Below are 288,358 nucleotides of genomic sequence, written 5' to 3'. Positions count from 1 at the left end.
AAAAACAGTTCTCGCAGACACAATATAAAAACACCCAGACCTTCTTTACCAAACTTTTTACAATAAAAAAACTAGCCTGTAGCTGTGCGTTAGAGGGTGATACATACAAATACAAAGTCTCTAAAATCGTCAACTCTTTCTCTCCAGTGTCTCTGTCTTTTGGGTTTATCAGCTGCAGCTCTCGTTTAGCCTCTCAATCTAGGGCACCACCCAGTTTAGATACCACTGCTGAGGAAATGGACAACCCCCAGTAAAGTTTGAACAGTTTATTTATAGTGAATTTGTGGCTTAACAATTATATTAACTCTACAACGACTGAAATCGGCTGCATCACCAGGCAATAAAAACACTCCATAGACCAATAATGAAAGATGCCCTTTAGAAGAGTCCATGAAGGGGGCCTTTGAGGGCAGAATAAATAGTCACCAGGGCGGCTACAACGAAAAACGAGGGGGCGTTGTTCCTTTCCAGTGCCGTGCGTCTTGGCACCGCCTCAGCAGCCCGTCTTTGTCTGCCCCACCTGGCCGCCTTCGCCAGATCGTTGTGAGAGAGAGAGGGAGTGCACTTAGGCTGCGACAATATTGAGTTGGAGTCCTCACATGCTTGATTCTCCCGCTGGTTCACTTACCTCTACTTAGCTTATCGTGTGCTTTTAACCAGTTCTTTGCTTACACTACTACTTCTTACACCTCATTTCCAACTCTGACAGATGTGCTCACTGCGGCTAACTAGCTAGTGTCCAGCTTCCTGGTTCACTTTCTGCCAAGCACTCTCCTTCTTCGCCCAGTCATGATGCAAATATCATCCTGGTCGGGCTGAACACACACAGCGACTGTAGTGATCCTCCATTCCTGATACAGTGACAGGACGTCTGACGACAGGTGACGAAGGTTGGATCTCAATGCTCATTGGCTCATTCATCTTGTGCAATGGCCTAAAAAAACAGCAAGAGATCCAAAATGGTCCTGAAGGGCATGTGTTACATGTGAAAGGTTCCTTACTACCTCAACAGTAGTATTATTCTTAATAGTTTTTAGTTTTTGCATATTATATCATATTTATTGTTTGCATATTAATATGGATGCTAGCTCTTTGTGTTTTCATTCTAAGTACCTAATTTATTTTCTGTCCAACTTGGGCTTGGCCCAATTTAATTATTTATTTATTATAGTGTTGGGTTGGTGGTGAGAGAAATTTATATTAAGTTATGTTTAATGTTTAAGAAACCTCCTAAAATAAAAAAATTTGAGGAACACTGCATCAGTTTCATTTATTGACATATAGATGATCCCCATTGTTTACCTTGTATTATCATTTTCTATCAGTTTAACTTGCTTTGGTGGGGCAACTTAAGATGTTCGATTTTAATTTGAGAGAGGTTTTCACAACTCTAGCCTGTTTTCCACTTAGAATGTAATAAATTGTTGCATCTTTGTAGATCACCTAAATGGGTTAGGAATCTATCCATGGTGGTTTGACAAAATAGGGGCCCTCAAACAGCATCTTGCATAGGGCCCCCAAAAAGACAGAAATGGGTGGACTGGTCCATCAGTTCTTGCCTCAGGGTGTTCTTCGTGTAAATCTGAACTTAATCAACATCCTCCTCGATTCCCCACTCGCTACTCCCTGTTTAGGGCCACATATGGCAAATTGTCATCAATGAAGGCTACTTTACAGCAAGGAATGGTAAGCACAATTCTGTGTGATCCTGCCTAACAGCAGATTGATGAAGAGAGCATGAGGCAGATGGAGCAAGAAAGGAGGAAAAGATGGGCGCATGTCAGGATGTTGATGCTATAGGGACACATGACGAAAAAGAGTAATAATGCATGGGTGGATGTTAGATTTGACCCAGCTGGCTGGGCTTCTAATTTCAATTTCGACTCAGATGGAAAAATGAACAGAACTGTGGTGGAGTGGCTGAGGTGGCTGTCAGTCATGCCAATCCAGAGCGGAGGGCGGGTCTCTGTGCCCCTGTGCATCACGAGGGCACAAAACGAGCCCAGAGCAGAGCCTGAACAGCTGTCGAGTACATCATCGACATTTGCGTATGTTTTATTTAAAAAGGGGCAGAAAATGTATTCTGCAACGTGCGCCCATGGAGCCAGTGATTGGATTTAACGGCGCACGCAGTTTTTGTAGCCTTCCTGTTGCTACGGGATGTTTTTGAGTTGCCCCCCGCTTGCTTTGTGACCACAGCTGTAGCACGAACGCTGCGTGGTGGGGGTGAGACCATCAGGAGCCGCGAGGAGAGCGGAGCTTTTGGAGCGCATGCGGAGCGATGAGGAGGAAGAAGCTGTCTGTGGCGAGCTTCTTATTCGCCTGGAAACTGCTACTGTCACTCAGGTAAGACCTGGCTTTGTGATGACGCACCTGTCTGTTTACAATACCTGTCCATGCACAAGACAGTGGAGAAAGAAAGTGAAAAGTTTCATTAGAGCTCCTCTCCCCCCCCCCCCCCCGTGTCGCTAAATTTTGAGATAGTATTCGTAATTGGTGATTTCTAAGTGAGATGCGCCATGGGGCCAGTTATATCACATTGAGGGGTCAATGAACCTAATGTATTTATGAAAAACAAAATCCACTTAAAACAATATTTTGTGTTTTTTATTGGCATTAAATATGAAATATGCTTGCAGTTTAGGTAGATTTATGATATAATGTGGTTTGTAAGTATTTATTTTATTTTTCTGTGTCGTGAACTCTGTCATGTTGTGTCTTGTTTCATTGTAAATTCTTGTCAACGATTGTATCGGGTATCCTAGTCAAACACTATAATATTCATCAATGGTTACAAATTGCATGAATCTTATTTTCCCTCTCACATTGGGGTGCTGTGACTTTTACTCACAGGCAAGCAGAGCATGTAATAGAACATAAAGCAGGTTTTATTTTGTGGGGCGGTGTGTTTAGAGAGTAGAAGTTAAGCAGAGCAGTTGTGGTATAGTGCAACATTACTCCTTTCATCCTATGCTTTAGAAGGCACCAGTAGTGAGTAAATAAATGAAATACTTTGAAACATACCACCCTAAAGCCATAGCTATATTTGACAGCAGATGTTGATGATCTACAAAAATATGTGAGAGTAACTCTGCTGCCAGGGCATATCAGCATATAAGAGCTGTGTCTTGGATCTTCACAACTTGTTAAACAATATTCTGTCAACCCCAGATCTCAGAGCAGTGCGTCAGGGTCAGCTTGACCATCACACTTGTCTGCAGCTAGCTGAAGTCAGTCACTCATTAGAGAGCCAAGGCTTGATCCACAATAATGAACACAAACAGGCAGCATCAGATCCTTTATGGGACAGAATGTAAGATGTCAGATGTAAGGAGAGCTATCACTTCCACCTAGGTATTGTCTAATTCATGTTTATTTTTAGCTAAAACAGGTCAGGCTGTGCGTGACTCGTTTGCTCTGAAAGCACGCCACTGCCCTCTAAAATGAATCTGCCTTTAAAACCCATTGTTTGTTACTTCAACCTTTCTCAACAAGTAACTGCTGAGTAATTATGTGTTGTTTAATCTTATAAAAAATACCTCTGAATTTATTTATTTGTAAATACTGATCATGCATGAAAGAAATGGATACGATATTGTTGATTGTAAATGGGTCAGTCCTCTGTTTTTCATTCAAGCAGCTGATATACTTCACACTACTTTGCACATGCACATTGTGTGAATGTGAGAAAGGGGGGAGAGAGAGAGAGAGAGAGAAAGAGAGAGAGAGATTTTTTTTTGATTTTTAAAACACAATGTTTATTAAGATTTACCAGAGAACATCACAGTCCTCTACAAATGAAATGAAAAAAACACACACAACAACAAAATAACTGAAAAAACGGAATAAATCAGGTCATAATAACAGAGTGAAAGATGAGCTCTCCCTCCTTCACTGAACACACAGTCGTGGTGAAACACCACTGGTTTAAAAACTCTTGTATGTCGTTCATCAGAGAGTGGAACCTGAAATCCACTTTCACTCTGGCTCTTACCAGAGACACGTACATTTTTGTCAGCTCGTGTCCGGACACATTTCCTATCTTGTCTTTCCTGCTTTTATAAATCGACAGTTTGAGACAGAGAGAAAGAGACAGAGAGAAAGAAAGAGAGAGAGATCACATGGTTACTTTTCATTGCTCGCATCTGGTGGTGTATAGTGAGCTTGTTCACCGAGGCCTGGATGTGGATATGGATAAGCTACACTTAAGACACTTAACCCTAAATGGCCGCCTCTGACGCTGAATGTGACTTATACTGTAAAAGTGCTTTGAGTGGTCAATAAGACTAGAAGAGCTAAAAAAAATATAGCCCATTTAATGTTATGGAAGCAAATAATCCACTATTTAAACTGTAGTATGTAATAGAGAGAAATATAATGCTGAATGATGTACATCTGTTGCTTCAATGTGTATTGACATATTGAACATATTGATCCTCATGGTTGAATACAACCACTAAGTTAAAGTTTGACATCAGAATTATGACAATCAGCCAGTTTCAAATGCTGTATCATGGATATTACGTAACTGACTCATTGCTGAACACAATTGGTATTTGGAGACTGTGCGACTCAGTTTTAGTCTGGTAGAACAATATTCATTGTCTCTTATAGGACGATATTTGAGCTACTTTCTATCACAAGAGGAGCTTCAGGCTCATGAGATTATGTCTTTGTAACAAAAAATAATACCAACAGACTCGCAAAAGGCAAATGATTGGCTACCAATATTCTCTATAGTCTCTATTTTGTCATATCTACTTTTTTCCTCCTTTCTCCATCAGCTGCATCCTTTATTAATAGGGATGTTCGCTGTGTTTAATTTTGACATGCTTTGGTATAGACCAAAACAAATGTGTCTTCCCAAAAAGTTAGTGCAGGGTTTAGCACAAAAAGCAACTGAAAAGTTCAAAGCTGCAGTAAATCTTCTTACAGGGTCACGGATGGATTCAAAGACAAAAATTTAACAGGCTAATACTCTGTCACTCAAAAGGAGCTGGGCCTGCATAATACTCAGTCTTTGTTTGGAGTAATAATAGTCTCCCTCTGTTCCCTTTCTGGTTGTATTTTTTTGTTGTTGTTGTTGTTGTTTCTTATTATCCTTGGTCACTGGTCATATTGTATAACAACAGTGCTTCTACAGCAGTGTATTAGTTTACATGCATTTGCCAGCTAAATGTTTCTGTACCTATGTGTGGTGTGTTCAGCATGAGTGAAGGGTAACATTAGGGATGGCCGTGAGTGATCGATTCGTCGAGTAGTCCTCATTTCAAATGAACTCGATTGGTGAACAACGGCAGTCAAGTTTTTTTTTGTGGGCGTGGCACAAACACCTTCACCTCACACCTCACCATCCGAGAGATATTGTCTGACCTACAGGAAGGGGTTACTGAGCAAGGCCAAGACGAGCCAGAGATGTAGATTGTAAAGTGTTCACCGTTGACTGGAGTATAATGGGGGAGCGCACGACTGGGCAGGGACAGACCCGGGGGGAGAAGTGACGCTTGTTTCAGTTAGCCATGCATTCGTCCTCAGCGTCCTCGTGCTCATCCCTAGTTTATATAAAGTAGTTTTACTAATCCAATCAACTCTAATGACGCTTTGCATTAACCCCATGAATACTGTACCATGGGTACATGTTTGCATGAGGGTATTTTTTTGTGAAAACTTCTAGGAAACTTCTCTTTAAGGTATAACAGAATTTATTAACAACAGTGAAATCAATTTACAACTAACAACACTTACGATAATAAACCTTTATTATATGCTAGCACTACACAAACAATCAACACAAATAAAACAATCCGCTTTTAGTGGATCGGTGGAGGTAGCTATGTGCGTAAATAGACTACGTTAATGCTCCCTATGTGTGTATGTATGGGATGTGTGCAATTATGTGTAGGTGATTATATGAATCTGTGAATGTATGTGTGTGTGTGTGTGTGTGTGTGTCCTAAACACGAGGTGGCTAGACACATGATGGCTGACGTGACCGCGTTGGTGACGTCGCGCTAGGACGATGGCAAAGGTGCTTGGGCGGAGACTATGTGTAATGGCGAATCATACACGTGGTTTTAACAAAGGGGTCGTTTCAGGAGGGAGGTTTGAATTCCAACCTGAGAGGACCACGCGCCTAACTATCTACGGCCCTGAGAGTGTGTGTATTAGTAACAGAGAGGAAAAGAGGGGAAAACCTTCAGCGGGAGTGGCAAAGCTCACGCGACCTTGAGTGAATCCCACGCCTATCTGTTATTACGAGCGGACGCGCCGTCGCGTCTCTGAGTTCCCAATCAACAGATGGCGTTCTGAATCCAACCAGGACAGCATAGCAACACTCACCCAGTCTGATCGCGTCAGACAACAATAAAACAAACACTGCGGGGTAACAGAAAAGAGGTAAAGATACACTAAACAGTAATACTTGCAGTGTAGCAGCAAAAAGGGACTCGGCGGTCCTTAAATCACAACAACAATAAACACACACTTGAAAATCAAACTAACATGATTCCTGGGGAAGAGTTTGAGTGTGGAGAAAAGTCGTCCTCCTTGGGCGCACGTGGCGGGTTGCGTCGCGGGCTGCGGTGAGGGTCGTTAACGGCGGGGCTGTTGTCCGGAGGTCGGAGGAACAGCAGTCGACGATCGATGAGACACAAGGGGGTTCCCTTGTCTCACTTCTGCAGGCATCGGTTGAAGAACGTGTCGCAGCGGGCTTCAACAGGTTACACAGTCCATATATCCTTGAAAACCAGAGAAAAGGTTTGACAGTCCATACAGTTCAGTTTATTGAATACACATGGGCATTAGCATCTGGGCAGCTACCTGAGGCACATCTGGGCAGATGATTTCTAGCTACCTAGTTATACATTCAAAATTTTACACAAAATCATGGTCCTCCTTCACCATATCCTGTTTGGTCGTTCTTGACAACACGTGAAACAAAAAGAAGAAGAAAGAGAGGAGAAAGGTGTTACGGTTAGCGGCTTTGCTCTTGGAGAGGGTCAGGGCTAGCCAGTGGAATGGACGCAGAATGGTGTGTGAAACGTGGCTGAATGAGGCGGAGGTTATCCAGCCTTGTCTGCAGCATTTGAATGTATTTGTACATGACGTGTGCGATAATGGCCGTGATGACCCAGCCACTTAGGAGGAGCCCAAGGGCAACCAGACTTACGGGGTGTTCCTGGTACGACGATTTTGCTAGGCGACTAGTGAATGTGGTTGTGAGTCCAGTTGGTTTGAGGCTGAACTTAACCAGTTTCGTCCCTTCGACTAGAAGCTGCTGCTGAAGGGCGTCTTCAATGGTGAGGTTGTGACCTTGAAATGCGTCCATAATCTCGATCTCCAACTCAGGAGAGTCGGCTCTGAAGCCACAGAGGTAATTGTTGACATCGCGTACGAAGGGGTTGCTGGGGCAAACCCAGTGGATGTCTTTAGTTTTGGTGCACATACTTAAATTGGGAATGAGGTAGAGTGAGGGGTGGTCGTCATGATACGCAAGTGAGGGTGGAGTTTTGAGGTGTACATGTGTGTTTCCTTTCCAGAAGCCAACATTCAATACAGATTTTAATCTATATACGTTTTGTCTTTCTATTATTGGTAAGTTGAGAATGAATCCTATTTCTAGGTTTTGAGGGTCTACCGAAATCGGGATTGCACTGCCAAGACTATATGCCAAGTTGACTTGGGATGTTTGTACAACTGTGGTAGTAGCAGACCTTAGGATTTGCTCCACCAGTTCTAAGGAAACCAGGTATGCTGGAATCTGTCCGCTGCTCAGGCTGTTAACTGAGGAACTGACTTCCCTGAGGAGATCCTGCATCAGATCTCTAACTATTCGTACGTATGTAATATCATCCTTGACTATTTGGGACAAAGTTCCTAGCGCAAGCAAAGTGTTATTGAGGAGAGCCGAATGTAAGTTTACAGCGACTATGGTACCCTGAAGGGTTTTACCCATGCCCTGTAAATATTTTTGTTGGGTTTGAAGGCTCCTTTGGATTTCCGGCATCTCCTCATCGATATTCACCCATGTATCTTTGGAGCGTTTTGATGCTCACAGAGTTGGCTGCTGAGAGCCCAATGGAGAACAGGGACCCCATGGTGGATGCCACGACGAGCAGGCCACCCAAGAACCGTTTCGGACGCTTCTTTCCACTGAGGTCTTCCTCAGTGACCAGAAACTTTTTCAACTGCTCGAGAGTATGGATGGTTGTTTGTCTGGCATGTTCCACGGTGTCCTGTGTTTGCATTCCGCTTGGCCTACCCTCAGTTAACTGTGGGGGCCGGCGAAAATGTCTGCGATATACGGCCCAGGGATCCAGTCGTACATAGATTCTCTGGGTGTACAGGTCACAGTGTGTAATCAAAAGTCCAGGTATTCCTTGTAGAGCGATACCTGACGGTGGGCCGGGCTCGACCATATCCAGGGACAGGGTGACACGAAGGCTCAGCAGGATGCCGAAGATCCAAAGAGGTCTTATCTGTAATGAGACCAGAGTTTAATTACTAGGTGACCGGGGGTAACTGGTGTTAGGGGTTAGTGCATGCTGCAGGGTGAGTGGGGCATGCAGTTAATCCTATGGAGTTTATGGTGTTGCGTTTGTTTCTCTCTGTGAGGGAGGTGTTGCTGACCTCTCAGGCGGAGAGAAGGGTACAAATGGCTTAATCTGGTTCGCGTGGACCCATTTGTAGGCCGGTGTCTGGCTGGGTTTGGAGGTCCGAATCCGGTAGGCTATCGGGGAAAGTTCACTTTCCATTTGAAGTTTACTTCAAATGGACCTGACCAGCGGGGGAGGAATTCCTACTGGGGTGGCGAACCTGAAATAGAAGACCTTGTCCCCTACTTGGTACTCATGATTGGACGCTTTCCTGTCGTAATAGGGCTTGGACCCTTTTACACTGGCCTCCAGGTTCTCTTGGGCCCAGGCGAATGTAACCCGAAGGTGGTCGTGCAGGTCTGTCACGTATTGGTGCGCCGTGTAGGTGGTTGCAACACTGACATCCTCGGGACGATACAAGAGGTGGAGTGGGAGGGTCATCTCCCTGCCAGTCATCATTTCGAATGGTGTGACTCCCGTGGTGCAGTGTGGGGTGGACCGAATGGCCATCAGCACCAGGGGGAGCTTGACATCCCAGTCCTTGCCACTAAAGCTAACGTACTTCTTGAGCATGCTAACAATAGTGCGGTTGGCACGTTCGACTATGCCGGATGACTGGGGATGGTGTGAAATGTGAAAGCTTGCCTCCACGCCAAGGATTTCGAACATCGCCCTCATGACATTCGACGTGAAGTGGGTGCCTCGATCTGAGTCGACGGAGAGGGGAAGTCCCCAGCGGCTGAACACGTGATTCAGCAGTAAGACTGCGGTTGTCACGGCTGTGTCGTTAGGCGCTGGAAGACATTCTACCCACTTAGTGAATGCGCAAGTGACGGTCAGGAGGTAGTTGTTAGCTCTTGAAGACTTGGGGACTGGTCCGACCCAATCAACTTGGAGGTGTGACCACGGGAATGTGATACCTCGGTTCTGAAGTGGGGCCCGATTCAGCGGTCGGGATGGCTGGAACTGGCAGCAGACCAGGCATCCTTTGACGTACGCTTTAACGTCTCGGGTCATTGTTGGCCAGTTCGACACCTGGGTGAGGGTTTTGAGGGTGGCCTTGTATCCGCGGTGGCCACCGACAGGTGAGTCGTGGGCGTGGGCAAGCATCACCCCCCTATGGTCTGTTGGGACAACCCGACGAGTTGGTCCCTGGCCGTTGTGGACATAGACCAAAAGGCCTTTTTCGAGCTTAAGGTGAAGTTGGTCCTTACGCAAGGCGTGTAGCTCGCTGGATTCAGACGAAGGGGACCTGTGACGTCCCCTGTGTTGGTGGGTTTTCGACCACCTGACGCATGGTCTAAATGGCAGGGTCATGTTCCTGCATGGTCACCAGGTCGGCGTCACCAGGTTTGCGGCCCAGGTGCACGGTCTGTGTGCAGTTTTGGGGGTCCTCACGTCTCTCCCGCGCCTGTCGGCGGGTAATGGCATTCACTGCGCAGGTCTTGGATACTGGCAGCCACTCATCTCTGGACTCCCAGGGCGTACCCTGTTCAGCACCTAGCTGTCCTAGGCGGTCGGCTTCGTCGTTTCCGTTCTTGTCCGGACCGGAGGTTTCTGAATGGCCTTTGACCTTCTTCCAATACACGGTCATCCCTTGATCGGTTACAAGACGGTCACAAGCCAGGAAGAGTTCAGAGTTTTTGACTTCCTTGTTCCGTGCACTTCGCATGTTGTTATCTTTCCACATGGGGAAGTGAGAAATGAAGCTGTGACGAGCGTAATTGGAGTCCGAGCAGATCACCAGTTGCGCCATAGCCAGCTTGGTGGCTTGTTGGAGCGCGATGAGTACTGCAGCTATCTCCGCGTACTGACTCGTCTTGTTACCCAGCCAGTAGTTGTTTGGTTCTTCAACGCTGCGGTTGACCCAGACAATACCGGCTCCTGCTCGGATCTGGCTCTCCTGGTGATATGAGCAGCCGTCAGCGTAGACTCTTGGGAGGTCTAAGCAGACATTCTCGTCATGGTAAAGGTGGTTGGAGGGGAGTGACGGAGTGGCGATGACTAGGGACTAGGGACTCGATTGTCCTTCACAGTCGCAGTGGTGACATTCGCCAGACCCTGGCTCGCATAGGCGACAACTCGCTTGTCGGTGTCATACTTCTGTGCCAGAGCGGCACTGAGGCATTGGGGAGGGAAGCTTGCTTCAAGGTGAATCTCTTTGTCTTTGTCTGGGTAGGCAAGGCAAGAGGCGGAACAGAGTTTCTCTTTCATCTGCTGGACGGAATGCTCTTGTGGTTATCCCCATTCGAACGGTTTGTCTTTTCGAAGGAGCTCTGTGAGGGGTCTGGCTATCTCCGCGTATTCCTCGACGAACTGCCGGGAGTAGTTGCAGACGTCTAAAAAGCTCCTGAGCTCAGACACACATGTTGGTGCTTTGATGTTGCGGATGGCTCGAATTCTACCCGGTTGGGGCTCGATGCCATCGGGACCCACCGTCAGACCCACATACTCAACCTTGGCGCGGCACCACTGGCCTTTGGCGATTGCAAGTTTGGCTCCTGCGGCAGCAAGTTGGCTGAGCACTAGTCGGATCTCGGCCAGGTGTTTGTCAAACGTCCTCCTCATAAGGATGTCGTCCACACAGATGAGGTTGCCGCGTGCAGCCGCGTCACTCATGGCTTTGTTGAGAAAGATGTTGAACTCAGCTGGGGGGTTCGAATACCCAAAAGGGCAACGGTTCCATGTGTACTGGCGGTTTCCAAAGGAGAATGCCAGTTTGTACTGGTCAGATGGATCCACTCTCATGGTCTAGAAACCGTTAGCCACGTCTACTGTTGAAAAGAAGCAGGCCCCCTTCACCTTGGCCAGTTCTTGGTCCAAGTGAATCATGGGCCAGCGGAAAAGTGGAACTTGTTTGTTCAGTGGGCGGTAGTCGATGGTGAGCCGCCACTTGCCAGTTGGTTTCAGCACTGGCCAGATGGGTGAGTTGTAAGTAGAATTACACTCCCTGATGATTTGTTTCTGCAGCAATTTGTCGAGGATCTCTTGGATCGACTCGTAGGCAGCATGAGGAATTCTGTACTGACGTACGAACGTTGGCTGCGCGTTCGGGTCAGTGGGGATGCGGACGGTGTGTAAGTCGGTGACTCCACAGTCCTGAGAGTCCTTAGAGAAAATGTGCTGGAAGTCATGGAACAACTTTCGAAGCGCATCTCTCTGTTCCTGTGTTGACAGCACATCAGTTTTCGCGAGCTGCTGATCAATTTCGGACTCAAAGGTTGATAAGGGTTGCTCTGCTGGAGAGCAGGCCTCAGTGCTCGTTGAAGATGCGTCTCCTGGTTGAGCCACCAGAGCGTATATGACCATGTCGCTTCCAGTTCCCAGAGTGGCGCTGCAGATTGCTTCGCTCTGCAGCTTCTTATGGCGGGTAATGGAAATCATTCTGGTCGGGAGAGTGAAAAGAATATCTCCCAAGCTGTCATCTCTGGCTAGGGATGCAGGCAGCTCTCCTATGACTGGAACTGTCAGTTCAAAGTCATGGAAAGAGCTGTCGATCAACAGTCCAAGCGGCTGTCGTGCTGTCACCAGAACAGGTGCGTAGGTTAGGTTTTGGACCAGAAGGTGAGCTGAGCGGTTGTTCAGCTCAAGTAAGGGCGTGCCGCAGACGGACAGTCTGAGCTCACCGAAGCGGGGTAAGGGCTGGAAGAATGCCTGTGTGCCAGGGATCTTCTGTCCCTTTAAGATTATCAAGCGAATGGGGATGCCTGCTGTTCGAGCAGGGATGGTCAAGTTGACTTCGCTCGCAACTTGACAAGCCTGGGGAATGGTTTGACCTGACAGCATGTCATCTGGTTCAGAAAGAAGAGGGTATCTCTCAGTGTTAGCCTGGGACCACATGACTTGGTTCACTGTGTCCAGCTGAACGCCGAGTCTGACCAAAAGGTCAGCCCCTACAAAGACAGGAGGGTGGAGTCGAGGCACCACGCTCACGAAATGCACCACCTGTTTCCTTCCAATGCGTATGGAGACAGCGCACACCCCAATCGCTTTGAGGGGGGTTTGTGGTGTTTCCGCTGAGGGCAGGCGATGAGTTTGCTGTGCAAAGTATGGAGGAGATTGGTGTTGATACAAGTCGTTGTATAGGTCCTGGCTGATGGCGGCCTTTTCAGACCAGAGTGCCAGGAGCGCTTCTGGACTTGCGGTACAATTGATATGTACGCCTCCGACCATTCGGGGGCTGTACAGAGATGTGTTCGTGTTTTTCAACGAGCAAAGGAATGACTCATGGCTTTGCATGGAGTCTTGGTCCCCGCCCTGCGGTGGTTGAGGGCTCGCAGGTGGCGTGGAAGGATCAGAGCCAGGATCAGGCTCTGCAAAAGGCATGAGCATCGGCAAGGGTCCTCTGGAATCCTGGATGGCAGCAACGTGTCTATGTGGGACAGGTCGCCCGTCCCTCAGGCCAAGTGGTCTTGGGGTTTCGACCTGAGCCCACGTGTCCACGATGGCAGTCGTTAAGGGGAGCCAACCGATCCAGCAGGTCCTGGCCGATAAGAAGGGGTTCTGTATCGATTGTACAGATAAAGATGGGATGAACAAGAGTCATCTCCTGAAAAGTTAGGTCAAGCCATGCACGTCGGGTAATGGGTGACCTGTCCTGCGTGTAGCTGGTGATGCTCACATTGCAGGACTCGATCTGCAGTGGCTTCCCGAGGGCGAGCATTGCCCTGGCGACCTCTGCCAAGGTGTCTGAGTTCATGAGACTGATTTCAGAGCCGGAGTCAAGTAGGGCAAGGGTGTTGACACACCCCCCTACCACCACGTGTGTGTAAATGCGTCGGGCGTTGCCCCTATGAACCAAGTCGCCCAAGAATGACAGGAAAGGAGGCCGTGAGGTGCTGTCAGTGCCTACCTCAGGAAGCACCCTAGGCTCCTCTGGTCCTGTACCCCAACCTACAAAGTAAACTTTGGCGGTGGACGGGGCGGCTTCGTGCTCTAGTCATGCCAACGGAGGGTTGTTATCAGGACCCTTTGGGTCGTCTGGTGGCCCTGGTGGACGGCGAGGCTCAAGCTGCTTCACGGCGTCCGAGAGACATTTTCGGATCAATGTCTCCATTTCTTGCTTCAGGCCCTCCCCTCTTAGGGGGTTTGGGTCCTGGTTACGCCACTTACCGGCTTGGTCCTTGTGGTTTTGGTTCCGTTCAAATGTATTTTTCCCTCTGGAGTGAAAGTTGTTGGATCGGGCGTCATCGGTTTTGACGGTCCCTGGTGGTATGTTTGGTTGCCCCCCCTTTGGTTACGCTCTCCATTCTGTTGAAAGTTTGGTTGATGTCCTTGGGGTCTCACCTTGACATCCATTCTGGCGCAAGGCACTTTGTTGCTTTCCAGGGCCAAGTCGGTGTTCCCTGTGGTTTCAATCCCAAGGACTCTGGCGTCACTCTCACGCCCACTGGAGGGGCGCATATGCGTCTCCCATGCAAGCTGCGCATACTCCTTTATCTCCTGCATGGTGAGGCCACCTGTTCTGCAGTGCATTGTGACCTCGTACCGCAGACACTCATGGAGGTTGTGGAGGAAAAGGGACTTGAAGGCATGATCTTCTTCAAGACCTGGTGCGTTACGTCCTTGGAAGTACGCATTCCTCAGGCGCCTGTAATAGTCACGAGGGGACTCATGCTTTTTTTGCATGATGGCGAAGGCTCCAAGGGTTGCTGAAGCTTCGTCGGTGAATGGCGAATATTCTTCGCGCAGTGCTTTGCGTAGAGTGTGGTAGCGTTCTCGAGTGTCAGGTGGTAGTGTTTCCATGAACACGTGGACACTCCTCACTGTCGTTTCCAGATGAGCTTGAGCTTCTCACGTGGAGTCGCACGGGGCAGGTCGATCAGGCAGCGCTCTATTTCCCGGAGGTAGTCATCGACGTTGGAGTCTTGGCTACTCGGGTCGAAAAGCTCTATGTCCCTGGCGAGGGACTCAAGCTGTCAAGTGCGCAAACCCTGATGTTGGTGTGCCCGCGGGCCGTCTGAGTCGGAGCTCCCTGAGTCGCTCAGGTCTCCATAGCGGTGGGAGTGACTTCTTCCTTGGGGTTCCGGGGAGGGAATCCTGTTGGCGTGGACACCCCTGCTTCGCAGCTCACTGGTTAATGGATGCCCAGATCCTGTGCTGTTCCTGACCTCAGGATAATCATCCCTCCTCACCTCAAAGCGTAATGAGGGGCGGCTGATGCCTGACGGGGGCGTGATCCCGTGTCGTGGGGCACTTCCGACCCACGAGCGTGCCGACGGTGGCGCGCGATATTCGTCAATGACGACAAGATTGGAGATGGCGCTGTCAGGTGCGGCTCTGCTCCTGACATGCATCTCCTGTTGGGCTGGCGTGGTCTCATCCCTTAACCGGAGGAATTCGAATCTCCGAGACAGATTTGCCTCGCTCGCAAGAGAGATTCTTTGGTCGTCTCGATCGTTGGGAGAAACCAGGTCCGAGCCAGGAATTTCATTCTTCTGAGTGGTTTGTTTGGCAGCGATACTTACCTGGCTCGCCTGCCCTCCGCACCTGTTTTCTGCCTCCTGTTGAGCAGATTTTAGTCCAGTGAACATGATTTCGCACTCCCCTTGAGTGCGAACCAGTTCAGTCTGCGCGTGCTGAACTTCACGCCGCAGATCATAGTTTTCACTCTGCAGATTTGAGTTCTCACACTGCAGACTGGAGTTCTCACTCTGCAGCCGGGCGATCTGGGATTTTTGCTCTGTGGCCTGCAGCTGAGCTCTGTGATGGAACACCAAGAACATTTCACCCACCACATCCTGGATGGTGCGTTCTGGTTTGCCAGCCGGGTTATTTGTATAATCCGGCAGTTCTTGTAACTTTGCGTTACACTGGCTCACACTGTAGTTGTTGAGCATCTCCTGTTCCGTCATGGAGATATGGATAAGGTCAGCGACCACATCCTGTAGAGCTGGGTCTATCTGACTCTGGAGCGCTTCAGCTCCGCCCACCTGGGGTGCCTGGGGATCCATTTCACCTGTGTGAGGAATTTGCCCTGCCCAGTGGGTCGGTTGCTGTTTTGCCGTACTACTGACTCTATTGCACAGGTGAACGGTTTCAACCTGCGACTTACACGCGGCAGTATTCTGTTAGCAATCTATCAATCTCTTCTATTACTGTGTTAGCTAGGTGGCTTGGCACCTGTGTTAGGGATTTGGTGTAAGTTACCAAGAAACTACCAAAACTTACAAACCACTAATGTACTCTGATACCAAATCACACTGTGCCTATGCTTGGCAGGCAGTAACGAGGAAGTAGACCAAATAATTCTGAGAATTTAGAAACATATAGAAAACTTTTTATGCAAACAATTTTCTTAAAATTATCAGCTTAAAGTTAACAAAAAGCGATCTTAAATTATTAAATCAAAATCAAAATTCAATTATAAAATAAAAATTTAAATCAAATTATCAAATCAAAATTTAAATCAAATTATCAAATCAAAAATCAAAATTTAATTGTAAAATCAAAGTTCAATAAAATAAATTATCTAATCAAAATTTAAAAAAATCATTTGTTACATCAAAATTTGAAAATCAACAATCCAATCAAATCGTCAAATCAAATTTTAGATTAATCCCAACCATCAACCCAAGATTCCAAAATCAAGGCTATTGACTTCAAAATTAATTAAAATTTGTCAAACTCAAAATTTCAAATTAAAGGTCAAAGTCGTTATTATACAGATATATTGTGACAAAGCTTTGTATTTTCAGAGCCTCACACGGGGCACCATTTGTTGTGCATTGATAGGAGCAGTTTTGACAATTAGCAAGTTATCAATAATTATCAAGGATAAATATTAATATTCATAAATGTATTCCTGAAATCAGGCATCGGGGCACCAGGGACTCATTATCCAAACCTGTGATCTCAGTCTCAAAAGGGTCTTCACCTGAAATAGCAATATTTATGATGTTGATATTTCAGACTGAACAAGGGAAATCGGTGAATTCAAGCACTGACTGTCAACAAGCCTTCATCACAATATACATGAAAGTTACACTAGGAAACTTCTCTTTAAGGTATAACAGAATTTATTAACAACAGTGAAATCAATTTACAACTAACAACACTTATGATAATAAACCTCTATTATATGCTAGCACTACACATACAATCAACACAAATAAAACAATCCGCTTTTAGTGGATCGGTGGAGGTAGCTATGTGCGTAAATAGACTACGTGCGTGCTCCCTATGTGTGTATGTATGGGATGTGTGCAATTATGTGTATGTGATTATATGAATCGTGAATGTATGTGTGTGAATGTGTGTGTGTGTGTGTGTGTGTGTGTCCTAAACACGAGGTGGCTAGGCACAAGGTGGCGGACGTAACCGCGTAGGTGACGTCACGACAAGAGGGACTAGACACACGATGGCTGACGTGACCGCGTTGGTGACGTCGCGCTAGGACGATGGCAAAGGTGCTTGGGCGGAGACTATGTGTAATGGCGAATCTTACACGTGGTTTTAACAAAGGGCTCGTTTCAGGAGGGAGGTTTGAATTCCAACCTGAGAGGACCTACGCGCCCAACTATCTACGGCCCTGAGAGTGTGTGTGTTAGTAACAGAGAGGAAAAGAGGGGAAAACCTTCAGCGGGAGTGGCAAAGCTCACGCGACCTCGAGTGAATCCCACGCCTATGTGTTACCAGGACAGCGTAGCAACACTCACCCAGTCTGATCGCGTCAGACAACAATAAAACAAACACTGCGGGGTAACAGAAAAGAGGTAAAAATAAACTAAACAGTAATACTTGCGGTGTAACAGCAAAAAGGGACTCGGCGGTCCTTCAATCACAACAACAATAAACACACACTTGAAAATCGAACTAACATCTGCCCAGAGCTAAGATGCCTCTTACTGTGATTCTTGGGGAAGAGTTCGAGTGTGGAGAAAAGTCGTCCTCCTTGGGCGCGCGTGGCGGGTTGCGTCGCGGGCTGCGGTGAGGAACGATGGCCGGGACTGTGCGCCTAGTCGTTAACGGCGGGGCTGTTGTCCGGGCGTCGGAGGAACAGCAGTCGACGATCGATGAGACACGAGGGGGTTCCCTTGTCTCACTTCTGCAGGCATCGGTTGAAGAACGTGTCGCAGCGGGCTTCAACCGGTATACCGGGGTTCTTGTGTGTATTCTCGGTAATACACAAGGTGAGGATTTCAGCTCGGCCAGCGAGTGGAGATCCTTTAAGGCCAAATTTACCGTGCACGTGGTAACTTCTGCAAAGAAGTTATGGGTCCTTCTGTCTACAATGGTCCGACTACTTACAGTCTTCTCACGGTTCGAAAGGGCTGAATGAAAGTCCGTTCTTCGTTTATATGGGGCTCGGGCTGGCCTTAGAGGACCCCGCCCACCGGTGAGCTGGGGCTTTACGGTAGTCCTGCAGTCCGGCTGTGCCAGGCATTATGGGAAATGTAGTCTTTGCCTCTGATTTTGGACAATGTTCAGTACTTTGTCAGAGAAGAGGCTTTCTCTGGTCAGAGTCTGTATGGTGAGGCGCAACATAATTATCTATCGTGTCGGTTTCAGTGCAAAAATATGAATCAAACTTCTTGTGTTCTTCTGTTTCCTTTTAAGTTACCATACAGGCACAATAAAGAAAACTCCATCACAACCCAGAACACAGCGCATCCTCTGCGTTAACGGTATTTTCTGAAACAAGTCTGATATGTGACATCAACACTTGAGTTACAAACACCTTAATGCACCTTCACAGTTAGCATTCATGTTACGTTAACATTGCATTGCTCGTATGGCACATTTAACGTGGTGGACCATATTTTCCAACCACACGCAGATGCCTGTTTACTGGCTCATGTGTCGTGTTGATCCCACTCGCCTCCTCAGCAGAGCCGGAGTCTCGCTCGAGGTTAACCCCAGGCTAGCTGGCTGATAAGCGCTTTAGCGAGCTAAGCTAACAAGCCAGGTACCGAGCGCAGACACCCGCTTATTACTGCAAACACAGAACAACACCATCATTATACTTACCGAAACAACAGGAGCGCAAGCTTCCTGGACTTCTCTGTTGGGACGACTGAACGCAGAGCAGGCGTATTATTCATCCGGTAGTAGCTTGAAATGTTCTCCGCAAGACTCCGACACCGTGGTCGAGAAGTCCCGTTCAATGACTGGGGATTACCTCAGATGACAGCTAGTGCTGCCAGTGGCTAGCCACCACCGAGTGGCTAACAAACAAAGGGGTCACCTGTCACTCAAGTATCCACGCCCCTAATTATGCAGAATTTCAAACCGTAATACAATATAAATGGGCGAGTTGTAAAAAACGTCACCCCCCCAGCAGCACAAATATCCAAGCCAGAGGCCTGCTTCAGTGAACTCAATCTGTCAGTGAATGCACTTTGTATTTATCTATCATTTCATAGCTTTAGACACTTGATAATTCCATAGTCTAGTTAAAAGAGTATAAGCAGATGATGAGAAATTACAGGTCTAGATCCACCAGCATTAAAGAAAGTCAAACTCATTTAACCGTGAGACATAAAATCCATGGGGGGGAAATCTCTGAGACATTCTATAATCACTGGTCACCAACTGTCGATCTTGAGTAGTAATAGGAAAAATAAATTTACTGTAACGCTGGGACAGATAAGACAGGAGGCCAGAGTGCCTGTTATACCTATCGCCTTCTATTAAGTCCAACAGGGACAATTAGAACTGTAGATGAGCGCTCACAAAACAGCAGCAGAATAATAAACTCTACACACACAGGCAGGGACTCATTCACTGAACTACGGTAATCCCATCGTCACCCCAAAACACTATCCGAACTCCATTAATTCCCGCACACTTTTTCACTTTACATGAACTCACCCGATTAGCTGAGATACGAGAGACGACTGACTGGGCAGGGTTGCTAAAATACAATGATATTATGCCTGATTAACGTTTGGTTTTGCAATCCTGTCTCCCATGTCTCTTGAACCAGCTGTAGTAATTTTATCTAGCATGAAAGTGACCAATGAGATAAGAGAAAAAGTACTTAAATTGGCTAATAAGATAGGAGAAGCCTAGTGGTCCTCACCTGGGTTCCCATTTTTTATAAAACTGTGCGTAGGATCCTTACTAAAAGTGTGCCTGAAAGCCAAAAATGGCGTACGGCAAAAAATATTCAGACTTATAAAACCTTGCGTACGCACACCTGTGCCCAATTCTCCCTTTATAAATCACAGATCACCTACGTAATTCTGCATACGTGGATCAGCCTCATATCCCGCACTGTACACGACCATTTTTAACCATAAATAGTCAATGCAAATCATCTCATGAATGCTGATCCGTATATTAATGAGCCTGTCATCAATTGTTCTTTAGTTTTGACAGGTGAGAAAAGAACAAAAAAACGTCACTTCTCAGACACCGAGATAGACACGACTGTAGGGGAGGTGGATGCCAAGAAAACTACGTTACTTGGTTGCCACAGCAGCGGGATCACTAATGAACAGAATCAGTGCGAGTGGCGACATGTTGCTGCTGGCAGAACAGGTCTTTTATTTAAACTAAGTGAGGATGGGGAAAACTGGGTTGGTCCAGAAGCGGGGAGACACGGTCCAGAGTACAGAGATGGCATGGCTGGCAGAGATGAAAAAACTGTATTACAGGCAAAAGTTCACAGAGAGCAAGATACACAGGCTGTGTAGTGACTTAACAATGACTATGATTTGGCAGTGTGGAAGTGGCAGCGCTAGGCATAAGTAGGCTGGTTAATTGCAAGATGGGATGCAGCTCGTGGATAAGGCTCTGCTCTGTCTCCAACACACCTGTCTCCCTATGCACAGATGAAGCTTTTCACCCATCGCTTTTCACTGGATGGGTGAAAAGCGACCTTTAACTGCTTCACCACCAAGCTCCCTGGCACGTCCTGTCCCAACATCCTCGACACCACACCACATCCAAATAGGCCAAAGTATACAGTATGTGTTTTTGGAGGAATTCCTTGTCCAATTTCCTTGGCTCAGACATGATAAAACAGCCAACATTGTGCATTACATTTATTGAAAATAGTGCGGCCAAATCATGGCTGGGAACACTCCTTTTGCTGTCAGAGCATCGAAGTTCCGAATCGAAGTGTGAAAAAGCACAATGTCCCTAAGAAACACAACCTTTGCTGTGACAGGTGAGTAGTTGGCAGAGCAGCCTCCCTGCCCGCAGCGTTTCACAGTGCCAGGCACCGGCAAACTGAAGCAGTGAGGAGTCAGGAACGATGACACAATTTAACACACTGCTTATAATATTGTCAGAAGAAGAAGAGCTGTCATTTACAAAATTCAGGTCCCAAATCATCCTCCTGTCTACAATAATTTACATAATATGTTAAGACATTACCAATGTATATAATGGGTGTATTATTGCGGTGCCACAATGCGCAGTGAAAAGTAGTGCACCTAAATAAAAAAGTTGGGTGCACCAGTGCAAACAATATAAAACGTTGGTCTGGAGCCCTGCTGGGAACACACAACAAGACCTGTAGTGTTAAAGATGCTCTGACCCAGTTGTATAGGCAATTTGGCCCTTGTCAAAGTCACTCAGATCCTTACATTACACATCCTTACACCTTACACTAAGAAAAAAAAAAATCACTTGCTGCCTAATATATCCCACCCACTGATATTAAACTAGGCGTCTGTCATTCTTTCCTCCGAGTTTGTCAACTACCTCTCATCTGATTGATTTTAAACTTGGCAATTTTTGCAGTGTCAAGTGTGAAGTATTTTGGGTTGAGCTGAAGAACGTAACCCTCTAGCCCTCCATTTGTTTTTAAACTAACCCTGATATCAGTGATATTGCAGATTGTCTTTGCGAGTTTGTAAATAGAAGCCATTATCTTCATCAGGCAATATTTTTGTAACACGGCCCCACACTGACAGGCACATTCTGAGCAGGCAACCACACAGTGTCCATCATCATCATTTGCATGTGTTTTATGTGTGTCGGTGCATGTCAAACAAAGTCAAAAGAACACTTGCTGCTGAAGGAAACATGTCACTGTGAACAACAGTTGAGTGGTGCTCGGCCCGGCTGTGTGTATGTGGTGTTGGGAAAGTGATGGGAGAGGCAAGGGCAGTAGTCTCAGCGTTAAATTAATATTTGGCTGAAGGCAGTAGTCGACCCGTCCCTGTCAAAGCACTGGGCTGTCATGCAAAAGAAAAAAAAAACACGGTTTGCTGGAAAATGTAGTTTCTGATGAATCCAGCAGCTAATTAGTCTGAACAACTACTTCTCTCCAAATAGACCATAACACAAGGGAAATCAACAAAACAGTTTTCACCATAAATTATGGTCAAGTATCTGCAGGCCTCAAAAAGAAATATCGACAGGAGGCGTCTTATCAGTGTCGTGGAATTTTGTCTATCCTTCCCTGAGAAACTGTTAAGACGAGTCTTCTCAGGCACCAAGCGAGGTCAACATGTCTGTGGCAAGCCACAACAATCATCGAGTAGCTGAAGTCACTCTCGAGGTGTCATAGTCGCGGGCAGATGACGACATTATCCTGAACTAAATACACTACAGAGACTGGGAACAGACAGATTTGTCTTGGGGCGCCATACACTGACCACCTTGTTGATCTGTGTTAACGAACCAGAAATCTCCTTGATATATATTGAGCTCTTACAAAAATACTTAAGACATCCACAGTTTCCGTCTCCCTGAATCATGCATCCACTCCTTCAATTATTCCTTTTCAATCAGGACTACAGATAATTACTCACCACTTCAAAGTAGAAAAATGGTGTCAACAAACAATTGTTAACTTTGATAACTATTTGCTTAAGAAGGCAGCAATGTTCAAAAATGAAATAAATAATTTGACAGTTTTTATGCATCTGCCAACATTCACCCCCCAGCTGTGCCTCGCCTCTGTGTATCTTGTAGAGAGAACCACAAATGTTTGTTTCTATGTGTATGTTCCAAAAGCCTGTTGCCCTTTGGCTATTCCCTCAGTGGGTGGGTGATCAGCTGTTTGTACTCGAGAAATATCCTACTAGGCCTGTGACCATAACTACTTTCTGTCAGACGATATATTTGGCCAGAATTATTGCGATAAATGATATTATTGTCATTTTTTGCAACTAAATAATGTGAGCTTTTATTAAAGGCCTATTGGTCGTTGCGTGTGAGTCACTGCACTCTTCTACACGATTTGTGGTGCTGCCCTCTTTTTTTTCAGCAGTACTTAAGTACTGCATGTTAAAGATCTTTACTTGAGGTGCTTGTGCTGGTGATCAGGTTGACACAGTCGCACTCCCGCAGGAAATCAAACACTGTGCATTGCTCCAAATCAATATTGTGCTGTTTGTCCAGATTCGAAGTGCGACCCGACTTGCAGCTAATAAACGACCCACATTTACTACACTTTGCGTTGTCGTCGCTTTCTCCGTTAAGTCAGACTTTTCTGAAAAACGTGCAATGTTATTTAATTATTTTTAATTTAGGTCCAATCCCACAGGCACAAAAATAACGTGGATGCAGCTGAAAATGAATTATAAGAATATAGTGCAGATAGGTAAGGGATGTAGTTTTAATCAGGCCGTAACTCTTGCATTCAAAGAAAGAAAGTGGTGCAGGTGGAGGTGGAGAAAAATGGACAGCTTGGTTAGACTGCCAAATTTAATCATGAGACTAAGGCCTTTAGTTAGATGACAGTGTTATTCAGCATCATCTGTGGCCATAAAATGCAAAGCAAGCAGTTACTAAAAAGGTGTGGCTGATTGTTGAGATGTTTGTCAAAATAGAGTCATAATATATAGTCAATATATATTATCAGGTTCCTCCTTGCATGATACAATCTAATAAAGGTACATTATGAAAGTTTTTAAAAGCCCAAAAGATCCAATTTTAGTTTGCAGATAAAAGCATCGGACCGGATGCAAAAGGCCTCTTCTCTCTGTCTCTTCGTGTCGGCTTCATGGGGATGTTTTGTTGCATAATCAGAGAGCTAGTTATAAATAATTCTGTTAACCTCTCCCAGACAGGGCCGGGCTTTTCAGCATCTTAGTTGCAGAGGGCAGATGATTTTTTTTATTTTTTATTTTCATATGGACACTGATGCAGAATTCTCTGGGGGAATTATGAGTATGTGCCTGTTGTTAATGTGTTACCTTGTCAAAATGAAGTTTGAAGAAAGAGTGTTTGCAGTATTCAATCCAAATTCACGTTCAGCATCAAAGTATCAGTAATTATTCATGAGCCAGAAACCTATATGTATGCATGCTGTACAAGTGTCATTCCTTGTGATTAAACATTCCTATTAACTTTTATTTGATTCTATAGTGAATATTCTTAGATACAGGCGATCAATACACATAACAATCAAATACAGTGTTCTCCATACAGTGACTAGACTGTGACGGCCCACCATAGTCTAATTTGTTGTGCCATAGACTCATAGCAAACTATTTTTATACTTCTCATAGCAATATAAAAGATCTCTAGCGGTATGTTCACACTGAACGCAACGCGAATTATGCATGCAAATTTAGATTACACGCAAAGTCATTGCAACTACGCAAATGTGTGTTGCACCGTTGCTTCAGCAGTGACGCTGAATGATTAATCGTTTTCAAATCGAAATCTCGATTTCTGACGCTCCAAAAAATGGATCGAATTGCGCTCCAAGGAACTATCTGAAGTCTACATGAGTCACGTGACGTGCAACATTTTGGACTTTCGTTGTCACAACTCTCATTTACAGGTGCTGGTAGAGATTATAATTAGAGTCTTGATTGTGCAGATTGGGAGCACCTGGTGACTCCGCCCGAACTCTGGCACACCTGCAGGCAATCACACAAGAAAGAGAGGAAATGTTCAAAGGGAGACATTAATGTAATTAATGTAAAACAGGTGACATATTATGCTCATATTCAGTTTCATACTTTTAATTTGGGTGACCACTTGAAAAGGGTTACATGCTCTAATGTTCAGAAAAGGGATCAGTGTTCTCAAACTGTCCATTCCTGCAGCTCCCCTTTTCACCCTATGTCTAAAACGCCTGGATTTCTTTCAGCCCCCCCCGTCTGCTCTGATTGGTCAGCTGGCCCAGTCTGTTTTGATTGGTCAACCGATTTCAAAATGTGTAGGAAATGTCATGCCCCTTCAGCAGAAAAGTGGAGATTCTCAGATTGCAGGCAGGGTTGCCAACAAAAGAATCCCACTGCAGTGGGTCGGTTGGTGATAAAAAAAAAATTAGGAGGGCGCACTTGGTTTTTTGTTTTTTTTGGGGGGGGTCAAACATACAGAAAGCAGAACTTCAGAGCTCAGCAAAAAAAAAAACACTTGCAATTGTATCAACTCCAGAAAGCAGAGCTCGGAGGAGAATCTTGAAGAAACCAATTAGAGAACAGCCTCAGGTCACATGCTTGCCTTAAGTTGAAGGACGCACATACACACTCATTTGTCTGGTGCCCTAACGGTAGTTACGTATTGTAACACCAGATTCTATGAGTATAGCCGCAGCTGCTGAGGCGCTTACTACTAGCTGGGCACATCGTATGAGTGAACTATTTTAATTTCATAAATATTTTGGTGTTTAAAGGTGGGGTAGGTGTTTTTTTGGAGAAGTCATATTACTTTAAACTCTCGTAACATACTGATAACGATGAATACATTGAATGATCTGACACTGAAACAATCCTCATCTGTTGCCGTGGCAGGACTGTAAAAACCACGTCCAATCAGAAAGTTCGGTCCGAAGAAACTGATTGGACGAACCAGCTTTCCCTCTGCCTGCGTGCACTCATCTCGTTCACTATACATGTGGGCGCGTGACCTACATGGAAAAGAAACGGAGCAGAGGCTACAGCTAGAGCTACAGAGCTATAGCTAGCAGACGAGTTGCTACACAACTCAGGTGTTTTCTTTCTTGTGAATAAGCCATGAAAAGTCAGTTAGCGATGTTGTGCTCCTCCCATGGCTTCCTACTCCGATGCAGTCCGGTAGCAGTGTGCGTTCATGTGTTATGGGGGGATTTTCTAAATTGCCTACCCTGCCTTTAAGTATATATTTATTTTTCTGGAATTTTGAAGGTGACGGCACCCCTGCGCCCTTTATTAACAAGCTGCCACTGTCCCACTGTGACATCAGAGTGAGAGAAATCTGAACCAGTTGTTCAGAACCAGGCTTTAGGGTTTAGCCAGCTCACAAAAGGCACAGGGTGACCTTTTTTCACAGTTTGTGGGCCGGCAGGCTCCACAGATACACACATTTATGTGCACAAGCACTGGAAAAGCGATTTTTTTTTTTGCATAATATGTCATCTTTAAAGGTTCTGTTTTGGTATGCCTTATGATGCTGTCTTAATGTGTGGGTGTGTGTGAAATTTGTAATAGTTGAGTGTAAAGAACACACACTGCAACACTTTTGGCTGTTGCTTAACTGGCCCACAGAGACACAGTCCATATTTCCAATGTATTTGAACAATCTGGGCCTAAACCTTGCTCGACTCGTGGCTTTCTTCCCGAACAGTGATGAGACAAAGACATGTCTCATCACTGTTCAAATGTTTGGCTTGTGTGCTGCATATCCATATATCAGTAGCTCGGTTGTTTACTCTCAAGGCTGAAGCCTGACCATGAATGAAACACACCTTTCACCCCTCCTCTCAGAAACCACCATTTTTTTTTACATTTGTTCTCATTGACCTTCTATAGAGGCAACAATCGTGCTTTAGTAGCAGCAGCAGATTAAAAAAGGGAAGAAAAAAATTACATTAAATATATTTATCTTTTCCCTTTACAAAGCCCTTGTGTGTGTGAGACAGTAGTACCAGATTAAAAGCTCATCCATTATTGATAAATGTTGGATGTTACGCCGTGTGTCTCTACATCGCATGGAGAGAGGGGGTAGAAAGAAGAGGGAGAAAAGAGATTACAGGAGAGCAGTAGAGAAGATGCAGAGAGGGAGCAATACAGCATCCTACTGTAAGCAGCTTAGCAGCTGAACTAAGATGCTCTTAGCTGACAACTGCACGAGTGTGAGCCGTAACTCTTGCATTCAAAGAAAGAAAGTGGTGCAGGTGGAGGTGGAGAAAAATGGACAGCTTGGTTAGACTGCCAAATTTAATCATGAGACTAAGGCCTTTAGTTAGATGACAGTGTTATTCAGCATCATCTGTGGCCATAAAATGCAAAGTAAGCAGTTACTAAAAAGGTGTGGCTGATTGTTGAGATGTTTGTCCATGTACAAGTACTATAAACTATTGATATTTTATACCTCATCATAGTAAACATAATAAAGTTTTTGGATGACAAATGAAGCTTCGCGTTAGTTCATGCAGGACACGGTAGTCATACACCCCAGTCATAATCGTCTGACAGCCCACTGATTGAACAATTGCCGTGCTTTAGTGCTAACATGTAATATTATCAAATATCAAATATTAAAAAATCAACGTGTTGCTTGGGCCCACTCTTGTATACCCGTGGGGGGATATCTGCATTGCGCTCCCTGTCTTGGCCTAGCATGCGGCTGGCTAGATACAGGGAGCTTTATTGAGAATAGAACCATCAGCGCCAAGTCTAACTGTATTTCCATTTGTTGCAATAAATGGTTAAATCTATGACGAGAGTGTTCCTGACTGAATGGTACATAGACTGCATTCATGTAACAACCACTGAAAGTGCTGTGCACTATAAATCACTTATGCATAACCTATTCTCATAAACATTCCTACAGAGTTAATAGCACATATAACAAATGCGGCAGGAGATGTTCACAGTCAGAAACATTCCAACAGGAACATTTCCTGAACATTCTGTGGTGTCTGGGTAGAGCAGCAGGAGGCAGGACATGACGATAATTCTGCTGCAAGCAGCTTTTTTTTTCACAGTCATCAACACGCCCACTTCGCTCACTGTAAACTTTCCAGAGATTTTCTTGCTGTACGTATTCTCACATGCACTCACTTGTACATTTTCCAGAAATTATTATATGGGGGAAAAGGGAACATTCTGCCCTCTCAGCGACACATCCGCTGAGGAAACAACTCTGGTCATTGGGGACTTTTGAGGAACGTGAAGTTAGCGAAACCAGCGACCATTGTCAAATGTATCCCTGGGGCCAGACCAGGCGACTTTGAATCCTATTTAAGGTCCTATGGTAAATTATTATTCACGTCAACAGTAACGACACCCGATTACACCAATCGGAGATCACAAAGGTGAATATTGATTCGGTGTGTACTTATGCAAAAGCCATGTATAACTCTGTAGATTTCTCTGGACCCCTGCCTAACTTGAAAAGTTATGACATGTATAGCCGCATATCATCACTAAACTGCTGGTTGTAGAGGTGTTGTCCAGATAACAATGTGGGCTTCACAACTGGCACACCTTTTGGAGAATTCCTCGTCTGATGCGGGGAGATGGCATTCATCCTACTTTGGATGGTGCAGCTGTCATTTCTAGAAACATGACTCAGTTACCTAGACGATCAAACCGCTCCATTTCAGAGTTGGGACCAGGAAGCAGAGTTGCAGTCTTACACGCTTCTCTGCGCTTCTATTACAGCGGTCGCCCCCACAATACCCAATAGAAAGTGTTTCTGACCCCAACCACTCCAGCTATCTAAACCAAAAGGTGTGATTCAGACAAACCTTATAAAGATCAACAAAAATCCTATAAATTAACCTAAAAATAGAACAATAAAATGTGGATTATTAAATATTGGGTCACTCCCATCTAAATCTTTGTTAGTGAAAGATCTGATAACTGATCATCACATTGATTAATTTTATATGACTGAAACCTGGCTACAGTCAGAAGAATATGTTAGTTTAAATGAATCAACACTTCCCTCTTATAATAATACTCATATTCCTCGGACCACAGGCCAAGGAGGAGGGTTAGCAGCAATTTTCCAATCAGACTTATTGCTCAACCCTCGACCTAAACATAGTTTTAACTCATTTGAAAGCCTAACTCTTAGCATCATACACCCAAGCTGGAAATGTCAAAAATCTGTTATTCTAGTCATTGTATATCGACCACCAGGCCCTTACTCTGAATTTTTATCATAAATTTCCGACTTTTTATCTGAGTTGGTGCTTAGCACAGATAAAGTCATTACAGTGGGTGATTTTAACATTCATGTGGATGTTGCCAACGACAGTCTGAGTTCTGCCTGTAATTCGCTAATAGACACAATTGGTTTTATTCAACATGTAAACAAACCCACTCAATGTTTAATCACACCCTATTTCTTCAAAACCCTCTGTCCGATCACTACTTAGTTACATTTGAATTCTCGATTATTAACTTTACTGAATTTGGAGTGTCTTTCAGAAAACTCTGTAAGTAAATTCAAGGAAAAGATTCCATCGTTATTTACTCCGCTGCCATGTGTTGATACAGTGCAGGATAGTTATTAAAACTTTACTCCCACACAAATTGATGATTTTGTTGATAGTGTAGCATCCTCACTACGTTCCACAATCGACACCGTCACCCCTCTGAAAAAGAAGACAGTCAAACAGGAGAATAGCTTCTTGGTTTAATGAACAAACACTTTAAAACAGACGTCAATTTCAATTCAATTCAATTCAATTCAATTGAATTTTCAATTCAAAGTATATAACATATAACATGCGTCAATATTAAACCCAACAAATCCCACAATGAGCAAGCGACACGTCACGTAGGTTAGAAAGGAATGGAGTTCCAATTTCATTTTTTCATTTTCAGTTATGTTACTATTTACACAGAAATAGCTTGAAGATTTTCATACAGGATTTAGAAAACATCATAGCACAGAAACAGCACTGCTGAAGGTTACAAACGACCTTCTCATGGCCTCAGACAGTGGACATGTTTCTATTCTCGTCCTATTAGATCTTAGTGCTGTATTTGATACAATTGATCACAAGATTCTATTACATAGGCTAGAACACATTATGATTAAGGGAGTAGCACCAGAATGGTTTTAATCTTACTTATCTGATAGATTTCAGTTTGTTAACGTTAACAACAAATCTTCCAAAAGTTGGAAGGTTCTGTACTGGGACAGATACTTTTCACTTTATCAATGCTTCCTTTAGGCAATATTATAAGAAAACACCTCATAAATGTCCATTGCTACACATATGATCAGATAAAACATTATCTGATCATATAGTTACCTTGGATGGTATAAATTTGGCCTCCAGCTCTACTGTGAGGAACCTTGGATATATCTTTGACCGGGGACATGTCCTCCGGCTCGCACATAATACAAGTCTCTAGGACAGCCTGCTTTCACCTGCGCAGTATCAAGAACATTAGAAGCATCCCATCTCAAAAGGAAGCCCAAAGACTAGTCCGTGCATTTGTCACTTCTAAACTGGACTACTGTTATTCATTACTGTTAACCAGTTAATCCAAAATGCTGCATCACGAGTTCTAACGGGAATTAGAAAAAGAGATCATATTTCTCCAGTGTTAGCATCTCTGCTTTGGCTTCCTGTAAAATTCAGAAAAAAATTCAAAATCCTGCTCCTTACCCACAAAGCCCTTAATAATCAAGCTCCATAATATCTTACAGAGCTCATAGTTCCATATTATCCCAATAGATCACTTCACCTCTGTAAACTCAGGACTACTTGTGGTTCCCAGAGTCAGTAAAAGTAGAATGGGAGTCAGAGCTTTCAGCCACCAGCCTCCTCTCCTCTGGAACCAGCTCCCAGTTTGTGTCAGGGAGGCAGACACCCTGTCTACATTTAAAGTTAGACTTAAAACCTTCCTCTTTGATAAAGCTTATAGTTAGAGCTGCTCAGGTGTACTAAACCATTTTGTTGTAATGCTGCTATAGGCCTTTTATCATAAGCATCCCCCCCCCCCCCTCTTTTTGCCCCCATGTATTTACATTACATGTCACTAACTCTGTTTTCCCTCTCTCCTACTGTATCTCTGACTCCAGAGCTGCAGGATCCAAACCGGTCATTATTATTATTATTATTATTATTATTATTATTATTATTATTATTATTATTATTATTTAATAACATCATGCCCTTTATAAGTCAGTATTATTTTCCGAAATTGATATTGATACTATACTATTGATTTGATACCATAAGCTTCTTCTCTTAAGGTGACAGTAACATGCTTAACTATTAGACCTAAGGTACTATCACTCATTCTAGACTAAGCATGGACATGAACATGTCGCATTGTAACTTGGCTCCCACAGGGTGTTACACAGTTATGTTTCCCATTAAATAGTGATTCCCAATTAAAATATGGGTCTAGTACCTTCAATGATACCGAACAGTATGTAAATTATGGCATTAAGCAGACGTGTCAATGAATAGTTAATGTTTTTATGGCTAAAAATGTTCATTTGACAGGAAAAACAAGAACAGTGTGTCAGAACACAAAAAATAGGCACATTATACGGCAATCTCTGTAAATGTAAGATACTTCTTATACAATTGTCTGATAAAGTGTTCCACTGCCAAAATATTACTTTTCATGTGCAAAAGCTAGTAAATAATGTAGAAATAGTTCAAAACCAAAATGTATGTTTTTTGTCATAGAAACCGCATCTTAGTTGGCGCTCTGCTATAAAGGAGGGATTTTTTTTTTGCAATTTTGCAACTCTCAGTGATTGTAGGGTTTCAGAAGACTTGTGCATCTTTGACTATTCAAATTCAGATTAAAAAGTCCACTCATTCCATTCTCATTTCTGCTGTAAATACCTGCTCCTCAGTCTTTCCACATGACCTGAAATCACAAAATAAAAAAGCATATTTTGAAATACTCTGTATTCAATTAACACATACCAGCACATGTTCTATAGGCAATGCATATAATAATGCAAAACAATAAATCCTATGTACTCCTTTATAACGTGTATTTCAGGATTAGGATAAGAGGTGTGAGGGGAGGGGGCAAGGAGAGCACAATTTAAATGTAATCTGGAGAGAGCATCAGTCTTCTGCACCCACAGCCCAATGCCCCGAAGACTGGCATCACCATACATCTCGTATACAGTATTTTCTTCCATGAATTCACCTCAGACTTTCAAACAGCAATGTTTTGTCTGTTTCTCTCTGCCATTGGTTTTTTTCACATAGGACAGGGTGGACAGAATAAACGGTATTGAATGTACACTGGTATGAATCTGTCTTATGGTATGAAGTTTGACTATACTGTGCTGACCGGTAGAGCCCTCATGAGTCGGGAAGGACAACCAGAGTGCAGTGGCATTTTACACGGCCATTTCTCTGTCTACTTTCATTAAATAGCCTAAAAATGACACCAGTCTGCTATATTATAACCATAAAGACCTTTACACACATCAGACGGCTTGCATATAACACAACTCAGACAGACATTTCTCAGACGGAGACGGAGAGGGAAGCTCTGCAGTGTTTACAATGTATAAATTAGCCTAGCACCTAGAGTACCTCTCCTGCTTATAGCTTAATCCGACAGAATGTTTTAAGCCTTACATTGTTGAAACACAGTGGCTAATATTAGTAACAAGAGCAAAGTAATCGGACTGCTGAGTCACCAGTAGGGATGCATCGGAATTGTTCGCTGACCGAATAATTTTTACAGAACAATGTTTTTAATTAAGCCATCAAATAGCTGCGAGCGTGGAATGCGGTGCACATGCACATGTCGGCAGTCTGGAAGCAGTGAAAATATCAGAGAATGACGCAAAAATACCTAATGATCTGCCCGTGACATTCACCGCAAACCAGCGGGGCAGCTAGTTAGCGGTGGTAACACTAATGTGTCTTCTAACCAAAGAGGCTGAAACGGACCACGGAGTGAAAGTGAAACTAAAAGTGCACGCATGAGAATAGTCCAGGCTGAGTTGGACTTGGGAAAATGGCTCGGTGATGTGAAGCATACCACAGGCGATGGGGTAGAGAGAAAAAAGGCTGCGCACACCCTCGCAGTCTGACGTGTCCGAGGGGAGTGGGGGGATCCAGGTGTTTTATTTTGTTCTAATTTATTAATTTTAAGTTATATTGTGCTTTGCTGGTATAATGTCTGCTGGAATGTAAAGAAAATTTTATAAATATTAATAAATTGTACTTTTCCTTTAAAATCATGACAAAAAAGTAAAATGCACATTGAGGCTATTTAATTTATGCAATGGTGAAAAATTTGGCAAAGGAAAACATTGTTCGGTTATTCGGTATTCAGCCTTTGTCGTCAGTACACCTCTTTCTCCGCGCTGCCTCCGAAACGTGACAGTAAATGACAGCATAATGCAGTAAAGACTCACACTGAGCTGAAATAGAAACACTGCTGCAACACAGGTCTTTCTGCTTAAAGGGTAGGTGATTTTGAAAATCGTCGCAAAATCCGACTCGCTTCCTTCAGACCTCTGTCCCAAGCCCCACCCCCTCAAAACACGCACCGCTGCCTCAGTCTGAGTCTGACTGCGTCGGAGGAGGAAGACACGAGCGGAGCACAACATGCTAACTGACTGCTCGTGGCTCATTCACAAGTAAGAAAACACCGGACATTATCATAATATAAACGTAAATAATGAGCATGGCTATTGTTGGTGAGCAAGCTAACATGTTTTTGGGAAATATCATTGAAAATAGAGTCCTGATGCAGTAAGTTGTTGCTGGCTAGTTAGCAACAGGCTGCCGCAGGCTAAGCTAAAACATAAACATGGTTAGAAGTTCTACACAGACGTTTGTTGTTAGTTTATATTTTTAAACTTCAGCACATTTCAGCCATATTGTGACGATAAGACAGCTGCAGCACCTTCAGAGCTTTCTGCCCTTTTTTGTTACTGTCTGTGACACAATGAAGGTGAATGTTGTACAGGACTCATAACATGTTGTTTAGCACGTCAGAGCTTCCACGATGAGTGTTGTTAGCTCAGACTGAGTTTACTCCAGACTTTGTTCAATGTATCTAATCATACATTGAATCATTTATCATGTATCTGATCTAATCATGTGTTACTGTACAGGCCAGAACTCGAGGACTGAGCTTGGAGCAGTGACGTGACACGAGCCTGCTTCACTTACTATACCTCACATCAGCAGATGCTGCTCCACCAGGCCGTCCCGTTGCATGACATGGAAAGAAAGTGCTGTGGGCAACTTCATGACTCCCGTATCCAGGCTGCCACATATAGAGGTTTACATTGTGCACACAGTATTTTGTGCAATACCAATGTTTATTTATGTTCTGCATAACCTGCTCTATATTGTAGGAATAAAAATCTTTTAAATGTTCAAGGCCTTTTCCTTATACTCAGCATAAACAATCTAACCATTACATTTACCTCTTTACAAGCTGCACAAATAATGAGAAGACAATGTGTCATGACACCTGTTTATTTTTTTGGAACATCATACAATATTCCAAATATGTATTATAATATTAGCATAAAAACATATGTACAACAATGTCTGCACAGGGTTTCCTAGCTCTAGTGTCAAAGCTGGTCTGTCGGCTGACGGGTCAGACTGTGCTGTCGTCGACTCTTTAGGAAGTGTTCCTGTAGAAAGAATATCACAATAATAGATCAACATTACTGTAAAAGACTGACAACACTACAGCAGCATTATCTGCAGTGTCAAACACTGTTTTCTGTGTCACCTTTTGTGGGAGACAAGTACAATTGATTTAGTGATTTATTGGTGGACCAGCTCTTTCATATATATTTGTGTTATGACTGTTTAGATAAATATTGAAGATCATAACAAGTAGTTCTGAGGTTCAGGATCTGTAAAAAAAAAAAAAATTAAACAACCCACCTGGCATAAATGAATTTTTTACAACATTGCCATATGGATTTTAAAGTAGCTTTTGTACACAAGTATGTTAGCAATTCATGCTCAACCTACAGTATCATAAGCCGACTCACCTGGTCCTCTGCTGACCTGCTTCTCTAGCAGGTCAGCAGGGGATTGTCTGGTCTCGGTGCTCTGGTCCGTGGCTGAGAACATAAACATAAACCGCTTTCACCCGAATGAAGCAGAAAATTACCTTTCACCCTCTTCTCCTCCCGGAGTTGACGCCAGCGGTGAAGAGCCACACGATGTTTACTCTGTTCACTCCTCCTGTAGTCTCCAACCTCTTTGTGTCCGTTGTCGTCTCTACTGCTCTGTCTGTTGTCGGTCATCATTTCCAGTAGATCACCTCAGGATACACATCAGATCCACTCTGGATTTTTTTAATATGAAAGTATAATTTAATATAAATCACTCACTGTAGGTTAGTATAAGGGTGCTTATCTTCATGATGTATGATCCATGAATCACTGTGAGTTAGCAGCAAAACATACAATGTACCACTTGCCCCCAAACTAAAATACGAACGATATCAAACAACCACAGATCCTGATAATACTATCTTTCTAAAATTGATTCATGCAGCAATCCCTAATTCTACAAACAACTCCTTATGGTCTCACCTTGTAGTGGTCAAAGTCTAACAGGCATGACAATGGCACAAGAAGCCAGTGTCCAGGGCTGCCTGCCTCCTCAGCTTTGTGTGCATCAGCTTCTCTGTGTGTTGTGTCTGCTTCTCTGGCAATGGCATGCCATATGTCTAATGGAGCAAGGTACATTGCAAAATAAGAAACACAAATAGCAATGTATATATTAGTCACTTCTGCACCTTCAAAGTGTTCTCAAATACCTGAACAATAGAAGATTTCAGTGCTAAAAGTGGGACCCGCTAGCAAACCACATCTCAGCCAACAGCTAAGATGCAGCAACAAATAGTGAAATAAGCACATAAAAAACAATAGAGAACATTTCTATTCATCAACAGTATTTTTTAAACCAATTCATTTTTTTTTAACATTGTGAAAATTAGTATCCATTATCTCTACTTAACAATTAGATAAAAGATGACCAGTGCAGTGACTTAGGACATTAGTTTGGGAAATGGCATCAGGGCTCAGATGGGCCAGTACAGCATTCTGATTTATCCACTCTGTGATTTTATATTGTGAAAATAAAGTATGAATTACAACATGTTAACACAACAAACATTAAAATGAGATACTCGACTATTTAGCCGAGTTTCTTACCACTTCCATAAACACACCTTGCTCTCTTCGGGTGTTGCGCTAAGACTGTCATTATGTCCTTAACCTTCACTAGCGTGACCAGTCAGCGGACTGCCGGGAGGTGGGCTTAAGCTTTGATTGGAATTAGAATTTTTTGGCTGTTGACCAAGCTTATCAACAAAACACTTTCTTCTTACCAGTTTAAACCATTTTAAAATTTGCATTTGTAATATTTAATTAAAGTTCATTTCAGGGGAAACCGAAATTTACATTTAATCATTCTGGGCTACATATTTTTACATATAGAACTCATCATCTGAACATCCCCGCCGAGACCCTGGCCGTTTCTCAATGTCCGTTCTTCTCTGTACTTGCGTTCTGGTGCTCTTGTGAAACGCCATCAGTCACGGCCAAAGTACTGTTCACAAAGAACGCATCAAGCCAAGAACAGTCCAAATGCCCGGATGTTGTTCTCGCTCCGGCCCCTTTACAGAGGAAGCATCAGAGTTCACTTGTGCCTACTTGGGAGAGCCAATATCCCAGAATGCTTTTCCGCGACAACCAGCGGCAGCGACAGGGAAGGAGAAACGTCTCAACTGTAAGTTAAAACTTTTGAAATAAATCTGTTGTTGTGTACCGAAATGTACTATACAGATGTTTTGAGGCGAGAATATAGTTGTTTTGACTTCATATCTGTGGTAAATTTTTCAAGTTAGAGCCTATTTAAACATTTGCTCTGACATTATATGAGTCATTTAGAGGCCTTGTCGAACGTCCAGATGAACGGGCGGTCAGCGCTCACAGTGCCTGCCGAGAGCAGCCTCATCTCGGCAAGTTCTTGCGGAAGATCCTGCTGGCTCTGCCATGCTTCAACAGGAGCTATTTTTCCGTTTTGGGTAAATCCAACGATCGGTCCAACGGTCTCAGACCTTAAAGGTATTATTTGCTCTAATATTTTTGGCTGAGGGCAAAATTAACGTTAGTAGTTTTAGATGTTTATTTAATTAGAGAAGCTGCGGGGAGACAGAGAGAGAGGAGGAGAGGGAGAGAGAGCAGAGCTGTACCTGTCTCTGTCTGACACACTTGTAAATAAGTTGTAAATAAATACTGTTCATGATCTTATTTAAAGTTCATTCTTTAAAGCAGTGGTGTATTATATGATGTGTACATACATTTGCAACCAAATAAAAGAAATCACAAAGTTCTATAATTTAGTGATATACATTGTATTTACAACAACGCAGTTACATTTAAATTAGTCAGATCAAGAAAAAAGAACATTACAAGAAATTAACATATACGACCAATGTACACATATAAGTAATCATATATTTATCTATGCTGGTTGAGCATGGACACATGACAAATGTCATACAGCATCAGAGATTATAAAAGTTTACTTTATTGTCTGGCATGTTGATCCAAAATCTTTGAATTTGTGTTCATCTGTTCTATTTATGCATCAATTTATCTCTTGACATCTAAACTATGTTGTTTAGATGTCAGGTCCTTCTCATCAGCTTCTGCGTTCTGGGTCCGGGCCTTCCTCCTCCTCCTCGTCAAGGTTATCACCTGCTGCCACAGAAGTGTTGTGGAGGATGCAGCAGGCACCAGTCACCTTCAGGGTGGACAGAGGTCCGATCTCCAGGGCTCACAAGATGTTGCACCAGTAGGTTTTCAGGATACCAAAGGTGAGCTCAGTGATGCTTCTGGTTTTTGAATGGTGCCTGTTGCACCGGGCTTGAACTTGGCCTGCTAATTCAAATTCATGTATTAAATTTTTACTCTATTTCAAAGTCACCAAAGTAATAATCTGCTTTGTCTCATGTGTCTGTGTTTATTGACACAGAGGATGTTCTACCTTCTACAGACTGGAAGTTTGGTGTCATGATGACAACCTGAAGCTACAGACACAGATATCCTAGATTTCCCAAGGTATCAGCTGGTGGATGCAGCACCTGTTGGTACATGTGGGATCTGCAGAGAACCAGTGCATCATGTACTGATCCTGGATTGCCAATTTAAACATCTAGAAATGTGCCCTTGACATCAGAGACACAGTATTGCAGCACTGAGGGGAGAGATTTCTGTTGATGTATTGTCTCTTCTGTGAATCTTTAGGAGGAAGAATCCTGATGTGGCACTAGCAACATGGCAGAACGCGTCATGGCCAGCAAGGCGAGCAGCAAGCCTCCACCTCCTCCATCTCCTCCATCTCCTCTGGTCTGATGAAATGAGTCCCTCTGTGAAGGAGGGTCATCATTTTATCCACAACAGCATGCTTGAAGGTTTCACGTCAGCTCTAGAAAAAAACAACTCAGCAAAGACTAAAATGATCATTTAGATGTGCACGTGACGTTTTTGAAAATTTTAGTGTTATTTATCTATGTTGTTATTATATGTATTGCTTAGTTGTGTCTTTAGTATTTTATACATATTCATTCAACTATTTTATATTTATAACTATATAAATTGTCTGAAATGAATTGTTGATATCTACCAGAATTACATTTCCCTCTAACACCTGACCTGTGTGGTCAGGTGTCTGCTTGAGATATCTTTTATGCTTGATAGACAGCGTAATCGCTCAGGTTCTGAGTCAAAAAGTATAGATACTGTACGTTATAAATGACTAATGATGTGTGTGACACAGATGAGGTACAGGTACCTCTTACATTAATATATATTAATGTTTGTGCACCTAATTTTACTAGGCCTGTTTGAGTTGCAAGTAGACAAACAACAGGAGGTACGTATGTGGAATGTAAGCTAATCTATTTCAATATTTTACATTATTAAACTACCAAACCTCTGTACCTGTCAGTTTATTAGGTACACTTAGATAAACCTGAAGTAATACAGCAGTCCTGGAATAAATGTTAACCTCAGCAAGTTTTTTATATTATGCTTTTTATGTGATCAGTTTTTGAGTGTTAGGTAATCCCAAATGAAAGAAATATTAGAAACACCTCTCAGTAAAACTCAGTACAGCAGAATGGCAGTGATTTTGATGTTGTGGCTGATGGGGATTGTAAACAGTGTGTGTCTGTGTGTATACACATATATGCTATATGTAGATAGATATATATTTGCATTGAAAAGAAATGCTTTACTACTATATAAATATATATCATATAATATTAGTATTAACAAAAACAAAAAATAACAATTTAAACCAGCTCTTGAAGCAAAATATTAACGGCAGAACACGAACCAAACTAACGAATACCTAGTGAAGAAGTTAGGAAAAAGAAATGGATACAAGAGGAAGGCCTGCTAAGAAGGAAAACGCAAATACCGTGTACACCGAAAAGACGGAGGGAAAAAAGGGGACCTTGCTAGACTAGAGACAAATGTGGGGAACTTGTGGAAAGAACAGCTTCACTAGAGCAACAAACAGTGAAGGTGGAATAAAGGCTGGGAGACACAGAAGACGAGACAACATGATGGGAAAGAACAGTTACCTTTCTACTTCACCAAGAGGCAGAGTTGTCCGCGAAGTGTGATGACTTGGAGGCAAGGTCTAGGCGTAACAATATAAGGATACATCGAATACCGGAGGGCTCTGAGAAAAACGATACTATAGGATTTGTGACTGACTTTATTCATTCAACAGTGTGATGCGGACGCCAGTGAAGTGGCGGTCCGCATTGAAAGAGCCCACCGCTTGCTGACTGCCAAACAGAAAGAAAATACAGACCCCCCTGCGAACGATTATTATATATATATATATATATATATTCGCTTCCTAGACTACCAGGTGAAAGACGAAGAGGAGGCAGTGAGACTACAGAGGGTGGTGGGGCAAGGCAGCTGGATCACCGCGACAGGACAGAGGGAGAAGAGGAGGTAGCCGCACATCACGGAAGCGGACCTGCAAGCCCTCATCAAGTAAACACGAACAGTCTGCCGAAGATGATAAACATGGAGTATAAATGGAGCTGGCTAAAGGTACAATACTACTGATATAATCAAACAGAAATATTGGGGGGTTTTTTTAGACCGAATTAGCTGCTCATTTGGAGTAAATAGCAACTTTATATAACAACTGAGAAGTTGCAAATACACATACTGTGATTCCCCGGAGAGATTCTGTCACCACTCTTCTGTTACGGGACTTTTGGGAGTCACATTGTTCTTTTGTTCTTGTATATTAGTTCTGAATGAGTTTGTTCGTTTTTTGATGTGCTAATTTTTGCACAGCCGTTTTGGTTAATAAGAGATGCAATGTTAAAGGGTTCCAGCTTAAATAAATATGAATAGGTTAAATCTTGTATCTTATAATGTCCATGGGCTGAATCATCCCATCAAGAGGAAGAAGATACTGAACCAACTGAGAAAACTACAATGTTCAATTGCTCTACTAAAGGAAACACATTTGACTGAGAGTGAATATACAAAATTGATACGGGAATGGGTAAACCAAGTGTTACACGGCTCATTTGGGGGGAAAAAGAGGCGTAACTATACTAATAAATAAATCTGCCATTCTCTGAAAAAAAAGTGATAAAAGATAATATGGGAAGATACATTATGGTAGTGGGCTCCATAGGAGATATGAGCATATATATACTAAATGTTTATGCACCAAATGAAGAAAACGAGACATTCTTTAAGAATATAGCCTATTACGCTAACGATAGATATGGGTAATGAATCTTTTTTTAAATATTGGAGACTGAATGTGTCACTTCTATCGGACGAGGGGGTGGTAGCAAAAATAAAACAACACTTAAAGGAATACTTTCAAATGCATCAATTTTATGGGATGGGGGACAAGCAGTTGTAAGAGGAAAGATAATAGAAATATCATCTTGGTTGAGAAACGCTCCGTTAAAGTAACAAAAAAATCTTACAGAATAAAATTTGAGAACTAGAGTCAGAACTTAAAAAAACATCGGACAACTCCACATTCCTTGAACTGAAGAAAACCAGGTTTAAATTAGATGAATTACTAACATGTAAAGCAGAAGGAGCTCTACGTTTTAGAAATCAAAGATACTATGAGGTGGGAAATAGAGCGAGCCGGTTATTGGCATTTCAACTTAGAAAGGCCCAAACAAATAGGACATTTTCTTTGAGCATAAAAATATTTCTATATGCAGATGATATATTAACATGTATGTGTCCTCAACTATACCAGCTCTTTTAAACAATCTGAATGAAAATGGAGAAATATCAGGTTATTTGACCAATAAATCAAAATCAGTAGCCATGATGCTTTCAGGCAAATATCCTACAGAATTAGAGGGACAGTTTAATTTTAAATGGACTAATAAAGGGTTTAGATATCTGGGTATTATCATTACTCCTATAATCTCACAGTTATTTGAAGTGAACTATGGATTATTGATCGCAGAATTTAAGAGGGATTTGATTGGGTGGGAGGTATACCCCTGTCATTGGTAGAATTGAGAGAATGAACATTGTACCAAGACTGCTGTTTTTGTTCCAGTCATTGCCAATTATGGTCTCTAGCTCCCAGAGTCAGTCATATCTAAATAAATTTGGCAAAATAAAAAAAGCAAGAATTGAATACAAAATACTTCTTTGCACAAAAGAGAAGGTAGGGTTAAATTTACAGAACCTAAAAATTGACTATTGGGCAGCACAACTTAGAGCTATTATTATGTGGATAACTAAGGAGAACGATACATTGTGGGTGGGAATGGGGCAAACTCCATGTGTCCAAATGTGCCTTCCATTTTTGAATGAAAAATGCAGAAGGGAATTGGAGCCTGAAATGAATGGATCAGGGCAACGATGAAAGAATGGTCAATAGTACAAAATAATTTTAAAATGTCAAATTCGATTTGCAGGGCCACCAAAATAGCAGTGAATTCGGATTTTCCAACATCTACGATGGATGCCCGGTATAAGAAATGGACAGATAGGGGGTTAAGTTATATTGCACAAATCTTTAATGGACAAACTATGAAAACTTTTTAACAACTTAGGAAGGAATTCAACATGCCAGCCCATGACTTCTACAAATTCCTGCAAATAAGACATTACCTTCAGACCCACAAGGAGTGGGAAAGTATTTGCAGAACACCATCCAAACTAGAGGAACTGTTAATGTCATTTACGGAGGGGGAATCAAAAAAGGGATTAATTTCAAAAATGTACAAAGCACTACAACATGAAAGTAGTTATGTCAACATGGAGCTTAAGGAAAAATGGGAACTGAAAACCAATATATAATATCAGATGAAGACTGGGAAGAAACATTTAAAGCAAGACATAAACTAACTAACAGCCCAATTAGGAGAGAGTTTGATTGGAAGGTGAGGATGCGTTATTTTAACACTCCATCCATTACAGCAGCTACATATACAGTGTATTCACAAAGTATTAAGACCCCTTTACTTTTTTCACATTTTGTTATGCTGCAGCCTTGTGTTCAAATCATTTCAATCAACTTTTTCCTCATCAATAATATCCCATGATGACAAAGCAGTTTTCAGACCCTTTACTCAGTACTTAGTTAAGGCACCTTTTGGCAACCATTACAGCCACGAGTCTTTAGGGGTATGACCCGACAAGCTTTGGCACACATGGATCTGAGGATTTTCTTCTCTTCAGATCCTCTCAAGCTATGTCAGGCTGGATGGGGACAGTCAGTGGATAGCAGTTTTCAAATCAGAGTTCTGAAAAACACAAACATATTGCCTAATTACAACTAACAATGGGTTAAATATATTTACAGTTTGATAGTTTATCAAAGCTGTGTACAAGGGGTGCACATTTGAAGGTCCGGAGAGACGTAAGCACTTCTTTGAATTGATGCTGGTCTGGCTGTAAAACCAGTGCGTACCCTGCCCCAACTGTCTGTTATATACATACCATCTACGTATGACAGACTCTAATTCGTGTAATATATATGTTTGCATTTCAAGGCCAATGCCATGTCATTACAGCACTGCCACTGTATCACCACGCTCCAAAAATATAGTCCAGAGTGTCTCTTTCAGACAAAGGCGAAGTGTACAGTCTAATAGCGTGTGGCAGGAATGATTTCTGATAAGAACGGGAATCAATAAGCAGAATTAGGAATTGGTTAAAATTCAAACCATACCCATCCCTAGGACAGATACAGCAAGGGGAGATAATCAAGAGAAAGGTAGATCCAGTTAAATTTAAGTTTGATAGATTTTACAGTTTAAAAGAACATTTGCCATGTAACGTTATTCTCTATTGATATTCTTCCGACAGCTGGTTTACAATGCGTGCACCACATTTAAAATATTTTTTGGGGGTGAGCGGGGTGGGATCTACGGATCGGAACAGAAACCCAGTATTTAAAGTGCACAAAGCTAAATTATGAAAGACCACAGTACCAATAAGCTCTGACCTTATCGGTGCTGCCAACAGTATTAAAGAAATTAATTAATTTGTCTATGATGAATTTGCGCTATTCCCAATCCTGAGTCTCTGTGTCAGAGCCTTCGCTATGGAGGGGGCGTGGCCAGCTCTCACAGCCCGACACAGACACTCACCTGCTCCGTGTGACGATGGCAGAGAGTGAAAGTCTGGTTGTACTTCACCAAAATCAAAGGTGAAACAAAGTCTAACAATTTCTTGATCTGTCAGAACATTTTAAAGTGATTTTGTGAATGAAGCCCCTTGTTATTCTACAGCATTAAAAAAGCCCTACTCTCCTACTACAGATTTCTTTTTCTGTGAAGATGCATAGGATCATAGAGTTGTGGATTTGCAGATATTTGCTTACATTCGTAGAGTTGTTCGATCCCAGCTTCCACTAGTCCACGTGCCGTTGTGTCCTTGGGCAAGACATTTATTGGTCTATATTACTAGAAAAGCGCTACATAAATACAGTCCATTTACCATGATGTAAGTTGACAATTTACGGAAATGGGAATTTACTGTATTTGTACAGATTCAAAATATCATTTCAAACACAATTCTAGGTAATATTGTACAGATTTTTCATGATCAGGATAAAAAAATAAATGTAAAATTACCGAAATCAGTTACCATTCAAGATGTTTTATGTAAACACGGCATTGTTCTAATATCAACTCCATTAATTAATTTAACATTCAGACTTTTAATAAATCAAACTCGTGGTGACCACCCCTCCTCTGTCTCTCAGCATTGAATAAGTGTGCTCCCAATTGGGTTAAATGTAGGACTGGGCAAAAAAATCGATTCATCAATACATTGCAATATATTTTTTGCCAATTTAATATCGATTAAGAAAATCTATAAATCTATTATTTCCATTGTAATGAAACCCCACACCTGTGGGGGGCATTGTGGGTGCCGCTGTAGTGTGATTCGTATTGTACAGAGGCCCTTCTCGACCAAACAACTTCTGTTTGTTTTTTTTAAATGGCGACAGAAATGGGTAGTCATGGTTTCCTCTGTGTTCATTTTGCAGCGGCGGACAGAGTAGGGTTACTGTGTACCTGTGAGAAAAAGTAGGGATAACCAGTCGAAAGTCTGACTGTATTTTAACAGAGAAAGCGGCGACAAGTGTAGTAAATGCGGGGCGTTTATTAGCTGCAAGTCGAGTCGCATCTCGAATCTGGAAACATTTAGGGCAGCACAACATTGATTTGGAGCAGTGTAGCTACGGTGTTTGATATCCTGCAGGCTGAGTGCGATTGTGACAGCCTGCTGATCAGCAACAGCTCCTCCAGTAAAGATCTTTAACATGCAGTTAGATGCTGTGCACTGAGGACCTTTAGTTATCACATTCTGCCCCTATGATGACTTATTTTCCTTGAATTTTACTTTTAAATAGATAGATAGATAGATAGATAGATTAACTTTATTGGCCTGCCCCCGCTGCTGAAAAAAATCTTGAGAGGAAAAACTGAATCTACATGTGCACATCTAGTAACTACAAATTAATCATTCTGTTCTGAACCAATACAATTTCACAAATATCAAAATGTATTCTAATGAATTATTTGGGTATTTTTGTCATCTAAACATATTACTCAAATTTAATTGAATTGTGAGGTTCTTGAAAATACCCAGCCCAAGTTAAATGGTAGCTGAATGTTGATGCATACAGGGTGTGTGCATGCCTGTGTGTGTATTGTTTTGTGTTTAAACAGTGTGACTCTTGCACTGAGCTATTTTTGGAAATGTTCCCTGTTGTCCCAATTGACAAACACACGTATACACAGTGTAATTTCAGGATCATCAAGCTTTACCTTGGCATTTCAAAGCCCCTGTTTATTCACCCCAGTAGAGATACACGCATATACATACATAGTTGTGTAATATTTAAATGAGAAAATTGCACTTTTAATGATAATGGCATGCGCGCACACACACACACACACACACACACACACACACACACAGTGCTCATGCTGTTTGACGAGTAAGCCTGTTTGTTTACTTGTTACTCTTTGAGAAAGTCGACAACCTGGTTTGACCTGGATGCTATGGTCTTGCTGTGATCGCTTTTTCAGAATATTATGTTTTTAATTACTGTGGAATATCTATTAGTTTTGAATATTTTATTTAAACCCTTAAAATTGTTTATAGTATGTTTAATCCAGGTTCATGAATGACTCAGCATCATGTGGGATCAGAAAAAACAAAAGTTTAATCAAATGAGTATTTCTACCATCAACAGAACTGACTGAAAACCATTCCTTCTTTGTGGAGCAGTTTATACTACAGCTGTTAATAATACAAAGTACTATTAGTTAGCCTTGGACTCAGACGAATTCTGGGAGCTCATTTAAATTTGCTGCCAGAATAAGGTCTGGATCCCCTCCGTTGGGAATTGATTTTCCCCGGCAGAAAACTCGCCGGTCCAATCACAACTGATTGTATTATAATAGACGGGGTTTATACCAAAAATCCAATGGGGAGCGACTTTTGAAAACAACCAAGGATGCCCCTGATCTACCAGCCTTTGACTAAAAGTACCCAATATCTTAAAATTTCTGCTCTTGTCTGTTGACACTTTCGCTTCGCTCAACAGACGTCATACGATTCATCTGCGTCCGTTGGTAACGGATCTTGGAAATTGAAAATGAACTGAGTAGTCCCAGAATAATATGTATTTGAGTATTAGTATTAGTAGTATTAATTACTACTACTACTGCTTCTACTATTCCGCAGGTAGAACTAACAGGTGGGCGGTGGGTGGCATGTCCTCAAGCTCTCACTCAGGAACCACCGTCCACTTCTCAAAATATGGTTACTTCTGGTAAAAAATAAAACAAAAAACAAGATGGCGCTGGCCAAAATGCCAAAATCAAGGCATCACAGTGAGTCAACACATTGTAAACGATGTAGAGCCTCAGTACAGTGCACCGCCAAGACCCAACAGTGCTCTTATAATGTGATAAAAAAAATTGCACACAGATGTCAGTCCCCTCACCCGCAGCAGAGAATACCTGCTCAGATGTTGGTTTTTTTTACTGTTTAACTTGTAGTATTAATTGGTTACAATTGTTATTGTTGGTTTACATATAGTATTATGAACATCTATGGTACTTTTGTTGCCAAAATGTCTGTACAACTGATTGAGTATAGTATGGACAGAAAATAGTCTCATAAAGGTCACAAATGTGTATCACATGATCTAAGAGCGAAAGATTAGAGTTACAAATGCTTACAATGATTTGTGCGTAACTTTGTGTTCTCACAAATGTGTGTTCAAATCCACACACAAATACAAAGCAATCTGTGCACAAGTAACTTTACAGATCTGTTTGCTTTCCAAGAGCTTCCTGTAACTACAAATGTCTAAAAAAACATGAGTGACATTTGTAGATCTCCTGATACGCACGAATCAGCGTACTGTGGACTTTCGAGACAGTTTTTCCGCAGGCAGCTCCGAAAAGATTCACAAATGTGTGCTGCGTTTAAGTGTAATAATTGCATTTATTTTATACTGTATGTGTTCTAATGGAGGGGTGACGAGCTATTCTGTCTATTTCAAACATATTTCCCACTTTGAAATAACGCATTCACCGACAGCCCGGATGTCCCAGTTTTCCACCAGCACTTAAATGCAGCACATATTTGTGAATCTTTCTGGAGCTGCCTGCAGAAAAACTGTGTCAAAAGTGCACATGCGCTTGTACGCTGATTTGTGCATATCAGGAGATCTACAAATGTCACACACGTTTTTTTAGACATTTGTACTCACAGGAAGCTGTTGGAAAGTGAACATATTAGATCTGTAAAGATACGTGTGCACAGATTGCTCTGTATTTGTGTGTGGATTTGAACACGCATTTGTGAGTACCCAAAGTTATGCACAAATAATTGTACGCCTTTGTAACTCTTATCCTTCACTTGTTGATCATGTGATACAGATTTGTGACTTTTATGAGACTATTTTCTCTCCATAGTATAGTGTTAGTGTTGTATGTGTAACGATACAATTTAAAGATTAAAAGAATATTAGAAATAAGCTGTCACAGTACAGTTTATGTTTTGAATTGCTGTGTTTGTTTAATGTACATATTTAATTACTTGTGTTTCAGCTGTGTACTATGGATGTTTAGCAGGATATCTGTACATATTGTGATACACATGTACTGACATTTGTGCTTGTTCTGTGAGGTTGCTTTCATAATTGCATCATTACACACATGAGTTGAAGAAAGTTTGTGTCCGCCTTCTTTCATACAAACACCCACCTTCTCTGGGCTTTTACATTTACAGGTTTCCCCTCAGGGATAAAATGTCCAAAGCCATCAACAGTAAATACTTGAGTCAGAGTTGTGCTTTACATCAGTTGACAGGGGTGGAAGGAATGCTTACGTCCTTCTGTGAAAATGTCACACATTATTACTTGTATTCTGTGTTTTGTCTGTGTGTTAGTGTGGGTCAGTGTAAGGAGGTGGACAATGCCGCGAGGACACGACAGGTGCCGATGTCTCCCTCTGATTTTCTCGACAAACTGATGGGAAGGACATCTGGATATGATGCAAGGATAAGACCAAACTTTAAAGGTACCCACCATCTGTGGAAAGAAAGAATGTGGAAAGATTGTGTAAACACTGTGTAACAACGAGACAATGCTGTTACAGTTTAGGAAACGTTTTTATGAAGTCCCCTGAACCCTAACCCCATCCCCCTCAGGATGAAGAGTGGCATGTTCTAAGATTTAATATAAAAAAGGAAGGAATACATACTGGACAGTATTTAGTACTGTTCAGTATTTAGCAAATGTGCAATGTATCCCCTAAGGCTGTACTAATGAAACACTAAGGCCAGAACGTAAAAACTAAATTAACTTCAAGAAACAAGTGTTTTTATAATTGAGTGGCTTATTAATTAAATGTTCCTTTTTGTGTTTTGTTGTATTCATATTATATCCATCTGATCATTTTTTCTCTCCCTCTGCAGGTCCTCCAGTCAATGTTTCCTGCAACATTTTCATCAACAGCTTTGGCTCCATTGCTGAAACCACCATGGTGAGTAGTAGAGCTCCTGCATGGATTTAAGGTTTTCCAATTTCATTACAGAAACGTTCCTTCATCACAAGGCATTCTTAAAGGTGAATTCAAACATGACGTACATACATATCCAATGAAACTAAATCAATTAGTTACTAGTACAATACAACACGCAAGGGTCAACTACTCACAATCAAAGTGCCATTGCTTGGCGTTGGATGGGCTGGGCAGAAGTGCACATTACCTGATTCACACATTATTGTTTTCAATTTTAGATCAGTAGAAATATGCATATTATCTATCACATTTTTATGAATTGTATTTCACATTTGCTTCACTGTTTGCTGTGGTGAAGTTTGAATTTGGGTATTAGTTCCTCCCTTTGCACAGCCTCAGGTCTTCATGACATCAAGTCTATCTTGGAAAATTTCCTTTGAGGTTCTACTCCATGTTTACATGACTGCATCACATAATTTATGTTGATTTGTCAGCTGCACATTCAATCTTCTGTCCTACCACGTCTCAGAAGGTGTTGTACCGGGTTCACATATGGTGACTGGGGAGGACACTGGTTTAACTGACATTTTCATAAAACCAGTTTGAGACTTTTACTTTGTGACACGGAACATTATCCAGGTGCAATTATCCATTAGAAGATGGTGACTGATGATCATAAAGGTATGAACATGGTCAACAAACCATACTCAGTCTTTGACATTCAAACCATAACTGTGTTACGTTAAGTTCCTTTGTTTTTAAAATGGACCCTGAAATGCATACTCAGGGGGCATATGGTAGGAACAGGTTTTAATGAAGATATAGTGGGACAAGCAGGGGCAGACAGATGAGCGCTTGGGCTGGCGTGAAGATGAAGCGACACAGGAAACACAGAGGAGCGAGCAAGCTGACAACCGGATCCTGAACACAAGGTAAAGCTGGTAAGGAGTAATCACAAGAAAATACAACATTGATCTATCACAAAAAACTCTGACCAAACAAACAACCACTGAGTCAGCTGAATAATCCTGCTCCAGGTGTGATGAACAAGGCCATACCTAAAAGCAGGGTGCGATTTGCCGGGGGGATGTGTGGGATTTCAACCCTTCTGGTCTACATGTCCCCACCTCTGCTGAATTATTTTTATCCCCGTCGGAGACTAAATGTATCCCCCCTCAAAGTGATCAATGCAACTTCACCAATAGAAATGTTTAAACTAAGTAAAGAGCTGTTACATTAGATAGATAGATAGATAGTTACTTTATTTATCCCAAACTGGAAAATTCTGGTGTAATAGCAGCACGTTTCACACAGCACACTTACATACAAATATATACAATATCTACACAAATAAATGTAAAATATGCAAGTCGCAAAATATATAGAATATAAGAATAATACATTCAAAGAATTTACATTAAACATTAACAGTGGAAATAGTGCAGTAGTACAATCAGTTACCAGTAGTGTGCAGAGGAACATGGTAACATGAAGGTGCAAATGTGCCGGGATTTATGCTTTATGTTTAGCTTAAGGTGAGGTGTTATACAGTCTTATGGTTTGTGGCAGGAAAGATTTCCTGTAACGGTCCTTGTGACAGCGAAGCAGTCTACTGTCTGTCCAGTGTGTGGTGGCGAGGATGGTCAGGGTTATCCATGATGGATAACAGTTTGTTCATAGTCCTCCTCTCCACCACAGCGTCAAAGGTGTCCATCTTGTAGCCTATTATGGAGCCAGATTTCTTGATCAGTTTGTTCAGTCTGTTTGTGTTGCTGGCTCCGATGCTGCTCCACCAGCAGACCACAGTGAAGAACAGTACGTTGGCAACAACAGACTGATACAACATCTCCAACATCCTGCTGCACACATTGAAGGATCTAAGCATCCTCAGGAAGTAGAGTCTGCTCATCCCCTTCTTGTACACAGCCAGGCTGTTGGTTTTCCAGTTCAGTCTGTTGTCAATGATGACTCCCAGGTTCTGAAAAGAGGCTGCGAAGCTGTTCTCTTCCTCCTGAAGTGGATCACCATCTCTCTGGTCTTGTCCACATTCACCAACAGGTGATTTGTTCCCGCCCACTCCACAAACCTGTCCACCACAAACCTGTCCTATCCATCACTTATACACCCAACCACTGCAGAGTCATCAGAAAACTTCTGCAAGTTGCACAACTCAGAGTTGTACTGAAAGTCAGTGGTGTATACGGTGAACAGGAAAAGAGGCAGCACAGTCCCCTGTGGAGCTCCTGTACCACTCACCACCATGTCAGACAGAACATGATCCAGTCGTACAAACTGTGGCCTGCTTGTCAGGTAGTCAGTGATCCAGGAGACCGTGGAGACATCAACACCCATCAACCGCAGCTTGTCACCCAGTAGCAGTGGCTGGATGGTGTTGAAAGCACTGGAGAAATCAAAATAAGGGATTCTCACAGTGCCGCCAACATCATCCAGATGCGAATGGGCCCGCTGCAGCAGATAGATGATGGCGCCGTCCACAAGTCCCTGACGTTGTTCTGCTGGAGTTTGGCCTCCAGCTTCCTCCTGTAAGAGTCTTTACTCTCCCTCAGTTCGTGCTGCATCCCCCTCAGTTGGAGTCTGTCCCCTGACCTGAAGGCTTTATTCTTCTTGTTAAGAAGTCATTTCAGGTCGCTGGTGATCCAGGGCTTGTTGTTGGGGAAGCATCATACAGTACGATCTGCCATTGTGTTGTCTTCACAGAATTTGATGTATTCTGTGATGCAGTCTGTCATGTTGTTGATGTCCTCCCCATGCGGTTCACAGAGGACATCCCACTCCGTAAACTCAAAGCAGCCCTGCAGTGCCTCATTGGCCTCCTGAGTCCACTACTAGTGAACACAGGCTGCTGCTGGACAAGAGGGACATACTTTGGAGTCATCAGGACAAGAATGTCACATCTGCTCCCTTAGGATTCCATGGTCAAACTAGAGGACAGACTTGTGTGTATGTGCATGTGTGTCTCTGTGTGTGTGTGTGTGTGTGTGTGTGTGTGCGTGCTTGTGTGTATGTGTGAATACAGAATGCACTGGTGAATTACAAGTGCCAGTGATTCCACCAAGGATGTCAACCAGCACGCTTGTAACTTTCAGTCCTTTTAGATTATGAGGCATACATTTCCACAACAATGGTTTGGGTCCCTTCGTTGCTGTTGTATTTATTTTTTATTTAAAAACTCCAGCATAATCCACATTCAGTAATTTCCTAACATCAAAAGTAGCAAATATTAAACTGGATTTGTAAAAAGCATGTACAATATGCAGCTCAAAGCACAGGTAAGGACTGAAGATATTGTAATGATTATTACAGAATTATCAAACATTCCTTGTTGTATTTATGATCCCCAGAGCAAGAAATCATTGACATTTGGTATCATGGTTATACATTTTGTTTATTGCTCACGATGTGTACAATGTGGCTTTTATGGGCCACCAGCTGGTCTTAACGGGTTTTGTAATTTTGGTTCAAGACAATGGGTCTAATGCAGGGGTGACCAACCAGTTAGAGACTAAGAGCCAAATTGTTTACTGTGTTACTGCAAGGAGCCACATCATACACACGGGCACACATGAACATCCCGTCCTCTCTCTCTCTCTCACACACACACACACACAGACCTCTGCTCAGCATGATTTACTGTAAATGTCACACACCAACATGATAATGACAGAAATGGACTCCTACAGTACTAAGACCACAGGCCAGTCATTTTCAACAATGAACATTGTGTGCTGTCTCACACACACAAACTCTCAGTTCAACCAAGCCCACAAACAAAAATATAACAATTTACAATAGCGTTTTTCTCTTACTATGCATGTTGCTTAGTGGGACTTCTGGCATTCCTTGCCTTGAACAATCCTCTTAAAATCTGGCTTTTATTCCGTTGTTGCCACTCAAAGCAATTCTTTCACGTGTGTCAGTCAGAACAGATCGATGCTTTGATTTCACGAATTTCAGGGTAGAAAACACAGACTTGCAGACGTATGTTGACCCAAACATTGACAGTATCTTGAGCGCAGCCCGTTTGACATTGGGGTATTTTCCATTGGCACACTTTTCCAGAACTCAATGGTCCCTTCCCTTAAAGCAGGTTTCAGTTGGTCTTCCACACAAAGATCGATCATCTCCAACTCAGCCACAGCCTCATCTGTGACTAGCGGGGCTTTCAAACAATCCGTCTCCGCATTAAAAAGGGTCGATGAGGAACGTGATCTGTGGCCTTTTCAGTTGTAGATCACGGAACCGGGTCACAAAACTTTCGTGCAGGTTTTGAACCAGTGTTATCTGGCTGTTTGCTTATTCAGGGCGAACTACATTACGAACAGATGTAGGAGAAATTTAGGATTAGAATACGAATGTCCTTGCATGAGGCCCATTGACTTGATTGAAGTGTCTGTAAATCAATAATGATTGAACATATTTTAAATGCTTCACCTCACTATGGCTCTGCTACAGACTCTGCTGTCTCTGTCTTGCATGGTTTATTACAGAGCCCCCCTCATGACATACGTTGGAAAAATATTAATGCATGGCAATGAGTAAGTAATGCATGGGAACAAGATCATTAAGTCATGGCCACGCATTCAAACTCGTGGGAATGAGATAATTAAGTCGTGGCCGCACATTAATAATCTGGAACCAGATAATTATTCTCTTATGGAGAGACTGTTAATTTTTGCTTTAGCTGCTTTCAAACATGGACAAATGTGAATTAATTTAGTTAAACTCCGGCCCCTCGATAGCCTTATTATTGGCGTAACATTATACATCAGCATAATACCAGAAGTGTGTGGTACAATGATTATTGTAAGAAATACACCCGTTGGTCTTTTATCCTGCCCGTCGTCCGGACCGTAGTGGGGGAGCAGGGAGATAGTTTCTCCAGGGCCAAAGCTGTCTGCTCTGGGACCAACCCCTTATTTTTCCCAACAGACACATGGAGACTTCTGTGTAACCGAGGCGTTGCTGCATTTATTATTGAACACCAACTTTAAACTTTACTGCACATCTGCTACTACCATGCACCACTGACTTCTAGCTGCTCCGCTTTCTCCTCTCTCTCTGTCTCTCGTGTCATTCCCTCCCTTTCACACACGTAAATACTACGCACATACTCCATGCACTGCCCCATTCACAACAGGAGTTACTCCACTCATACACTGGCGTGTTCGAATCAGCGGAAAACAGCTTTTTAATATAGTTTGCAAGGAGACAGCTGCAGCCCTAGTTAAGTGCTTTATACTCTTGAATATAAAAGTTTAATTTAATTGATATTGTGTTTATTCCGAACACAAATTTGGAAAAAAAAACAAGGAATAAACAACAAAAGAAAATAATGAAACAAGTGGACAGATATAGAAAAGTAATATTCACAAACAATAAATGCACAAATCAAAAGAAACTGTCCAACACTTGCTTTACATGTTCGAAAAGGGGTCGGAAGAAGAACTTATTCAATCTCACCCCTTCTCCCCAAGTCATTCATCTATAATTAATAATTAACCAGCTTACTTATTGATTGAAATCTATACTTTAGTTAATAAAACGTTTATCTTTATCTCTTAATTCCTTACTAATTTAGTTATCCTTATCAAAATACACATTTCTTTCAATAAAAATAAATTCATTACCAATTTCACATATCTTAATAATATTGTCTTGTTATCTTATATTGTGTAATTATCATATACAAACATATACGTATAAACACATGTACAAATACAAACATATGAGCACATATATACACATATATCAACTCCCATATTCCCAAATCAAATACCTAAAAAATATACATCATTATTTACATATAAGAGAAAGATAGACAAAGAAATAATAAATATTAAGTAACCAAATGAACTAGAACTGCAAGCAGTGTATAACGGGGTCCAAGCTCTGGCGATAAATTTTTTAACAAAATTCCTTTGATAACTTTTGTCAGGGCCGTCTGAAGATACTTTATACATACTGTAGTTTCAGGCAGACCGGGCAAGAAACCTAGGAGGAGTTTTGCACATGTCGCGACTGTGCGAAAGAAATCCTTTGCGGAAATGGGCATGGCCTACGTAATGTGATTCAGCTTGATTCAAGGAACACGTGGATGTAAGTTTATTAAATGTGTAATGTGGCAGTCATAGTCCAAAATGCATCTACCTTGATTATAGCGCCATCTAGTGGTCCACATGTTTATTTTTCGGTATGTGGGGTTTATGGTGCATTGGTAATGGGCCCTGGACATTTGAAGTCGTTGAGTTAGTGTAAGAGGTGAATCCGAAAACAGAAATTTTGGGGTGCAATAGGCCACTCCCATTTTGACTAATCATTACACCATTGTAGGCGTGGCTTCAGGAGCGGCCCTAGATGGTACCCTACAAGTTTTGTAGAAATTGCATGAGCCGTTAATGAGATGAATATTTGTCATATTTGTAGCGCCCCCAAGAGGCCAATATTCTCAAAATGTGTTGGGGAACCTCAGAGTGTCCTGCCAAACAAGAATCTTACATTGATAGTATTTATTGTGGCCCAGATATGCTAACGGTGTTTTGGCAGCTAGCTAAACATATTTGTTTGCATGTAACTTCCGGAATTTTGGATGGAGGGAAATTCTTTCGATATTGTTTTGTCAGCTCCGTCTGGAGATGCTACGTGCCAAGTTTCGTGCAGATCGGATGCACGGCCTAGGAGGAGTTCGAAAAAGTAGGTTTTTCGATAAATCGTGATTTTGCGCTGGATAAAAGTCTAGGCGGAAATGGGCGTGGCAACTATAAAGATATTCAGCTCCATTCAGGGAAAGCGTGGATATAAGGTTTATAAATGTGCGATGTACGGTATGGGAGTTATAGGCCAAAATATTATTTTTGTTTAGCGCCCCCTATGGGCTGAAGTGTTAAAATCTTTGTGCCTGAGGTATGGTCAGGGTCCTGGAACAGTCCTACAAATGGCAACACTCCACCATGCATGGTTTAGGCTGTGGTGGGACGTTTATATCCGGAAAAATAAGAATAATCTTAGGGTTCTGAAAACCCTTGCCTTGCAAACGGGGTTCCCAGCCCCCTTGGGCTGGGGACCCCTAATAAATAAGTCATAACCCAGGTAAGCACCTGGTGTTTGTTAAACAACCCCTTCATCATTGTACCCCGTGAAAATCATTTATTTATATTTCATTTTAAACTGGTTCATGTTGGACTTTGCTTTATCTCCGCATTCAGACTGTTCCATAGTCTTATAACACAGATTGAATTATAAAAAGTTTTCTTGGTTGTACGGACACTGTGCACGTTGAAATTAAAATTTCCCCTTAAATTATAACCCCCCTCACAATTACTGAATAATTTTGGAATGTTTCTAGGTAATATGTTATTCTTAGCCTTAAACATAATATGTGTCCTTTTGAAATTTCACCAAGGTCTGTGAATTTCAATAATTTTGACTGTAGGAATATGAGTTAGTGCGATCTAGATATCTGACATTATGAATAGTGCGTATTGCTTTTTTTTTTTGGAGAATAGTTAGGGTTAGGTGTTGCCCCAGATTTCTGCACAGTAATTAAATATATTAAGACTAGTGAACAGTAGAGAATACGGAGTGATTTTTGTTCCAGAACTTGCTTTACTTTGTACAATACTGAAATACTACTGGACAGTTTAGACTGAACATGTTTAATGTGTTTTCCAGCTAATTCTATCATCTATTGTGACCCCAAGAAATTTGTTTTTGTGTACTCTTTCAATTTCTTGCCCATTTATCCTTATCTGTTTTTGTGTTTGTTCTATAGCTACCAAATAACAATAATTGTGTTTTGCTCAAGTTTAATGATAGTTTGTTTCTATCAAACCATGTTTTTATTTTGCCCATTTCTTTAGTTATGTCTTCCACTAGTTGTTTTAAATTCTCCCAAGAACAGAAAAATATTAGTATCATCAGCAAACAAAACTAGCCTCAAGGCATTGGAAACATTACAGATATCATTTATATACAAGATGAATAGTTTAGGACCCCTGGGGGATGCCTCAAGCAATGTCCAAACTTGATGAACAGTAATTTCCCACCATCACAAACTGTTGTCTCTTGCTTAAATAGCTTTTAACCCAATCCAATACTATCCATCTAATACCATACCTTTCTAATTTATAGAATAAAATGTCATGGTGGATTGTATCAAACCCTTTTTTGATATCAATAAATACCCCTGCTGCATTTTTTTTATGTTCAATAGATTTTGTAATGTCCTCAATTGATTCTATTATTGCCAGTGATGTTGATCGGTTTGATCTGAATCTGTATTGATTGTAAGTGATTCATTTGTGCTTTTCTAAGAACATGTCTAGTCTATTGTTAAAGATTTTTTTCTTTAACAAGAGACAGGTCTGTAGTTTGTGAAGTGATGCTTGTTCCCAGTTTTGTACAAAGGTATGATAGCTTACAAATGTGTGTTAATGGTTTCGAAATCCCAACACAATCCATCTTGACTAATGTCCTGTTGATGTCATTAAAATCTGTAGACTTTTTTATGGAGTTAGAATTGGTTTATTAATCTAGCGCACAAAAAAATGACTCACGAGCGATTTATGTGATTTCACACGCAGAGATATTAACCTTCGCGCGCAGATTTAAATCCCTTGAGGGTCAAGAGCCAGCGGGAGAGGCAGCTTCGCTGCTCGAGGAGTGCTTTCTACACTCTCGGGGAAACTTTTTGACGCTATGGGGGCGGATCCACTGGACTTTAATTGAAAGCTCATAGGGAGCCAGGAGTTGCCAGGAGTGCCATGTAGGAAGGATACTGATGGCAAGACGAGAGACAGTGGCCACATAGGCAGGACGAGAGTCATCAGGAAATGTTGTCTATACAAAATGCCAATTCTTTAAATCTATTGTAAAATTATAATGAAATAGGCCAATAATGGCATAGTTTATTTATTATCTTATTCATTCATTTATTGTCAGTGACTGCTTCTTCTTGAAGGGTTGGAGTAATCTCTTAGTTATTTTTTTTAAATTTTTGAATAAGATGTTAAAAGGCCTAGCCTATAGTAAAAGGCTGTATGGTTTTAATTTACTAGGATAGTAATCATTATAGCCCAGGATGTCCTGGGAAGATTGATAGGATTTACATGAAACGTAGCCATCAAGCAGTTTTTGACAGCTACAGCTGTATAAATAGCGAATATTAAAAATTTTCTATGGACAGCATTACCTTGTCCTGCCAACAGTATCCTACCTACGTGAAACTACACCTGGCAACTCCAGGCTCCCTAAGAGCTGTCAATCAGTCCAGTGGCTCCGCCCCCAAAGTGTCCAAAACTTTCCCCACGAGCATAGAAAGCACTCCACGGGTGAGTGGAAGAGATCCTCTGAGCCTCAAGGGATTTTAATCTATCCGAGGTGGTTAATATCTGCGCATGTGAAATCACATACATCGCTATTTTCATTTTTTGGTGTGATGGATTAATGAACTAATTCTAACACATACTTTTTGCTTTTATATTTTGAAACAATATCCAATATTTCTTCTCATCCACTATTTTGAGAAACATTGAGCAGGGATTTCTCTCTAATAAATTATCATAATTTTCTCCAGTTGTCCCTGGATCAGGAATTTTTTTTGCTAGGTCAGGTCCAACATTTACAAAGAACTGTTAGCTACGTCATCCATGTTATAATTTTCCTTACCTTTATCAATAAAATACTTAAGATACCTTGTTTTTTAAAGCTATTTCTTATAATATTGTTTAGTATATTCCATATTGCCTTTATTCTTCAGCATCACTCCAAAACAGACAATCATCCCAAGAATTAATCATCTCGTTCCCACGAATTAATTATTTTGTTCCCACAAATTATGAATGTGTCGCCATGACTTAATTATCTTGTTCACACGCATTACTAACGCTACACGCTAACTCGTAGCCACAAATTAATAACTCATGGCAACGCATTAATAACTCATGGCCACGCCTTATTCACGCGTGGCCACGCATTTATATTTTTCCCACGTATGTCACCAGGGGGGCTCGGTAGTGAACAGAGCAGAGCTGGTTGTGATCAGTCAAGCCTTCTCTAAAGATGGATGGATGATTCAAGTGACACGGTCTAAGTGCTTTCTGCACCACTGGGAGTTGATCTGACAGATATGCCATTTGTATGTGTGTGTGTGTGTGTGTGCCTCTTAAACAAGAACTGCCATGAGAAATTTAAGCGCGTTCAATATTTCTTTCATTTGACTTTTATTATTTACAGACACATGCATATTTCCTGACTGTGTGTGTGTGTGTGTGTGTGTGTGTGTGTTTACACAACGCGGAGCAGGCTTTGTGACGTGTGAGCGATTCTAAAGCAATACACGTTCTGTAAAAATCTGTGAATATTTCTTCAACGTCCTTTACCTGTCATTTCTGTGTGTACAGCGAAAAAAAATTCTGGTTTTCAACTCAGCCCTGTCTCTGTAAATCGTGAACAAAAAAATAGAGCGGACCACACCACACAACACTGGGAGTGCAGGTTGTAAACATCACTTGTCGACACCTTAAGGGACCTGTTGGCGGGTGGTGCTGCAACTTTGCGCTTTTGGCCTAGTGGTCAGTGCGTCGGTCTCCCATACATTTTAGTTTTTTTGTTTTTATTTTGCTTACTACTCCCGCATACTTTCAGCAACCATTCATATATCTGTTTCTCTGTTTATATCTGTATATATATATTTTTCAGGACAATTACAGTATACAAATGCAACCATATATATATATATATTTACTAAAAATGGAATTTCCTAAAGAAATTCCACTTTTTCTAAAAAAAATAAATAATTTGCCATTGAAATATTCTAGAAGAGTCTCTTGAGAAATTAAACTCATTCGACTTCTTCCACATACTGTCAGCTACAGACAACATTTAAACTTGGGGGGTCACAAGACTTTAAGATATTAAACTTCCATTTAGGTATGAGTTCTATGCTGTTTTTTGTATTTTTCATTAACATTAAGCTGTTTCTGCACACAAACACACACACACACACACACACCATTTCAAATAAAGTGCTTCACAAAATGGAGGACCTGAACATTTGGTCCTTTGTTCCAAAGACAAAGGAACAGACTGGACAACTGTGATGCCCAGAATGCTTCACTTATCACACCTTGGTGTGATCTCTCCTCCAAGCTCCAGCTGCCATTGGTCACTGTGTGCCCCAGACCCCAGGGGGTCATCAGGCCCATAAAACCCCAGCGCACCCATCTATTCACCTATTCCTGCCTCTAACTTCAAGGAGACAACACTCTCTTCTCCAACCTCTCAACGGAGAGCAAAGACCTCTCTTTTTCCTCTGCTCTTGGACCCTGACCTCCATGCAGGCCTGCAGAAGCAGACTGCTGCAACTTCCACAGGCAGCGACGCAAGAGCCTGCCAAAGGACCAACCAAGGCTGGAAAGTCTGGTTTTACATCAGTGGCAGACACAAAGTCTGGTCAAGTGATCAAGCTCAGGAACCACCAAGCAGAGTTAGTGTTGAGCATCTAACTCTTTGGAGGACACAAAGGGACACCAAAACTACACAGCACCACTGCTGCATTTTTCTGGACACACAAACAGCATCCCAAAAGGACTATTCGTCTTCTTTTCCATGGACTTAGTAATGTAACTTGGGCATACAGCATTGCATAACGCAACACGTTTAAGCATAGGAGTGTTTAACCTTAAAAGTGTACTGTATTGATTTGAGTCAATGTGTTCACTTAATGTTGTTGTTATATCTATCAATAGGTTATTTTGGTGTTAGGATCCTTTGACTAACCCTCTCTTAACCTGAAACTCTTTATCCTGCAACAAATTGCCTTATCAAAGAAGCACAGCATGTGTCCGAGCCGACACCTTTGATGCCGCCATTTTGTAGTTTCTTTGTTCACCGCCATCTTGTTTGTAGTACCCCTGTGTAGAGCAGTTTGTTTCTTCCGTTGAACAGAGCCTTAACCCAGGCTACCCTGAATTCATCAGCAAGTTGAATTTCAGTGAGTGTGGGAAAGAAATAGACTCACTACTGAACAAAAGGCGCGATACACAAAGTGTATCTAAAGGCCCATTTTTAAGATGTTTGTTTCTGATTTTTCACAGGCAAAACAACCTTGCTTTTCAGAGCAAATCAGCATTAGAAGTGGAGGTAGATTCCCTAAGAGCGCAAAATGCTAGTCTGCTCCACGAAGTTAAAGGAATAGTTAATAGGAAAGCCCTACACTACTTAGAAGACCTGCACTCAGCAGAGTTAGAACTCTGCTCACACAAGGAAGAATTATTTAGGCTTGGAGCAGAAGGTCCGCCCCCACGTCAGTCTCTTAGCCAATGTGATTCAGGTTACTCTGATTCACACTACTCACTTAAAGGGCCCATATTATGCCAAGCAAGACTCGCAACCGGCCAGCGTAGCTAGACTCGCGGCCGGCCGGGGTACCTCGCGGCTACCGGCCGGCCGCGAGCTACGCATGCCGGCCGGGATATCATTAACGTTCTATCGCCCAGCCCCTAGTGCTCTGTGTGTAATAATGGAGAACGTGTTCGCTGTGCCTCCCGGGTCTCTACGTCGTGTTTTTTGCCTTGTCGTGTGCGACTGTTGTCGTGGCAGCGCAACGCCGTAGTTGCGCAGCAGACCCGGGGAGGAGCGAGGCGGAGCTTTGCGGAACACGAAGGGAGGGGGGCGAGGAGTGAACAGGAAAGCGCTGGAATCGACCATAGTCTCACAGGGCTGTTTATACAGAAAGAGGAGGGTGCTGTGTGGCTTGATCCTTGTAATTTGTGTAAAAGGGGGCAATATGGGCACTTTAAGGAACAGTTAACACCCTCTTCCTATCTCTCTGATACAGACACTGAGGAGACATGTAGCTTATCTTCTAGAAGGTATTCTGCCCAGTGTTCTTTACAGCAAATGACACAACACCTTAACCCGTGCTCCTCTCTCCAAAGCAGGGACCAGCACATTTCAGGATAGTCCAGCCTCATCTGTGCATTTCCATGAGAGTATTGACAGCTGTTCCGCCCCTGCCTCTCAACCAATGAGAACAGCAGCGTGCGATGGACATGCTAAAGGTTATGCTAGCTTAGTCCGCCTTCATTACAATTGGCTTCACAGTTCCCCCGTCTTGAAGTGCTTGAGTCTTTAGCAAATGACATTGAACATTTTGAACCAGACATCTCTGATCAAAATATTGACAATTACTTTAGGGAACTAGAGAACACCCTAATTGATTAACCCAATGCAACCCAAAGGGAGAAAGTTAAACTTGTGTGGAAAACCAGCTCCAAAGCTGTTCACAAGTTCATACAGACTTTACCTCCCAGTGTCAGAAATGACTACATAGAGCTCCATCAAGCATTAATAGAAGAATTCTCTTCCACTGCTGATGAGATCGCAGCAATGGTTGCAGCCTCCCAAATTAAACATTTCCGTCTTGAGCATCCTAGAGATTACTACAAACGCTTGAGACGTGTATTTTCAGGGAAAGAATGCACCAGGCTTAGAAGAAAACCCCACCTTCAAGTCCTTATTCTTACAGAACCTGCACCCATGTATACACACTCACGTTGTACTCAGGACTCATCACTGTAAACCCTCCATGCATGAGTGAAGAAAGGTGACACAGATGGCTTGGGAAACCATTGTCATTTCCAAAGCGGAGGGGGGAACACCTGCACCGACCAGTTCTCACATCAAAGTGTCACATACACCTACTGCTTCAAAAGATCACCCTCACAGCAGAAAGGTGCTTGAGTTTGGCAGCAACAGCAGCAAATTCAACTATTTTAAATCTAATAGCCCTCTTATTACTCGAGGAAAGTTCAAACTTAATTATGACTTAGACATCACAGTCCTACTCTGCAAATTAGACTTTTACAATTATTGTTTTGTTTGTTTCTTTGTTTGGTGAGATCACAAGTACCATCACATTTCCCTATCTAACACAATCATAGGACATCACAGACACCTTAGGAAACTCAAAGCCATATCCTAGGTGCCACTCTCTCACCCTAAGAAATTAACATATCTAACATTCCTGTTCCTACTAACCTCATGACACAGGTTATGTTTTTGTACTATGCCCTTGTTATGATTGTGTTCTGTAACTTGTAAACTGTCTTTGCTTGGGCAAGATAGATAGGGTTGACAAATGCCCACGTTACGAACCAAATGAACTGACAAATGAACTCTGCCGACATTGGACTGTACATGCAGATGTGCGTTCTCAGCATCACACGTCAAATGCAATCCTGAGACCGAAGGAGGATTGTAGTGCTTCACAAAATGGAGGACCTGATCATTTGGTCCTTTGTTCCAAAGACAAAGGAACAGACTGGAAAACTCTGATGCCCAGAATGCTCCACTTATCACACCTTGGTTTGAACTCTCCTCCAAGCTCCAGCTGCCATTGTTCACTGTGTGCCCCAGACCTCAGGCCCATAAAAGCCCAGCGCACCCATCTTTTCATGCTCTTCCTGCGTCTAACTTCAAGGAGACAACACTCTTTTCTCCAACCTCTCAACGGAGAGCAAAGACCTCTCTTTCTCCTCTCGGAGAAACCACTGCTCTTGGACCCTGACCTCCATGCAGGCCTGCAGAAGCACACTGCTGCAACATCACAGGCAGCGACGAGAGAGCCTGCCAAAGGACCAACCAAGGCTGGAAAGTCTGGTTTTACATCAGTGGCAGACACAAAGTCTGGTCAACTGATCAAGCTCAGTAACCACCAAGCAGAGTTAGTGTTTAGCATCTAACTCTGTGGAGGACACAAAAAGGACACCAAAACCACACAGCACCACTGCTGCATCTTTCTGGACACACAAACAGCATCCCAAGGACTATTCGTCTTCTTTTCCATGGACTTAGTAATGTAATTTGGGCATACAGCATTGCATAACGCAACACGTTTAAGCATAGGAGTGTTTAACCTTAAAAGTGTACTGTATTGATTTGAGTCAATGTGTTCACTTAATGTTGTTGTTATATCTATCAATAGGTTATTTTGGTGTTAGGATCCTTTGACCTACCCTCTCTTAACTTGAAACTCTTTGTCCTGCAACAAATGGCCTTATCAAAGAAGCACAGCATGTGTCCGAGCCGACACCTTTGATGCCGCCATTTTGTAGTTTCTTTGTTCACCGCCATGTTGTTTGTAGTACTTCTTAGACCTTTGACCTTTACGGCCACCTAGTCTGTGTACTCACACACACAAACACACACACGCACACACAATCTCAGACTTATGTATATATTTCGTTTGTTCGATTAGATATTGTTGTTTCAACTTGTCTTTTAAATAAATGTTATTAAATATGCGGTCTGCACTATTTAATTTTGCATAAGTGTGAGTATTGCCAACCTCTGACCGGTAGAACTCCAAATCCTTCAACCTCTGCTAACTACCAAGGTGGTGATCTGGTGGTAATTATTAATTTATTTATCAATCAGAATTCCAAATTGATAGTTAGCATATTGTAAATGAGACTGAATCAAATGATTGGCTATCATTTCCCTTCCTTTGAAGGGTGGTGCCCCAAGGAACTTTGATATTAATTAAAGTTATTATTTAATATTAACATTTTTAATATTAATATTTTATTATTTTGATAGCCATAACTGATCAATTATATTGCTTAGACAAATGGTACTTTCACCAATGTCCAGGCACAACACAAAGCAATACAATAAAACAAGTTATCTAACCTTAACAACAAGAAAACTGTTCACTGTTGAAAAATGAATAACTTACTGGTTAATGATGTGTTCAGGCATAAAAACAACATGGTTAGTGTAAAGGGACATTCATGGTCTAGTTAAAATATATAGTTTGTTAGAGTTAGAGTTATGACCTTTTTCATCATGGTTACAACATTAGCGTGTGTTTAAGGTTAAAGAACCTCATGGAAGTGGTTAAGAGAAACAACCCGGACTAAAAGCAGTCTTCTTTGAAAAAGTCCAATGTTTTGTCAACTAATTCATCAACCCAGACCTCCGTCCTTCACAGACTTTATCACTCTTGTCATAATTGCTTTGGCCACAAGAGGGCTTTGTCACTCGAATGTAAGCATTTTGTTTTGGGCCATTTGCTGAAAATACACTGATACTGATACTTTCTCACACAACAGCTCGAGGGCACTTAATAATAAAACATAATTGATAATAAGAAAATGCTTGCATGAATTAGGTTTGATAATAATTAAAAGGGGGGCTGCACGGTGGTGTAGTGGCTAGCACCTTCGCCTCACAGCAAGAAGGTTCTGGGTTCGAATCCCGGTTCAAACCAACCAGGGCCTTTCTGTGTGGAGTTTGCATGTTCTCCCTGTGTATGCATGGGTTCTCTCCGGGTTCTCCGGCTTCCTCCCACAGTCCAAAGACATGCAGAATGGGGTTAGGTTCATTGGAGACTCTAAATTGACCATAGGTGTGAATTTGAGAGTGAATGGTTGTCCGTCTCTGTATGTGGCCCTGCGATAGGCTGGCGACCTGTCCAGGGTGAACCCCGCCTCTCGCCCAAAGTTAGCTGGGATTGGCTCCAGCGACCCCCCGCGACCCTTAAATGGATAAAGCGGTAGACGATGAATGAATGAATGAATAATTAAAAGTCAGATTCATTCTCACACAACAGCTCGAGGGCACTTAATAATAAAACATAATTGATAATAAGAAAATGCTTGCATGAATTAGGTTTGATAACAATTAAAAGTCAGATTCATGGTCTTTTACGTGCTAGTCGGAAAATCATATCATTATTATTATTAATATTGTCAATTCATTCCATCAAAATCATTACATCTTTAAGTGTCAATATTATTGTTGACACACGAAACATAGCTATTAGCACAGTAAAAACTTACTGAAGCACCTGGTGCAGCATGAGATAAATTTAAAAGCAAAGCGTTGTATGGGGTTTATTTAGCAACAAAGTTTGTGCATGAAAAAAATGGCATTACATCTATAAGTGTCAGTATCATTATCGTCATTATGAGAATCATACTAACGGTGCATAAAACAACGGTTACACAACTGTTCCTGGTCTCTCGCTCTCTCTCTTCTCTCCTCCTCTCTCTTCTCCCCCCATCTGTCTGCCCACCTTTCCTCTCCCCTTTTTTTCTCCTCTCACCCCAACTGGTCGCAGCAGATGTTCTGCCCACAACTGAGTCCGGTTCTGCTAGAAACTTAAAAGGGTTTTTTTTCTCTCCACAGTCGCCAAGTGCTGCTCATTGTGAGAACTATTGAGTTTATTTGTAAAATTGTGAGTTCTCGACCTCACTATGTAAAGTGCCTTGAAATAATGTATGTTGTGATATGGCGCTGTTCAAATAAATGCAATTGAATTGAATTGAAAACAGTTAAAGGAATAGTGTTGGAGGAAGGGAAGGATCATTCTGTACAAGCCTGTCAGACATGTTAAAAATCCTAATTCTTTTGACAGATTTACATCTAAAAGTCAGGTGACTAATGTAAGTACAATAAAAAAGGCACAATCATCTTCATATACCTGAATCCTGACATATACACAGTTAACAGGACTTTTTACAGCCAAAACCAACATTAGCTAGCACTGTCTAATTACCTCACAAACAGTGAGTATGAAGATGAGAGAGGAGCAGAGTGAGGGTCAGTGCAATGTAGAGGTTGTGATGCACAGTTTATGCTGAGAGCTTTAGTGATTCTGAAAACACAGAAGGATGTCTACACAGGGGCCATATGTCACATTAGGATTAAAACCTTTCTCTTCTCACCATCTGTCTTTTCATCTACCCACTCCTCTTTTCCTCTGACAAACAAGAGAGATCAGTGACATAACCTCAAAACATAAACAACGCATTCAGATATAACTCACTGTCATGACAGGAAGTATAAATTGTCTCTGGATGTAATGTAAGCTGACAGACACTTTGTTGAAATTGTTGGAATAATTTCTAAAGATTTGGCATCATTGTCATTTCAACTTCCAATTCATAATATTCTGCAAAAACTGGCCATTATTTAACCCTATAACTCAGCAGAAGGGAAGATTGTGACCATACCGCACATTTCCGTGAATATGATCACTGTGGTGATTGTGTAGATCCTCTGAGCTACCATGTTGAGGACATGCGTGAAACCTCCACATTTTTTGAATTTGTACTTTCTTTGCAGCAGCTTCCATGTTAGAGATATCTTCTACTGTCACAGCTTTACTGTCCAAATGTGTGAGCACACACCAAGTACATTTCCTTTGTGTTTTTGTTTCTTTCAATAAAAACGAGACATTAAAGTAGACAGCAGAACAAGAACATTGAGGCTCAAGCAAGATACCTCAAATCAATTTTCTACATATCTCTCTATTACAAATCAATTACATATATTAAATGAGTCTGGACAGACATGGATGTATACTGCAACTTAATTGGTTGCTGGATGCGCATGGCTGCGACCATCCATACATTATCTTTGGGTTGTTTCATGAAGCATGTATTGTTGTGGTCCTTTTTTTCAAAGATTGTAAAGCTAATATAAGCATTTATAATTCTTATTGTTTTGTCAAACAGTGTTTCCTGCTGTTTTACCATTACATCACCAAAAGAGAAAAACAAAGAGGAGGAGGTATTCAGACTTAAATTTGAATGCCTAGTACACAAACACACACGCGCACACACACACACACACACACACACACACACACACACACACACACACACACAGAGGGCTTAGAGACAGGTTTTTTTCCTCTGGTCTGTACACGCTATCTATGTTAAACTGATTTACTATTGTAAGACTCTTTTTCCATTTGTTCACTCAGTCTCTCCATCCCTCTTAATCCATCCTCTATCTGTGTGAGAGCAATGTTCATTCGTAGCAGGGCAGAGTAGTTTATCTGACTGCAGAGGGAGGCATGACAATGAAACAGGTTTATCCTCACAAAGCATTTCAAGTTAAAAACCATTGACTGAACAATTGAGATGTTTTGTTCTCAGCAGTGCACCTGTATCTTTCACACTCAAACCGGTGCTTTAAAGCTGCATTAATAATAATTAATTAATTAACTTATTATTGTGAGGCACTCAGAGGCAGCAGACGAGATGCACTGCAATGACAGCAAGAAGATAGAGCAACATGAGCTTTCATATGGTCTTTTTGTCCATCTTATAAATGTAAACCCAATATTTACACTGTTTTATCTCCGCTTTGGCCTCCATCTGAGAATAACTAGAATGTACGGCCCTCTACCTGCCAACAGAGATCACATCTGTAGGTATGGAAATGCAGAATAACCCCGGGCAGGCAGTGAATCACTTGTACAGTGAATCTGTATTTCCGACTCTGAACACTAAGATTAATCTGCAACATGATTCCAGCAATGACAATGTAATGACAAGACTTGGCCAAAATGTGATTAAAAATAAAAATCATATAAATTCAGTTTTTTACACTGCTTTTTGGGGGAGGCTCTTGTCACATTTGTGAAGGGAAGACACAAAAGGGCATGTTTGACTCATAAAGGCCAAAAGCATCGGTAACAGTAAGTATTACTGCCACACCTAAATCAAATGTACACTTGTTTAAGTTCATTAGCTGCATCGGTGTTCACTGTGTGATAACTCTGGCTCTGCAGTGCAGTGAAGTGGAAGAACATTGATGTCGCTTCCAGTCAGTGAGCATAGTGAGCAGAGATGCTCACTGCCTTTTACAGTGCATTCTGTCGAATTGAATTGAATTTGCAGTGCAGTGGAGTGATACTGGAATCGGGAACCTCTGTTCACTATCTAGGGACCAGTTTTGAGATGCCCTACAGTATGGTCCTGTGCTGTTTTTATTCTCACAGACCATTAAAATCACTCAAAAAAATAAAGATTAAACTTAATGATCGGAATATTCATTCAAGTGTATACTGCTCCACAAAAAGGAACATTGGACCATGCATGAAACATTCCTGAATAATGTAAAGCTGCCCCCCTCTCTGCCAGCCTTTCTGATTTGTACTTCCATATAGATGACCTTTATTCAACAGGTTAAAGCAGCTGGTAAGACATTTAGATCGCAATCAGACAGCACTGTGGGGAAGTAATGTAATGTTTCAATTGGGTTGAACAAGGGATCAGTGATTTTTGTGGTTTTGAAGAAGTAGCATTTTGGCCATTACTGACATTAATTTCAAAAGACGAGTTTGCTTATAAATTTACTGAAAATATCATCATTTATTACAGTTACTGTTATGGTTATTCTCAGTGCCTGTGCATGCAGAAATTTGTGTTCATGTGCGCTATGGTTCCACCTCCGCTGACATAATCACACACCAACATTATCATATTCACCAAAGAGTTCATGCACAGGGCTCAAAATGATTTACACACCTCTTCGGCACACACTTCACAATCAGGATAAAGATATGGTATGTTTCCCTGAGCAGCTTGGATAATGAGTACTGTTTAGACCAACATGAACATGTATCCAGTAAAGCTAAATCTCTCTATTTCACTATCAAATGGAATGTAGTTTATTTTTCAGTACAATTGTAGAAGTGTACTGTACATTCAGAATTATGCAGTTTTATTAACACATAATTCTGTGTCCTCATGTATTGAACAGCACAAAGCAATGTTCTTATCTACATACAGAAAGTCAATAATTTACTTAGACTGAGTCAAATTTGGTTCACCATAAACATTTTACATGAAGAATCAACCAATTTCTTTCAGCTTTTATAAATCTGTTTCTATAAATGCGCCTGTGTTTGACTTACTCTTGTTGTTCTCTGTGTCAATAGGACTACCGTGTGAATATCTTCCTTCGTCAGCAGTGGAACGATCCCAGGCTTGCCTATGCTGAATACCCAGATGACTCACTGGACTTAGACCCCTCCATGTTAGACTCCATATGGAAACCAGATCTGTTCTTTGCCAATGAGAAGGGAGCCCACTTCCATGAAGTCACCACAGACAACAAACTGCTCAGGATATTTAAGAATGGAAATGTTTTGTACTCTATTAGGTAAGAAAATATCCTTTCTAACACAAAGTTGTCATAAGTGACTGGCTACAAGTCCAGAGGAGGGACAGTTATAGTTATAGGTTGTCTTGACTTTTACCAAACTGAAATCATAGAGAAGCTGTATGTGATTTTTTTTCATCGTCTTTTCATGGCCAGAGGCACACATAAACCAAGGTCATGTAAACAGGATGGGATGTGAGGAATCCATCTCATGAGGTGTGAATACATCATCTCAATCATATGGATTTGTTTTTTTCTGGAGAACATCACTGCAAAACTAAGAATGCATTTGTATTTATTTTGATTTTACAATACCTGGTTATATCATTCTTTTTTATTTAAGGAGCATGCACAAACGGCATGCTTACCCCCATCAAAATACACACCAATACAACAGTTAAACCCAAAATAATGTGCAGCTAAAAAAGACTTGTTACTATATCAGAGAATATATATATTGTATCTCTCTATACTGTATATAGACTATTGAAGAACTGACCTTTAAAATTGATTCTCATTTTTGTGCGTCCAAAATACAAAAATTAAAGCCAGAGACCTGACAATTTTTTTGTATATCTTTCTGTGTTGACTTATATTTATATATTTCCTAGTCATATTGTAAAGATGAAATGCTTATTGTAGTTCTCTGTTGAAAAGGGAATGTTTTTGAGATTGTCAAATGCCTGACCGTCTCAATGATGTGCAGCAAGAGTAAAAATGGAAGCTGTCACATCTTAGATGTCGCAGAGCTTCAAAGATATCCGCCTTGGTGTAGGCGGATGTGTATGACATTGATTGATTACTTTAAACCCTATCACTCACTCTTCTCTCCCCTCTCTTCACTTTCAGACTAACATTAACTCTGTCATGTCCCATGGATCTTAAAAACTTCCCAATGGATGTTCAGACCTGTATCATGCAGCTAGAAAGCTGTAAGTACAAACACACACACACACACACACACACACACACACACACATACACAGTACACTCACACACACAGTGTACACACACACAAACACACACACAAACACACACACACACACACAGAAAGATACTGTAACTTTATCCTTTTACTAAACCTAACCTTAAAAAATCTATATGGGGGGACTTGCTTTTTAACCACTAACCTTAACCCCCCTAACCCTTACCCTAACCCTAACCCTTGGTGGACCCTAACCCATAAGGAAAACAAATCACTATGACAGAAGATTTTGGTCCCCCAAAATGAGTAGAATCTGGACCATACATGTACTTCTGTACTTATAAGGATCCTCATTGAGATAATGTATTATTACATACAGCTTACTCTAACCTTAACCCTAAAAACTAAATGTGAAACCTTTACACTAAACTGAACTAAATCTAATTATCAACTCCCAAAACTCAAATTTGTTCTCACAAAGATCCACGGTCGCCAAGTACTGCTCATTGTGGGAACAGTTGGTTTTTCTGTAATATTGTGAGGTCTCGACCTTACTATGTAAAGTGCCTTGACAAGACGGTCTGTTGAACCGTGGAATCAGACTCAACGACATGCTTCTGTGATTTTTGCTGATTTATTGCCTCCTCCTCTTCTGGTTTAGGATTCTTTATATTTTTTGATCAAACCTGTTAACGTACTGGACCTTTCATCACTCAGCAAGGCAGCCTGTCAGGGTTTCGTGACTTTAGGCTTTGACATGTGAGCAGACTTGAATGAGCAGATCAGTGTCCTGCAATTCAAAAATGTAAATTTAAAAAAACATAGATTAATAACTTAACATTGCTAAGCCCATGCTGCACCACTGCTCTCTCTTCCTGCTTCACTTTATCATTCATCCTAATTGCATTTGCTTCTCCTGCTCGTGCTGTACGTTTATGCCATACCTCAGTGATGTGTCTGCGAGGCTTCAGCTTTTTACCAACAGGGACTTAAACTGTGCACGCCACGACTTGTAGCACCCTGATACTGTAAAGAGTATCATGAATTAAGATATTTGGATGCTGTATACACAAACAACTACATATGTATATATATATATATATATATATATATATATATATATATATATATATATATATATATAGTTTTTTTGTGTGTGTCATGTATTGTATATTTTGAGGTGGATCTCTATTTTTTTTTATTCATGCATTATATATTTAGTATCCATTGACATTATTTCCCCTTGAGGAAAACGGTATTTAAACAGATAATTTTAAGCACATATATATTAATGTTGATAGGATGATAATGACTAATTCATCCTTTGTTCAATCAGGAGCTCGGCCTGGCCCCAGGTCACAAAGAGCACTATACATAGAATATATATATATATATATATATATATATATACATTTGGGATTGTTTTTATAGCTGTGTTGATGCTCGTCATGTCATGCAGCAGACAGCACAGGAAAAACAAAGACATGCAGATAGAGAGAGGATGAGAAGAAAATGATTTCAAGGAATGACATGATTCGTGTTTGACATTTGAATAAAAAACAGCCTTGAAAAACTTCACCTCCAATCAATTTAATAATACACATTTCATAAAGATGCACTACATCACTCAATTGAATCTAACGGCGTTGTGATATGCAGATCCCTGTTTAGCTCTCATTTGATCTTGGTCTTAGTTGTTAGACAAAAATGCTTATTAGTTTTTGTCACATTTTAATCATGTTTATCATTCATAGGTTTAGTCTAGTTTTAAGTCGACAACAATCAATCAGTCAAAAATGTTTTCTTTCTTTAAAATAAATTAAATTAGGCTAATACAAGTATTGGAAATTGAAATCAGGGAAATTCATGAAATAACATTTCACTCTGAACACTTTTACTTGTAATATCTGAATTCATTCCCCTGAAGTCTTCCTCTTCTTCAAAGAAATTAAGCACATTTGCTGACATATTTTATATATAAGATCAGCAGAGGCTGCTCCCCCCTGCTGGAGACATCTTCTTACTAGTCCTGTCAATTTGTCAAGAAATATGTCTGACTGTGTGTGTGTGTGGTTAATGTGGTTGGTGTGTGTGTGTGTGTGTGTGTGTGTGTGAGTCATATATTGATTGTCTATCAGTTGTCATGTGTGTTGTCATGTGTGTTGTTAAGGGACCAAGAAATCGCAGTGCAGGACACGCTTTACATTCAGTGTTTATGGCAAGCCATAAACAGCTGATCAGCGCTGTGGAGCAGCAGCAGTAAAGACGTTGTCAACCGTGACAACGGTGTGTTTCTAACAACAGCAACAACAGTTGAGTCTCAGGTTCAGGGTTCTGTGCACTGAGTCCAGATTTACTGAAACAGTTTGTTATCCGCACGTGAACGTAGAACATTAGCGGAGCGGAGCGAGGAATGCCGTCTGAGAGTTGCTCAGCTAACGAGGCTAAACACACAGGAGCAGCCAAAGACTAGTCCACAACTGGAAAAATAAAATTTTATCTTCACACACTAAACATTTTGATCCCGTCTCATCAACGAAAAAAAACCATATGTTTCGTCATTATTTTTATCATTGAATATCTATTTTTAGCCCGTCTTAGTCATGGAAAAAAGGTCGTTGATGAACATTTTTCGTCATAGTTTTTGTTTACCAATTAACACTGGATCCATTTAACTTATGAATAATGATCGAGATTTTTTTCTTCTTTTTTCTTCTTTTTGACGGTGAGAGACATTGTTACAACCAGGGGCGACTGTAAGACTTAAAAACTTTCAGAGCCAAGCACAGACTTCTCTCTCTCTCTCTTTCTTTGTTCAAACATGCACACACATTTCACACACTTTTAGCTGAACCTTAAAGGAAGGGTAGGCGATTTTCGAAAATTGCCCGCAGTCCCACTCGCTTCCTTCAGACCTCTGTCCAAAGCCCCTCCCCCCACAACACATGAACGCGCACTGCTGCCTGAGTCTGACTGCATCGGAGGAGGAAGACACGAGCGGAGCATAACATGCTAACTGACTGCTCGTGGCTCATTCACAAGTAAGAACACACCGGACATTATCATAATATAAACGTAAACAATGAACATGGCTATTGTTGGTGGGCACATTTGTCAAGCTAACATGTTAGTGTTGGGAAATATCATTTAAAATAGAGTTCTGATGCAGTAACTTGTTGCTGGCTAGTTAGCAACAGGCTGCTGCAGGCTAAGCTAAAACATGAACACGGTTAGCAGTTCTACACAGACAACGTTTGTTTTGAGTTTATATTTTAACCTTCAGCGCATTTCAGCCATATTGTGACGATGAAACAGCTGCAGCACCTTTGTAGCTTTCTGCCGTTTTTTCTGTTACTATCTGTGACACAATGAAGGTGAATGTTGTACAGGACTCATAACATGTTGTTTAGCATGTCAGAGCTTCCACGATGAGTGTTGTTAGCTCAGACTGAGTTAACTCAAGACTCTGTTCAATGTATCTAATCATACATATAATTCTTTATCATGTTTCTAATCTAATCATGTGTTACTGTACAGGTCAGAACTCGAGGACTGAGCTTCACGTACGACACCTCACATCAGCAGATGCTCCTCCACCGGGCCGTCCCGTTGCAGGTCAACCTACTTGTGTCTGCTAGAACTGCCCACAGACGTGGAAAGAAAGTGCTGTGGGCAACTTCATGACTCCCGTGTCCAGGCTGCCACATATGGAGGTTTACATTTTGCACATACAGTTTTTTGTGCAATACCAATGCTTATTTATGTTCTGCATAACCTGCTCTATTTAGTTGGAATAAAAATCTTTTAAATGTTCAAGGCCTTTTCCTAATACTCACAGCATAAACAATCCAACCATTACCTCTTTCCACCTGCACAATTAATGTGTCATGACACCTGTTTATTTTTTTGGAACATCATACAATATACTAAATATATATTATAATATTAGCATAAAAAAACATTTGTACAAAAATGAAGAAACTGTCTGCACAGGGTTTCCTAGCTCTTTAGTGTCAAAGTTGATGGCTGACAGGTCAGGCTGTGCTGTCGTCGACTCTTTAGGAAGTGGTCCTGTAGAAAGAATATCACAAGAATAAATCAACATTACTGCCAAAGACTGACAGCACCACAGCAACATTATCTGCAGTGACAAACACAGTTTTCTGTGTCACCTTTTGTGGGAGCCAAGTATATTTGATTTAGTGATTTGTTGGTGGACCAGCCACTCTTTAATATGGATGTGTTATGACTTTGTTAAGATAAATATTGAAGATCATAACAAGTAGTTCTGAGGTTCAGAATCTGTAAAAAGGAAAATTAAAACAACCAACCTAAATGTTTACACTTTGGAATTTTAAATTGCCATATGGATTTTAAAGTAGCTTTTGTACACACGTATGTTACCACTTCATGCTCAACCTACAGTATCATTAGTCGACTCACCTGGTCCTCTGCTGCCCTGCTTCTCTAGCTGTTGATGAGGATAATCTGGTCTCAGTGCACTGGTCCGTGGCAGACAACCTCCAGATCCTGGATTTCTTCATGTACAACTTGCTGTACCTGGTATAAGAGAAAGGTCAACTCAGTGAAATGTTCATATTACCTTACATTGAACAGTACTTTTCATTTCATTTCCTGCCTGTCTGGCTCGCTCCGGGACCTCCCCTTATGCCCGACAGTGTTATGAAAACCCACAGAGACTTCTTGATGGAACTTGAGGCCTTGTGGCATTTATTATTGCACACAGACTGCAACATGCACATCAACTACTACTACAAGCCTCTAGCCATGCACACCGGCATTCTCACTGGTCATCATGGTTGGCGGATGGAACTCAACCATTTAACTGGGGTTAAGGGTGTTTGTGTGTGTGTGTGTGTGTTAGCTTTGTCACCATACCAAAATTCTAGATTCCGATACAATACTTATTCAATCAGGAGAGATAAGTGAATGAAAAAATTATATTTATTGCAGGTTTTACAGGATGATATGTGATGATAAAATATTGATAGAGTCTTTGGTGCTTAGACTCCATGGGGAGATATGTGGCAGAGGGCATTGGTGGACTGTGGACTCAAGGGTAAATCCCCCATGGAGTCCAGACACTGGTGGTGATGGTGGTTGATGACTTGCTGGGTTGATGGATTGAAGAATCCCCTGAGTCTGCACAGACTAGGCAGTGATGGGGAGGTGGAAGGGTATGCAGAAAAGCAGCATGAGAGGACTTAGGCAAGGAGAGAAAACATTTTTAAACAGACAGCAACAAGATGATAGGCTAACAAGGCAGGTGTGTTGCAATGCTATTGGATAGATAAGACCAGCTGATTAACAGCTGATCACAGCAATGACAAAACTGAGATCAGCTGATTAACAGCTGATCACAGCAATGACAAAACTGATGCGCATCTGTGAGTGTATGACAGCCAGGATGAATGAGAATTAAATTACAACACAAAACACACAGTATCTTTCACAGACCTGAACCATATAGCCTTCTCACGTAAAATTGGTCCACATAAAGCACTAAATATGTCAACAAAAATTACTAATAATACTAATACTATGACACATGATGCATTTGTGCTTTCCCCCTGTTCCACTTCTTCAGGATGGAATTCTTTAGCAGCAGGGTTTAGATTTGACCATTCCAGACTCTTATCCAGTTCTGAGATAGGTTTGTTCTTAGCCCTGGGAACTTCATGCACAACAGTGAATGTTGGGTAAGTAGCTTCATCTTCAGCTATTGGCACATAGTGGAATTCCTTATCTTCATCACTATCATGCAGAGGTTCTGCCTCTTCAACTTCAGGTGCTGGAGTTCTCTGGAGGGTTTTGGTAGTAGTTTCCTCCAGGTCATCTGGATTGACTTCATTGACCTCAACTAACAGACGGTGCAAGGAACCCACAAGCAGGAGCAAATCACTTTGTAATATCCTCTGCGGGCCTTCAGTGGAGTCACTACATAAAGTGAAGAATCACCAATGTGTCTCACTACCTTGTAGATCATTTGGCTCCAATTGTCAGCAATCTTGTGTTTGCCCCTTATCCCCACATTCTTCACAAGCACACGGTATCCTACTTACATAGTGGATTCTCTGACCTTCAAGTCATATCTTTGCTTGTTACGCATAGCCGTCTGTCATTATGTTCCACAGCCAGTTTGTAGCTCTCTTGTAGAGTTTCTCTGAGTTTCTTCACATACTCACTGTGGGTGTCTCTTTTCTGTCCTTCGGGTTGTAGTCCAAATGCCACATTAATAGGGAGATTTGGCTGTCTCCCGTACATTAACTGGTATGGGGAAAATCCAGTTGTGTAATTTTTCGTGCAGTTATAAGCGTGGCATAAGGTTGCACGTAGTCACGCCACTTCACTTTATCTTCTTCTTGAAGAGTTCCAAGCATCCCCAGCAGTGACCGATTGAAATGTACTACTGGGTTACCACGCGGGTGGTAAGGGGTTGTCCTTGATTTCTTTATGCCTAAGAGCTCACAGAGATGTTTGATGACGGCTGATTCAAAGTTGCGACTCTGGTCACTATGCAAGCGTTCAGGTATGCCATAGTGTACAAAGAAATTGTTCCACAGTGCTTTGGCTACAGTGTTTTCCTTCTAAAAGGATGGCGGCGTGTGGATGCAGCGGCCCCTCTCGGTCCCAATAGTGCGGTGTTTTCTTTTATTTCTAATTCTCTATTTCTAACTCTTCTTCTGACTTTTCTTCGTGTTTTTCTTCGGCTGAACACAAGTACAGCCATCGGTTTATGCTGGACATTGGCAGAAAGGTTAACCGCAACTTTTCTGAGGAAACATTACCCGACAGCCTGAGACACGAGCTCCAGGAACTCAGATTACTTTGCCGCGCGGCTTACCCCTGGAGAGGAGACGCCAAAAGAGGTGCGAGAGAAAGCAGAAGAGAGGCACGCGCGCAGGCGTTCGAGCAAGGCTGGCAAAGAGACCATACCGGCCAGCTATTCCAACTATCCTCTTGGTGAACCTAAGGTCTCTGCACAATAAAATGGACCATATAAAACTGCTGAGGTCTGCGCAGCGTGAAGTGAGGGAGAGTTGTGTTTATGTGTTTACGGAGACATGGCTGACCGCATCCCAGACTCCACCGTTCGGCCTCAGCGGCTAACATACCACTCGGACAGAGTCCTTGTTAAAGGAGGAAAAAAGAGAGGTGGCGGAGTCTGTGTGTACATCAGTTACATTTGGTGTCGGGACACCGTTGTAGTATGTAGTACGATCATAAGGTGCTGTCCTTTCTATCAACTGAGAGAAATAACAGCACTTCTGCTTGTTGCTGTTTATATCCCTCCCACTACCAACAACGCTGATAGAATTAATGTACTCTGGGAACTTTATAAAGCTATCATTGACCAAAAGACTGCTCACCCAGACGGATTTTTCATCATCGCTGGGGATTTTAACCACGCTAATCTCAAGACTGCTCTCCCCCAATTCCACCAACACGTGAACTTTCCTACAAGAGAAAGTAACACCCTGGACTTGGATAAAACCTCACACAAAGGTGCATACAAGGCTCCCCCCCCCCCCCCCCCCCATTGGCCCCTCTGACCACATCAGTGTCATGCTCGTACCTGCATACAGACCAAAGGTGGGAGTCACCAAACCAGTTCTGAAGCAGGTAGATTGTTGCCAGAGGGGGCCTATGCTGCACTTCAGGACTGCTTTGACACCACAGACTGGGAGATGTTTAAGCAGGCAGCCACCTACAACAACCACACTGACATTGATTAGTATTCCGACACTGTCACTTCCTACATTAGCAAATGTATTGCTGATGTAACCACCACCAGAACCATCACAACCCGGCCTAACCAGAAGCCACAGCTGACAGGAGAGGTCCACAGGCTACAGAGGGCCAGGAACACCGCCTTCAGAGCTGGGGACGCAGCTGCGTCCCCCATTATAAAAATAACTGGACACTTTGAAGACAGCAGAGACGCACGGAGTCTGTGGCGTGGCATCCAGACCATCACAGACTACAAACCCCCGCCACAGACCTGTGACAGCAACACCTTTTTGTTGAACGACCTCAACAGCTTCTTTGCCAGGTTTGAAGCACACAACAGCATGTCCCCACAGAAGACCACCTTCCCTCCCCACGACCAGGTTCTGTGCCTGACTGCAGCCAGTGTGACGAGAACCCTCTCCAAGATCACTCGCAAGGCTGCAGGTCCAGACAACATTCCTGGTCGTCTGCTGAAGGACTGTGCAGAGGAGCTCAAAGATGTCTCCATGGACATCTTCAACGCTTCTCTGAGTCAGGCAGTTGTTCCGTCATGCTTCAAAGCCACTGAGGCAGTATGGGTTGACAGCAACACATCAAGAACCACCATTCTGAGCACGGGTCCCCCCTACGCTGTGTGCTCAGCCCCCTGCTCTTCACGCTGCTGACCCACGACTGCCCTCCATCCTTCAGCAGCAACCATATAGTGAAGTTTGCGAGTCCCACCGGTGCCTCTACTTCCTCTGCAAACTGAAGAGAGCAAGGGCCCCCCCAACCCATCATGTGCTCCTTTTACCGGGGCACCATCAAGAGCATCCGGAACAGCTGCATCACTGTGTGGTACGGGAGCTGCACCTCCTCCAACCGCAAAACCCTGCGGCGCATAGTGAAGGCAGCTGAACGGATCATTGGTGTCCCACTCCCCTCATTCCAGGACACCCACGAAACCCACCTCACCCGCAAAGCAACCAGCATTGTGGGTGACCCTAGCCACCCCTCTTCAGCCTCCTGCCATCTGGGAGAAGGTACCGAAGCCTCCGGTACCTTCTCCCAGCCTGTTCCATCAGACTGGCAAACAGTTTCATTAACCAGGCTGTTCAGCAAGCTCAACAATTTGTCACTTTCATCAGTGCCCTCAACATTTATTACATTCAATCTGCACTCCATGTCCTTTAAATTGCACGTATTCAATTTCTTTAGGTTTTCTATCCCGTGTGGTTTTGCCTTACTCTTACTTTTGCACTATTTAGAATTTATTAATTGTACATATTACTTATCTCATTTTTGTTTTGTTTTGTACTATTGCACCGTGGGTCCGAGACAAAGGTTTTTTCAATTCCTCTCTATGTCTGGAACAATATTGCAGGAATTGACAGTAAAGTTGACTTGACTTGACTTCTGGACCGGTGTAGGAATTGCGACTGCATACTTATTGAAGTGGTAGGTTATCAATTGTATGTTCTTAGTAGCACAGCCGTCAGGTTCCACTGAGAGGTACACACCAGCTCAAGTGGTCAACTTGTTTTAATGTTGACAAGGTGGGCCATTTTCTCTGCTCTAGCCTTCGGCGGTCGACTCGGTGGAAAGCCTTAGGGTTCAGGTCTTTTCTTCTGCAGGGAACAATCAACAGAGCGTTCCATCTCAACAGCTCTTGTCTCGGTACCGGTGCTGTGTGGGTTTCCCACCCACACAGAGGGGGAAAAAAAGGCGGATTTCGGTTCATCCGGCGAAGTCGTAAATCCTGAGGCCTGGTTCAGTTGCGTGCACTGTCACTTCTTGTGTTTTCTAGAGTGATCGTCGCGGTGGATGAAGTCTAAGTTTAGAAGTGGTTACCTCCTTTGTAGGACAGAGGAACCCACAGAGGATTCTTGTAACTGCAGTGCGATGAGCGGTTGGCATCGCATTCTATTATAGAGTTTGTGACGTCACGGGACCCCTCCGGTGCCGTGCGGGGCTCTTCCAAAGAGGGATGCGAGTTGGGCTGTGTCCAAATCAAATGTTCAAATCTTTGTCTCAAAAGACCATGCGTTCACTCAGGCCTCTGAGATGACATGCAGGCAAGGGTTCTTATATTCCCACTGTGGTCATGCATAACACCTACACCACCAACAGGTCACTTGGGTCTTCCGACCAGGACTTACGTGTTGTCCGTTACACATGATTAAAAGCAAAAGGTGATTGTGCATTTGAAGCCTTGGCTCCGTCACTTTGGAATGCTCTTCCGGCTGACATAAAATTTGCAGGGCTCTGTCCATACAGTCCAAAAAAAGCTCAAAACTCACATATTCAAACTGGCCTTTGTGGCCTTCTAAATCATAGTATTTCTTGTATTCTCGTAAAGCATGTGACCTGCTTTGTGAACGGAATTTATGTATTAGGGGTATAACGATACATGTATTTGTATTGAATCATTAGGTACGGGGCTTTCGGTTCGGCACAAAAATACAGCTTAAATTGTGTGAAATATAATTTTCTCAGAGCCACTGCGCTCAAAAAGGCAGCCCAGACTACTTAACAGACAGCTTGCTGTCAGCTCCTCCCCTCCCAAAGCAAAACATTGCTCTCCAGTAAGGCATGCCAGGAGGCATGCTACGCTAAGTTGGCTCATTGCAATATGGCTAGCAATGCTATTAAAACAACGGTATTTTGCATCTGCTACATCAGATCTTACATCAGTTACTTCAGGCATGTCAACTCATTTACGCCGATACCACCCCAACATGTCAATAGGTGTAACTACACAGAAACATGGAGCAACACACTAAACTATTCCGCGCAGCGTTTAGGCAGAGGTACCCAACTGAAGGCAAAACAACTAACGGAGGTGTACATTTATAGCCGCGAATTCCTGCTTTGTATAATAAAACAAAAGCCCAAACAGAGAGTCAACTGTCCGAAGCACCGGCTGTTGCCCTGACTGCAGACAGATGCATGTCAAGAGCTACACAAAGCTACCCGACAGTAATGGCACATTACCTTACCGCCCAGTGTTACTTGGCTGTGAACGCCTGTCCCTAGTGAGAGGGTATTTTCCACTGCAGGTGACATTGTCACATCAAGCATATCCGTGCTGTGTACAGAAAATGTGGACATTCTCATCTTTCTTCTGAAAAAACTTGAAACTTGCGTAAAAATACTGTGAGTTCCATTAAAAAAATTATGTTTCTTTTGTACTTTTCGTTTGTTTGTATTTGTTCATAACTACTACAATACTACACAATTATTTTTGTTTTGTGTGCTTCTAAGAAGACACCCATGAAGATGGATCAAGCATAGCTCCATCATTGTTTAAAGTAAAAAAAACATCATTTTTTTATTGTTTTAATAATTTAAAAAAAATTTAAAATCAAGGAAATTTCTTTTTTGCTGTATCGAAAACATACCGAACAGTTGGTACAGTTTGAATCATCAAAATCAAGAAACTTAAAACAATGTTGTTGTTTTTCCACAGGTATCGGGTAGCTATCTGAATATTACGTTATTAAGCGTATTTAGTTGTTATAAACACAGAACATATTTGATACCCATAGACTACTGGTTGCTATCAATAGTAGTCTATTGCCAGATAAAATATACAACACAACCTTTTAATAAATTACCTGTGATTCCCATCTGTGATTGTTCGCAGAGAATCATGAAGGCTCTGCTAATGATGACACAATGTGTGGCTGTTGATTATGACATTGTCACGTTGTTTGCTATTTTTTCAGTCGGTTACACAATGAACGACCTGATCTTTGAGTGGCAGGAGAATGGACCAGTTCAAGTGGCCGAAGGCCTCACGCTCCCACAGTTCATTCTCAAAGATGAATCAGACCTCAGATACTGCACCAAGCACTACAACACAGGTAACACACACACACACAGCCATAAACATCACAACACAAGTAACATTTACACAAGGTGAAATGGTTGTCAAATTTCATCAGTCATGTGTTGTGCTTCTGGGAACGAATGAAAAGGAGGGGGTAATGACATCCAAACCCTAAGTCGGCTTTTGTACCCCAACATTTCTAACCACGCCCATTTCTGTGGAATCACAGGGGGCTGTGGCTCAGGAGGTAGAAAGGGTCGTCCACTAACCAGAAGTTCGGTGGTTCGACCCCCGCTTCCTCCAGTCCACAAGGACAAGTGTCCTTGGGCAAGACACTTAACCCTAAATTGCCCCCGATGGCTGTGCTGAGAGTGTATGAATGTGATAGAAAAATCGTGGTGTATAAAGCAGCGCTATATACCTATGTTTGTGAATGGGTGAATGTGACTTCTGCTGTAACGTGCTTAAGGTGATCTCTAAGAATAGAAAAGGCTATGTAAATACAGTAAATTTATCATCACCAATAGGTTTCTGAAGAGATGTTTTATTTATTAAGTGAATACCTGCTTCTATCTTGACAGTTATGAGAACCAGACAAACCAAATTCTTTGTTGCAGGTAAATTTACTTGTATTGAGGTGCGATTCCACCTGGAGCGTCAGATGGGATACTACCTAATCCAGATGTACATCCCTTCTCTGCTCATTGTCATTCTGTCCTGGGTCTCCTTTTGGATTAACATGGATGCTGCCCCGGCCAGAGTGGCACTGGGCATCACCACTGTTCTCACCATGACAACACAGAGCTCAGGCTCCAGGACTTCACTGCCTAAGGTCTGTGGTTTTGCTTTTTATAATTTAGAAGAGACCAATACCTTGATTGGCCTAATTGGCCTATCATAGATATATCGCTAATGTTGCATTGCAATTACATGTTGTCCGACATGCACCTCAGCACTGTCTGCATCACATCTAATGGATGGATCAAATAGAAAGGTGTCAGAACACAGTGCATCATAGCTTCCCTTGTTTGGGGCTGCATAGCCGCACACTGGTCAGAGTTCTCATACTGACCCCTGTTCCCCACCGAAAGCGCCACAGTGGGCACGTGAGCATCAGAGCTGGATCAGGCCACCAATAGAAGAAGATGGTCTGGGCTGATGAATCCCAAATTCTTTGTTGCAGGTAAATTTACTTGTATTGAGGAGCAACTTACAGCACTTAAAGGATCTGCTGCTGATGTCTTGATGCCCGATACCACAGCACACCTTCAGAGATCTCTGAAGGTGTGCTGTGGTATCAAAATCTTATGGCTGATCAGTCTATAGCCTGTGTTCCTAGAATTTAGTAGCATGATCATCAGCGCTGACTTTTGTGTTTTGTACAGTTTTAGTTTTTTGTGACATGCTGATTAAGTTATTCGGTGATGGAATTGTGTTTCATTTCAGTTGACATGGGCTTTAAGCCTAGCTTCTCCAATTACATGCGTATGCTTTATAGCCAGGGTGCAATTTGTGAAAAAAGCAAGGGGGGGGGGGCTCTATCTTGTGTCACGGGAGGCTTCGAACCCCTGACCTCTGCATGGGAGACGTGCGCTCCACCAAGGGAGCTAAATGTTGAGAGCGCTAGAATTAGCCGCTATCACGTCTCTTAACGTGTCTGCGAGTGATGTCTACACACACTGTCCTGCATGCACTCGACTGGCTGGACACCGTTAAACATGCACAACAACAAAAAAAACATTCAAGAATGAAATCCCACTTCAAAATATTCATGCTTGGTGACATTCTGAAAAGCCGTGCATTGATCATGCTTTGTGACATTCTGAAAAGCCGTGCATTGATCAAGGCTAATGGAACCCGGATCATTAAGTAAATCATCTATTGCCTTGCGAACATGAACGCTGACATTGGGTGGTCCATTTCGGATTTTATCGTTCTATCGCACTGTAGACAGATATTATTCACATTACAGCACTTTACTTAGTTTTGAAAATTCTATATTAGGTATTTTTTATGATCTATTGGTGAAGTAGGATTGATCACTTTGAGGGGGGGATGAATTTTGTCCCCCCAAGTAATGAAAATAATTCAGCAGGGGTGAGGATATGAGGACCAGAAGGCGGGAAATCCCTCGCATCCCCCCCGGCAAATCGCACCCTGTGTTTAGCTATGCTCCATGATTAGCATGCCTTCATATAGTTTGTTTTGCTAGATTCACTGTTGCCCCCCGTACCGGTTGCCCCCCCGTACCGGTGGGACTAATGTTTAATACATGAATTTTCTACCAATGACTTTGAAAACATGTTTTATTTTCATCAGATATTCTTAGTTTGCAGTCTTCTCTCTCTCTCTCTTTCTCTCTCTCTCTTTATATGAATATATATACAGTATATACATATTTTTGGATTAGATTTTTACAACACAATTATCAGCCAAAATAGTTTTGTATGATGATAATATCCCAATATCTTTATTAAGTTTGAATATGAAGATTGCATTATCTTTCAGTTTCATCTGTGTGTTTAATCTAATTTTTGGCAAATAAATTGTACTCAAAATACAGCCAAATACTTAATATTACCTTTTAGGTTCGTGCAGATAGATTATGATCTTGTGGATCTAAATTGGTGAGAACGTTCGTGTGAGTGTGTGTGTGTGTGTGTGTGTGTGTGTGTGGCAAGCAGAGTGTATTTGTCCTATCCCAAGACCTGAAATTACTTTTTTCTATTTCCATTTTGATTGGAGGATGTGTTACATGGGCAAGTAGAAATCATGTGAGTGTAGAGTGTGTGTGAGAAAGAGCCACTCCGTCTCGTTCTGGTATCTTGTATGCATGAGTAAAAATCAGACATGGAGGACTTCATTACATAACCCTTATTAGCACATCCATCTCCTCACACATACTGTAAACATACACCTCAACATCATGACTAAAGCTCTGTCTGTGTGTGTCTGTGTCTTCAGACGAAAGGAGGTTTCTCATGTTTCCAGTGCTTAACAGAGCTTTGCACTCCAGTATGTTGCACATGTCTGAATAAGTCATAATTTCATAAAGGAATGAGGTAACATTATTTAGACAACACAGACGTAAGTGGCACAGCTGTGTGTGTGTGTGTGTGTGTGTGTGTGTGTGTGTGTGTGTGTGTGTGTGTGTGTGTTTAGGGCAGCAGTTGCAACCTTTAAATGAAAAGCATCAGTGGGGCGATGTATACCCTGTGCATGCTGTATAAGTTGAAGTTGAAAATCTGTCACGTGTTATTTTGTTCACACACACACACACACACACACACACACAGACTGTGAAACCAAGTTAACAAATCTTTGCAATCTGTCCTAAACCTAAAGATTTTAGGTCTTGGTTGGAGCCGTTGCATTTAGAGCATGTCCAGATCCAATAATAATGCTCGTTTACTGGCGGTAAAAGGTTGTTGTACTGTGGCCTTTTCAGGGAAGCAGGTTTAAAAACCTTTCAACTTAAACCTGAACTCTGACTTGATCTATTTTCAGATGGGAAACTCAGAATTTTTTCGGTTCCAAAAAAGCAGATCTGAGTTAGTTAGATCTACTCTGATTATTTTCACATGGAATTACGCGTGTCCGCCAAATATAGAAAGCCATCATCAATGGATCTCCGATTCCACAAGTCACCATGGCAACCAAGGCGAAAACAAGGTCCTCCTACGTCACGCCGTTAGAGTTGGAGATACAACTTCATGCTTATGGAGAAAATTAGATCATTTTGAGAAAGAGGAGTATCACAGCTGCAGATGATGAGGAGAGACAGGTGGTGTTGGAGACAATTACTGCCCGAGTCGATCTGATATTTTCTCCACAAGTGTCTGAGATGCTAGCAAAATGGTTAGTGATGCTGTCCGCTGCTCAGGAGGCTGTGGTCTGAAAAACGTGCAATGTTATTAAATTATTTTTAATTTAGTTTCAATCCGACTGGCACAAAAATGGTGGCTTTAGCTGAAAATTAATTATAAGAATATAGTGCAGATAGGTAAGGCATATGGCTTTAATCACATTCCACATGTTAAACAAAGAAAACATCAGTTGCTATTTCAACTTGTTAAAAAAAAGGGCAATGCAAATACAAATACTTTGATCTGGTCGGAGCCTATCCGCGATATTATAATGCTGGAAATAAGGTCTGAAAATATTGTTCAGATATGTGATAGTTTTTGAGAGAAACGGTAATGTTGTAATAAGTAGTCATCGGGGAATGAAAGCATCAGGTCTGAACAGCCTCTCTGACGTGAGGCGACTGAATTAATTCTGCTTCCATATCGATATCGATCTGGTTGATGAGGAAAGGACACGTCATTTTTTCACAGCTAGATCAGGTTCAGGAAAATTAAGGAGTTAAGGAGAAACTGTGAGGTTTTTTTTTTCAAGAAAACCTGCCAGCGTTCAGGTTAGGTTCACAGCGTCAGTTACCGTGGTAACTGACCTACAGTTTAAGTTCACTCGCTTTCTGGAACGAAAAACCCAGTTTCCCTCTTTTCAGGGTCAAAATATTCGGAGTCTTTGCAAAACCTGCTCCCTGGAACAGGCCCCCGGGCACATGGTTCATTAGGGTTGTATCATACTAAGTCAATAATTTTTTATAACCAGTCATTGCTATTATTATGGCAGATTGGACAAATAGTAGGAGAGACCACCTCTCTGCAAAGGGAACGGATCTATGTAAACAGACTACAGTATCTGTCTGTATGGCTGCACTAGAGTGCCAGAGTGGATGCACTAGATGTACTTATGTGCCCTTAAGATACATAAAACATAAAAATACTGTGCCACAGACTTCAATTCAGGTTTCTTTGTTAGTCAATCACACAACTGCTTCCCCCTGCCTCAAGATAGAAATGGACCAAAAATGGTCCTAACGACAAATCATTTTAGGATCAACGCATCTATAGGCGCTCAGATGGGTATAAGTACATTTGTAAGCATGGTCGCTGGCTGGGAAAATGACAACTGCATCAGTGGAAAACGAACAAAGACATGGGTTGTGCTTGGCGCTGCTTTGTGAGCCGGGTGTAAGATCGGGAACGTTGGGCATTTTTTACATTAAACAAATTAAAGTTTGCCTCCTAGTGGCACTAGGGGAAAAGTCAGGGGATCACCAAAGTCCCAAGTATTTAGCTACCAATGAGCCTGAACCTGTGCCAAATTGTATGTAGGGTGACAGATGTCCTGAAAAATTCTGGACAGTCCTGAATTTCAGGCAGTCTCTATAGCTCAGTAGGTAACAAGGCTGACCATAGAGCCCATGACATGAATGTCCACTCCCAGTCGTCCATTAGAGTTATCTTTTCCAGTTAAGTTTTTTTAGTGGAGATGAACATGATGAAAGTTGAAGTCGCAAGGACACAGTGCAGGCAGTCACGTGAGGGAGTGATCTGACATTGCGTCGCACAGACAGATATAGGCGAATGAAATGAAAGAAAGGATGACCGAATAAAAAAATATTTTTTTTACGGATGTTATTGATAATGATTAAGTCGATGTTTCCTTTTATCGCTTTATGAATGAAAATATATTTTCAGCAGAGTATTTTATGTTGGATGTTAACATCCAACAATAACTGAAACTTAAGTGAATGAAAACAAAGAAGAAGAAAAAATCCACCAAATCCACCAAACAGTTGTTTAGATTTTCTCTGTTTTCTGGGCCAAAGTGTTTGACCTACCATCCAAAATCTTGCATTTATGGAATGAGTTAGAGTTGTCTTGTGAATGCATCCCAGTAAATGCTGAATGTGCATCACAATCAACCGAACACAGTCAAGTTTGGTAGCATACTATGAATGTATGGAGTTTGTACGCATCACTACCATTTTTGAACATGGGAGGAAAGACAGAGTTGTATATTTGCAAAGATTTTGGTTGCACTTTGGATCTCTTGGCCTGATGGAATTGTTGTCTACAGTATGACCATGTTGCAAAATTGTTGTACTTGCTGATGGCTGAATACTGTTCTGCTCTGCCACCAGCATTACATCATGTTACAGTATATTGTATGCAAATACATATCTTATTGTAATTTTCAGACTTGCATTTACCTCTAAAATACTTGCTGTAATCTTGTGAATGAAATGCTGTAATTCAATTCAATTTAATTTGTATAGCGCCAAATCACAACATACATTATGTCAATGCACTTTACATAGTGAGGTTGAGACCTCACAATATTATAGGAAAACCCAACTGTTCCCACAATGAGCAGCACTTGGCGACTGTAGAGGTGAAAAACAGGGATAAATCTCTAGCAGAACCAGACTCAGTTACAACAGTAAACATGTACATGTATACCTGTTTTCCTCTTCCACAAGTATGCAGCTGTTGTTCAGGGTTTTCCTCCATGTTAAAAAGGGTAGTGCTGTGGGCAACCTCCATATATATAGAAATTGTGATATATTTTTAGTGATTGAAATGAGCTCAAGTTGATACTTAAAGCTTGTTAATGTTGTCCCTATTTGTAAATATACAGTACCATAAGGTAACAAAATGCATTTGGGATCAGATTTGATGTTGAGAAAATAAGATGTTAAAAAATGTAACCAGCAGATTCAATATTGTTCTGGTAGCAGATTAAGTACCTTTCCACCTGCTGTTGAAGTGTTGTTTTAGGAGGTGGAAGTCAATTAAATTTAACTAAGCAGTCTCTGTCCTTTGTTGACGGGTCCTGAAAAACAGGAGGGATAATATCTGCCAGTAATTATGTGTATTATGCTCCTCATTGTTTCTGAACATTTTGTGTTGGGCCATCAATATCACTAAGAATGTTTTCACATTGGATTTGATCACGGCAATACTGCCGATTTTTTTCATCATCAGGTCTATTTAGCTATTTTTAGAATGTAGAGAGGGGTGAGAGCCTGTCTTCTGTGTGACACGTTGAAAAAAGAGCTCTGTATACAACTAATTCCCTTAAATAAATAAAAATAATGTAGTGTGGATAAAATACATTCACATCAATTGATATCCACAGCAATAGACCCATGTTTAAATGACCAAATGATAAATAATCCTTCCCATGGTAACTCCTATTTCTTACTGAAATCAATAATTTGGAAAATATCATATCACAGTGTGATCAATGCCAAGAGTTTGATACAGGAATGTGAAGAGCGGTTTGAAATGTTGTTAACATTTAAGATGAGTGTTCATAGTCAAATATAAAAATCCCAAAGTTAAATCCCATATGTGCTTGGATGTGTCAACCCCTATAATTAGACAGGGTTGTGTTTTAAATCAATTTCAACCAGTTTCTTTGTCTGGGCTGACAGTCCTCCATATGAAACCCACAAACTCACACCATGATTTTGTGCTCTCTCTCATCATAAAGGATACCTTTGAAATAATTGGCCCAAGCCTTTAAACAGGGGGTGGCCATCATCTTGCCTCCCAGTTACCTCCCACAGCTGTGTCCCAGAGGTGTCAGGAGCTGTGAAAAGACACAGGGCCGGTCATTTATTCATGTGTGATTTCACCCAGCTGCCCCCTATGGGCAGCAGCTTCTTCTGGGTTTCTCATGATCCCGGCAGTTTTCTGTGCAGCCTCTCCCAGTCCCGGCTGCAGCCAATGACTGCTGATGTTTTTTCTGAGTGTAGGCTTCCATGGTAAAAATACAGTATGGCCACAGATGATAGTTGCAGAGTTGTGGCTTTGAAGCATGTTTTGTTAAGAAACAACAGGGACGGATTAAACCTGAATGAACCTAACTCGCCTGCAGAGGTCAACATGTCTGAAAATGCTTGTTTTGCATAAAAACATTCACAATTCAGATCAGTCATTCAAATAAAACTTACAAAATTTGATGGTTTAGAAGCATTAAGATCATTCGCCTTAAGCCCCAAACCAGCCACATTAGTCACCAGTGCATTGTGAGATCATTCAAAGCTCAGTTCGTGAGCGTTTGCGTCCTCACCACAGCTCAGAAAAGCTCAGGGAATCAGCATCACTGGATATACACTTTGGATCATTGGAAGTACTAAATATAAGGTTTCACTGAAAATAAGTGACTGTTGCTGAAATATTAATAAACATAATTATGTATGTATATATAATTGTATGTATGTATATAAAATTTCAGGGTTCAAGTCATTATTAAATTTTGCTTGTCCTTTGGCACTGTCCACATGTTTTATACTCAAAAATAAATAATAGCCTTGATGTTAAATGTTTAATGTTTTAAAAACAATCTCTAAATTACCTTTTGCTGAAAAAAATTCATGGAGAAAGTTTTTATCTCCCAACTATGTAACCATTTCTGAGCACCACTGTGATCCTTGATCCATTTCAGTCAGGGCTCAAAGCCCTCCACAGCCCTTGAGCAGCTCTGTTCGAGGTGACATAATCTGTTCCTCTCTGTTGATTCTGAGGCTAAGCCTGGTTTTTCTTGGTGCTGTTTTTGATACTGTGGATCACGACAGTCTTGTCTTGAACAGTGGGTTGGTATTAAGGGCACAGAATTAAACTGGTCCGATTCCTATATCTTGCAGTTTCCTAACCCTAACGCTTTCCCTCAGTAAACAGAGACAAAACTGAACTTAGCTTTTGTCCCACTAAGCGCCTCTGCACAAAATGTCTGTAGTTGTTGTCCAAAACTGTCATACATTTAAAATTATTCCAACCTCATGTAGGGCCAATCAATGGGCTGTGTGTGTGTGTGTGTGTGTGTGTGTGTGTGTGTGTGTGTGTGTGTGTGTGTTTGTGTGTGTGTGTGTGTGTGTGTGTGTTGCCTCCTTTATGTGTGATCAACACTACTGACTTAGTATTGTCTTTTTATACTTTCAACAAGTGACAGGATCATAAAATCATCCTCTCAGCTCGACAACTCCATTTTGTCTTGTATTGTGAACTTTTGCAACAAAAATATATTGAAATTAGTTTGTGTTTGTGTGTGTAATTATTTTATTATTGGATGGAAGGATGATTGATAAAATATTTTCGGACAGACAACAACAAAATACAGACATTGTGTGCAAAGGTCGCCTTAGCAGCAACCAAGCCATGTCACCTCATATATGAAGGCACATGAAAAAACGGCGGATGTTTTTTTGGGATTCTCAGTTAAGACTAAAAACTCAAACCAACTCTGTTAAGTTCTGTCTGATTAGTTATCATCTGAAATTCACATTTATCTCATCACATCTGCACATCTGTCATCACATCTGCAATTGTCTTTAGTTTGTTCTTCTCCATTCTTCATCACCTGCAGATTGTCCAAAATGCAGCTGCAAGGATGTTGTCTGGGACTTGCTTCTCTTGACTCCCTGTTCTAATTCAATTTAGCTGCTTTTAACTCTTCACAGGCTCGCAGCTGTTAGGAACCTTACACCTGACAACAAATATCTTTCTTTTATGCCCCTAAACTAAAACTGAAAGGTGACAGTGGCTTTGCAGTTGCTGCTGCATGGTTGTGGAACCAGTTGCTGATAGATCTCGGATGTGCTCCCTCCAGCTCTGTTTATGAATCTTGGCAGAAGACCTTTTGGCTACTTACCTTTCAATGTACTGTCACATCTATGATTCTGAATCTGTCCCTTGTGTTTTTCTTTTTACTTTTGTCCCTTTTGTACAACACTCTGGTCAACTTCAAATGTGTTTAAATATGAAATAAACTAGTCTTACTTACTTAGCAGGCAGTACTTTTTTTTGTTCAATATAAAGCTTAAAGTTCACCAGTGGTTAGCAGTACCTATATAATCCTCTCATTTGGAACGCATCTACACCAAGTTTACAAAAGGCCAGTGAAAGGAAGGAGGTTCACAAATTCATTTTATTTAATGAAGTTTCTTTGTCTTTGCAGGTCTCTTATGTGAAGGCTATAGACATTTGGATGGCGGTATGTCTGCTCTTCGTCTTCTCTGCACTGTTGGAGTACGCTGCCGTTAACTTCGTGTCAAGGCAACATAAAGAGTTGCTGCGATTTCGACGACATCATAAAAGCAAGAGCAAGGTACAGAAAATACAACACTGCAGCATCCAGTGGCAGAAAGCAGCTACACCTCTGCAGATATGCACATACAGACTTTTATGAAGAAGAGTATTCTGGTTTTATCAACTGTGGTTTGAGGGTGCTTCCTGGTGGTGAAATGCTGCTGTTGCAGTCCAGTGCTCCTCAGAGGAAGAGCATTAGATGTTCAGGACAAGGGGCGAGTGAAGAGATTAAAATCAAGATATAAACAACAGTAATGCTGAAAATAACACCCTCCCTAGTGTGTTACAGTAGATATACAAAGTCAGTGCATCTATGTGTGCATGTTTTAGTCTCCTGAAACACCACATCTCACCCACTGTATATGTGCATGATACAGCATGGCTGCAACTGCATCCCACTGCTTGGTCGTATGATTTCTCACAGTAGTGTTGTTTCTGTGACAGAAGGCCATCCAAGCAGAAGATTAGTATATTGTCAATGCATGATTAAGTTCTCTTTGCAATGGGAAAGGATCAACTCAGCATTCAGTCATCTCACTCAACTACGCTACTTTGGCTAATTTTCCATGCTTCAAGTTCTAGAGTATCTTTTTCTGACTAGTGCTCCAGTTAAAACTCAGCTTTGTTGCAGAATTCAACGCACTCACATTTCAGACACAAAACTGGACACTGTTAAAAAAATAAAAGAAACCTTTTTTTCTGTCACTATGCAGCGTAATGCCTCCAACCACTGTATCTCCACAATTGAAATAGTTGTCAAACAAATAAAAGAGTGAAATATATGTGAAAAATAACACATATGCAGATACATATAAAAACGAATATTAATTGAAGACTGATTTTTCCATGTTCCTCCAGGTGGACAAAGACTTGTACTCAACTGACTAAAGTTGAAAAGATGGGGCAGCATATAACTGGCTTTATTTATTTAAATAATAATCATAAAATGGGTTGAAACAATGTATAGTATCTTATACAGAACGTGACCCTATGTGACATCCTTCCTTTCTGGTCAGGAATCAGGTGGGATACAGGGGTTTGTGCTTTGTTTGTGAATATATCTGCATATTTTTGACAGAAAACTGTTATATGTTGTTGCCAACTGGTCATCTGTAGTAGTGGAAAGGAGAGAGTTACAGTTTTTTGTTGAGTGCATAGCAAGGATATATATATGAGAATGTATAGTGGGTATACAAATGCAACATAAAGATAGTTGTTAAATATACTAAACTAATACAGAAACCATTCTCATTTTAAGATCTGTGGGACAAACAACAACAAAATTTTTTAAATAATGAAAATACAAAAAACAGAAACCAAAAGAAGAAAAAAACGTAACATAAGATATATTTATACACACACAAACATACACGTACATAACAAACAAACGTATCGAACCAAATATTTAATAAAAGGTTGCAAGATAGCAGCAAATAAGTTCACCTGGTAAATTCTAATATATCTAAGCCTCTCCACCTCAAAAGTATTGACAATGTCATCAAGCCACATTTTAACATTAGGAATGTCTTTATCCTTCCACAACATTAACAAGCATTTCTTAGCGGACATAAGACAATAGTTGATAAGTTGTCTGTGAGCCATTGTAAGGTTGTCTAATGTCTCAAAAGGTATTAAAAAGAATCGTTAATAATCAGGATTAATTTCTGAATCAATAATTTCTGAAAATATGTGGAAAATGTTCCACCAGTACATTTGAATCTTAGGACACATTAAATAACAGTGTCCAAGGTTGGTTGCATTATATTGACACTTATCACATAGAGAGGGAACAGAGGGGACCCATTTACTTGGAATATGCAGCCAATGTACTATTTTAAATTGTATTAGACAATGTCTTACATTAATAGAGCATTCATTTATCTGTTTTAGATGTTTTATGATTCCATTGTTCCTCTGGAATCTGGATATTAAAATATTTTTTTCCCATTTTTGTCTTATGTGAGTAGTGTCCACCTTTTCATCCTGTAGGCTGTGTAAATTATATATACCATGCCTGACATATATGGTGATAGCATTAGAATGGATCTAAGTTTAGAGTCAGTTATAGTCATATGAAATGGTATGAAATTTCGAATATAGTCTCTTATCTGAAGGTATCTGAAAAAATTGGAACTAGGTAATTTGAATTTGTCAGCCAGCTGTTGAAATTAGGCAAAGTCGTTGTCATTATAGAAATGTAGTAATGTCCGTATTTCCCACATTTTCCCAACTTTTAAAGGCAGCATCTAAGGTGGATGGAGTGAATAAAGGATTCCCACAAATTGGCATCAGGAGATCTAAAGAGCTCAAGTTGACAGTCTTGTTTAGTTGCCTTCAGATGCAGGTTGATGCATGTATTGTTTCATTATTCTGGTGCTTAGATTTGGGAGGTCTAGAAGGGGATAGCAGAATAGCCCCTGGGTTATATGGGGCGCAATCTCCTCTTTCTAGTAGCAACCATTTATAAGAGGGGGTGGAGAGGTGGAAATGAAACATCCCGATACGAACATTTACGGCCCAGTAGTGGTGAATGAAGTTAGGTAGTGCTAATCCTCCCTTAATCTTGGGTTTGCACAGGTGTGTTTTATTTATTCTGGGATGTTTATTATTCCAGAGAAATTGAGTGATGATGGAGTCTAATTTCCTAAAAAAGACCTTCCTTAAATAGATTGGGAGATTTTGACAAAGGTAGAGCAATTGAGGTAAGCAGACCATTTTAATTCCATTAACTGCATTAAGAAATAAGACTGCCTCGTGCATTGTTTGTTGGAATACTTCATTCTCCAGTGCATAAGTAAACACATTGTTCAGGTGCGCAAGGATAGATGTAGACATGTTCTTGTAAAATTCAGCAGTGTAACCGTCGGGCCCTGGAGCCTTGCCATTCTTCAATCCTTTAATTGTAAGCTGTACTTCTTCTAAAGGTATAGCTTTATTAATGAGGCTGAAAATTGCAGCCTTTTTAAAAAGTTATGGATGGAAATAGGGTATTTTTCGGACCTGGAGCAGCAAAGTTCAAAAAAATCTATTGTTAATTTCTTTATGGTTATAAAGTAGTTTTCATGTGTTATTTTTTTATATTCTGGATAGTACAGTAATTTACCATTTGTCTTGACAGTAGTCTGGCCTGTTTTTCACCATATTCAAAAAATGTTTGTTTCATACATGAAAATGATTTATTTATCTTGGAGGTGAGAATTTTGTTATATTCATATTTTAGCATCAGGATCTTACTGTTTATTCTTCAGAAGGATTTGGGGCATTTTATTCATCTAATTTTCCAATCTCAGTTTCCAAATTCTATTTGCGATTCAGTCGCCATAACTTATGTTTTGCAGTATTTGTCTTCCAGTTATACAGTGAAAGGGAGTTCTGCATGGTCTGCGATTGTTATAGCATGATATATTTTAGGTTTAGTACACTGGGAAGCAATTTAGTGCCTATGAGAAAATAATCAATCCTGCTTTATGTGTTATATACTGGAGAAAAGAAAGAGTAGTCTCGGCCAGTGGGATTCATGGCCCTCCAAATATCTCCTAAGTTTGAATTACTGATGTAAGAGGTAAGTAATTCAGCTGTCTTTGTTTTCCGTAGGTTTTTTTGTGATGACTTGTCTATGTATGGGTCTAACACACAGTTGAAGTCCCCTCCAATTATCACATAAGTCGGAGTTGTAGATAATGGTATTAGTGTAAGTATTTTACTGTAAAAGCTGGGGCTATCAGAATTGGTGCCGTAAATAATAAGTTAGATGACGTACAGGAATATAAGTCTCCAGTGACAATGTGAAACCTACCTTTACTGTCTGTAATTATGTCTGTGTGCTTAAAGGGATAATTTTTCCTTAAAAGTATGGCAACCCCCGTGCTTTGGTAGAGAAAGATGAATGGAAGGTCTGTTCTACCCATCTGCATCTGAGCTTGGCATGGGCTACATCTTCAAGGTGTGTTTCTTGAATGAACATTCGGTGGGCAGATATAGTTTTAAGATAAGAAAATATCTCCCCTCTTTTGACGGGATTATTTAGGCTTTTAACATTAAAAGAGGTGAATGTTGTCACAAGCTAACTTACAGACGTTTTCAAACTAGCACAGGCAGAAATTGAGTTGGTTTGTTTTACATTGGAGAATATAAGCTATAGAGCATTGTGTTACTGCGTTACTTTCAAAAAGATCCTTGCATCCGAACCCTCCACCAAACAGCCCTGAAGTGAAAAAAAAATTGTATAACAACCGGGGGGAATAGAAAAATTAGCTAAGAAAAACACTGCATCAACAACAAACAAGATCAAGAAAGTCAAGATCATTTAAAGCAATCAAAAAGGTCCATCTTTTATCAGATGAAATGTACAGTGTGTGGATGTGGACTGGATGATTCATAAATAAAACACAAAGTATTGAGTAAAACTAATTTGATGAAAAAGATGCTAATTCAGGGTTTTGTACGGTGGCCAAGAAGGTTCAACACTGATGAAAAAGCCACAACACGAATGCAAAAGCTATAACGGAAGTGAGCCACAACAGAAGTGAGCAGCGGTCCAACTATATTATTGGTCCGGGTTGCCAGGGGACTTTTATTGCCGACGGACAAAAGTTTGAATAGGATAAAAGACTGAGGACTTTGAGAAGTAGGGTAAGTGAAACGTTATTGCTAGTTATAAAACAGGTAGCTCAAATCAAGCAATCTGATTGGTTCATAGCTGTGGTATATTGAGCATATACCACGGCTATGATGTCAAATCAGTTTGCATAGGGCCGTATCACTCCGCGACTGAGGAAGTAATGACTTAAGTAGATGTGAGTGGTGACCATAGGTAGCGACGGAGTGAAGTTGAGGATACTTACGAGAGCTCAAAGCACACGTGAGCTTGAATGGCGTTTTGGCGTGGGTCGTCGGCAAACCCAGCTACCGGCTCATAGCCTTCTTTCTGAGGAACGCCACAGTGTGTTGCATAGCAACCCTCGGGAACTTTGCAGGCAATCAGGAGGGACTACTTTTTTTGTGTTTGTTAAAAAAAATTTAATAAAAAAACAATTGTAGTGTGTCTATTAATTTCATTTCATCATACTCGTAACCGTTTTGTAAAAGCAATAGCTGAACCTCAGTCTGTAATAAACGCTCATACGTCAGTTAAGGGGGTCGCCGAAAAACGCAACTTAACGGTGGTATAATGAGCGTATACCACGGCCTGTCCTGAGCTATTGCTTAAATAACTGTTGTCAATACATTTATGTTCAGAGACGTTTATTTTGAAATTTCACTTTGAAAGGACGGGTCTTCGTACTTCCTCTTTTCATCGCGCATCGTTATTTACAGAGCCGTCTAATGAGAGTCGCGACAACTCCGTTCACTGCAATGGACCTTTTTTTCCAGTAATGGCAGGTCATGGAGCCTCTCAATAGTTCCCAGAAGTGAGCACCAGCCACAGATTTGGCAGCAGTGCATTAGAGTAGCAGCAGAATGGATCAATGGACCCTCTGTGTTGCACTTATGATGGGGAGGGCATTTAAATAATCAGATTGTATATTATCAGCACATCTGAATCAAATCAACATGCGCATTAAAGCATTTTAGTGGATTATGATTTATGATTATTTTTGATTTATTTATGATTTTTTTTTAAACTTATTGACCAACTACATAGAGTACCTACATAGACATGTTGGTCTGCTATATTGTAAATAATACATTTATTGACTACTAATTACCAAAAATCTCAGTTCTGTCGCTCAGAATAATGGATTCGAAATGCATGCCAAGAACTTCCGGGAACTACCTGAAGTCTACATGAGTCACGTGACGTGCAAGCATTTTGGACTTCCGTTGTCACAACTCTCATTACGGCTAACCAGACGGCTCTTGTTAGTTATGCCGTGGGGGTACATACGTGGTGCAGAACTCTCACCCAGTAGTGTTGTAGTATTGTTGCTGTGGAGTTTATGTGGCGAAATGCTTAATTCTGCCTCTGTATTTTATGACGTTAAATCATCTGCTCTGTGTTAAGTGCATTTATTGGGCAGTTATAATGTCAGTCATAATGTGTGTGTGTGTATAGGGTACAAAACTGCATTAGTTTTTATCTAGGTGTAACAAATCAACAGTCAAGTCTAAATATATGGGTCTACCCATATATTGTTAACAAATATGCATATTGATTAGAAATGCTAAAATATGTAAATATATATAATATAATGACAGTATTGAAAATAAATGCTATATTATTTTGTAAATATATATCATAAGATTAATATTGTAAAGAAATGCTACAAAAGCGCATCTCCATTCGGCGAATGGAGACGGGCAGGATGCGGGCAGCATGTACTTAGCGTACTTATTATTGAGAAACGGCTTTCTTCAAACATCAGGCCCTCCGTCTGCAATAAAAGGTCCCCAGCAACCCGGACCAATAATAAAGTCGGACTGCTGCTCACTTCCGTTGTGGCTTTTGCATTCGTGTTGTGGCTAACTTACGTTGTGGCTTTTGCATTTGTGTTGTAGCTTTTTCATTGGTGTTGTGGCTTTTGCATTTGTGTTGTAGCTTTTGCATTCATGTTGTGGCTTTTGCATTCATGTTGACCCTTCTCGGCCACTTTAGTTTTGGCCTCTGTGTATAAATTACAGTGGAATACTTACCTGCTGTATAGCAACATATTAAAGGCTATTTTATTTTATTCAAATTTAATTATTTTACTTTTTTTTTCGATTGATTTGGCACATTTACTGAAACAAACTTACAATTGTCAAAACTCTAAATACAATCCTCACACCATGTGGTACATTCAGCGCACCAGTCGTTGTGACCTGCAAAAGGTGATAACTCAATCAAAACAATGAACTCATGTTTCCAATTTAAATAAATCCATCAATGAATAAATCTTTGTCATCAAATCAAAAGGTTCCTTTATCATTGCTCAGACCAAGACTGTCAAAATGCAAAGACATCTAGTCAAAAAATGGCAGTGTACTCTGAAAGTGTGATAATTACCCACTGTAATATTGTCCAATTGCTAACGTGGTTTATTTAAGCAGATGAATAGTATTGATGTCAGCCATGGCACACACTATACCTTCAACAAAACATTTATTTCTTATTGTATGTACACACCAGGCAACAGCAAATACATAAAGCAAGCTTATACAGAAAAAAAGATATACTACAGCAACATTTTCAGGAAGTACTGTATAATATGTGCAAGAAAAAAGAAAATATGTTACAAATTTATTAACCTCATCCAATCTCTCCTCTCTGTCTGGCCACAACATTTTATCGTCATATCCTCCCTTGCAATGCAAAGAGGGAAAAATCTCGCAGCCAGCCCCTACAACAATCTGCTGTGATATCCTCACAACCAGCATCGATTGCACAGAATTGGACATATATCTTCTATCTGCATGCAGAAAAGCACTCCTAAATGGAATTTAGGAATTGGGAGTAGGGTGGGAAAAACTCCATCACAAAATGTGAGATGGCAACAAACCATTCCCTAACTGTATTTGAACGATGGAAACTTACGTTGTCCCAAACTATAACATACATAACTACTATTATGTATATAATATATATATGTGACAGGTTATTGTGATTGTTGGTTGCTCTATTTAGCATGCAGGGATTAGTCATATAGTTTGACAAAGTTTAATATTCATTCGACGATTGTGCCATAACGATTGAGAAAAATTGCCACATTAGACCCTCCTCAACACAATGTAACTGATGCTACTGTATTCAAACATCTAACACATGCGTTGACTGAATCAATAGGCGTCCCAAACCCTTGTCTTTGAATGCTACTTTTTTTCTGTTTGGTTTTATTTTTTTTCCTTTTGGTTCGTGTCTGGTTTGCATGCTGTCGACTGGTAGAACAGTGGAGGTGCAGTTGATCCCGGGATGCTAGCTGATTCCCTTCATCATGTTAACATTGACAACGGCCTCAAACCATCAGACCCTTTGTATGGATCTATGAGCAACATCTACACCAGCAACCACAGGGTAAACGCATGTGTGTGTGTGTGTGTGTGTGTGTGCCTGTGTGCGTGTTTGTATGTGCGTGTGTATTTGTTCACGTGTTTATTTCATAATGTCAATTGCATGACCCAACCAGAGTGTAAAGGTTTTCAATATGAAATTTTAAAAAACATATGAAAAAGAGGAACAAACCCTCAGAGAAAACCAGCTTTGATACACACATGCTGCCCAGCAACCCAACAGACTGGCATGGAGACTATCTTGTCCACCAACATTGCGAAATACAAGGGTCAATGATATATAACAGTTTTTTTATTGTCATAATGGAAACTTTTTCCCTGTGTCCTTTGACCAAAGAAATTCTTTCATTGGTTAATTTGTGTCTTTACTATCCCGTGATGCTTTGTGGATTCCTGAAAAAGCCTTGAATTTGATCTGCACACTGTTTCAACACTTTTATAGTCATTGCCATTCACAGGTAGTTCTTATATATTATCTTATCTTTCCAGGCGAATTTCCTCTTAGGTTGGTGCAGCGCCACTTCCTTTCCAACTCTTATGGTATCATCTAAACCATACATTTGTGAATTGTACCATGGAGCTATCCTCCTCTGATTCATTACCTTCTTTTTTCTGAGTGTCGATGAGGCTGCTGCACTTTCAACAAGTTTAATAACTTGTTGAAATAACTCTATTTCAACAAGATAATGCTCCACTTTTTCATTGTCACAATTAAAACAAAAGCATGAAATCCAAGATATTTTCTGTGAAGTGGTCAGACACAGCTCAGTGTGTGGGTATAAAAAAATTCTAAAGCTTGGAGTGTTCCCAGGAGCACAGTGACATAACATAATTATATATAATATAATTAAGAGGTCTGGAACCATTAGCATGGGCATCAAGGACCTTGGTCACGGCGGACCAAGAGCCCAACAATCATACTAGTGATAGCAGTGATGATGGAACTTGCTGGAAGGACAACCATCTCATGTTGTTGTAGCTTCAGAACAATCCTCTGACCGTCCTTGAGTGGCCCAGCCAAAGCCTAGACAAAGTCTCTTCACAAATGTTGTACGGGATGTACAACATTTGTGGAGAGACCTGAATGTGTCAATTCAGGTTCTTCCCATCCAGTCTGATAGAACTCCAGACAACCTGCAAGGAACGATGAGAAAACCTCCCCAAATCCAGATGTGTAAAACTTGTAGCGACTCATCTGAGTGGTAATTGCTGCCAAAGAACTTTCTACAAAGTACTGAATTAAGGTTAAAAGTTTCTCAAAACATGTTTTCACTTGAAATTTAAATATACAACAGTAATGACTAAATACTTTGTGAATATATGCTTACATATGAGGGATCGCATTTCTCCACAGCTACGAAATTCCCAAAGACAGCTACAATAAGCAATCCATTCAACAGTCCATTAAATTTTTATTTTTATTTTCGGTGTGTCAGTTGAAACTATATTCTGTGCTTTTCTCATTGGCCAATTAGAGGCATGTGCAGTCAGAGAAAAGATGAATAAATGATATGTGACCCCCCCCCCCTGCTCTTTCTCTCCAACAGGAAGGGGAAGTACATGACAGCAAGCTGACCTCTAAAGCTGCTGCGACATCCACTCCCAGCAACAGCAAGGATTCAAAGGCCAGCACCAACAATACAGTTACCGTTCTTAGCACCCAAGGAGCCCCAGCAAACACTACTCAAAACCCACCTGGAGTGGCAGCAGGTGGAGGGGGTAAAAGTACTGAAGAGATGAGGAAATTATTTATCGACAGAGCAAAAAAGATTGACACTGTGTCGAGGGCTGGCTTCCCTCTGGCCTTTCTCTTCTTCAATATATTCTACTGGGTCCTTTATAAGATCCTTCGACATGAAGATGTTCATAAGCAGTAGAGAAAAATAAGAGCAGAGATTATTTATATATGTGCACACGCACACACATCTTTGTAGTGGTAATCACATTAGGACACTGTCAACGACCTTTATTTCCCAATCCCTTAATCCTGACCTGACCCTATCCTTGAAAACCATTCTGGAAGAGATCACATTGCGAAAAAAGGTGTGTGTCTGAGGTGTAAAACTCACAATGTACAGAAACACAACATTTTCCTTTTTAAAGTAGTGGTTTAAATGTTCTGACTGTACACAATAGTAATTTACATCCATCCACGATAAAAATGATGTGGCTCAGCTCACTCACCATGTTACTTTTGATATTGACATCATCATCATCATTCTGCTGAGGTAAAGACTGTTGTGAAAAATGAGAGGCTGATATAGAAAGTAGGCCTTAAACCTGAATGGTACATACAACATGATACATAATTCATAACACCGGATAGAATTATAGCAGCTATGTGTCAAAACTGTGATCTGTCAAGGTAGGGGATATCTGTCAGCTCTACTTGTGCCAAAGTAGAATGTTTTTAAAGATTAACGCCATGTCTCAACGTCCTTTCACTGTACAAAAGTGAAGATAAATAGCCCAGATGTGCTGCCATCTTGAGCCTTTGGTGTAATTTGGTGCCAGAATGAGCACAGAAGTGACTGTGGTGTGGTATCAAGGTCGCAGTTGTCAATTAAAATGTTTGACCACGTATTTATAGCATCAAATAACTAAGTATAATAATTAAGACCAAACATCCCAGAAAAACAAACATCCATCAGTATGATGAGACCATCTTTTGGAAAAATGTTTTTCGCATGTACTTTCATTCCTCATTTCGGCCATGTCCCATCTGCTCACATGAAGCAGGCAGCATTTATGACCTATACTGCAGCGAGTCATTGGGGGCAATCAAGATGATTTGGCTTCACATTTTGTCCATCTTTATTTATGGTAGATGGTAATCGACCATGGTAGTCCATGTGCACTGAGACCAGCTGCATATGCTTGTAGAGTTTAAATGCTCCTGTGACCTGGATGATCAGCATCAGATGTGCTGAAAACTTTTAAGTAGGCTCCGAACAGAAAACTGACAGCAAATCTTTATTTCTCCTGCTGTAGGTGGAGCTATCTTAGGCAAAAGGAATTGGAACAGATTCATGACATAAGCAGAGGTAATCTCCAGCCATCCGAATTGACCATGTCAGTATCAATAATTATCAGGAATAATCATTTAAATGTGTGTGTGCTACGCCTGAAACAGTCCATTGAATTAACATGGTATTGATACTAAATTAAAGGTCATGTTTTATTTCCCACAGAGCAAAAGTTAACAGCACATTTCACTACACTTAGGGCCTATTACAGTAGTTTATGAATTACCTTCTAAGTCATATTTGTCAAAATGGAAAGGATCAATCCTTGAAGATTGCAAATGTGCTATGAATTTTATGGTGATATATGCAATATATCAGTCATGACTATAAATGATCATGACTAGTTGTTGTGATATGTCGCCTTGTACCGAAGCCATGCCTGGACGAACAAATGGACCAATTGTTGTTACGAAAGTCTGTTTTAACGTAACACTCACACATTTTCTTTTCTACAGTTGTAAAAATTGACATGTAGTCCTCATTTTGGTTCAACAAATTGTAACTGTCTCAAGACGTCCAGCACTGACAGAGATCAGGCCAAGGATAAAGAGGTTTAGTCCAGAACTGGTCTGGTTAAGTCAGTTCTATTTCTGACTATTTCAACAGTCAGAAATAGAGAAAACTCGAAGACTAGAAAAGACTCCTCAAAGACGTGTGGAATATTTAGCACATGCACACAGATGCACACACATTGTGTCACCCACTTGTCTTGCAGCTCAGCTCCCAATGTTGTGTTTTTGGCCACCACCTCAAACTTCTCAATGCACTCAAGCTCAGGCACAGCATGACACGCACTGTACATCAATGCTATTTATTATGCTATCACACAGGATTAGCTTTCAGCAATTACTGTGCTGTAACCCATGATGGGACCATTATTATTATATTTTCTACAAAAATATATTATGAGAGTTCTATAGTAAAATCCACTTCCTTAATACGATTTTCTCATACTGGGCGTTCTGCTCTATGATCTATGTCAATATCAGAACCAGAAAGAAATTGTTTATTTATTTTGGATTGACCAAATAATGGTTGATTTAGGAGATTTTTACCCGAGAGTACATCATTAAATTGGAATTTCATTGTGTTTTCTAGGAAAGAGCTTGGCTCCAACTTTAATTCCAGTCAGCTTGTTAACATTACCTCATACTGAAACATTGAGTGTTTGTGTTTGAAACATAGGGGCAGTCTGCAAAGGTTGTTACGCTTTAGTATTACATGATGTTGTTGAGGTTTTTCAATTCAGAATGTTCTTCATTGTTGTGATGTGTTTGCCATCTGTCATAGTGATCATAGTGATATGAAGGTCACTGTTTCAGGCCTTGACAAGTTGTTTTACATACCTTAGGGAAATCAGTGGAAAATGATTGCTGCCTGCAGGAAGGAAAATCACATTTGAAAATCTGAAATACTATTGTATTGTAAAGTATACAGACCATGTAGGCTAAAACATGAAAAAAACTAAACAATGCAACACTGCATTTGCTTTTGAATCCCTGCTGTGCAACAGAAAAAATGCATTTACACCCATGACTTGTTTCCTCAGTCATTAGTTAGTAATTATGGAGCCTCAAAACAAGTTTGTTTTCCAACTAAAACACAGGTTTTGTCATGTAAGAGAACTAACACCCATTCCGTTGTTACACTTATTAACACCACTGTTTCCCCTCAGAAACATGTGCTAACTCAGAGTGCTAACTTCTGTAAAAGCAAAGGAGTGATAGAAATAGATGCAAAACTAGAATCACCGTTGATGTTACCTTCCACCACTGGAGACTGCTCTTGGCGAGTGAAGGAATGAAGTTTGATGCAGAATTTGCTGTGTTTCTGCTAGATTGGCAGGCCTAAGTAAACAGCTGTTAGTGCTAACGTTGGCTATGTATTTACAGCAAAGATTTATGTGAGGAATGAACATTGTAGATTCAGGGTTTTTTTTCTGGGAATTTTATTGATATTTGGAGATGGATGATGGATGATGACTACATGTGATCCTTGGGGGGTTAGTCAGATAATGTCTGTGTGATACTCTGTGTGAATGCTGTGAGGTAGCCAGATGACAGTAAGCTGAGAATCAACTGAAAGGTAACATGAAAAGGCAATTTTACTGAGGAAGCCATTATTACCTAGCCTGGCGTAGCCAGACGAATACTCAAATTCATATTAGTCTGGGACCTCGGTTCAATTTCGATTTCCAAGAAGCGTTACCAGCGAATGCAGACCAAAATACATCTGAGCTTTTAGATTCATTGCTTTTATTTTTTGGCAAGGTCGTGTTAATTATGGCTTTTAATGAAGAGCAGATGCGTAACCACATCATACTATACAATAGTAACTATCTCATGATGGTTTCCAAGTAATTTTCATTATATAAAATGGAGACAAAACATTAGATCTCTGTAAGGATACACATTCAAAGTATTTAATATAGGAGGAAATGGTTATGTAAGGTCTACATGGATTGTTTTTAATAATGGTCTTCTTGTACATCATGTTACCCTTGAAGTTCCCTTGGCTCACTCCTGCAGGTGTTTTCACTTTGTGCTAGAGCTCTATACAGGACTATATGGGCATGTACAGACTTTATTTTGATTGACATCTCCTTCACTCTCTTGTTGGATTTTGTACCTGCTGATAGTAACACATTTTTACACCACCATAATTCTGTAATTACAAGCATTGCCACTCATTAACATGAAATGAGATTTAATGACCCAGCAGAACTGAAAACGCCTGTGTGGGTGTGTTACATTTTTCTACTGTAGGCCTTGTGTCGTGTATGTGTCACCTCCTGACTTGTGTTACTGCTGTCAAATTAACTGTCTTCTTCGAACAACCATTGATGGTAGAACAGTTTTTATTAATTTTGTAGAAAATAAAGTTGAAATGTTAATTGATATTGATATGAATGCTCTGTGGGCTGAAATGTTTTTTGCCATGAATGAATCACAAGCGTGAATCACAAGAGTATTACTTTCAAATACGTTTTTACATAATATGATTTCCTTTGCTTTTCAAAAGAGATTGAATTGTGGTGATGACATTATGTGGTGGTTGGCTCATGACTGAGTGCTACAACTTTTCAGCCTGAAACCTTAGAGATATTGGAGCCATGGGTTGCGTCACTAGATTTCCACTGCATTTTTTCACACCAAAGACGTTTCTCAGTATTTATCTGAACCATCAATAATAAAGACATGGCTTTGTCTTTATTATTTCAACGTGTTTCAAATGTGGTGAAAACGCGCTGATTTTGGTTTAATTACATACATTGTCACTGGAATCCTGGATTAAGCCGACTACAGTTAGTCTAAATCATGACTGGACTGTACAATTTTTTTTTTAACAAACCATCACATTGCTTATTTCTTTGTTGTGTCACATTCAAAACACAAGAGTGAGTATTTTTGGACCGTCTGTTGCCAGACTCTACTGGATTTAAATACATTAGTGGTGTTCATTGTTGAGCGCACACTCACTATTTTTTGTAAAATAAGATGTGTATATTTTATGTTGTTTGAATTAAATTCTAAAAATAAACTTGGCAATCACTCCATGAAGTCAACTTGTCCTATTTTTCTTGTCTCTCAGTCAGCCTGGAAAAAAGACCTTTCTGCTATTCTTTTGTTTCAGTGCAACTAAACTGAGACACCAAATATGTAATGTATGAAATAATCCTTTCATACCACATGTATGTAGGTTACTTCATAGAAATCGCATCCCCACTACTTCTCCACTTTGTAAAAAAACTGGTGCTGGATACTGTCCGAGTTAATTGTAATGCTCACGTCTGTTATACGTCATACTGACCCAAAACCTTTCATTTGATTTGGGGAATTGCACCCCAGTAATCCCAGCTACTATGTAAACCAAAATAATGTTTTGTTTACTGTACCAATTCCTAAATTAAAGCTTTTCACTTTACACAAATTAAACATACTAAAAAAATATGAACATCCTCAGCAGCAAAATGCTATTAAGGAAAAAATAAAGGAAACATGGCCTTCTGTCTTATAATACTTTACCTCATGTGGAGGTTGACTTTCATGACAGTGTCAGCCTGTCAACATGAAATGTTTGTAACTGTCAAGTACATTTTGAAAAGCATTCATTTGTTAGAACGATTCTGCTAGAAACATTAAAAAGCAAACAGTTAATCTTCAGTGAACATCCCCCAAAGGTTCCCCGAAGATTGTATTTTACAACTTTTGGAGAACTTACTGGGGAAATTGTGGGGACGTGTTGTTGTTGTTTTTTTAATTGTGAACCCTTTGATAATTTTTTCTTAAACCTTTATGAAAACATACCTATGATATTCTTCGATGGTTCTGCATGTGAAACCTTTGGAGAACCTTCAGGAAGCATTCTAGGAACTGTTGGACGTAAAAAATAATTTCTAGGTAAGAAAAGCTTATAGTTATGTCGCACAGTAGTGTGTATTACCCATTTATTAAATGTTACAGTTTATATCACACATTACAATCATACTATATAACTATTTTAGAATTACTATTACAAAAATGAAAACAATTGCAACAAAGTAACAATTGTATCTTGCATTCCGTTTTTAACAGCAGCATTGTAGATTCATCTTAATAATTATAACAACAGGATGTATATGTCATTATATACATTCAAACCAAAAACATTAGTCATGATTTGTAACTCAGGAAGTGAGTCTTAGGGAGTTTGGCTAGTGAGTGGATCAAGCTGTCACACACACACACACACACACACACACACACACACACACACACACACACTATATAAGGCCATATTATGCTGCTCCATAGCCAAGGAATGACGTTACTACAAGGCAAATTACAGTCTCGGTTGTGGTTCCCTGATGGTGGAATGAGCTATAAAGAGCACCTCCTCTCTTAAAACCTCTAGCACTATAACATGCCTGAGACACACTTACTGTGTGCACTTTGTCTCATTGAACAGATTTAGTACTTGTGCTTACTACATGCTCTCCCTCTTCATTGAAGCTTTAATGTTGTACCTGCCTCTGATCAACAGGTTTACATAACTACCTATGCCAAGGAGATTATGTTTTTAACACTGTCTGTCTGAACTGATTTCCACGAAGCTTGGGAGGAATGGGACAAGGGCCAAGACAGAGCACATCATTTATTTGAACACAGATCCGCCACAAAGGGGCAGATCCAGGATTTTTTAAAATCTCTTTATTTACTCTCTCTTTATTTATTTAATCTCTTTTTACATTTTCACAGATTTCACACGTGTGGACCTACTCTGTGACCACACCTGGTTCTAGAAGCTCCACATGAGTAACAAGGCTCCTTCCGAATGATGTTTCAGATTAGCTATCAGCTCACTCACTACATAACTTCCCTGTCTAACATTGTCTCCATCAGAATGTGAAATCTGCTTGTTGAACACAAAACTCCACCAAATAGCTTTAATTTTATCCAAGAGCATTTGTCATTATAACCTGTTTATCTGCATGTTTCAGCTATAATGATGCTGAGATCACATTCCAACAAACTACACACACCGACAGGTCTTTGACTTAAACAAAACAAAAACACCCCAAAATACCATGCAAGCCAAAACTCCCTAGTTTTCCACGCGCTACCCGAAAGGCCAGCATGCTACAGGCCAGCATAGATACATAGGAAAAGCCAAGCAGACAAAATGACATGGAATATAACAATTAAACCAACACAAACAACTATGTCGATAACAGCTGAAAATTAATGGAGGAAGCTTGGATATTGCTGTGGATGTTTGGATTCAAGGCTTGTAAAATATGTTATATAAGTAACATGGCTCTTATTTGATGGCTTCTTATTTAAAAATTTGAGCATAACATTATTGAATCCATGACCACATCCTTCCCAGACATCATTTCATACGGTACCCACTTTTTCCAAATTAGAATAACAATAACATTGTGAAAAGAGCAGCAAATTGTGCCCATTTGTTATCATAGCTAATATGCATAACACATGGGCATTCAGAAAAATGTAAATGACTCAAGTACAGCACATTAAATTTCTATATGGGATTGTACTGCAAGATTTGCATACTATGCCCACTTAATATAAGGATAGGGATAGTTTTATCTACCTGGTATTACTGACAAGTTTATCTTTACATGACATTCCATCGGATAGATTTAATTGGGCACTTGAAATGTTTGTTTTGACAAGAACAGATAGGCATAGAAGTTTAATAAGTTTCATTTATTTTTCCAGATCTCCATAATCAGTGTGACCCCTGAAACAACCACCCAAGGAAAACCTAACCTTAAGATTGACGAGTGTGAACTCAGCAAAAGACTCCTTGATTATCTTATCAGCAAACCTCCCTGTCCTTCCACGCACATACATGGAAAACTTTAAGGAAGGGAGAGCACACCTCCCCACCCTCCATGTGATAACATGGACAGTTGGAGGCAGGGAGAGCAGCAGCCAAGACATAGGAAAATTCCGCTTATATTTTAGGTATTTTATGTATGTAACATGGCTGAAAATGATAGAGGAAGCACGAGCAATATATATTGCTCGAGGAAGCAATATATATATATATATATATGGGTCGCCCACAGCCTTGAGCCTTGATATGTTCTCGGCAGCTTCCTGGGAATGAACGTTAAGATGTTTGGTCAGGAGCTGCGGCTGATTGAACGATTCTCTCTCCGTGAATGGATTCCTCTGCTTCGGATCACATGTGCTGATAATCCATAATGCAGTCGATCTACCAAGGATCCTCATTGCGGACGGCGAGCAGCAGGGGGAGTTGAAATGCGGACACAAACAGCTTGGTTGTTCTCTTGTGGGATAGCATGCAAAGTGGCGTGCATCAAGCAAGCCTCCCCCGGCTCACGGCAACACGCTTCGCTTTCTTGCAAAAGGAGCTTGCAGTGAAAGCAGGAAGAGTAGCAGGCTCAATTTGTTTGTCAATTTATCTTGGAATGCGTGACTCTTCTACCTCTCTTTTCTTGACAGTCGCCATGATGCTTGTCAGCAATGACACGTAAGAGTTACATGTGAGTTTCGTTCAACCTGACTAACCTGACAGGCCTGACAGCAGACCACAATGAAGGACATGTTAGTCGACTATTTCATGTTATTTCATCAGAAAAAAAACTGTGACTGCCATAATGAATCCATGCCACAAAGAGCTGAGGCTGGTTTAAGAGCAAAGGGAGGACATCCCCACTCCCCAGTGTGGTAATCAAGTTTATTCAGAAAATAAGTTAGCGTCTGCTAGTTTGTAATGACTAGGGGTGACCAGAGATGTTGTGTTATCTGTTGTATCAAACCACAGACTGCTAGGTCCAGATTTTTATTTGGATACGCACCAAATTTTACACTCTCAGATATCAGTCCCCTAAATATGCTCCATTCTTATCATCAAGACCCATGCATTATTCCCTGAGATTTTTTTAATGCCCTGTTTTGCAATTAAAGTGATAAAAGATTCCTGGTTCCTGTTCCATCCTCCCACAATGGTTCCTTGGAAATCAATTGAGTAGTTTTTGCGTAATCCAGCTGACAAACAAACAAACAGACGGACAGGGTTAAAAAAATAGTTGATGTGCAGGCTCTGGGTTTAGAAGTATGTTTGCATGGTTTATACAGTAGGTCGTGCTATCGGATTCAGTCTGTGCCCTCAGATTAAAAACTGATATGAATACTTCTCAAGAAAAGCACTGTAAATAATGTTACACAGTGAAATGTCCAATGCACAATGTGTTATAAAATGAAACCAAACCCTGGCATGTGCACACTGTAAAATGTATAAGTGCTACACTGCCCTCTTGGTGTAGTTGTCACCTTTTTTCTTAAATGTTGTATTAAATGAAGAGGAGCAATGTTTGTATAGTTCACCACACTGCACTTCCTTGGGTCCACAGCATTACACCTCCCAAGTGTGAAGTTGATGGAATGAGCAGTTATCAAGAAAATCTAAATACCACCAAACTCAAACCAAGATTTCTAGTCAGATAACCATATACCTCAGGGAACGTTCCTGTTCAAGCGGTAGCCTTCAAGGTTGTGTGAACTGCACATTTGGCCAAAAACAAACCTGCCTAAAACATGGAATACCTTTTCTGAGTTACCCTAGGGGTACCATACTTCCCCACACCATTCAGGGTTCCTTAGTTGTTTATTGGCCAGTTGCTAAATAAGTTTATAAATAACTAAATGAACTCGAATGGCACGCATATGTCCGCCAAGGCCAAACAGTTCCCTTAAATTCAATCAAGCTGCATCAAATTCAAGCTCTTCAACATTGCAGTCCGGTAACCTCACCAAAGGATGTAGACATGCGTGGAACCAGGTCCCGCATCTCCTCACCCACCTCAAGCTGGAGGCCGGAGATAGTCTTGTGTTAACCGGGGACCCCACGAAGGAGATGGCCGACAACAAACTTTCCCTCTTCCTTTTTCCTTCCTGAAGTCAACTCGTTGGCCCTTCGCTGCCCAACGGAGCCTGTTCAGCCACTGTTCATCCCACTGCACACCGAGACAGCCACCACTCACCGCAGAGTGGAAAACCACCATCACCAGAACTGGGAAGCTGGACGGATCGTCAACACACAACGGTCGCTCCCGACCCATGTAAGAGGCAGAGATAGTTTAGCTGTATAATATAAGTTTGACCATTGTGTAAACTCATTGTTAATGTTGACCGCTGCGAAGCTCACGGACCTCAGAGTCTTTATGTGTTGCTGCAGATCACTTGAAGGACATGAGTCTGTTTTTAAGGCTGCAGAATAGAGCGTTTACACGGCACCTCATCAAACTGGAAGTCGTCCATTTTGGCGATACTGAACGTGAACAACTCCACTGAACTCACAACTTTTCCTGATTATTGCTCCTGAAAATGGTCACTTACTTCCGCGTTTTTGGCTGTACTAATGGGTCTGACCAGGAAAAACATTTTGAGTACTATAGACTGCCAAAAGTTATTATAAATCAAGGAGAAGAATGCAAAAAACTGTCTGAGGAAAGGTGTTTGTGGTTAGCCAAACTGAACCAGGATTTCCAGGGCATGAATCTTGACAACATTCAATAGCAAAAATTCTTAACTTATTTAGTTTTCTACTCATATTGATATTACGTTGCTGTTTGTTCAATTCTTGGCTAAAGATCTGATTATGATTTAATTTCAGAGTCTACTCCAATAGTACAAAACTTTTTATTTACTGTAAATGTTCCTGAAATTTAGTTTCAAAACTGTGCTTTACTTATTATTGTATTCTAGGTAAAAGATCTGACCTGTAGAAGAAGGATGATCCAGATTGGGTGCCATGCATTAATATGAGAGGAAAGCAAGATCCAGAACCACCTAAGGACTCACTGACATCATGCTACGAACGTTGTGTGAATCGGACCCAGCAGAAACACAGGGATGCTGATTGATCTTTCTTTGCATCTTATGAACATACCAGATGATGATGATTCTGCCACAAGTGACAATAATGTCTGCAGTGTAGGTACTCAAACTGAAATGATGTGATTTAATTTATTCTATGACCAGTGAACTTCAAAATCCGAGAACAGAAAACATTCAGTTGCGTTCTGATGTTGAACATTTGTTCTTATGATCAAAGTGCATTTGAGGGTAAGAGGTTTGTTTCACTGGTTTACCTACATACCAGATTTTGTTAGCACTCTTTACATACCTTAGTCCCCACCTCCCTGTGAAGAAGTCGCTTAATACATTCAAGGTGCTGATGTTGACATTAAGAGAATAAGGCTTAATGTTTCTACAACCTTCCTGTCTTATGCATTCAATGTGTCAATTGCCACTGTTTATAGGATATTAAGCTAGCTCAACTGCCTTTGCTTGCTCCTCTGATACTGAAAAGTTTATATCATTAAAAATAGACAATACATCACTGTAGTCCATGTGAAGTGCCCCCTCATTTCGCAGTTCAGTCAACAGCAGAGGAAAATGTTCACTAATTGGTTTAGGAATAAAATCATCTAAATGAGGCTCAATCAGTTATAAAATGGTAGACTTTGAGCCAGTGATGCTGAGAGTGTTGAATAATGATGACAATTCATCACTGGTGGAATGTGGTGTTCTGCTTCCTTTAACAGTAGAATACCTGGCACATTCTTTCTCAAATGGCTGTACATGACCAGCACAGTCACTCTTACCAGCTATTTTACTTTATATCTCTTTGCTGTAGTAAAGTCGATCTCTCGACACTCTTTGTACTCCACCTTTGAAGCTGACACTAACATCCAATATGCCTTTTCCTGTGTGACTGTTTTAGAGTAACCTCAACTTCACTGTTGCTTCAATAAGAAACAACAAAGCTGCAACATATGTGCATGTCTTCCCCAGGCCAGCCATACAAGTGCAGTACACTGGGCTCCAAGAATCCTCCCGGACCGTTCTGCAATTTTCCAGGGTTCCAGGGGTTTTTCCTTTAATCGTTGGGAATGGAGTACTTGCATACAAAAACAAGACAACCAAATAAAAGCTTGTAGGAATAACAAACTAGCCTCTCATTGATTTATTTCTTCAATAAACTAACTGAAGAGTCATCTGGTGCAACCGGATATAGAGTAGTGGATCACATACCTTGGCTTTCACAACACACATGTCGTTGATTAGCTGATGCTGTGCCTCTCTCACCCATCCACACACCATCTGGTTATAGGCCTCCAAATCTTTATAACAATTGAGGTCTTCTGCCGTGTATGGGCTGGGCGAGAACACAAGATAGTTAGTTCATGATGTCCGGATAAGGAAATTGAAGGGAGAATTGACGGGTCTTCAGCCCAAGACAACGGAGCCAGGTCGTAAGGATATGTCTACCTATTAACCTTAGTTTTTCAAAATATCGCTTCCTTTCTTGCCTACCAAGTCCATCGCTGTATGATTTAGCTGCTTCGACGTGATCTTTTGGGGGGCAATCCATGCTTTTGTTTACATCCGAGTATCTCCAATATGGCCATACATCCGGGTAACTGACCAAACCGTGACGTAGGTGAAAACACTGTAATATTCAAAGTATTGACTGTGATGCTAAATTTTGATAGCACGTGTCTGATCGGTATTGTATTTTATCTGCCAGAACTCTGACACCAGCATGTAACCGTCTGAACGGTTGCACGCCCAGTCTCCAAATGATAAAATTACAATATCCAGATCTAAAGCTGACCTGCGCCATCCATTTCTGGATCGCTAGTTAGCACAGTGGGCCGTCTTGAGTGTTTAAACACGTCACTGTCTCCTCTCAGAGCAATCTCTTTCTCCTTTCTCTCATTCTCCTCCTACTAACCACCAATATACACAGTTACCCACGTGTTGTCGCACTGTAAGCTAGCTGTAGTTAACGCTATCGCCACGATGGTTTACAGGCTCCATCAACCACGTGGTCCACCATGCAGCGCCCACACATACACAACCACGTGCACACACATGCATGCGCACACATGTTTGTAGCCTAGCATTAGCTAGTATCAGGTTGGGTTAGCGGTCACTAACATCACCCAGTGTAGATACTCTCTAGTGCACACACAAACACACACACACAAACACACACTTATATGTCAATTTATGCTTGTTTACAGTTTAGGGTTAGGGGGTTAAGTACTATTGATTGTGAATTGAATTAGTAGTGCTGAAGTTAAATAAACTCTATTATATTTAAAGAGAAGTTATCTGTGATATTTTGTGAATATTGTGTTCTGGGTGCGAGGGTCGGTGTTCGGATTCACACCTTCACTCTTCCAGTAACTCTATCATATTGATATTTTAAGTGAACACCCATTTTCAGACTGATTTCACAGGTTTGGTTAATTAGTCCCTTGTGCCCCAAATTGCTAGTTTCTAGTAATATTTTTTATGACCATTTATAATTGTAATAGTAATTGCAATGATGGCAACCGTATGTGGGTTCACTTTAAAATGCAACCACTAAGGCAAACACACACTATACTTGAATGTGTACAATAAAAGGATGTTATATACACACACGCTGTGAGACTGTACATAGGCAGAGACATGGCTGTTTTAACTGTTAACAAGTGTGATGCCATGTGGAAAGCTCATCTTGTGTCTGGCTATTCTGGTATATACAATATGGATACTGGTCTGAAGAGGAGAGGCTGAAACCCTTTATGTTCAGGATGTGAGGAGTCTGCAATGGTTTTTCCTGCCTGGCCCGAGTCACAGGGTGAACAAGTCCAGGGGAGTGGGATCCGACAAACTCCTCGGCAGTTCTTGCTTTTACAGCCGCTCCTTGTCCTGTTTGGTGTCCAGTACAACCCAGACCATGACAGATCAACAGCTGGGGCTTACCTGCAGCAGGAACTCCCTCCTCTGTGACGAAGAGGCCCCCACTCTTTATTAGAGGAACCTGTGTTGCTCTTCCACCTCGGGTCATGAGACCACAGAGAGTTGATGGGTGACAGTGCCGAGCATTACCAGGTTCTCCTTGACTGAAGGAAGGAAGTAAGATAAGGAGGAGAGGGGAAGGAAGGGAGGAGGTAAGTGAAGAGATGTTTCTGAAGCTAAATATGATATTCTGCCAAACAAAAACGGGTTATCTTTTTTCCCCCCTGACAACGTTTTCTTTCCATATTCATTTTGTATTGTTGTTGAGGAAACTCACACGAAGCAAAAAAATTGACCATGTTTTGTCACCAGTTAGCAGCTATTGTTTTCATTCATCTCAGCACGTTGTAAAAGTCAACATGCAGAGACCTGACGCCGAGTGTAATGTATCACTGAACAAAACCGCATGTTGTGTTACAGCAGTTACACAGAACACACATCATAATGGGGTTTGGGTAACAGGTGATGAGAAGATGTGAGATTGACAGCTTCTTAAAAAGCTGCTGTTCAGGTTTTGTTTTGTTTTTTCACCTCTTGTAAACACAGATAGAGATTTTCATAGAAAGTGCAGAGCTCAGGTGTGTGTTGATGTAGCACAAGTCGGAGGAGTCAAATTGTGTAGAAAGAGGAGAAGGTGTAAAGGAAGTAGGTGGAGGCAGGAGGGCAGGTACAACAAGCTGGATAGAACCTGTAATTATTGTCCCACACAGTTTACTTAACCTTTGACTAGCTCTCTCTCTCTCTCTCTCTCTCTCTAACACACATGCAGTGTTTGTATAGACTGATAAGCTCAGTGAGAGAGAGAGAGAGAGCAATAGAGAGAGAGGGAGGGAAGAGGGAGGGAGATCAGCCCAGCTAAAAGAGTGAAAACACAGTTAGGGGTTAGAAAGCCTGTGATTGTGTTACAGCGAGCAGATAGGTTCATACACACCCAGACGTCTGAACAAGAAGACACACACAGAGAGAGAGAGGGGGAGGGACACAGAGAAAGAAGGCAGCAAGAGGGGTGAAGTGTGACAGACAGAGAAGGAGGAAGATAAAGTGTCAGGGGGTTTGCAGCTGCAGTGCTGGGATCATGTCTCTTCAGGGGAAGGTGGCTCTGGTGACCGGGGGGGCCCAGGGCATCGGGAGAGCCGTGGTACAGTCACTACTGCAGAACTTGGCCAAGGTCAGTACCCAAAGTCCACATTCACTAATACTGTACCTTCACATTTCTCTTCTCTGACTTTACAAATGTCTCCATTAAAAGGCTCAACTTAACGAAAGGCGCTGTCACTTCAACGCTGTTTGTTCGAATCATGTTCCGCATTAAGAGCTTGGCTCAGCTCTTGAACAACTTGACTGTTTTAACTTTACTAAAACGCCTTCCAGTGTACTGGAACTGTCTGCAGCTCAGTTAAATGCACTGACTTTACACCAGCACTGCTTTAGGCTGCTTTGATGTGATTGTTTTGACTTACATTATTATTATTATTATTATTATTTATTTATTTTCAAACTGTAGTAATGTATATAGAAATAAATGGTGCATTTCAAAGGAAAAGCAAAAAGGCTATTAAAAGAGAAAAAAGAAAGAAATTAGCTTCTGAGGAACTTACCTCACATTCTGTGAAATGAGGCTAATTGTGGCCCAGCACCATCGTGAACATGTCATCACCCCTGTGTGTGTGTTTGTTCCTTATCGTTAAAAACATTGATGTCAATAACCACAATCGTCTAACCACAGCAGCGGGTGATATGCATAAGCAGTGCACTCCACAGTCATGTAGCACTGCAGAGTTACTGCAGAGATAGACAAACTTTAGCACCGGTGTGACTTTGCAGGTGAACTTTTAAAGTGTGGACTGACAAGCATAACTTTGTCCTTCAGGTGGCTGTGGTCGACCTGAACAAGACCTGTGGTGAAGAGTGCAAGACACAGCTGGATACAGAGTTTGGAGAAGGCAACTGCACCTTTATTCTGTGTGACGTCTCTGATGGAGATGCACTGAGAGGTATTAGTAGCTGTGGGACTGTTATAAGAGAGATAAATGACAACGGTGCCTTATACATCGCCTATCGCTTCTCAAGTGACACGATATGAGAACTTTGGTGATAAGCCTGGAACACACCCAGTTTGTTGATCTGCTGGCAGCTGCCCAGGCAGTTATTATGACTCCTTAGGCAGACTAAAGAATATGACTGTGCCCAATCCCTTTAAGCTTCCTTTTGATGAATGAGGTGAATTAAAAAAGCAAAAACCCAAGGACTATTTTTAGCAGGTGTTAGAACTTTCTTTTCCTGGAGAGGCTCTATGAGTTGACAGCTGCAGTCAGACGGTGTGAAAGAGCAGCAGGTTCAGTCAGGCAGACTGCAGCTGATGATCTTTGACACTTGTCAAAGTTACAAACAGGTTCCCCAATGTAACCAAAGATGCGTTTTTACCACACAACATGTACAGTATAATGCCCTGTACTACTGCTCTCTTCACTTATCCTCCCCTGTCCCGCAGATTTGCTACTGGTGTGTGTGTGTGTGTGTGAGAGAGAGCGAAGAAGAGAAGGCAGGGCTAGAAGTGTGTGTAATCTGAATGAGTGTGTCTTGTGAGAGAGAGAGAGAAAGGGAGAGGAACAAGGTTTCATTGTCTGGCATTGAAAAAGTAAATCCCTGCAGGCTAGTGGCTGTGGAATGCTGTTTGGTGTTGCTCCTAAGTGTGTGATAGCACTGCTGTTGATTTGGACAAACACACACACGCACACACACACACACACACACGTGTTAAAAGTCACTATGTTTGTTTCTAATTGTGGGGTGTCCAGGTATGGAATGCTGCAGGTGATGACACATAGGTTTTACCACCTCACATTTCTCCCCCCAGCTGTTTCTCCAGTCACGTCTGTCTGCCTACATGGAGAGATAAAAAAAACGAGGTGGAGGCTCATTCTTTCAGAGCACAATGCCTATCTCCTTCACATTGTCTGAGTTGACTGTCTGTGTCTTAAGTCAGTTTGGCCTCATAAATAAGGAAACAAAAAGACATCTCAGTCAGTGTTTCAGGAAGAATTTCTAGTGAGATGTGCATCGGTGCGGTGCAATTGATATATATAGTCCTCCTCTGCCAACATTCTATGAAACATAGAACAAACAAAGAGATTATGTTTTATGCGTTGATTGCCACAATGAAACTAGAATTATGCCTCCAACCAGCCAGGCTGCAGTTTACATCTACGTCCGTCCAGATTTATACAATATGTAGGGAAAACTTTGAAGGAAATGTAGCCACAACAGTGGAGTATGCTAAAAATATGGATGGTGCTGCACAGAAGCTACAAATTCTAAAACGTGGACACTGCACTCACATCTTCAACCTGACAGCTCGAGATCTACGCAATTACCACGGTTTCAAGGTTTTCACATTAGTATCACCAATTGAGTATCGGACCAAATGTGAGCCAATGTCTCTTTTCGCTTTCTGCATACAACCTGAAATCATAATGCTTGTGAAGTCATCATGACTGACGCCTGCGCATAGAAACGGCCACAGAGACAAGTTTGTATGTTTGGGATGATGTCTGAGCCGATGATGCTTCCTGATAATGTCAGGGGCAGTGTCACACAGTCCAAAGCTGAACTTCGGCAGTTCATGCCAGTTAATGTCGCTAATGTGATGGGACTAACGCTGGCAGACACTGTGTGCTAATAACTACGTCCTTCTTTCCACAGTCAGTCATGATCAATTCATTGTATAAAAGTGGTGAAGAAGCTCTTCAGTTCTGGTCTGGGGTTTTCAGCAAGTGGGATGAAGCTAAGAATCCTGGTTTTCCGCTCTCATGAGATCTTGTGACAGTGTCTGAAGTTTTTCACAGATGGCTTTTTGTTTGTGTGGTTAGATGCCTTCCAGTGCACCGTGGATCAGTTTGGTCGCCTGGACATCGTCATCAACAATGCCGGCATCAACAATGAAAAGAACTGGGAGAAGACTATACAAGTAAACCTGGTAAGGTGCCAGTAATAAAGACGAATCAAGTCAACTTAATTTATATAGATGTCGTGGTTGTGAAGTCAAAAATAATCACAAATAATAAAGTTGGTAGTTGTAAATAACCATTTGTTATTTGCGAGAAAAAAATAGTCTGTGTGAACAAATGATATCAATGGTGATTCTTACATAGAGACACACTAAAAAAAATGTAATTTTGTGAACATGTGTGTACAGATACAAAACAGAAAATAACATTTAGATCCTAGTGCCTGATGTTCCAACACTGTGTGACAGTTACAAATATGAATCCCTACTCTAGTTGTGTTCTACTTAATGCAGAGCTGAGCAAGACTGAGTGAATGCAATGCATGATGGTTAGAAATGTTGTCCAACTTTTGCTGGGGTTGAGGCTCTACAGCACCAGCAAAAGTTGGACAACATTTCTAACCAGAATGCATACATGGCAGTAAAACCTCTCATTGCAGAGCAGCTGCAGTCAGGTGCTGCAGTTGCTTTCCTCCAGGAAACCACCTCTTTGACCTACATAACTTTGCATTTGCTATAGCTTTGCTAACATGCATGACATCTTCTTTCATTTTGTTAAAAGAACTTCAGATCTGTTCTCTCCTATGATTCTCTCATCCAAACAGAGGTGGGAGCACCAATACTATAGTTTTCATTTCCAGCAAGGAAGCTGTAAAAACTGTTTAATTCAGTAGTTTGTTATTGCTTAAGAACTTTTCTAACTGAAAAACTGACTGTTTGCACTGTTAGCAGTTTATCATGTGTGTGTAGGACTTTTGATACTATTTTTCAGCTCTGCATGAACTCAAATTGTGTAATTTAGAGACCAGGGTTTGGCCTCAGGGTGTTTTTAAGAGGGTTAAGATGTAAGCTGTCGTGTCAGCTTTCGGTTTCTTCAGAGATAAATTATTTTTTGTGTCATGTCATTTTTAGATCACAAATGATTTGGCAATTTTATTTTGGAAGTGAAAAACTTTGAAGAGTAAACAAATATTCTTTGTTTTAAATCCAGGTTAAAACCAGCTTGTTTTTATGAACCCATGAACACATCAAATATTTTTGTCATTCATTTGTTTTTGTTTTTTTAATGATATTATCTTGCCCAGTGCGGTGAAAACATGGTAGATTTATGTTTTGAGTGGATCTTTTTTTAAATTTTATTTTGTATACCCTTCAAATTTTGTAATACTGTAACATGAGTTTTAGGTCATATCACACACCCCTGCTTTTGACAACTGCATTAACACCAGTGACAGACAACTGAGAAACAAATGTTTTCTTTTTAATTTCTTCATCAGGATTTAAAAGACAGGAGCATATTGAGACATACTAATCAAAAATCCCATATAAAATTTCATTAATCCCAAAATGAGCTGCGATTTCGAATGCAAATAACCAACACATGAATTCAAATTTAAAAAAGCTTATTCATGTAGACATCATATTATGATAACAGGAAATATATTTTTTTTTGCTTGTCACAATATATTGCATGAACACATATAAACTGAGTTTTTGTCCAGAAGAAAAATTGTGTTCTCTGATAAAATGTGAACGCCATTTAATGACCCAGTATTAAGATAAAACAGGGATTGATTTGCATAAGAAGTACACTCTGTTTAGTCTGAAGGCCTCTGGGTTTCAGTGGTAAAACTGAAAATGTACTGAAATAACATTGCATGCCCCTGTTGAAGCTCGTGATATGACTTCTGTAACCAGTTCTAGCGGCACTGACACTGTTAGCCAACAAGCACTTCCACTGTCAAACTGGAGGCTGCATTATCCCCAAAAGACCCCAGCTCAGCCCTCTGAGAGTGCTACATCCCCTCTCCGGGCGGTTCAGACTACTCCATTGCGTCATCAGGCCTTCCCAACAACCATCCATGACACCAAACCCCAAGGCCCTACTACTGCATTCCTGCAAAACAGGCAGTTCAATCTTCCGCAGTGGATAAACACGTCCAATCTCCCAGTGTACACTTGCAACCCCATGACTCTCAACTCAACAAGTTCTCTTGAGTTGACATAGTTCTTCAGCTTTTCAACCACAGTACCTGTCTTACAGTGTCTTTGGAATGTGATTCAATGGGGAGATACAGGCAGTTGCCCTGCATATATCAGTGCTATCAATTATGAACAGTAATGACAACAGAGATGCAATAAAGACAAAACAAGTGAACAACAGCACATGACCCAAAATTACTGAAATCCTTCATGGTGCAATCTACACCTTAACCTCTAGATGCTACTAAACCTTGCACACTGAACCTAACCTACACGTGCTCCAATCTACTAATGATGTATAGTGTAATATCATGCCTACAAACTCATGCCTTTCAGTTATTGCTGAATCATACAAATGGCCACTCTATACTTCTTGTAGCTCCAGTGAGGTGTTAAAAGTGTGAATTGAACAGAAAAAAACTTGTCTTCGATGTCCCGCTAACGTTAAGTACTAGGATGCTGGGGGTCATCCCTATGTCCCTATGCACCAGCGCTAGATAGCAGCACCCGTATTTGAGATATTTTGGCTTCATTTTTGCAGAGTTCAGGGCCATATCCTTCAGAGGCTGCATTTATTTGTTATCTATTAATTCAAGGTTTATTAGATAGGGACCCATACAGAATATATAGACAAAATTAAAACAGTTGTCCGATGCAAGTATCACAGTGTTTATAGCAGATGCTAATTTGCAACACCCGTCCCTAGAAGGGCTTTTTATGAAAATATTTGATTAAACAGAGAGATAAATGATATAAAGAGAGAGAAAAAACTGACCATAAAGCACACACAAAAAACATTACAGACAGTAAACTTGATTTGAAGTCTGATGGTGTCACAGGGGTGGAACTTGGCTGTCCCATTTCAAAGACTCCGAGAAATGCATCTATCCAATTTCGAGGGACAAAGGATCCAGGGAATCCTCCTTGGGCTAACCAATCCCAGGATTCATTATGCACTGGTGAAAAAGCTAACAAGCTAGCTATGCAGACAGCTGAGCTGCAGAAAGTACAGAGTCCTCCGCAGGATGTGGCTCCCGAATGGACACGGCTATTGACTTGCACCAAATGAAACGACCAGTCCACAGTATATGGGGATGATGAGCAATGGAATGACATTGACTATTAATTACATATTAAATATAAAATGTTGATTAGCTGGCTATGGATACACATCTTGAAGTAAATATAAACATCAAGCCAAGCCATATTATAAATAGTATTTAGGTCAATGGCAGAAAAGGACAAAAAACACATTAATTTTTAAGAGCAAACAACCTGTCTGACAAGAGAATATAAATGTAATCACATGGATGTGTATTTTAGGAAGTCTGCACGCTACAGATAGACCTGTAGGAAGGTTCTGCTGCCAGGGCAAAAAAATATTTTTCCTTAATGCAGACTGATGTCACTGATAAATGGTTAATGGAAGGTAACACTGTGGATCAGGGTACTGAGCTGATGGAAATTCAGTTTGATTGACATTGTCAAGGAGTTTTTCAGTTTTTTTTTGTAAAGAGCACATCTTCCCCAAACACAAGTTGTACTGTCTTTCAACAAAATCATTCGTCACGACTGAAGTCTGTCCTCTGTCACATGTCTACCAGCTGGAAACACAACAACCACACAACGGACTGTATGAAATGTCAAATAATGGATTTAAAGTTTTAAATAGTCACAAATAATAGAATTGGAGAGGTATCAGTATCAGTTTAACTAAAAATGTAAAACTACTTCCATTATTCCCATTAGTTTAATATGCATTTATTTATACATCTTCAATCTCTATAGAGTTAAATGTTGGTAAAAGATAAATTGTCTGTCATGCTACATCTACAAGTTGAGACTGAAATAATATATTTTTAGATTGCACTGGCACCCTTAAACTGTTACCTAATCTGTCTGTGTGTTTTAGGTCTTTTGCTTTTTCAGAGGCGGAAATTCCTCATCTTCAAACCTCAAACATCAAGCCTCCCTCAGGGCTCTATCTTATGTTTCATCTGTTTTTTGTTTTTTTAATATTTAGAATCTGATGCGTACCGTCTCTCCTCTCCATGAAATGCTGTGCTGTCAAGAGGCAAAAAATTAGAGATGATCTTCTGCCCACAGCTACTTATTGCGATAGAAATTGCAAAAATATTAGGATGTTATAAACCTGTAGCACACTGCACCATGTAACTCTGCTGTAGTAAACTTTGTGGTAACCACTAATGTTTTTTACCTGCTGTTATTAAGGGACTATAAGAACAATGTTGGTCAGAGCAGGATTTTAAAACTACTGGCCATAAAATGTTTGTTGATATTTGTGATCCCTGCAGGATGATTGGCAGTTATTGATGTAACGATGATAGTTTCAAAATTAAGTTATTTATTTTGCCGCAGCCATCATTAAATGTCCTCCACCAAGGAGGTTTGTTAGGTTTGTTTGTTTGTTTGTTAGCAGGATTATGCAAAAAACACTGCATTGATTTCCATTAAACTTTGTAGAAGGATGGGACGTGGTCCAAGAAAGAACCCATTAAATTGGGATGGAGCTGCACAACGGGACAGGAATGTTTTTATCACTTTCTTTAACATTGCAAGATGTTTTATGATATTTTCAACAATTGCCCAGGGAATAATATATGGACCTGAATGCAAATTTACAGGAGTGCATGAGTGTGTGCAATTTGGTGCGGACCCAATAGAAATCCCTGAATCAGCCAGTTGAAATGTAGAGAAATTTGGTATGTGCACTACTGAGTGCCACTCTTGTTTGCTTACAGTTTCAGTTCCTGCTTTATGTGCTCTACTTGCAGCTGTGACCATGTTGTCTCTTTATCTTTGTAGACATCTGTAATAAAGGGGACCTACTTGGCACTGGACCACATGAGTAAAGAGTATGGCAAGGAAGGAGGCACCGTTATTAATGTATCCTCTATGGCAGGTAACATAAACACACCCATTTACACGTGCACACATTTACAGACTCAATTTTACATGTTATTAACCTTGACTGACAGAGATTTTGCATTGATAAAAATGATGACCTAAACATTGTTCAAACTAAAAGAAAAACATGGGAGCCAAAGTTTGTTGTGTTTTCCAGATATTTGATAATTGAATAAAAATTTGCATGTGAATACATTTGAACCTAAAACATTTCCTGTTGCACTTTGGTTCGAAATGAAGGTGAGATCAATGCACAAATCAAATGTACCAGTGATGCGTTTGTTTGTTCGTGACATGGCTGCAGCATGGATCAAGAAGTCATATGTTATACATTTACAGGGAGATTTTATACTGACTAATTATTTTTTTTAAAGAAAGAAAAAGACTTGTTCAAGTGTTTTCATAGCACATGTGCATAATCTAATTTGGTGCCAGGTCTTGATGGGATCATCATGTCAGTTAAGCCTGTGTTAGTTTGGGCTGTAGAAGGAAAACTTTGGCTTGTTTGAAAGACAGAATTTGATTTTGCTGGACTGAAAGCAAACAGGTGTAATGTGGAACCCATTACTTCTGTTGGCACACACTGCTTTCTCTGTATCTCAGTGTATTTATGATATGTTGGGTCTATACTGCAACTGTTCCTCACATTACATGCCTAAATTGCGCCTGGAGGCTGTCAATTCAATGTATGAATGGTGTGTTGGAATGATGGTTGAACAGCGCTCTGTACAGAACAGTAATATATATATATATATATATATATGCATCTCAAAAAAAAAATTTTTTATTTAACTTTAATATATTCATAGAAATAATGAAATATTCCCCTAAGATCATTCAAAAGGGATTTACAATACAGAAATTTCAACTTCTGAAAAGTAAGTTCATTAATGCACACAATACACGGTTGAGGTTCCTTCAGAATTAATTATCAATATGGTTGTGGCATTTGGGTGATTAGCCTGTGGCACTGCTGAGGCATTATTGAAACCCAGGTTGCTTTGATAGTGACCTTCAGCTCGTTTCTATTGTTGGGTCAGGTGTTTCTCATCTTCTTCTTGACAAGACCCCCATAGACTCTCTATAGGGTTTAAAGAGTTGACTGGACAAACAAGCACAGTAATAGCATGGTCAGCAAACCAGTTAGACTAGAATTTTTGCACTGTGGGCAGGTACTAGGTCCTGCTGGAAAAAGGAAATCTTCATTTTCATAAAGCTTGTCAGACGGAATCATGAAGTGCTCTAAAATCTCCTGGCAGATGGCTGCGTGGACTTTAGACCCTAATAAGTCACAGTGAGTCAACACCAGTAGATGAAATGACACCCCAAATCATCATAGACTGCAGAAATGTCACATGTTGCTTGAAGTCCAGCTTCAAGCAATTTAGATTTTTTTGCCCCTTTACTTTTCCTCCAGACCCACAGACCTTGATGATAAAATGAAATGCAAAATTTACTGTCACCAGAAAAGAGGATGTTAGACCACTGAGCAACGGTCCAGTTCTTTTTCTCCTTAGCCCCGGTCAGACGCTTCTAAAGTCTCTAAAGTCTTGTTCAGGAGTGGATTGATACATGGAATGCAACAGTTGCAGCCCATTTCCTGAAGACGTCTGTGCTCGGTGGCTTTTGATGCAGTAACTCCAGCCTCAGTCCATTCGTTGTGAAGCTCTCCCAATTTCTTGAATCAGCTTTGTTTGACAATCTTCTCAAGGCTGCTGTCATCCCAGTTGCTTTTGCAACTTTCCTTTGCCCTTCCAGTCAACTTTCCATGAAAATGCTTTGATACAACCCTCAGGTCATACAAAAACAGCCATCCCACTCAGCGATGACCTTCTGTGTCTTTCTCTACTTGTGGATGTTGTTGATGCTCGTCTTCTGGACAACACAAACATACATTGTAGTAATGGGATGGTGGGATCTCCACTGTATTACAAGATGTCATTATTAATGGTTCTCTGGAATTTTGATTCAATCTGTAGGGGAAAAGCATGGCTTGTTGGAAGGTTAGAAGGAAAATGTATTATTACTTTCTGACAGTCTTTAATTGACAAAGACGAAAATCTCTATAAAATGCAGCTGTAGTAACTTTGATAAATACACCCTTGGTATCAGCAAACCTATGACAGTGTTTGCAGAGACCCTGATACTACAGTGACATTTCATTTATAGTTGATAGCACATGCCTCAGGCTTTAAACTTTCTACTTCCCAACTACTTTAATGAAAACAGCACCTCTCTCCCTTATGTGTGTTATGTGTGAAACACATAAGACAAAAATCAGCCATGACAGTTTGGCAGATGTCCACTACAACCGAAACTACTGAATCTCTACCTCATTTTTCTACACACACACACCCACGATTAACAAGGTAATTCCAGTTCGTTTTTACATTCTTTTGATGGACCAGTATGTACAGAGCCAGACTTGCATTAATCTTTTTCTAAACTCAAACACAGACCCTGTAAAAACTCAGAGGAGGGACCAAACTGCATTATACAATCACTGAGTACTTTACCGAGAAAACCACACTAATACTTGGTATTTACTATCCTTGCTCTCAAACAGCCTCAGTTGACTCCATGGATTCATGCTGTGACCTTACCACTTGCAGCTTCACCATGTGAACTGGCTACACTTTATAGTATCCATGTGTACAGTTTTCCTGACCTGTAACTGCATGTCTTTATACATTGCATGAGTGCCACATGATTGGCTGATTGCATGAATAAACGGGTGTACAGCTGTTCCTTATATAATGCTTGGTGAGTGTACGTACCAGCTTAATGAGATCCTTATGAAGAACATAGCCCCTTTTGCTTTGATTGCTAGCACCTTAATGAGCTCTATAATGATAAATATTAGGGGGAATACTGGAATTGTCACTATTGTCCCCTAAGTTGCAGTTGATTAGCCTCAAATTCTAGTTGAGTAGATAAGTGAGCTGTTACATAGCATTTAAACAGTATCAAATTAGAGAGTAAAGAATATCAAAGTCTTTATTTGACGAAGACGAAAATCTCTATAAAATGCAGCTGTACTAATTTTTATAAATACACCCTAGGTATTAGCAAAAAAAGTGTTCTGTACTGTATGACATGAGCTTGCAGAGACCCTGAAACTACAGTGACATTTAAGTTCTAGTTGATAGCACATGCCTCAAACTTTAAATTTTCTACTTCCCAACTACTTTAAAGGCCCGGTATCTATTTATGTTTTTACTTTTCTGGTGGCATCTGGTGGTAAAGTTGCAAACCGTAACCAACTGAGCATCCGACAGGGGACACTTTATGGTGGCGCACCGCCAATTCTATTTCCGGTTCCGCAGCGCTGGAAATTCAACGAGAATGCAACATATTCTGGACCGTTATCTGCAACCGCATTTACTGCTACGTTCCATTATACCTCGGAACTCGGACCCAGGAAGTCATGTTGTTGATTTTTTTCCGGCCTCCCTAGTCGCAGTGGAGACGGAACACAGCACAACACAACGCAGCAAACATGGCAATTTACACGGAGGTCGGGTCCCCCTAATGTTACTATATTTAACTCATTCAAAGTTAAAGAAAAAACATATTTTTTTTGTTGCATGTGATTATACATATATGAACATACAATTATGAACAATATATTCAATTTCTGTGAAGACATTCTTCTAAATATTACACACTGTAGCTTTAATGAAAACAGCCCCTCTCTTCCTTGTGTAGTTGGAAGAGAAGGGCTGTTAGGTATGACTGCACAGAAACAATTCCTCATTGTACTGCTGCCACTCTTTGTCGCTCGCTCCTCACCAAGAAACATCACGGCTGTGATCTCCATCCATCATGACTATCTAGCTGCTGTTACTAATTGGATATCTCAAAATTTCCTCCATCTTAATACAGATTAGATAGATGTCTCTGTTTCCCTAAGAAGGTCGGTGGGTGCTACTGAGCAATCAATGGAGTAGAACGTGTGTTTAGAGGCTCCCGCAGATTTCGATTCAAACTATTATTTACAACGCTTTTTTGTAAAAAATCTGATTTTGTTGAACTAAAGTGCAAGTTTGAACGTTTAAATACAGAGTATTCCAAGTTGGAAAATAAATGTGAAGAACTTCAATCCAGATCACGTCGCAACAACCTAAGAATACTTGGTGTTTCGGAGGACACAGTTGTAAACACTACTGCTATTGCCGCCCTGTTAAAGAACACGCTAAAGCTGGATAAAGAGCCGCTCCTACACCGGGCACACAGATCTGCCCAACTGAGGCCGAGACCCGGTGAGCGACCTCCTCCCATTATTGCCAGGTTCCAATACTACATTGACTGTGCAGATGTTTGTGTGCGGATTAATGCAGGAGACGTGAGGATTTCCATTTTCCCCGACAATACTGAAGGTAGCCCGGGTCCGGGAAACAGCTATTAGGACAGCTGCGGGGCGCTGAGGGGGTCCGCTATGGTCTATTCTACCCGGCCCAACTGCGGATCAACTATGGAAGTGTGGAAAAAGACTTTGTCTCAGCAGAGAAGGACAAAGCCTACGTCAAGAAGATGAACATTGGGTGTTGTTTCTAGATGGCAGCTTACCATGATCATACCTCTCTCACATCTCACATTTGCATATTGTTCACATCTGATGTTCATTCAGATTATTTATTTGTTGACTTGGGATTTGTCCCATTTGTCTCTTTTTTTCTCTTTTTGAGGTGTGATAATGCTGTATTTCGGCATAATATTATTTTTATAATATAAGTTAAGCTATAATGAGTAGAATGTTTATATTTCCTTTAAAGAAATTAAATTAGGCCTAGTTCATAAACAAACTTAATTCACATACTATTACAATTAGGTCAACCCATGCGGGGTATTTCACTATTAATTGAGCCTTAATGCTATTTTTTGACTCTGTGGGAGCATCTCTTAGGTTTAGTTCAGGGGTCTCATTTATAAAACTGTGCGTAGGATCCTTACTAAAAGTGTATGTGCACCAAAAAGCAAAAAATGGCATATGCCGAAAAACATTCAGACTTATAAAACCGTGTATACGCACACCAGTGCGCAATTCTCCCTTTATAAATCACAGATCACCTACAAGTATGCATATGTGAATCAGCCTTATATCCTGCCCTGTAAACGCCCATTTTAACCATAAATAGTCAATGCAAATCACCTCATGAATGCTGATCCGTATATTAATGACCCTGGCATCCAATCGTTCTTTCGTTCCGACAGGTGAGAAAAAAGAAAAGAAACGTCACTTCTCAGACACTTACATAGACACGACTCTAGGGAGGTGGATGCCTGGAAAACAGCGTTATTTGTTGCCACAGCTGCGGGATCACTAATAAAAAGAAGCAGTGCGAGTGGCAACGTGTTGCTGCGGCTGTCAACTGTCAGTTGGACAGAGCGTACAGTGGCAGAACTTAAGAAAATCTGTCCGATCTGAAGGTTCACTAAATCTTTCTACTCCTTTACCAACATGTATTTAATTTGTGTTGCTTGAGTATTAATTTAAATGTGCGACATAAAGAATCTCATTCATTCAAGGTGGAGGCAAAGAGGAACGTGTCTGCAGCGTACGTGAATCAGCCTTATAATCAGCCTTAAAATGTACACGCCCATTTTAACCATAAATAGTCAATGCAAATCACCTCATTATCCACACATAAATATACTCCACCACTTTGGAGATGTGATTCTTTATTACTTGCAGAAATTCTGTGAATTTATTTTAAATTGTACTGATGAGTTTCTCTCTTTCAACCAAACTGAGGCTACATCGTATTCACTTCTCTTGGAGTCCTCTGAGATTTTCTCAGATGACAGATTATTTCATATTCCTCCCATTCCAATAAAAACAATGCCAGGCTGTCAGAACTTTCTGCGCCTATCAGTAGCCTCGATCAAGAGTGCGCATCTGGGGATAAAGCAAATTGTTTACTGGCACACCAGTTGAAACCGCAATCCTCCATCCTCTCATACCTCAAGTAAAAATTTCTTCTGATATAACTGTCACAGACCCTGTGGAAATTAATGCCTCATTTAAGTCATTTTACTCTGTACAAATCAGAATTTCCCACAGATACCACTAAGATTTGTCAGTTTCTGGCTAATCTTGAAAATCTAACCATCGATTGGATGCTCCACTCTCCCTGGAAGAATTACTTCTTTCAATTAAAGCAATGCAGTTAAATAAAGCCCCAGGTCCTAAATTGTCCCCTTTACTTTTGCATATGTTTAATTAATCGTTGGAAAATGATTTGCTACCTCCCACACTCACTCAAGCATCAATATCTCTTCTTTTGAAGCCTGACAAGGATCCCACCTACTGAGGCTCTTATAGACCTCTGTCCTTACTAAATGTTGATGTAAAGGTACTTGCCAAGACTATGGCTCTCTGTTTTGAGAAGGTTTTGCCTAGTATTATTTCTGAGGAACAGAATGTTTTTTTAAAGGAAGTCATTTATTATTTAACATTCGTACTCTTTTAAATATAATTTACATCAACAAATAATTCACCTGAAATTGTAATATCATTGGATGCTGAGAAGGCATTTGACAGGGTAGAGTGGGGATACTTATTTGTATATATTAAAGAAATTCGGCTTTGTAAATAAATTTATAAACTGGGTGAGATTATTATATATATAACCACGAGCGACTGTTCAAACAAACGTCACCCGCTCTATTTTTCACTAGAGCAAGGGACATGGCAGGGCTGTCCTTTATAACCATCTCTATTTGCCCTGGCTATTGAACCACTGTCCCTTTCATTGCGATCCTCCCACTGTTTTTAAGGTGTCTTTCGCAACGGCGTCGAAGATCGTCTGTCATTGTATGCAGATGATTTGTTGTAATATGTAACCGACCCTGAATCCTGTCTTCCTGGCATTCTGTCTACACTTGATACCTTAGTTATTTTTCTGGATATAAATACATTTACAAAAGAGCGAATATTATCCTATTAATACTGCAGGTGTGCTCCCCAGACTGGTAAACGGACTGTATTTATAGAGCACTTAAGTCACTCAGAGGGTTTTACAGTAAAAGTTACATTCATGTAAACAGTGATATAGCATTTCTAATTTTTCTGTCAAATCATTCACACATCAGGGGCAATTTTCAGGGTTACATGTGCAGTTTAAACAGTCTTACTCTTGACCCTTATTATCCAGTAGGGGCCTGTCAGTAACACGTTGATCTCAACAGAGTCTGCGGTGCATTGCATCTCTTTTCGCCTTTCACCTTTATGCAATATGGAACACACAAATATGGTAATATTGGATTGTGGAGAGGCATTGTCAATCACATCACACAGGAACATGCACTTCGGGCGACCTTTGTGCAAGGCATCAAGAATGAAGAAGAAAAGGACTTGTTAGGTTTCACTACATCCTGCTACATTTAAGTGAAAAATTTAGCTGCAGTATGTTTTAATGGAATTCCAACGTTGTTTGTTCACAGTGTGTGTGAGGATGTTCCTGATCACTGTCAGACATTTCACCTTGTAGATCTAGAGCAGTTCAGCCTCTGGTTAGCGGACATATGGTAATCATTTTTCACTTTCACAATCTCACTTGTGATAAAATCTGTGTGTATCTGTGTGTGCATGTACTTGCCATTCCCATAACAAACACAGACTTGTCTAAACATGGGCAAACATATTACAAGCATATTGTTTTTTGTGGGAAAGAATGTGTGTGTATGTGTGTGTGTCTCTCTTTCTGAAATGGATTCAGAGTCTTTGTTCAGCCGGCATATTTGGCCCTTAACTTTGTAACTTGATGTGTATGTGTTCCCATTAGGCTATGAAACAGATGTTGTAAGATAAAAGCAAACTTTAATTCATTTATTGTCTCTCTCCCTCATTTATCCTGAAGAAACTGGATCAACACTACATTTTTGGGAGGGTTGTGGGAGGAATTCATCTTTTTCCAAAATCCTAAAAAACGTAACCACGGAGGCTAAATTGGCCGCCTCGTCATCTAGTGGGTATTTGGTACAACCCACCTGCTGTGGATTTTGTCCTTATTCAGCCATGACAATAATCAAAAGCGGCAGTGTGATCTCAAGTCCACTAAACACTTGGAATGTGATTGAAATAGAAAATGTATGTAAAGTAGGTTTTTCTTAGTTTTATCTAGATTTTAAGTGTAACATGTTTTGAATGTATCAAGGCAATGAGGGAGATTGATATTTATTAAGCAAATGACTATATTAAAACTAAATCTATTACCATAAAGCATTGTGCATTTGTTAAGATTTTCAGATATAGTTCTATTTGACGTGGGACGGTAAAGCCTAAGATAGGCCATTGTGCCTTTATTTGCCCACAATGGAGAAATTTGGAAAAATCTTCAAGTTCTACCTGAAGAGTAAGATGCTCAGAACTGTGAAAAATATGAGCTGAGCCCTCTTGCACTAAACTTGGATCAGCTGTTAAAATGGGAAGTGATGAGATGTAGTTAGGTTGTTTTTTTTTGTGCAGACCTGATGGGTGCCTTGTTAAAGAACAACATCACGTTACTCTACATACATAAACCCACAGTATGAGTAGAGAAACTCACAGTGAAAAACACATTGTATGTAAAAGACCAAGTTGAATCCTGCTTAGTCATGAGTCATTGACTAGTCTTTGTTCTGCTGCTGGTGACATGTTTTTTTTCTTCTGTCTTCAGCCTTCCTCCATTCTCCTCATCAGCCTGTCTACACTGCCACTAAACATGGAATCATTGGCTTCACTAGAGCTATGGCAGTAAGACACACACACACACACACACACACACACACACACACCAGGAACTAGGAGCCTGATTGGTTGGGTACTCCTGCGTTTTATTTTATTTATTTGAGAATGTCAGGTGTTATGAATATGCGTTGCTGCTAGTGCGCATCTCTTTTCTGATTAACACCAACACAATTTGAATATCTTCCATGTTTACTGTTTTTGTTGTTTTGCTCAATTTATATAGCTTCATTGTTGTTGTATAGTATTCTGCACTACCACAGCCTCATCTGAGGCCAATTGTTTTGGACACTTGGGTAAAGAGAGTGGCGGAGCAGTCAACTGATCACCATCTGGTGGTGAGTTGGATCAGGGGGTAGGGGAATATTCTGGACAGACCTGGTTGTTGAGGAATTTTGAATTTCATACAAATAAATCTGAATTGAATTGAATTGAAAATTAAACTCACACTGGCAGGGCTTTTCTGGCATCCCTGTGGAGTTGGGGGCAATGAACTTGAGTGGGCAATGTTCAAAGCTTCCATTGCTGAAGCTGCGGTGGTGGGCTGTGGTCTCAAGGTCTTAAGTGCCTCAAGGGGCGGGAAACCTTGAACTACGGGGTTGATACCGGTGGTCAGAGAAGCTGTCCGACTGAAGAAGGAGTCTTTCAGGGATATGTTATCCCAGAGAACTCAGGAGGCAGCTGCAAGGTACCGACAGGCCCGAAGGGCTGCAGCCTCTGCCATGTCAGAGGCAAAGCAGTGGGTGTGGGAGAAGTTCAGAGAAGTCATGGAGAAGGACTTTATAGTCGGCACCAAGGTGCTTCTGGAAAACTGTTTGGCAGCTCTGGAGGGGGAAACGGGGTACCATCCAAGCTGTGAACAGGATGTGACGCTGTTGACCTCAACTCAGGGGATAATGGAGCATGAGATGGGCCGGAGAATCGGAGTAGTGACGAAAAGAGTGTTGAGCCGGAAGGCAATGCTTTTGATCTACCGGTCAATCTTCGTTCCTACCCTCACCTATGGTCATGAAGGCTGGGACACGACTGAAAGAACTAGATCATGGGTACAGCAGCTAAAAATTGGTCTTCTCATGAAGGTGGCTGGCGTCTCCCTAAGAGAATGGGTGAAAGCTCATCCGTGAGAACTCGGAGTAGAGCCACTGCTCCTTTGCGTAGAGAGGAGCCAGTTGAGGTGGTTCGGGCATCTGGTAAGGATGTCCACTGGGCGCCTCCCTGGGGGGGTGTTCCAGGCACATCCAGCTGGGAGGAGACCTCAGGGAAGAGCCAGGACTAGATGAGAGATTTTATCTCCACACTGGCCTGGGAACGCCTCTGCATCACCCAGTCAGTTAATGTGGCCGGGGAAAGGGAAGTTTGGGGTCCCCTGCTTGAGCTCCTGCCCCCGCAGTTGAAGATGAGATGAGATGAGATGATGAGACTACGACTGCCTGGTGAACTAGAGTGGAACAGCTTGTTGTAGCCATCAGTCGTTCGTGCATCTCCCTGGTCTTTAGACCATGGTGAATAATGATGAATAATGGTCTGCAGGAACCTTTTAGTGCCTTGAAAAAAAGGACATTATATTGACTTATATTCATATCCTGGACACTTATTCTAATCGTATCCATAAATACTACTTGCCTAACGCTAACCTTAAAACATTATCACTTTAAAATCTAATTGAAGCTGCAAGCAGCGATATGCAGGCCCTCGCTCATGCACACCCAGGTGTGTTGCAAGTCAGGATGTGTCACAGATATTACTTCCTCTGTTGGCATACATGATGCGTGAAGTACACCATGTAAATTTCATGTAAATGGGACTTTGTTTGTCACATAAGTCTGACTTCCTGTTGTCCCCCTGTCAGTGTTGGCGCTATGACCATGGCTCAATATTGACATGCTGATGTGTTGAGGGCGGACTTTTATCATGCATGAGAAATTTGGGGAAGATATGACAATGTGGATTTGAGTTATGGCATTCTGATGTTTCATAGCTGAGAATTTCGATGTGCCGCCATGAATCAGTCGAAACTGACAAATTTGAAAATATCACTTCATCAAAGTGTACTGCCTTTTGAGACAATTTGAGGTGGATAAGGTAAACCTGCAAGGCAGAGGAACACCCCCAAAATGCTTCCTCTGCCTCATAATAGCGCCGATAGGCTTTTTTGTAGGTTCTGATATGATCCACATGCCTACCAAATTTCGTTCATCTATATTTGAGGTGGATAAGGTAAGTCAGAAAAAACGTCCCCAATCATGAAGAAACATACATTTTTGCCACAAGGGCCATGCCCATGAGGTTCCACGGAATACAACTTTTCAGGGTCTTTAAATGACAGGGACCAAATTATGGAGTTGCTGTGATTAATCCTCTAGGAGGATTTAGGTAAAGAATGACATAAGCAAAAATGCGCTAATTTGCAGGCTAAATTCAAAATGGCAAACTTCCTGTTGGGCAAAGGTAATGGCGTCCAGAGGCTTTCTGGTAGGTCCTGACATGATCCACGTGCCTACCAAATTCCGTTCATCTCCATCAAATTTAAAGGTCGGGCAGAACTCGTGCTGCGGCATTTTGGATTAACTGGAGGCTTTTCACAGACTTATTGGGGCATCCTAGCAGTAATGAATACAGTAGTCCAGTCTAAAAGTAACAAATGCATGGACTAGTTTTTCAGCATCCTTTAGAGATAGGATGTTTCTAATGTTCTTGATATTGTGCAGGTGAAAGAAGGCTGTCCTAGAGACTTGTTTTATGTGAGTCAAAGGACATGCCCTGGTCAAAGGTAACTCCAAGGTTTCTCACAGTAGAGCTGGAGGCCAAGGTAATGCCATTCAAGGTAACTATATAATTAGATAATGTTTCTCTGAGGTGTTTAGGGCCGAGTATAATGACCTAAGTTTTTTCTGAATTTAGAAGTAAAAAATTAGAAGTCATCCAGGCCTTCATGTCTTTAAGACAGTCCTGAAGTTTGTCCTCCTGATTAGTTTCATCTGGCTTTATAGATAAATACAGCTGGGTATCATCAGCGTAGCAATGGAAATTGATGTGGTGTTCTCTTATAATATTGCCTAAAGGAAGCATATATAAAGTGAAAAGTATCGGTCCCAGTACAGAACCTTGTGGTACTCCATGTCTCACTTTTGTATGAATGGAAGATTTGTTATTAACGTTAACAAACTGAAATCTATCAGATAAGTAGGATTTAAACAATTCTAGTGCTGTTCCTTTAATCCCAATGTGTTCTAGTCTCTGTAACAGAATTTTGATATCAATGGTATCAAACGCAGCACTAAGATCTAAAAGGACGAGAATAGAAAATGTCCACTGTCTGAGGCCATGAGAAGGTCGTTGGTAACCTTCAGTAGTGCTGTTTCTGTACTATGATGTTTTCTAAACCCTGACTGAAAGTCTTCAAGCAGACTATTCCTGTGTAAATAGTCACATAACTGGTTAGCAACAGTTTTTTCAAAGATTTTAGAGATAAACAGGAGGTTTGATATGGGTCTACAGTTAGCTAAGATATCTGAGTCTAGAGTCGGTTTTTTGAGCAGAGGTCTAACTACTGCCACCTTAAAGGCCTTTGGTACATAGCCTGTTAATATAGATAAATTGATCTGATCTAATATGGAATTATTAATTAAAGGTAATACATCCTTAAATAGCCTTTATGGAATAGGATCTAAAAGACAGGTTGATGGCTTGGATGAAGTGACAAGTGAAGTCAGCTCAGCCAGATCTATAGGGGAGAAGCATACGAAATATAAATTAGGCGATACTATTGGTTCAGAAGCTACTGTACTGGACAGTGTATCTGTGCTATTAGTGGGAAGAAGCTGGTGATGGTAATAATCTTATTAGTAAAGAAGCTCATGAAATCATTGCTACTCAGAGTTGGAGGAATAGACTGTTCAGTAGAGCTTTTACTCTCTGTCAGCCTGGCTACAGTGCTGAAGAGGAACCTGGGGTTGTTTTATTTGCCTCTATTAGTGAAGAATAATAATTGGTTCTGGCATTTCGGAGGGCTTTCTTATATGTAATTAAACTTTTTTTCCAGTCTAGATGAGAATCATCTAGACTATTGGAACGCCACTTCCTTTCTAACCTACGTGATGTCTGTTTTTAAAGCACGTGTCTGTGCATTAAACCATGGTGCTATCCTCCTCTGTTTGACGTTCTTCTTTTTCAGAGGGGCGACAGTGTCAAGTGTGGAACGTAGTGAGGCTGCTGCACTATCAACAACATCATCAATTTGTGTGGGAGTAAAGTTTTGATAACTATCCTGCACTGTATCGACACATGGCAGTGGAGTAAATAACGAAGGAACTTTTTCTTTGAATTTACTAACAGAGTTTTCTGATAGACACCTGCTGTAATATAACTTTTCTCCAAATTCAGTAAAGTTAATAATGGAGAATTCAAATCTAACTAAGTAGTGATCGGACAGAGGGTTTTGAGGAAATACTATTAGATTGTCAATGTCTATGCCATATGTCAGAACGAGGTCGAGGGTGTGATTAAAACAGTGAGTGGGTTTGTTTACATGTTGAGTAAAACCAATTGAGTCTATGAGCGATTTAAAGGCAGAACTAAGACTGTCGTTGGCAACATCTACATAAATGTTGAAATCACCCACTATAATAACTTTATCTGTGCTAAGCACCAACTCAGATAAAAGTCTGAAAATTCAGATAAAAATTCTGAGTAAAGGCCTGGTGGTCGATATACAACGACTACAATAACTGACATTTCCAGCTTGGGTGAAAGAGGCTAAGAGTTAGGCTTTCAAATTAGTTAAAACTATGTTTAGGTCGAGGGTTAAGCAATAAGTCTGATTGGTAGATTGCTGCTACTCCTCCTCCTCAGCCTGTGGTACGAGGAATATGAGTATTATTATAAAAGGGAGGTGTTGATGCATTTAAACTAACATATTCCTATCGGCTGTAGCCAGGTTTCAGTCATACAGAATAAATCAACATGCTGATCAGTTATCAGGTCATTCACTAACAAAGATTTAGATGGGAGTGACCTAATATTAAATAATCCACATTTTATTGTTCTATTATTAGGTTCATTATAGGCTTTGTGTTGCTCTTTATGAGATTTGTGAGAATTACACCTCTTTTATTTACCTTTGGTTTAGATAGTTGAAGTGGTCGTGGGGCATAAATAGTTTCTATGGGGTTTTGTGGGGGCGACTGTTGCAATAGAAGCGCAGAGAAGCGTGTAAGACTACAACTCTGAATGAGGGTCTCAATTTTAGCAAATTTGTAAGTGGCGCTGTAGAGGCATTTTGCCACGCCCATGCTAAAGTTAAATTTTGTGCAAATTATATCCCATTTCTGGCAAATGTGCAAATTTTGAGCAGCGTACAATCATATTTTTGCAGTGCAAAACGAGGGCAATGCGCTAAGAGAATAATAATAATAATAATAATCCTTGCAAAAACAAGAGGGCTGTCGCCAGTCTCCTGCTGGTCGGCGCCAGCAGGAGGCTGTAATAATAATAATCCTAACGGAAAAGTGATGCCCTCCGGTGGACACAAAGGGCACCGCACCTTCAGTACTTGGGCCCTTATAATTTACTTCATGATGACTTGATTATTGTCCACATAAGGAAGATAAATTCCCATAAGGTGACTGCGCAAACAGCTTATACCAGGGGTAAACACACACACACAGGACCAGCTTCTTCAGGAAACTCAGTGTACAGCAACTCATTCTACACGTGTCCTTGCAGGATGCGTCCTCTCAGGGCAACTACGGCGTTCGTATCAACGTCCTGTGTCCAGCCTTCGTCGACACTCCTCTGCTGCACTCGGTGGAACATGAGGACAACATGGGCAAGTTTGTCAAGTTCAAGGATGATTTCAAACGCAGTATGGACAAGTTTGGAGTTTTACAGTGAGTTCAAGTACTCTTGAGATCCTCGGGTCCTCTCACTTTTCTAGAGATCAGTTTAAAACTAAATGGGACTGAACCTTTGCAGTCAGGGTCCTAAAGCTCTGGAACGACCTGTCCGAGGAAATCAGGTTGTCATCTTTCTTCTTAAAACTATTTTCTTCCAGAAAGCCTTTCCTGAGTGGTTAGATTATTTATTTTTGTTTAAATTGTTTTAACTGTTCATTGTATTGATTTGTTATCTTGCTTTTTTTTTTAAACAAGTTTGTGACTGTGTTTTTAAAAGTGCTATATAAATAGTGGTCATTATTATTATTATTATTATTATAAGATGAAGATCAAGTCTCTTATCAAATGATGTCTTATATGTCTTCTATTATCATATATATATAATTGTCTATAATCATAAGATGCAGAGAGTTTGAACTGTGCATGATGTAATTTGTTGACTTCACTTTGACTTTTTCATGATGTCACTTTTTTTTAAAACAATGTGTGTGTAAAAAATCTGATCCTAATGCTCTGTTTCCTCTCTGTGCTCATGTGCAGGCCCTCACTGATAGCAGAGGGCATGATGAGGTTGGTGGCAGACTCCAGCCTGAACGGAGCAGTTATGAAGATCACCTGCTCCAAGGGAATCCACTTCCACACCTATGAACCCATGTCTGCTTGAGCCTGGACACACCAGACTCCATGCTGCTGCTGGAGGAACAGTGCAACTTTAACTTGTCTGACTGCAACACCAGAGAATGATTCACAACATAAATCTGCCTGCTGCTGGGGTTAAATCATTCATCATTAAATTCATTCAAATGATTTAATAATTATGTGACAAAATGATAATAGTGATCAAAATTAGAAAGTCCAGTTTTACACTGCAAGTCAAGGTTTAAATCTTTGGCAAACCAAATTTATAGATGCAGGTCTTTTGGTTTCAAGCATTGCAATCCAACCCAGACACAACTGATTATGTAGGTTTTTGGAGCGTTTTATAAGATCTGTAACGGTTATTATTTAACAGCTGATTTAATAGATTTTTAAAAAAAATAAAAAAAATAAAAAAAGATCCAGTGGGATACTTTGGAATGGGACTTATTCATTTGTATTTTATAACTGAGGCTGAGAATGTTTCATGATTTGATGAAATCCACATACGATCAGCAGGTTAATGACAACAGATGTGCTCTTTCCTGCCACACAGACAGTCTGCCACCTGTGATACAGCCAAACTCACAATACAGTTGTTTTCATTTGCACATTCTGTCAGGTTTGCAAAATGGCTTGGACTCAATGTCCAGACACTAGGCAGCAACACATGGAATAAAGAAAAATGGGAAAGGGGAATCCTGTGTCCATGTGAAGGGTCTGGATATCCAGAAAAGGGGAATAAAGTTGACCAGAGTGTATTGTTGAGGGAGTCAGGGGATCAGTGTGGCTGTTGGAGGTGGCTGAGCGTGACCAGGTGAGCAGGTGGGCAGTGGTCCTGGTACAGAGGAAGACAAGCAGGGTTAGGACACCAGCCGCCTGACATCAAAAACACAAACCCCTCTCAATAAGGGTGTAAAACAGGCGCAGTCCGGCCGAAGCACAGTACCACAAGGTAAGGCATAGTTCTAGCAAGGAGGTGGTCATCAGACCGGCGGTTATATACTTGAGATATGAGGATCGGATACGTGGAGTGAACTGAAGGTCACGCCCAGCCAGCAGCACACACTGTTAGGGAAGGAAGCAGGACGTGGAACAGGGAATAACACACATATTCCATCCTATAGCAGCAGTGAATGACCCCGAAGATAAGCCAGATCTACTGTCAGACAACTTAACAAGTATGAAATATAAATATTATTAGGGCCCATAAAAAGGCACATTAACCAGTATTCTTCTTCCAAGTCAAGCTGCTGATGAAAGCATTTCTTATCACTGTCTGTCTGTAAACACTAACAAAATCTACCTCAGTCCAGATTAACAACCACTTCTCTGCTGTGTCATTGCATGTAGAAGGAATGATCAGGAAGACAGTTACTTCTTTACTGCCTCACAGCGCCTTACCCTCATCGGGCTCGCTTACATCACCATACCTCATATGCACTGAAACAATAAAACCAGAACTAAATTTTTTTTTTAAAGATTTACACACTCTGAAAGCTATAGTTCCATAAAAGAAAAAAATGATTTTATACTCTGGCTTGAGGGCTGAGGAGAGAAAAACATGCATTTATAAATGTAACCAGCATGATGTGAATGTACTCTAAATGTCCAGCCCTGCATTTTCGAAAATCTGCCAAAGTAATAAAACATTATATTCCACAACGACTGCCAGTACTGACGCTAAAAATTTCAAATTTCTGAGGTTCTGCCAAAGGAAAGCTCAGTAATTCATTTTAAAATGCAGAGTGCTCACACTGTGTGGAGCTTGAACAGGCTCAGTATTATACACATATGCTTTTACTACTGTGATTTACCATAGAGGTTAGTGTGCAAGTGTAATTTTTGGCAATGGCGCCAGAAAAAGCTCATTAAGATTCATCCTCTGAGGACCATGTACAGGAACACCACCTTCATATTTCATGTCAATCTGGCCTTAAAAACTCTTGACTGAACAGATGGCCCATACTAGGGCAGCTGTGGCTCAGGACTTCATTCGAGTCATTTGTCCACTATCCCGTAGGTTGGCGGTTCGATCCCAGTTTGTATGAATGTGTGTGAATGGGTGAATGTGACTTTCCTATAATGTGCTTTGAGTGGTCTATATGACTAGAAAAGCGCTATTTAAAATACAGTCCATTTACTTTGCTGGTGGGACATACTTTTTACCATACAGAAACTATCATCATAAATGATGATTGTGAATAGCAGGCAATGCAATGGTTTGTGAAAAGAAATAATTGATGGAGTGGATGCTGATTCAGGGAGACGGAAACCATGGATGTCTTAAGCAGAAGTATTTATAATAAGAGCTCAATATATATCAAGGAGGTTCGTTTACACAGATCAATAAGGTGGTCAGTGTATGGCGCCCCAAGACAATCTGCCTGTTCCCGGTCTCTGTAGTGTATTTAGTTCAGGGTAATGTCGTCATCGCCTAGCGACTATGACACCTTAAGAGAGACCGGAGCTGCACGATGATTGTTGGGGCTTGCCACAGACAGGTTGACCTTGCTTGGTGCCTGAGAAGACTCGTCTTAACAGTTTCTCAGGGGAGGATAGACAAAATTTCACGACAGTTAGCACTGTCACATCAGCGCAAGAAGGTTATTGGATCGAATTCCAGTTCAGAACAACCAACCAGGGCCTATCTGTTCTCTCGGTGTACTCCGGATCCCTCCCACAGTCCAAACACATGCAGTTTGGGGTTAGGTTGTTTAGAGACTATATGGCTGTTTGTCTCTGAATGTCGGCCCTGTAATGAGCTGGCGACCTGTCCAAAGTGAACCCCGCCTCTCGCCAAATGTTTAGATTGGCTTCAGCCCCAATGACCCTATAAAGACAAATTGGTATAGATAATGGATGAATGGAAGAATAACAGGCAATGGTTGGTTGAGACCATCTACATCTCTCCATTATTCAGCTGCGTATGGGAAATAGGATCAAATCCCGATCTTAATAATAATCTTATTCATCAAACTGTTTATATTCTGGTTTGTCATTTTGTTCTGGTTTGGACATTTTATTCAAACATTTATTCAATCAGTATACCCATAGTCATATTAATAAAAATAAGCATTTGCATATTTTTTAATCCTGGAATAAATATATACATGAGAAATTGTTGCAGGTTTTATTGCTGCTGTCCTCATTTACAACACATGAACCTCTCAGTTAAGAATCAGTCTGTGAAGCAATTTTCTGCGCTTAATGTTAAATGCTGTATGATGTAACACAGTCCTGCACCAGCTTTTACTGCAAAAAGTTAATGTGTTTACCAGCTTTACATTTTGGTAGTTCTTTATTTCAACAAACCCTAAAGGTGAGTCAGAAAGTTAGGACTAGCCAAAATGTCCTCCCTCAAATGGTCTAAGATGCAAACTGTCAATACAGTACAAGTACACACACACACAAACACACACACACACACACACATTTCCTGTATGGGCGAGTGTGCTGTTAAACTCACCATAGTGCCTGAACTCAGTACAAATATTACACTTCCATCAGTTCCTCTCAGTAAACATTAGGATGGAAGAATAACAGAGAGCATCAGCACTCACAGTGAATCATCAAAATGATTCTGACAGTGCCAAGGAAGTCAGATTTGCTACAGGCCCAGAGCAGAAAGCTTTTTGTTTTAGGGCTGGCTTTCATTCTGCAACTTCAGCCTCTACTACTGTAATTAAAAGTCAACATTTATAAGCTGCATCAAGCAACAGAGTCAATATTAATACAATGTATCAAGTTGTTGTTTTTGGTGAGTGTCTGTTTTTTGAGAAACAGCTGATCGGTGAGCTGTGATACTTTATCAGTCAACCTGAGCACTTCCCCGTAACTGCTGGGTCATTTATCTTTTTACTGTGCTGAACATGTTGGCCCTTTCCCAAACCAGTCTCTCTCCAAGAGGCTGTATGAACCCATGAGGTCACCCTCTCAGAGAAGGTGAGCTGTGTGCTTGAGGGGCAGAACATAAAGACTCCTTGCTCCATGCAGCTGTAGTATGTCCTGTATGATTATCTGTTTGTGATATGTTCCTGTGCATGACTCAAAATAATGCAGTGTTTAGATATAACTTAAATTTGCCTGACAGTCCTGTGAGGCTACATAAATGGATGCTCTGCAGTCTTGGTTTTCATTCCACAAGTCATGATTTTGAACAGTCCTTAGTATGGTCAACCTCCATGAAAAAACGCACAAGTGGAGGGAGACAGGAGTAGGGTGGTGGCTGGATTAGTATTATTAAACATCATATGAAAAATAGCTGTGGATTTGTTCTCAAACAAACGGACAACAGTGAAAACTGTTACAGTCTGCTCACCTCCATACTGGCTCCAGTAAATTTCCACTCACCCCACCTCTGCTCCTATCTGCCAGCTAGCCACACCCACCTCATTAGCTCATTCCCCTCACCTGGTCTCTCAGCCGTATTTCATCCACAATCAAACCCAGTATATAAGCCTCTCCAGTTCACAGACTCAGTGCCAGGAGACATCATCGTACACGGAGACGACCTTTGTTCAGGAGTCGGATGCGAATTGACAGCCTTCAGCGCTGAGTTTCATGGTGTTCTGGTCCACTTTTTTTTGTTGTTGTTGTTTTTTGTGTTTTGTTTCACAATAAGTAGTAGGACTAGTATTATAATTAGATTAGTGCTGGGAAAGGAAGGGGTTTAGGAGGCCCATGGCTTCTGGGAGTGGTGGGACTGAGAGTGGTGGGTGGCACATGGTGGGTAGGGAAAAGGGGAGCTCTAAGAGAGGGGCATCGAGTGAAAGACCTGAAATGTCAGGAGATTAAGGAAATTAAATAAGGAGAACTGGAACCACTGAAGTGCTGTTTAAAGTCAAGGCAATTAATCAAGGAGATGCAGGATTTAGAGAAGTGAATCCATTAAAGATTACCAATGTTTGGAGAGTCAGATAGGCAAGATTTTCAGGCCAAGATATTGTTTAATGGAATGTTGAGTGTGTTGCAAAAATAGGAAACAATATAATGATGCTAGGGGTGTGGGGAAGTTGGTGGTTAAGGTGGAGAGTTTGGTCCCTAGAGGAAACCAGCAGGGACTCAAGGGAGTGGTTTATGGAGAGTTTGTTTGCTGGCTTGTCGGAGAAGGAAATCTTAGAAAATTTTACTCAGGGGGCAGGTAACTGACATTCTGAGATTTAAGTGTAGAGGGGGAGCCGGTTCTGTTAACATTCAAAAACGGTGTGCTGCCACAGAGTGTTTCTTTGTAGTATGTCGTATCAGGTAAGGGAGTACAGAAGACCACCGCTGTGCTGCTATAATTGTCAGAGGTTTGGACATGTTGCTGGGTCTTGTCGGGGTAAAAGAAGGTGCGCAAAGTGTGGTGGAGACCATGTAATTCAAAATTGCAAGGCAGAGGCTCCTTAGTGCTCTAATTGTGGTGGAGATCATGCAGCAGCATTTCAGGGATGTGAGCACTCAGTCCAGGCTCGGCGGGTGCAGGCTGTGAGGGAACAGGACAAGGTGTCATATGCAGAGGCAGTTCAAAGAGTAGCCAGAAAACGCGAAGATGGGAGCGCTAGGGCTAGAGTACTGCTAGGGAGCCAGCTCTCTGTGCCAAACCTGCCGTCGGCATTTCCCGCAGACATGTTGGTTTTTAATAAAGAGTCATTTCTGGCTTTTGTTTCTGATGTGTTGGTGGGAGCTAAGAAAGCAGGTAACAGATCAGACATCATCAGGTTAGTGGTGGGAGCAGATGAAAGATTCCTTGGCACAGAGCAGTTACCAGAAAAGTTACACCATTACATGACTGAGAATCACTGTATGGATACTTCACAGTTGTCGAGGGCTAGCAGTGTGGAGGATGCAAGCGATGATTGTGTGGATCCTTAACATTTTTATGTGTTATATTCTTCAATGGATGCCCGGAGTCTGATTGGGAATGATCAGGAGTTTAAGAGATTTGTCGACAAATTTATAGAAGCACAAGAATTGATATGTATCCAAGACACATGATTAAAGTCCTGTCTAGATTTTGTAATTCCGGGCTATGAATGTCTGAGATTGGACAGGTCTGATAGATCAGGAGGGGGATGTGCAACTTTTGTTAAGACTGGGTTACAGTATAGGAAAGTTGATATTTATTCTAAGCTTGAGTGTTTGGCTGTGGAGGTTTGGAGCAGTTACAACTCTATTACTATCCTAAATTATTATAACCCCTGTCAACCTTTGGTATTGTCAGATTTTGATGAAATGATGGAAAGGGTAAGGAGTCCGGTTATATGGATTGGAGATTTTAATGCGCATAACCCATTATGGGGTAATGATCACAGGCATAGCAGTGGGGTAACAGTAGAAGAATTTCTAGATAAGAATGAGCTGGTAGTGATAAATGATGGAAGGCCGACTAGATTTAATATTGTGAAAAATATATGTAGCCATATAGATTTGTCAATTGCTTCCTCAAATTTAGCTAGAATTGCTGAATGGGATGTTATGGATAGATATGCAGTAGGTAGCGATCATTATCGAATTCTGTGTAGGTTTGGTAGGGACTTGAGAAGAGAAGTAGAAGAGAAAGTCCCTACATATAATTTTTTTTCGGGCCAAATGGGATGAATTTCAGGAGAAGGCACAACGTTTAGTAGGAAAGGTTGATAGTGAGGGTTCTATCAACCTTTGATATGCTGCCGCTCGCTGTACCATTCCTGTGAAGCAGGAACCTAGGCCACGTATGATGAAGCTGTAAGGAGTAGGAATATTGCATATAGAAGATTAAAAAAAGTATCCAATGCTGGTTAATGCAATGGAGTATAAGCGACTTAGGGCAGTAGCAAGAAGAGTTATAAAGGATGCAAAGAGAAAAAGTTGGAGAAAGTTTTGTGGTACGCTAGGGCCTGAGACTCCAGTAAGGCATTTGTGGTCAGCGGTACGTAGAATGTCAGGGGTATATAAAAGAAGGTTGATACCAGTGTTACAGAAGGACGAGGTGGTAGCAGTTTCCAATAAGGAAAAGGCAGACTTGTGTAAACAGTTTTCAAGCGGTGCACAGGTCAGGGAGCCTGGGGGCAAAGAGTTGTAGGAAGAAGACTCAGTTGATGGCAGTTAATCAGTGGAAGCTGGAGTGGAGCTTAGAAAATGATAATCCTATTAATCTGTTTTCTACTGTAAAAGAGTTGAAAGATGCAATAATGTCTGGGGCAAATACAACCCCGGGGAGAGATGGGCTGTTTTATGAGTTATTTAAAAATCTGGATGATATTGTACTTGATGAAATCTTAGCTTTGTTTAATATTGTGTGGGCAGAGGGTTGTTTGCCAAAGGAATGGAAACATGCAGTTGTGATCCCTATCTTGAAGCCAGGCAAAGAGGCAGCTGACCCTAGCTCATACCGTCCTATAGTGCTCACAGCAGTGTTTTGTAAAATTATGGCGAGGATGGTTACCAATAGACTGGTATATTTTTTAGAAACCAGAGGACTCTTTATTGATGTCCAGAATGGTTTTAGGAATTAAAGGTCCACAATCGAGTCAGTTGCAGTTTGGGATCAGGATATTAAAAGGGCATTTAACAACAAGGAAATAGTAGTGATTGTATTCCTGGATATTGAGAAGGCATATGATTCTCTGTGGAAGGAGGGATTAATGATAAAAAAAATTGATATAAGAGTTAGGGGACGGATGTTTGATTGGATTAAGGATTTTTTAATGAAAAGAACAATACAAGTACTGATGGGTGGTGTTAGCTCAAAGACCGTAGAAATAGAGAATGGAACCCCACAGGGAAGTGTTATCAGTCCAGTTTTGTTTAACATAATGATTAACGATATTTTTAGTAAAATCGAGAGAGGATTTGGGCTGTCTTTGTTTCCAGACGATGGGGCCATCTGGAAAAGAGGGTGTAACGAGTTTGTTTTAAAGCAGATCCAAAGATTGTTAGTGTCTGTAGAGGAATGAGGGAATAAATGGGGCTTTAAAATCTCTCCCTCTAAGACTAAATATATGGTATTTGGTTTTAAAAGAAAGTTACCTAATCTTGGCCTGTATATGTATGGGTCTCCACTGCAGAAGGTTTTTCAATTTCTGGGCATTTGATTTGAAGAGCGTATGACTTGGGCTGTGCATGTAGGTAAAATTGTGTCAAAGTCTGAAAAAGTCCTGAATGTTATGAGAAGTTTGGCTGGGTGTGAGTGGGGGGCTGATAGGGAGACGATGCTGCTAATTTTCCAGGCCATGTTCAGATCTGCTATTGATTACGGGTGCTTTGTGTATGGGTCTGCTTCTAAAACTGTTATGGCTAGGTTAGATATGATGCAGGCTAGGGCATTGAGGCTTTGCTGTGGGGCCTTCAGAACTTCCCCAGTCCTTGCCCTGCTCACTGAAATGGGATAAATGCCCTTATTGTTGAGGGGCATTAAGTTAGGGCTACAGTACTGGGTAAAACTTGGTGGTTGTAATCAAATCTTCCCAGCCAGGTGTCTGTTACACGTGTTTGGAGGCAACAAATACATAACATTCTTTGTCAGTATAAATCAGTGGGCTAGGAAGTTGGGCATGGAACAGGGAAGTATAGCACAACATACAAGCTGGCTACCTTTGCCCTATTGGCTGCTGCCTGAACTTAATATTGAGCTTTCTTTTCTTCAGGAAAAGGAAAAGAGGGAAGTCACTCCAGGAATAGTGGAACATCTTGGCTCAATCAGTGAGAACACTTTGACTGTTTTTACGGATGGATCTAGAGATCCGGTTAGTGGGAGAGCTGGGTTTGGGATGTATTTGGAGCAGCTTGGGTTGAAGATTGGCCGGCGAATTTCTAATGGAAGCTCTGTTTTTACCACAGAGTTAATGGCAATTCTATAGGCTCTATGTGTCACAGTCTGCATACTCGTCACCTCAGTCATCGCTTCCACCTCACCTCCCTGTACTTTTCCACCGGCCCCTCCTTCTCCCTCCCTGCCTGCCTGCCACTCCCACCTCATCAGCCCAACTCACCTCACCTGTTGCACTCAGCTGCCTCTGATCACCAAGCCACCCGGTATATAGACTCTCCTCACCGTTCACTCTCTGCCAGATTGTTCATTGTACTCATGCATGACACTCCATCGTTTTTCGGACTGCGTTCCTGTTTTCGTCCCTGCCTGCCTCCGACTACCCCGTCTTGTCGCCTTCCCGGATATCACCTCAGCCTTCTGTACCCGACCACGAGCCTCGTTCCGTCCCTCCTGGTTTCTGTCTGCCTCTCCCCTGGACTGTTTGGTGAATCCCTGCTACGAGTCCTCGACTCCCCGTCTGGACTGGACCCTCCCTCTCGCCTGTCCCTCTCTGGTTTGTCTGCTCCTCCTCGTCTTCAGTCGATGGACCGATCGACGCGTTCTTCGTCGGTGGTCTGGTTGACATCTGCTCCTCCTCGTCCCCAGTCAGTGAGTCGATCGACACGTTCCTCGTCGGTGGTCCGGCCGAACTCTGCTCCTCCTCGCCAGTCGGTGGGTCGATCGACGCATCCTTCGTGGGTGGTCCCCCAGAACTGTTATGTCTGCCTGCAAGGCTTCTGGGCCGTCCCCCGGAGCTGTTATGTCTGCCTGCAAGGACTCCGGGCCGTCCCCCGGAGCTGTTATGTCTGGCTGCAAGGACTCCGGGCCTTCCCCCGGAGCTGTTATGTCTGCCTGCAAGGCATACGGGCCCTCCCCAAGACCTGTTATGCCTACCTGCAAGGCCTCCAGGCCTTCTTCCAGAACTGCCTTGCTTGCCTGCCTGGCCTCCGGGCTGTCTCCCAGAGCTGTAATGCCTGCCTGCAAGGCCTCCGGGCCTTCCTCCAGAACTGCCTTCCTTGCCTGCCCGGCCCCCGGGCCGTCCCCCGAACTGTTATGCCTGCCTGCTCGGCCTCCGGGCCTTCCCCCGGAGCTGTTATGCCTGCCTGCAAGGCCTCCGGTTCTTCCACCTGAACTGCTACGCCTGCTGAACCCCCCAGCAAGACCCCTGTCCAGTTCCCCAGTGACATTTTTTTTTCATGTGCACCACTGAAAGGCTCCTCTGGTTCCGAACCCCCGGCTCTCCTGTCTACGTCTCCTGCCTGTCCCCTAGCGGGGCCTGTGCTCTACCCTGAGCTGCTGAGTGAGTACGGCAATTCGTCGCCTGAACTATTGCCGCGTGTACTCCCGTTCGACTTCCCGACTCGCCTGGGAGGCTCCAGAGACTCGTTGCCTGCCGCCCACTCTGAATTCTGCACTGCTTACCCACTGTGATTCCTGTGTGTGGCGTTAATAAAGGTCATTACCAACTATACCTGGATTATCGATTACTGCATTTGGGTCCTAAATACACACCCGTTACACTATGGTGGATTGAGGAAGTCAGACCTAGAGAAGTCATCATCTGCTCCCACTCTGCAGCTGCTCTGGATGCTTTAGAGGTGGGAAAATCTAAAGCTCGCCCTGACATTGTTAATGACATTCTGAGCATGTTTTTTAGAATAGGTTTTGGTTGTAACATCACTCTTTGCTGGGTTCCCGGGCACAATGGGGTAAGGGGGAATGAGCAGGTGGACCACATTGCAAAAGAGAGCTTAAGCAGAGAAGTAGATGTTCACATATCCTTGGGAGAGTGGAGCTGAGAGAAAGAACAAAAGAGGGCTTAATAAAAGAATGGCAGAGAGGGTGGGAAAAGGAAGACAGGGGTAGACACTACTTCTCTCTGAGGAAAATATCCTTCTGCTTCTCTGTCCCGTAGGGACTCAGTTAAGCTGTGTAGATTGAGGTTGGGACATTGTGGGCTAAAGCACTATTCATTCACTTTAGGAAAACATGTTTCTGGCTTGTGTGAATGTGGGAGTCCTGAAACAGTAAAGCATGTTATTCTGGAATGAAGGAAGTATAGGGTAGAAAGACAAGTATTGTATGTTAGATTGTCAGGTCTTGGAGTTGAGGCTTTTTCTATTTTATCTTTGTTTGGACACAGTGAGAACCATCAACTGATCTCCGAGGCAATTCTTCAGTTCCTGCACAACACAGGACTGTATGTAAAAATATAGGATAAGCTTTGACCTGTGGTGGGCAGTAATACGCTCAGCAGCGTCTAAACTGCCGGAATACTTTAAGAAGAAGACTCAGTGCCAGATTTTTCTTTGCATCGATGACAGACTTTCCAGCGTTTGGACTGATTTCCTGGCTTCACCCCAACTTCCCTGCCTCGTCTCTGCCAAGGTAAACACCTCTGCCTTCTGTCCCCGACTACAAGCTTTGTCGGTGTGTTTCTGGAGCACTGTCTGCCTGTCTCCTCAGCGGCCTGGCTTCTCCCCGTACCTTGCTCTTCGTCGTGAGATTCCAGCCATCAATGCTTTGGGTTGACTCATCTTACAGACTCTAAGCTGTGTTACACCCCGGTCGTCTGGATTGCTCCTGGGTGCCTGCTCTTCCGCCTGGTATACGCTACAAGCTGCCTTTAGCCTGTTTTCTCTGCAAACCTGCTAGTCTGCTGCAATAAAGGACATTGCCAACTCTCCCCGTGGTGTACTGCTCTTGGCCTAACTCTATATGGCCCCCTTTTGAATATCAACTGTAGAAGTACTTGTTCTGCAGTGGCTGATTTATTGCTGTATATATAAATTATTAGATTTTAAATACTCGTGAATCGATGTATAAGCAACATTTTACTCTTTTACTATTTGCTGTAGCTGCACGAGGTAGAGTTAGTTCTACAGTTAGCATGTTTAATCCAGTGGTTCCTAATTCAGGTTTGAGGCCCACAAGACACATCTGGGTGGTTGTGAGATGTTGAATGTGAGAGGAAAGCGGGAAAATAGAAGGTTTTGATTCACATTTGACATGACTTTTGACTGAATCGCTTTGGGCTGTAAACAGTTATCTATATGTTTAAACGTCTTTTTGGTAAAACTGTTAACAACTCATCGACCTATCAGATGTCCATGAGCTGAACTCCAGACAGGTATATACTGCTCGCTGCCAAAAATGGTGGGAGCCAATGGTTAAATAGATAGATGGATGTTCTTTATTGATCCTTAACTGGGAAATTCAATGACAATGCATTGTATTTAATCAATCGAGTGTAGTTAAGTGAAATGTACAATTTTTCCCTCTGAAATTAAGCATAAAATGAAATTCCAAAAGTTGTACTCCACTACTTTTCACTAGGCTAGCTCACTGCGCTTGTTTATTGTTTATGGTCCATTCATCCAATATCTTATTCGTCAGGGTCATTGTGGCCGAAGGGGTGTGATTTGGGTTTGAACTTGACCATCAGTATTTGTTCATACAAACAGTCTTACACTCTGACGTGCATGGGATAGTGTTCATTCTTATACATTTCATGCATGAATTCATGTTTTTTTTTTTTTATGTCTGTCTATTGTCTCCAAGCAGGAGAAACTTATGCATATGTACCGGGAAAGAATATCATCTCCAGGCCATCTTGGTGCTCAGCACTGTCTCTGTAGTTCTTTTTTATGTGCTTTGCATATTCTGCTTGTTTTCTACTGCTCTGGTTGTTTGTTGCTGTACTGTAACATTTAATGTTTTACTATGTGCATCTTATTTTTGTATCAAAATGAGTTTAACACAACGCAACAGACTTTTTAGATTCACATCTATATATGCAGGGGTTGCTTTATTCCAGTATTTGGTTTTTACAACAAAAGAAAGTATCTCAGATTTATACCCTGTATACATACGCTTATACTTTGAGAAGTTGTAAGCTGAGGAAAGAGCTAAACCAAAATGAGCCATAAATCTAATTTTATAGGAATCCTACCCTCTTAAACGAAGCATGATGACTTTGTTGGCTAGGTTCTCATCACATAACAGCTACGCTAATGAGTCCCAGAATCTACAAAAACCATGTGCTTGCAGTAAATGGAATCATCCTCATAAATGTGTTGTTTGTTGATGTCACCACAATGTTGGCTCAGTCAATGCTAAAATACAATTGGGCGCTTAGCTGAAGCACAAATATGTTATTTTCTGACATGTTCATTTCCACTTTTACACATAATCCTCCGGCTGTTCTTCTCCCTCCTGTAATCCCCTGTAATCTCTCTCTCTGTTTTAGAAGGGGTTGATGCGGACTCCTGTTCCCAGAGGGGAGAAGGGGTTGACTTTTGCCCACATTAGCGCATCATTATGGGAGATTGCTGATTTACCATCTTCCAACAAAAACAACGGACCCTGCACATTGATAAAAGAAGAAGAAAACTATGAGAAAGGTCACATGTTTTAAAAACATGTTTTAAAAACATGTGACAGATGTAAAATTAGGAAACACACACCTGTATTCTCTGCCCGGTGAAACAGGACAATTGAACATCTGAGTGGCTCGGCAGATTGGAGCCTGTCACATAATCCGCTCCACAGAGAACTAACGCAGCTGAGACAGGGAGAAAACATGTTTTACTGGTAAACGATTACACATAATATATATTTACAATCAACAGCTTTTACTGGCGCTTGGCGAGATAATACTTCATTCTGTCTGCTTTGCTCTTTAATTCCTCGCTCCCTACCTCCCTCAAAGTCACACTCAATCCAAGCAGAAAGCCACTTAGATGCACAGTGGCCAATCACTGAGCAGTGTACTCGCCTTCACCCACATTTGCCGCACATAGAGCTTGCAGACTCCAACTGCTAATGCTGAAGCCAACATCAGACCAGCATTAACATCCTGGGGTTACAGATCCTGTAAGAAGTCTCCACCAAATTATGTTTTATTTCTTCGTATCTCTTCTGATGAAACAGTGAGTGTTCTTACCAGAGTCTGTTGGCTGGATCCTCCTCACCAGGCAGCTGAACTCTTCTATTTGACACTCTGATGGAGGACTGTTGGAAGCAGACAGACAGACAGACAGACAGAGACAGACGTTTGTACACACCCAGTGCAGACGGATGATGGTATTGTGTCAACATGGCCTAGCATCTCTAGCTTCATTGATTTCAACAAGGGTGCTGTGAGCTCTATCTTGGTGCATTCAACATGAGGCTCCAAGCAGTGTCTTCTCCTTGATACCTTACAAAAGATGTTGATCTGATTTTTCAGTCAGGTAGCAACATCACTCAGGAGAACTCATCCAGAGGAGATTCAGACACTTTCTCTGTGTTTCCCTCTTATCTTGTGTTTCCTTGGTAACTGACCTCTTTGTGACCACATCTCTTAGCGCTACTGAGCAGCGGAGACTAGGCATTATTACAATAGAGTAGTGAAGGTAATCCTAAGTGTTCCCCTTCTTTACCATCATTTTATAATTTCCTCAAGATCGATGAGGAGGAAGTATAGGTTTCCATGGTGTTACCGGCACATGCACATACAGTCTCCATTAGCTAAATTTTTGTCTTAATTGCCTTTTTTTACCTTTACTATTAAAGCACATTTTACTAATGATTGATTATAACAGAGATACACTTCAGATGCTCTCTGTGCACGGTATCATCCAATCAGCGAAAGCAGTCGAATCACAAGCAGTTGCGATCAGACCAGACGCTGTTCCTCTACCAGGCCTACCTCTGGCTTGTGTCTGTTCACAGCAAAAATTAAGTGGACCAGATGGGACTCAGAGTCAGAGATCTGGGTCTGTCACAACATAGAGCGTGTTGCGCAACGATGGACTCTGGAGGCAGATGATGATTGATGATAGCTGGTGCTCACAGAGTTAAGGTGGATGGTCAGTGGGGATGGATGAGTTTTTAAGGTAAAGATGATTATATAATCTGCCCAGAGATTTCACCAGAGTGTTTGATACTTTCCTCCAGATGCAATTAACAGAATGCACAACAGAAATGTTATGAGGTCATCAGCAGTCACATGGGTTATGTTATATTTTGTTGTTATTTTGTTGTTATATTCTGAGTGGCACTGTGTGTGTGTGTGTGTGTGTGTGTGTGTGTGTGTGTGTGTGTCACATACTTGCTGTTGGTTTGTGTGGAGGCGCGCCAGGCATCGAGCTCCACAGACAGCTGCTCGATCTTCAGAGGAACACACACCTCCCTCCGCTTCAACAGCTGACTGAGATATAGAAATAAAAACATGCTTGTGTCAGACTTACAGAGCCGGCCCTGGGCATAGACTGTATAGGCGCAACAAGCATAAAGTGGGCGTGGCCTTCCTGAGTTCCTTGCTGGGCTGCACAACGGTTCCTGATCAAGCTCGTTATCTCCTGCATAAAAGCTGTGACTTGTGGTTAAACACTCTCTCTTCGATGACTTTGTTTAGATCTTGTTCGGTGATTTCCCCCGAAGCTATTTTTGCTTCTCTGATCGTTTTACTCAGTTTCTGAGGCAGGAAGTGCCAGCTATATGTCCTGGAACTTAGCCGAACTTAACACGAAACCATTGCCAGATCACACTACCTTGCTCCTGCTCCTCTGCCTAACTGCTCAACTTCATCACTCTCAATCCTCACCCTTTATTGCTTAAAAAGATGTAATAATTGAAATCGGTCAAAACTTTCATGGAGTCCGGTCATTTGCATTTTGGGTCCAAATTCTAGCTCAGCCCTGAACTCTTTTAATAACAAAAACAGACAAACTGTCCCTGAACTGTCAGTCACGAGCTGACAACATGATGAACTCTGTCTGCTATCATGAAGTGATGCAAGTTACAAATACATGCACGTTATTATGCATCATCCAAGACTGTCCAGGTCTGCCTTGAGTTGCAGGTGCAAAATTAGTCGAAAAAGGATGAAATTATTCTTAACTGTTCTTCAAAGTTTCTTAAATTTTTTATAATGCGTAATTAATACATCATTCATATTTCTATTATTATATATTGCACATCTTAGATATTAGATCGTAAAATGTTAAATTTTTTGCATTGCAAGTGATGAATAGTGTTGGACAAATTATGGGTTGGGTTCGTCATGTACTGTAAACACCTTGGGGGTGGGGGGCACCGATCAAATATCTTGCTTAGTGCGCCAACATTGCCAGGGCCGGCGCCGGCACAGCAGACTTACATTAGAATCATTCACCCAATTGTGTTATTGTACAAATAACAGACAGTCTCTCTAAAACATTATTTAAAAAAATAGATGCAATGTTTTGTGGAGGTATGTGGAGGTTTGTGATTATAACCCTTTATTGCAGCCCTAACTATACTGACACATCCTCAGCGTTGTGTGGCTACCTGGTGTATTCGTAAAGTGCCGGGACGATGCTGGAGTACTGTCTTCTGATGGCGAGCAAACCTCCAATGTAACCACACAGGATCAACAGCTCACTGCGGGCTCTACACACACACACACACACACACACACACACACATGAATAAGCATCACATCTGACAATGTATGGGAGTGGGCAAAGTGAGACTTAATTATAAGGAATATTTCACACTAAAGCAACAGTAATAAATGTTTTACTCTGTCAGCTTGACCATGACGAGGCGGTCAGTTCTGATGTAACTCATCAGGTCAAGGATTGGCTGAACACTATCCACCGTCCAATCAGATCCACTCAGCTGTTCTGGTGAGGAGAAATGTTTCAGATTCATTAGTGCTTCCTGAAGACAGAAATTCTGATAGACTGATTTTTTGGTTTGACACTGAGGACGCAAAGCATACGTGATTGGGATTAGGACAGAAGTTTTTATTCTACTGACTTGTACTTTATTGTAAATACACATGTCATTGTAGTCAAAAGTTTTGATGAATGCTTTGATTGTAATTCACTGTGTTTTTGATCATATCAGTCACAGAATGCAGATTTTTTAAAGGTCTTTTTACAGGTCTATACAACTGCATGTGGGAGAACCATCAAATCCCAAAATTTATAGAGATGGGATTTATAATAAAAATGCAATATCACCTCGTTTAAGTCTGAAATGGAATAACAATATTGAAAGAAATTTTTTCAATCACAACTAATATAACAGTAACTTTAGATCACAAAACATCACTTTAAAAAAGAAAATAGAGTCATGTCTAACTTTTTGTGCTTTAGCTCACAAACATGTGAAACGTGTACATTTAAACACTGCTAACTGTCTCATGTTAAAGAGCCAGATGTTACACACAAACACACACTGGCTTGTCAGTACCTTTGATGTGATCTATCCCTATCCGAAGTGCGTTCTCAGGTTCAGAGCTGAGCAGGTGAAATTGAACTGCTGAAAACAAATCTCCTTCACAAACGGCTTCCTCTGCCAAGGCCTTACACTCCTCTAACGACGGGAGACCGCACTTGAATGACAAAACAACACACAATCACTTTAATCATCACATCTTTAGATATCAGTAGCGCAAGACACTGAGCTTTCATTTAATCTCATCCAAAACACATCTAAGAACTTAAAAATTCCACACTCACCCTTTCATGTAATTGGTTAATTTCTGCAGCACTTCCTGGGTAATAGGCACACAGCTTAGCCAGTAAAATGCAATTGTCAGGAATCATTTGCAGCAGGTCAGCTGAGAGCTCCCTAAATAGAAACATGGGAAACATAAAAAAATTCCGTTTTGTAGCTTTCAAGCAGCCACTGCAAACTTGGCTGCTTGGAAGGAATGTGAGTAACTCCTACTGATCCAAAGTCTTGACTTAAAGTTTGTCCCGACTGGCCAACTAGGTAAGTAAAGATAAGTTCCCTCCTCCCAAGAGAGATAAGCTCTGCCTATGGTAGTCCCCAGGCTTCACCTGTGCTCAAGCGACAAACGTTTCAGTGTCTCACGATGTAAAGTCAAATGTAGACTGTAAACTCATTGTTTTACAGCAGGTATACCACCAAAAGTGTAGAGTGCAATCCTCCACCAGTCCAGTCCCTTTTAAATTCAATCAGGCTGAACCAATTGGCACACACTCATAATTTTGAGTTCCCTAAATATTCCTGATTTCTTTCCTCAAGATCCATGAATTATTACCTCCTTAACAAGGTTGTGTTTTTTCCCCTGTCAAGAGGTTTGTTTGCTTGTTGGTTGAGATGGTTTGTCAGCAGAATTATGCAAAAACTACTCAATGGATTTCCACAAAACTTGGTGGAAGGATGGGCCAAAAAAAACAAACACACTACATTATGGTATGGTCCAGGTATTTTATATCACTTTCTTTAACTCTGCAAGATTTCTTTGCTGAAAATGTTTTCTTGACATTTTCAGCAAAAACATAAACTCTTTGACAATGGTAATAATGGTAATCTCAGTTCATTGGCCCTGTGAAGGCTGCTGGATTTGAGTGCATTCATGATGTTGTTTACAGCTTGAAATGGTGCAGATCGAATTACTCATGAGTAGGAAAAAGGAAAATTAAAAGTAGAAGAATTTTACAATGGCCCCAAAACTGGACTACTGTAGTTTGTGTAGCGTGTACACTAACTGGACTTGCATGGATAGAGACGTACCATGTAGGTGTGGTCATGTATTTCCTGGCCAAGAGTTCCAGGCAGTACTCAGTGCTTTGATTGGCTGCCTCTCCAAGGACGATACCCACGCATGCAGCCAACTCCAGCTCATTACCCCGGATCAGACTACACATGGCTAACTGCAAATAAACACATCCACATTCAGCCACAATTTAATGTAGTTTTCGATGCACAACAAATGCTAACAGTCAGAGACTGTGTGTGCATACCTTGATGTTGTCCACAGCTAGGTGACAACATGCTGCCAGGACAGAGCATCCGTCCTGGAAGTACCATTCAGCTAGTTCCTGACATACCTTGTGGAGGAGGCTGGATAGAAAAATGTCAAAAGTCACGGGGTGTGATGGAAGCACATCAGCTCAAATATATTCTGGGGTTTTTTCTTCTGAATTTTTTTATGGAAAAAAAATAGTCTCAAAGGTCACAAATGTGTATCACATGATGTAGAAGTGAAAAATAAGAGTTACAAACTTGTACAATGATTTCTGCATAACTTTGGGTACTGTTCAAACCCACAAACAAAAAAGCAATCTGTGCACACGTAACTTTACAGATCTAATAATGTCCGCTTTCCAAAAGCTTCCTGTGAGTACAAATGTCTAAAAACATTTGTGACATTGTGTGTATTCACTTTCAGATTGTTAAATGTGCGTGCACGGATCTCCTGATACGCAGCGTACATGCGTGTGGACTTTTGAGACTGTTTTTCCGAAGGTAAATGCCCTGATGTTTCTGTTATTATTGTCGTGCTCTTGGGTTATATGGTTATATGTCCTTACTTTCAGTCAGGCACCTTTTTGGTCAGCCGTTGTTTTCAATGTGGGGTCCTAGAACCCGATTTAGCGAATGCTGGTTATCAAAGCAGCTGACGGTGATACAGCCGCCCCACCTCGTCTGGAGAGGGCCGGTGTATAGTTATCACAGTCACATTTAAAGTTAAACATAATGTTCGGGGACTCATGCACATGTTGGAATATTCAATAACGTTTCAACAATGTTTATTGTCAGTTTTCACATTGACCTGGAGGAATTATAAAAAAAAAGTATAATGTTCTCTTATCACTTCACTACAGCTTCAAAAATGAGTATCTCCAAAGTCTAAGAACACAAAACGTGTGGAGGGGGACAGAGCGACAGGCAGAGAAGCCGAGTTGGCTGCAGTAGTGAATGTGCGGTGGCGGTTACAGTCTGTCTTAATAAAAGAAATGCCGCAGCGCCTCAAGTTAAAAGAGAAGTGTCGGTGTTTCCTTTGTCACGCTGTTGAGGAAAGTCAGGGGGTTGGTCCCAGAGCGAGAAAGCTCTTCAGCCCTGGAAAAGTGAAACTGATCCCCTGCTTCCCGACTACGCTGGAGGACAAGCTGAAAAAGATCAACACCAACACCGCTGTAGTGACAGCTAATGCTCCACCAGTAAAATAAAAGCGCCCCGTAAACATTTAATTATTTTCAATGATCTATCATTTGTGGGTCCGGACAGGACGGCATCTGGTCCGGATCCAGACTGGTTCCAGCTCTCTACATCAGACAACATCTCTAATACTGCCATCTACCTTTTGCCACAATCATTAAGGCAATATATCTATAATTACATTTATTTTATATTGTATGTGGTCTAATGGAGGGGGAGCGAGCTATTCTGTCTATTTCAAAACGTCTTTCCCACTTTGAAATTATGCATTCACCGGAAGCCCGGATGACCCAGTTTTCCACCAGCACTTAAACGCAGCACACATTTATGAATCTTTTCGGAGCTGCCTGCGGAAAAACAGTCTCAAAAGTCCAAACGCGTGTACGCTGATTCGTGCGCATCAGGAGATCCACACGCATTAACAATCTGTAAGTCAATACACAAAATGTCACATGTTTTTAGACATTTGTACTCACAGGAAGCTGTTGGAAAGCGAACATTATTAGATCTGTAAAGTTACGTGTGCACAGATTGCTTTGTGTTTGTGTGTGGATTTGAACACGCATTTGTGAGAACCCAAAGTTACTCACAAATCAGTGTATGCATTTGTAGCTCTTATCTTTGACTTGTAGATCGTGTGATACACATTTGTGACCTTTATGAGACTATTTTCTCTCCATATTTTAGAGATAAACGAAAATTTCAAAGCAAGGAGTTTATTTAGACTTCCATAAGACTGTCACTGATGGACGAGCACAATGCTTTATCTAAGAGAGGAGGTGTGGCAAACATTGTTTTAAGGTACGATTATCTTTTTTTATACTATACTCTAATTGGTTCATCAATTTCACCATATTTTAATTTGTATTGACTGAGTAATCATACTTATATTAGTGAGTTATGAATATGAAATATGAACCACTTACTAAGAGAAATAGGATCGAAACTGTGCATTCAGCCATATTTTGGCAGAAAGTGTCATGTTTACAGTATATACTGCCATCATCTGGAATATGACCCTCTCCTTCATTAACGTCCTTAGCTTTCTGTCCCAGGCCTGACTCTGCACTTTACATTACATGTTGTCTCCACGTCTACTCTGTGTGAGCTGCTTTCACTCTAACCTCAGTGACATAGACACTGAATATCAGTAGTTTGTTGCTTCACTTGTCTATCAGATCTGAGCCCATTTAGACTAAAAAAGTTCCAAATTCTGTTTGACTTGTGCAACAAAGGTAACGTGATTGTGTGTGTGTGTGTGTGTGTGTGTGTGTATGTGTGTGTGTGTTCACCTCACCTCTGGTATTGCTGTACGTTATCCACATCATTAGTTGTGTGGTTAACTGGGGAGCTTTGAGGTGCACGGATGTTCCCTTCACATGCTCCCTGGAAATAAATATTAGCATTATTATTAATATTATTGTTATTATTATGATCTGTTTTATCACACCATTCAAAATGACAGTTCATATATTCTCTCACCTCTTTCTCTCTTTTAGAAGACCCTTCATTTTGCGTGTTTACACTGAACCAAACATATTTCAAATCATACAAATCCACATATTTCTGCCCCTGTGTGTGTGTTTTTAGAAAACCCAAGATTCCCACCAGGAACTAGGTGTTTCGAAGATGCTTCTGACCCCGTTTAGACCTGGTGTGAACATCCATCCTGAGAGAGGAGATCACACATAGTAAGCTCAGCAGGTGTGAACCCATCTAAGGCACGCTGAGGATGCATTTGAGCTCCAATCACTCAGATCACATTTTGGTGGTGGTCTGAGAAGCATGTGGCCACATTCTTTTATCAGTGTGAACGCAAATGTGTCCTGGGCCACATTGAAGGACCACCTACTCAGCTGACGTCCTCTGAGCCACTACAGTTACAATATTAACTAAAGTGAAGTTATTTACAGTGACCACCGCCACAATATTAACAGTCCACCACATTTGTTTTGTTTTATTTTCTCTTCAAATGAGTTCACTCAGCCCCTCTTGCACTCAAATTCACTGACAATGGACACATCTGTATTGTCCTACTGGATAAAAACGTGATTTCTGTTTAGTCTTCTTGAACAGAAATTATTTATTTGCATATGGAGGGGGGAAGTGAGATCGATCACAAGTGGTTACAGGACACACATGGAGACACAATCTAATGTCAGTTGTGAAATTACAAACTGAAACCTGAACATTTGCAATCAGATCTCTCAGGACAGATATCACCATCAGGTCTGCACAGGGGCTTTGTAATTTCTTATCCATCCAGCCCTCCTCTTCACATCTGTATCCATTTATCTTCCACTCCTCCCGTCCTAAAGAAAATTACTGTTATCTGTCATCTGATCCCTCCATTAGTCTTCATCCCGTCACTCTATGTACCTGTGCTATTAGTAAGGCCTCTAGCAGTTGTCCTCTGCCAGTGAAGAAAGTTACAAGCTTTTTTGTGTCTCCTGTGGCGATGCAATATGGGATAGCGTCATCATTATCCTCAGCCATCAGCTGGTCCACTCTCCTGCAACGAAAGCACATTACAGTTCCATAAAGAAGTAACATATTTACTTAAAGATCACAGCGTGCAACCTGTTGATGTTTTTATCATATGTGTTATTATTGTTTATTAACATATACATATATACACCTATAGATAACAATGCAAATACAGAAATAATTTTTCAATTCACATAGGTAAATAAACTGTGATGGTAAATGGACTGTATTCATTTAGCACTTTTCTAGTCTTATCCACCTCCACCTCTCTTGACATTCCCCCATGACACATTGATACAGCGCTGCTATATCTAGCGTTTCGTCTATCATACAAACACATTCACATTGCATTCGCACACACTCGTCAGGGGCAATTTGGGGTCAAGAGCCTTGTGGAGACTCTTGTGGAGTGGACAAGGCAAGAATCAAACCACGACCCTCTGATTAGTTGACGACCCACTGTACCTCCGGAGCCACAGCCACTGAGCAAACACTAATGAAACTAAGAGTTGTTAATGTGGTGGTCTCACTTTGTTGTGCAACTTTTGCAGTATGTGCATTATTTTTTTTGTAATGTCTATATAAATGTTATTGATTTATTATTATAAAATTATGTGAAATTATTTAGGGTCCTCACCCTTATCTGTTGCATGATAATCAGCAGCAGTTGTGTTTGTTCTTGCCCTTTGTTCTCTCTTACTATGAATCATATCATATCTGAGCTGCCTTTGCCACACAAGGTCTGTGCTGCTGTTAAAGGTCACACAGTAAACGTGCAAATGGCCAATGGACTGTATTTATATAGAGCTTTTCTAGTCTGATTGACCACTCAAAGCACTTTTACAGCACAAGTCACATTCACCCATTCATACACATTCATACAGTGATGCTATTTTCTGTCACATTCATACACTGTTGTATGAGAGCTGTCAGAGGCAATCTAGGGTTGAGTGTCTTGCCCAAGGTCACATGGGCATGCGGACTGGGGGAAGCGGCGATCGAATCGCCAACCTTTGGCTGAGTGGACGACTGTTTCTACCTCCTGAACCACAGCTTCTAGTCAGTCTGGATGAACATTTTAATGCACACAGATTAAAAGAATTCTAATGTGAATTTTGTCTCAAACTGAATTGGAGAATTCTTGACCATAAGTTGGTTTAAATGTAAAACAGCAGCCCCCAGACAATAAACAACTACACATCATACTGTAAATTATGTGTAGATGATAAACAATAGAGGTGTAATCAACAAGCCTTTGTGCAGCAGTATTTATCTTTTGTTGATACTGTGTCAAGGAGGAGTGTTTGTTCTTGAATTCTTTTGTTGCTGTTCCTGATAATTTGCCCCAGAAATCCATATAATTTCGCATCAACACACCTCTAACTTAATTAGTTTTTAATGGTAGTGCAGTTTATTTTAAATGATTGCTTTGGTTTATATGCACGTTTTAGTCTGCTTTTGTCCACTTCCTGTTCGTCGGCATTCACTGTGACAGCCCCATGCGTTACTGAACACACGTTTTTCACAATCAACGCAGCAGCACGCACTTTGACTGAAAAACAAATGTGGAGTGTTAATATTTTCTGTAATTCACTTTTACTGTTGTTTAGTTGAAGAGCAAACAAAAAAGAAAACATGGTTTACCTCTGCATGAGTTTCTTCCAGTACTTCATGGAAACTCCTGGAGCCACAGATAATGCTTTCTCCCACTGAAACCGAGATAAGAAGGCTCAGATTAGGGTCAGTAAATTGTTGTTGAAAAGTGATGTTCACAACAATGTTCAACATAATTCCAATGTTTGTAGTTGTTCAAGTTTGTGCATGTACAGAAGAGATTGTGTATTTTGTAAAGGGAATAAAAAAAAAGAAGTGCATTTTTTTCAACATTGGACTGCATCTGATTGGTCAACAGCAATCCACTCACAAAGCAGAGTCCAATTAGAGTACGGCTCTGTTAACATTATCATAACCATCTACCTTCTGGTTGTTTGTCTGATTGTTAATCTCATTCCTCAAATACAAATCATTTCCACAAGTGCAAACTTGAACTTGTTGATTTCTTTTTTTTGGTGCCTTTTTTTACAGTAGCAATAGAATAATTACTGTGGCTGTGACTATATATGTACTATACTATATACTTCTAGCTGAGAACTGACTGGTTTGTCAGATCCTCTTTGATAATGCTCAGATGTCTCTCCCCATAACCCTCTTCACCTGGCCTTTGAATCTCCATGTGCCTGTCTGCACCTGCTCTGACCGTCGAACATGACCTACCCGTTACTTTTCAACCATGTTCACCTCCAGTTACAACTTGGTCTCCACAATGATGAGCTCCATGATGAAGAGCCATAACAGAGATATATATCATAACAATGGTGTTTTGACTACTGCTGGAAATCTTGGTTTAGGGTCTTTTATCTATAGCATAGAAAACGTCTTACATTTGACATATGTAAAGATTACAAAGAGACAAACACACACACACACACACAGACATACACACACACACACACACACACACACACACACACACACACACACACACACACACAGAGTCCATACCTGCCCCAGCTCCACCATTAATTCACAGTATCGCTGAATCTGACCCAGTCTCAGATGGATGTCTGCTGCTTCTTTCAGCCTCTCCTCTTTACTTGGAGCTCCAATACCTCCACCAAATTTACACATCTTCACTATCGTCAGCTCCTGGGCTTCTGACTGTAAGACAGAACAGAAAACAACAAAATGTGAAAGTATGAATAATTTCAAGTTCAAGTCACAATATTTATTCTTAGACATAAAAATGCATGGGTGTTTAAATCATTTATCAAATCAGGTGAGCCAAATGCAGTCCTTATTGTCCTAAACTTTCATTACATTTATGCTATGTAGTCATACTGTATTTACTGTACTTCTATTATTCCCGTCTACGTTATTCTTCAAGAGCTTTTTTTAGATGAGTGACAAAGCTTCTTCAGTGTGTGGTCTCTCTAGATTTCTTTACAAATGATGACGTTTCTGTTGTTAACTGTGACTCGGGGGCACAATGACGACTCACTGTTTTAAACTTGAGCAGGTGCTTCATGTGCATCACTCCTTTGCTGTAGCTGGCTGGTAGCAGGGAATCATCCTGCCCGTTAATGACTGATACCAAGTCCCACAGGTTACTGCTGCCCCCTGGAGGCTGGCATGGGATAGAGAACACATAATGTGTTAATGAATGCTGAAACACAAACACGTGCAGCATGCACCGGTCTGTCGCACAAAGAAATCAAATAAAACAGGGATTCATTAATGAAAAACTATAATCAATTCAATTGATTACAAGTTGCCATGTCTTCAAGCAATGTACCAAAATACTTGATTGATTTATTCTATACAGCTGCTGCAACTTTCAAGGTCATTTCAATGAGTCTATCATTCCATATATGTATACGGTATATACTACATATACGTTTATTTAGTGTGTTCCATGTGCAGGGAGCAATTGAAGATTTTACACAGTGACAAATACACAAAATGAATTATAATTGTGTTTGAGTGCTTAAAATCCACTTCAAGCTTTTCAAAGTCCTAATTAAAGCTGAAAATTCTTGATATCTACTCAAGTTTGAGTAATACCACTCAAACGTGAGCAGTTTGAGTGGTATTAGCACTCAGTGACTTTTAATTTCCAAAGAAATAAAACGTGGAACACTTTTTATATGTTTTTTTTTTTTTTTTTCAGTAAAGCGCAGCTACATTAAGGCCTCTTCAAACGTCCGTGTTTGGTTTGCATTTCTTTTAAGTAAAAATAAAATACAGGGAGTGGCGGAGAGAGCCTGTTGTTGCCTCTCAAAGCTGTGGACATTGGGGTGTCAAGCCTCTGACACAGTAATCCACCAGATGGTTTAAAGTATATGGTAACACATAGAAACTTAAATGGTTTGCAATGAAGATGCTCAGATATATTTAATTTCATTTGATCTAGATGTGATACACAATAGAAAACATCATCTGGGTGGTGAATTATAGTTGATATTTTTAAGAATGACAACAATGAGATGGACTTCAGAAATAAAATGTACATGCATTTAGCAGCGGAGTCAAACTGCATGTTTGTCGACCTAAACATCCTTCCCTATATGTCTGTTGCTTATCCTTAGATAAACTGCTGATAATAAAAACTGGGACTACATCGGAACTTTCATAAGCAGTCGACAACATTGACCTGTGAATTGTGAAGTTATCCTGCTGATTTATGAAGTGTCATCACCTTTGGTAAAAAAAGCATTCAGAATGTAGTTACCGAAAAGCATTCAAAGAACCAGCGTAGCCTCTTGGCCCTGATGTCTAAGCTCAGTTTGTCCAGCTCCTGTTTGATGTCTCGAGACACTTTACCACAGAGCAGGGGAGGGGAGCCAGGAACCATAGCTGTGTCTGCAGAGAAACACATGGTTTAATGAGGGCCGAGAACAGAACACCATAAAACAAAACAACCAGACTGTTCTTACCTGTGTTTCCTATTATCTTTTCCCAGGGCTGGTCAGTGAGGATGTTCAGCAGCAATGACGAGATGAGGGGTGTGAGAGACCAGAGCCTCACTGTGCTGTCTCTGCTACAGCTAGCCATGGTGAACGGACGACTCTGGTGACATGTCAAACCTAAACAGGCACACACAGTTTGATATGCAAAACAGGGTTAGGTTCTAAGTCAGGGGGCATGGAATATCCAATTCGCAAATTTCACTGGGGTTTGTGTGTCAGTTAGCAGAGAAACATTTTTAATCTTCCATGGAGCAGAAGATAAGACTTTTATCCCACATTACGTGTTCATGTGTATATATATCAAAGTCCTGTTTTACTACATTTTGTGAAAAAAAAACTAGCATGCACACAAGAAACAATTAATTCCCATATTTTTATTCATTTGTACACACGGGACATATAAACAGAGAGCTAGCACAACAGACTAGCCTTTCGCAAAGCAAGCTCCTTCTATATCACAACCTCAAAAATTCAGTCCAACAATATCCCGCAAATATTTCCTGTTCCTTTAAATAACTTAGGTATGGCATATTGCTCTGACAAATAACATCTTTTCAATATCCATACTACCAAAATACCTGCCAGTGACAATCCAAAAAGTAAACCTGACTCTCAAGTTACATGGTTGGTGTTCTCTGAGTCTTTCATGCTACTGTGTTTGTCTTTGGAAAGTGAACAAAATTACCATCACTTTCCAAGATGTGATGCAATGCCATTCGGAAACAACAATGGTTTACTGCTTGTTGAACGTAATTTTAGTCTATTAAAGTTCACATTTACACAATTTTATCCAATTTAATGTCATGTAACTGATGTTTTTTATTGCATTACCAATGCAGGACCTTATTCATCATCACTTGAATCATTTATGCCCAGCATTAGCAGGTTGTTCATTCTACAATAATTGTCTTACCATAGACATCAGCTCCATGGTCATAGGTTGTATCTAGACATGTGCCATCTCTTGTGTCCCACACTCTGATCGTATAATCCCAAGAACCTAGAACATGATACAATTTTTTTAATAATTAAAATTTAACAAATGTTAATACACCCCATGACTTTAAATACACTCCAAAATCTATGTTTCAACCTCTGGTTTTCAGCATAAGCAGGTATGGTGCTGTGTCATAAATGAACATTTCTATAATAAACAGTGACAGATCCATTCTTTACTGCTATATCATCTGTTAATAGCATGTGGAAAATTCTTTCATATCATTTATTTAAAAGCAGAGAGGATTACAGTGGAGTGTGTTGCCTGATATTGTTGTAGCTTCCCTAAGCTGCCACTAGATGCTACAAAAAGCCATATTTCACTGTCAGCATGACTCCAACAGATAACATTACTAATAATTTCCATTTATCTACTACCTACCTATTAAATATTACTTTACATTTTATGGAGGTTATAGTAAAGGTGAACTATACAATGCTACCTCTGCCAAAGTATTTTACACTCTATATTCTACACTCTATCTTCCATATAATCAGTCAAAAATCTCACTGAGAAGTTCCTTGACAGAAGAGCTACTTGCTCTTTGTTTGACGATGTTTAGCTCTTTAATACAATTCCACAGATCAAAAGTCCACCTCAAATGAACCATCAGCATTTCGTGTTTGAAGAGGTCATGTTTCCTCTGGTTTGCCATTTTTTGAGGCATTGGAAAAAATGCCAGCAGAAAATTTGGTTCAGCAGTGCAGACACCGATAAAACACTGATTACAAAACAGTTGGTAGTTGGAACATCTTTGGAAAATCAGCCAGTACTTTTACTGTGCTTTACCTGAAATGAGGAGGTAAGGGACCTCTGTGTTCCACATCAAGCCTCTGACTGGAGCTGTGTGACCAATCAGCACATTGATACATGCGTCCTGTGTGTAGTCCCATATACGAACAGTGCTGCACAGACACACACATTAAGTGAGCTTCTGATCAACAGATCATAATAAAAAGTAGAGGCTTTTTGTCTTGCTGTGCTAAATATAGTAATGTAAATAATCATCTCCCTCTAAAATCGTAATATAAAGCAGACCTGGTTGTTGTTTGGTGACAAATTAGAAACTGGGATTGGTAATTCAATTATTATAACACACAATGAGACAGCCTCAAAATGTCCTGAGCAAATGAAAGATAAATTTAGAATAAACAAAATTTAAAAAACGAAATGTAATACATATCCTGTAATTCATACTGTTACTTGAATATACTTTGTGCTCAATGTTCTCTTTTGATGCTTTGATCTTGTTTTTGCACTTCATTATGTGTTGCTGCAGTTAAACAGACTCGTCCTTAAAGGTTTGTGTCAGTCTGAATTGCATCTCGGTCTGTGTGAACATACTCACCCATCATCTGAACCCGAACACAGTATCCCCTCTCTGAGTGGAGACCAGCGAACATGGAATACTTTGGCTAGGTGCCCGGTGAAGACCTTTAGAGGCTGATCAGAGCTGGTGGCCAGGTAGTACACACGAACATTTTTATCTTCGCAGCCGGTCGCTATCATGTCCCTTCAGAAAGTGCAAAAGAGAAGGCCAGAGGAGGACATGTGATAAACTGTGGCCACAAACTGTGTGGACACAACACATTTGCTTTTTACAGTAATAATGTGCCTGAATATCTGGGACAATATCATTTAAGACATGGTTTGATTTTGCATTGACAGTCATTTTGTGCTCACACCAACTGTTCACAGTTCTGAACACGGTTAAGTTTGTTTTTCTTCTACGAGCTGTCTCTGCATTTCCTCATAAGTGTTGTCCTTCAAGCCCAACTATTTACCATAGAAACTGTAAAGAAGTGAATACTAGGTTGTAGCCAGCTGCAGCACCAGGCAGCTGTCAAAAGATTGCAGATGGTTGCTTGTCTTACTTGTTGTTCTGGCTCCAGTCACAACCAAACACAGCAGCAGGATGTTTGTACTTATGGAGGATTTTGCCATCAATGGTCCGAATGATGCTGTTGTTAAAACAATGTTAAACACATGAGACGCTGAGGGATAAAAAGATATGATACTGTTCTCTCATAAAAAGAACAAGCTCCTCGCTGAGCAGAGGAAGAGCACTTACCAGAATCCATCTCCACTACAGGTAGCGATCCTCTTAGAATCCTTATGGCTCCATGATATACAGAATATACCATTCTTACCGTGCTGTAGGAGGACAGAGAGGTCGTCACCTCACACCGGCATCATCACTTCATCCATCGTTTGAAATAAGCTGGAGTCAGATTTTTCACTAAGTAAATGTATATTGATTCAAATTGCTGGTGTAAAAAAAGGCAAGACAGCAGCCATATTGAATTGAATTTGCCTACATGAAAGACACATCTTCCTTTTCAAAATCAGTGCATGCTGAACCTCATTAAAGCGAGTGATGATCTTTTCTTTCCTGACATCCCAGATGAACGCTCCATTACGAGACGTTGCCCCTGCAATGCAGTTCAGGTCCCCTTCAAAGCACACAAACACACACACACACACACACACACACACACACACACAGAAAGGTTTGCATGGGCAACAGATGATACACTTTATATAGCTGCTGCGATGAGACAAGAAGTTTTTTGTACTGGTGAACCTATCTTTTGTTGGCTGGGATGTTTTAGTTGTGTACATATATTATTGGGTTTTTTTTGTGCATGTGCTCACGTGTGTGGCGTAGACGTACCTGGAGCCCAGGACAGTGAGTAAACCACTCCTTCGTTGCCAGGGGAGGTGTTCACGGCTGTTAGTGTGTTTGTGTCCCAGATTTTAATCGTTCCATCAAAGCTAGCTGTGGCCAGCAGGTTGGGATCATCTGGCTTAAATTTACAATCAAAGATGGTCTCTACATGACCCTGGAAACAACACAACAAAACAGAGAGCAAAGGGTTGTGCATCGATCACATGTAAGAATGTGTAGGCTATTGAATTTACAGCATATGATGTTACACAATACCAGGTCTCGTAGGAAGTCCCACTTTTTGGCACCCATATCGTAGAGTCCCACCCCTCCATCCATGAAGCAGCACACAGCGTGGCCAGGAGGCAGGGAGAAGGAGCGGTTCTGTGACAGGGTCGGGGGAGGCACTGCCTCGCTGGTGGAACTGGTGTGCTGACTTTTACTGTTTGAACTGAAACTTGGAGCTGTAGTGTGAGGAAAGAGTGGAATAAGTCAAAGAAAACATAAACAGATTATACATCCACAGCAGCTTGTAACAGTTTTCAAAAGTTGTAATTTAATTTATCATTAAAAGGTTTAATACTCATTTTTACCTTTCTTGTTGAGAGGGGAGTTGAGGACATGCAAAGCATGAAAGCCGGTCTTTTTCAGTTTAAAGCTGTCCAGAGGAGTGGAGCGAGACACGTTCCACACCCGCAGTACTCCAACCTGAGAGTCTGACATTAACACATTACTGTGGTTTTAAAGATAAATGGTGCTGTAAGTGGACTGTATTTACAGTATATAGCACTTTACTAGTCCTAACAACCACTCACAGCACTCTACACTGCAGGTCACATCCACACACACACATATTCGTGTTCTTTCTCACTCACACATCCCATTCACTGACAGCACAGCCATCTGAGGCAGTGTCTCGCCAAATGGCACTTTGACTGGGGGAGCTGTGAATAAAACCACCAACCTTGTGAATAAGAATGCATCTATACACACTACATACCACCTGAGTGGTACAGTATGTGGTATGTGTTCTAACCTGGAGATCAACACATTAAGGCAGAAGGGAAACCAGATCACACACACAACCCACATAAACACGTTGTGCCGTTACCTCCGGTGATGAACATGCCTGGTGCAGAGGGGACCCAGGCCAGACACTGAACTGATGCAGCAGCTGAGGGGAAGCAGAAGGACGTGATGCAATTCAATGCCTCACTGTCCACCAGCCGAATACCATTGTGGAGGTTTGACACTGTGAGAGAAAAAATACCTTCAACGCTGGCAATAACATATTCTATGTGTCTCATTGAACATTTGAAATTCAAATTACTCTAATCAACAAAATGCTGGAAATGTTGTGATCATTTTGTCTAACCTAGTAAGTAGTCAGTTGACAAAAGGTCCCATTCCAGAGCGCTAACTGGGTCCTCTTCGTCTGTGCCCTCTAATGACTCTGGACGCAGCACATGCTTTTGGCTTTTACTCCCTAAACAAGAGAAGACAGAGGTTAATGAAGGTTTGTGTTACCAGGTTCAGATGACGAAGATGTACAGTATATGTTATGGTTAGGCTCAAAAGATGCATGTGTGTGCGTGTGTGTGTGTGTGTGTTTGTGTGTTAGTGCATGTGAGCTTTTAGTCTTTTTTTATTAACTTGTTTTTACTGCGTACCTGGCTGAAAAATAGACATGCTTCCATCTGTGTGTCCAAACACCAGTTTGCCCCTCTTGGTCGGGTGCCACCTGAAGAGACAGATGTCAGACAGGAAGGAGTGGGCTTCTTTATGCACTGTGAGCCCAGAGTCACGACCGGCATATACCCAGATATACAATGGCCCGCGCTGAGAGACAAATGCCACTCCATCAGCTGAGTTCCAGCACCAACTGACCGACGTGGGGACACCTGGGAAAGCAAGAGGAGACGATATAAACTTTACAGATGGGAGGTCAGTGCAACAATCTGACTGTAAACACTACACTGTTCATCTGTCTACCTTTAGTGTTGTCCAGTCTTGCTACGGCCTTTTGTTCCGCAACGTTCCACACGATGAGCAGGTTATCAGCAGAGGCTGACGCAAAGAGGTCAGGGTTGTCAGAGCACCAGCTGATAGCTGTTATAGTCTTCTTGTGTTCTGACATGATGGATCTCAACTTATATTCATTGTACTGCTGATCCAACTACAACAGACACATTGAGACAATGACAAGGAATGAAAGCAGGGGAAATAAACAGAAACTTTCCTGCTGCAGTAAATAAAGACAGACTGCAGACAGAGAATCAGTTCTGTCCAAAGCTATAGACACTTCACACAAAAGGACTAAACAAGAAAAAAAAAATGCATGGGACAAAATGTTTGCAGTGATTGAATGATTTAAATCAGTGACTCAAACACAGAGTAATTACCTCCGCCGTACTCTACTGAAGAAGTTCAGGTATATTTAAAAACAGAAATTTTGATTGACATGCAAAGTTTCCTACTAACCTGGGGCGACATTTATAACTGCTTTATATGTACAAGTGATGTTTACTAACTGCACTTTCAGTGTTGTGTGGTGCGGTCCGCACCACTTTTTTGTTTTTTCCATTTAAGGAGCCTGGGCTGCGCCGAAAACCTGGATTTTTGCACACACAAGATTTTTACAAAATGTGTTTTCTTTTAGAAAAATCACTTACTGCCCCTTTAAGCTCAGAAATGACCCTCTTTGTTGCAGCCATCTGCCCTCCATCTATGTTTTGTTTGTAACCCTGCCTCCATCCTCCACAGGAACAATATTACTTTCAATATTTATTAATTTGAATTGACCATTTATGGCAATTTATGGGGCATTTTTGCGCATTTTCAAATTGCATGAAGGCGTGCATGCACTTCTTTTTGGCAAACTGGATTGGATCCTACGCACTGTTTTACAAAAAAGACCCGTGAATGTGCTGTGACACCTTAAACCTAATTCATTCTCACCAGTCAAGAGTGCAGTGCACCAAAAGAAGTTAGCTAGTAAGCTAGAAAAAAATGTTGAAATGCATAGATCCAGTTAAATCGGCCTGCTTCTGATTCTTCAAGTGGCGGTAATATGAACCCTTGACCGAAGCCACTGAAAAAAAGAACTGAAGATGAAACAATCACAGTGTTACTACTGTATGTTTTTTATGGATTGACATGGATCCAAATCTCACTGTGGGAGAGGAGATGTGAGGATGCAGTATTTTAGTGAGTTCTTTTTTTCTCAACTTAATCACTTTTAGCTTGAGTGAGAATGAATCAATTGTATATAAAAGTGTTAACTTTTAAATAAAGATTAAACATTCACCAGCCTCATGAACACAAATGCGCACACCGCTGCTTCACCTGGTAGATGTATATGGCCAAAGTAGCACAGTAGGCGAAGCGGTCTCCACTTGCAGCGCACACATCTTTGTTCCAGGGCTGACACCCTGCTGCCAGCAGGCCCACCTGCTTCACCTTGGCCATCCTCACCTACAGACACACAAACACATACACAAAACTAATGATGTCACATTAAAGTCATTCACAGTCCACACCTTCCATTTGTGTTTTCTGTGTATTTTTATATTCTGTTTGATGATCGTTTAGTGGCAATGACTTTGTAGACAGGCAAGCATTGCCCTCAGTTGTAAATTAGTAAATTAATGGCAGTAATAACCTAATTGAGATTTGTGCAAATAACTTATAACTAAAACCTGATCTTCCCCATATCCCCTATTGTCATTAAGGCCCTATTATAAGGTAAGAAGTTATTATTATTTCATTCTTCTTTTTCTCCCAAATAAATCTTATTTTTGTGGGGATATACATGTTCATGAAACACTAGCCCATGCAGCATGTTTCACGAAAATTAATAGGCACTATATTATGTCCAGATGCAAAGTCTGTGTAGCTACAACCTAATCCGATCATTGCGGCTTGCAGCTTCAATTTAGTATTCTATTGTTAGTTGATGTGTTGCTTTGCAATGTAGAATTAAATTAACACATCTGTCTCTAAACCAATATTTATTACAGGGCTGTTATAAAAGGTTTAATTACAGTGTTAAATTCTAGTGTTTTAGCAACACTCACAGCATACTAACAACCAGTGGATCCCCAGGTTAGAGAGGGTAAGACGATTAAAGAGACAGAAATGGGAGAGAGGATTGAATTAATCTGTGCTGTGATTGGCTGAAATCAGTGAGGAACTGACTTTGTCAGAATGGTGCTGGCGTCCACTTGTTGAAGCTCCTACACATTGTCAGATCCAGAGTCCTGAAAAGGACCCTGTGGGAGATGGTTAGCTATCTTACCTTAACCAAAATGATCTTCCGCTAAGATAATTAAAGCAATCCTAAAACTGTGTTAAGCAAGCGGAACTGTCGAGTACATGTCTTACTTTGCATATTTACTTATTTATTTAAATCTGTTAGACCTTCATAGCAACAGGGGCTTTGAGGCCTCGTGAGTGTTTATCTGTAAAGGGCCAGTTCCCCTGAATCGCAGAAGAGATTAAAAACTTGAAAGACCAGGGACTCCCTGACCGAGGTTCTCTTCAAAGAGGTGTTGCCAGATCCCCAGTAACCTTTGCCTCTGAGCTGCAAATTAACTGATTTACATATAAATTCCTCTCAGTCTATTCTCCTTTTGATTAATAATAATGACTGTGCAGAACTTTGATGGAGGAACATTTAATGATCCCTGTGGATATTTCTGAACATCCCATTATTACATTTAATCTGTAATTGGATGTAAGATAAAATCTTTGAAACAAGAGGTTTTTAACTCAAATGTTATGTCCTCAGGCCAGAAGATCACTCTTCTTTGATTTTTTTTGACTATGTGTATTTCTTTTTTCTTGTAGGGTCAGAGTTTAGCTCTTCTTCTTCTCTAACAGAAAATGTATGAGAATTTCTCAGATTTGATGACAGAGGGGCACAAAAAATCGTATTCATTTTAATTTCCCCTCAGATATGTACATTAAGATATATCTTTAAAGTAAATGGCCCGATCGTCGATTTGCTTTGCGGTTTGAATGTACAGACAGTTTAATTAGACAAAGTTTAATTAGAAATAACGAAATATACATTCATGTATCTTTTCAGTACCATGGGTGTAGTCTCAAGCTGAGATCCAGATTTATTAAAACACTGGTGCTGAGACTTTCTAAAAGTCCTTCAAACAAGCAAAATGTATTTGCCCTTATCAACATTTGAATTTACAATGTAAAATAATGAATTATTTCATTAGTCTCCAGCAACTTGTGCAAGTACAAATAAGAGTCCAAAAACAATCATTTTGGGGCCACAGAGAGAATATCATTGACATAGTAAAACTGGTCTTGTAAAAATAACTCAGAAGCTTGTAAATGGACAGCAGTCCCCAAACCTTGTCTGTTAATGGAATACATTATTAGTTTCTTTTCAATTAATTAAAGTAGAGTAGAGTCTGCAATTAAGCCATGCTAGCAGCATTGCTCTGGAAATCACAATGATGGTCTGTTGGTTGGTTTGCTATAAATTCAGTACAAATATTCATAGTACCCAGAGGAGGAATCCTAGTGACTTTGGTGATGTTTGTTTCTAGTATAATCTCCACCAAGTGGCAGCCAGCCGTGACGTCACCCATTGGTTTGTGAAGGAAAATGTTTACTGACGTCAAAAATCAAGTGAGAAGTAGGGTCATTTTCTCACAGACTTCTACTGACTTCTGTTTGTAATCAGTGGAGTCGCCCCCAACAGGTCATTCCAGAGAATACAGGCTTCAGGTTTCGTGCTACCAGTGATTACGTCCATTTTTATATAGTCTATGATCTCAACCACCATTTGGTGAACTGACAAAGTTTCACACAGTCATCCATGGTGATGTTGGTGACCCCTTACTTTTGCTTTAAGTGGCACCATGAGGTTCACATTATCATCGCACAAGGCTGAAGCAATGAGACCAGGGCTGGTCAATTTTCAAAATTGAAAAATCATTCTGAACAAACAATCTATCACATGACTGCTTCATGAGAGTGAAGGTTAAGTTTTCACCCCTGGCCGTTTGTTTGTTGGTTGTTTGGTTGGTTGGACAATAGGATTATGCAAAAGATACTGAACTACTGAACTACTAAGATTTCCATGAAACTTGGTGGAAGGATGGGACATGATCCAAGAAAGAAGCCAATTGCATTTTGGCATGAATCTGGACAAAGGGGTGGATGGATGTTTTTTTTTTCACTTCCTTAAACATTCTGAGATGTGTGATGATGTGGATTCATTTTTATTTATTTTTTTAATCAATTTATAATCTGATCTGGATTGTTTTGTGACTCAGATAAGGCTTGATTGACTTTAAGGGGACAGATGGGCCTTTGAGGAGGTATGTACTAGGTGTCAAGTTTCTTAGGGTTTTTCCTTCTGCTGCTGAAATGTCCTTTATTTTGATTCCATGCTGTGGAATCCTACACACCTTAACAGAACCTTTGGCTAGAGCACAGTGTTTAATGTCTTACATTGGTTTTCTTCTAAAATATCAGGTGAACCCCTCTCCTCTTTGTCCGCTGAGGAATTATTTTCCGACGATGGGAGTTTTGGTGATTCTCAGGTGACACTGGTGTCTAATGTAACTCCCTGAGGAGAATGGGACTGAGAGGTAAAGCCTGCGTGAATAGTCTCCACGTCAAAAGCTGACGTTTCTTCAGCTGCGTGTCTGACTGATCTGCCTTCATGACCCCGACGCGTTTTTATCAAGCAAAACCACGCTCATCGGCCGTTGTTGTGAGCTGGACCACAGAACGATAGTAAGCAAGAAGAAGAAGAAGAAGAAGAAGAAGAGAAGGAGGAAGAGAGGAGGAGGAAGAACAACGTAGCCTTAAACGTTTGGTCAGAGCACCGGTCAACAAATAGGCTAACCCCGTTTGTAAGCTGCTAACGTTAACGAGCTCTTCTCACCCCGAGCGGCCGCCGCCAGCAGAGAGCCCGTGTCCTCCTGCATCTCCCCAACATGTAGGAGTCACCAACAGGTTTCTCCAGCACCAGTTCATCCTGACATGGAGACATTCGGTATCGCAGATGTTCACCACAGAGCGGCGGGGTGGTGGTGACAGAACTGCACCAAGCGGGACTTTACGGCTCTGCTCTGTGAGCTTTGTTTCCTATACCCTTGTAAAGGCAACGTGTGTGTGTGTGTGTGTGTGTGTGTGTGCGTTTCTTCTTACCGTCAGGTGTCCGTCGACTCGAGCACAACGGACAGCTCCCGGGTGCTGAAATGTACCCTGCTCCCCGTTGTTTGGTGTGGGGGTGGGCCTCGACCACGGCGGTGATTGTCCGTGAGAATAATCATTCTGATCAGCCATTGGCAGTCCCGGGTGTCAACGACAACGATTGCCCAGAGCCGTTGAGAGAGAGAGTAGCGACAACTCTGTTCACTTCGATGGACCTTTTTTTTTTTTTTTTTTTCCAGCAATGGCGGATCACGGAGCCTCTCAATAGTTCCCGGAAGTAAGGAGCAGCGCATTAGAGTAGCAGCAGAATGGAGTCAATGGACAGTCTGTGTGGGTAAGGGTAAGAGTAAGACGTTAAATAATCAGATTGTGCATTATCAGCAATTCTGAATCAAATCAACATGCGCATTAAAGCATTAAATTATTAATTAAATTTTACTTTAAAAAAGCGTATTGACTTACAACATAGGCATACTACATAGGCATATATTGCCTATATGCCTATATACATAGTCTGTATATTGTAAATAGATACATTTATTGACTACTAATTACCAAAAATTGCAGTTCTGTCGATCTGAATAATGGATTCTTATTGCACACCAAGCACTTCTGGGAACTATCTGAAGTCTACATGAGTCACGTGACCTGGGAGCAAATTCTGGAGGAAGTTGAATTTTATTGAATTTTGTTGAATTTTATTGATTTAAATAATACATATATTTAAAGTAATCCTTTACAACCCCAAACTCATTTTCGAAGTACTTTATTCCAAACAACATTGTTTTTACAGAACTGCATGCTCTTTTATTTTTTACTTATACTATAAACTTCAACATCACCAAATTTCATAAAGTTATGTAAATGTTATCAACAGACCCTGTTGACAACTCTACAATGTATAAATCATTAAATCTACAATGTATAAATCATTAGATTTCAAATTAAACAAATTAAACAGATTCCAATGTAAGTTAACAGGAATACATCAAAATACATATTAAATGAAATGTAGTGTAAAAAAACACAGTGAAATATATAAAGCCTGTTTTATAAATTAGAAGATATTTCCTGCCCAGCAAGCTATACTTATACTTATTCATTATACTGTACCTATTCAATTTAATATTATATTATTGTTCATTTATTCATCTGTGTAAGTTATTCTTTTAATATTATTGACTGATGAAATTAACTATATGACGACATAAGTTAAAAACAAATCAGTTGTGTTTTTGACAATGTGAAAATGAAGAAAACTAAACAGAAAATATCCTGTTAGTAATGTAGTATATTTACTCTCTTAAAAAAAAGTTTAAAAAAGTAAATAGACGTATTTACAAAACAAAGGTATTTGCATAATAATAATAATACAAATAATATTCATAATACATACACATGAAAATAAGGAAAAGAAAATCGCGAAAGTTAAGAGAAGGAGGAAAACTAGGGGGGAAAGGGGAAAAAGAGAAGAAAGAAGCCATATTTTGTTGTTTTATCCTTTTCTTTTATTGTGTTTATATTTTGATTGTCTTGTTGGGGGGCAGTGAAGAGGAATGAAGAGGAATGAAGAGGAATAAGCTTTGAATGTGCACCAGAAAAGGAGACCAGGTTTTGTTGAAAGCCATCATATTGTCTTTTATTGATGATGTGAGCTGTTCCAGATTTGCATGGTCAGATAATAGATTGAGCCAGTGATTAATTGAGAGTTTTGATCTGTCTTTCCAGTTGAGTAAAATTGTTTTCTTGGCTACAGTGAGTGCTATGAGAACGAAAGTTTGGAGATGTTGTGGTACAGTGAGGGAGGAGATATCTCCTAAAAAGAGCGATGGGATGCTGAGGCTGAGGAACTCTGACAGCTTTCCCATGAATTCCGATCAAAACCGGCTGACAAGTGGGCAGAGCCAGAATGCATGGAAGTGGTTGTCTATGTAGAGGGGCAGTGTGAGCAGGTGTTGCTGTCTGTGAAACCCATATAGTGCATTTTGTCAGAAGTGATGTTTACCCTGTGTAAGATTTTGTATTTAATGAGTTAAGTCTTAGAGTTTAGTGACATGAAGAATGTGTTGTTGCATATTGTTTGCCAGTCTACGTCGATGTGTTCTTTATTTAAGTCTGAAGTCCATTTATGTACTGGTATTGAGAAAGTTGTGTCATGGTAAGAAAAAAATGTATACATTTGTAATAATAATTTTTAAGGTTGTAGTGAACGTAGTTTTGATAATAATGGAGGGTCGAGGTTGTGGAAGTTATTGTTCTTTGTCTCTTTTATGGCATATTTCAATAAATGCAATGTGTCGAATGGGCAGATTATTATTATTATTATCAAATGTATCGAAGCTGGTGGGAAAGACAGTAGTTATAGAAATTAGGTGCATCCAGTCTGCCATACTGTTTGGTTTTTTGAAGAGTAGTTAATTTAATCCTGGGTTTCTTTTCTTTCCAGTAAAATGTATTGATAATTGTATTCAGAGGGGACAACCAGCCAAGGGGTGGGTTAACATGGGTCATGGCATATAGGTAGTTGATTTTTGGCAGAATTTTCATTTTGGCGGTAGAGATGCGGCCAATTAAAGAGAGTGGGAATTAGTTCCATCTGTTCAAGTCTTCTTTGATGGATTGTAGTAGTGGGGTGAAACTGAGTTTGAATATATCATTTTGGTTAATTGACATATGGATTCCTAGGTATTTAATGGATTGAGTTGTGCGGTTGTATGGTAAATCCCCAACCTCAGTATCCCAGTCGAAGTGGTTAAGGAGCAGAATCTCGGATTTAGACCAATTGATGGAGTAGCCAGAAACCCCGCTGTACCTGTTAATCAGATTGTGGACTGACGGGAGGGATGATGATGGATTGGTTAGATAGAGTAAGATGTCATCGGTGTATAGACTGATTTCATGGTGGTTTGAATTGGTTTTTTGACCTGAAATACTGTCATTCTGTCTTATGGCTAAAGCAAGTGGTTCGATGAAAAGTGCAAAGAGTAATATTGATAATGGGCATCCTTGCCTAGTACCTCTGTTTAAGTTGAATGATTGGGATATTTTTCCGTTGGTGATTACTGATGCTGATGCTGATGCTGTGTTATATAGTATCTTAATCCAGTTTATGAAGTTGGGGCCAAAGCCAAAATGGTTTAAGGAGGTGAAGAGAAAGGGCCACCCCAAACTGTGAAATACCTGTCCTGCATCTAGAGTTGCAATGACGGCTGGGTGGTGATTCCTTTCTGTATCCGGGGATTTGTATAGATGAATTATGTTAAATAATCTTCACATGTTCTCTAAGTAATGTCTCCCTTTGATGAAGCCAGTATGATCTGGGTGCACGAGTGATGAGATTACAGATTCCAATCTTATTGTTAGAGCTTTGCTTATAATTTTGACATCTGCGTTTATTAATGATATGGGTCGGTAGTTGGTGCAGTGTTTCGGGTCTTTATTTGGTTTGGGGATCAGTGTGATCAAGGCAGTATTCATGTGGTGGGGAATTTTAAGCTTGTTGTGGATTTCATAGATTGTACTGAAAAATAAGGTTGAAACAGAAATGTTTGTAGTATTCAACAGGGTATCCATTTAATCCAGGGGATTTATTGTTGGGCATGAGCTCTAGTGCTTTCTTTAGTTCTTCTATGGTGAGTGGTTTATCCAGACTTTCTGCTTGGTTGGTATTGATTTTCGGGAGGGAGACAGTCCTCAGAAAGGCGTATGCTTCTGCAGATGTAGCGTTGTTGTCAGGTGTGTATAGATTGGTGTAGTATTATCTGAAGGCTTCATTTATTGCAGTGTGAACTTGGATAGTGTTACCAGAAAAAAAAACTACTATTGATGTGATGTTTGACTTTTCAGTTTGCTGTTTTGATTGATTAGCCAGAAGTTTACCAGTTTTATTGCCAAATTCAAAATTTTGTTGCCGAAGTCTGAGGAGATTGAATTAAAAACATTTATTAAGAAGAGTATTAAGTTCATGTTTGGTTTCAAGTTAATCTTTTCTGATTGTGTCTGAAGGCATTAAAGAGGCTAGGGTGTCCAGTCTCCCCACCTCCTGATGTAAAAAGTGTTCTCTTGCTGTTTCTTTTTTCTTTTTGTTTGTGGAGTATGCTATTATTTTACCTCTCAAGACTGCTTTTGCTGTTTCCCATAAAATACTGCTGCCGATATCAGTTGGTTTTGTTGGTTTATAGGAAGAATGCCCATTCTTGTTTGAGGTATTTGGTGAAATCCGGGTTTTTTAGGAGTGATGTATTGAAGCACCAACTGGGTGGGGGTTGGGGGTGAATTCCTGTTGTTAATTTGAAGGTTATAGGGGTATGTTCTGAGATGGCAATACTGTGAATGTTGGATTATGTTGCTCTGTGTGTGAGTGAGTTGTCATTCAGAAAATAATCAATGCGGGAGTATGTCTTGTGGTATGGGGAGTAGTAAGAAAATTGTTTTTGTCTGGGTTGTGCAGTCTCCAGATATCCGTCAGTCCACTATCTGACATATATTATTTGATTGTAGATGAGGAGGGGAGAGGCTTATTGGAGGTTGAAATGGTGGAGTGTTCTAGATCTGGGTTCAGTACAGTGTTAAAGTCGCCTCCTAAAATGATGTGTGAGTTTTGGAAGTTGGCTAGTTCTGCGAATAGGGAGTGGAAAAATGTGGCGGAGTCAGCGTTTGGTCCGTAGATGCTGGTTATTGTAATGTTGTCTTTTTCAATGTTGCCGTTGATTATAATGAAACACCCTTCCGGGTCAGTTACAGTTGACTTATTGGAGTATGGTGTGGTTTTACTTAGCAGGATGGAAGTACCTTGTTCTTTGGAGTTGTAGTTTGAGTGAAAGGGCTGGCTAATCCATCCATCCCTCAGTTTCCGAGACTCTGCCTTGGGAGGATATCAGGATATTTACTCTCTGTCTTTTAATGATTTTGAAAATATGAAACAGTCTCATTCTATTTTCCTCTATTTGTAAACACTTTTTCTAATTTTGTAGAGTTTTTCTTACAATAATAAGTGCAGTATCCCAGGACCCTATCATTTTAACCATGTGTTGCCTCGTTGAGAGCACTCAGGAAATCCACAAATTGTTTCCTTCTTTCTGCAATCCTTCGGAGGGCCAGTTCAAGAATAACACCCCAGGCTCTCAGCCTGTAGTACTGAGTCCATCATTATGCTCGCCTACCAGATGCACCTCTGTGGCGTTCTGAAACATCTTAGAAAATCAGTGACAACAACTGTCTGACCACAGCTCCATGTATCACTACTTATCACTGTGAATGTATTTTTACTCTGTCCTGGCTAAATTGTGATTGGCTGCTTTAATTTCAAACTTTTGATGTCTTCACAGACATCATGAATATTACATTAGCACCTTTTTAGGCTACACTGCATATTCCTGAATGATAACTGAACTGTTGAAAATTTGCCTAAACATGATTTTCTATTAAAAAACACTTGCCCTCATAAAACTGATGAATACAAGTGTGAATCAGCTTATGAATGTTGACAAGCGTATGAGGAAATGCAGCGTAATGTAGAACATACATTGAATTTTACTGAATTTGGAGAAAAGTTCTATTACAACAGGTGTCTATCAGAATACTCTATAAGTAAATTCAAGGAAAAAAAAACATTTACTCAACTGCCATGTGTTGATACAGTGCAGGATAGTTATCAAAACTTTACTCCCACACAAATTTATGATGTTGTTGATAGTGCAGCAGCCTCACTACGTTCCACACTCGACTATGTCGCCCCTCTGAAAAAGAGTCAAACAGAAGGGGATATCTCCATGGTTTAATGCACAAACACGTGCTTTAAAACAGACGTCATGTAGGTTAGAAAGGAATTTGCTTTCCAATAATGTAGTTGATTCTAACCTAGACTTGACAAATAGTTTAATTACATATAAGAAAAACCTCCGAAATGCCAGAACAGAATATTATTCTTCACTAATAGAGGAAAATTTAAATAACCCCAGGTTCCTCTTCAGCACTGTAGCCAGGCTGACAGAGAGTATAAGCTCTACTGAACAGTCTATTCCTCCAACTCTTAGTAGCTTTTTTACTAATAAGATTAAAAAAATTAATCAGCTTCTTCCCACTAATAGCACAGACACACTGTCGAGTACAGTAGCCTCTCAACCAACAGTATCACCTAATTTATATTTAGATTGCTTTTCCCCTGTAGATCTGGCTGAGCTGACTTCACTGCATCCGAGCCATCAATCTGTCTTTTAAAACATCGAGGGTATTTAAGGATGTATTACCTTTAATCAATAGTTCCATATTAGATCAGATCAATTTATCAGGCTATGTACCAAAGGCCTTTAAGGTGGCAATAGTTAAACCTCTGCTCAAAAAACCGACTCTAGACCCAGATATCTTAGCTTACTATAGACCCATATCAAACCTCCCCTTTATCTCTAAAATCCTTAAATAAAAAAACTGTTGCTATATTTATCTATAAAGCCAGATGAAACTAATCAGGAGGACAAACTTCAGGACTGTCTTAAAACATGAAGGCCTGGATGACTTATGATTTTTTACTTCCAAAATCAGACAAAACTGAGGTAATTTTACTCAGTCCTAAACATCTCAGAGAAACATTATCTGATCATGTAGTTACCTTGGATGGTATAACCTTGGCCTCCAGCTCTATTATGAGGAACCTTGGAGTTATCTTTGACCAGGACATGTCCTTTGACTCGCACATAAAACAAGTCTCTAGGACAGCCTTCTTTCAACTGCGCAATATCACAAACATTAGAAACATCCTATCTCAAAAGGATGTTGAAAAACTAGTCCGTGCATTTGTCACTTATAGACTGGACTAATGTAATTCATTACTTTTACGATGCCCCAGTAAGTCTGTGAAAAGCCTCCAGTTAATCCAAAATGCTGCAGCACAAGTTCTGACAAGAACAGATCATATTTCTCCAGTCTTAGCATCTCTGCATTGGCTTCCTGTAAAATTCAGAATAGAATTCAAAATCCTGCTCCTAACCTACAAAGCCCCCAATAAACCCCATCATATTTACAGAGCTCATAGTTTCATGTCATCCCAATAGATCACTTCACTCTGTAAACACAGGACTACTTGTGGTTCCCAGAGTCTGTAAAAGTAGAATGGGAGGCAGAGCCTTCAGCCACCAGGCTCCTCTCCTCTGGAACCAGCTCCCAGTTTGTGTCAGGGAGGCAGACACCCTCTCCACATTTAAAGTTAAACTTAAAAACCTTCCTCTTTGATAAAGCTTATAGTTAGAGCTGCTCAGGTGTTTACTAAACCATTTCTTTATTATGTTGCTATAGGCCTAGACTGCTGGGGGAACTTATATCATGAACATCTCTCTCTCTCCCTCTCTGCCCCCATGTATTAACATTGCATGTCACTAACTCTGTATTCTCTCTCTCCGATTGTATCTCTGACCCCAGAGCTGCAGGATCCAAACCTGTCATTTTTATTATTATTATTACTATTATGATTATTAATAGCATTTATAAGTGTCAGATTTTCCGTAATTATAAGTATCAGTCTGGTAGAGTTTAAAGTGGCGGTTGTACAACTGTTCTCTCTGTCTCCTCCTGTCTCTCCTCTCCCCCCCTCTTTCTGCCCACCTCTCCTCTCTCCCCCATTTTTCTCCTCACCCCAACCGGTCGAGACAGATGACCGCCCTCAACCGAGTCCAGTTCTACCAGATTTTTTCCTGTTAAAGGGAGTTTTTTCTCTCCACAGTCGCCAAGTGCTTGCTCAATGTGGGATTTGTTGGGTTTTCCCTGTAATATTGACCTCACTATGTAAAGTGCCTTGAGACAATGTATGTTTGGATTTGGCGCTATACAAATAAAATTGAATTTATTTGAATTGAATTCTTTTTTTCTACCTTCCAAGGTTAAGAAAAGCATTGATGGATCCATTTCTAAATGAATACAACTGATAAAAACCTGTACTCCAATACAAAAGTGCTTTGATGTCAAATGTTTTTTATAGACAGAAGAAGACCGCGATTAAGTATCATGCTGCACTGAATATCTAGGCTCACAAAGAAATCCTCATGGGAAAAGTGACTGCGTACTGCTCTTTTTACAGTACACTACAATTCACTACCAGTGTTCGGCAGTAACTAATTACTCAGTAATATATTACTATTACATTATTTTCTTTTCCAAGTAACTAGTAGAGTAAGGGATTACAATTTCCAAAATAGTAATTATATTACAGTTACTGATCCAAGTAACGCTGCATTACTTATTACTATATGATGACTTGTACGTGCGGGCAGGTCATGCCAAAAAGCTAAACGAAGGATAGAGGATGACAGAGACTGGAGAAGTTCGTCACTGGGTATATTGTAGATAAGATGTTTGAGAAGCTTCTGCTAATCACATACAATCATTGTTTCACTTCTGAACATTAGGACCTTGCTTAATATGTGAGGGCAGAAATAACAGAACAAGACACTGGACACAATATCAGCTTGGTTGTTAGGCAACGTTTTATGTTCTGTAAAACCTTCAGATATTCTTTGCTGCTTTTGTGACATATATGAATATACGGAACCTGCAAAAGTAATAAAGTAATATAATGAGTAACGTAACTAATTACTTTTAAAACCAAGTAATAAGTACGTTATATAATTACTTTTTGAAAGCGTAATAAGTTATACGTAACTGATTACCCTTCCTGAGTAACTTGCCCAACACTGTTCACAACAGGTAAGTCATAGACGTACAGTAAGCCCTGACCTGTACTTTCACATCAGCCAATTAATTGATTGCCCAATAAAAAAAATCGGCCGACATGAGCCTTTCACAGATATACTGATATTGCTGTTTGTGTTTGCTGATATGTGAATAAATTGCTGATATGTATGAAAACTTGTTTTACAGAATAAACAATGCAGATGTTTACGTTTTTTTAAAATGTTTATTTGTGTCAGTCTTTATTGTGTTTTGATTCAACTGTTGAGCAAAATATCATGTGATCAGATCTTGTGGCAATCAATGAAAAGTGTGGCACACACATATACGCACGTGTGTGTTTCAGGTGGGACACGGCGAGGTTCAGCACTCATGACAGTGCTGCTGGAAGCCATGGTGGGTCGCTGCCATGTAAACTGTGATCTTCAGATGGTGCAACTCACTGAGCATTCCCCTGGATAACACTGCCATCAGGTGGACTGTCCTCAAAATACATCACTTCTCTGTTTTGGGGCACCTCTTTGGAAAAGAATGTCAGAGGTCACTCAGGAGTTGTCTGGTAACTATTCTTTTTTTCTACCTTCAGTTACTCACTGAAAAGATAAACACTCCTGAAAATGAAATACCAGGGCTAATAAAAGGCTTAGAAAAAACCACAGGGAGCTGTTGTGAAGGACCAGTGTGAGCACCTTCCCAGTTAACTAGCATTTAGCCATTTACTTGCCATTTGAGTAGTCATTAGTATGATTAGTGAATGGAAAATGGACTGTATTTATATAGTGCTTATCTCGTCTTATCGACCACCCAAAGTGCTTTACAAGTGACATTCACCCATTTAGACACACACACACATTCTTACAGCGCTTCTATATACAGCGCTTATACATACATCATTCACGAAAATGTCGCCGCAGCCGTCAGGGGGGACGATAAGTGTCTTGCCCAAGGACACTTCACCATGCGGACTGGAGGACCCCAGGGATCGAAGCATTGACGCGCCAGTATACTTGCCAACCCTCCCGATTTTCCCGGGAGACTCCTGATTTTCACTACCCTCTCCTGTTTTCTACCTGCGGTCAAAATTCTTCCGCATTTCTCCCAATTTCTGATAAGAGAGGGTGAGGATTGAGGGTGGCGATGTGGAGCAGCTGGGTAGAGGAGCAGGAGCAAGGCCGCATGAGTTCGGCAATGGTTTTGTGACTGAGTTCCAGGCTTGGGCTGAGTTCCAGGACTGCCTGCATATACCTGGCACTTCCTGCCTCAGAAACTGGCCTTAAGTTCAGAGAAGGCAAAATCACTGAACAAGAGCTATACAAAGTCATAGAAGAAACTGTCCGAGTGTTTAACCACGGTTGAAACAAAACAGTCTGGCGACAGTTTTAATGCAGGAGATAAAGAGCTTGATCAGCCCAGCGAGGAACTCAGGAAGACCACGCCCACTGCCACAGACGGGCATGCGCACACACTTAAAGTCTGTTTTTGTTGATAATGTTGTTAGCACTTGTTAACAATATTCTATTCTCGCCACAAATGCGCTTGCGCTCAAAATAAATTAACACATTTCTCTTGCGGCCTATGTCCCCGTGTCATTGTACGTATCCCTGATAGGAAGTGTGTACCCGCCCACGGGAGCGCGCATGCATTCAGCGAAGGCAGAGCTACATCACTGCGCTTTGATTTTACCTAAGTAAATGAAAAATAGCAACATATGGATTGTTTGACTCATCATTCTGGTGTTGTTTTATCAACAAGGTTTTGCAAAGTAGCACGTCGCTCATCTATCAAAAAAAATGCTTTTAATCGTCTGTATTTGCCAATGAACTTCATATTATTCAATGCACTGAACTGTCTACTGAGAAACCAAGGCAATCATATCTTTTTCCTCCTATAATTTCACAATGTTATAATTTAATAATGTCGTTGTGCTCTGTTAGTGTTTGGAAGCTAGATCAAAAAACGCTGTAATTTTTTTGTGTATACTTCAGCTCATACTTAATAACCTCAGTGAGTATGAACAAGTTTCCTCTTTCCTAGCAAAAAGTTATAGATAGTCTGTGCATTAAGGAGGGGGGGGATACACATTTTAGCAGGTTGAAAATGCTGCCTGAAATAATTTATATCCCACTATAACTTTTGCTACGAAAGCCACTGAGGTTATTAGAAATAATCTGAAAGAAACACAAAAAATAAACATTTGATGATAGGGCATCACCTGTTCATTGTAGAGAGGGTACAATCTGGTAGGACAAGTACCTCCGTGGCTTTGTGTAATGAAAAGCGCTATATAAATGCAATACATTATCATCATGATTGATCATATTTTATTTATTTATGATTATTTCCCCTTTAAAGGTAGGTAGGTAAGATTTGCAAAAATAAAAATAAAATTATAATTTACATCTGATGTCAAACAGTGGTGATACACACTGAAGAATGCTGGATGGAGCCCCTGCATTTTTTTGGGGGGTCCATCTTTGGAAATTTGTAGTTTCACTACGGAAGAAGCATCAACAACATCCTCCGTCTTGTGATGACGTAGTATAGTGAAAGTCGAGTCAGATTCTCTGAGAAACCCGTCGGCTTCAGTTCTCCTTTCCACCTTTCCTTGACTTCATGACATTTTCCACTGAGGTCAAGGATTAGTAGATAGGAAGGACATTTCGACCGCACCCCCTGGCTGTAACAACACTCACTACTGGTAGTCAGACTGGCAATCCAACAGTTGGCGCTGTTGCCCTGTAAATCCCCATTCTGAGAATATGAGAGAACAGTTATTTTTCGTTTCATTTTTCTAGTGATTTCATTTCTTGTTATTCAAAATAGAAAATCAAAATAAAACCATTTTTGAAATTCCGCTCATACCTTCCGCTCAAAAATCAAATAACCATTCGTTTTCTATTACTGGACAACTATTGTGAGTTTGCTACTTTTAAGATTAAAAACCATAGAAGCATAAAGGCTGACATTAGTAATGTAAGCAACAACTAATTAAATTGATAATGGGTGCGTTAGATTTACAGAAGGTGTGCGAACGATCAAGCATTGACAATAGTATAAGTGGAGATGAGTGCTAAGGCAAGGGCCGGCTCTGACTGCCACACAACAAAAAGACTTCCACACACTTAAAACGACACAAATACAGTTAACATAAAGTATGTCTTTGTTTAATTAGGGTAATTAAAGACAATGGAACACAGAAGCCTCTGGTCCACTCACATATAGCACAAGTCTACAGACATGACAAATGAGCAAAGATCAGTCTGTCCATGTGACCAGAAAAGACCCAGCTATGAGTCTGTATCTCTCAGTTAACGATGCAGTGTCGTATAAAAAACATTTTGACTCACACCATACTTCCATACAGAAATTATTCAGTGCATTATTTGATGCTGATGTGTTTGATTGGATGTATTTAATGGCTTTGTGCAGACCACTTGAAAAAGAAAACAATGCATCTCCACCTGAATATCATGCTGTTGTTTGCTCTCAGCACTTTCAAAAACAAGTTCCAAGGGTGATTTGGGATGATCAAAGATGAATTTCAGATCAACAGTGTTTGTTTTAACCTGCTGCAGGTACCAGATGGCGGGTACCACAAATCTTCAGCAACAACAACAAAGTATTGTGAGTTTCTGCTGGGAGCGGCTGAAAACAAGCACAAAGTATGACTTTTTCAGGGGACTCTTGAGGGCCAGGCCAAGCTGAATGTAAAACAAATTGGACTGAGCAGTGTCAAGATTTTCGGCCAATCCACCAAGTGCTCCGCTGCATCTTCCAACCCCGTCTGCAGTTTGTCTCAGTGGCCCCAACATTAATTTAACTCTTTTTTTTTTTAGTACCCCTACCCTTTACTTTAAAACACAGTCCCTCATCATACAGAAACCAGACATGCTAACCACATCCTGTAACCCAGTGACACCCCCCCATCATTATCAGAGTCTCTAGCCACTCCCAACAGCTGCCTTCCTCATCATCTCCTCGTCCTGGACTGAGAGATCTGTCAGCTTGCGTCCCAGCCTCTCGTGGAGGTCCAGGTATTTGGCCACGCAGCGGTCCAGGCACACGGACTCCCCCTTGGTCAGCTCTGCCTCCTTGTAGTGTGGCGGTACACACTTCCTGTGGCAGGCGTTGGTCATTCTGGGAGAAAATGAAGCCTTTTTTAAAATGTTGCATGTAAAATCAATGTTTCAATAATAAAAAAACAAAACAAAAAAACACTTTTACCAGGGTATTCCATTGTGCCTGAGCATCTTAATATGACGTCCTTCCAATAGTCATGTATGCCTACTGTTACTTTATTTAAAACTGCACACTGGTGTTTCTATTTTGTTTTCTATTCTAAAAAAATGATGTGGTCCAGACAGAAATGTATTGCTGCCAGAAAAGAAAAACGGATCACCATGAAAAGTTTGTTATAACAATGTTATACAAACACAATTTTTTCACTTTATATTACAATAATTTCACGGTATTGTGACATACAAACTTGAAAAATTTCACATTATGTGATACATCTTTGTCAGTTGTAATATTCACATAAATGTAAACATTTTAAATTAGCTTGAGCCAAAAAGGGAAAAATCTTCGGCATGTTTCAGCATCAGCACCTTCATCAAGGCACAGACGGAAGAACAAGGTGGACGTGTTGCACCTACTGCTATTTGAAAATGCATATAGTAATGGTGAATGGGAAATGGACTGTATTAGCGCTTTTCTAGTCTTATTGACCGCTCAAAGCGTTTCATAGTCCATGTGACATTCACCCATTCACACACAGATTCCTAGAGCGCTGCTATTCATACACTGCCGGAAGATTTGTCAGCAGTGTCTTGTTCAAGGACGCATCAGGATCTTACCACCGACCATCAGGTTATTGGACATCCCTCTCTACGCCCATGAGCCACAGCCATCCAGTGGATGGAAACACACCTCTGGACAAATGGGGACCAAAATCTCCCTCTCAACCAGTGGGGGCACTCTTGCAGCAGGTCTTTACTTATTGTACGGTTGAATAGGGCTCCTCACAGCAGATACTTTGACATGTCATAGCAGGAGCACAGGTGTTAGTAATGTGTGGCCACATTATATTCATGTGCTTTGCCTTCTAGCTGGCTTGTGTAGATTAAAGGTCAACTACTGAATTATGCAAGGCCATTGTTATTGTCATAAATCATACATGATTTCCTTGACAATTCAAAAGGTGTAAAGGTGTACACTGTAAAGGCTAAAGGCCAGTGTAAAGGCTAAAGGCCAGTGATCATGACCTGCCCAGTGCCCACACCTGGCTTTTGTGCAGTGACAGTCCTGCTTTCACATCCACAGTTGTTGAGAGTTCCCCCGAAATCAATTCTCAGTCCAGTTCGTGTTTTCACTGTTTCGCTGTCGTCTGGACCACAGCTTCACCCCAATTAGGCCCATCATGATAGGTACTTTTTGCTGCATGTTATAATGTCCCAGAAATTATTGCGATGAACAATATTATCGTCATTTTGAGACAATTTTTTGATACTGAATCCTGTGAGCTTGCAGTATAGGCCTATTGGTTGTTGTGCGTGCAGTCCTGTACGAATTGTGTTGCTGCTGAGAAAAATGTTATCCAAAGTTTACACTTGCGTTTAGGCCCCAGACAAAACAAGCAATTTGAAGACATGGTGCCTACATGATGGATCAGTCCCCACCGTGTGCTGTTAAAGGCCAAGATGCAGGATGTCTGGAGGATACAGGTACTGCATGTTAAAAACATTTTTCAGTTTAATGCTCCTCTGATTCACAAGCTTTTACTACTGGGAAATCAGTGCTTCATATAAATCCTAGCTAGTATGTTGAGATGAAAGTCAAACGTAACACTCAATATATTTGAACAGCTAACTTTACATGAAACATGAATCTTTACTGCTCTACAGTAACGGAAGAACAACGATGTGTCAAACAGTTAGGCCAAATATACTCTACATGTTTTCTCCATTCTTTCATTGTTGTATCCCGATTATCATTACAGATCAAAATTATCTTTTTTTTTTTAGGTCTGCAGCTTTATGCTCAGTTGTATTTTTCACATTGATTCGTGACAGTGTCACATGTAGCTCCTGTCATTCCATTCATTAAAGGTCGGCAGCTGCAGGCAGCATAAAAGGGGACTTATAGATACGTCTTCACTTAGCTAACCGCTGCAAGACTTTAGATGACGCCTATGACTGAGCACAACCAGACAGGTGACTGCATAAATAAGAGGCAGCTAGCTGAGCGGTGAGCTCGTCTTCGCCTTACCGGTTGTACATGTCAGCCATCATCTCCACCTCCAGCTCCGCCGCCAGCTGCTGTGCCTTCATGGGATCCATATCCGGGGTTCACTGCCGCTCACACACACACACACACACACACACGGTCCGTCCGTCCAGGTGACCCTCCGCAGCGGACACTTGGTGACACTTCTACCCGCCGCTTCGTCTGTAACCTTCAGCTCAGCAGAGAAAACACGCGTGTACGGTTTCCTCTCCTACTTCCGCTGTCAATAAAGTTGGATTGAGACGGGAGGGGGAGTAAAAAGACGTGCGCCCCCTAGTGTACTGAGGACACAACCCAGGTACTCTCAGACAAATAAAACACTTGCATGAAAAGACAGACGGTATTTTTTTAATAAACCATAATTATGTAATTTACATAAATACAATTCACTTTACCTATACAGGCTTTTATGCTACTGTAGTTACTTACAGAGGCGCTGTGCCACTTAAGAGCTTTTAACCTTTATTAGTCTGCCGAGTCAATTTTTCACTCAATATGTAAAATTTTTACATTTACGAACGTTGAATGTAAACAACATTAAGAACTTTTCTCAGACTTGTATAAATGCTTTGGCACATTATTATGAATCAAAATCAAACAACCATTTCAACCTCGTCTCCTGGACTAAATGAATGCAATAAACTGTTGATTCCCAACTCTTGTGAGGATGAAAACAACTGAGGAGGTGAAAATCTATGATATAGACACTTTGCATCAGTGTGAACCTAAATGAAACCACAACAAAGAGGAACATGAAACTGTGCATGTCACCAAACATTACTCTGCTTCATCTCCAGTCACATCAATCTCATTCGCATCTTCCTCCTCCTCTTCATCCGGAATTATCTCCACATTGTGAAGTTCATCCTCTGTGGTCTGCACTTTGACTGGAGAAAAACACAGAATATCCACCTCCTCCTCCTCTTCGTCCTCCTCCTCTTTGCAGCCTGACGTTCTGCTGATCCCACCAGCAACTGACAGAGGGGGACCCGCTCTCCCAGGTGTCTGTGGCTGCAAGTTGTGATCTGTTGGCTGGTCCTGAGGCAGGTCACTGTGATACACGCCTTCATTGTGGTTGGCGGCCTGCTGTGTTGTTTTTGAAACTCCTGTATCACTGGTTCTTCCTGCGAAGACAAAAAAATATATTTTATTCAGAGTCACTGGGACATTGGACTTGCGGTTGATTAGAGTCCTGAACGCAGCTACTGCCTCATTCCACATAAGCTGTGTGGTTGGGGCTCCTTGTTATTTGTCACTTGTCATGTCTGGGAATTGTTCGCAGTATCACCAAAGATGCATTTCCCCTCTGAACCTCCCAGTTAGTTAGATTTTTAAATTACTGTTTTTAGACAGAGGACGAAATCTTTCAAAAAACTATGGCAAATTTACATTGTAGAGCTTTGTTGTTCCTTGTTTCTGAAGAGAACTGACCTCTACATTGGGACTGCACAACATCTAACTGAATATAAAACAGCTAAAACTCACTACCCCTGAAGTAGCTACAATAAACAGTAAAATGCCGCTTCCACTCTGATGCATGATAATTATAATAATAATAATACCAAGCACCGAAGATGCTATACTGCTCAAACACAACTTTTACCACTAGTAAACATTTTGCTGCTAATACTTAAGTTACAAGAGTATTTTTTACATTGTCATTGTCATATTGATACTTTTACTGAAGGACCTTCCTCCTCCACCACTGTCACAAGGCTGAATACCACTGAAGTGGAAATGATTTGGGTGAACTAAGCCTTTAAACAACCCCCCAGCAACACTTGTTCTAATCCCATCGCATGTGCCCTGACGTTGTTGCTACATGTGATATCACCACCAGACTGCACCAAACTTCTTCCTTTCTAAACGTACACAGGGTGGTTTACTTTTCAGACTAACCAATAACAAGTTAAGCAAAAGACACATTGTACACAGCAAAATAAGGGCCTCAAATCTACCATGACTATCGGAACAAACACCTCACCATCATGATTCTTCAGCGGCTGCTCCCTCTCAGCTTCCAACTTGGCCACCTCTTCTTCCAAGGCATCAAAGAGAAACACTGGATGGTCCTCACCACCTAACAATCTGATCTCCTTACTGGTAGAGCTTCCCGTGTCTTCTCGCTGGGATTTCCTATTGTCGTCGGCTGATCCGTTGAAGATTTGATTGTGATTTTTATCGACGGTGACACTGTAGGTGACCTGAGATTCTTCACTCCGGCTCCTGTCTTGATGCTGAGCAACGTCTGTGTCCACCTCCTTAGTTGAGCCTTCAAAAGTGCAATCCCTGCCAGCCATCCCTTCCTTTTCTGCAGCTCTTTCAGTTGTATCTGTTTTATGGCTTTCTTTTGACTTCCTTGTTTTTGAGTGTCGCTTTTTAATAAGCTTTTGAAACTCCTTCAGAATGACCGTCCGTGGCTGTTTGGGTATCCACAGTTTTCTTAAGTCGGGGCTTAGGCCATTAATGTCTACATCGTCATGCTTTCTTTCAACATTTATGGTCTTCTTCAGTGGAACCATCTCCACTTCTGTACTTCTATTCATCCTCCTTTTTGGGCACCTTTGCTTTGTTTTGTCCCCCTTTTCCAAATCTTCCTTTGGCAAATTGTCCATTTGCAGATGACTTTCTTGATTGTGGCTCTTCATTTCAACAACAGCAGGCTTGTTGTTCAGAGGGGTAAGCTCTTCAAGGTTTTTTTTCTTTGATGGTCTTCCACGTTTCCGTCCTACGACTCCTAGTTTTTTTACTGCTCTAGGGGCCACAGGTTTTGCAACTAAACACATTTTTTGGCTTAGGTCACTTAGTGACTCTTGAGTCTTCTTCAAAAAACCTCTGGTTCTGATCCGAGTTTGGTTAGTATTCTCCCCAGGCCGCCTGCTCTTCTCTCTCTTACTTTCTGTGACTAACAGCAGTTCATCTGGTTTTCCTACAAATTTAGATGGAGTTTTTGAAGAGCTTGCGGCCATTTCTCTTTCCTTCGCCAGCACATTGTTGCTTGCCAAACTGACTTGACAAATGCTCAAGTTGATTTGACTCTTTGTTGCATTACTGACTTTTACATCTTTGTATGCCAAGAGAGAACCAGCAGCATCTTGCTTATGACTCGAGTGCTTTGTCTTCTTCCTTTTAGGTGCTATTGCCTCCCCTGTAGTGTCACGATCCTTTATCTTCCTGGGTTTAGATTTCAGCTCTGGAGCATTTTGCTGATTAGCAAATACTGCTTCTCTCTCTTCCACCTCTTTGACAGTACAAGATTCTACCAAGGTTCCCCCATTGACTGGCTTCAACTCCAGATGATCCTGCCTTTGCTCTGACGGACTGCAACAGTTTGTGTCCTGTGGTAAGGACGCACTTTGATTTTTTCGGTGTGTGATAGTACTCTGTAGTGAGCCAGGGTTTTCTGTGAGCCAGGGTCGCCCATGTAGAGATGGCTGTTGCGGAATTTTATCACCCAGGTTCATTGGGTTGTGGAGGGCAAACAGATATTTTGTTGATGAGGTACGTGGCTCTAATGGAGAGAGACATCGAGGAAGCCGCAAATCGGTCATGCAAGGGAAGGACAGGGACATGGACTTTGATTCATTCCCATGAGTCAGGGGTAAAAACTCAAGGTTGTGCCGACTGGCTTGTGAAGACAATTCCTGGAATGCTGGTAATGGGTAATGGATTTTCTGCCCAGCAGAGAAGAACGCTGAGGGTACAACTGATCTTGCTGTAGGTGCTTTGGGATGTACACATTCTTGACTTTTGGACAGGGGCGTACTCTGATGGCCCATTCCATCTCTCTGCCACATGGATCTGACAGATGAATGATACTGTGAGGAGCACTCCTGCTGCTGTTGGATCAGAGCAGGATCCGGTAGTACAGATGAAAGGCTTGAGCAGCTGGGCTGGTTTGGAGCTGTGAAACAACAGCGGATACCTGTACAACAGGTGGGGAAGACTGCCATCAGTGCATCATGAATTAACGTAGGTAAGGTGGATGGGTGTTAGGGTGGGGTTTTGAATACTGTGAGGGTTTTGGATAGTGAGAGTGCAATAAAACGTTTTCCGTGCTCAAGGAATGAAGGACTGATAAGCAGGAAACGCAAAGATAGAGCATTTTATAGTCTGAGATGTTGCTTTAGAAAAAAATTGAAAGGAGCTAAATATATCCAAGTAATTATTATTATTATTATTAATATTATTGAATACTGGGCAATACAGGATTCTGAGTGATTTTAACAGTACTGGTCTGTGCTTAATTGAGCTGAAAAAATCAGTCAATTAGCAATTCCAGCACTACCTTTTTTTAATTACGTTCTTGATGATGTCCTTCCATAATGTTTTCATGTTTATGATATTGGGTGTGCTGTCTCCAATTCATTATTATTCGTTCCATTTCTAAATTGTGAGGAATAAGGCTTTTCTTTGTCTCACGTGATAATAAATTGTGTTTTGGTTTTGCACCATTGTTGAGTAACAAAAGTGTATATAAAGCAAACTAATGCATCTACATACCTGCATTTGTTGATGAGCAATTTGGTGTCCCCAAGTCCTGGTAAAGCACACACCCTGCTACAGTGCGCCCTGGACTGTGACCAGCGTCTTTGTGCGTAACTGGGACCTGGCAGATGGCCGGTCCTCCCTCTCGGCTAGGCTGAACGTAATGAGACCTCTTGCAGTCCCTCTCCAGGTTGGGCAGGATGTTGAGGCCCATCATGATGTCCTCTAGCAGCTTCTCTATCTGCTCATCAGACTCCTCTACAGAGCCCTGACACTGGAGGAGCGGGGACACCCCAGGTACATTGTTTTGGTTTGGGGTGAAGCAGTCGCGAGAGGGCGCCTGGGAGTCAGAAGAGGTGTTGGGGTGAGGTGGGAATTTGGGGGAGTTGGCGGAGGTAGGTTGAAGAACGTAGGACTCTGGCTGCACAGTGGAGGGAGGGGGCGGGACCTTTGAAAGGTCTGTCTTCGGGCTTTTGTGGTTGGAGCCATCCTGAAGAAAGATAACCAAGAGGTGAGCAAGGTCCACTGTGAAAATAAGATTTCACTCAGATCATAACTCTCCAATACAAAATGTGGTCAATCAGAAAATGAAATCACCCCAGTTTAATGTTTACATATACGCCATGTGTGAACTGCACGCAGCTATTTGGAAATTCTTGTACACACACTTCAGCTTGTCCAATATTAACCATTGCATTGGCTTTGCTTGAGGTCACTCAGACACTAATCACCACAGTCAGCAGTAAAAAAGGTTCCTCACAAGCTTTCAGTAAAAACAGAGCAGAATCCTACTCAAATGTGAAATGACCGTGTTTGTGCCGCAAATTACTTATGTTTTTGTGACTTATTTTCATGATTTCCCTGAGTTTTTTAAAGTCAGATAAAACCTTTACATTTCTGTATTTCTGTATAAAAAGTAATATGGCGATAAGCTTTAGCTTACTTAACCCTCAGGCGTCACTTTAATTTACTACCCTCTCAAGTCATTAAGGACAAAAATGTCCACTTCAAAAAACTGCTATGAAAATAGTACAGAATAATATTTTTTTTCTGCTTTTTTGGGTTAAATCTTTTGATCAACTTGAGTCCTGATCAAAACTATCAAATGTTGAATAATTATGAATTTGAATAATCAGGATTTTAACCCTTGAAATGCCAGTTTGATAACATGATGCTAATATTTTTTATGAAAAAACAAAAAATACTAAGGTCAATCTGTCTACTTCAAAGCCACATGAAATGCAACACACACACACACACACACACACACACACACACACACACACACACACACACACACACACACACACACACACACACACACACACACACACACACACACACACACACACACACACACACACACACACACAAACACACACGTTCTTAAAATAGTCTACTAAGCTCAATAACAGAACTACAAAAACTAATGAAATGTATGCATAGGCCTATAATGGGGAAATGGCAGATTTTAGTGAACAGTAAAAATGATATCTTGTAATAGCTATGAGATTAAAAAAATTGGCTTTAATGGGACATTTTTGTCTGCAAATGACTTAAGAGGGTAGTACATTTTAAATCTGATGCTACACAAAAACTAATGATGCATCAAAGCCAAATTTTTTGGCTGATCTTTGACATATCCAAGACTAATAAAAAAAAAATCCCCAAGCCCCCCAACATTTGTTATATGGAAAATAATGTGTTTTTTCATGAAAAAATATTAACATCATGTAATCAAACTGGCATTTAAAGGGTTAAAATCCTGATAATTATTCAATATTTGATAGTTTTGATCGGGACTGAAGTTGATCAAAAGATTTAACCCAGAAAAGCAGAAAAAAATATTAATCTTTACTATTTTTATAGCAGTTTTTGGAAGTGGATATTTCTGTCCTTAATGACTAAATCTGACCTTTTCAAGACTGATAAAAAAATAAATCCCCCAGTCACCCAACATTTGTTTGATGGAAAATAACTAAATTTTTGTATTTTTTTTCATAAAAAAACAGTGACACCAAGTAATGAAACTGGCATTTAATCGGTTAAAATCCTCAAAATTATTGAATGTTTGGTAGTTTTTATAGCAGTTTTTTGGAAGTGGACATTTTTGTCTTTAATGACTTAAGAGGGTAGTAAATTTGTTGCACAGTGTTCTATGATCTATTAGAAAAATTTGAATTTGAATTCCAAAATTTGTCAAGAGAGAGTTTGTTACAATAAAATGTGCCATATGCACTATAACAGCCAAAATGGTGGCCAGATCAAGAGGGAAAATTTGCCCAAATGGACAAAAATGTCCATAGTGATGCATGAGGGTTAAGATGAAGATTGGCTTTTGTTTTGTATTTGTGTGAAACTAATTGGAGCTTTTGTACAGTTTATTTAGTTACATACTTGTTTCAAAGTAAACTTTATCATAAAAGGCCAACACTATTGAACATAAGCTATACTTGTTATTCTGTCAAAGCACTGCCTTGCAACACCAAGACACATTCTAGTTATAATATATTAATCAAGTCAAATCAATGTGAAAAGCATGTCTTGATACACAAATTCACTATGTTATTTCTCTACCTGCTTCAGGGAAGTAAGAACCGACAAGGTCTCGTCTGTGCCTTGCAGGTTCACCACCTCCCAAACCTCTCCTTTAGTCCTCCTCCTCAGCTTCACCTGCATTGAGGAAGAAAATGCAGTTACGACGAAAACGCTGAGGTGAAGTGGTGGCCGGCCGCACATCTTGTTGTGACAGTCTGAAGAAATGTATTTTTGTGAGATGTATTTTCATGACAGCTGATAAACAGCCGCCTCTTCTCATGATGACATCACAAGGCAGTGGAAATCTGTCTTTAACGTAGTATACGATTGATTGGTGATCTTACCTAACACAAAGTGAAGTCAGGGTTTATGTAAAAACACCAAGTATGAAACTGAAGTGAAAAAAAAACACAGTATGTCTTCTTACCTTGATAGAAATCTGTGTGGTCTCCATCATCTGCTGCATCTGTTTCATCTTGGCCAGGCTCTTCATCCCAACACCGGCATGTGCATGCCTCTTGTCTATAGACCTTGCTCCTTCTTCTCCTGGCACCTCACCAGCGTTAAGCTGGCTTAGCTGCTCTGCTTCTCTTCTGTCGTCAGCCATCTCGCCATTTCTTTTTCCATTTTGCAGGTTTGTCCCGTCCTGGGCCAAAACCTGTGAGCTGTCCCTACACACAGGCGACTGCTGGTAGGCGCCGTCCTCTTGATGGCTTGGGGAGTTTGAGTTTTCATTTGAAGAAATGTCGCAGGGCAAAGCTGGAGTTGACGTGGGATTTATTACAATGCCAGAGGACGGGTTTAATGGAGATATTCCATCGCTTGGTGTGCCACTGGGCACGCCGGGAATGACTGGGCAGGGAGTGGAGCGAAATTGTTTGTCAAGAGTAATGCTTTGAAGTTGCAAAACGACTGAGGAATCCAAATTCGGAGCCACAGGCCCTGGGGTTGGATGTGTAGCTTGTCTGCAGAGATCACTAGCACTGCCCACTAACTTTTCACCAGCTTCAACCGTATGTGTTCCTGTAGATATGCAACTTTGTTTTTCTGCTGGAGCATCCGTGTCCCTCCTTTCAGCCATCTCAGCATGAACTTGTGTGTCTCGCATTTTCCTGCTTTCATCCCTTCTCCCGCTTTCTTCTGCAAGAAAGCCAATCTCTCTGCAACCTCCGAGACCCAGTCTCTTCTCCCAGACTTCTGCCCTCTCTCCCCTATCGTCTTTATGTCCCTCTACGAAGTATCTGATCCCTAACTGGCGGGCTAACGCCAGCACGTCGTTCTGCTCGACATCCCCTCTTACCTCCAGTTCCCCAGAGTACAGCAGACCGACCAGCTTCAGCAGGGTCTGGGGCTTCACGGCCGTGAGTTGGAGCTGATGTTTCTGGCCGGACGGAGGGGACGGGGAGGAGGACAGCTTCTGAGACAGGTAAGGGCTGAGAGCTGAGAGGATACAACTGTGGGTGGGAACTGAAATACCTTCACAAAAAGGGAGTAGACGGAAAAAAAAAGGATTTTATATTTTTTTATTTGCCTTGAGTTTAAACCTACAGGTATGCAACATTTCCCCTATATGCAACCAGTCGCAACGGTACACCGTTATTGGATTCTGACCGCCACCGCTAAATTATATATATTTTTTTAAATGAGAGGAGTTTAGCCTGTGTCTTATCTAGGGGTGGGAACAGAAACCTGGTATTAAACAGGCCATGGTGCTAAATTGTGAAAAACGAAAGTATCAATAAGATTGGACGTTATCTGTGCTGCTAACTGTATTGAAGAAATTAATGCATTCGTCTGTGATGAATTATCGGTAATCCTGAGGAGAGGTCTGTGTGTCCGTGTGCTCTGCAGGGGGCATGGCCAGCTTTCACTGTGCCGACACACGCAGCACAGACAGACACTGTTGACACTGTGCAGTTTTATTTTAAGTTCAGAATGTCACAATTTAATTGAATTGATTGAGGAAAAAGGGTCAATGGTTATATTTTGCCATTGTTGAGTGAAACGTTAGCAGGGATTAAGGCAAAAAGAAGATTGATTTTTTATTTCCTTTTCTTACCAAGTCATTTTCCTAATCTAATGCCTGCTTAATTAGTGAAATTATGATATTGAAGCACCACCCCACACATCGCTGCTGTCTCCGTGAGCGCACCAGCATCAGGTCCGTCAAGCCCTCGGAACAAACCGATGAGGTGCGACATTTGGAGTGGAGTGGAGGGGAGGGGAGGGGCGACACCGAGACGTGAGGTCTGGACAGGGCCGGTAAAAGAGATAATAGAGTTCGCTGTTCCAGTTAAACCGCACCTGGGCCAGCAGGTAGGCCGGCGACGGGTGCAAGAGAACACGGAAGGCTAGTCTGAAGACCTGTGCGCGCACATAATCCTGGCACCGCCCCATCAGCAGCGGAGGTGGATCTACACTGATCTCATGCGTGGCCTCTCTGGAATCTAATTGATGGAAATCATAGCAACTGAGAACTTAAATCCCCGCGTAGACACGAAGAAACCGACAAGTGACCCCCGCAGTTGACTGATCACTCCCGGACTCTTCCCCCTCACACCACACTCACACATTGGTCTACACTGCCAAAAAAAGTCCACACATTTGCGGGTCGCACGCGTGCGGTCGCAAAAATGGTCGCAGTCTGGAGCCCTGATCTAAGCCTAAAGCCCTTCATAGCTGCAGCAGGTGGGAGGATGAAAGTGAAAGACCTACAACCCTTTACAACAGTAAAGTCCAGGGGCTTTAGGTTACAGTCTGTATATATTGAGTTACTTTTTTCCTCTGACAGGCTTTATGTAAAAAGTCCCATCACTCAACACACATCATCATGTACTTTATATTAGTTATCAGTTCAAAATAATGCTGTTCAGTGTTCAACAATGTACTGAGTACAGTACGATAAACAAAACTTTGTCCATGCCATTCCATTCTATTCATATTTTGTTATTTTTTTTCTACTCAAAAGGAAACAAGAACCGCATGTGCCCTTCATCTCTGCTGCTACAACACCATCCTAGGGGAAACACTTGTACGCTACTTCAAAATTCTGTCACGATCAGCTAGATGGCTCACGCTCACCCTCAGTTTGTAACAGGGTATCACAGAATTGGGCGCTGTTCTGTTGTCTCTGCAGCTCTGCCAGAAGCTGTATCTCAAAGCCCGGCCACCAGTATCTCTGCATGTCCACATGGGCACTTGGAGAGAGAGAGAGAGAGGACAGAAGAGTTGAGTGAATTAATAGGGTTAGAAAAAATTATTTGGAAACGTGATGCATACCACTCTTGTATTATGCTTGTGTGTGACAACCCAATCAAAAATCCTCAACCAATAGGATTCCAGGTGTAGTGTTGAACAATGAAATGATCGCTGTCTCCTTACTTCTGACGTGGCTGAACCGGGTTATAGAGCAACCGCTCGTACGGGACGATCTAAGAAGTAAGCAAACGCACCCACAAGAAGACAGCAATCATTTCATTGGTCAACACTACACCTGGAATCCTATTGGTTGAGAATTTGTGATTGGGTTGTCAGCGCATCAGAAATCCACAAGCAGAGAACTCAAGAGCAAACAGAAGCAGTACAAGTGTGAGAAGAGCTGAAGCTGGGAGCAGGAAATCTGTGCGAGCACCAACATATCTAAGTGCAAGCAACAATATATTTGCGCACAAGCATACTGTTTGAGCAGAAGCAGAATAAATGTTAATGCAAGCACAAGAAGGAGCTATTTGAGTGCGAGGGCAGAGTTTGAAGGAATGAAAAATCTGAACGTGAAATCAGCAAATAATGCGCTCTAACCGAAAGACCACACTCTTGAATAAAGATAGTAAAATAACTCCATACTTTTACACAATACAATAGTTGCTCTCCAAACGTCTTGAAATGTGCATATTTAGATCAGGTGGAAAAAAAATAATTTGGACCTCAGTATTGCTAAAGCCTGGATAAGGGCCTGGGTGCAGCCACTCAAAACCAACTCTGTTGCCAAATAACTATATGACTTTCCCTGACAGCCATTTACTATCTATCTGCAATATCATTGAGATTTGTATGTGTTTGATACTTTTTATTCAGTCTTATCCAAGTTATTATTATGGAAGTAATTTGAATTGTATTATTAATTAAAGGCAACTGTAAATTACCGTACCATACTGCACCATTTTCATTTTGGTGCAGTATGGTACAAGGTTAAGATTAATAAGATTTCCATTTTCCTGCATAAAAAAAAAAATATTTTAAAAAGAAAGGGAAAAACTCTAGCTCTTTACTCGATTTGATGGAAATTCTTTGTGACAACAGAAGCTCATGGTATGACTTTCAGAAGAAGAAAAAAATCGCGTACGAAAATGTTAACTCACTGTGCAACTTTGCAACATGATGACGCAGAGAACTGCATTGACTCGGCCCAGCTCGGGTCACGTGGGGCCTTCACGTGGGGCCCTCACGGCAGGTGGCAGCTGGACAACACGTGGGGCAGCCGAGCTGCGCTATCGCCATGCTAACTTCAGAACTTTAACCAGGCATTTCACTTTCCAAGTCCGAAAAGCGCTTCTAATTCTTCGGCGTCCCTTTTAACTTGGTGGACCCGTTTTATTCACAGGCTACAATTTGACTAAATCATTCCAGACTGACTGAGGATAAAAGTTGACCATAATTGAACACCGTGTGGCTAAAAGCAAGCTAAATTATTAGCACAGAAATGGGGTGTTGACATTGTAAATAAAATATGTAGTGTCCACCCCATTCTCAAACAATAGTTTGGAAATGTTATTCCATGAGAATGAAGTTTGAATTAATCCCGTTTGAACTGTCAAACATCGCAACTCGGGCTAATTAAGGATTTAACTGTCAAGTTAAATCCACTGCAGCTCAACAGGTTAAAAGTGACACTCACCAGTATTTTTCTGTAGCAGCGAGGTGTTGGACTTATTCCAATTAATTCAAGCAACGACACACGCACTGCACATCTGAATTAGAGCCACAGGCCAAGGCGTTAAAGGATAAACGTCTCCCAGTCACTTGGAACTACGGAAGCGCCGACTGACAGCGACACCTGCTGGCCCATCGCTTCAATAAGGAAAAGTGCATTTCAATCCCACACAAACGTTCTCCACTGTGAACAGACTCATCACCAAACGTTGTGAGGGGAAAAAAAAACAACAACAAAGGCTAAGAGAAATGATTTTGTTTTTTTATTAAAAACAGTATTGCTAGTTACATAATTCATTCAGAAATGAGAATGTGCAACTTTAAGAGCCAAGGCAATGAGATTAAGTTGTAGTCCAGAATGTGCTCCCCCCCCCCATTAGTGTTCCCGTATCTGATGACTTTGTTGGAAGATTTTCTTTAGCTAACTAATTTTGCATTTAATTAAGACACAAACTGAAGGTTTTCAATCTTAACACAACCGATTGCATATGCATTCACCCAGAGCACCCGAAACAATTAAACCCAAATCAGAATATCAAAAAAAAAATATATATAAATCATTAAAATTAACAAATATTCTCTTGTATATATAGTTTTAATGTGCTTTTATTTTTCTCTCCACTTTATCTAATAGCAAATTCTGCTCTATGCCTCCTAACACATTTTTTTTTTTACCACAAACCCCTGCACTCCTTTGTTCTCCTCTTTCAGTCAGTCCACACTTAAAGGCAACTTGTTACTTTGAGAAAATGAGGCTTCCTCTGTCGTGTTTCAGTTGGCATGGCAAACTAGAGGTTAAAATTTAAAAAACAAAAAAAAAGGAGGGGGAGGACAAACACACATTACCCTCCCCAGTGCTTCTTTGAAACTACCACTAAAGTAAGTATCTACATCTCACAAGCACTGTAACACAAACAAACAATACTGTGTCTTCTCCCATGTACTGTTCCGTAGTCTTAACTCCAGGAAGGGTTTGGGTTGGTGAAGCAGTAAATTATAAAGAACTCATGAGTTTTTTACCTCGTTAAACAAAAACAAACAAAAAGAAAACAATCCTTACAAGAAGAATTAACTCTTACATACAAACAATTTCACATCTTCCATTATCTTGCAGAACAGAAAGCTGCTGAGTTCCATATACATTATTACTTGCTGAGAAACAGACTCCTTGACAGGTTACTGATGTCAAGTTGGACACACCCATCAGACCTATCCTGAATGAGCGAGGCACTCCAGTTAGCCATCGTTAAGAGACCATCTTGTATGTACACATTCAAAAGATCATGGGCCTGTGGATGATAGGAGATGGATCCACTGAAGCCTGTGATATCGCCCAAGGAATAACAAAGAGGGCTAACATTTTACAGAACGATAGAAAGAATTGCAGCACAGATTATACTGTCTATTCCAATGAGCTGGAGAATTATTTCTCTGCTCCATTTCCGTCCCCTTCATGTCAACAGATTACAAACGAATACAGTAAAACTGCAGTATCCGCATGCACCTTGTTGATGGTCATTCACCGACAAAAACTGCGCACAAAATAAAGCGAGTGACAGTTTACAGTGTAGCTGTGGCTAAAAAGAGTGTGTGTGTGTGTGTGTGCGTGTGTGTCTGTGTGTGTGTCTGTGTGTGTGAAGTTGTTGCATTCCGTATTGGCATTCGCAGCAGTAGCCGTGTCATTTGGCAAATATACATTACTGTGTTACAGATTGAAGCAAAAGGAGAAGCAACCACTACCAACACAGAAGCACAAGGTTTACACATATCTGATTGATTAACATAGGGTTTTTTTTAAGGGGTAGAAAGTTTTTCTGTAGTATTTAACCATCAGAAAGAAGGCGAGACAGAGAGAAGGAAAGATTCCCTCACTTTGTGTAATAGACATTTTTGTAAAATTTCACCAAAAAGTGTCCTGTTCTGATCCCAACAGTTCCTTTTAATTAGTTTAACAGGTTCAATAAGTCATTCGCTACGACAGCCAAGAATTACAAAAGTCCTCAAATGAAGCCACGGCCTCTGCTTTATGTTGAACTGTGCGTTTGTGTTGTCCAGGCAAAGTCGTAATGTTGTTGTGTGGAGATGTAGTGTTGTTGCCAAGTTTCTGATTGAGTGGTTAGCTTTTTTCTGGAGTTTAGGGTCTCACTGAGCTTAAAGTGGTCATAGTGTCCACAGGGAGTGTAGATCCACTTCAGTTCTCTGTGGTTTCCTTAGTGTGTCAACTGCAGTGGAGGAATGTAACACAGAGAGAGAGAGAGAGAGAGAGAGAGAGAGAGAGAGAGAGAGAGAGAGAGGAGAGAGAGAGAGAGAGAGAGAGAGAGCTGCAAAAAGAGTAAGAGGGTCAGAACAGTTGAGTGTAAAAGGATGGAGTCAATCCCATCTGTAGTGTAGTGGTCCCCCGTTGTCAGTTCAGCAAGGGCAGTAGGTGGGAGGAGGCTGTCGTCTTGTGATGCACACAATTAGTTTTTCTGCAAAGAGAAGGAGAGCCACCAATGCGGGGAATTGAGCATGTGCAGCCACTAATGTGAGGCGTTCGAGGCCAGTGCAGGAAGAATCACGTTTTATATTCAGATTCATAGCAGAGGCTTTAAAAAAAAGTTCAAAATACAAAAAACAATAGTGGCCACAGGCAACAAAGTCACCACATGTTAGAAAATACATTTAGAGGAAAATAAAAAGACAACAATCACACCTCAGGAGAAATAAAAAAAAAAAATCACTGACACTTTTCAACTACACAACTAAGATATCAGGCCATACAGTGAGAGGAGCAGCCGGGGGGGGGGGGGGGGGGGGGGGGGGGGGGGGGGCACATACCATGCGCTGACATGCAGTGTGACAGTGGGTGTGGCCTAACCATCATAAGAATCCATTAGAGGCAAAGAGGCCTGCCTCTCCCCATACATCCCTCCCTGAGAGAGAGAGAGAGAGAGAGATAGAGAGAGAGAGAGAGAGAGAGAGAGAGAGAAACCGAGAAATGGAAAGAGGAGTGTGTCAAAGATAAAGAGACAGAAAGAGAAGAAGAAAGAGAGACACAAAGCATACAGCAACCCGGGGGGTTAGTGAAGAAAGGGGGTTGAGTGGAGAGGACATGAAAACGTTAAGAGGAGATGAACCAGAAGAAAAGGATAGAGAGGAAAACAGTGGAGGGGAAATAAGGCATCAGAGGAGAAAAGACAGAGAAGGGTTATAGAAGATTAGTGTAATGTTAGGTCATGTTTCAGAGGATAAAAAGAACACCGGTGAGAAAGGATGTGCAAGAAACACATCAACCAGTGCTTTAATGAGACATGCATCAACATGCTCTGTGTGTGTGTGTGTGTGTGTGTGTGTGTGTGTGTGTGTGTGTGGGTGTGTGCGTGTGTATGCGTGTGTGTGTGTGTGTTTACCTGTACTGCATTTTTGTCAGCAGGTTCGAGTGTGTTATCCAGAGTGTTTCTTCTCCCTCTCTGATCCAGTGTGGAGTAGGCATCTTGAAGAGGAGAAACACGTGTTCAACCAGGGGTAAACGTGTGATGGTCTGTTTAATTAAGTTATCTAATTAGTGCAGTCAAAATTACCTTCTTAATCTTTGCGTTAATTGTGAAATATTTAACGTGTAAAAAAAATAAAATGTAATGCCATTGACGCATTTTATTTACTTCCTGTGGCGGCTGACCTGTTTGACGACGTATGCCGCACAACCGTTAGCCATTAGCCATCCTGGCTAAAGATGGATACGGACAAGGCAGGAGTAAAGTACGTTTTGTCACGAAAACACACGCGAGGAGTGACGCAAAAAGAAAAGAAAAGCGATCAATATATTGCAGGATAGTCTTATGTTGAAAGAAACAGGAAGTAGGTTGAGCAGACACTTTGTGTGTTGTGTGGACGGAGAGAAATATGTGGTTCCGCATTACAGCTGCTCGAGGTTACGCTCATCATCTGTAGCAGTGATAATAGACAGAAAAAAGCTCAGCATATAGTCTGCGCAATGAATTTTTTCAGAACCACTAGCACCAGCACTATATATAATATGTTATAGATGCTTTTATCGCAATAACCAGGTGGATTTATGTCCAGGTGTGTGTGAGTGTGTCCACACTCACCAGGTCCCAAGTCATTCATTGGAATCATTTCCCGACCCCCTTTGCTGCCTGTGTATCAAAAGACACAAACACATTAAGCATCAATATCAATTCCATCGTTTCTCCGTGGAGTTAAATGTTGCTCCTCCCAACAACAGTTCGCCAGAGCATCTCCTGCCAAATGACAGAAGAGGTGTGTAGGTTTGTGAGTATTCGACATGGGCCAGCTAGAATCAGCAAATATATAATTTGCAAAAGTTGCTCTGTGTGAAGGGTGGGGTTAGAAAATGTAATGTCTGTGCAAAAGACCTTAAAAGATCTTTTGAACCTAGCAGAAGAAATTGTAATACACATGGTGGTGATGGACAAACCTAGATGGGCTTAGGCCTGGGCTTTATGGAAAAAAATCTTATCTCGATATTTTTTTCATATTGATCGATATCGATATATATCACGATATATTTCAAAACACTATTTCTGTCAAGCTTAAAAGTAGTGGGATGTAAAGATATAATATTTAAACCAAAGTTAATTTTGGTTTTTGTATTATTTATTTTCTTTGAGAAGTTGAACATCATAAAAATACTGTAGAACATTATGCTGATGTATAATGCACTTGTATAAATACAACTGCTGCAACTGGTACAAATGCTTCCGACACAGTTTGCAGCGCACACTACTACTCCGCTTCTTGTCGGACTTTAAATATTCCTTGGCGCTTCTTAAAAATAATGTCCTCGTCTTTTGAGCCTCGTGTCCGTTGGGACGTCTTCTTCCCTAACGCTGTCGCCCGAGATTCGACTTAACATTTCCTGTCGTCATTTTCTCTATAATCTCGCTCTCACTCCTGACGGACTGATGAGCTGCAGAGGCCAAACATAAACAGATCTGCTGCAGGCTGCTTCTCCGCTCTATGCTGTGTGCGTCAACCTAACTTCACGTGGCTAACTCTATTCCAGCCACATGACTGATTCGGCAAGGCTCTATTCTCGTTATCATTGGCTGTCCGGGTTGTCTGTCAATACATGGATGGAATTAGCTCTATCAAAGTTATAAAGGCGTGTCTTAAATTTCCATCGAGGAAAAGTTATTTTGCGATAATTCTCGTTATCATTTTATCACCCAGCCCTATTTGGGATCATTTGAAATGTGACCCATGTAAACTATTAAATGTTTTGCATGATCAGCAGGTTGAGGAGTCAGGCTGCTAGTTAGGCAACATGATAAGTCAGACCTCTCGGTTCATTTTCGATTTCCAAGAGGCGTTACCAACGGACGCAGACGAATCATGTGACGTCTGTTGAGCGACGCGGAAATGTCGACGGACTAGAGCAGAGAGATGTCTGTGAAGATGATTCCACAATGTCTGTGAACAAGTGTTGCCGTTTTTGTGGGAGAAATTTGAAAATATCAGGTACTTTGAGTCAAATGCTCATTCATCAGCGGCAGCATTGTTTTTTTACAAAAGGTTATAAACCCCGCCCATTATCAGATAATCGGTTGTGATTGGACCGGCAAGTTTTCTGTTGGTGGGAAATCACTTCCCAATGGAGGGGATCCAAACTGAGTCTGGCAGAGGAAATTTAAATGAGCTCTCGGAATTCGTCTGGATCCTAGGATAGTCAGACACAGCTTAGCTTGGACAGAATATCAAATCTCCGAACATCCAATAAGGCAAAGTACAGTAATCAAATACTATATTCAAAATAAATCAAAATCACAGTTGGTAATTCATTTTAAAAGAGTAGTTTGTTTGCAGGATTACAGACTCAAAACCTTTGTGTATCCTGCCGGTAAACGTCGTGAAAAAGCCTTGGTTCACGTGAATGGAAAAATAGGGCCAAACACTAATACTGCTTAACAAACCATTCTTCAGTTAGACAGAAGATAATGGAGACTTTCTCTTCCTGACCTTTGTCTATGAGCGGCAGAGTACTGTCCTCATATCCTCCGTTGGCTCTGGTGTTGTTGCTGGGAGGGTTCAGGTTGACCATGAAGTCTGTCTTTTTCCAGCCATCCTTCTCCAAAGTGCGCCGCAGCTCCTTGTAGCCCCACACCGTCTGCAGCACCAGGCCGGCGCCACGCACCTCCCGCTCAGAGCGATTACTGGTGGACAGGAGACCCAGAGAGACAGAATTGAAATGAAGATAAGACTTCATAAAAATTACCTATAATGAGAGCAATATGTTCAAAACTGTGAAACAGGAAGAAAATCTTATATCAGCCGTTACCCGTCCTTGTTAATGAGCACCAGTCTCTCGATGCCCTGCGAGGCCATGAGGGTCTTCGCTGCTTCCAGACTGGGCCCCAGCACCTCATGGAGCGTGCTCAACACCGACACCACAGTTTCTTCTGACAGCGCTCGCACCGGCTGACTTTGACCGCCACCGGGCAGGTTGGCCACCAGGTGAGGCACCGCATGTTTCCCTAACAACAACATTAAAGTACACTTCACCACCAGAACTATTTTCTTGATACCAGAAATCTGGAACTATTTTTGCATATGTGACATGACTTGAGGTATACATATTGTGACTCCTCCAGCCTCACCTAATAGATCTCTATTGCGCGCATCGACGGCCATGTTGCGGAGGGCTCCGGACATGGCTCGGACGACACGGTCACTCCCGTGTGCCAGCAGCTCCGTCATCATGGGCAGACCCTTCTCCTGGCGCAGCAAGGCACGGATGTATCGCCCATACTGAACAAAGACAAACAAATATTTTTATGAAATTAAGGGACTGTTTTATATGTCTGTGACAGACTGATGACCAGCCCTTGGGTCTACCCAACTCTGCTATAACAGATGCTGGGATTGGCTCCATCCCCATACAATTAAGGCAACGTGAATACAGAGAGTAAATTGATGGTGACAGGCGATAAAGGATGGAAAAACAAATTTGATGACAGTGAAAAAAACTTTTTGAGTTCGGTTTAGTTTTCTTATGCTGAGGGTGAACCACTGTCTCTCTTCCAATGTCTTATAGTTGCTCCTACACACAACGAGAAGATAAAAGATACATCTGTGTAGTCATTTTCCAAGGGTAGTTCATTATTTCTTCCAACTGCCATCTGAATCTACTGTGAAGTACAGTATAGCCAAAAAAGGAGTGCACAAAGCATGGCTGAGGACAACCATTAGGTTACACAGTACATTCAAAACACTTTGTAGATAGTCATATCAAAAGGAACCTAAATTAATACACTGCATTCATATTGCATCTCATTTTCCTAGATTTCTACACTCTTCCGCTAACCTTATGTGTTGCAGATTTTAACCTCTTAGGATATTCATGACTTAACTTGCCGCCTTTTACATTAACCCAATGAGTAACATAAATTTTTCACCAATATAATGACATTTGTAAATATGTAGCATGCAACGTCATGGGCAAGTGGTTTGTATCAATGCCCCACAAAAGCCGTTGCTCAGCACAGGGAGTGATGGTGCTGTACAATGAAGCGGGATGATAATGGGTAGTGGCTCTTACAGTCCAGCGGCCGGCACAAAGGTTCTGAACAGCTCCGGCCGAGGCTTCCAGCACCGTTGGGTTCTTTGACTCCTTTAGCAGAGACGTATAGATGCGAACCACCTCTGGCTGGTACAATAGCTCATAGCCTACAGGGAAGAGAGAAAGAGTGGGGAGGAGGGGGAGGAGAAGTGTAGAAACATAAGGAAAGACAGCAGGAGTGATTGGTGGGAAAGGGAAGACAAAGATATATGGAAGAAGGGAGAGGGGAACATGCAGGTACAATACGTGGAGTGAAAGTGTTGACTGATCGCAGCGTTACCTTTAGCAGGCGTGGTCCTCTTTGGAATGTCTATTGTATCCGCAGCTGCATCCTCATCTTTTCTACCTGGAAGCAAAAATCGACATTAGAGCCACACTAAAAACACATGTAAAAATAACTATAACACATTAAGCAAAAATATAGGGTTTTATGGGTTAGATAAATAAATTGTCAGGGTAAAAGACAAACTGACCAACAACTGGGATGCATGTACTCTTCTTTCAACAGTAAGGACGCGGCGTGCATGTTAGTAGCAATACAAAACTCTGACCTGTTAGCCCAGCTACAGCTACTCTACTACTCCCATCGCTAAGACAGGCAGCAGAAGCACAGTGCAGTCAAACAGAGGTAGAGTGCTTACCTTTGGAAAACCACTCATCTGAAGCCCAGTGCAAAAAAGAGGAGCGAAACATGGAGAGGAGGGAGGAGAGAAGAAAAGGGATGAAGAGGGAGATGATTGCAGAACAGGAGGAAGAGAGAGCATGAGGAAAGCAGCCATAACTGTGCCACCCAGTCGACTAGTGATGATATCGCAACAGAACCGCTGTCACCACACAGAATCAGTAATGTGACATGCCGAGTATGAAGGACCTAAATAGTGAATTATAGCACACACCAGTTAAGGAAATTTCCTATTTGTACATCATAACCCCTCTGAATACTGCCACACCAACGTGTTTCACATCTTTTTCAGACATAGCAGGGACTTTGCTTGCATTTCCTCTTTCACACAATAGTTTGTATTTTATATCACATATTATGTGTAATATTATTTCAAATCTAATAAAATGTTAAATCAATCAATCATATCTTTTACGAAATCACACACATTCATACACTGCCGGAAGAGCCATCAGAGACAATTTCAGGGTTAATTGTATTGCCCAAGGACACTATGGCATGCAGACTGGGGGAGGCGGGGATTGAACTCCCAACCCTACGGTTTGATAAGTCCAGCCACAGCTACAGTAAAGCTAAATATATTTTCTGCAGACTGTGGAAAACTAGCAATCAACTCATGGTTCTGGTTACTTCAAAATCATCTTTCTACAGTATATTAGAATTTAAATGAGTTGATAGGGTGTGTGTGTGTGTGTGTGTGTGTGTGTGTGTGTGTGGTGGAAAAAACATATCAATACTCTCAGTGAAACACAAAAGGAGCGTGAGAGAGCATGAGCATTCTGTCAGTCCGGGACATTGAACACATTCCTGTTCAAGCAAGTGGTATGTTTGTGCTAGTGTGCGTGTGTGCGTGTGTCAGTATTAGGACTAGTAAGACACAGCTGACAACAGTGACATCACGCTAATACTGAATCTTTCTCCTGCCACCTGAACAAATACAGCACATCTCTCTCTCTCTCTCTCTCACCTTTGCCCTTGCGGGAGCTGAAGCAGCCACCCTTCTGGCTGGAGGGGGCGTGGCCCTGGTTGATGGGTGCGGCCTCCTGGTAGCGCTCATAGCCGGGGATTTCGCGATGCACCTGATAGGACAAGTTCCTCAGGAGACACACACTGTTCTCTATCAACTGCAGAGATGGAGGGAAAACAGTGGTGAGATGAGACACGCCAAAAAAGGATATTTATTTGGCAGTGGATTATGTGCTATTGATGTTAGAATTATTCTTTAGAAATACGAGGGTCAGCTATATGCTTGAAAAGGTTTAATGTTGAATAAATCCATGTACCTTATTGTCGACATCTTTACAATGGATCTGAGATTGGACGATGTACATAAGTGAATCGACCAATCCTGTGCACTCCCTCAGCTTCCTCCTTGCCTCACTTCGCTCCGAACTCACATTTCTATAGATGAGTGGAAAGTTGAGAGGATGAGAATCAAGAATGTAAAACGAAATGAGGATTAGCAGTTAACAAGTCACTACAAAAAGAATTCCTGCACACAATGCTTGAACAACCCCCCACAATCTGTTTGAATGAAACTCCTTAAAGTAGTTAAAAGTACTGCCTCGCAAAGACAGTTCGGTTCGAAGAGATCAAGTTACGACTCTGAAACCATTTCTTCAACAGCTCTATGACCGAGAACCACTTAAGATCTAACAGCACTGTGTGGATGGAAAACTGAGACCAGGTTGTTCTTCATTCACTGATGCAGAAGGGATATAAAGAAAAAGAACTCCGTGGAATGAGATTTGGCCTCAGCCTTTTGTGCTGGCATGTTTTTCCTGGTGTCCGATACGACCTCTTAAACAATAACAGGATAAATTCCCCTCCACAGCAGGGGGCAATGATTTCACTTTACCGCACAGTTCAGGAAGTTTATTTCGATGTTGCAGTAGGCCAACATTTCTAATATTGAAATGCAGGCTCGATCAATCAGGACCGCAGCACAGAGGGGGGCCACAGTCCCCTGCATTTTCTACATTTCTACAATTCTGACGTCAGGTGTAGTCACGGTCAGTAAATCCTCTATGTGCACGGGAAGAGAAAGAAATTAAAAACTCAACCTCTAAACAGAAAGTAAGTGCTTCAGTGAGGGGAGGATTGTTTAATCAGTGTTAGATCTTCTACCTCACCATTAACCTTTGGTATGACAGTAACAGAACAACTGCTGTTTGACCACAAACCTCATTTAGATTTAAAATGTAACTTTACTGGATTTACCTGAAACTAACCATGGTTTAATTTATATGCAATACTATCAGAGTACAAACCAGTTCAAATTACTGTTTATGTTTAAGGAATAGTTCAGTGATTTTGAAGTAGGGTTGTATGAGTTACTTATGCATAGTTAATATGTTACCTTATGGAGATGGTGATCAGGGATGTCATTTAACGGAGTTTGGAGGAGAAGTGGAAGTAGCGAAAGTCTGAGTCCCACTGTTGCAGAGGGGACCACAGAAAAACATCTTTTTCGCCACATTTTTAACTGCTTACCTAAAAAAAATCAGTTTAATTGTACACTGAAGGATGTATTTGTTTTACTGCTTTAGTTTTCCACCAGATTATGTTTAAGCCTACTTTTCAAGCGTGCTTCGGCCATGTATTTACTGAGCCAACTCGCACTTTACAAATCAGCTAAGTACACTTGAAAAGAAAGTGCAAACTCAAACGGCTGTCTGGCGGAAAACTGAAGCAGTGAAAAAATACATCCTTCAGTGTATAATTAAACGGATACTTTTTAGTAGGTAAGCATTTAAAAATGTGGTGAAAAATAAGTTTTTTGGTGGTCCCCTCTTTAACAAGTGGGACTCAGACTTACCCCTGATTTCCACTGGATGCGGAACGGCTGCGAAACTGCGACGGAGCCGATACGTATCAATTAAAGTCAATGTGTGTATTTCCACTGACTCCGCACGGCTCCATCACAGCTCCGACGCTCCGCAGCCCTCCGGAGCAGATATGCAGGGCTTCTATTTCTGCCGGACGCTGGAGCACACACGCTGCAATTCAGTACAAAACAGGTCGTGCGGGACAGGAAGTCGAGCACAGAAACAAAAATAAAACATACTTTAACTGTCAAAATAAAATACACCGTGCTCACGGTGGATCATATTTCCCTGCGCTACACCTTGAAAACCTCATAATGGGCGGAGACAGCCCTGAAGTCAACAGGTCAGAGGTCACCGACCAGTTCACCCTGTTGACACCATGGATGAGGAGATGCTGATTATTCAAGTCCAAAATCACCAAATCATTTATGATGGAAATAACTTGTTGGTTTGTGATTCTCTTTATAGAAACTACACCCTGTTATATCGCGCGATCATACGTGAATTCGCGAGATCTCGTCATGGCCGTACCGCAGCGCACCACTGTGGCGGAGGCGATGGGGATTGGCGGACGGCGAAACACGCAACCGAAACACTGCGCCGCCGTTTCGCATCCAGTGGAAATCCAGGGTTAGGCTACTTCCACTTCTCCTCCAAACTCCCTTAAATGACATCACTGATCAACATCTCCATAAGGTAACATATTAACTATGCATAAATAACTCATACAATCCCACTTCAAAATCACTGAACTATCCCTTTAAACCTCTTCACACTATATTCATAATTGGGGTGAGTGATGTGGCTAAAAGATCATATGACAGTCTTTTGGGATAGAATCACGATCCATGATCTGAATCACGATCCACGATCTGAATCACGATGTTTCTTAACATTTAGGCTATAAAAAATAAAAAAGTGAGCCAAACAAAAAAGGGAAAAAAGGGATGGTCTTATTTCAGAAAGACAAATAAAAATAAAATGTATTTAAAGAATAACAGATCCGGTCTTTGTCTTGGACCAGCAGAAGTATAGTGTTCTTTCACTTTCACAAAATGTTTCAACAGATCACTCATGTTACCACCTTTACTTGTAAATCATTTGTTTCACTTTTGGCAACGAGTGGCGTCTCCATCGATTTTGGTGAAGTACAACCAGACTTTCGACCGGATCACTCTCTGCGCCATCGGAGCAGGTCTGAGCATCTCAGTATATGCTGCTGACAGGCGGGCAGTGAGAGCTGGCCCCGCCCAGTGCAGACTCCACAGAGAACCACAGATGTGACCTCTCCTCAGTTTGCTGGTACTCTCTCCATTAAAAAATGAATATCTGGTGGCTGTAATGAATGCACACGCAGTTTTCTCTAAGAAGACTGTGTTGTATTAGAGTCATTATGGTATCCGCGTTCGCCAGAGCATAGCAGAAACTTCCCCGTGATCTGATCGATTCCTCTGAAAATCTGATCATATGCCAAATTAAGATCGATTTCGATTTAAGATTATCAGATCGCCCACCCCTAATTCATTGTACTGTAATCGTATCCATATTACCAGGGTAGCTATGTGATGCTGATATCAGTATTACAGTTGAACGTGTATTAAAACCAAAAAAATATATAGGTAAGAAAAGGCAAGAACCAGCAAACCACAAGCATCTGTCCAATTCTTATAATATACAATCAAACGACTGCATGATTATGAGTAAAGATCAACAAACTGATGTAACATTATTTCATCAGCGTCTGTAACGACCTGCAAGATTTGTCTGACAAACGGTCTTTAACCGTGTGCGCTGACCGATACTGCCCAGACACTTTCTGCAAATACCAAACTTATCAAGTCTTCAAGATTAACAAGTTGTTCACATGTACTCTCGTACGCCCAGAAGTGAACGCTGTAATTAACCGCATGGTCAAAGGGAATGCACAGATAAAACGCATGCAGGATGGAACACACTGTTTACACTGTTAAAGTCAATGCCCTGCTGTCCTCGCTCGCCTCCCTCCCTGTAAACTCTTCAACCTGGCCTCATCTCTAACAGATACTGCCAGGTTTCAATTCAGCCAGAAACTTTTAATAAATAACTGACATTTAGCCCCAACGTATTTCAATAAGCACCACATAAAATCAAGGCCAATATCATGTTCATGTGCAAAGGCTTCTGACAAGCACAATGGACCACGTGGAGCATTCATTACAGACTTTTGAATATGACAACCTCATTGACTTTGACTGTACGAGCAACTTGAGAAAAAAAGGTATTTTGCTGCAGATATTATACAAATATTACCCAGAAATTACAAAATGATTTTAATCTGTTGAAATGAATTATAAAAGTTTCATAAAGTGCAGGGGTCTCTGACTGGAAGGACACATCGGGTGCTGGTCCTATGACTACTATCATTTTGATTATTAGTGGGACAGAAGGCTTCACATGGACACATACTTTCCTTTATCTCCATTGAAATAATCTCTACTATATATTGCCAACTCTTCATTGCTTCCTTCCTCCCTCATACATCCCATAGCTCTGTCAGTCTGTTGACCTGGCATCTGTCCTGTTGTCCTGTGTCCTCTCCTGTCTTCATCAGCACTCCCTCCCTTCTCTCTCTCTCTCCCTCTCCCTCCATATCAGCCAACTCTAATCTGCCTTTTGATACTACCTCCATCCTTCCTTCCTACCCTCCCTACCTCAGGCAGCCTGCTGTGTTGGTGAGGGCCGTCTCCCACTCAAGGTGTCTGGGCTTGCAGTTCTCCTCGCCAGCTCCTGCTCCATTGCTCCCTTTTTCCCAGCCTGAATGGGGCACCATCACCTCGTCGGAGAGCGCGTGCAGTGCATGGTCTACGATTTCCATTTTCACTGAGTCATGAGATGACAGGTTCCACAGCGTCCCTGAGAAAAAAAACATAAAATTCAAAATTTGCATCAGAAAAAATTCACAGTTAAGTTATGCAGCTTGCTTGCCGCACCAACTGTCACTTTAAACATAGCGCTATGGAAGAAAAAAAAAAAGCTTATGGAGAGTTGTATTTACTGATTTGTATGTAATCAAATATCAGTGAGGAAGAGTCCATTAAATGTGCTCCGAAACGTCAGATTAGAGCTGCAACGATTATTTAAATGGTCAATTATTTGATTGACAAAATAATTATTGTCAATCGTTTTCACAAACAATTTGATGAGGTCAATTATAAGCCAGAAGAATTCAAAAATGTTGTGAAAATGTTTTCTCACAACATGACACCAGAACGATCCCAGCACAGAGCAGAGAGTAAGTAATGACTGCTGGTCTGTCTGGCTCACAAAGTTACATTACACAACCAGAAGTTACCATCTAACCATTACCAACATTTTAACCAGAAGTTCAACCAAAGTCAGTTCAGAAGCATCTCTTTTGAAGCAATCTTCTAATGCAGTACTGACACAAGAAGCAAAACTGGTAGAAAACTGGTAAAATTTTATATTATACAGCACAAGATTTAAAATGGTGACAAAAACAAATAAATCCACCAACAGGTTCACCTGAACGATGGGGAAACATTACATAATAGATAGCTTCTAACCTGTGATGGTGTCGGTGAGGTCCTGGTCACGTGTCTTCCTCAGCAGCCTGACCAGAGCTGGCACTCCGTCACAGTTCTTGATGGCGATCTTGTTGTCTGCATCTTTGCCATAAGAGATGTTTTTCAGCGCACCACAGGCTGAGTAGTGAACCTGGAACAGAAACACAACAACAGTTTAATGAGCAATCAGTCAAGATGGAGAATCACTTGGAGAGCACTTAGGGAGGGCAATTATTTCACACGCCAGTGCCATGCCCTTCTAACTGTTAGATCGTTCAATGTAAATGATGCGGGTCTCGGCAGGGATACTTGTGCAGGTAATTTCCTAACGGTGATTCCGTTCACTATAAACCAGGTATGGACGATAATATCGGCACTTTATTGGTATCGGCCGATAATGACTTTAAAATAAAATATTGGATATCGGCAGAAAATCCAATATCGTGCATCCCTAGTAGGGGCTGAAGCTGCTTATATTTTTTGCACTTTTTATGATTTTGTTTGCACATCTCAATGCAGTGCAGATTGAGCTCAGACTTAAGTTAATCATTTTAAAGATTGTATAGTCACATAATGAGCTTCTGTTTTCAGTTAATTCTGAGTTGAAGCTGTAGTCTGATAAGCACATGTAGTCTAATAATTTAGGCACAGTTACTGTGATAGTACACCCTTATTTTATTTGGGTAATTGCTGCAAATTTGTATAATGCACATTTCCAATGCTCCCTGGGAACAGAAGTTAGGTTTAGTTACATTGTCACTTGTGAAATAGGCCAAATTTTCCCTGGTAGTGGGTGTTATTGTTATGATTGTCTCAGGGAGACCATAATCCAAGCCCGTTTTAAGCAGGATGTCTCTCACTTGTTTTGTTTAAAGGCAATTGCCATAAATACATATGGCAGGTTTTGCAAAACACAAGTTTTAAGTATCATTCTTATTTTGCACAAGGAATGAATATTTCTTTAATTTTAAGCTTTGTATTTTATGTATGCATTTGCCGGTGGGCCAACACGATAAGTACGATACGATTATGTATATTTCATGTATATATCGATAATCGTTATCGGCCAAACGAGTTGGAAAAATATCGGCAAAAACATCCAATATCCTTCATCGCTGCTATAAACCAATGTTACATTGCATTAAGTGGATGCAGTCGCTGCCTGGCAGAGTTTCCAGTCAGCAAGTCATACGGCCGGAGTTCAAACTTGTCATCGGCTGTAGAGCATGAAATGTGAAATTAAGATGTTTCTTTGCTTCGACAGAGGAATGCATAGTGTGGTTTGTCTGGTAATGCCCATTCAAACATCAGCAAAATGATGCCACAGCCCGGCCTAAATGAAAGGGAATCACAGAAAAAAAAAAAAATGTTTTTGGCCGAAAAAACATATTTAGCATGAATGTTGACCTCCAGGATTTAAGGAGTAGTCAAAATACGTAATCCTTATTTCCATTTCTCAGTCTTCCAATATTAAGGTTGCATCTCATGTTCACCTTCTTCTCGTGACTCACCTCAGGCCAATGGATCTACTCAGTATTACATAAGAAATATGCTAGATCCCCCAACCCTCACTTTTACCCCACCTAGTCCAATTATAGCACACTGCTAACAGTCAAGTCAAAAATAAACTGAAATCCATGGGGGGGGGGGAAGCGAACTGACCTCTTTGTTTGGGTTGTCAAGCATAGAAACCAGCGCTGGGATGCCTTTCAGACGACGGACATCCGACTTCACCTGGAAAGGGAGAGGATCAATGTAGGTCGATGTGGATGATGATCAAGTCAAGTCTGAGCAAATAAGAATGATCTCCTGGACAATCCTTGTAAACTCTAAAGGCCAAACTCCCTCTATATTATCCTTTGCTGTATCACCGCTGATATTTGTAAAGCTCAACTACATTGCGGAGTTATAGCTCTGGTCTCCTAAACAAATCAAAGTTGTTCTCGCTAATTGATAAGTAGCTTCAAAAATAAACTTTTCTTTTTTAGTTAAAACACCCTGAATCACCTCTCATCATCCAACTTCATAAAAAATACCAAAATATTCTCCACTATCTACACCCTGAATCAGGATTTTGACCCATCCACCTAACTCTACATCTTAGTCCAATTTTAGTAAAACTGTTACTGTCTACTATCATATATAAATTATCATCTTCAATCCTAAGAGAAGTGTCTTTCACCATCACACTCCCGACAACATACTCATACTTAGACTTGCTCTGGTTAAAAGCAGTAAATTAAAAACAATGTGCATCTCTTACTTTATCATTCTTATAGGTGAGATGCTGCAGGTATGCAGCAGCGTTGCTCTTGACGGGATCGAGTCTGTAATTGAGCATGGCGATGACCTCTGGCAGCTCGGGCTGACGCCAGCTACCTGGGCCGGGACCTTTCCTCAGGGTGCTGTCCAACGACGCCATGCTTCCTCTTTCCCCCTGGGCCAGTGGTGCTCCACCACCCCAATAGTACATGTCCCCCGGGCCGCTCATGTCACCGTCCAAGGTGCCCTCATAACTCCTGCGGTGGAATGGGAGGAGCATATTTGAATGTACACACTTTTTGACGACAGACATCTATCAACACAAACGGAGGTAAATCAGATACCAGAGTTTTCACTGTTACCTCGGCCAAGAATGTTCGATTTTTTAGCATTTGTTTATCTGTTAGCAGAATTACGCAAAAACAACCAAACTGATTTCCATGACATTTTGTGGAGGGGCGGGGCCTGAACCAAGGAAGTACCCATTACATTATGGAGCGAATCCAGATAAATGGGCAGATTAAGGAATTTGTTTCACATTATTTAATATAACCAAGATAGGACGTTAGCATTTGGCGGAGGTATGCTCTCTCCGAGCACTCCTAGTAATTGTTGTCCTGGGAATTTAAGGTGCATAAGCATAACATTTAGTGAGAATGTACGTGTTTACTTAGAAAAGGTTCAAAGAGTAATTTTAAGATTTTATACTAGATAAATAATGAATGAGTGGTGATATGAAAAATTCTCTTATTTTGGTCCAAGAAATTCTCATCCTTTTTTCTTGCATTTAAGTAAATTTGGAAGAAAGAAATCATGAGCAATTCACTTTCAGACATGATTTACAGACACATACTAATGGAACATACATCAAACTCTTTGTCATCCCTATAACACAGATGAGTCACCGCAAAAACACATTACTTACCCAGTCCGGCGTGGAGGGCCATGGGAGAATGCATGGTGGTTGCGGGGCACAGTGCTGAAGTGCACTGGGTGTCCCATCCCGTAGTCAGGCTCATCGTAGCCCATGCTGCGCTGATCGTCCTCCAGACCGTAAGGCTCTGGAACAAACCTCGGGATGGCAGAAAGCTCCATAGCACTTCCCATACGGCCAACCTACACAGAGGCAGGAGTTAGCACTTTGAGATTGATTTAAGCAATGAAAAGTGCTCTATAAATGAAATTTATTATTATTATTATTAGTGTCAAGTAATGAAAGCTACAAGCCAAACAGAAAATGGGAGAAATAATTGATTTCTTAGATGCATCGTGATTCTCTTTTGAGCGATTATGTCTCGATGCAGAAAAATAATAATCGAAATTCAATTTTCAACATTAAGACGCAACTTAACATCACAGAATGGACCGCTGCAAGCGAATGAGGCACATTAGACACGTCCCTCTGACGTCCGCTACATTCCTTATGGCTGACCTTCACGGACGTAGAGAACATGCGCGTAACGTTTACGTTGTAGGCTATTTAACATGGCTAAACAAGAGCAACCGACCGAAATGATTCGACCAGCACCCGCTGCATGAAAAGCTAGTGTATGGATGCATTTCGTCTTGTGTCCTCCGAATTTCAAGTTGGCCAAGAGATACGCGAGCATTCCAGGCAGCAGTGTCAGAAAGAGTCTTTTCTACGTAGCGGAGCACATAGCCTCCCCCTGCTTACAGGTCAAGCATCCACCAGCTAAGCACCTTTGCTATATTGCACTCCGATCATGATTGAATTGTGCCCTATTTTTTGGGGGTTTATGGTTTTACCACATATTCCACAGAAAGCAATATTTTTGTCGGAGAGCTGGTACAAATTTCCATGTTGGTTTTTTTTATGAAAGCTGTTTTGATTTTCATATAGGCTACAATTAATTGTATTTTTTTTTTTTGTCCCAGGTATTCTATACTCACTGCCCATAACGGGGAATTAGTTGAAAGAGAAGTCTTTATTTGTGTACAAGAGCAGCTTTAAAGGTTTTGCAAATTCACAAAACGGTGAAATGTTTTTTTTTTAATACAAGGATGCTGCGACAGGCCTTGTTTTATTTTATTTTGCTGGGAAATATATTGGCAAATATAACCTTCCAGTGGACATATCTCTTCCATTGATCATTATTTATAAGAAAAAAAAACTTCCGATGCATAATCGTTTTATAATCGGACCGTGGCCCTCTGAATCAAAATCGAATCGTGAGGTGCCTGAAGATTCCCACCTCTACAGAAAACCTGTCTACTTACTGACATCTTATTCCAGTCTTAATTTAGAGCAAGAAAACACAGCACCACCAAAACACCAGTGTATCCAGCAGACAGTGTTATAATCCTGCTAAAAGGAAAGTAACAATGCAATGATGCAATGCTTGTTGAACATACCTGTGGTTGAGCAGCGTAGGTTTCCAGCTGGTTCCTGCTTGTGGCCCTGTAGCTTGGATCCAGAGTTCTGTAACCATCTGGATGGACCGGTCTGGAGAAGGGAAGGAAGCAGAGGTTGAGAAAGAGACAGGAAAGAGTGGAAATACTGGCTGAATGTATTGTCTACTCCTCCTCGACGGCTTGAATCCTACACGAGCTGTGGTAACATAAACATGAATCTTCAACAAACATGGCACCTGTAACGATCATCCATGCGTACGCCCCTGCTGAGGCTTGTGTAGGATGGTGGTCCACTGGGGTATTCATCATAACCCCCTGGGGGTCCGTAGGGATAATTTCGGGGCACGGTGTGAGTGGGGTAGTCCATAGGCACTCCAACGTTGGGTCCCTGCCTGTAGACGCGGTCCATGGGAGCAGTGAAGCCCCCCATACCCGTCACTGAACCCCCACCATCCAGGGAAAGTGTGTCGGACACTGAGGGGATGACTGTGCGAGTGGTTGTCGTCTTTACTACTTTCTTTACCTTAAAGAGCAGAAGACATGTGGCAGGAGACAGGATGTTGCTACTGAATATTTACAAGCATGAATTTTGTATTTTATAGAGATTAAATTTAAAGGGAAATCTTCCAGTAAATTGTAAAAGACAAAACTTATTTGTAACCATTTCTGCCAGCATGTCACTCTTGCACTTCGGCGGTCCTGTACAATACACACTTTGCAGCAAGTTTTTACATTTGGATCTAATTATTACCGTGGTTTCTGTGCGCCGAGTGGTTCCATCGTCACTGGTCTCCACTGAGACAACGGGTGCAGACTCCTGGGGTTCCTCCTCCACCGTGAACGTCTCCTGCACCACCTGACCAGGCTCCATCCTGAACTACACATTATCACATTTCAGAAATAACAAATAGAGGTTTCACTTGGGGTATCCAGGTTAAAAATTAAACAAGTGAAATCAAGACGCTTACGTGATGTGTCCCGTTGATGTAACCCTCGTTCAGTGTCAGCCTCTCTATGTCCGCATCACAAGGTAGGCGGCCGTTCTGCCCAAAGACAGAAATACACATGAAGGGATCCACCAGACAGCACACAGAGACAACCCACCAGCCACTGGGCAGTTGAACTTTTCCAGAGTGATAAGCTACTCATGTTGCAGTGGTGACAAAGTTTAAGTTTAAGCAACGACCGTCATCAACTTTCATTTGAATTTTAATGTCACCCACTTAAAGTTACATTGAAGCTTAAAGAAAAAATAACATAACTACCTAATGACAGCCTGACAAGAAATAATTCAAGTATGCAGCTTTTAAAATATAAGGTGGAAATATGTGAGGGTTTGGTGCCTTGGTTCGTACTTTGCAGTGTGTTTTGAAAAATGAAAAGTCCACATGGATTGTATGACAGTTGAATGAACAGATGAACAAAATTAGTCAGTGATGAAATGAATTATGACCCACACACACAGAGCACCAAGCAGAGAGATAAAACCTGTTTCTCTTGTGTGTGGTCACCACCTGCCAAGGAACGGTGATGGGTGTGGTGCACTTCCCATTCCAGCCACAGGGCGAGCTCTGAGTATCTCTACGGCCTTCTCTGCAGTTTTATCTCCACAATTTGACAGGATTGCGACAGGAGCACAACCAGGGGGGAGGGGACCACTCCCCCTGCAGTTGCCAACTAACAGAAAAGTTGTTCTCAAATTTAAAAAATAAAAACAAGGTGACTGAACGCACTCATTTGGTGCAGATAAGTCCTCAGTCAGAGGGAATAATAGAAAGTGGCAGGCAGATGTGAGCGTGTGGGAACCTGTTAGAGATGACTGAGGTTGTGCTGCGCTGCCTGGGAGAGTGGCATAGGCATGCTGAAGCCTTTGGGCTATGTAAACACATAGAGAGATAAGAACCAGCACAAGCTACGTTTCTCTCCTGATGTCACTACAATACAAGCTCACTCCACACACAGATAGTTCTGCTTCTCGTCTGCTACAAGAATCACAGGGAATCGGGTGTTGCCCGGTGGCTTTAAGTCTACATGCAAGAGCGACAAAATACCGGAGGGAAAGTGAGTGGGAGAGCCTGGTTGTTTATGAAGAGTGTATTTCAAAGGTTGCCTCCGGGCCAAAAGAGTGTATAGCCTGTGTGTGTGTGCGTGCATGCGTGTGTAGCCTGTGTGTGTGTGTGTGTGTGTGTGTGTGTGTGTGTGTGTGTGTGTGTGTGTGTGTGTGTGTGTGTGTGTGTGTGTGTGTGTACGTGTGTACGTGTGTACGTGTGTACGTGTGTGTACGTGTACATGAGTTAGCCTACTTATTCATGCTCGGTAATGACCGCGTGTGTCAATAAGGAAGCAAAAGAATGAGAGAGCGTGGGTGTTTGTGTGTTATTGCATGTCTGTCTATGAGGTCACACTCTGAAATGGCTAACTGACTCATGACATGGAGGGCGTGTAGGCAAACAGACGAACACGTTTCTGATATGACACCGACTCGAAATCGAGAGTTTGAAACAGGACTGAATAGACTTCACCCCACTGACACCAGAATAATCTGATTCTGTATAAACCAGCTGGTTGGCACAATGCAGCTACGAAGGTTAACACTTGATCGTCGTCCAGGAAAAGTACGATATCACACCAAATTAAATGTCAAGCAAGACGTCTCTCTGCATGCAAAAGCCCATGGACAAGTCACAACAAACATGATGGGTGATGGTGTTGTTGGACAGTGGAGGGATTTGATGATGATGATGATGATGAGGGGAAGACTTTGAAAGAGAAATGGGTGGTTTCTGATGAAGCGATGGAGAATGATTGACAATGAATGATAAAAGCTGTGAGGAGGGTGTGAATGACATCATCAGGAAGGCTTTATTGGACGGTCCTTGAATCAAATTTTAACTTCCAAAACTTGCTCAATTTCAAGTGAGCCTTAAAAGTCCGGCTTGATTAAAACGAACAAAGAGGCGGCATTTCCTCCCCAAGTTTTTTCTACATTCAGCTGCCATCCAGCCAGTCCACACTGAGGGGATACGGGGTGACCATGGAGATGACATTGGATGGACTCCCTCGGAGCAAGGAAGGGTGAATCCGCGGGGCTTTTTCGATGGAAAGTGTGCATGGGTGGGGCGAGGATGGGGGGGGGGGGGGGGGGGGGGGGTGGTTCCCCTTTACCTGCATGTTGGGAAGGGGGCGGGGCAGGGTGCCAGCGCACGACCTCCGCTCTTCCTCCAGAGCTCGGCTCAGCATCTCAAACTGCCTCTCCTGCTCCCGCACCGAGGCCAAGAGGGAGGCTGTACTCGCACACTGCTCCATTCACACGCTGAGAGCAGAGCACAGGACAGGAAAGGACAGAGAGGAGATTTAACCGTCACCGAGATTTCATGAAAGAACAAAACATGCATCAGGACTGAAAAACGCTAGTTCATAGATAAAGAGAAGGGCCCTGGCACGGCGTAGATCTGGGAACACACAAACTGCAGGAGTGCTAATGAAGATGGTGTGTGTTAAAAAGCAGCAGGGACTGACGCAGGGAGACAGAGCAAGGGAAGATAAATGAGCCAGGCAAGAACAAACTGGGCAGCTAAAGTAGCAGATACTGAGAAAAGGTGACTACGGACAGAACAAGAGCAAGAAACACAACAAGGAATAGGAATGATGTCAGCACGTGAGTGATTATCCAGTTCAAATTCAATGTGAGATGAGCATCAGCATTTCTGAGCATTTTCTTCACCTTCTGCTACGCTGGGTTAAAAATAGAAGGAAAGTGAAATACATGACGATAGACGGTTACAACACGTTTTCGACTGCAGTGTGTGCCGCTTGTTAGCACTTCTTAATTGAAAGGAAGCAGAGAAGGTCGGGAAGGCAGACATGCGAGAGCATAGTTTCTACTGTACTTCGTTAACTCGTTAGAATGTACGCCATTTAGTCTTCACACCATCCATTTGCATTGACAAGAGATTAAATGTAGGCCGTTTCTTTATAGCCCGGCTGCTGCTACTGTCTCTGGTCAATGACCCTGTTTATTATGCATTTAGCTTTTAGTCAGTGATTCAGAGGCAATGTTGGTTTTGTCAGCCCTACATTTCCTGGATTTAACCGAAACATGAAGCAGACGAAGGTACAACATCTTGACTCTAGACAAAAAGCTGCACGAAGAGAGAAATTGCACGTCTCTTTATTCTGCTAAATAGTAATGACAATTACTATTCCCAGCTAGTTAGGAAACAAAATTTATTGATTGAACCATGTGCCAGCTATAGTTTTACTTGTACAGCTAAGAGCCTTAAGTGTTTTAGCCTCATGAAATCCTCAGTTATTAAAAATAAATGAATGAATAAAAATCTCAGATTTATTATTTGAGGGCATAACTTTAACACCCTGAAAACTTGACATTTATTTGACTTAGAATAAAACTATACTGATATCAGATAGATTCAGAAGAAAAGATTTGGTTTATCTATCAAGGTTTTATTCAATCTATTTATCAACAAATTTTCTCATATTGACAACATCTGCTCCTTCTACCAAAAGTCCACTTTCCTAACATGGAGAGTTTAATGAAGTATTCAAATGTAAAGGGCTTGATCAATGACTTGACCTTTCAAATAGCGGTGCACCGAATGTCCTGCTGTCCGAATGTCCAGTCTGTTCCCATATGCGATTAGGGCCCGAGCACAACTGTGCTCGGGCCCTAATCGCATATTACAGAGGCAACATCACTCCAACCCAAATGAAGGCAATGAAAGAGACCTTCTCCTCAGCAGGGATGCTGCTGAGCAAGGAATGAGGAATCTGGGGAAGATTACTTCAGCACCGTCTGTCTAACAACGGGATGACATGAGCGTGGCTCATCTCCAAACCAGGGCTACTTCAAAGTTCACTGACTCATGTAGATCAAATCTGCTCTCCATCCGCACAGACAGGACTGTCAGAGTGAACAAAGATTTGTCTATCACATCCATCTAAGTGTATATGTGGGTCAGAAACAAAATAAAGGTTTGTGCCTGATGTTGACTTTATCCTCAATACTCAAACGGAATCGTGGCACTTTTTTTTTTTCAGTTAACGCCACTGCTCGTTTCTTTCCATCTGTGTGGAAAATAAAACACACATTTGTGGACAAAAGCATGCATTAGCCACACAAAAACACACACACGCAGCCATTGTCATACATTCCACAGGGAGATTTAGCGTATCATATCCTGTCTCGGATCTTGGAAGCTGTCCTAATAAGGGAGCCCTTCATTCATTCATTGCACAGCTCTCATCCTTCTCTCACACCAAAGTTTCTTTCTTTCCAGCCAAACACTTCAGTCCTGGAAAAGGGAGAGTGGGAGCTCTGACCAAATCAGGGCGGTCGGCCACAAACCAGCTTAGTGCTTCAGTGGATAATGCACATAAACTGCTTTGATGCTTTGAAGAGGTTACTAGTGGGTTTATGTAAACTCTGTGTACAAGCTCTGAGTGCATTCAAAGTAAAATCAAAACTTTAACATATCAACAGCTCTTAGCTCAAACAACAAAGGTAACTAAATCTGGCAGGAGAGCACCAATGAATGTTTGCCGTGTTTGCCTACATCGCAGCCAGTGATCAGGTTTTACATTGAATGATGCTGGAAGACGAAGTGCTGACACCACACATTAGAGAAGTGACTGTACCACAGTCTGAGGTGTTCTTTGCGCCTCTGTCAAAACATCAACACTTTTTGAGAGTGTAGAAGAAGACAACCTCTTGTACCTCAGTCCAACAGACAGACAGACACACAGAACCTCTACAGCTATGCGAGTCTCACCGCAGACATTCTTGTGGCAGGGCGCTGTTGCTTGTGAGAGTTCTAAATGGCTTTAGCCAAGTAATTACCGGCCATTAATCATTAATCTATCGTAAGTCCATTTAGCGACGTTAAATCGTATCTGCTAATGGGATAGCCGTGGCATTACACTGCTAACCCACTTAGCATCCCGAGCCAACACACACACAACACAGATGTACACATACTATACACACCCATAGTCAGTTTTTCACCCAGCGCCCACTGAGTACTGGGCCTGCAGCGAGTTCCCTTATTATCATATGCTATCATTGCTACTTCAGCGACTTAATCACTGGTGGTTGTGGCAGGCTGACATGTATTCTCTTCCAGTCCACACACCCACACAGCTGAGGGGAATCTTTGGTAAAATGCTGTTGTGGCTTGCCCAAATGCTCTGCTGACTCAGGTAATTGAAATGGTCACACGCATATTTGGCCTGTGTGTGTGTGTTGGCCCACATCCAAAAACTAACACACACACACAGAGAGAGAGAGAGAGAGAGAGAGAGAGAGAGAGAGAGAGAGAGAGAGAGAGAGAGAGAGAGAGAGAGAGAGAGAGAGAGAGAGAGAGAGAGAGAGAGAGAGAGAGAGAGAGAGAGAGAGAGAGAGAGAGAGAGAGAGAGAGAGAGAGAGAGAGAGAGAGAGAGAGAGAGATTGTTCAGGGACCTCGACAAGGCCAGATGTCCTATCTACAAGACACCAATTTACTTCTTAGTTAGTAAGGAAAAGTGCAGGCAGCTGTAACACAAGACAGCAAAATATGAACCTTTGTAATATTGGTTCAAGTACATGCACTAGTACATGAAAATCAATCTTCATCTGAATGATCCAATATCGGTGAATAAATATGCTTTACACAGTCTATGACCTTTGTCTGTGAATTCATGAAGTGTTTACTCTGTTGGTCTTGCGTGTCCTGCCTTCTCAAGCAGCAAGATCTGTCCACGCCAGACAGAAAACATGGCGGGAGCTTCTCCACTGGCACCACCAAGCCATTTTTTTTATAAAAAAGACAGCAGAGTGCTGGACAAAAACAATGCCATGTATATGGTGTTGGAATAAAAGTATTCGAAATAACAAAAATCTCAGAAAGCATTTGACGAGCCAGTAACCGATCTCCAAAAGAAAACCCACAGGAAAAACATTATTGTCAAAGTAACCATCCAATTCTCTGCGTGCCCCCAAATACATGTTGCAACTTTCATTTGTAAGGACATAAACCTGTACAACAATGTTGGAAATAATGGCTCATTAGTACACTAAAACCATACAAGGTTTTCCATCACACACATTTCAGTAAAGTGGCAATCCTTAGCCTTTATGCAGATATGAAACATGTAGCATCACACATCGGTTATTTTTCTTCTTCTTCTCTGCTACAATCACAGCAAACCATATGTTTTCCTGCAGAATAAGTGAGGTTTACAATCAGTATGTCTCATTTTACACTGACTTAAATCTGAAGCGGTTGTTTTTAATGCACTGAAGATATGTATACATGGTTAATAAACTGGATTGGGTTACCTATTGAGGCTTGTCACGGTGGACAAAGAGCGTACTGAGAGTTCCTTACAGCATTAGTTCTCTGAGGGGCTCTTTCATATCCATCTAAAATGGTAGTGCAACTGAAACATCCCTAACAGGAACCATACCGACTCTAATCGAAAATCAAGTCTAACTTGGACTTTGTGTTCCGGGACTTATTCAATCATCAAACCAGTGGTGACACCCAGCCCCAACTACCAATATCCTGACCACCTTGCTAAATCACATTATGGCAAATGTAACCAGAGCTAATCACAAGTCAACATATGAAGTAATGAAACCGATGAGGAATTAGACTGACTCAGCTGACTGCATCCATCTGTAAAACAGACTAAACTCATCGCATGTGTACTGTGATTTAAATCAGTAATTTTCTGATTGTAACTAAATTTAGCTCATTACATCAATTTTGACAAAACACTTTTGGAAAAATATAACAATATGAACATTCCTGGAGAATCCCTATTATGGAAAATTGGCCTCACAAACTATAGCAGTGGGTAAAGATTTACTACTAGTGAACTGCAAACAGGACGTGACCACCTCTTAACAAGGAAGTCAGTGATATCGCTGCAGTGAGGACCATAAAAACACAAACTGGCACAGAGTGTTTCCAGGAAGTTTAACCACCGAGGGAGGGTACTGTACAGCTCCAGAGAAATCTGTGCACTTTGATTTTCACCCTGTGACTCTGTCTGCATTATCACACACCTCACATGACACCCATCTGCGTGGACAGTGTACGGACGTGCTCACTGTTCAAATACAAAACACAACTGCCGGTGGAACCGTTTGGGGTGGAGAGAGAGGACAGATAAAGGAGAAAGAATGAGAGAGAGAGAGAGAGAGGGAGCACAGACGGGGAGGAGGAGCGCATATAAGAAAACCCCAGCTCCTGTGTGTCAGAGGGACACACCCGTGGCGTGCTCCGAAAGCCCGTCATTACAGCGGTTCACAAATGATAGCCTTGGTTAAACCAACTGGCTGAGCAGCAAGACTTTTCAACCCCACAGACAAAACGGCTCGGAAGTAATTCTAGGCAGCAAAAGAAGTGTCCAACTTTGGATTTTCGGTTGAACATCTTACTGTGGGGGACATTTCTGAGCGGACAGCTTGTCCCAACTTGCACACAATCTCTCCCATCTCTGTCCCAGCAGGTCAACGCAGACATGCCCAAAGGGCTTTTGGAACGCATGTCTATACTGTACTGAAACGGACAGTATGGATACGTATCAAGAGATCACTTCGGACAGGCAGTCAGACATGCCTGTCTGTTGGTCTTGTGCAATGATGTTCAACGTCACACACAGAAACTACAGCTCACGATTACAAAGTGAAACCAGCAGGCTCACTCCGGCAGTGACCCACTGAAGCAGACAAAGCACCCCCCCTCCCCTCCCCTCCCCTCCCCTGAGTAATCCAGCATACGTTCACACTGAAGAAACTGTAAGACGAGACAGTGGTCTGTGTTGCAAACCTTTTTAAACCAGGGACTGAATAACGAAGCAACAAACAGGCCTGCAACCTTACCACACCCAGACCCACACAACAGGTTCTTTCGTTTGTCCTCGCTGCTCCTACACCACCACCACCACCACCACCATCACAAATCCCGCGTCCCTCCTCCACCTGGCAGACCACATCAAAACACACACAAATCGACGCACACACTGGCAAAAAAAACAACTAAAAGTAGGACAATGGCGAACCTTGCGAGCAGTGTCACCTCCGCGCAGCTCCGCCGTCCGGGGGAGAGTGGGCGTTCCGGGTACGGCGCACGATAGGAGACTGAGGAGTGAACCGAGGCTGGACTTTGGACTCCCAACTCACGGTGTGCGACGCGGCGGGCCGGCCCAGTCACTTCCGCGTGAACTCACCTGTCCTCCAAAAAAAAAGAAAAAAAAAGAAAAAGCACCCCAGGTCGGCCGAAAGTGGCGGAAAATGTGAACGAAATCCCCCCCGGCTCGGCGTTTAGAGGCAGCGCGCGGAAATCACTCACACCTCCCGGTCACACACAGTCCACAACGTCCCTGTAATACACGGACATATCAGCTCGCCCGTGTCGTGCTAGCGGGGTAGACTATCGTCAAAACATGCATGGTATCGACCACTTGTGACCGCGTGTCAAGAGTTGTTCTGCACTCTTGGCCGAGCTGCACTCCAACACGAGCTGTTCACCGAGCTGACGAGTCGGTCACACCAGCGCTAGCTGACTTAGCTTTTGCTACGGCGGCTAGCCCGCAACCGCTGCACTCCAACGATCGAGTTCGCTAAATTCGACCTCTGCTCCTCTTTCCGACCGCAATGGCTCCCCGGGCAGCCGCGGCCAACACGCGACACCAAAGAGGACGAGCCGTTACCCGTTCCGGAGACTGTTGGGGCTTCTTTTTCAAAGTCCATCAAGTGTTGGCTGGAGCTGGATTCGGGCCTGGTCTAGCCGACTGCTCCTGCTGCCGCTGTGCGCGCGCGCACAATCCACACGTCGATCCGCAGGCACGGAGAAGAAGAGCGTCGGGATGCGGCGACGACGACGACGACGACAACAACAACAACAACAACAACAACAACAACAACAACACACACCTCAGCGTGGTCGAGACGGAGCAAACACACTGTCCACCGCGGGGCGAGAGCGCTCACAATGAAGACGGAGAAAACACCCACCTATGCAATTTCCTATCCTCCTTTGCCTCGGCTTGTTGTTCACTTGTCTCTGCTCTTCCTCTTGGGGGGGGGGGGGGGGGGGGGACAGGAGCACCGAGCAGAGTGAAACAGTAGAGAGGAGAGGAGCACCAGGGGCGCACACAGGCGATACTATGTTATCATACGCGAATTTATCTCATAGGTATTGTTAAAAGACTACACCACTTCAACTTGAACTTTTTTTTTTAATATATACATATATTCTATATATACATATACACATATATATATATATCCTGATTATCACTCATATGAACCATTTTCGAGCAATTACAAATATTAGTTAATTTATTTTCCTCCACCATTAAGGAAAAAAATTCCTTAATGTCCTGTCAATTCCTCGTAGATATCAGCTCTGATGCTGCCCTCGTGTGGTCATTAAATGGAAGTGCTGTTAAAGCAAAACCATGAACATTTTGTTTTAATTCAGCGGTTCTTTTTTCAACATAAAAATGAAGACTGCTGTAGAAACGCTTATTTATGTTCAAATATAAAATTAAACCATTTAACAATTTTTCTGACCACAACTCAATGTTGGCTGTGTGGCCTAACTGAGTCAAGACAATCCTTTGTCATGGTGCTGACCAATATAACCAATAATTGAATGAATCAAGAGAAAGAAAGAGGAGGGTACTGTCAGGTAAATCTGTTATACAGTACCAGTTCAATTCAATTTTATTTGTACCGTGCCAAATCACAACATACATTGTCTCAAGGCACTTTAAATAGTAAGGTCAATATTACAATATTACATGGAAAATTCCACAATGAGCAAGCACTTGGCTAATGTGGATTAGAAGAAAAACTCCCTTTTTACAGGAAGAAATCTCTGGCAGAACCGGACTCAGTTGTGGGCAGCCATCCATCTCGACCGGTTGGGGTGAGCAGAAAAATGGGGGAAAGGGGAGAGGTGGGCAGAAAGAGGGGGAGAAGAGAGACAGGAGGAAAGAAGAGAGAGAGACAGAGAGAGAGAGAGAGAACAGCTTCAGGACTACTAAAGCTACTCACCCCCGTTGTTCTCCTCAACAACCACACTGCTGTGGAGACCATGGCTGGAGGATCAGACTGTCCTCAATTAATCATAAAGTTGTACTTGAAAAACATAGGGTTTAAATCTAAGAATGACTTATTTACATGTTCCAATGCTTAAAACAACTAGAGGTAGAAGGCAAAGGAAAATGAGCAAATATTCTGAACTCCCTCTGTATTTTTTGTCCTAATCACCACTGATTTCCATCCTACAGAAGATTTATATCCAAAAAAAGAGATTTGGATCTGCTGCACAATGATATGATGAGAAACAGCTATGGGCTTTTTGGACAATTTAATGGACAGGGTTTTTTTGGTTGTGATGGAGCTCCAAAAGACACTGATTTGAAGAATGTATGGATTCAATTCAATTTAAGCCCCAAATCATAACTTACATTATCTCAAGGCATTTTACATACTGAGATCGAGGCCTTACAATAAACCCAACTGCTCCCATCATGAGCAGAACTTGACTACAAAGGAGATGGAAAAAACCCCTCCCAATTAATAGGAAGAAACAACAGACATCACCAGACTGCAGTCAGCATGCCCCTAACCCTAACCCTGGATGGAGACCCCCTTTTTGTGAGTGCTTGAGAAAGTTTTCTGTTTTACCAAAGAAACAGTGTTTGAATATCAAAGCCGACAATAACAAGCTGATATTTTGACCTAGTGGAAGACGCAGACTTGGAACGAATACACTTCGTGGAAAACTGACACAATGAATTCATTTCAAAATGATGTACAAAATTTAGACGAATAAAAGGGTAAACTAAAATAAGCAGGTGCGTAAGGTGATGGGCAAAAATGTGGTGCCAGAACAGCTTCAGTGAAATTGGACGTTGCTCCTACAAATCTCTTGTGTCTACTGAAGGAACAGCTTTCCTCCAGAAGACACTGCCTCATTTGTTTCTTTTAAAGGTGATGGCGTTGGAGACAGTGTCCAAATTCTCCTACAGGTATTCAACTGGGTTAACATCAAGTCACTGCGGAAGCCACATCATTTTAATACTAATTCATTTTTTAAGTGACTCCTCTTGGCCTGTGGATGGAAGCGTTATCATACTGGAAGAGACCGCCCCCTATCAGGATAGATTCGTTACATCACAGGATAATGGAGACCATTAAGAAAAACTTTCTGTTGATTTGCAGGAACCCCCACTACTCATAGCGTGACAGCATCTTAAAGGTTCAGTAGGTAGGATTTGCAAAAATAACTTTTTTTCATATTTGCTGAATCGTTCAATATATCCTGGTAGTAATATGTGAGAAAGATCATATGAGACAGAATCTAGTTCATTTAGCGACCCCTACTGCCTTTTCAGCTGCAGTCGGTAGGATTGAGAGGAGTGTGGACTTAGTCTCAGAATTCAAAATCCAACGACTCCTGTTCCTCCCAGCCCACCGTGCCTAGGCAGGCTACCATGGCAACCGAAGCCAGGCAAGGTACGTAACATGGCGTTCCCACCGCTAAGAAGCTAACACAGACTACTGTCGACATTGCTCGATTAAAACGCGTTTTTTAGTTACCATTGCCTCACATTATTACCTGGGACTTCAGGGGCCGTGGGAGACGGGGCAGAGGTCGGCATGTTGGCCCGACACCTGAGGACCTGTGAGCCAAAGACATAGCTGATCTTCATGTAATGAGCCAGTTGGTACCTACTGCTTGCACTGATTTCTGTCAAAGAGGTGTAGCTTCAGTTGCCTTTGCTAGATGTAAATAGTTTGCTGTGCAATATTTTTTTTTCCATTTAGTTTTTACCTCAGTATTTGCCTTGCAATAAAGTGTATTTTTGAAAGTGATTGGCTTCTCATTGCATAAATATACAACAATGTGAAGAATACTTTTTTTTATCAATATACTAATCAATTCAAGGTATTACATTTATATTCATTTGGGCTAGTCAGATTCACTGATTCAGTACTACCGATGCAATATCTCAAAGAAAAGCATAACAAATTTATCAAAGTAGACAATGATGTGATATTGTCAAGCTTTATTTTGCACATGAATAAAATCCAAAGTAGGCGTGTTGAATATTTACAATACTCAGGTAGATTTATGTATTTGGATCTACAAATTACATTTTTTATCGTAGTTGCAGGATTTCTTTCCTTATTCATCACCTCTCGGTCTGTGGTCTTATCCTTTTAATATGAGTAGAGCTGTCAGATCTTCCTTTGGGTGGTCTGTGGACGTGGTGGTTGTAGTCTGAGCAAGCCAGTAAGATTCTGCCTTCATAGACTGAAGGGCTGATGCAAAAGAGCTTGCTGACATACAGTACATCAGGATGTGATCATAGAAGGACACCGGCTCTGCAGTTGACCTGCAAATTCAGAAGAAACTTATATTACTTTTTCTTTAAAATAATGTAGTCCAAGCGCACATGTTGTGTTAAACAATCACAATTAACAAACAAACTAACGCCCTTTTCACACTGGCCAAAAAACCCGCCAACACCCGGCGTTTTCTGCATTGTGAAAACCTTTAATTGGCATTCAGCCCCGGGTCAAATGACTCTGCAATAGACCCGGGTAATAATCGGCTCACCTCCAATCGGCATTGATGTGAACGTCACACCCGGGTGAACCCGCTAATTTGCGCGATGACGGAGGCAATGAAGGCTCAACTCCTCCGTCGGTAACTGCTGACTGGCGACCATGCTTTCTGTTGTTGACTACACTGTTCTTCTTCTTTGTTTTATGGCGCGCACCGCTCCCTACCGCCATCTATGGTCGCGACCTGTCACTACACGATCATCAGACCCTCTCCATGGTAATTGTGGTGTGAAAGAGGTATGAAATTGTTTTTGTAAAGTGAAGGGTTTTGGAGACAACCTGGTCTTGACACCACATCCCCACCATCAGAGACGAATCTCTCCATCCTAGACAGGGCCGTCAACTGCCTCCCCAGGAAGCAGACCCTCACAAAGCAGCCAGAAAAAATACCTTGTGAATGTGAAAACATCTACTAACGGTCCTGAAGTGGGCCATTAGTAGAGTGTGGGGCTTTAGGTTTGTTATCTGTCTGAGCCCCTTCCAGACAACATGACTCAAAATATCAAATGTCACATAAAATGTATATACTTACACGGAGTTCTGAATATGATTGAATTCATCATCAATATCATCATGGATGTCCAGCGATTACATACTAAAAACATTTCCAAATATATTTCTAAATCAATCATATTCTAGATTTGTGTGGTAAAGGGTACACATACAGGGTGTTCACATCTATCAGAATGGAATGACATTATCATTAACAAGTATATAGCAACCCTTGCTTCCTCAGCTGTGCCCCCAGCAAAGTCATCATCTGTGTATAAAAGCAACATGAGTATGTGAAACCGTGATCCAGGAAAAAAATGTTACTCCTTACAAATTTATAACAAGTCGAAATACTAAGGAGGGCTGCACGGTGGTGTAGTGGTTAGCACCTTCGCCTCACAGCAAGAAGGTTCTGGGTTCGAATCCCGGTTCAACCAGGGCCTTTCTGTGTGGAGTTTGCATGTTCTCCCCGTGTGTGCGTGGGTTCTCTCCGGGTCCTCCGGCTTCCTCCCACACTCCAAAGACATGCAGAATGGGGTCAGGTTCATTGGAGACTCTAAATTGACCGTAGGTGTGAATGTGAGAGTGAATGGTTGTCTGTATCTGTATGTGGCCCTGCGATAGGCTGGCGACCTGTCCAGGGTGAACCCCGCCTCTCGCCCATTGTTAACTGGGATTGGCTCCAGCGACCCCCCGCGACCCTTAAATGGATAGAGCGGTAGACGATGAATGAATGAATGAATACTAAGGGGATTAAATCATTTGAGTACATAATCTGTCGTCATGATTTTCATAGCTGTTCGCCTTTTACTTCTTGGTTTCAACGCATGGGAGATGTGCATTTTACCCATGGGGCCAACTCTGAGGCTGAGAAATGAAGCCTATGCAGAAGTGCTATAAACTGCAGTCATTAAATTTTATAACTAATATATTATATTAAGGTTTGAAATTCTGCATAATTAGGGGCGTGGAAACTTGAGTGACAGGTGACAGAGCTTTTTGCTCGTCACTCGGTGGCAGCTAGCCGCTGGCAGGCCCTTCTTAAAAGAGAGAGTGCTTTGTGGAGCCCTCAGGTGGTCTGGACGGGAATTCCACAGTCGGGGAGCGGCTGAGCAGAAGGCTCGATCCCCCATGGTGCGCAGCCTGGTCCTGGAGGGGTGAAGGATGAAGGTTTTGTTTCCGGAGCAGAGGTTGGTTGAGGAGATTTGTGGTGAGAGTAGTTCTTTGAGGTAGGGAGGGGTATTGCCATGGATGCACTGATGGGTGAGTAGGGAGATTTTGTAATCAATCCTGAATGAGACAGGAAGCCAGTGGAGTGAGTGAAGGACGGGTGTGATGTGATCATTTTTTCCGGCGCTATTTTGGACGTATCAAAGCTTTTGAAGGCTATTGCCAGGAGTACCGATGAGGATATATGGATGACCCATTCAAAACAATTGAATGGGTGTAGCACAGGCTGTCTTGTTGGTAACTCTGTCATCAACCATCTTATGTATGCAGATGATTTAGTCATCTTTAGTCCATGTTCTGCTGGGCTGCAACAACTTCTGAAGGTGTGCTCACAGTATGGAATGGATTATAACATTAAATGCAATGCAAATAAGAGGAATGTCATGCAAGTAAGAAGTAGAGGACAGGAAACTTATTAGTAACTTAGTTCCATGTCCCTTTTCCTTCTCTTTGTTGTTTCCTTCTCTCTCGTGTTGTATGGTTGCTATGCCCCTGTGAGAATTTGGAGGCAGAAGCTGGCATCACACAGCACTGTTCATTGTTCCTACAACAACAGCGGCGACGCCGCCAACTTAATATCTAAATAGCCTGAAATTGCGATGCATAGGCAATGTTGGGGAAAAAAAATTCCAGACAAAATTGCCAGGGCAATTAGACCCCTGGTCTAAATGCTGATGACACTTAATTTGCTGTTCCTATTGAAACACGTCCAGCTATGTGTCTTTGTGACTCAAGTTGTGCCATGATCCGTGCCTGAACACTAAAGCCTCTGTCAAGGTCAAATTCCCTATGCCATCTTCATACAGTATCGGAATAAAACAGGGCGTGCCCAGCGTTTTTATAAACCCCACAGAGAACGGTCAGATGTGAACTGCTCACTTGTACGATGCAGTGCACCTGTGTGATGAAATGTCTGCAAATTTTTTGATTTCTCTTCTCATCTATTCAGATTTTCCCCTTGATTTTGTCACCCACCCATAGGCCCACATGTAAAATAAAGCTGACAGAATAAAGTGTGACTAACATCAGATACTGTAAATATTTTTTTGTGTGTGTTTCAGGTGGACGTTGCACTGACTTTCCTCACACTGCTGGTGTTTATCCATCCCCTCTATGTCTTCATCCACTGTAGGAAACTGGTTCTCCGCAGGGAGTTGAACACCAAGACTGAAGTCGCTGGCTCCAAAGTGGCTGAAACCATGTTATAGAAGAATAATAGTGCAGATGTTTTAGTCTCGAAGTTTGTTTTTTTCACGTTGTAAAAGTTTCTGTTCTTGTTTGTTTTTCTAAACGAGAAAAGAGATCACAGTACTCTGAATTTTTTCCTATTGTATTGATAATTCAAACGTTTTTAATGCTTGTTAGAAGAGATATTCAAGTTTTTCTAAATGTTTCTTTGTACGATGTAAAATGTCTCATTAAATCTAAAAGTTTCCCTGAGTGGGATACAGTGCTTTACTGGGATACAGTGCTTTACTGAAATTTCTCAACTTAAATATACTGTGTGTGTGTGTATATATATATATATATATATATATATATATATATATATATATATATATATACACACACACACACACATATGTATATATATATACATGTGTAACCACAGTACACAATATACAAATAATGTACTGTGTAGTAGGATTATACACAGTATTAAATTAGTAAATGAACTGCTCCAATAGTAATATATTTTTAGTTTGAAAAGTATGTAAGAGCTATATTTACTTGACAGTAAGACAAATGCATGTATAGGAATAAGCAAAGATTCGACAACATCACAGTGTAGAACAATAAATGTATTGTGCTAATATGCTTCATTCAATGTTACAAAAGTAGAAAAATGCCAAACTGAAAAGCGTGCTTTGTAAAAGTTTGGAGGATAAAAAAAAACCTACGGGAACAAGCAGTGGACCATTTTCTCTACAGTTTAACATGAGGTAGCAAATTCTTTAGCAAATGTCTCTCTTTGCCACATGGTGGTCTCCAAAAGTCATAATGCAAAATACAAGTCACGTGGTGGAAGTTTTACTCAATACTACCACTACAAGTTCGACAGTCTACGCACTTGCATTCAGTTATACACTAAACATTGAGCAAATTTTGGCATGAAGGATAAAAAAAAAATATGAATAACTTTCAATCTTTTGTATGTTAGTATTTTGACAAGGTAAGGCACTATATGCTACAATAATTAATACATGCAAGAAAACTTAAATGTAAGTCAGCAGTAGTGTAAACCAAACCATTCATACTCTGTTAAGTGATTTTATCTTCCTTCTCTTTAGTCCCCAATAGATAAAATGAAAATATCAAATCAGATTTGTGTACATATTGACGATACAATTAAGACGGAATTAACAACTTCAGCAATGAGTTTTAATGATTGAGCATGTTGCTCTGGTGCTGTTTCTCTTTTTTTTTTACAGAAAGCCTTCTTTGAGTTGTGGCAATATTCAAATTCAAATCTGAATGAGGGGTAGGTGTTACACAGGTAGCTGTGTTCAACTCAGAGCATGTGAAAAATGGGAAATGGATGGACTGTATTTATATAGCGCTTTTCTAGTCATATAGACCACTCAAAGCGCTTTATAGGAAAGTCACATTTACCCATTCACACACATTCATACAGCGCGAACGTCTTTACTCCGAGCCACAGCCGCCCACTGAATGAATATGTGTGTGCGCCTGTTCATGGGACCTTTTCGATCCCACTCTTGACGTCGTTCCTAACTGACGTTTGCCCAGCATCAGTGGTGGCCATGTGGTTGTGGTGGAGGAAGAGGATTGCGTCCAAACTCTCTGGTGGAATGTTGGCTCTCTTTCTGAACATGGCTCCCGCTCCTTCATGCATGAAGTCCTGCACTGTGTTGCCTGCCACGGCAGGGGCAGCCAGGTAGGCCCGTGCCACTGAGGCCAAGAGGGGGAACTGTACGGCCTTCGTCCTCCACCACTGCAGAGGTTCCACTCCCAGCGAGGCCCCCTTATCGGCCCTGAACACAGACATTTCCATGTCTATAGACTCCTCAACAGAGCTCTGCCTGCTGCGGGGGGCTGAGCTGAACAGGTCACCCAGCAGGAACTCCATACCAGATAGCCCACTCAGAGAGCCTGGGTCCGCCGACTCATTCTCGTCAGCATCTCCTATGTCACTCTCTTCGTCGTCATCTTCGTCCTCTTTGAAGTTGATTGGGCGGGATTCTCTGAGGCGTTTGCTTCGCCGCACAATGTCACTGTCTGACTCTGGGAAAAAAGGGGAGGGGCTTCTCTTAATGTGGCTCTTAGCTTTGCTCCTCTTGCTGTCCTCCTTCACGATCCGGATGGCCTCTTTCTTCAGCCAACAGAATGTTGCTGTCTGCTCCTAGAAAATAGCCACAACAGAAGTTTTGTGTTGCAGCGTGTAACTTACTGAACAGATTATCATAAATGTCATTGGCGGATTGGTGAATTTAAATTAATTAAATTTAACAGGCTCAAAAATTTATATCATTAAGCATGCTTGGCAAACGACAAACAACACAGAAATGCACAAAAGCAGGAAAAAAGTGATCTGTCAGGATTCAGGGCGATCTGCTGAATTAAATATAATAAGGATTAATTAATGGGAAGTATTTTGATGTGAATACCAAGATCTGGGTTATCATATTGCACTAGCATCAAGAAGACCAATAGTCTTGACTGTGTACCAATATGCTGGGGTTAGTTTTGTGGATTTTTGGTCATAAACCAAATTATTGGTTGATAATTGTCTGATAATGGCACAGATTAAAAAACTCCACCAAATTTTCATGGCTGAAAATGTCATTTGATAACAGGCTCCGACGATCCACTAATCACAGCCCTTCGTTGACCCACCTTCTGCTCCATGAACCCCAGACCGTGGAACTGGGGGTCAAGGGAACACGCCACACACAGAGCCCTGTTGACAACGGGGTTGTTGTAACAGCTCGCCAAGTTCTGCCTCATCGTCCTCTTCACCTCCTTCAAAATGGATGACGAATCTCCGGGCCTGGATACGAGGTGGCGGGAGAGCAGGCCAGTGAGGATAGGTTTGATGAGCGACAGACGGGGGAAGGCCTCCTTGGCGAGGGTTCGACATGCCACGTCCAGAGGTCTGAGGACCAAACACAGCTCCTCCAGGACCTTCCATTCAGAACGCATTGTGATGCTTGATGAGGAGGTGCTGGAGGTCGAGTTTGCATGGCAGCTACCAGATGAACTGCTTTCTGGAGCAGGCTCTCCTTTCGACAAGCCCTCCCCTATAATCTCTTTTTTAATGACATCACAGACGAGGATTTTATGTTTGATCAGCGTGCTCAGTAGGGGGAAGAGCTTATTCCACGTCGGCCGACAATGAGCCCACGACTGCAACTCTGCCTGCTCCTGTCTCGTCAGGTTCTGCAGTAGACTCTGGACATGAGGCAGATATGAGCCTCTGTTTTGAGCAGGAGGCAGGAACAGGATTGAGAGAATACCCTGAAATTGGCAGAGGGTCTTGGAGATGACAGGATGTGACATCACTTCCTCAACACATTCCTGCACAGCGCTGAAGAAACATGGGACAGAAGGTAGTCCCTCACTGGGATGGCTGTATTCAGAGACTAGTGGTTCCTCAGGCGACAGCGAGTCGTCCCTCTCAAGAAATGTTGTGGAGTTTGGGTGAGGGAGACCTGCTGCAGCCTCTTCCCCTTTCTCCCTCTTTATTGTCCCCGGCCTCACTCTATTCCTTCGTTCTCCTCCCAGCAGCACCAGATGGGGCTGGGAGATTCCCCACTCCTGTGCCATCACTTTGACTTGGGCCTCCACTGCTCTTAGGGTGTCATCTTTCACCCTGCTCTCCGTCAATCTTTGGGTTGCCAGGGCCAGGTTTTTACAACTAAAACTGGAGTCTATGCAGTGAGCCCAGAGGGTGAGGTACCTCTCAGAGTTGCCCTGCCAATTGTGGGACCAAACATCCACACTCAAAGTGACAAAATGAGAAAATTGCCTCCGATGGCCAGTAGGGCGCCCACGTCTCCTAGGTTCAACTTCGATGGGAGCTGTGTAGTCAAACAGGTCCTCGTTCTCTCCGCTCCCCGTTTTCCTCCTCAGCATCTGAGCCAGGCTCACCTTGCCTTTGGTGTGGTGTTCTTTCAGGTAGTTCTCGAGCTGACTAGGTGACGGTAGCTCCTTGCAGGAGGGCAGGAGGGTGTGGACCAGCTGTCTGAAGCCTTCCCCTTCTACGACAGCTGGGGGCTGGAGATCCCTGATGAGAAAGTTGGCGATGGCATTGGTTACTTGAGCAGGCATAACCAGTGGGAGTGTGCTGACCAGACCGCTGCTAAACAACATTGGCTGAGAGCGTTGTGGTCCTGTTGAATAAAAAAATAAAAAAACTTCAATCAGCACATGAATCTTCCACATTTCTACATAGCCTGTTCACATTATAGCTATTCATCTATCTTAAGTCTCATTTTCTTTTTATGTCTCTTTTGTATTTTTTACCTCCGACAGAGGGTTATGTTTTCACCCCTTTCTGTTCATTTGTTGTTTGCCAGAAGGATTAAACAAAAATACCAAACAGCTTTCCACAAAACTTGGTGGAAGGATTGGACTTGGACCAAGGAAAATACCCATTGAATTTTGGTTTTGCACCAATTTCCCAGGGAATAATTCATAGATCTTGATGAAAAAAAAATCTGGCATTTAGGGGACTGATATCTATGAGGGATGTCAGAATACCAAAAATCTAGTAGTCGGGACCAGTACCACCAGTAGAACACGATACCAAATTCAATACCACGGTTTAAAAAAGGAAGAAAAAACAACAAGAACAATAATACCCAACTCCTTTATTTAAAAAACTAAAACATTTGAGCATTACAAAAAAAAAAACAACAGTGGCATGTAGCCTTCAAATAATAAATAAAAAGAAACAATGTATCATTACAAAAAAGGAATAATTTGACTACAGAGGTATTTTAAGAACATTTATTGCGCAAAACTGCAATGTTAAGAAAAAAAATACAAAACATTTTCTCAAGTAACATCAAAACTCCCTTTTCACAAAATACAATAAAATCAAGCAGCACAAAGTAAAAATAAAAGCTGACTTAATGTACAACATCTCAGTGTGTATGTTCACTCGGCTTCATTGCTTGTGCCCTTGTTATGTCGGTCCACCCCTGACATTTTTTCGTGAGGACAGCCTTTTGAAAATGCTTCAGAAAGTGATGTCTGATTTGAACAGCCACCTTTTTTCTAACGACCAATGCGCAACCACTCACTTGTTAGCGGAGGACGCAATGTTTGGCATTCTTCATATTCCACAACGTGTTTAGATCTGAGGTGATAGAAAAGATTGCTTGTATTGCCGCCCCTTGCAACCACTGCCGACCGACATAATTTGCAGAAAACCATTTTCTGCTCGATGTCTGACTTTCAAAAGCCCGAACCACGTCCAGATAATTGACGTTCCACTGCCTTTTATAACCAACCTTTCATCCTCTTCGATATATGCAGCGCTTTCAGCCATTTCTTTGTTACCAATGAAACGCGCCTGTTCTTTAGACGATTCGCTGGCACAGGCTGATGACGGCAAAGTTTGCGCGAATCCTCTTTTTCTTTCTGGTAGTGTGAGGGCTCCCTCTACCGCTAGCACGGTATAGTCAAAATCCATACCGTGGGGCAAATTCATACCGGTGTTCCGGCTTGACTGGTGACATTTGTTTACATTGAGCAACATGACGATAGTGTACGCTGAGACAGCATGTTGAGAATAGTAAAACTATGCAGTATGATCGTGATTAATTTAACATGTAATTCACAATCACTGAACACACTCAAACATAGTTGGCATAGTTAAACAGGGGACTTTATTTACTCCCTCTAATGCTAGAAGTCTGTGTCGACTGACACAACTCCAGTGGATCCAGCAAACACTCATCTGAGAGAAGAGAAAACAGAAATACATGGCAGTTACATAACTAAGACGTTGATCAACTGTACCTGCTTCATGTTGACCACATATACCGTTTATACTTCTAGCTATAATAAATAAAAGGAAGCGACTGTGGCAAAAAAGAAAAACAGTGGCATATAGTCTTCAAGTATTTAAAAACAACACTGTCGCTAAGAATTAGAAATCATAGCATGGCTGTGTATGTTTGCTGACTTTTTTCCTGCCTCTCCTGGTCGACATCCTCCTCTGGCGGATACTGGTTAAAAAAAGAGAGAGAGAGAGATTTCAGTTATCAAACATCCAGTCCAACAATGACTAAGAAAACAGTGGAGGCTACAGGTACCAAGGCACGTGGACACACACACACACACACCTTATATACTCTGAACATCAGCTACATTTTGTTGACGGGACACAAACTGAATGGCTGGTTGTTAGCTCATTACGACAGAAGGTTAGTATGTTTCACAGCAACAACGCCATCTGCCTCAAACAGGTTAACGTGCAGGGCCGATTACAGGACACGGATGAGAAGTTTTAACAGTTTGTATATGATGTTAATATGAATTGAAACTCACTCACCAATTCTTCGAACAGCTCCTGATGCCTGTCTTTCAGGTACTTGAGGTGTTTCCTCCCTTAGATTGAAATTCACGACGTCATAGTTTGCATATCGACTTTCGTGCATCAATAATAAAGCCGTGGTCATTTGCCTCGAACGTGAAGTACTTCCATATCCGACTCCAGGCTCCTATCTTGTCCACGAGACGGGAAGGAGCTGGACTTGTTGCCATCTTCCACCAGTACCCCCCCCCCCTTCTTTTTCCTTTTTTCCCCTCCTCTATCTCTTCTTCCTCTTCTTCTTCTTCTTCTTCTTCTTCTTCTTCTTCTTCTGGTTTTTTTTGGCGGATGGCAAACAAAAAATTGGTGCATTACTGCCACCAGCTGGTATGGAGTGTGGATCGGCGTCGCTATAATTTACTATATAAAATTAAGCTAAACAAACTAAAATTATAATAAATAAAATAATTCAAACAAACAAACAAAACCTTATATCTTCTCAATTATATCTGTTTGTCTAAGATACTGAAATATGACTTGATAACACTCATTTGTTATCAAATCACTCCCTCCCTGTTTCTTCATTTCTGCACACAATCAACATATTACCATCATTCAACACCTTAGCCATGTGTATATCCCCTCCCGGGTTTCTCAAAAGGGTTGTCAATTGCACAGGACTCAGTCAATTCCCAGCTCCTCGACAAATCTCAAAATGATCTTTTACTCCAACTCTTCCAGAGCTCTCTCCTCTATTCCTCCCACATAAGCTCCACTACCCTTGATTTTCTTTGAACTGGCCCCTGCAAAATCATTTCTTTTCTCCCTCATTCTCTCACTTCCTTGGGTCACCTCCATACTCTCATTACTATCAACTAGGTCTCAATCTCCCCACTCTGGCTCATTCACAACACATGGCATTCTTCATATTCCACAACGTGTTTTGATCTGAGGTGATCTGAAGATTGCTTGTATTGCCGCCCCTTGCAACCACCGCCGACCGACATAATTTGTCCGACATCGTTGGGTTTCCCCATCCGAGCAATCTGTTCACGTTTCTGGCCTCCAATTGACAAACAGTCGCAGGATCATCTGTTGGATTTCTCTGATCATTTTGATTTCTTCATCAGTCCCGGAAGAATTGCAGCCTCGGTACCTATGGTAGATAAGCTACTGCAGAAAAAACAGTCCCGTCGCATTTTCAGAATTTTGGTCCCGAGTTGGTACCAAAGTATCGGTTCTGGTGACATCCCTAATCTATGAGTGTGTTCAATTTGGTTCAGATCCATATCAAAAAAATCTGGAACTAGCGTTATGTGTTTTCATAAGGGAACTGTTGGGCCTTGGTGGAGATGTGCGCCCTACTGAGTGCTTATACTTAATTTTATCTATCTAAGTATTGGGTTAACCTTAACATTTATTCATTGGAGAAGGTAAAGGAGGATATTTCTCACAATAACAAACTTCAGGATGATTAAAGGAAAAATCTGGCTTCTAAAACGTATTTTTCCCGAATGCAATTGATGTGACTCTATGGGCAGCAGTGTTTCGTTTAATTTGGGGCAGACTGAATAGAATGATATGACTTTTTGTGCAAATATTCATGGAGAGGGGACTTTTGTGAGCTGATCAATTTTCCCTCTCGTGCCACCATGAGATTGACATTCGTGGTTTTCGTGAAGTGTCTTGACAACTACTAGGTGGAAATTAATCTTTTGTGGTCTCATGACTATTACTCTAGCACCATCAGCAGATCATTTATATCTCAACGTCTACAAGATAAACTGGCACAAAATGTGGCACATGGTTTCAAAATAATGATGGATCCTAATCACTTTGGTGATTACTTTGCATCAGGCTCAATGAGCAGGTCAAATTTAATTTTGCATTGTGCATTGTCCTTGTAAGCATGTTACCATGATAGGGTTTGGCTTATCCACACAAAAGTTTCTAGCATTGCTGTGGACTGCAGTCCAACTGGATAAGAAACATGAACAATCAGAAAACTTTGACAGGATCTGTGTTAACCAACCTTGTACGAAACTCAATATGAAGATTAACAGTAAAGTTATTAGCCAAACTGCCAATCACTTCCTTCCTGCTTTAAATTTGACCACAGTACTCATCATAGTTGTTGGCACAATTTCCCCAAGAACTGAGAGATTGTTACAGACATTTTGTTTGTGGTCACTTTTAGTTTACCTCCGAATAAAGTGATTGAGATAATTTGGCTCAACTCTCTTCTTTACAATCTATCTGATTTTTTATCTTTTTGCTCTGTTGGACCTCTTTGTTGTAATGGCTCCCAGATTTCAACAATTAATCAGGTGTGTACAATATTTTCATAAATGATTGTGGAATAAAAATAATTAAGGTTTAATTTATAGTAAACCAGAACTTTCCTTTAAACTTGCTGCAGTGATAGTCTGTATCTACTGTGCAATGCAAATAAGAAAGTAGACAGTAATTGTTACCCATTAAGAGAAGACTCCGATCCTTGTTACAGTCACGTGGTCTGATGTGGTGCTTGTTTGTGAGATGGGTTTGGAGGTCCGCTCCTCCTCCAGCACAGCCCACATGCTCTACGCACAGCTTGCACACCACAGTGCTCCGGTCCAGAGGCCGACCAGTTGGGTCTGGCTCGAACCCAAAAAAGTACCACGGGCTGTGTTGCGTGGCATTCGGGTTACTCAGCAGTCTCTCCGTTCCCGGCATAAAATCATACTTTTCCATCAGATGAGTGCCAGGGGACGGGAAGGACATGATGGAAGTGGAGGCGAAAGCAGAGCCAGACACCCCACTTGGATCATTAGCTGTTTCTGGATTTGACATTGTCGTCACATCACTGATGACAGGCATGGGGCTCTGTGATTGGCTGTGATCTGACCAAAGGCAAGTGCCGCTTGGCTCTGGAAGGGTGACCAATTGGATATCCTGCAGGAGGCGCAGAGCCGTTTCCTTGTCTCCAACTTCACATTTGACATTGTCGCCTGTATTGCCCCAAGAAAACCAAATAAACAAGATATTGGCAAGATATGTAGCAAGCTAAATTTCAGTTTTAAGACCTTCTGAATGTTGCTTAAAATCCCAAACTTATGTCAGTTGCAAAATTTATGTTAAAGTGAAAAACCAATATGGTTCTACTAGACTGCATGAATCACTGGACAGTAACACAGAGGGATAGAACGCACCCATCCCCAGGCCCAGCAGCGAAGCGTAGTCCTTGCCAATCCAAACCCTAAGTTCTGCTCCCTCTGTGATGGGCTGGGAAACCCTGTAGTAGATATGACGGTAAAACTGGAAGACATACAGGTTGTGTTCCTCCTCACTGCTCGTATATGTCACATACCTGAAACAGAGCAGATTCGTACAGAGAGCAAAACTCTGTCAAGCAATTCTGCGATTAAAACTAAATAAAATTCAAACTACTGAATGTCAGCGAAATAGCATTCGGAAAAAAAAGCGTCAGGGAGAAAGGAAACATTGCTTAAATTAGTACGAACTACTCACCTCATCCAGTTGGATGCGTTTTCATCAGAGGCATCGACGTAGATGAAAGCAGCATCATCCCTTATCTGGGGGTGGGAGCCATGCGTATGTCAACTTCATTTATGACCAATTCTGCATGAAAATTCTGCTGATTTATCGACACAAACTGCAATTTTGTGTGAATTTCCGATCTGACTGAAGCACAAAACAGGACTACTATTTGCAGTGACTTGATTTTAAACTGCATCTTTATGACGACTCGTGTACTTACAGCCCAGGTATATTTGAGGTTGCTCGGCATTTGTCCCCTGCATATTTCCCCGACAAAGGGCCCAAACAGGACGCCTTGCTGAAGGTGACATCTGGCGTACACTTTCATATCTCCCATCTGCTCCTTGCCAGAAGAACCAGGACCAGACATCCGAGACTCAATGTCCCCACACAGGCATAGGCAGGAAGGCAGGGATAGTGCCGCTCGAGAGGGGCCGCCATGGAGCCACGGTTCCCCTGGTGGCAACACTGCATCTGGGACATAGTTCTGATTCGAAGCGTTCTGGAGAAAAGGAAGGTCCTCAAAGAATTCTTCATGGTTAAGATCAAATCCTAGAAAATGACAGAATAAGTATTCAAACACAGAACTAAGATGGTATATTGTTACCGACGATTCTATTCATGGAGTATGTTTTGCTTTAGGTTAAAAAACATCACTGATCATCCACAACATTAAAACCACCTGCCTAACAGTGTGTAGGCCCCTTCATGTCACCAAAACAGTAGTGGACACAGCACCTTCGGGGGTGTCCTTTGATGTTAGGACATTGACTTTGGGTCCTGTGGGTTTTGTGGCTGGGGGCCTCTGTGGATCTAGCATCTTCTAGCGTATCCTGCAAGTTTGATCAGATTGGGATCTCTGGAGCTTTCTGAGCAGTTTTTCCAGTGTCCTGCAGTGTGAGGCTGCTGCTGGCAGGGAGTGCCATGGGGGAGGGGTTTGCCTGGCATTTGGTCTGCAACAATGTTTAGGTGGGGGGGGTTGTGTCAAAGTAACATCCAGATGAATGAAAGGATTTTACATTTCCCAGCAGAACATTTCATTATAAAGAGATAATTCATGTTTTCAACTTCACCTCTCAGCCGTTTTAATGTTGTGGCTGACAAGTGTAGTATTTTCATATATAGTAATTAGATTTAGACAAATGTAAATTATGAAATGAACCTGGCTTCAGATTCCTGTTGGCCCGCTTCCCTCTGCTTCCAAAATGCACCTGCATATGAACCCAGACTGTTCACAGGTCCCCTGTGGGAAACTGTCAATCCCATACAGCTCTCATTTAGTGGTTCCCACTGACCCACAGGAGTGTCCGCTCAGTCCTCTCCACTGTCTTCAAGTTCACCTGGAGCCCAACCAGCCAGTGAAGCAGCTTACAGCCCACGTCACCTGCTTCTTTGTAACCTTTCATTATATCAGTCCTGCTGTCTTCAAGCTCCTCCAGCTCCATGTCTGATATCACTGCATGTCTAAATGTGTGTGTGAATGGGCGAATGTGACTTGTAGAGTAAAGCATTTTAAGGGTTCGCTAAATGCAGTCAATTTACACGAACCACTTTTGAAATGGCAGATCAGTCTGTCCCGAAAATGGGTTTTAAATGCTTAGGATGGCAACTCAATCATTGTCATAGATGTACATATATTTCCATGTGTGTGTGTTCTTTTCAAACTAAATATCAAATGTCAGCAGGACAACAGCAACACCTCCCATAACAAATTACACTTTAATAACCAAATACTCCCAAATATTACTGCTGGGTGTTTATAATGACTGCATGAATGACTGTTAAGCTGAAACCATGGCAACAACAAGGGTACTACACTGTCATAAAACCGACCATGAGTGCTTGGGTCATATTGTCCTTAAGCATGTACAGTACAAGCATCTTACAAGTGTAAGTGCAACACTGTTGCATCGCTAAGATTGAGGAAATAAACACTCTTCAAACAAAACATGCTCAAAATACCATTTCCCCCTGGCTCAGATTAAACCCTTTTAAAAACACACATACAGAGAATGAAGCCATATAATTTATTTTATCATTTGGTTTAACAGTCATAACTGAAAAAGGACAGAAATAAATAGCACTAGGAATAAACAGCAATTACTTCCTTCAAATGGCTGTAAAAGTGCAGCCACGGCTAATGAAAATAAAAGACCTTTGGAGTTTTTATTTAAGTATATGAAGATACTGAACTGTCTTTGTCGAGTTTTTGACGTCGTTTGAATGCGGTTTCCAAAGTCTGCAGCTGCGTTTCGTCCTTTCCCCCCCTGGCCTTGGTGAACTCCGTGTGCAATTCCTTGTGACGGTTCTGCACATGCCTTATGAGATTGCTCGTGTTGTACTTGCTAACATTATTGCCACCCCTCGAGACTGACGTCTTGCATATGGTGCACGTTGCAGTTTTACTTTTGGGGTTTTCCAGCGTGAAATATTGCCAAATTGCTGACATTTTAGCTAGCTCTGGCTAACACTGCACCACCGGAAATCACTTCTTCTTCGACGCTCTAAAAACAGTACTTGTCAGTGGCAGTCTGGTGGAATGTAAATACCATTGGGCAAATATGGGTTTATACTTTGTTATTTTTCTAAACAATGAGGGCATGTTTGTTTTGTATTTACGTATTTCAATAACAATGTTTTCTAAAAATTTAAAATTAAAAAATAAAATATAGATGAACGTAGTGACCGGATCCGGAAAGTGCAGCCAATGCGGTAGTTCCAGAAGCCTGTATTCTCTTAAATGACCAGCAGATGGCGACTGCACGTCGCAGTTTCTATGGATGTCGTCGAGAACATAGATTAACGCCATTCTATGTTGCATTATTACATATTTATCAAAGTAAAACAAAAAAAACGTCTTTCACAAGCAAAGTGTGTGCATATTCCTACAGGAACATCAGGTGGCCAAGGGGCTATGTCTTTCCACCTCCAGCTACTCCTCATGTGACATGTAACTTTATGCAACCCACAGTGTAACCGGTGGAATCACTGCAATTGCATTTTGTGACATCGAATGTAGTAACTGCAATGTCAGTCAAACTCAGATCTGATGCACACATCCGTGAATCACTTCAATCAAGTAGGTAGGGACTCACCTGGCGTATCAAACAACACTCCAGAGGTCGTAGAGGAAGAGGTTTCGAGAAAATCTGCACGATGTCGACGTCTCAGATGACTTCTTAAATTCGTGGTATTTCCACCTTTAGCAAGCACTATTTTTCTGCATAAACGGCAGACGGCCTCGACGGAGTTCAGTGGCTGTCCCTTTTCATCTGCTTTTAAGCCAAAATACAGCCACACGATCGATTTGCTTCTTGGTTTGCTGATAAGATCCATGTCTCTCTTACCCTTTTTTTTTTTCTTTTCTAGTGATTGTTTACCTACGGTCGAGATGGTTATTTGCGAAAACCCGGTCAAGCCACGGCTTGGATTTGGATGCTTGTCTATTCGTGGTGTTGTGGTACGGGTGCCTGGAGCGGCCAAAATGAACAACGAGCAATGATTTCACAGTTGATATAGGGCGAAAATTATACTGCACATGGAATCAGATTAACGTATTCATCGAAGTTATTATACTGTACTGTTTTTTGTTTTGTTTTTAAAAGGGAGCTCGAAAATTTCATCTTTGACCTGTCAAAAGAAACGATTCATTCATGGGTTAACTGAAATTTACAATGGATTTGTGTGCATGTTTACGTGATGTTCATAACCATATGAAATACTATATAAGCATGTTCATATGCTTTTCTGTACAGTTTTGGAGAAAAGTAAACATTTTATACAGGATCAATAAACATAATCCATAACCTTCATATTGCATGTCATTTTAGGTGACAAGATATCTCCAAAAGATTCCTGTCCAAGGTGACCTTAATTATATCTACATCAAATTTAATTTGAAAGTTTAATTTTATTCTACAGTTTGTGAGAGTATTGAAAGGAAGGTTGTCTCAAATTACATTATAACACCTTCATAATGTCCTTATATCAGATTTTAAGTAAAAACCTTAGTAGGCGACCACCACAAACATATGGACCGTTTTGACCAACTTACGTGAAAATGTCAAATCTGGCAACCCCATGGAAACACGGGGAGTTGCGTGCTCTGCCGCCCACAGTGTGGCGTCAGCTGTCAGACCAGACGCGTTTGACTCGCGCTTTCAGCTCGCACACACGGAGAGATGAAGGTTACCCTAAACATCTGCCCGACGATTGCTGCACTTTAAGAGGTAAGCGCCGAAACCGTCGATAAGCGCTCAACATTTACTGTGGCAGGTTTCAGGACATTAGAAGAGAAGGGTTCTTGTTGGACTACTTGTCTTGTTCACGCTTCAAATACAGAAGTCACCGTGTCGTTTCCTAAACTTCTCGCTCAGTTTCTTGCGGTTAGTTAGACGAATAGCGGCTTCGGTCACTCGGTTTCACTGTTAGCTTCGACGGTTTGCCTCTGCTAACGGCATTGTGGCCTAGTTGACTCGCCGTAGACTCCTGTCTTCTGCGTCGTCGCGGGGAGGCCGCTGTTACCAGGGTGACCGCGCTAACAAGTTACTAATGGTGGAAACCAATAACAGAACTCGTACGAGCTCCAAACATATTTGGAGCAGAAAATGGTTTCTTGCCGGGTGCCGGACTTCCCGGCCGTTATGGTTGCTCTCGAGCACTTGAAGGAACTGGACAACCTGTTGAAAGAGGAGGGAGTGTCATTCGCGCCTGAAGCCAGCTTCCACCTGGGGGAGATGGCGGCTGCCGTCACTGACCTGGAGTCGGACCGACGTGCGGCCCACGAACATTTGGAAGTGGAAACCATAGAAAACAGCAAGCTGAGACGCCAAACAAACACTGCACGTGAACGAATGAGCCGGGAAATCGAAGCTGACGTGGCAGCAACCCGGGCATCCAATGCTGAGGAGATAGAGCAGCTTCACAAAGAGCTGAGCGCAGTCTCCCAGCTGCGAGAAGCCACTGTAAAAAGGCAGGAAGCCCTCTTGAGCCAAAACGAAGCCATGTGCCCTCATCGAGAACAAGGGAAGGCTGAGCACGGAGAGATCATTGCCACGCTGAACAATCAAATCTCCCTAAAATATGGCTTGCAAACGAAACTTGATCAGACGCAGGAGAAGATAGAAGAGCTGAGGTCCTGCATCGCTGCTGTCGAACAGGACAAAATAACACTGGGGCAAAACATGGTGCTGGAGAGAGAGGCTGTTACAGTGAAAAAAGGCAACCTGTCCAGTGAAGAGAACGGGACGGGTGAGAAAATAAAGCAGCAGACGCAAGGGGTCAGGATGAGCAGGAGAGAGCTGGAGAGAGTTAATGGCAAGAAACTGGAGGCCCACGGCCAGCTGGGAGAGCTCACCGCTGACGGGACCAAGTTAGAGAGAAACTTACAAAGACAGATGGCATCTCGGGGCCAGTTTGAGAAACAGCTGGAAGGGGAGACCGAGAAGCGTAAAGACCTGGGGCAACAGAGAGAAAAGCTGAAAAAGGAGTTGTGTGAGTCAGGAGAAGTGTTCAGCCTCGCCATTCGGTGTCTTAAAAAGAACATTGCTACAATGGAGAGCAAAATAGAGGAGGGTCAAGCAACAAGGTTGCTCTGTCAAGACCACCTGACTTGTATCTATGAGATGTTTAGGAGGCAGCATGATGAAGAGAGCGAAGTGAGGGCAGAGCATTTCCGTGTCTCACAGCAGCTGGAGCGATCAGAGCTGCAGCTGGCGGAACGCATTGCCTCTGTAGTCAAACACAACAGGGAGATCAAGGAGATGGACAAGCAGATCAGAGAACTCCTGGAGGCCGACACGATCAACAAGTGCGTGTTTGAGAGGAATCAGGAGGAGTTGTGTGGTAACGTGGACACAGAGAAGAAGAACATCCGGCAACTTGAGGAGGAGAAGAGCATGCTCAGGAGACTCCTGGAGGAGGGAAAGAGGAAGCAGGAGGAACACATGGCGAAAACGACTGCTCGCATAAGCGGCACCAGGAGGAGATACGAGGAGCTGCGTCGAGAGGAGGCCATGCTCCAACAGCGTCAGCCCGCGAGCGCAGACGCCGATTTGCTCATGAGCCATGTGACCCAGTGTGTGGCGACGTACAGACAGATAGAGATCGAATGCCTTTGGGAAATAGAACAATCCACTGCAGAGACCGAGGGCATCACATGGAGCAGCGAGGAGAAGAGGAGGGAGGCAAAGGGGAAGGAGGAGACACTGAAGGAGGAGGAGGCCAAGTGGAATGAGGAGCAAAGCAGGCACCAGAGGCTGAACACTATCACCTCCGAGCTCAGGCGAAGAAGGACCGAGCTGGAGCTGTCGATTCAGGGATTGAGGGAGAAAACCAGCTTTCTGCTTCAGCCCAGAGAGGAGATGAAGACTGAGCTGGAGGAAATGCGAGCAAGTCGCGTGGGTACGCTGGACAAACAGGCGTCGGAGCTGAGGGCTGTAGAAATTAGCATCTATGACACCAGTGTGAAACTGGAGCAGGTTGGCATGGAGAACAGCAGGCTGCGCCTCTGCGTCAGACAGATGATGGAGGATGTGAGCAGAGTCGGGGGGAACAGAGACAGATACTGGCAGGAGATCCACCAGTTCCACCAGGACAAAAAGGCCTTGTTTGAGAGTTTACAGGAGGCGTGGAGGGAGGATTTGTTGGTAACCGAGGACTGTCATAGCAGTGATGGTGTTTTGTTGGCATGTATGAGCAGTCTGAATAACCACCTGAAGATGAGGAAACACCAGTTAGCACACGTCAACACACTCCTACACCAGCAAATGTTAGATTTCAGTGAAAGACTGGGAGACAAAACAACTGCAGAGCAATGTAGCTGAGTTGATGGGAGTGTGAAATGTCAATATGAAATCAGATAAATCTGTAAACTTTAAATAAAAGCTAAGTCAAACTCAAAGCTACAAGAAGATCATAGAAAGATTGTCTTTTTAAATGTATTTGTAATGTAGGCTACACGTGAAACCAAAGTCGTGAACACAAATCTCATTTCAGCGACCTCATTAAAAAAAATCCAAACTGGGATATAGTCGCTCTTTTGATTTGATTTCTTTGTTTATGGTTTTTAGGTTAGTGGTGAAATATAAACTACAGTAGTTTTTGGTGTAAACTAGTTTGACTGGTCAAACACAGGTGGCTGTGATAACAAAATTACGTTCTGCACTGTCTCAAGCTGGATCTGGGCCAACGTTCATGTCATCAGTAACACACGTGCTGTTCTGAACGTCTGCTGTGAAACCCCTAATAGAACCTATGTTTTATTTTGGTTAGATCTCTGTCACTTTTAGTTTTAAAAAGATTCAACATTGTTTATTTGAAAATGGCAAAAAACTTGGGTCCCTTGGCTGGGATATTGAGCCACAGACGTTGTGATATTTGACTTAACCATTCGTCCACTATATAGTTGCTATAGTTACATAAAGCTAAAATTCGTACAGTGAGAGCAAGGGGATTATTACCTCCACCAGGCTATATTTTCACCCTTTTCCATTTGTTTGTTTATTTGTTGGTTGGTTTGCAGGATTATGCAAAAAATACTGAACAGATTTCCACAAAACTTGTTTGAAGGATGGGAAGAAATATTCTTTAACATTGCAAGATAGGGGCATTTCTTTTACATTTTCATATTGATGAAAAAAGCAGGCATATTTAGGAAACTTATAATCTATGAGTGAGTGCAGTTTGGTGCAGACCCCATTAAAAATCTTGGTGTAGTGGACTAAAATGTGGTTCATAAGGTGGGTAGGATTTTTATAGTCACTGCACGGTTAAAAATTGGGATTGAAGCCTGTAACTACCACCGATGAGTAGCTCAGATAATGACAATTCCTTTTTTAAAAGTGTCTCTAACCAACCTATCATTCCTCCACACAGTGAAGGTGATGATTTCATGATCCTGCATTGTTTTCTTGGCTGAGCTTTAAGGCTTGTTTGAATTATTTCTGGTTTGACATAAGACACTTCAAGTGCGTTTACACTCTGTGTTTGTGTTGTGCCATATTTGAAACAACTCCGTAACGATTTTCATGCATTTTTTGGGACAAAAATGTATAAATGGATTTGTTCAATCAAAATTGCTTTTACTTAAATGTTCCGTTTGCTGTAAACATGTTAAAAATAGTCAGATCAGAACATGAAAAGGCCACAGTTTGTTTTAAACTGCTGCCTGTTACAGCCATCTTTTTTTCCAGTGGCCATGATATTTTGGCTTGATTCAATGTGACTGAACCCAGTGATTTTCTTTTTCAGACTTGCCTAACCAGCAGATGGCAGAAGTGACCGTGGTTTCCTCTCCACTGTGACCTTGCCCCGCAGTTAGAGGGTCAAACAACCGCCCACTTTCCTCTGGACAAAAACACGCACACGCACACGCACACGCACACAGCGACATTAGCCGTGCCCGCGTCACACGCTGTTCAGATCAAATAAAGGCAAAGAGGTGGCAGCTGAAAAACAAGGTGGCAGCTGCACGAGTGGAGCCGAAGGGAAACCACCAGTTTGTTCGAGTTCAGAAGGTAAGACTTCAGATAAACATGAAGTAAACTTTGCTCTGAACTCGTTTGTGCCATGCGACCTGGCAGCTACAGCATTTGTAGCCCTATTTAAAGGTGAGACCAAATCAAATGATATGTTTTAAACTGTTCTTGTACTGTATCATGTATAAACACTACATTTTGTTGTTGTCATGTGAAAATTGATATTGCCACTTCAGGTGGACATGGGAAATAAGCTTTTTCTTTATTTGATTCTGTATAATGTAGGGATAATACATGATTAAAATCACAAAAGCACAAAATATCTGGGTCTCTCACCCATTATGGTTACACACAGGTCCCCTTCATATTCAATGAAAACCACAACTAAAGAATTTGACTGTCAGACCTTTGAGTATAAGATTCTCCAAAAGCAGCACTGATGGTCAAGCAAAGTCATTAAATGACATAATTGGTTTGTAATACACAGCAAAAGGATTCTTTTTTTTAAAGCTGCAACACAGAGACTGTGCACAGGGCAGGTGGATGTTTAACAGTATTATATTGGGAGTGATGACAGTTTCCTGTTCTGTGTGATTGTCAGAGACATTTGGACCCCAGATTGAAATAAGAAGCGTGATTAACTACAATGACTCTCATATCCTCACATATTTGTCTCGCAAGTTCTCCTTGTGGACAAATGCCACTTTTCTTGCAGGCTAAGATTAGTGTGAACTGGTTGTAGCACTGGGGTAACGCTCTGTACTGTCTGTTGTCTAGTATGAGACAGAATGTGTGATTAGGCCTGTCACGATAATTACGTAATCAACTTATCGTACGATAAATGAATATGAGCTCAATAATTTTTTATTGATCTCAATTACAGCCATTGTGTTTACATGCTTTGTTGACATAAGAATGAATGTCAACAACAGTCCAGCCAAGTGTCGCTGCTTCTGTCCTCTCATCTGTTCTCGTTGTATTATTAATCAATTACTGGTTTAGTCTATAAATGTCAGAAAAATATGGATTGCTTAGTATTTTTCTAAAGCACCATGTCTTCAAATTGCTTGTTTTGTCTGAGGCCTAAACGCAAGTGTAAACTTTTGTTAACATTTCTCTCAGCAGCAACACAAAACGTGTAGGACTTGCATTCGCAACAAGCAAGCTCACATGATTCTGTATCAAAAATAGTATTAAAATGACGATAATATTGTTTATCGCAATTATTTTTGGGACAATATATTATATTATAAGTAGTTATCGTGACAGGCCTATGTGTGATCATAATGGGCAGAGGCGTGTAACATTTCTGTCTGTAAATCAACAAAGCAAATCGCCACATTTTACATCAACAGCTCGTTTGCACCGTGCGGTTTCTTTACACTGTGTTCAAACAGCTGTGCAGAGCAGGATGCTGCTTGTGATGAAGACGCCATTCAACACTACAAACTTCATGTAACATACATAACGTTCACTTTCAGGTCTGCAGGATGTCACACACACACACACACACACTCACACACTCACACACCTACATCTGCACATGTTCATCATGTAAGATATAAGAAAAGAAAAAGCATTGGAGGGACGATGGGTGCCCTGTGTGCTACTATACTATATACTGTATATACTATATTTGCCCCGCCACAGTTTCACGATGATATGAGCGCTCTCATAATGATATGATCTTACTCTCTCACTCACTCACTCACACAATCAAACTCAAAACACATTGACTGTTTGTCACACACTGGCCAATGACAGCACCGGGAGAAATCCCGCCCTTGTTGGTGCCCCTGTGAAAACACCCATAAAGGCTTTCCCGTCCTTGGCAGCTGGCAGGATTTGGCATTTTCTCAGTAGATCCTGTTTTCTTTGTGCCTCGACAAGCGTACAATTATCAGCAGCAGCGTTCTCAAGTGAATCATGTTGACATACCCTCCCAAGTTATGTCCCCTTGCCATGTTTAGTGATAATCCAACCTTGTGTTTTTGAGTTGTTTTGTCCACACACACACACACACACACACACACACACACACACACACACACACACACACACACACACACACACACACACACACCGCGGGCTTAAAACAATACCCTGCTCCCAGCTGTGCTGATGCGCAGGATAAAAAAAATAAAATGGCATCATTTTGAGAGTGGTATGATTTTCAATGAGGGTTCTTTACTGTTAAAACCAGGCTACACTGTTAATGTATGATTCTGGTTATGGTTTACCCCCAGTGTTGATCTATAGTGTATCATAAATGCAAAGAAGCTTCTTTATTGCCTTAATCTTTTTTGTGTTACCCATGATGTTAGTGTGGTTCTAAGAACGACAATGTTGGTCCTACACTTTGGTCAAAATATCAATGTTTCGATCTGTCACTTAATTTAAAAAAGAGAAAATGTTTTCAAAATTTGGATTTCTGTTATACACAAATTATATTATTATATTAGAGCAGTGGGACAGTGAGATCACAAATAGACAACCAACATGAGGAAACGGACACACGTAATGCAATGAGGTAGCTGCCCTTCAATGTGGAAATGTCAATATGCCACTAAAGGATACAGTGACACAACTGAGTGTAAGTTACAGTACACAGCCCTCAGAGTAGCATGTACACATACACTGCAAATGTTATCAGTGAATGCTCAGTTGTTCTGTCAGGACTTTATTGTTTATGGTTCTTGTGAGAGAAGAATATTTTATTTTCTGTCACCTGCTGCTTAAACATGGCATCCAAATGTATCAGTCTTGTATGGTTGTGTATTGCCGTGTCTTGTGGTGGATGTCTAAGTACAGACGACACAAGTCTTCACTCACAAAACATCAACGGAGCATTTCGTTTTTACCTCCGCCAAAGAGGTGATGTTGTCATTGCTGTTTGTTTGTCTGTCTGTCCCTCAGCGGAGCCAAGGAAATACCCATTCGATTTGGAGCGATTGTGAATAAATTTTAAATCGTTCTTTTCACTTTCTTTAACATGGCCAGATTCGGCGTAAGCCATGACTCTATTGAGCGACTCAGACAGAGGAGTATTATGGCTCTGCTCATAAAATATCACAAATGTTTTGATCACAGTGTACAACCCTAGTGCCGAAACTAATCTTGTTTCTGTCCATGGAGGAAAAGGTGGATGTTGTTTCACTGAGATTTCTACAAAATGCTGTTTGCTGCCACTTACACATTTTGCCGCCACATGCTTCTACAAGGAATCATGTTAGTCTCTGATGTGTCCTGTGTGTTTTTGACAGCCCAATATAGGTGTTAATTATCCTTCTGTTGAAGTATGTGTAACCTGTGCTGTTAGTAGAGCTGTCATCAAGAACAATAGCTTGCAGGTAATGATTTTTTACGGACCCGTTGGGGCATTACCCTTCATACCAGTGGTTCCCAACATTTTTACAGTTTTTTACGTAATGTTTTGAAACAATTTAGGGCAAGAGTACAAGTTAAATCTGCAGTGGAAAAAACATTGAGAAATGCTAAATGTTACAATTATTTTTTAATTCATATCTCTGCTATTTTTGTATGGATTACTAGATACATTTACTGGTTTTGACTTCAGAAATGGGAGGGGGGACTAATTGTTTGACCTGTTCACAATCTGTGGACAAATTGTATGTTTGCTCATGTTTAGTGGGTTTTTTAATCATGTTTTAGTGTTGTCATGCTGCAGTTACAACTAAATGCAAAAATGTTGTTTGATTGGTTTTGCAGGTATTTAGTCATCATCAAAGATGCGATTTTGGCCTAGTGGTTATAGAAAATGGTGTCCAAATGGTGCGTCAGATTCCCATACCGGAGGTCGCGGGTTCATGGCCGGAGTATAATCACAACAATAACAAAGAGAGAAACAAGGTTTCTCCAGGATGGCTTACTGCCCCTTTAAGGGATTGAAATTCATCATCTGGAAGCCACAATTTCACAGTAATTCAGCCACTAGTTGTTGGGTCATTTTAGACAAAAGCACAAATGTCAACCTTACGGTAGCACAAAAGGGGAAGTCCAAAATTCCACCCCCAAGAAAACATCCTTAACTTCATTTGTAAGTTTGGAAAAGTACAATGTGTTATGAGGAAAATAACAGTCAAGGCTGATGCAACAGTGTTAACAGTGAACTGTAGTCAGAGTGATGTGGATGCTGTCACAACATGCAGACTGAGGAAGTCATCATTGCACATTGATGCATACATCATTGTTGCGCAGAGTTACGAACAAGTGCACTTATTGGTTGACGAGACGTGACATGTTTTGTACGTGTGAGAGTGTGTGTGTGTTTCAGCTCTATATTCGTAGCTAAGCAACAGTGTGTTAATCCCCAGATAAATCGGTATATTGAATCTATCATTAATACAGTTTATATCATACACCACACACCGGGAGCGCATGTGTGTGTGGATTGCGCAGTGTATCCCTCCCTGCCTCAACAGCACATGACCTGTAATACTCCATATGCCCTGATGACGTCCATACTGCCTAATCTCTCTCTGTGTGTGTGTGTCTCTCTCTCTCTCTCTCTCTCTCTCTCTCTCTCTCTCTCTCTCTCTCTCTCTCTCTCTCTCTCTCTCTCTCTCTCTCTCTCTCTCTCTCTCGCTCGCTCGCTCGCTCCCTGAGGTTTTAAAGGCAGCAGTGAGCAATGGCGAGTCAGATTCCTGCACTTAGACAGAGACAACACTACTATCTCCAGTTGCAGTGACAACACTCTGAGCTCAGTTCGGGGAGCAATCATCGTCATAAAGTAACTGTTAGGGCGAAGGGTAGCGTTTTAAAAAAGAGGTGTGAAGGACATTTCAGTGAAGTGCAGTGAAGACAGAGATGGAGACTATGGGTAAGAGGCAGCTATTCTTCCTTTTATTGTAGACAAAGTCATGTTCGGATGTACAGTATGTATTGTAGAAACACAACTGGTGTAAAAATGCAAGTGTACAAAATCAAATCAGAGGTGGCAGCAAGGTTTAGTACATCTGATGGTGCGGTGGAACTGAGGGTGTGCTGGCATGTTTATGGATAAACACAGACCTACAATTAACGTTCATGTCTGAAAGAGTGAAAGTGTTTGTTGTTAATCTGAATGCAGCAGGGTTTGTTTTACATATGGACAGTGACATGTCAGTCCTGGTATCTCTCTCATAAACAGACCTGGACAGAGTATTTGGTCTTTCTGAAGATTTTTAGAACTCGTCGCATTTCTTGGATCTTTTTTGAAATATGTCTATCCTCTACAGAGAGCAATTAGGACTGGCTGGAATTAAAACGGTTTAGATATGTCTGCTTTGCCAAAAGTAAAGCACATATCTTAAGAGATGATGAAATCTTTGGGGTTTTTGTATCTTCCTTGTTGCAAATAAGAACAGAGATTTACTGTAATGCTGTAATGACATTTCATTAAGTATTGTCATCATTATTATTACAGTTGTCTGCAGCATTTGGAACTGAACTAGTCTGACGCCTCTTGGCAAAACAGCCTGTCAACATGACCCACATTCATTTGACCTGGTGGAGTTCAAAGATCCCACAAACAGCCGCCATTGGCTTATCAAACTAGAGGAACAGATGGTGTGTGTGTGTGTGTGTGTGTGTGTGTGTGTGTGTGTGTGTGTGTGTGTGTGTGTGTGTGTGTGTGTGTGTGTGTGTGTGTGTGTGTGTGTGTGTGTGTGTGTGTGTGTGTGTGTGTGTGTGTGTGTGTGTGTGTGTGTGTGTGTGTGTGTGTGTGTGTGTGTGTGTGCACAATGCAACCCAATTTAACTGAAAATTGTAACTTGCCTTAGGTCAGTGCTCTTTGTGATGACCTCAAATTTAGGATCAGTGTTTCATCATCTTTCAGCTCACTGTTTTGATTTTCAGGCCGCGCACCTTTAATGTTTTTGTCCTGGCGATGATATGTCACTGTGTTGTTTATTGCTTGTTCTCACGTGGGCCAGGACAAATTGTTATGACCAGTTTAACCTGTGTCAACGTAGGCCCTGTCATTTGACAAATCGTGATTCCCTCCGACGGTCTGACTTCTGCACTAATGATACAGTTCACATGTGAGCACTAGACAGATGTTCTTAAAGGAGGACATAGGGGGATCTGAGCTGCACCCATGTAATCATAGAGACACCAGGCAGAAATAATTAGGACATCATGTGAAAGGAATAAACAGGGAGTTGTCACAGTTCCTGCTCAAGATGCCGTCTGAGGGCTTCTGAGACAGTTTAATTGGAACTATACTTAATCTAATAATGAGCGCAGAAGGTTGACAGCTGTTATTCAGAGTTATTCCTTGCCATTAAATGTTAGAATTTTTGTTTGATCCTTCAACCACATGTTTTGCACCAGGGTTATTCCATTAGACTATCAGATATGTAAGATTTCCCTCCGTCCTCACACCCCCACCTCACCAGCCCTGTGTTTCCTCCTCACCAGTGTGTCCGATGGGCGGAGGAGCCACCAGGCTGTACAGCACTCTGACTCAGGCCCTCAGTGGAAGCCCCACTCTGCCCTTCCCTCCGTCCCACCTGGACCCCCACCAGCCTGAGAACACAAACCTGGATCCAGACTTCTGCCAGGTGAATCCCTCTCTTCTTTCCTGCCCACGGTGTAGTTTATAGGAAGTGTCACTGGAGATACGATGTTAAATCTTCCCCCTGAGATGAAATAGTATGAATTATTATTGGTTTGTCATGCAGGAGCAGAGGGGATCCCCTGTATGTCCCCCTGATCCAGTAGAGCTGCTTCGAAAGTGTGAGGAGGCCCTCAGAGACAGACCACCTCGCTTCCACAGGAAGTTCATTAAGATAAATGAAGGAGACAGCGCCACCATCATCCCCATCAGGGTGATGCAGTGGAACATACTTGCCCAAGGTACAGTAAATGGCAGATTTTAACTTTAATAAAAAAAAGGTGCAATCTTGAATGTGAAAGTTACATTGACACAAGTGGCTTCCAAACTGTGCACCAGTCCTTCACACATGTTAAAGATGGAGATATCGGATTTGCTTCCTTCTCTTCATTTGCTTCCATTCATTTCACAGCTAGTTAAAGCTAAACCAATCAGTGTGTTTAGGCTTAATTGACGATGTGTAGTATGACTGTGCTTGCACTTGTGATTATTCCGCAAATAATTATCATCCAACTCTGCCATTACACTCACATCTGCGTAGCATTTTCCTGTCTTTTAGGTTACTGCTTTTGATTTTATCGCTGGCAGCTTTGACGTTCTGGTTCATGCTCACCTCTTGTTCAGTGTCAGTGAACTGTACACTACCTACACAGCAGACAGAGTTCATAGGTTAATGGAACATAACGGAGCAGCTCTTTCACCTTCACATTCAGCTGCAGACAAAATTTGGCTATTAGACCAGCTAGTTGGTGGAGAAAACAACTAGCAAGATTTTAAAAAACCCAAACAACACCCAGATCTTTTTCTAAGGAGTTGGCGGAGAACATCACAGAGGGAGAAGCACAGTAAAATTCGATTTACATTCATCAGGAGGCCAGAAATGCTAATCATGCTCCGTCTGCTGGGTGTGTAAATAAGCAACTGTTAGCTATGAGTTAGCCACATCAACTTTACAATGTAATTATGCATCAAAATTGTGTCCCTACGTGGCATCTTTTTTTATTAATTCTGCTTCAAAAATGTACACTTAAACAAATATATTATTGATCAAGCAGAATTGTCCACCAACAAATAATTCCTGAAATATACATCACATTAGAACCTTAACTGCTAAGTTTAAAAAATAAATAAATAAATAAATGGAGGCCCAGACACTAGAAATGGGCCATAAATTAAAATGGTAGCAAGTAGATAAAGCGATTGAAGATTCGCGAACGTAACTATGAAGCTTTGTCGTGTCAATGTGATACCATCAGTTCATATTGTCTTTTTCTCTCCTGTCCGTCAGCTCTGGGCGAGGGACTTGACAGTTTTGTCCAGTGTCCGCTGGAGGCCCTCAGCTGGTCCCGCAGGAAGTATCTCATCTTAGAGGAGATCCTCACCTACCGACCTCACATCCTGTGTCTGCAGGAGGTCGACCACTACTATGACACCTTCCAGCCGGTTCTGACAGGCCTGGGTTACAGCAGCGATTTCTGCCCCAAACCTTGGTCGCCCTGCTTGGATGTTGAGGGCAACAACGGCCCGGACGGCTGCGCGCTCTTCTTCGATCACTCACGATTCGAGATCCTGGAAAGCATGAGCGTACGGCTCTCTGCCATGAGGATTCCAACCAATCAGGTGGGTAAAAAAAATTCCACCTTCTCTGGAGAGAAGGCCATCCAAAGGCCCCTCTAACACACTGCTCTATTGTCACAGGTTGCCGTAGTGACAATGCTACGTTGTCGAACCACAGCAAGGTGCATGTGCGTGGCTGTGACCCACCTGAAAGCCCGTTCTGGCTGGGAGTGGCTCCGCAGCGCTCAGGGCTCCGACCTCCTGCGACACCTCCAGAATCTGGTCCAGAGACACGTCGGCGGTCCCGAGGGCGACCTGAGCTCTGACATTCCTCTGCTCATATGTGGCGATTTCAACGCGATCCCATCTGAGGAGGTGTACCGACGCTTCATCACATCACCTCTCAGTTTGGACTCGGCCTATAAGAAACTCAGCCAAGACGGTTTGACGGAGCCAATTTACACGACATGGAAGATCCGGCCCACGGGGGAATGTTGCACCACTCTGGACTACATATGGTACAGTCAGGACACACTGAGAGTGGACGCGGTGTTGGACATGCCCACTGAGGAACAGATTGGACCAAACAGGCTTCCATCCTTTAGCTATCCGTCTGACCATCTTTCTCTGGTTTGTGACTTCAGCTTTAAAGAGAAAGAGTGAGAACGAGGCAAGGAATCGGCAACACAGGAAGGGACGACGAGTTGAGGATTGGCTCCTGGTTGGCTTCACTCCATGAGCTTGGTGGGCGGATGAGACGCCAGGTCTGAGTGAAACGACGAGGATGAAGCCAGGAGGCAGAGATACCAGAGTGGGAAGCAGAAAAGTCATAAAGCTGACGCTGCAGTTGCAGGGTTAAACACTGCAGCGACGCAGTCTGCGTCCCCAAACCCTAACTCGTGTGTTTTCTACACCGGGTCACCGTCCTGTACCTTCATCCAGACTCTCAAACGAATGAGTAGGATTTGAAATTGTTCTCTACTTTATAATAATACTAAAAAAATCGAACTGTTCAACTGAAACTGTAGTAAATGTGCTTCACACTGCCAATGTACTACAGACTGGTCGACAATAAAGTGTTTCTGATGTTTGCTTGTGCGGTTTCGATCACCTTTCCCTTTGCTAGTATAGTGTGCAGTGTTCATCACTCTCTCAGACTACTACTGGTCATAGCTAGTTAACTAGCTGGTTTACAAATTAAAGGGTTGATGACCATGCAGGCAGTAGATTTTTGCCTCCGTCTCAAAACATTTGGTGAGCAGAGTTTTGTTTTTGGTGTTCATAGACAGCGGGGTGTCATTCTGGGGGGGAAGAAATACTCCATTGTCATTGTTACTCTTACAGAAAAACTTGTAAGAACTTGTAAGAAACAACAAACATTTTCTATAATTTGGAGGTTAAAGATTACTCACTCCATTCATTCTAGAGAACTGGGTCCTCTGTCTAATAAGTACAATCAAATGGAGGTACCTGTAGACGATTGTCAGAGCTAGAAATGCCGTCATGCTGCTGTCCAAACATTAGAATCAGTCAAACTGAAATCTGCAACTGTAAAATTACGGTATTACGTTTCCTATCGTCAGATACTGGAGTTCATACACTGTCAGACAACATCATAGTCCCACATGATGTTCGGGTTTTCTTTTACTTCATTTGCTGCTTACAGTACATTACACTGACTTCTTTTAACATAAGGGGACAGAGTGGAGAAACCTCAAGCACACACAGGAACACTGGATAACCACACTTAAAAGAGAGACTTATTGTTTCTCTTTTTTACATTCTGGGCTTTCCTGTTTGCCTCCTGCCCATTTCTTGTGACCAAATGACAGTTCTACCTCCTGGGGATTTTGGATTTCCCGATCTTGAGATAATGTCACGTAAGTCTACTTTAGATTTCAGACTGCTTTTGATTTCATATACATTTTAATCCATGTTACAGAAAATGTAATCTATATGCTTATAGTCTTCACACCAACCCTTTTAAACAAGAATATGTTGTAGACAGTTTATTTTAGTTTTTTTACTTTTGGTCAATTTGCCTTGGACTTCATATAGCTTAGAGGTTACATCCCAAAAGAACCTTGCCAAAAGAACATAACCTGTGTACCGTTTCTATAAATCTCATCTCGTAGCTGCTTTTTCAGCCTCAGTATACCTGAACACCCCCATGGAAATTTCATTTTTTGTTTTCCAGGGCTGAATCTCATCTAATCTCCAACCATTGAGAATTGTTTCTGTGAACTTGAGCAACTGGAAGGCAGAACGTGCAAAGTAACCACAGAACCTGACTGCAATCGGTGTTCTGCTGATACATCAACGTTATCACTGATAACAAACAAGGTTACGGCCGCTCAGATCTAGTTTTCTAAACTAGGCAAACTTTTACCTTCAATAAGTGCTGATATGCCAGGTCGGAAATTAATAAACTAAAACCACGTCCAAAAAAGTGAACTAACACCATCCCATTTTTCAAGTGGGTCAGATGTCAAATCCCAAGTTGCCTCACACGTTCACATCCGCTTCAGTGGAAAGGACAAATGTCGGGTTTCAAACGTCTTTTTATATTTCAGTAAAATCTACTTTAATACACTTTTAAACAAGAGTACAACAAAATAGAATATACTTCAAATGTTGAATATACAAACAGTTCAGTCTGAACACAAACATCTTTCCATCGTTCCCCCTTTTCAGATTAAAAATAAAAATAATGATAATGAAATGTTGGGCCAAAATGGCACAGACTCTTGTTCAAGAAAACTGTTTTACAGGTAAAATAAAGTGATCTGGGATCCACAGTGGTTTCGTATTTTACAAAGACATTTTGCATAAACTTGTGATTTTCCGCGCCTCTTTTTGACTGCTCAATTGCATTTGCGATCTGAGTTTACATACATTGATATGTCATTTTGGTTTAATTTATTTTCTGCGACATGGCAGCGTGCGCTGCCTCCGAGTCACATTCTTTTCATTTCCATGCAGCCAGACAAGGTGCAAAGTTGGGAAGAGGAGAGCAAACCAACAAACAAACAAAAAAATCATAGAATTGGGACATAGCCAAGATTCTTTTTGTCAAATATATGTGAAATTCAAGCCAAGAGATTTCCCTGGGCGCTGGAAGACGCACTGCAAGCGATCTGGTCACGGATCTGTTTCTAGGCGTTAAAGGCCTGATGGAGACAGGAACTGACGATTAAACAAATATTAGGTTCGCTTGTTTCAATAATACTGTGCTTGGTACAAAGTATCAAAAAAAACAAAAACTTATTTCAGGTTACTGTTTAAACAATATATAAAAGAAAATTAAAACTGAGATCTAAGGCTGTTAACTTTAGCTCCTCAAACTGTATAGTAGAGATATATATATATGTATAAATATGTACATACACAACCATTTTCTGTCTGATATCCTTCTTTGTAAAAGCTCCTCTCTCTTTCGTTTAGCACCACCCACACCTGATCTGCACAGTGATGTAAGTTTTCATAATAAGTTGCTGGTTTTAATATCTGTGGATGCAAAAATGGAAACAAATGTATACAAAAGTTTAATTACAGCCCCCCCACACACACTTTTTTTTTCTTTGATAGTTCACATTTTTCTTGGTTATAATTATTTGCCTCGTTTAGTAGTGTTTTTTGTTTTTTTTCCTCTTTCCCCGTAACATTTCCAAGGTTTTTCCAAATTTGAGTCATGCCTTCTTCTAAACCCATTTAGAAGAAGGCATGAATTGTAGTGATCGAGGTTGGTCCCTTTACCTTTCTCAAAAACTCCCTTTGAAGTCTGTGTGTGTGTGTGTAGTCCTGTGTTGAAGGATCCAGTTTGGGCTCCAAACCCAACACTTCGACAGTATCCAGTGTGGTTGTGAAGGAGACCGGCTCGGTTCAGTTTCAGTCCTAGGCAGCAAAATGGAGGTTGTGAAGACGGGTTGAGGCCTTCGGGAGTTTTTAGAGTCTCAAAGACTGCTGCTGGTTATCACAAGAGTAAAAATGACTGCAAACATGTACAAACTAATCCTCTCTGGCAGAGGGGGAGGAGATGGGTAATGGCAAATGTGTGCACTTCACCACTCTGGCTCCTCGGTCTTTATCGTCACATCGGGGGTTTGCAGTTTGATTACCACCTCGGCATCCACGGCCTCCGACTGGATAGTTTTGGTGTTCACCTGGTTCTGTTGGACTGCCGCTGGCACCTGCACAGCCTGGAGCTGGACTCCCGCAGCCTTCAGCTTCTCCGCTGCGACTTCTTCGCACGCCGGCGCTCCTATCACCAGCTCGGAGCCATTAAAGACGCCGCTAAGGATGCGAGGCTGTGCGGTCAGTGTCTGATTGGCCGTGGATACCGTTACTGTCCCTGCCCTGCCACCGATGCCTCCTGACTGCGGCACCACCAGAGTCTGTTGCTGTGTCGGCACGGTGAGTCTCATCACTTGCGTTCCCGGTGTTACACTGACAGGAGCTAGGGCCCGAACCGTCAGGGGGCTCCCAAGGAGGCTGATGCCCATCGTGGAGGCACCGACGCCGGGCTTGTTTGTGCCAGTGGAGGTCTGGAGCTGACACTGGGCCAACTGGTGGGCTGGGATTGTGATGATCTTGGCCAGCTGGACTGTGATCTTGTCGCCATTCTCTGCTGTGGCTGGGACCATGGTGGGGATTGTCTGGATCATGACCTACACAAGAATATTTTCAAAACATTCACAAAGGTTACCACAACCAAAAAACAATGTACTGAATTGCACCAAAAGCCTGTAGTTTCTGCAGGGTTCACTAACGTAAAGACTTTTTAAGACCTTGAAAACCAGTAGGAAGTATGTATAATCTTTTTCAATATAATTACACAGCAGTATATGGTAAAATGAATACAATTAATCAAATTAATGTGACCTCAAGTAGTTTTTGATAAAACTGACATCTGCACATTACAACAGTTTACTGGTTGCTGTAACTGGAAATAGTGCAGATACTCTGCTGCAATATGCAAAAATGCAAGGGAGCAAATGCGTTTGTGCATGTGCAAACCTTTTGTTGTGAGTTGGTGTTTCCAGCAGCTGCACTGAGGGCAGAAGTGTTGGTGAGGAGGGTGGTGTGGCCCGCTGCCCCTGTGCTTCCTGCCGACTGCTGCACAGCAACTGTGGAGATCTTCTGACCCAGTGACGTTGTCATGACTAAGGGCACCTGCATAGCCACCCGCACCGTCCTGCAAACAAGAGGTGAGACAAAAGTTTGTGTTGGGGGAAAAATGTCAATATTTGCACTAGCTCTCCTGCTACTTGACCCTTTCATGAACTCTCTGCAGAGGAATCTTACCTGGGCCCGGTGGCGTTGGTGATGACCGCTGCGTGAGACTGCTGGGTCTGACTCCCATCTGGCGCTGCAGTAACCGCCACTATCCGTGGAACCCCCGTCACCATGGCAACACTGCTGCCTGCCACAGTTTTGCTCCCCGTGGTGACAGGAACTTGTACTACGTTGGCTCTGTTCCCTGCCCGCAGGATGTTGGGCTTCATGGAGGACGAAAGTTCAGCCGCCTGGAGCAGCATGTCTGACGGCGGTGGCACGCGCTCGTAGGAAGCGCCGCTGTCTGAGCCAATCAGATCATCGGGGGCGGACATGTCCGTCATTTCGTCGTCGATGATGACAATGTTTTTGGGCATCTCTTTGAACTGGTACACAAGCCGTTGGCCCTCTACTTTGGCGAGGATGCCACGCTGGTAGTAATATCTAAGGGGAAAGTGACATTAGAAGTTTTAATGTTGCTTCTCAAAAACAGAATAATGAGAAAAAAAATTGGGAAATGGGAAACCTCCGTCGGTCACACAGACTCCTCACCTGAGTGCCCGTCCCATGGTCTCATAGTTCATGTCCGGCTTATTCTTGTGTTTTCCCCACAGCTTGGACACGGCCTTTGAGTCGACCAGTTTGAAGATGCCCTTCTCCCTCTGTGTCCACTTGATGTACCTGGGACAGGTGTTCTTGTCCTGGAGGAGGTCCAGCAGGAACTCCCATAGATAGGTGGTGCTCCCTGCTGAAAATCAAAAAATATCAAGATAAATAGATTTACTTTGATCCCAAAATGGGAAATTTAATATGACTTTAGAGTGGCTAAACACCAGGAGCTGCTGCAACAGGCTGCCACTATGAGATACCTTTCCCTTCTTTGGGTTTCTTCTTGATGCCGAGGTCTGGTGAATCGTTGGAAACAGCGGAATGATGAATCTTCGGCTTCCGTCCAGCTACAAAAAGAAACATTTTGATGGGCACTTAATTGTTTTGTTTCAGTGCTGTAGACCAAAACATTTAAAGTCAACCACTAGGTGGTGCTCTTGGATTGTGTTGTTGAGAGTAATTAAAAGTGGAACTCCAGGTTTTGGTTTAGGGTCTGTGGGCTGGCTTGTGAGGAAAGCTTAATCTGCAAACTCACATTTGTTCTCCATTTAAAACTTTGTTTGAAAAGTTCAAAAGACCCCCCCCCCCCCACCCTACAGCCTTTTCCACAGCTTTGAAGTACTGGGGACTTGTGTTAGCACACAACACAAACTACAAGATGTTTTCGTCTACCTCTTCTCTTCCTGACAGGCTCAAGGTCGGGCTCCGGTTCCTCCACAAGTATCCCAATGTCCTCATCTTCCTCCTCGCAGCAGTCCTCTGTCGATATCTCCACCTCTGTGTCTGTAATCATGTCGGGACGCATGGCAGCGTGGAGGAAGTCTGGCGTTGCGACGCATGGTGGGAGAAAAGCTTCTGGGTGGATGAGGGGAAAGGGGGAGGAGGGGCTAATTTGAGTTTCGCTTTGAAGCTGCATTATAAAGTTTGGTTTCCCCATGGGAAATCAAAGGGTTGAATTCTCTGGAGCTTTAATTAATATCGGAACGGGAATACGAGACATTGATCAAACCCTGGCAAAGGTCACAGGGCAGCAGAAATCTCCTTGCACAAGCAACATTTCACTGTTTAACCGCACTCCACCATGCAAATAAATACAATTATATTGTCATATTTTTGAGGCAGCACAAGCATCAGGTTTAAGATATCTGTTCTTCAATGTGTAAATGCGATTGTTTTCCAGTTCGGGTTACCTGGACTACGGTCCCCTCTGAGGCTGGAAGGTGAATCCATGCGTAGCAGAGCCTCTGCCGCCTCAAAGGTCTGGTCGGAGCAGTGGATACTGGTGCCATGGACAGAAGCCTCCACTAAAAAAACACATGGAATGATTTATCAAATTGTTTTGACCAAAACACACCAGTTCAACTTTATCAATCCTGTATCCTTCTCTGCAGCCGAAACATGTCTAAGTCAAAAGGAAGAAATTCTGCAAATAAATGTTCATCTTATCCTATCAAAATGTTTTTGGGTTTTTTACAACAATTGTCAACTCTTCCACATTATAAACGCAATGCTGCACATGCAACAAATTCGCAGCTATATGGTGCCCCCTAGTGAAACACACAATTGCTTTGGGGATATAATTATGCACATTATGTAGCATTTTCAGTAGTCGACACATTCACACAGTATGACTTAATGTAAAGGACAACCCTCAAAGAAGTTAATGTCTTTATTTCCTTGCCTTATTTACATTTTAACTCTCTGTCTTTAGTTTTAATTTTACCCTGCACTTTTGCCTTTTGTCTGAAGCTGCGAAGACACCAGAACTGCTACAGAATGCAGAGGATTGAACGGAGGTCAAGTGAACTCAACTACACCTACAGCTACAGCTGCCCTCCAGCGTCTGCATGTATGCCGTTAACAACCCTAAAGGACCCTGGGAAGGAGCCCGGGGCACCTGCTGTTGTTGTCAATCACTGGTGTGGGAAACACGAGTCTCTCCTCCACCCCGTCCTGTCCATGTTTGGCTATCGAAACTTCAGGCGCTGCATAGGGTAGAGACACATGGCTATCTTTAGATTGTCCCACTCCCTCAGTTCCTCTCGCAAACAAACAGGACATGCTGGTGGCGATCACAGCAGAGCCCCTATAGCCTATAATGCTGAGCTACCCTTGAAAGACCGGTGCTGTACTAAGACCACCAATAGATGTGAGGTCAGAGAGCTGCAGCTTGGCTTCACCTACATGAGCACATATAGAAACTGTAGCCATTTGAAAGTCTAGGATTGTGATTTATGTTTAATTTTCAAATAAAAAAATTCGAACACCGAAAATGTTTTCAAAACTAAGCATTAATTCGTAGGAGCATTAGAATAGTTAAAATGTCGCTATAGAGTACAATGTAAAGGCGCTAAGAAGAGAAGCGAGCCCGACAAAAAGTAGTTCTGCCTCTGATAACTTCCGTGTTTACACTCATCATCCTTTCCCTCCAGTTCTCTTCTAAGAAGCTCACAAATCCCCTTGTCACTCAACAACCGCCTCGCCTCCTATTGGCTGAGTCTCAGGTTAACAGCCCGCCCCCGGGGAATCTTATCGGACTCCTTCTGGTGGTTTAAACCACCCCGCACGCCATTGGCCAAACATGCAAGTCAATCAAAGTCACGCCCCTCCCCTCATAACAATGCTTCCGCCTTCGAAACGGGACAAAATACTTTGAATATTGCAATTAAAGTAGTGGAAAATATAAACAACGTCTTTGCGTCACGTCGCTCGTCCAAAAGAAACTAGGAATACACGCGAGAAATGACACAACTTCTGTATCTGCACGTCAGTGCGGGCGAAGACTGAAGCCGCACTTGAAACAAGTAGACGGAAGAAAGCGAATGAGCCAGGCCGCCCCACGCTTCAGTCACACAGTACAACACGATGACGGAAATCATCCAACACACACCTCACAGCCGCTGACCAGGGAAATGTGCACTATGAGCTCGTCAAAGCAAAAAATCACTAAAATACCTCACTTCAGTATAATCTTATAAAACTAGTATACTGTTGGTCAGCGATACGACTATACTACAGATTATTCCAACAAACAGAACAAACTACAGCCAGATGCAGTTATATGTTTTAATCACGACGCTAACATAAGATGAAATGTGATAGTGGGCGCCAGGTACATGCTTGTAAAAATAAACCCACATGTCCTTCCGACTCAGACAGCGTGGCAAAGACGTATGAAAGACAACATCCTCACACTTCCTGGTTGTGCAGAGCCCGATCTGCGAACCGTTATTCTACATCCCCCTGCAATTGGGAAAATCTTCCATCAACGTGCAAAAAAACACTTGGTGCAGGCATATGCGTTACCGCGCAGACCGGCAAACCCTGCTAGACTTTTTCCTTTCTTTTAACCGTGTTTAATGAACCGCGTAGCAACGCCATGCAGGTTGCTACCAAGGTGATCACTTCCTGATTACCCTCCATTACTTCAGCACACTCCTCCGCGCAGCGGCCGAGGTTAAAAACACAAGCCGCGCGTTAACGCTCGCTCCCGGGCCGCGGTTTCGACCACATAAAGTTACGTTACCGGCTCTAATGAGAAGATCGAGCTGGTTTGCATGCCCCTCATGCTGCGAAGTCGCCATGTTTTCCCCTTGCTGCAGATTCACATTGACTTCTCACTGAATTGTATGCTACTAGCTCAAAATGACTCCGCCGCCAATAGGAAATCTCTTCAGTTTCCACGTGACACGTTACCGCGGCCAAAACGTATCCCTCCGCCGCCGACACAGGAAATCCTTCCTTCGCCCTCCCTCACTTGCGTAACGAGTACGTCAAATAAAGCTGTACTGTGATAACTTTTTTTAAACAAACACACTGGACGAATAAATTACAATTATTTCACAACAAAGCTGCATTTCTCACAATGAATCGACTGTTAAAATCCGTAAACGACACAATGCTTGTCTAAGCAATGAACCACACAAATGTTTTGTAACCACTGTGATCACTTATGTTAGTTGCCATCTTTCAACTATGGACCAGGATTACTGTACTTCGCAGCATTTTTGTTGTTGTTGCCTGTTGGTTTCAACATTGTATTCCATGCAAGGCAAATGCTCTCCTACAAATTAATACATTTTTCAACAACAGTAATGGTCAATAAGTCAGTAGGAACTGTGGAAAGTTTAAATGTTTATTAAAATATTATTGCCATCTGCAACTGTTTGCAGTGCATAGAATATTATTAGGGTTTATATTCAAGGTATGAGGTGACATAAGCATTTCCAAAACAGAATCAGAAATGTTATAAAACTTTGACATTCTAGATCACAACTGCACAGGATTCTTTCCTACTAATGTGCAGCACTTGTGTTGTGGATATGAGTTTAGTGCAGCATCTTAAGATATATTTTTCTGATCTCTGCACTTGTTCTTTTGTGAGATGTCCCCGTCTTTTTTGTCTTATTGGGACTAAACATACACAATGTGATGAACCATATAAATATACCTCATATATATATACATATATACACACAAACACACACACACACACACACACACACACACACAAGGCCAGATTAGCTCATACTGGACAGCTCAGCTTTATATGAAGTTGTGACTGTCCTAAAAATATCCACAAGGGGGCAGTGCATGGACACAGGTCTGTACGTAGTGATAGCCAGCTAGTGTCACTGGTGCTTGCAGCAGAATCATGGGACAAATATTTCTACCGCAATAAACAAAAGCTACACTTGCCAAAATAACAGAATGTTAACATTTTAAAAACAGGATAAAGAAAATACATTTTAAAAAGTTGGACAGTATAATACAAAGGCATTCAATATGACTTAATTTCCATGTAGTAGATTCATTACCAGGACTAGGCATGTGCCGGTATGAGATTTTGACGGTGAGATAACCTTTGGCAAAAAAAAAACAAGGTTTCACGGAATCACGCGCCTCTAAAATGTGCTATTGTAAAATCTCTGGGTAAAAAAAAAAATATTGCAAATTTTTTACCATTAGCCAAAATGTATTTTATTTCTTAATAACATATAGAACATTTGGAACATTACGCGACCTGTGGGGATTCCACTGCACTTTTTGGTTCCTTAGTGAGGAGGATATCTGTAAACACTTGTCGAGGTGAGCGTGGTTCTGGCTCTCAGCTGGAGGAGAGAGACAAGATGCGGAGCAGAGCTAGGTGCATGATTTGCACAGCTGTGGTGAGTCGGTTAGTCAAGCTCTCCGGAGCAGCTGGTGTGGGTCATCTAGGGTGTCCTTCCTATCTAATATTCCTATCTACTATTCCTTGTCCTCAGTGGCAAGTGTCATGAGGTCAAAGAAAGGTGTAAAGGACAACTCATATACTTAGGAAAAGCCGACAGCGCTGCTCAGAGAATTCGACTCGACTTTCACTTTACTATGTCATCACGCGACAGATGTTATTGACGCGCGTCTGCCGTGGTTAAACTCCAAATCTACGAAGATGGACTACTAAAAACGCAGCGGCTCCATCCAGCATGTTTTACCACCGTGTCACATCAGATGTTAATGCTTCATATGCAACGGTAACTTACATGGTGACTTGCGTCACTTCTGGGTCATATTCATACTCTCCTACTTTTTCTTCTTCCACTTCAGATTGAATTGTTTACGTTCGTGCATGGCGCTTCACGTAAAATATTGCTGCCGCAATGAATTGTGGGGCGTTTATATCTCCTTTCCTTTTGCATAGGAAGGTCCAGTGTACCCTATGCTAAAGGAGATAGGAAAGGATGCATTGAAGCTCCTTTCCTATGCATTTAGAGAATCTGAACAGCTCTTATCATGGCTGCTGATCAAATACTTCCGGGTGACTTCAAGATTTAGGAAACTTCCCTTAGCTAATTTGACAATTCGACCTCACCCCTAGACCATACTGTAGTCGGGAAGCGCCGTCTCGCTCCGATGCATCGAGACGTCTTCTTTAAACTTAAGGCACTGCGGCATTTATTAGAGTGAGACATACTGCAACCGGCACTGCACATTAGCACATTTGCTAGCCAAACTCACGGCCCACTTGCTCCCAGCTCCTCTATCTACCTCTCGCTCATACAACACCGGGCAGCGCAGCGCACAGGAATTAAAAGACAGGGAAATGTTAATGGTTTTCGGAACCGTGGCTTTTTGATGCCGTGGTTAACCTTGAAATCGGAAACCGGCCATGCCTAACCAGCACAAGATTGTCAATCTTATGGACTCTGTCGGACTCTTGCAGTGGCACCAGCTGAAAATATGTAAATATCTGTGTAAATGTGAAGTAAGTCAAGGCTCAAACCATCTGTTTGTTAGTAAAGGAAAAATTTGATTCATAAATGTATCAACAGCCCAGAACCATGTGTTCATAAATGCCAAAAGTACAACAGCAGCTAAAATGAAACCTTACTATGAAAATGGGAACTGCACATCAACAGTGGTAAGAGAATATAGAAAAGAAATTTGAGCCAAATTACTCAGCACGTCGGGTAAAAGGGTAAATCGGCTGAGTAAATAGCCAAGGTTTGCTCTGTGCATTCTTGGTAGCGGGGGTGTAAATGTAATGTCAATGTAATGAGACAGTATGACAGTGATCATAAAACAGTAAAAGGAAGATTATATCAAATTTCTGGTAAATACAGGTTTATTTATACCTCACCTGCCTCCCCTTCTGTCTCCACCTCCTGCTCCTCGGAACCTTTCTGCACACCTTGTCATCATACACAACACCTGGGCCGAGTAACCTTGCTCCTCAACCGGGCTGGCACCGGGTACCTCCTCCACAATGATTGCTGGGTAGTCCTCAACCTCCTGTCTGTCCTGTGGCTCTTCAAAGGCCTCCTCAGCTTCACACTGCCCGTCAATCTCTTCTTCAAGCTCCGGATCCACCTCGCCCTCTCCCTCCTGCAGGGGACAGTCGAAAAAACAAGAAGTTCACCTCGGAAAACAAATTAGGGCAGAAATGACAAAAGAAGGCAGTGTTGGTTCCTCTTGTTTCTATGTCCAGCCCACCTGCTGGGAGTCCCCCTCTGCAGTGACATACTCCACCATTGTCGACCAGCACCACTGAGGTCATGACTCATGCTCCTCAGGGATCACATAGCCAGTGACTCGCCACAGCTCCCCTGTGTGGTGGCCTCTACCTGTGTGGGGAATAACGGCGCCTGGAGAGACGAGAAGAGATCCTTGATGAACGAAAGTCTGTTTAACATGGCAATAATAAACACATCAGGTATGAAAATAACACATTTAGTGTTGTTTTTAACTAGTTTGAATATGAAAGACTGGCAACGTTTTCCGACTGATGTGACGTGTGGTCTGTCAGGTCTGAACAGGACCTCTGTCACAGCCATGTCAGAAGTGAGTTGCAATGAAGTCGGCCTACTTCCCTGTTCACTCTGATCGCAGATGTGTAGCTGGCTTAAATCCTCTTGTGCAGAAAATTTCCCAGTGGAGATCAGTCAAAAATAAATAAATAATAATAATCGAACCATTTGGGAAATGCGTTCATTTACAGACCTGAGAGTGCTTAAAATATCATCCAAAAGTATTTACCAGGATGTAAAACTATTGCTTTAAAGAATCATTAATAATGATGCTACAGTGTGGACATTTTCTCGACTGGCAATATACTTGTGACAACACTGGTGTTACTGACTATGCCGGACATTTTTATGAGAGTAGACGTGCACAGGTTCGATACTTAAATCTCTAACGTTAGATTTAACTGTGAGCAGCATCACTCTTCCTGCACTTGAAGGTGTGTGTGTGTAGATTAAACTGTTGCTTCCAGATTCATCAGACAGCAGATTTGCCTCAACAATGTTATCAGGTTCGCTTTTGGCATTAAATGTGAGACGCTTTTGTTTTTTCCTGTGAAACCAAATCCTCCAGCTTAATTGGGTCAACTCTCCTCTCGCCATGTGATCACACCACTATTGTGATGCACAAATCTTTACAAAATAAAAGTAATCTAAACAAAAGCAAACTACACCCTCCTCCATCTGCCCTAACTGTAATCCAGAGCCTCATTAAGGGCCGGAGATCTCTTGCATCTCTTCCCTTCTGGCCTCGTCCCACAGGAAGTGCCCGTCTGCTTTTACAGGAAGAAATGCACCGACGGGAAGCCAAGTCATTCCCTCGAAAAACATGTAGAATGTCCAGTGGAGCCATGGAAACAGTTGCTACGAACCACAGGGCATTCAGTTCCTGCTCTGTGCTGCTGTGCATGGTGACAATAGGATATAAAACAAAGGAAAGGCCGCAGCATGGATTAAACACACACACACACACACACGCACATGGATTACACATGCACGCCCGCACACACGCACACACAAACCTACTCTAACTGTGCATGGTTTTTGAAGGGCTGTCTTGGCCACTGACTTACAGAGACAGATATGACATTTTCACAGCTTTCAAAATGGTAAGAAACAAATACAACGCAACTTCAGAAGAAAGTAAACAAAGGCCCTGTTCAGACCTGTTTTTACAATCCATCCTGTGATGTCTTATCACAAGTCAACAGCTCAATGTTCACACCTGGCATTAAAATGTGTCCTGAATACGTTCACTGTGACCACTTGTGATCGGATCTCACGTCCCTGCACTATATGCAAATACACACGTGCATCATTTCTTTTCACAAAGACCAAATGGCAGTGTTTTTAGCCAGTCTGACTATGGACTGTACATACAGAGTATGGAGAGTGGTGTCTTTTTCCGGTCATCCCAAAACCAAAGACACAAAAGTGTTTTTTTTCTGCCCAAGCTTACAGCAAGTTACAAATATGAGCATTTACAGCTAACTAACCACAGCAGTAACGAGAAGCTGCTGTTGTCAACATGTAGCCTGGGACCCAGACAAATTCTGGAGCTCATTTAATTTGCTCTGCCAGACTCGGTCTGTGATTACCCACCGGCAGAACCCCTTGTCTGTCCAATCACAACTGTTTATCTGATAATGAGTAAAATAAACTGTGACTCGACTTTTGTAAGCAACCAAGGCTGCCACTGTTGAAAGAGCATTTGACTAAAAGTACCCCATATCCCCCACAAAAACAGCAACACTCGTTCCCAGTCATTGTGGAATCATCATCACAGGCATCTCCTCTCTGCTCTAGTCTAGTGACATTTTCGCGTCGCTAAACAGACGCCACATGATTCGTCTGCTTCCAGTGGTAATGCCTCTTTGAAATCGAAACTGAACCGAGAGACTAATACTTATTTGAGTATTATTCTGGCTGCGCCAGGATAGTCAATATGTATGTAAAATCATGAATTGATTACTGAGAGGTAAAATGCACTCCTTTCCATATGCTATGAAAGAATGGTAAGCTTAAAAGCAACTGTAACTAAAAGGGGCGGGGCTTTGAACACTTCAAGCTGTGATTGGTCAGGTGTGTGGAGGCACAGGGATTGAATTTCTTTATTTCTTTTTGTAATCTTCACACAGCTATACCTCAATCACTTTGAATGTGTAAAAAAGAATATGCCACCTTTACTGAGGAGAGATGGTTTGAAAGTTTGGATCTACCATTCCAGTCTCACATCTCAATGACTCTGGCTTCAAGTGTGGCCGATCACAACAGCTGTTAACACATGCGCTTGTGTAACTTAGATTAAAAGCATATTGGGCCCTTTGTTTTAAGGATAACAGCACATACATTCACCAATTCTCCATTTCAATCCGGGGGACACATCTTCCCACTTTTCACAGCCTAGGGTGCCCACACCCACCCTCTGCTTTAGGATAATCCTAAACAAAGATTCTTTAAATTCTTCTGGAGGTACAAAGACCCAGATTAGCACGGACTCTCTCTCTCTGACACTTCAATCTATCATCATACTTCAATGCAAAAGCAGCAACAGATTTCAAAATACCAGGAACACAATGTAAAATTCATGTATGATGTTTTCAACTTCACATCCGTTGTTCATCCCATTCTCACAAATGTGACATCTCATTTTGGTGGTCAAAGGTCAAGGTCATCGTGACCTCACTAAACATGTTTATAACTCAAGCATTTATATAATTATGTTACAATTAGGCCCCTCGCGATAACTACTTTATCGACTTATCGTACGATACATGAAAATGAAGTTGATCATTACTATTGACCGTGACAATCGCTGTTGTGTTTGACAGATAGTCACGCTTGCTTCAATCCTCTCACAATCTGTCAACACTTTTAGATAACATTTCTCTCAGCAACCTTGCTTTCCTCTGAGTTCATTTTGTAAAAATATTGCTACTGCTGCTTCAGAATTGTATTAAATGTCACAATTACACGACTGCACTGTAGAATCTTTGGGCGATACCCCCCTGAGGAGAGGCAGGGAGAGAGACAGTGAGGACAGAGCAGACTTAGCATGCATGCTAACGTCCGACCAACGGATTGTAGCTACAAGTCTGGTCACACTTCCACTCTGGACAAACAGCACGACAGTGATGTGGAGCAATGCACAGTGTGTGATGTCCTGTGGGAGTGTTACTGTGTCAGTCTGCTTATCAGCACAAGCACCTCAAGTAAAGATCTTTAACATGCAGTACTTTAGTTCACAATTTCCTACTTTTACTGCTTTGATCAACTGCCCCAACTGCTGAAAAAAAAGGAGGAAACTGGCAGCGACACAAATCGTGTAGAAGAGTGCAGTGATTCACACACGCAACAACCAATAGGCCTTTATTAAAAGCATACATGATTAAGTTACAAAAAATGACAATAATATTGTTTATCTCAATAATTCTGGCCTAATATATCGTCTGACAAAAAATAGTTATCATGACAGGCCTAGATACAATACACTCCATACCTTCCATTAAGTCTTCACTACATATATATTATATTAGTCTGGAAGGACATGGACGTCGTAAACTACAACTTGACCTGTTGGCAGAGGCACACAACCACAAGTCGGTAACTGTAGAGGATTTGGTACAAGCCTACTTAAGCGGCCTGTACAGTACGACGTCCTTCAACGTGGCGTGTATGAGAGCACATGCTCGGTTACGCCAACTACTGCATAATGGAGGAACCGTGCTGTGCCAGTGTTCCCTTCGCTACTGAGACCAACATGCCATCATCTCAGATGGAAAACCTCTGGTCAATTATTTAAACACATGCAGCAGACACTCAACTACAGGGTTGTAACATACCGTTCGTGGAGGGGCATCTAGATCCCAGAAAAATCAGAGAAGAACAGGTAGACACCCTGTGCTATCAAGCCTCTTTTCTGAAGGGAAATTATATAAACCAACTCTCTCTGATCTCTTTGACTTCTCATCTCCCATTCTAACGTTTATATTTTAAATTATTTCTTTTAATTTCATGCTTCACCAGCTGTTTCAATGCTTTGGCTCTCTGGCACTGAAACGTGAGAACTTGTGCCGCACAACGCACCTTTTTTTTCTGTTCAACTGACAGAAGTTATTATTTAGGTCCACGGATGAGTTGGAGATTGTGACATACTGGGTTTTTGTAATCCACACGTTGATTAGAAAGACAGACAGACAGGCTACGATTGAGTGAAAGGGAGTGTCAAAGTCCTGCATGTGCAGTAGTGCCTGTACTGTATATGTTCCCTTAGTAAACACAATAATGTGGGATTAAAATGAAAGTGTGGATTTCGCTTGGATAAGACTGGGCAAAAACTAAATTTCCACCTAGTGTCAATAGTGGGAAACCTCTGGCCATTTTATATAGCAGACAAGACAACTCTGAAATACAAAAATAAAAATAAAAATGTGATAAAAGAAAATGACAGTGGTCCCTTCTGGCTCTATGCCTGTCAGGGTGAGGGAAACACACATGGCAGTTACATGTAATCTCTGACAAGCATCATGGAAAATGCAGAATGTCGCATCATTTACACAAATGGACAAAAAAAGTTTGTTTTGTTCACAAACTTTCAAAGACAAACCATTGTGCCTAATTTGTGGGGAACGTGGTGGCATTAAAGAAAACATCAAATCTCAGTATCATTACAGCTCGAAACCACTTTCAAGTTACCTTACAACTAAACTGGATAAGCTTCAAGGACAAACGCTATTGGATTAATTGAACAGTGGTGTAGGGCTGCAACTAACGATGAGTTCTCGATTAATGCATTCGTTGTTTGGTCCATAAAATGTCATAAAATCTTGAAAAAATATCTACCATGTTTTCCAAACCCTGAGATGATGCTGTTTTTGTCCACACACCAAAGATATTGCGTTTACTGTCATAGAGGAGCAAAGACACCAGAAAAAATTTAATTAAATATCCATTTAGAAGCTGAAATCATAGAATTTTGACTTTCCCCCCCTAAAAAATACTTACAGCAAATCAATTATGAAAATAGTTGGCGATTAATTCAGTAGTCTATTAATAATCGATTAATTGATTAACTGTTGAAGCTCTACAGTGGTGTTTGGTGTCCAACAAGCAGCTTCCACAAGACGCTATTCTGACAGAGAAAATGTTACGCAGGGAGGTTTTGTGCTGAGCGGGCTAGTCATTCAGAGGGAAAATTTGTGAAGGAGCCTTGTTGTGGAGCTTCTTTAACTGGAATAAAATTGTTCCAAAGTGTCAGTTTGTCTCGAAGAACCGGTGCAGTGTGATACTGACATGGCATAAGATACTGAAAAATAACTTGCCTGTGATGAAATATACAGTAAACTAAACAAATACCGTGCAACTAGTCATTTGTGTGTATGGGATCACTGCTGAGTTTGCAAGCCATGTATGGAACTGCTGTTTGAGCAGATGTTTTGGCTGAAACCAGCGGTGTGAGAAGCAGCACCATCATCACTACCATCTGACATCAGATGGCTCGCCAAACAAAAGCAGCATGCGGCGTCACATACTAAATCTCCTGCATACAGCTGGGAGAGTTTTGAAATGCATTGATCAGCTAACAACACACTCGAGGCAAACATACACACACATACAGGATCTGTTAGGGGTTGAGTTTCTGTAGCAGCACATGCAGATTGATTCAAACAAGTATTACAGGACCTGCTGGATGACTGCAAACCCGTGGCTGTTTTGTCACTTCTCAGCTCAAAGAAAATTAAGTAAGAGCTTGAATTATAACCAGTCAAACAAACTATTTCATCTGGAAACGAGCAGCAGACGTGTGTCACGTTACAAGTAAAATAATTTATAATTTTACGGGCTATAAAACAGTCCATCAATGTGACTTTTGTAGTCCTTACAGTTAGCTGCTAGTCGGGTTGGTATTCTAGGACTGCAAGTACTCCTGCTCCAATTACAGTTCGTAGTTTTTAAGTTACAGATTTTGGCTTTTATTGTGTACAGTTCACTTTTAACTTTTAAATACCAGGTTGACAAGTAGCAGGCTGTTACTCAAGACACCACAAGATACAGCACAGTCATTCTGACAGGCCAACTTTTCCACCAGACATCCCAAAACTCAAAAAGGAAAAAAGTGCAAACCTGCCTTGGCACAGAAAGGTCGACGTGACTCATTACGCAGGCTTGCAATATCACTCGTCTGCCACTTAAAAATCCACCAAGAGACAATGGGAAGAATGGAAGAATGACTGATGCTCCCTTGCCGTGGTGGGAGACAGCAGCAGAACTGTTTCTGTATCTCTCTCCGTCTTTCCCACACATATTTTCTGTCTGACATCCATCCGCCATCCATCGGGCAAGCACGCTCGTCTCCCTGCCTGCATGTTCCCTGGGTGGAAGGAATCTCTCAGAGCGACTCAGCAGTTCTCAGACCCTGCCCTGAGCTCAGATCACATGACAGGGATGACACACACACACACACACACACACACACACACACACACACACACACACACAGTCACATGATCTTTCAACAACAGAGCTTTTGTTCCAAGTAACTGGGGCTGCTGTTAAATAAACAACGCCCTGCCTTGTGCCCTGCCCTCCACCAACACACACACACACACACGCATGCACACACGCACGCACATGTTTTATTTCAACATCCAGTGCTTTGAAGGGTTTTTTATTAAATCTAAAATGGTCTGGGGTCAAAATAAGGCTCATAATTCTGAAATGATTGTTCTACATTAAAAATTAGTGTTGTCTAGTATCACTGTAGTGACATTAAAAATGACAGGGTGAACAGGAGCAAACTGTATGGTCATGCATTGCAAACATGATTGATTATTTTTGCCTTTTGATACTTTTTACTTTTCCATCCTCCATCTTGGTGTCAAACAGCTTCATGGAAAGGTAATGGATTAGCAAGCGAATAAGTTGTTTACAATGTAAACATGAAATAAAACAACATCAAACCTAGTGGAGGTGATATGACTTTGTATAATGTGACCAATTGTTATTATTAAAATACTCTTATACCTCTTTCACACCAAAATTACCGTGTAGACCCGGGTTTTTTAAACACTCTCAATCTCAATATTAACATGACATGCCATGCATGAACTTAAATGATTAAATCCGAAATAGATGAAGAAGAAGAAAAAGAAGAGTATGAATATGACCCAGAGGGGACGCACGTCATTGTGTAAGTTACCGTTGCATATGAATAATTTACATCTGATGTCAGATGGTGGTAAAACACACAGAAAAATGCTGGACGGCCATGGTGTAGTTTCACCATGGCAGAGGCACTTCAATAACATGACTTGATGACGTTTTCCATTGAGGTCAAGGGATAGTAGATAGGAAGGACAATCCCAATCGACCCACAGACTTATCTCCTATTCTAATCCTAAATTTCTACCACATCTGTTCGTACCGTGAGTTTATACAAACAGGCCTCGTCGGATTCATCAAACGCTTCTATCTTCAGAAGTGTGTAAATTACGTGCATAAACAGGATGATTTTCACCTGTGCGTATTTGAGCGAGCGTGCCCGCGGAAAGCACATTAGCATAATCAACGCCCCAAAAATACCATCTAAGGTTTTGCTTCCTGCCTCATGTCAGGAAGAGTTCAATAATGAAAACAGCTTAAAAGAGTAATAGAAGACGTTTACGAGATCAGAGATTGCAATTCTGCTTCCACAGATCCATAAATGAAAGTCTACAGTGTATCTTAGCAGCGTTAGCAGGAGTTTGGTGACAAACTAAAGCAGATCTGTTAATACTGAGTCACCTGTGAGTCACTCTCACTGAAATAAGGAGGAAAATGCATTGATATGAAAATTGAGGTGATCGATGACTGCAGGAAGGTCTAGCTGAAATCTCCGTCACTGATGTGAATGAAAAAAAAAAGCGTGCCATAACCGGATATGATGCACATGTTTTAACTGTGCCGGATCAATACACCTTCGTTCATTGCAATATTAACCAATATTTAGCATGTTATGATTATTTTACATTTCTTCTCTGGCGTGTTAAGCAGCTCACCCTTGTGTTAAGGTTCATCACCTGCCCTCACAACACCAACTGTGCGCTTTACCAAGGCACCAGCACGAGTGCGCATATGACGCTTATGATGCTCCTGTCTCGTCTGCAGGTTGACTAGAGATGTCATGAGCTAGTTTGAATGAATTGTAGGTAGATGATGTGAAAATAGTTTGCACAGTGACAATAAACAACTGACATTGAAGACAACAACTTTGTGCGCAACATGCATGCCAACATAAATAAACATCTTTTTCACATAGATTCAGTAAAAATTGAACATTATTATAGTTATATAATCCTTGTGAAGGAGCATTTATTGCAGGCTTGTTGTGTTATGCAACATTGTCTTTATCTAATGTTCCTACTACAGTAATAGAATGGTGAGTGTACATGTTACAGCAGTGCATTTGTTTCTCTTCTCATCTGACAAAGATGGTCCATTATGATAATGAATGTCAGAAAACAGCAATTTGATGATTAGATTATTGAATACAATATTGAACTGAATTATGGAGTCAGTCAGCAAGCATGTTTTGAACAGCCACTACACAAGTCTGTTAAAATGCTCAAAAAGCTCAATGAATGATGTTTTGATTGATCAAGGCAAATTTAAAAAAAATAATTAATTAAAATGAATAGACAAAACGTCAGAATCAGAAGCCAAAAGACTTTTCCCATCACAAACACCCCTAAAACACTTAAAAGGATAGTTCAGTGATTTTTAAGTGGGTTGTATGACGTACTTATGCATACTTAATATACCTTATGGAGATGGTGATCAGCACTGTAATTTAACGGAGTTTGGAGAAGAAGTGGATGTAGCGAAAGTCGCAGTCCCACTGTTGCAGAGGGGACCACTGAAAAAGTGTATTTTTCGCCACATTTTTAAATGCTTACCTAATAACAAAATCTGTCCAATTGTACGCTAAATAATGTATTTTTTGACTGCTTCATTTTGCCACCATACAGCCGTTTACTTTTGCACTTTTTTTCAAATGACTTCGGCCATGTTTTACTACACCAACACGTGCCGCTGCAGAGAATCAGTTTATCACTCCGCAAATCAGCTGTTCGACTCAGAGCTACCGCGGCTTATTCAAGAGACACAAGAAAACAAAAATGAGTGATTATGAAAGTGACAAAGACATGCCATTCAATGTGGACCTAAGAGGATACCTTTATGAGCTCTGAGTCTAACAGCTGATTTGACACGCTTATTCTCTGCACCGGCACAAGTTGGTGTAGTATCACTGCGTTACAGTATACCTCAGAACTCTGGTTTATCGTTCCAGTATGATCTCAGAACTCGGAATTACGGCCTCCGAGTTGGAAATTGCAATGGAACGCTCCTGCGAGTCGGAATTCCGACTCGAGAGGTCGGAAAAATATCACC

At 41.6% G+C, this 288,358-nt stretch overlaps 10 protein-coding genes and 1 long non-coding RNA gene across 32 annotated transcripts; 4 read left to right on the top strand and 7 right to left on the bottom strand.

The window, feature by feature from the left end:
• The first annotated feature begins 2,011 nt into the window (after nt 1-2,011).
• Nucleotides 2,012-105,957, top strand: glra3 (glycine receptor, alpha 3). 2 transcript variants are annotated; one of them, XM_035637908.2, is made up of 10 exons: nt 2,012-2,346; nt 47,394-47,524; nt 47,922-47,989; nt 68,727-68,950; nt 69,800-69,882; nt 81,335-81,472; nt 82,056-82,270; nt 91,255-91,404; nt 99,247-99,375; nt 100,919-105,957. In XM_035637908.2, exons 1-10 carry the CDS (start codon nt 2,282-2,284, stop codon nt 101,246-101,248), a joined length of 1,533 nt encoding a protein of 510 aa, XP_035493801.1. In that variant the 5' UTR covers nt 2,012-2,281; the 3' UTR covers nt 101,249-105,957. The 2 variants fall into 2 exon arrangements, with proteins under 2 accessions (XP_035493801.1, XP_035493803.1); XM_035637910.2 differs by lacking the exon at nt 99,247-99,375.
• Nucleotides 105,958-115,608: 9,651 nt separating this feature from the next.
• Nucleotides 115,609-139,348, top strand: hpgd (15-hydroxyprostaglandin dehydrogenase). Of its 2 annotated transcripts, none has more exons than XM_035637199.2 (7): nt 115,609-115,900; nt 116,603-116,726; nt 118,602-118,708; nt 123,548-123,644; nt 132,310-132,386; nt 138,102-138,204; nt 138,812-139,348. In XM_035637199.2, the coding sequence occupies exons 1-7, from the start codon at nt 115,808-115,810 to the stop codon at nt 138,820-138,822; spliced, it is 612 nt and encodes a 203-aa protein (XP_035493092.2). In that variant the 5' UTR covers nt 115,609-115,807; the 3' UTR covers nt 138,823-139,348. The 2 variants fall into 2 exon arrangements, with proteins under 2 accessions (XP_035493092.2, XP_035493091.2); XM_035637198.2 differs by having other exon boundaries at nt 115,612-115,900; nt 138,102-138,265.
• A 36-nt stretch (nt 139,349-139,384) lies between these two features.
• On the bottom strand, nt 139,385-176,677 carry wdr17 (WD repeat domain 17). Of its 6 annotated transcripts, none has more exons than XM_035637194.2 (33): nt 176,491-176,677; nt 172,651-172,779; nt 171,298-171,481; nt 170,976-171,206; nt 170,681-170,791; nt 170,417-170,557; nt 169,899-170,021; nt 169,582-169,769; nt 169,312-169,480; nt 168,999-169,090; nt 168,709-168,791; nt 168,512-168,598; nt 167,986-168,150; nt 167,427-167,542; nt 166,554-166,640; nt 165,608-165,757; nt 165,403-165,533; nt 164,173-164,298; nt 163,677-163,832; nt 162,759-162,823; nt 162,559-162,666; nt 161,007-161,139; nt 159,925-160,013; nt 157,430-157,529; nt 157,200-157,339; nt 156,176-156,287; nt 155,907-156,048; nt 155,230-155,332; nt 154,995-155,096; nt 153,775-153,873; nt 152,626-152,693; nt 152,147-152,244; nt 139,385-139,745 (listed from the first exon to the last, which is right to left on the bottom strand). In XM_035637194.2, the coding sequence occupies exons 1-33, from the start codon at nt 176,626-176,628 to the stop codon at nt 139,689-139,691; spliced, it is 4,023 nt and encodes a 1,340-aa protein (XP_035493087.2). In that variant the 5' UTR covers nt 176,629-176,677; the 3' UTR covers nt 139,385-139,688. The 6 variants fall into 6 exon arrangements, with proteins under 6 accessions (XP_035493087.2, XP_035493084.2, XP_035493090.2 ...); XM_035637191.2 differs by lacking the exon at nt 139,385-139,745 and adding an exon at nt 150,946-152,072; XM_035637193.2 differs by lacking the exon at nt 139,385-139,745 and adding an exon at nt 150,984-152,045 and having other exon boundaries at nt 176,491-176,674.
• An 11,646-nt stretch (nt 176,678-188,323) lies between these two features.
• timm10 (translocase of inner mitochondrial membrane 10 homolog (yeast)) lies at nt 188,324-191,683 on the bottom strand. The gene is made up of 2 exons (XM_035638086.2): nt 191,443-191,683; nt 188,324-189,312 (listed from the first exon to the last, which is right to left on the bottom strand). Exons 1-2 carry the CDS (start codon nt 191,511-191,513, stop codon nt 189,117-189,119), a joined length of 267 nt encoding a protein of 88 aa, XP_035493979.1. The 5' UTR covers nt 191,514-191,683; the 3' UTR covers nt 188,324-189,116.
• A 116-nt stretch (nt 191,684-191,799) lies between these two features.
• Nucleotides 191,800-203,558, bottom strand: LOC118312194. Of its 3 annotated transcripts, XM_035636598.2 has the most exons (8): nt 203,381-203,558; nt 201,868-201,917; nt 201,568-201,683; nt 198,914-199,962; nt 198,526-198,621; nt 195,964-196,438; nt 193,445-195,385; nt 191,800-192,584 (listed from the first exon to the last, which is right to left on the bottom strand). In XM_035636598.2, the coding sequence occupies exons 3-8, from the start codon at nt 201,668-201,670 to the stop codon at nt 192,238-192,240; spliced, it is 4,011 nt and encodes a 1,336-aa protein (XP_035492491.2). In that variant the 5' UTR covers nt 201,671-201,683; nt 201,868-201,917; nt 203,381-203,558; the 3' UTR covers nt 191,800-192,237. The 3 variants fall into 3 exon arrangements, with proteins under 3 accessions (XP_035492491.2, XP_035492490.2, XP_047189717.1); XM_035636597.2 differs by lacking the exon at nt 201,868-201,917; XM_047333761.1 differs by lacking the exons at nt 201,868-201,917; nt 203,381-203,558 and adding an exon at nt 202,845-202,972.
• A 98-nt stretch (nt 203,559-203,656) lies between these two features.
• Nucleotides 203,657-232,793, bottom strand: ctnnd1 (catenin (cadherin-associated protein), delta 1). 9 transcript variants are annotated; one of them, XM_047333762.1, is made up of 23 exons: nt 232,417-232,613; nt 231,766-231,933; nt 225,868-226,015; nt 223,671-223,745; nt 223,454-223,579; nt 222,939-223,225; nt 222,703-222,793; nt 221,255-221,445; nt 220,331-220,586; nt 219,730-219,801; nt 218,068-218,218; nt 217,195-217,396; nt 212,960-213,077; nt 212,644-212,800; nt 211,636-211,653; nt 211,275-211,340; nt 210,974-211,101; nt 210,033-210,183; nt 209,714-209,909; nt 209,395-209,588; nt 207,504-207,551; nt 206,805-206,887; nt 206,233-206,327 (listed from the first exon to the last, which is right to left on the bottom strand). In XM_047333762.1, the coding sequence occupies exons 3-23, from the start codon at nt 226,006-226,008 to the stop codon at nt 206,268-206,270; spliced, it is 2,811 nt and encodes a 936-aa protein (XP_047189718.1). In that variant the 5' UTR covers nt 226,009-226,015; nt 231,766-231,933; nt 232,417-232,613; the 3' UTR covers nt 206,233-206,267. The 9 variants fall into 9 exon arrangements, with proteins under 9 accessions (XP_035492493.1, XP_047189718.1, XP_047189720.1 ...); XM_035636600.2 differs by lacking the exons at nt 206,233-206,327; nt 232,417-232,613 and adding an exon at nt 203,657-205,883 and having other exon boundaries at nt 231,766-232,401; XM_047333764.1 differs by lacking the exons at nt 231,766-231,933; nt 232,417-232,613 and adding an exon at nt 232,721-232,785.
• A 2,980-nt stretch (nt 232,794-235,773) lies between these two features.
• LOC118312636 lies at nt 235,774-237,015 on the bottom strand. Its single transcript, XR_004794262.2, has 2 exons — nt 236,343-237,015; nt 235,774-236,118 (listed from the first exon to the last, which is right to left on the bottom strand). It is a non-coding gene; the product is annotated as an uncharacterized LOC118312636 (long non-coding RNA).
• Nucleotides 237,016-239,856: 2,841 nt separating this feature from the next.
• Nucleotides 239,857-253,597, bottom strand: LOC118312000. Of its 4 annotated transcripts, none has more exons than XM_035636219.2 (7): nt 253,171-253,597; nt 249,337-249,668; nt 249,087-249,151; nt 248,768-248,925; nt 248,051-248,566; nt 241,931-243,426; nt 239,857-241,436 (listed from the first exon to the last, which is right to left on the bottom strand). In XM_035636219.2, exons 1-7 carry the CDS (start codon nt 253,196-253,198, stop codon nt 240,768-240,770), a joined length of 3,264 nt encoding a protein of 1,087 aa, XP_035492112.1. In that variant the 5' UTR covers nt 253,199-253,597; the 3' UTR covers nt 239,857-240,767. The 4 variants fall into 4 exon arrangements, with proteins under 4 accessions (XP_035492112.1, XP_035492110.1, XP_035492109.1 ...); XM_035636217.2 differs by lacking the exon at nt 253,171-253,597 and adding an exon at nt 252,212-253,028; XM_035636216.2 differs by lacking the exon at nt 253,171-253,597 and adding an exon at nt 251,310-252,165.
• On the top strand, nt 253,189-266,857 carry LOC118312003 (nocturnin). 2 transcript variants are annotated; one of them, XM_035636223.2, is made up of 6 exons: nt 253,189-253,345; nt 257,367-257,632; nt 264,014-264,156; nt 264,277-264,451; nt 265,498-265,829; nt 265,908-266,857. In XM_035636223.2, exons 3-6 carry the CDS (start codon nt 264,022-264,024, stop codon nt 266,427-266,429), a joined length of 1,164 nt encoding a protein of 387 aa, XP_035492116.1. In that variant the 5' UTR covers nt 253,189-253,345; nt 257,367-257,632; nt 264,014-264,021; the 3' UTR covers nt 266,430-266,857. The 2 variants fall into 2 exon arrangements, with proteins under 2 accessions (XP_035492116.1, XP_035492115.1); XM_035636222.2 differs by lacking the exons at nt 253,189-253,345; nt 257,367-257,632 and adding an exon at nt 262,229-262,433.
• LOC118312001 (coiled-coil domain-containing protein 175) lies at nt 253,531-256,929 on the top strand. Its single transcript, XM_035636220.2, has one exon. The coding sequence runs from the start codon at nt 253,724-253,726 to the stop codon at nt 255,938-255,940; it is 2,217 nt and encodes a 738-aa protein (XP_035492113.2). The 5' UTR covers nt 253,531-253,723; the 3' UTR covers nt 255,941-256,929.
• A 1,452-nt stretch (nt 266,858-268,309) lies between the features above and the next one.
• On the bottom strand, nt 268,310-278,700 carry LOC118312002 (ETS-related transcription factor Elf-2-like). Its single transcript, XM_035636221.2, is given in 11 exon segments — nt 268,310-270,433; nt 270,783-270,960; nt 271,071-271,484; nt 271,593-271,788; nt 271,910-271,996; nt 272,322-272,504; nt 272,840-272,953; nt 278,269-278,318; nt 278,320-278,513; nt 278,622-278,652; nt 278,654-278,700. Coding segments are annotated over 11 exon segments (2,085 nt in total). The 5' UTR covers nt 278,686-278,700; the 3' UTR covers nt 268,310-269,827.
• Nucleotides 278,701-288,358: the final 9,658 nt, after the last annotated feature.

This window comes from Scophthalmus maximus, chromosome 8, assembly GCF_022379125.1.
Source record: "Scophthalmus maximus strain ysfricsl-2021 chromosome 8, ASM2237912v1, whole genome shotgun sequence".
In the NCBI taxonomy this organism is placed as follows: Eukaryota; Metazoa; Chordata; class Actinopteri; order Pleuronectiformes; family Scophthalmidae; genus Scophthalmus; species Scophthalmus maximus.
Note: the sequence above shows the minus strand (reverse complement) of the source record. Positions and strands in the feature narration are given on the sequence as shown.

What these genes read in the sequence shown, in the direction of transcription:
- glra3 (XM_035637908.2), top strand. Translation starts at nt 2,282, where the DNA reads ATGAGGAGGAAGAAGCTGTCTGTGGCGAGCTTCTTATTCGCCTGGAAA. An exon ending in AAACTGCTACTGTCACTCAG is followed by an intron (nt 2,347 to 47,393) that starts GTAAGACCTGGC and finishes TCTGTGTGTTAG; the next exon opens with TGTGGGTCAGTGTAAGGAGG. An exon ending in CACCAAGCACTACAACACAG is followed by an intron (nt 81,473 to 82,055) that starts GTAACACACACA and finishes TCTTTGTTGCAG; the next exon opens with GTAAATTTACTTGTATTGAG.
- hpgd (XM_035637198.2), top strand. Translation starts at nt 115,808, where the DNA reads ATGTCTCTTCAGGGGAAGGTGGCTCTGGTGACCGGGGGGGCCCAGGGC. An exon ending in AGACTATACAAGTAAACCTG is followed by an intron (nt 118,709 to 123,547) that starts GTAAGGTGCCAG and finishes TTATCTTTGTAG; the next exon opens with ACATCTGTAATAAAGGGGAC. An exon ending in GCTTCACTAGAGCTATGGCA is followed by an intron (nt 132,387 to 138,101) that starts GTAAGACACACA and finishes GTGTCCTTGCAG; the next exon opens with GATGCGTCCTCTCAGGGCAA.
- wdr17 (XM_035637191.2), bottom strand. Translation starts at nt 176,628, where the DNA reads ATGGCTGATCAGAATGATTATTCTCACGGACAATCACCGCCGTGGTCG. An exon ending in TTAACCAATTACATGAAAGG is followed by an intron (nt 156,049 to 156,175) that starts GTGAGTGTGGAA and finishes TTGTCATTCAAG; the next exon opens with TGCGGTCTCCCGTCGTTAGA. An exon ending in GCACTTTACGAATACACCAG is followed by an intron (nt 153,874 to 154,994) that starts GTAGCCACACAA and finishes TCTATATCTCAG; the next exon opens with TCAGCTGTTGAAGCGGAGGG.
- timm10 (XM_035638086.2), bottom strand. Translation starts at nt 191,513, where the DNA reads ATGGATCCCATGAAGGCACAGCAGCTGGCGGCGGAGCTGGAGGTGGAG. An exon ending in ATGGCTGACATGTACAACCG is followed by an intron (nt 189,313 to 191,442) that starts GTAAGGCGAAGA and finishes ATTTTCTCCCAG; the next exon opens with AATGACCAACGCCTGCCACA.
- LOC118312194 (XM_047333761.1), bottom strand. Translation starts at nt 202,882, where the DNA reads ATGCAGTTCTCTGCGTCATCATGTTGCAAAGTTGCACA. An exon ending in CCACACAGATTTCTATCAAG is followed by an intron (nt 198,622 to 198,913) that starts GTAAGAAGACAT and finishes TCCTCAATGCAG; the next exon opens with GTGAAGCTGAGGAGGAGGAC. An exon ending in GCCGCTGAAGAATCATGATG is followed by an intron (nt 192,585 to 193,444) that starts GTGAGGTGTTTG and finishes TTGTCTTCGCAG; the next exon opens with GAAGAACCAGTGATACAGGA.
- ctnnd1 (XM_047333764.1), bottom strand. Translation starts at nt 226,008, where the DNA reads ATGGAGCAGTGTGCGAGTACAGCCTCCCTCTTGGCCTCGGTGCGGGAG. An exon ending in CGCATGGATGATCGTTACAG is followed by an intron (nt 222,794 to 222,938) that starts GTGCCATGTTTG and finishes TCCCTTCTCCAG; the next exon opens with ACCGGTCCATCCAGATGGTT. An exon ending in AACACAGCAGGCTGCCTGAG is followed by an intron (nt 213,078 to 217,194) that starts GTAGGGAGGGTA and finishes ACTCATCTATAG; the next exon opens with AAATGTGAGTTCGGAGCGAA.
- LOC118312000 (XM_035636216.2), bottom strand. Translation starts at nt 251,565, where the DNA reads ATGTCAGCAATTTGGCAATATTTCACGCTGGAAAACCCCAAAAGTAAA. An exon ending in ACCTCAAATATACCTGGGCT is followed by an intron (nt 249,152 to 249,336) that starts GTAAGTACACGA and finishes TCCCACCCCCAG; the next exon opens with ATAAGGGATGATGCTGCTTT. An exon ending in TGGGGTTCATGGAGCAGAAG is followed by an intron (nt 241,437 to 241,930) that starts GTGGGTCAACGA and finishes GCTATTTTCTAG; the next exon opens with GAGCAGACAGCAACATTCTG.
- LOC118312001 (XM_035636220.2), top strand. Translation starts at nt 253,724, where the DNA reads ATGGTTTCTTGCCGGGTGCCGGACTTCCCGGCCGTTATGGTTGCTCTC.
- LOC118312003 (XM_035636222.2), top strand. An exon ending in TGGATCCAGACTTCTGCCAG is followed by an intron (nt 264,157 to 264,276) that starts GTGAATCCCTCT and finishes TTTGTCATGCAG; the next exon opens with GAGCAGAGGGGATCCCCTGT. An exon ending in TGAGGATTCCAACCAATCAG is followed by an intron (nt 265,830 to 265,907) that starts GTGGGTAAAAAA and finishes CTATTGTCACAG; the next exon opens with GTTGCCGTAGTGACAATGCT.